Source organism: Hirundo rustica, chromosome 22 (genome assembly GCF_015227805.2).
Source record: "Hirundo rustica isolate bHirRus1 chromosome 22, bHirRus1.pri.v3, whole genome shotgun sequence".
Taxonomy (NCBI): domain Eukaryota; kingdom Metazoa; phylum Chordata; class Aves; order Passeriformes; family Hirundinidae; genus Hirundo; species Hirundo rustica.
In genome coordinates this window covers 1,765,140-2,045,135 of record NC_053471.1, presented here as the reverse complement: position 1 = coordinate 2,045,135, position 279,996 = coordinate 1,765,140, and the positions used below count along the sequence as shown (strand labels likewise).

General features: G+C 54.8%; 5 protein-coding genes across 11 annotated transcripts in view; all 5 read left to right on the top strand.

The window, feature by feature from the left end:
• The window catches only part of EPHA8 (EPH receptor A8), a 56,151-nt gene extending 4,611 nt beyond the window's left edge, over positions 1-51,540 (top strand). The window contains exons 2-17 of the mRNA XM_040084628.1: positions 9,360-9,424; positions 17,834-18,497; positions 31,813-31,968; positions 34,325-34,660; positions 36,806-36,930; positions 37,056-37,218; positions 38,248-38,344; positions 38,994-39,061; positions 40,162-40,287; positions 41,096-41,281; positions 41,890-41,951; positions 42,296-42,505; positions 44,446-44,595; positions 46,748-46,938; positions 48,359-48,514; positions 50,012-51,540. Of these exons, the coding sequence (XP_039940562.1) occupies positions 9,360-9,424; positions 17,834-18,497; positions 31,813-31,968; positions 34,325-34,660; positions 36,806-36,930; positions 37,056-37,218; positions 38,248-38,344; positions 38,994-39,061; positions 40,162-40,287; positions 41,096-41,281; positions 41,890-41,951; positions 42,296-42,505; positions 44,446-44,595; positions 46,748-46,938; positions 48,359-48,514; positions 50,012-50,126 (2,870 nt within the window). The 3' untranslated portion in view covers positions 50,127-51,540. The remainder of the gene's footprint in view (positions 1-9,359; positions 9,425-17,833; positions 18,498-31,812; positions 31,969-34,324; positions 34,661-36,805; positions 36,931-37,055; positions 37,219-38,247; positions 38,345-38,993; positions 39,062-40,161; positions 40,288-41,095; positions 41,282-41,889; positions 41,952-42,295; positions 42,506-44,445; positions 44,596-46,747; positions 46,939-48,358; positions 48,515-50,011) is intronic.
• A 48,112-nt stretch (positions 51,541-99,652) lies between these two features.
• On the top strand, positions 99,653-102,767 carry C1QA (complement C1q A chain). Of its 2 annotated transcripts, none has more exons than XM_040084633.2 (3): positions 99,653-99,709; positions 101,502-101,678; positions 101,809-102,767. In XM_040084633.2, exons 2-3 carry the CDS (start codon positions 101,516-101,518, stop codon positions 102,375-102,377), a joined length of 732 nt encoding a protein of 243 aa, XP_039940567.1. In that variant the 5' UTR covers positions 99,653-99,709; positions 101,502-101,515; the 3' UTR covers positions 102,378-102,767. The 2 variants fall into 2 exon arrangements, with proteins under 2 accessions (XP_039940567.1, XP_039940568.1); XM_040084634.2 differs by having other exon boundaries at positions 99,660-99,709; positions 101,447-101,678.
• A 1,034-nt stretch (positions 102,768-103,801) lies between these two features.
• On the top strand, positions 103,802-105,856 carry C1QC (complement C1q C chain). 2 transcript variants are annotated; one of them, XM_040084568.1, is made up of 3 exons: positions 103,802-103,931; positions 104,530-104,719; positions 104,935-105,856. In XM_040084568.1, exons 2-3 carry the CDS (start codon positions 104,539-104,541, stop codon positions 105,489-105,491), a joined length of 738 nt encoding a protein of 245 aa, XP_039940502.1. In that variant the 5' UTR covers positions 103,802-103,931; positions 104,530-104,538; the 3' UTR covers positions 105,492-105,856. The 2 variants fall into 2 exon arrangements, with proteins under 2 accessions (XP_039940502.1, XP_039940501.1); XM_040084567.1 differs by lacking the exon at positions 103,802-103,931 and having other exon boundaries at positions 104,521-104,719.
• Positions 105,857-107,246: 1,390 nt separating this feature from the next.
• C1QB (complement C1q B chain) lies at positions 107,247-110,169 on the top strand. Its single transcript, XM_040084551.2, has 3 exons — positions 107,247-107,353; positions 108,464-108,623; positions 109,488-110,169. Exons 2-3 carry the CDS (start codon positions 108,464-108,466, stop codon positions 110,054-110,056), a joined length of 729 nt encoding a protein of 242 aa, XP_039940485.1. The 5' UTR covers positions 107,247-107,353; the 3' UTR covers positions 110,057-110,169.
• A 26,420-nt stretch (positions 110,170-136,589) lies between these two features.
• On the top strand, positions 136,590-267,410 carry EPHB2 (EPH receptor B2). 5 transcript variants are annotated; one of them, XM_040084400.1, is made up of 16 exons: positions 136,590-136,755; positions 175,546-175,610; positions 179,693-180,377; positions 222,100-222,255; positions 223,053-223,388; positions 242,861-242,985; positions 250,684-250,846; positions 251,899-252,007; positions 252,141-252,256; positions 254,296-254,418; positions 254,761-255,008; positions 255,587-255,802; positions 259,082-259,231; positions 262,991-263,184; positions 263,998-264,153; positions 267,100-267,410. In XM_040084400.1, exons 1-16 carry the CDS (start codon positions 136,671-136,673, stop codon positions 267,206-267,208), a joined length of 3,036 nt encoding a protein of 1,011 aa, XP_039940334.1. In that variant the 5' UTR covers positions 136,590-136,670; the 3' UTR covers positions 267,209-267,410. The 5 variants fall into 5 exon arrangements, with proteins under 5 accessions (XP_039940334.1, XP_039940337.1, XP_039940335.1 ...); XM_040084403.2 differs by having other exon boundaries at positions 136,646-136,755; positions 252,144-252,208; XM_040084401.2 differs by having other exon boundaries at positions 136,646-136,755; positions 252,144-252,256.
• Positions 267,411-279,996: the final 12,586 nt, after the last annotated feature.

The following is a 279,996-nucleotide window of genomic DNA, read 5'->3' as shown; positions in this document are numbered from 1 at the left end:
CCCCAGCCCCCAAAGATGCTCAGGAAGGGTGGAAGCTCATCCCACACATCCCGATGGCAGGATTTGGGGGAGCACTGGATGGAGACATCCCGACACCTCTGCTCTTTGTTCTGCTCGGGTCCTGTGTTTTTCCTGTCCCTGCTGGCCCCACGGGCAGTCTTCGGTGCTGCCTTTATACCCAGGGGCACATCCATTCATATGATAACTCTATTCATACCCTGACAGTTTTTTGATAGTTCATTCTTCTTAAGCCGGCCTGTTTGCCTGGCCAACACTCAAAATGATTCCTGTGTCACAGAGGCGATTAACCCCTTCAGCCTCATCAGCCTCATCAGGGGGTGGTGGGATAATGCACTCGTGTTACCTTCAAAATCAAACAAACCCCCCTCTGTCCTGCCCGTGTCCATGAGCGATACTTGGTGTCATAAACAGCTGTGTAAAGGGTGTAATTCCTTAATGGATCAGATCCAGGCACGCCAATAAAGCCTAATGAAGTGTGTTTGGCTCAGGGATAGTGTCCAGAAAAGTATTCGCCGTTTGTCTGAAGACATTGGCAAAGGCAGCGCTGCTTTTAATAATCCCTTCCAAGGGCTCATCAGCCCCAGCCTTTAAAAATCAGCCCCCTCTTAACCTAATACAAATTTCCCTGGCTTCACCTGCCAGCCATTTGTTCTTGTTAGGCTTTTCCTGCAGGGTTAAAGAGCCCCTATTTTTGGGCTGCGAAAGCGGCAAACTCAACCTGTGCGCCTCGCAGCCCTTGTGGGCTCGAGCACACCGGGCTCTGCAGGTTCCCTTCTGTGATTTTTCTTTACCCTCCAGCCCCGGTTATCGTGGTTGTGCCTGTGGTGTCTTCTCCTCTGTGTCCAGTTTCTCATATTTAAAATGCTGTGAGGTTTTTTCACCACATTAGTGAGTGGTGACAGTGCTGGCTGCAGCTGTATATAGATGAGTTCCATCCCAGCATCACCGATGCCACGAAGTCCCTGGGTCTTTCCTTGGATGAAATGCCTTCTGTGTTATGCACCTTCCGTGCAATTATTAAGGACTTGTGTGATATTTAATTACCGGTGGTATGAGATATTCAGCCTGTCCCCTCAAATGCGGTTAGTATTGGTATTTTTGTCTGCGAAAATGTTCCATTTTAGAAAGCTATTTTTAAGAGAGCAAAGGCAAAAGCCTTTAAAAGAAATTATCTTGCTTTAAAAAATGTCACCGGGGTACAAACAGCTCAGCACAGTTTAGGGTGGCCAACTGGTGTGAGAGCAAAGATGTCCTTAGAGAAATTAGGGAAAAAGCATACGACAGCCTGCAAAACTGCCGTGCAAAGCCCCTCCAGATAATCCAGATAAGCGAGCACAACCCACGGTTCCCTAGCGAGGATTCCAGAGAAGATAACGCTCAGAGCTTTGCCAGGATTGCCGGGATGCAGGGATCGGTGGGAAGGGCGGGGTGGCATTTTCGGGGTGCTGCAAGTTTTGCCCTGGCCCTGGTACAGGCACAGATCTCCGGTGCCAGGTCTGTCTGAGCCGCTGTGGGTGGCATGGGAATTGGCAGGGTGGGATAAGAAACCTTCCAGATCCCAAACAGGCGGGAGATAACGGAGTGGGCACGCGGCTTACGTGTGGGGAGTGAGATACTCCGGGAAAAGGGCTTGGGACAGTGTTAGCAGCTTACCTGGCAGGAGCTTCAGTGTCCAAAAAATGCAGCAGATGTTGGGAACCTTGGTGACTAAAGCTGAAAATGCATTTGTGTCTATTTTACTATACCCAACAGATGTGAGAAAAGACAAGAGGGAGCCAGGACTAGTGTGAGGACTCTGGGACAAACCCCTCTGGACACAGCTCCCATTTTTTGGAGCCTGCACCACAGAGATGTTGCTGCAAGCAGAAGACATTTATTTTGTGTTAGAAAACTCCTGTGTGTTTTTTAGAGGCTGCCACAATATTGCATTACTGATACCACGAGGCGTTTAGGCTGTCCCTGTACCTGGAGCGCATCTCAGCAGGAATTTGGGTGCAGGTCCATTACCTGTTCCTCTGGCTTTGGGGACAGTGGTCAGGGATGCCAGGAGCCACCCTTTGATGGTGTGGGAGTTGAATGGATGTGTTCTCACAGGGCTTTAGCCAGAGGAGACATCAAGGGGTGGCTGTGCCAGGCGTGGGCTCCTCTCTGCTGGTGGACAGGGCTCTGTCGTTGTGCCATCCCTCAGGCTGGGGATGTTGTGGTAGAAAAGACTTTTGTGACTCCCAGATGGCCAAATCCAGACCTGGGGGCACCAGCTGTGCCTCCTCCAGGGTCACAGCGACCCCAGGGCACCTTCCCCAGCCTCACCGCAGGCTTGCCTCTTCCCCTGCTCACATTGGATGTTTCCGTGGAATTTCTCAAATCCCTGACCTTTCTCACTCCCCCATCCCCAGAGCCCTCCCACCTCCTCCTCTGGCTTCTGCCCTGAATTTCAACGAGCCCAGTCACCCCCAGAGCCTGAAACACTTCCTCTCCCACTGGCTCCGGGGCCAGGGTCATGGGAGTGAGGGCTCTCCCTGGCTCTGAGCCCCGTCCAGCCCCGCACACTCACCCTGGAGCCCTGGCACAGCCCGGGGGCTTCTGACATCTCCAGTTTCAGCTTGCACTGGAGCCAGTGAGAGCCGCAGGGCTGGGCTGCACACCGGGGGTGGGGCACACACCTGTACTGGGACTGGGGGCACACCTGTGCTGGGACACACACCCGTACTGGGATTACCTGTGCTGGGACACACACCTGTGCTGGGACTGGGGGCACACCTGTGCTGGGACACACACCTGTACTGGGACACACACCTGTACTGGGACAGACATCTGTGCTGGGACTGGGGGCATACCAGTACCAGTACCAGGGGTGCACACCAGTACTGGGGATGGGTGCACACCAGTACCAGTACCAGGGGTACATACCAGTACCAGGGGTGCACACCAGTACCAGGGGTGCACACCAGTACCAGGGTGCACACCAGTACCAGGGGTACACACCAGTACCAGGGGTGCACACCAGTACCAGGGTGCACACCAGTAGCAGGGGTACACACCAGTACCAGTACCGGGGTGCACACCAGTACCAGGGGTGCACACCAGTACCAGTACCAGGGGTGCACACCAGTACCAGGGTGCACACCAGTACCGGGGGTGCACACCAGTGCTGCGGATGGGTACACACCAGTACCAGGAGTACACTCCAGTACCAGGGGTGCACACCAGTACCAGTACCAGGGGTGCACACCAGTACCAGGAGTACACTCCAGTACCAGGGGTGCACACCAGTACCAGTACCAGTACCAGGGGTGCACACCAGTACCAGGAGTGCACACCAGTACCAGTACCAGTACCAGGGGTGCACTCCAGCACTGGGACATACCCCAGCACTGTCACTCCCTGCCCCGTGGTGGGTGGTGTGTTTAATTTGGGTCTCCTACACCAGCACGCCCAGTTCTCTGCCTGTCCCACTGCACACAAGCACTGGGAGTCTCAAAGCAAGCAGGAAACATGAGCATTAAACATCTCTATTTTCTCACCTGTAGTTTTGAGAGGGAACATCTTTTTGTTGTTTGGCTTTTGATGTGCCTTTTTTTTCTTTTCCTGAGAAGAAAAAACCTGCCCTATAATTTTGAGGGTTTTAGCCTTAGAAATACTTTATTCAGGGTGTTTTGTTTTGTTTCGTTTTTTGCATTATTTCACAACACCTCAGTCCTACCACAGGTTATGCTCTTGCGCTGCACATTATCTTACATAGTATCGTGCAGGGGCTGGAAGGATCAGGTTGATAATTTTATTTTTAAAACCTGAACTGAGACTTTTTGTTAGCACTGATTGAACAAACAAGCTTTCTTCCTACATCAAAGTATCTCCTGCTCTGGGTATAGTGAAAAGGGGTGACCCTCTGGGCAGTCCTTATGGGCATTGCCGCTCCTGATGCATTACAAAATGATATAAAATTAAATACAGAAAGTTCACAGCAACAATCTGGAGGTCTGAGAAGAAATCCTGAAATGGGAATTAGGGCACAGCCAAAAAGCAGTGCTGCTTTCTTTTGAAAAAGTTTCTTTTTAGATTTTTTTTTTTCTTTTTAAGTTTTCTACTATTATTATTTTTCTTTGGTTGGTTGGTATTTTTCTTCTCTGATTGTTTTGTTTTGTTTTCATCGGGGTTTTTTTGGTGGGGAGGGCGTTTGGTTTTTGTTTTTGTTTTTGGTGGGTTTTTTTTGTTTTATTTTGTTTTGTTTTCCAGCCTGATTCTGACATTCCCGGAAGTGCGGAAATCCAAAATTCCTGCCAGATTTGATGATATTTCCTGGATCTACCCGCGGTGCCTTTCTGAACTCCTCCTCTGAGGCCGCTGGGTGCCGAGGGCAGCTCCATCCCCGCTGTGTCCTCGCTCTGTGGATGAGCAGCTGCTGGACAAACCCTGCTTGCATCCAGCCGCTGGTCTGGATCCGTGGGGAGCATCCCTGCACGCAGCTCCAGGACGGGGAGAGCTGACCTGCCCTCCAGGCATGCTGCTCCTCCCTCTGAGCCCTGCGGGTTGGCTTCGTGTGTTGGGGAATAAATGGTTGTTTTTCATTCCTTAAAAGATAAATGCTGTTCCGGGCATCAGGGGGCTGAAGGTGAAGCTTCCCGTCCCGTCCTCTCGCCGCGTTCCAAGGCCAGTGAGACGCGACTTTGTGTCTCAGCTTTGCCTCCCGAGCTGCAGAGGCCGTGGCTGCCTGTTCAGCCGGCCCTTGGATTAAACAGTGGGACACAAACAGCTGAGCCTCCCTGGCCCCACCTGCCTGCCCCCTCCAAGTTCTGCCCCAGATTACGGGGAGTGAATGCCACTGGCTCGTGTTCCCCTCCTCTCAGGGAGCCTCTCGCTGCCCCTTTCCCAGACTCTCTTCCCACTGTGGAAAACCCTCCCTGTGTCGTTCCCCCACGAAGAGGGGCCGGGGCTGTGGGGCTGCTGTGGGGTTTGCAAACCTGCTCAGAGCTGCGGAGCTGAGCCTGCTGGTCTTTGGGTAGTGGAGAGCAGCCAAACTGTGCTGGTTAGAGTTTAATTATCGATGCAAAAGGCATTCCTGCATGGCGGGGAGAGCCTTGCTGTGAATCTTGCGAGGCCTTTGAAGTTGTGATGGAGAGGAACTGAAGCCCAAGGGAACGGGGCTGCTCCCACTGACCCTTCCTCCCCACGCCTGCGCTACAAAGCCCCTGCCTAAGAGGGAGATGGTGGAGTAATTAGAGGCAGGACCGCAGTGGGTTAACAATTAGTGAGGGTGCCCAGAGCCCTCTTTGGTCCCCCACTGTTCTTCCAGAGCCTGGGACTCGGTGCCTCCACCAGCGTGTCAGCCCCAGGTTTGTTCCACCACCCCACCATAAACCCGGGCTGGGCTGAGGGTGCACAGATACCCCAGATACCATGAGGCCATTCCTGAGCCCGGGATGCTTGGATGTGAGACCCAGAGGTGCTCCCACATCTGTTTGTAGGGATGCAACACATCCCTGCAGCAGCTGTGGCCACCAGCGCAGGGGTTGGGAAGGGTGTCTGAACACGCACTCTTTATAGAGGATATAGATAGATATGATACAGATATAAATATAAATATCAATATAAATATAGATATGATTAATATAAATATAAACATTGATATAAATATAGATATGATCAATATTAATATAGGTATTATAGAGATATATAGGTATAGATGATATATGATATCGATATAGATATATAGATACAGATGATACAGATATAAATGTAGACACTGATATAGATATGATCGAGATATGCAGATACAGATGTAGATAGATGACAAGAGATATATGGCCCCAAGAAAAACACACATCCTCTGGATGCTGGTCCCTGTCTCAGCTCCCTCACTCATCCCAAGCAGGGTTCAGAATTTGGTAGATACAGGTGTGGAAATGGACACAGATCCAGATCCAAAAACAGAGATATGGGTATAAACACAATATACACACACATCATATTGATTCACACCCTTTGACTCCTGCCTAGCCTGTATCTGTGAGGCTGCACTGTGCACCACCCATGCACCACGATTCTTGCAGCAAGAGGCTCTGCCTTCCGTGAGGCTCCGTCTGCAGACCCCCAGTAGTGCTGGGGAGTGACCTGCTCGCTCCTAGGTGCTTCCATTTGAACGGGCAATCAGGCTTGACAGCTTCTCCACCAGGGCAAGAATTCCCCCTGACACCTCCTGGTGTTTTGGCTCAATACGCCGAGGCAAGGCCAAGGCGCAGAATAGGGAAACGACAAAATGGTGCTAAGGAAAACAAAATGGAGCTCACAGTTTGAGACTGATACGTGCAGACAGTCCATAGCATCAAAGAGAATTGCCCAGCTGTAGGAGAGAGGTCTCCCAAACCAGCACGTTTTCTGAAGGAATGTTTCAGCTGAAAGGGGTCCTTTGTGGTGGTCCTGCTCACCCTGCGGGCTCTGAGCATCACCCCAGAGGAGCAGCACAGCCGGGAGCTCACCTGCCCGGGGCTGAACGGGCACTTGTGACGTGAGGTGTGGCACGCTCCCTTTGGAGCTGGGCTGTAACCCAGGCTGTGACCAGCTGGGTTTGGGGAGAGAGCTGCTGTCCCCACATGGGAACCTGTCGCAGTGCTGCTGGGTGGACCGTGGCATCCACGTGTGCTATACCCTGAGCTGCAGGAGCTCTTGGACACACAGTGTCTTTGTGTCTGTGCAGAGTCCGCTCTGTGGGCTTAAAACACAGGGCTCTGTGCACTTGGCTGAAGTGAGGGAATAAGAAAAACTTGTCCCTCTTCCTGCAAAGAGGAGTCTGACCATGGGTGGGATGCAAGCTGGAGTAGACTGCAGTAGTTTGCTGTCTGGGAACCAAAGCTACTGAAAGGAGAAGACTCCTTCAGGCCGTGATGACATCTCTGTGAGCCTGGGTGATGAACACGTGGTCAGGGTCGTGGGATGGGGTGCAGCAAGCTGGCTCCAGGTCCCACACACCACTGGCAGACAAGTCTGGGGTACACCCCGCTATGAGCTCTGAGCGTCTTTCCTCAAAATGTGCTGCACCCCAGTCCCTGCAGGCTCCTCCTCTGAGGGGCAGCCACATCCGCTGCTGAGCATCCCAGCGTGGAAAAGAGGGTGCAGAGACCACAGTGGGGGGGGACAGAGGGTCTGCAAAGCTGTCCCCTCCCTGCAGCCTGCCTGCTGAGGGTCACCCGGACTGTGCTCCTGCACTGTGAATAGGGAAACTCCCAAGCCTGGGCTCCTGCTGGGTGAATTACCCAGGGAAAATAGGCAGAAAATCTTCAGATTAACAATAACAAATAAAAATGGATTTGAGATCTCCGAGGTAATTACTCCGTGCTGAGGGCAAGGGGCCTCTTTAGCAGTGGGAACTGCACCGCGCAGGGAGTGGAGGGGCCTGGCCTGCTGTTGGGCCAATGGAACCACACAAGAAACCCTGGAAATTCTTTCAAATTGTTCTGCTAACATTAATAAATGCCTCAAAAGCTCCTAATCTGCTCTGTCAGGAGCATGACGTCCGGGTGTTTCACAGCCAGCTCACGTCTCTGCTCCTCTCTCTCCTCCTCTCCTTCCCTGCCTGGTAATAGTAAATGAAAGTGGCACCCGTTCCTCGGGCTACAGGGACCAGTGTCACGCTGAGCTCCGGCTCTGCCAGGACTGGAGCTGCTGTCCTGATGTGCCCTGTCCCTGCTGTGACGAGCTGGTCCTGGCAGCAAGTCCCTCCTGAGCCCAGGGGCCAGCCCAGCCCTGGTGCTGCAGAGGGATGCTGTGACAAGGGGCCTCCAGGTCCAGTTTGGTGCTACTCAAGGGTGAGGAAAGGCAGCCAGTGAGGATGAAGCCTCCCGAGGTGTTGACCTCACTGGGTGGCTTCAGGATAAAGGGAATGGGGAAAGCTGGAGGCACTTAGGGGTCCCTGTGGGAGCCTGGTGGTCTTGGAGGGTGTTGAGGCATCAGGGCCCACTGCACTCATTCCCAAGGGTCAGGGCACCTTGCACCTTGGCAGCCTTCTCCAAGCCTCCATCCATCTGGATCTGCACCATGGAGCTGGGGCTTGGGCTCCTTCCCCAGGCGCTGAGCAGCTCGGGGTTATCAGGCAAGGCAAGGCAGAGCAAGGCAAGGCAGAGCAAGGCAAGGCAAGGCAAGGCAGAGCAAGGCAAGGCAAGGCAGAGCAAGGCAAAGCAAGGCAAGGCAGAGCAAGGCAAGGCAAGGCAGAGCAAGGCAAAGCAAGGCAAGGCAGAGCAAGGCAAGGCAAGGCAGAGCAAGGCAAGGCAGAGCAAGGCAAGGCAAGGCAGAGCAAGGCAAGGCAGAGCAAGGCAGAGCAAGGCAAGGCAAGGCAGAGCAAGGCAAGGCAGAGCAAGGCAAGGCAAGGCAAGGCAAGGCAAGGCAGAGCAAGGCAAGGCAGAGCAAGGCAGAGCAAGGCAAGGCAGGGCAAGGCAAAGCAAGGCAAGGCAGAGCAAGGCAAGGCCGAGCAAGGCAAGGCAAGGCAGAGCAAGGCAAGGCAGAGCAAGGCAGAGCAAGGCAAGGCAAGGCAAGGCTCTCCTCCGCCTGACTCTGTTGGACCTGGGCGTGGGGCTCACATGGCTCAGAGGCAGCAGTGCCATGGCATCCTGCTTCCCTCCGCTGCTGCCACTGCACAGGTTTCCACAGGAAGCTTCTGAGCACATTGGAAGGTGTCCCCACCTCTCCCCCCACGCAGTCTGCTCCCCTCTTCCTGCTCTTGCCTCTGTCTCCTCTTTAAGCCGAGCTCCTGGTGGTGGCAGGGATTTGGAGGGGTTGGCTTTGATGGGCTTCTCCAGTGGGGTGTCAGACAGGACCATGGGGAGTCTCTTTGTGCTGGAGCTGGGCACTGCAGTGTGCAATTACAGCAACTGCTGGAGCGCAGACTTCAAACCAGTGAGGCTGGGAGGGAGCTGAGCCTAAAGGGCTTCCAGAGGAGAAGTGTCCAAGACAAGGAATGCTGCTCCAGTTGCATCAGCCTTAGCCCAAGGTGGGAGTGGTGCATGATCTGATGCTGGGAGTTTGTTTCCACAACTCTTCCTTGCTTGACATTCCCTCCAGCCTGCTGTCTGCAGCCTCCTCTCCTTCAAAAGGTCACACTGCTCTCGGTGCTGGGGCCAGGACTCAGCTCTATCCTGAACCACTAGCTCTGGGGAGCATCACTTGTTGCCATCCCCAAGCTCCATACCTGCCTCACATCCAGCCAGGCAGTGTCTGGGGAGGGATTTGCACCATTGATGGGTGGGGGCATTCTCAAGGAAGTGGTGTATGGAGAGTGGCTCTGTTCCTCTCTCCTTGGGGATGGGGACAAAGCTTCCTAACACAGCTTCTGCTCCTGTGTTTTCCAGTGAACTTGCTAGACACGTCAACAATCTTGGGAGACTGGGGCTGGATGACTTATCCCTCACATGGGGTGAGTATGAAGTTGGCACAGGGGGACCCTGGTGGGATGGGACACCATGGGAGGTTGTGGCAGGGCTCAGGGAATGGGTAGGGAGTGGACATCTCAGTGCTGATGGGGCAAACAGACCATGTCTGTTGGGAAGATGCCAGCCTGACAGACTGGCGGAGGGATACAGCTGTTTTGGGAATGCCATTTAACCCTCCATGTCCCCTGGTAGGGGCCAGGCTGTCACCAGGTCCTGCACTTTGAGGGGACTCAAGAGCTAAGAAGCTCCTCAGTGCACTGGGTGATCATCGGGGGGAGCAGCCCCAAATGACCACGAAGCTCCCAGGAACCCACCGTCATCTGAGGAATTTCTGTGGGAACTGGGCAAGAGAGGCAGGGAAGCCTCCCCTGTGGATCACATCCTACAGGAACGGGGATGCAAACTCACACCCCCTCGGGGTGTCCAGGAGGGATGGCAGGGTGGTGATCCCACATGAGCCTGCCAACTCCACGGGCTGGACCCTTTCCACACGCTCCCTTCACCTGCATTGCCCAGCTTTTCCAGACACAGTAGCTTTCTGGAAATAGAGAGTTTCAGATGTCAGGGTGACCTGGCTGGGAGGATTTTGCTCGTTCGTTTAGTGAACAGAAACAATCCCATAAATACCCACAGGACCAACTGCAAGGCACAGTGGGGCTTTCTGCAGGCACAAAACGTGCAAAATTGGGGTGCCTCCCTGGCTGTTGCTGCTGTGTTGATTTTTCATGTCCATTCTTTTTCATCCTCTCTCTGAACTAAACGGTCCTAATCTTTTCAATTCCGCCTCCCACAGAAATCTTCCCAGGCCTCTAATAATTTCCATTGATCTGTTGCCTGAGAATTTCAGTCCCCGCACTGCTTGAGCAGGAGTGATCAGAACAGTGAATTCATAATAATACCAATGATCAGATTTCTATCAGACTTTATCATAAATGTAAATGTATTAAACTGTTAACTCAGCTCTAATTTTAGCAGTTAGTTGTCGCAGTGATGAGTATCCTGGGAATGTAAGAAATTGAGAGGTACAAGGTCAGAGGGGACCGCGGAACTAATGTGATGTGATCTCCTGCATAAATGCAGGCCTTCAGACCTGTCAGTTCATTCAGCTCTCAGAACAGCCCAGCTTTGAGGAGAAAAACATCCTTGGCTGCAAAATTGCTGGTGCTGGTAAATCCTCCAGGGCCTGTGGTGATGCTGTTTACGGGCCCCTGTTAAAAACTGACGGCTGTGAGGTTTTGCCTGGCTCTGGTCTCCAGCCAGGAGACTTCTGGATGAGGATGAGGCAGATGCTGTCCTCCTCATGGCTGCCCTTGGCTGTCACTGCTGTCCTGTCAGTAATCATCTCATCCCAGCCCTGCCAAGTCATGGAGGAGCCTGACACACATTCAGGGAATCAGGGACCGGGGCTTCCTCTGCTCCCCTGCAAGGAAGAACGTTTCTGGGGTTTTCTGGGAGTCAGGGCTGTTTACCATTGTCCACATCCAGTGTTCTGCCCTTAATCCCTCCCCAGGCAATTCCTCCCCACAGTCAGACCATCCACTGCTCACAGACTGCCCAAGGCTCTCCTGGATGTCCCCGTGCCCTTGCTCCCTGGTGGAATGCAGGTGGGATCCATGGCATCACTGAGGGGATGGGTGAGGGTGAATCCACCTGAGCTGGCTGTGCTGGGCAGAGCCTTGCACTCCCAAAGCCGGAAAAGGATTGAGCCTACAGCAGCCTCCATCTCACCACACCAGGGACTTCCATGGCCAGATGAGGTGCAGCATCCTGTGGTGCAGCTGGACATTCACAAATCCGTAATAATACAATGAATAATCTGTGTGATAAATCAAATAGCATATAATAAATTAAATAAAATGAGAAGGCGATTTTTAAAAGGGTAAATAATAAATGTAATAAAGAATAAAAAGCAATTATAATACTTGGATGCCAAAAGAGTAAAAGAAAACCAAAAGGGCTCACAACATTAGGTGCTGTGTGACACCCAACACCAGAGACACCTCTTGGCCATGCTGCTGAGTCCTACAGGACCTTAGCCAGTTGTGGGGTAACTCCACTGTGCACCTACCCTGGGCTTTTGCCCAAATTGTGGCGCTGTTACCGACAGGATGACCACATGGCTGTGTGGAAACTGTCTTGAACACCGTCAGCTTTGCATTTCTTTTTCCAGCTGGATGTTTTAATGGCTCCTCTAAACACTTGTCTGGGCCATGGCTCTTCCTCCGTGGGCCACTGTATCGCATAATCCAGAAAGCACATCTCATTCCTTCAGCTCCCTGCTGGTCCTTCAGCTCCAGGTCCTTTCTGAGTTGTAAATTTGCCACTCAGATCTGTTTGCTGTCACCAGCAGATGGATGAGGGTGCTGCTGTCTCAGGGAAGCTGGGGTGGAACACTTGCAGATGCCTCCCAAGCAGCCTCTGCAGTGCAGTTCAGGCTCAGGAGGGGGAGATCCCGCCCCAGATCCCCCCTGAGTTCCCCAGAGAGGAACTCCCTTTGCTGATCACCATCTGTGCCCAGTGCTTTGGGTGTCCCTGGGGCTGTCCCTGCCCACTGCCCCGTGCTGGAGCTTTGGAAGGGCTGGGTTTGTACAGAGGCACTGTACTGTGAAGCCAGATTTTCGTTGAGGTCATTTATTTTTGCTGCCATTTCCTTAAGTTGGAAACTCTAGCTGAAGGACTGGTGGCAGTGCCCCCCAGTCCCTGCTGCCTGCCAGCTGTCCTGCCTGGGCCACAGTGCAGGATTTCCATCCATGGGCAGGCACAGACAGCATCCTCCTGCCAAGGGGCAGCCCTGCTGGCTGAAGTCACGTTCGTTTTGCTTCACATCTCCATTCCCCCCAGAGCCACCACACGAGTGACAGACAGTAGGAGGTGGGTGGATCTGCCTGGGTATTTTCATGGCACTAAGCAGCACAGAGCCTTGGTCCCCTGCAGACACTGAACTAAACAGGGAGGCATGAGCAAAATGATAAAAATGACAATTACAGCTCTTCAAGATCCAGCCACGCCGCTACAGTGCCCAGCCTGAGCAGCTCCAGAAGGGATCTCGTGTCTGCTCGCTCACTGCCTAGAGCCCTTTGGCTTGCCTATGGCACCTGCAGGTCCTGTCACACCTTGGGGTCCAGAGGAAAGGCAGCAGCCTCAGAGGCTCCTTCCTCTGACTGGGAGATCCCAGAGCTACCTGCATAGGACAGAGCTGAACGGGCACCACTTACAAAGTCCCAATGTTTTCATCACACCTGTGGGCAAGGTGAGGTTCTCTGGAACCTCACTGGAAGGTTTCTTCCCTCTCTGGGTTTGCCATGGCCAGCAGGAGCAGAGGGACAGGAGCTGGGAGCAATGGGCATAGTGAGAGTCAGCAGTGCCGTGGGCCCCGGGGAGTGTCAGGCCATCAGGGAGCCATGCCTGGCCTGTTTTGACATTTTCTCTTGCCAGACAATTAACTGAAGGGTAATTGGCTGTAATTGCTGCTCAGGGGTTTAATTACATCCCCCTCCTTCACCTCCACCCCGGAGACACGTGCAGGAAGCAGAAGGGTCACCGGGAGCATCCCCGTCCCGCAGGCTGCAGTTCCTCTCAATTATAACTTCAAAGGGCTCCCAGGAGCTTTGCAGCTCTCTCCTTTCCCAGAACAATTCCCTTTGCAATTGAAAATTAAACTCTTATCGGTGTGGTCAACCCCTTGCCATGCCTCCCATATCCCAGTTCTGCCCAGCACAACGCCCCAGTGCCCTTCTCTCCCTTCTCCTCGTTCAGCACTGCTGGATCAGAGGGAACCTGATCAGGCCCCTTTGCAAACTGCCTTTCTACCGACTAATTAAAACACTGATGAGATAAGTCAACATATTAATAATAATTATTATATCGTCTACTTTGATTTACAAAGTCAGACAGGGAACGATTTTGTTCAGACGCAGGGTATCTGAGGAGTTTGAACGGTGCCTTGGAAAAGCTGATTAGAACGGGAGCACCTTGAGTGCTGGGGGAAGACCCCCGTGCTGCCCATGACCTCCCCATCCACCAGCACCTTCTGTGCTGGCCCCTCAGTTTCCCCCTTGCTGCAAGGGGAAGCCAAGAGAGCTGCTGGGCACTGCCACCCAGGAGGTGCCCCAACACCTGTCACAGAGTCGCGGAATGTCCTGAGCTGGAGTCATCGAGTCCAACTCCAGGCCCTGTGCAGTCCCACCTGGTGTGCTCCTTGTTGGTGGGAACCAGGAAGGATCTTCAGAGGGGTTTGGAGCTCCCCATTCCTGCCCCTTTGCTCCTCAGAATGGGAAGGTATCCTGAGGCCCTGGGCACAATCAGCTCCTCCTTTCTCCTGTCCAGAGAGAGAACACTGTCAGAAAAGCATCAGGTCTGCTGGAGCCCTAGCTGAAAGCACAGACATGGCTTCCCAGCAGTATTTGTGCACCAAGAATGGGATTTCAGCCCTGGGACTGAGTTATTTGCAGAGCCATGCACACCAGGGGACTTTATTTGCCTGTGTCTGATCCTGCAGCCCAACAAGCAGTGCATGGCTGGGATGAGCCTCATCTGTCATGGAGCAGAGTTTCCCTTTGCCCTAAGCTGTAAAACCTCACCCACAGTCCAGGCTCTGCTGTGTCCTTGCTATTCCAGCCCCCTGCAGGTTCATCTCTTCTTCTTAGAGCACCAAGAGATATTGGGGCTCTCCCATAGGCCCAGGCCACGTCTCTGCTCTCCCTCACTTTGATGTTCTTGTTGTATCTCCTGGGTTTCTCTTCCAAGCTGGAGCCTCTACCGGGATCCAGGAATGCCAGCAAGTTACAACTAAAGCTGAGGTTAAATTAATTTTCTGAAGAAAAAAAAAAAAAAAAAAAGAAAAAAAAAAGAAAGAAGCGTAAGAACAGAACATTGGAAAATAAAGATTTAGACTGGTAATTGAGATAAAAGCTCATCTCCCAGTGCTTGTTCAGTAAATGCTGGGTTATTGCTAATTCCCCAGATGCTGGTCACTACCAGGAGTTAATCACCCGCAGTGAAGCTCAGGGTAGTTAACTGCCTGACAAATCCCTCCTTAGCCACAGCAGTGACTGATTTCATGGGGATTATCTCCATTAAGGCCTCCCATCTAATGATTTATAGCTGCAATAACGGCCTTCTCTTTTCTCTCCTCTCCCAGTGACAATGGTGCGAGGAGGTGCCATGGCACGCTGGGAAGGAAAATGCTGGATGTCTCAGTGGCCACAGAAGCTTTGCTGTGCCAGGCAGAGCTGGCAGCTGTCCCAGGGCTGGGGACACTCGTTCTTTGCGCTGTAAGGATGGTGGGAGGCTGAGCTGCTGCCTCAGGTCTGCTCCTCCTCCTTCTCCTCTGCTGTGCCACACAGGCCCGTGGAGATCTACAAGACCTTACTCAGCTGCCCAGATATCTGCTCTGTGCATCTCTTACCTTTCATAATCTGGCAATTTTTTTTTTTTTTTTTTTTAATGACTGGTGTTGACTTTAATTTAAACCATTAGGCAAACTCCTGGATGCAGATGCAATCACGCCGTCCCCCGGCGCGCGCGCGCTCGCCGCGTTAATTATGATGTCCTCATTTCCATCTCGCTGGGGGATCTTATCACACTGGTGGGGCCGAGCTGAGCTCTGCTTCCTAGAACCATTTCCACCTGTGAGCTGAGAGCCTGGGCTGTGCATGGTGCCTGCCTTCTTGAACCAGAGGTGCCCAGTGCCACAGACGTCCCCGTAGTGGTTTCCATATTTATTCCATATTCTTTTTCAAGTGAAAACCAAACTGTGTTAACCCATGGCACCCATCCTGCCCACAGAGCCTGGAACAGAAAAATCCCTCCAGTCATGGGGATTCCTGAAGCAGGTCCCTTCATCCCCCTTCTGGTACCTAAAAGGGCCTACAGAAAGGTTGGAGGGGGACTTTTTTGCAAGGTTAAGCAGTGATAGAATAAGGGAGAATGGCTTTAAGCTGAAGGAGGGAATATTTGTGTTGGATATTGGGAAAAAATTCTTCCCTGTGAAGGTGGTGAGCACAGGCTGCCCAGAGCAGCTGTGGTTGCCCCTGGATCCCTGGAAGTGTCCAAGGCCAGGCTGGACAGGGCTTGGAGCAGCCTGGGACAGTGGAAGGTGTCCCTGCAGGGGGTGGAACAAGGTGGTCACTTCCAACCCAAAGCATTCTCAGATTCTATGACCCCAAATGCCCTGACCTGGCCTGGGACCTTGGCTGCCCTGTGACACACCCTGGGAAGGTGAATCTGTGGCACCTGAGCCGCGAGCTCAGCTAGCCCACCTGCCCTGTTCTGAGGGCACTTTCCCTGCCAGGCCAAGTGTGGTATTTTGGGCTGGTCTCAGGCTGGGATCCCACAGGACCCTGGGACAGAGCTGACGGTGCAGCTGCTGTGCACGAAAAGCACCAAGTTTGAAAGAGTGCTGGTGCAAATGCAAACTCTCCAAATTCACCCCGGGGCTGGAGGCGTGGCTGATACCGACTGTTGCTGGTGCTTGGAGGTGGGCATTTATCTCCTGTTTATCTCATTTATCTCCCAGTATCCTGGAAGGATGCCGCCAGCTCTGGCCCTGCCACAGGCCTGTGAGGACAGCAAGTGAGCTGCACCTCCTCTGCCAGATTTGGGAGAGAAATGAATGCCTGGAGACCAAAACCAACCAGACGAGCTGGAGTGCTCGTTTTGGTGTGCACAACAACCTCACCTTTGCCTTGCCAGGCCCTCTTGGAGAGCCCTGACCTCCCAGGCCCTGCTGAGGGGAGCTGGCTGTGCGTGGCGGCGGGACGCCCTGCCCACCCCCACAGCTCGGCCCTCACCTCCTGCATCTCCTCCCGTGCGCGGCTCCGCTTCGCTTCCCCCGGGGGGAAACTCGGCAGGGGAGAGACAGGAGACAGATGTTGTGTTAATTTGTGCTCGATTAATTTCGACAGCGACTTCCAGCCCCTCGGAAGCAGCGCGGCAGCCGGAGCACCAGCGGGTGTGGGAGCGAGGAGCTGCCCGGTGCCTGGTGCTGCTCGCACACGCTGCCAGCGCCCCTGTGCCCCTGAGCAGGCAGCAGCACAGGGTCCTGGCTGTCACAGACCTCCGACAGGCTCATCCCTGCGCTGGGAAGCTGAGGGGTGCTGCCCTCATCCCTCCAGCCAAGCACACCCACGGCCTTGGCCCCTTTCTGTCGTTGTAGAGACGGCCACGCGCCTCAGAGTGCTTCGGTGAAATGTCACAAAGCTTCAAGCATCGGCTGGTTGTTATCTAAAAGTCCTTCACACCTTTTCTCCACAGCAATCCCACGTGCAGGTCCACACTGCTCTCAGGGCCTGGTCATTCATGCCAGCAGCCAGTCTGTAGATTCAGTGCCCCAACTCTTCTCCTCTCTTCCTTCTGCAGTTCTGGCTCGCTCCTACCTGTCCCTGTCATGGCCACCTAACCCTCTCTGTCCCTTGTGCAATATCTTACCCTTTCTATCCCTTGCACCACCTCCTGTCCCTTCCTCCTCACAGCACACCCAGCAAACTGCAAATAACCTCAACTGCCCACTCCTTACCAGCTAACTCACTCTTTTATCACCCTCATAGCTGTGCTGGCAAGGCTGTTCCTGCTCTTTGATAACACAGCTATATTAGGGGCAGGATTGCCTTTAGCACGATCTTCCCTCTGGGAAGCAAACCCAAATGGCCCTTCCTGCAACTGCTCTGGGAAAAAAATCTCCTCAGAGAAAAGCAGAGAAAACTGTTTATTTAACAAACAAAGTGCCCACAAGCATAAAGAGTGAATAATATGAAGCAATAAAACCTTTCACCACTCTGAGGAGAGATGGCAAATTGAGGAAGTCCTTGCTGTGGGTTGTAGCTCAGCTCTCCCAGTCCCGTATCAGTCACTCCAGCACTGGAAAATGCCATCCTGGGCTCCGGTGGGCTGCAGGTGTGAGCTCCCAGTGCTCTTCAGGATTTTAAGTCCAGAGGAGGGTTAAACAGTCCCAAGAAAAAGAAAAAACAGTCCAGGGAGCTTCTCTGCCTCAGCTAGCTAAAACTAACTAAAAGCACAGGAGATCCCTGTCCCGCTGTCTGTCTGTGCTGCAGACAGCACATTCCAGGAGCAGATTGTGGAGGAGTCAGAGCAGTTTCTGCAAACAAACCCCACACTTCTGCTTTACCCCCTTCACCCTTAGAACCAGTCCCAAAGGTACAGAACACAAGACAGAACAGATGATTGGGGATTCCATCATCACAAGGTCAGCCCAGGACACTGCCCAAATTAGTGCAGCTAACGAGTGCTCCTCATTTCCCTTTGCCCTGTGGCAGCAGTGACCTCCCATGCAGACACAGGCACAGAGGGGTGGGAGATGGCACACGCCCCTGCACGCGTCCCGCTCCTCCAGGGGCTGGGAACATCTGGAGTGACCCTTTTTCTCTGTCCTGCAGTGGGATTCCATCAATGAAATGGATGAGTTTTTCAGCCCCATCCACACCTACCAGGTCTGTAACGTCATGACCCCCAACCAGAACAACTGGCTCCGCACCAACTGGGTGCAGCGGGACGGAGCGCACCGGGTCTACGCGGAGATCAAGTTCACTCTGAGGGACTGTAACAGCATGCCAGGGGTGCTGGGCACCTGCAAGGAGACCTTCAACCTCTACTACATGGAGTCCGACCGGGACCTGGGCACCAGCACGCGAGAGAGCCAGTTCCTGAAGATCGACACGATCGCAGCAGACGAGAGCTTCACCAACGTGGACCTGGGAGTGCGGCGCCTGAAGCTGAACACAGAGGTGCGGGGCGTGGGGCCGCTGAGCAAGAGGGGCTTCTACCTGGCCTTCCAGGACATAGGTGCCTGCATTGCCATCGTCTCGGTGCGGGTGTACTACAAGAAGTGCCCGGCTACGGTGAGGAACCTGGCGTCCTTCTCCGAGGCTGTGACCGGGGCGGACTCGTCCTCCTTGGTGGAAGTGAGGGGAGAGTGCGTGGGCCACTCAGAGGAGAGGGACACCCCCAAAATGTACTGCAGTGCCGAGGGAGAGTGGTTGGTGCCCATCGGGAAGTGCGTGTGCAGTGCTGGCTATGAGGAGCAGCGAGATTCCTGCATGGGTGAGTCCCTAATTCTTGCCTGCAGTGCCTCAAGGGGAGGGGTGGCTGCAATGGGCTCTTGCCTCTTTGGGGAAGGGCTGAAGGCAGAAGCCTGCTCATGGAAACTGGGACAGCCGGCCTCTGTGGAGGCCCGGGGCTGTCTGTGCCTTTACTGGCTGGCTTCGTGCTTCCAAAACGCGTGGTTGGTATCACTGACAAACTCCCTGGGAGTTCCTGTGGCTCTGACAGGTCCTGGTGCACAGGGCATGGCTTTGGGATGGGGACTGGCTGGCATCAGGACAGGGGCTGCTCTGTCTCCATCTTTCTGTACCATGGATCCCAGTGCCCCCAGCAGCTCTGACTGGTGCTGAGATCTCTGATGTGCTCCGGCAAGGCGTTACTTGGCTTCTCCAAAACACCAGCTGCTGAAACGGGTTTAGAAGGGAGGAAAGCAAAAAGGAAAACACCGAGCTTTCATGGAACAAGGTCGTTATGTCCATCCCTCACCTCCTGGGGCTGCTGCAGAGCCTCTCATCCAGGGGTGTGGGGAGCCATCCCAGGGGCCCTCGGTGCCACTGGGCAGCCTCGAGCTGCCAGCTGAACAAACTGTGATAAGGGAGTGGGGTGACCAGCAGCAGGCACAGGGAGGTGTGTGTACAGAGCACGGGCTCCCCAGGAGAGCCCTCCACACGGATTTGTTTGCTCTCTCTTTCTTCGTGGGATGCGTGGAGGGGGAGCAGCACAAATACGAGTGCGGGGCCTTTGTTTGAGTTTGGTGGTCACGTCAAGTGGAGGGAGCATTTGTCTTAGGGAGACTTGACTCAAGGTTAGGACGTCCGACACCAGACTGGGATGGATGCTGGGGCTGCTGGGACCCACGCTGGCTCCTGCAGGTCTCCAGCTGCAGAGTGGGAAGGATGGGCAGAATAAATGCTTTTTTCTGAAACTCCTCCTGTCTGTGACAGTCGGTTTGGAAGTTGTCCTGGGATAGATCTAATAACTCAGTAAAGGTCTTCCATCCTGTTAAAGAGTCGGTGCAAGATGGATGTGGAGCCAGGCGTGTGCTGCTGCAGGAGGGGGCACTGGCACTGGCCTCCTGGCTGGCTGTGCCAGCCCCACCACTGCAAGGAGCTGCAAGTTGGCTCAGCCAGACCAAACAGCCCTTCCTTGTATTCCCCTCCATCAGTCCTGCACTGCACGCTCTGCCCCGGGACATTCCCAGCCCAAAGCTGAGCAAGGCTGTGGCATTGCTGCTGGGCTCTGCCTGCCTCGTTTTCGTGTGATTCCTTGGATTCCTTCTCTCCTGGCAGGAAAGCTGTGGCAGAGCCCCTTCTCTGCCCTCCTGCCCATTTCTGGTGGGATTGCTCCTACCACAGGCACGGCACGGGAGGACGCCTGGTCCAGCACATGTCCCCAGGCACGGGCCCAGCAAAGTCTCTGGTAAAACTCTCTAAGCCTTGTGGCATCAGAAACAGGACAGAAATGTCACGGGACTTTCTCTGACCTCAGTGTTGTCTCCTGCCTTCCCTGTTCCATTTTTCTGGCTCCAGCACAGTTTGATGAGCCGACGTCGAGAGAACAGGGGCAGCACCACCCTCCCTGCATCTCCTTTGGTGGGGCAGCAGGCCATACATTTACACGTGAAGGCAAACAGATGCAAATCTCTAATCTTGTGCCTGATTGGGGCAGAGTTCATTTTTCAGGCTGAAAAGTGCCTTTTGGGGATGATTTATAAGCCCGGCGGATCTGTTGGGGTTGGAAATTAGCCGTTTTAATTGTCAGGCAGACAAAAGCAGGATTCCAGCAGCTGTCGCCCCAGCAATTTTTCATTCTCGGTCACAGGGATGAGATGATATAAATCACTCCTTGTGGCCCTAATAATCTTTCTATAAATATCAGGGAAATTCATTTTTTTGCTTGGGGAGAGGAGGTGTGGAGCAGGAGAAATTAGAGAATATACTTTGCCTCTATGGCAGTGTTTAAAATATGATTCCAAATTAATTTCCTTCTGCCTTTCACAGCCGGACGCCTTATTTGTCAAAGCTAAAGATATTTGAACAGCGGAGGTTTCTCCCCCTCCTTTTTAACATTCATTTTTCTAAGGGCCTGCCAGACTGTTGGTAGACAGCTCAGGAAACCGGACCATAGCCAGAGCTCTTCCCAACCCTTCAGAGAAGAAGTGAGGCAGTGCCACAGACCTGGGAAGGGAGGGGTGAGGTGAGGTGGGACGTGGTGAAAGATGTGTAGGAACATCAGGATCCCCTCTGCCTCTCATCCCAGACAGTACCTTACTGGGCAGAAGTGGGATTTGAGCTGCAATTCCTGCAGTTGATGTTGAATTCTTTCCGGAATTCCTTCCATCTGTTGATGGCAACCTGGGGTCTGCTGGCTCCTCACCTTCCCAGCATTTAGTCCCACAGAGCATCTTGTGCCACAGCCACCCCAAGGATAAAGCCCCTCCTGGCACAGCACGGCCCACTTGTTTTTCCCTCTGTTTTCAAGGTTCTGAAGGACTTTTCTTCCCTCACCCAGAGCCTCGAACTGCTCTTTCCTCCTTGAAATGCAACAGTCCACACATGACACATTAACATCTCTTACACACAGCAAATAGCAACTGCTCTGCCTAAACAGCAGAACAAGCAAGAGCAGGAGGGAAAAGGATCTGTCCCGACAATTTATCAGATAAGGAGACAATCAGCATAATTCCCCTTATTGATATGCAGCTGCTGTGCAGGACAAATATGACACATTTCAATAAGGTCAGTGCAATTAGAGGGATGGGAAAGGGGAGCCTGGTTGTGCTTCAGTGGACAGGGAAGGGCACAAATCCACCTCCCCAAAGGCTGGGACACCAGTACCCTGTCCTGTGTGTGGATGGATGGAGAGGTGGACACAGAGGCTCAGGCAGGTGGGGACAGTGGCTCTTCAGCCACATCCCTCCTGCCAGTCCTGGTCAGCCCCTCTTGGGGCGGGCTGCCAGGCTCCTGAGCCACCAGGACCTTGGCTTTTGGTTGTGGTGCTTGGTGGATAGACCTTGGTCCTTGGACCATGTAAATCCATGGTCCTTTCATCGGGGTCCTCCCTTTTGAGTCAAATCTGAATTATTTCTTGGGCTGCATCTCTCACCAGCTGTCAGTGAGGAAGAACTTCGAGTTGGGCTAAAACTTGTTCAGCTGCTCCCAGGTTGTACACACAGAAGGAGTTGGTTTGGAGCATCAGTGCTATGGCTGCTCCCTGTGAGTTGACACAAACCCATCCAGCACCCAGCCGTGGAGCACAGAATCTCCCAGGAAGGGTTTTTGTTAATAAACAAGTGGAAGAGAGGGCAGGACCTCTTCCCCGTTGTCAGAGCGGGTGGAGGAGCCTTTGGCAAAAATTCCACTCCCAAAGAGCTTCTTTGTTGAATATCCATGGCTTTCAGGAGCCGTTTCTGAAGTTTGGGAACAGGCATCCTATCCTCTGGGTGTTCTGGTTGCTCTGGCTGCTTTCCCTCTGCTGTTGTTGGGACCTTCAGTTCAGCTGTTCCCTTTGGATGGAAAGCGGTGATGAGGGAGCAGGAACTGAGCAGTTCCTAACTCCTGCTCCAGCAGCCCCTCTGCACATGAGGATGGGTGTTCGTAGCCTGAGTGAGAGCAGCCACCAAACACCGGTCTGCCGTGTGTGGCTGAACGAGGGTCTGACCCTGGTTAGGCTTCACCCAGCTCTGCTTCAGCAAGAAAATGGCTTTTTTTTCCTCTGGACAAGAGAAGAGCAGGACACTGCCACTGCTGGGACCCTTTCCCATCCAGCCTCCAAAATGAAAAAGAGGTGGGAATAGACAAAGGACTGCTGAGCTCTCTCGTGCCTCCTCTGGGACACAGCTGGTGGAAATGGATCTGGAGAGTCTGGTTAGCAATCTGGAAGCCAGTTAATTTTTTCCAGTTGGTGGGATTCATGCTGATGAACCAATCAACAGATTTAATGTACCTTAAACCTTCCTTGTGGGCAACTTTAATTGAGCAATTAAGGCACCACGGCATTGCTAATTAAGAGGAGAAAATACCCAGCTTGGTAATTATGTGCTTGTGAATACAGTTTTGTGTCCATGGACATTTATGAAGAAAGTCCCACACCTGGCGGGGCAAGGGGGGAGCAGAGCTGTGTCAGAGGAGGGGAAACCCCATCCAGCTGCGCCCCATGACCTGTGCTGGGGGCAAAGCCTGGCACAGGGGCAGGGAAAGCCTTGGAAACACCTGGAAAAACGTCCCAGGTGAAGCCACTGGATGCGGCTTGGAGCAGCCTGGTCTAGTGGAAGGTGTCCCTGCCACAGGTGGAATGAGAGGATTTGAGATCCCTTCCAACCCAAACCTTTTGGAGATTCCATGATGCTGTGAGAATTGCCCTGTTATTGCAGCTCCGAGCAAACGTCTTGGGAGACGTTTCAGTTTCCTTGGTGTGGATTTCAAGAGGAATTTCTGTGCAAGTCGCAGCACATGTCAGAATGCTAGAAACTTAGATTTAAGATTTAGTGTATAGTAGTACATGTGAGTTGAGATGGAGGATTTGGGGTGTTGTGTCAGTCCTTCTTCTTGTCCTTCTTCTTGTCCTTCTTCTTGTCCTTTTTCTTCATGGTTTCGGGTGGTTTTCTGTAATTGGGTGGAAAAGGTCCACATTGTGCACCTTGGGTGGTCATTATTGGGTCAAAAGTATAAATAGTATAGGTGTCATCTTGTTTTTGGGGGATTATCACTTAAATAACCTTGGGCAGAGTTAGAAGGACTCCATTTTACCTTCATTTTCTGAGAGCTCACTGTGCATGAGCCTGTAAATGCTGCAAATAGATAAGATATAATAAACATTCCAAGATATAATAAACATTCCAAGATACAATAAACATTCCAAGTCCGAACTCAGAGCTTGGTATTTCCCGAGTATTGTTCATCCTGACCTCAGCAGAGAAGAAATGAAGCCAAAACCTTTACAGGCACACCCATGGCAAGTCCCAGCCACGGCCTCATCTGCTTGCAGCATCCCCTGCCTGCTGCCCAGGCTGTGCCACTCAGAGCTGGTGGCACCAATGCCCTGGGTGTCCCCCACAGAGGGGTTCTGCCCTGAGTGTACCAAGCCAAAGCTTCCAAGGGCAGGAGCAGTTCCAAAGTGGTGCTGTGGGAGTTATGCGAAAGTCTTTTCTGTGATGCCAGACGAGGGAATCAAAAAAAAGTCAGTGGCTGGCAAGATTTTCATTGTGGTTTGCAAGGCCCCTCAGCTGCTGTGTAAAATACAGGGAATACTGGCTGATGAGGTTGTGTCACCTCCTGGTTATCCCAAAGCTCTGCATCCTCCCAAAGAAAGAAAGAAAGAAAAAACCAGTTTGTCTTCCAAGATACATAAGCTGTAACTATCTAGGAACACTGAATCACAGAAAGGTTTGGGCTGGGAGGGACCTTAAAGCTCAACTCCTTCCACGCCCTGCCATGGCAGGGACACCTCCCACTGTGCCAGGGTGCTCCAAGCCCCATCCAGCCTGGCCTTGGACACTTCCAGGGATCCAGGGGCAGCCTCAGCTGCTCTGGGCACCCTGTGCCAGGGCCTGCCCACCCTCACGGGGAAGAATTTCTCCCAATATCCCATCTAAACCTGCTCTCTTTCCTTTTACATCAGGAAAGGCTTCTTCCCCCAAAAGCCAGAACCCCAGCACCTAAACCCATTGATTTATTTCTCTGCAAAGGAACAAACAAAAAGGATGGAGGTGTCTGCAGAGCACCACTGTGTCTCACCAACACAACACTGTGGGGTTTGTCCTTGGCTGAATGTTTTGTGTGACACTTTTTCCTCTTGAGTTTCCTGTGCTTCAGCGCTGACAGAAATGAAGGGTGAGAATGATAGCAAGCTGGAGTTCAGGGTAGTGATGGGGATTAATCAAATTTTATTTGTGCTTAGCAGGTCTCTGTGGCCCTCTGAGAAGTGGTGAAGAGCAGCTGGGCTGTGATGGATAAAGACATTCACCAGTTAGGGAATGTGGGGTTTTTTTGGGGGGGTTGGGTTTGTGTTGGTTTTTTTGTTGTTTTTTTTTTTTGGGGGGGGGGGGTGGTTTAGTTGTTGTTGTTGTTGTTGTTGGGTTGTTTTCTTTTTGTTGGGAGGGGTTTTGGGTTTTGGTTTTGGGGTTTGTTGTTGTTCTTTGTGGGGTTTTTGGGTGTTTTTTGTTTGTTGGTTTGGGGTTTTTTGTTTGTTGGATTTTTTTTTTCTGGGGCGGGGTGGGGGTTTGGGGATTTTTGTTTTGAACTCTCCCAACAGAACTTGGCCGCCTTTGGGTGGTGAACACAGGTTGTTGCTCTGGATTTCCAGTGTGCAGGTGCCTGGGAAGCTGTTGTTGGGGGGTTCAGACGCAGACCACAAGGAAGACCTGGGGATAGTGAAACACACAGGGATCTCAAATTCCGCACCAGCACACTCAAGCTTGGTGGGATTACCTTGCATGGAGAAGATTTTCCTCATCCCACAGAGCAGTAGGGCCCTGCCAGAAACTTGTTCTGCCCTTGGCAGGAGCTGCAGATGCCACTCATGGCACTGTTTGTGTGAGGGCTTCTTCCCCTGCTGAAAACAAGCTGCTGCTGCTGACACTTCTCCAGGAAGGAGAAAGGGATCCAAAGGCTGGTGGAGCTCAGCTGTGCTGGCCCTGGGATGTCTGGGCACCCTCATTTTACAGCTCAGCCCCTCTCCACATGCACAGCCATATGGATGTGCTGAGAGGGTTCACACACCCTCCCCAAACTGCATTCCAGCCCCTGCCAGGGATGGGATGGAGTTCTGGGTGTTCTGGGTGTCCTTTCCTCTTTCGTCGCAGCAGGGACACAGAGCTACCTGCAGCACTGTCACCTTCAGGGGTGTCCCATTCAGCCCCACGCCTTCCTCCACACTCTTCTGGGTTTGGTGAAATCTGTGGGGGTTTTGCTTTTTTTTTCAGAAGCTTTAGATGCTTCTGTCTAAAACTCTTTGGCAAGACTGAATTTAGGAAAGAGCTTTTTTTTCTAATTTTGGCACTAGGCTGCCTGTTTCCATCCTGCTCCAGCAAGCTGTAGCATTTCCCTGGATAAGCTTTCTAAAAAAGCCTCTTCTCTGAGCGTGCCAGGCTGTCTCACCTACACAAGTCTGCACAGCATCCCCTCCACTCCCACAGAACAATGTCTGCACCAGGCAGCAGAGCAGCGCTCGTAGCAAACTGCGATTTGGGTGTTTCCTGCTTTTATTTTTTTCTTATATTAAGATGTGAGGAAGAGCAGAAGAGAGTTGGTTGTGTGTCCAGCAGCACTGAAATCAGGCTGAACGGGGATGTGAGCAGCCTGGTGTAGTGGAAGGTGTCCCTGCTCAGGGCAGGGGAGCTGGATGATCTTTGAGGTCCCTTCCAAATCAAATCAAACCGTTCTGGGATTCTGGATTTCTAAGGCTAGAGGTGTGATTCTAGGTGATTCTGTGACTCCAAGACCTGCTGAATTTTCTATGGCAGCATCATGCAGATTTCCAGCTTGGGATGCAGCCAGTCTGTACAGCCGTGGTTCCAGTTTTCCCAGCACTACAGGTGGAATTACTCCACTTGGAAGGGCAGGACCCTACTAAATACAACTGGTGGCAGTGAAATCTGGGTGTTAGCAAGAAGGATGCAGGGTGTCCTGTGCTGTGTGTGCCTTTTGCTGAGTGCCCCAAGCACAGGGGCAAAAAAGTCCTCCTGTTCCCCCCTCTAAAAGACTCGGGGGTGCAAGGGGGTGTGAAGAGGGTTAATTGTGGAAGAAGGGCCAAGAAGTGGGGAAGTGATGTGAAGTGGAGTCTGGGGTGATAGGAGACAAGTTCAGGGGTGTGTAGTGGTGTGATGGGTTGTGTTGGGGCTGGGAAGAGCTGTGAATTGTGCAAGGTGGCAGTGGGGCTGTGGACAGGCTGATGTGGGGCCACAGGTGACCAGGGCTCAGGCAGAGAGGGGACAAGCAGCACAAGGAAGGTGTGTGAGCACCAGCAGAGCTGTGGGGTGAGGCATGACCTCAGGACCAGGAGGTTACTGAGAGCACCAGCCCAGCCAGGCCCCTAAACTCCCCCCAGGCCACTGAACAGCCCCAAGCCCGAGCTGACCTGGGATTGCAGGGAAACGGGAGCACAGCCCTGCTAAACCAGAAGATTTTGGGCAATGAGGTAAATGCCTCATTTTATGACATGACTGAGAATAGCCTGCTTCTGTTTCAGTGTCTGTGTCATATGGGAGCTGAGATTTGAGGCATCATGCTGAAACTGGATTGAAAGGAGGCTGGGATTTTCTGTGCTGGCATGTGCAGCCTGGGGGGCTCTGGGACTGGTGCCTGTCTCTGGTTGTCACGGTGGCTGTGACACCTTTATTTCCATCTCTATCTCTTCCCAGCATGGCCAAAGGGAGACACATGACTGCTCTTCTGCTGCTGGCACGTGCCCAGGCCTGTCGAAGGGTCAGGAAGGGGGGGGGAAATTGGTGGCACCAGTGTCACAGAGCTGCCCCATGTCACCCTCAGCCATGCCCTCACCCTGGGCATGCCCTCACCTCCTGTGCTGAGGACAGAGCCAGGAGAGAGTGCCGTGGGGGCAGTGCTTGCATTTGCAGGCCCACTGGAGCAGCCCTGGGTGGTCCCACCAGGGCCACCTGCAGTACCCTGCTCCCAAGCAGCCACTTGAGAGGGAGAGCAGCAGCTCGTTCCCTGCGAGCGTATCCTTGACAGGTCCATCCATCATCTCTTGAGCTCTGCCAGCTTATTAGCAGATGTTGTCCTGTCCCCAGAGGATGGAGAGGGAGTGAAACAAATGGACTGAACTCCAGATGTCTGGCACATCCCTCCAGGTTCACTGTTCCTGAGACAAACCTGCTGCTCCGGGGTCCTTTGGGCAGGTGATGCATGAGGGTGAGGCTGGTGGGCTGGGAAAACAGGCGAGGTGCGCAGTGCAGGGTGGTGGAACCAGAGGGAGCCCCATGAGATAGACACAGGCAGGTCTGGGGTGATCACTGGGGACTCACCTGTGCCATAGGTGCACTGTCAGATGTGCTCTGCCAAGCACAAGTTCAGTGCTGGGTTTTGTGGGCTCTGCTGGTGACACTAGGATCACACAGGTGTCTGGGCTACAGGGAAAGTGTAAGCGTGCAAGTCTTGAGCTGAGTGGCAGGTGAGGGGCTGCCCCTGTCCCATGTGCGCTGCAAAACCTCCCCGTGCATGTGAGATCCAACTGCAGGGACAGGCAAGTGGGGGCTGGAACACCAAACCCACCCTGTGCATGTGAGATCAAACTGCGGGGACAGGCAGGTGGGGCTGGAACACCAAACCCACCCTGTGCATGTGAGATCCAACTGCAGGGACAGGCAGGTGGGGCTGGAACTGCAAAATCACCCTGTGCATGTGAGATCCAACTGCAGGGACAGGCAGCCAGGGCTGGAACTGCAAAATCACCCTGTGCATGTGAGATCCAACTGCAGGGACAGGCAGGTGGGGCTGGAACACCAAACCCACCCTGTGCATGTGAGATCCAACTGCAGGGACAGACAACCATGGCTGGAACACCAAACCCACCCTGTGCATGTGAGATCCAACTGCAGGGACAGGCAGCCAGGACTGGAACTGCAAACTCACCCTGTGCATGTGAGATCAAACTGCAGGGACAGACAACCATGGCTGGAACACCAAACCCACCCTGTGCATGTGAGATCAAACTGCAGGGACAGGCAGCCAGGGCTGGAACTGCAAAATCACCCTGTGCATGTGAGATCAAACTGCGGGGACAGGCAGCCAGGGCTGGCTGTTACCAGGGGTGGCACTGGGGACACAGCAGCGCTCCTGGTGGCTCACAAAGAGGCAGGACCTGAGATCCTCACACTCAGAGCAAGGGTGTCAATCACATAAAACAACGGGAATAAAAGAAACCCTCACCTTCCCCTGGGCTCCAGGGAGGGCACTTCTGGCAGGTGGCTATAGTTTGACTGCCGTGGAGACAGCAGTACATCCACTCTGCAGCTCTCTGCTGGGTGGCTGCAGATTTGGGAGGCTTCTGTGTGTGCCACAACCACGGCTGTGGAGCCCAGTGCGTCTTAGACTTGGTGCATTTGATTGACTTTTTCCTGCTGGTCACTTCTCTGCTCTTTGCTCTTCCCAGAGCTAACCTGGGAGGTCCTGGTCTTCCACATGTCACTGGCATGGCATGAGAGAGCTCAGTCCAGAGCAGGACATGCCTGGCATCCTGTACTGAGGGCATCTCATACCATATGCAGGCTTGCGCTGGTGCCCTCTCCTGTGGCTGTGAAAGGTTTTGCACGTGTGTCCTGCTTCCCTCTAAGGTGGGCTCTGAGACACTCAGAGGTCTCTAAAGTGCCCTCCAAAGTGGGCTCTGAGACACTCAGAGCAGTGCCTGTCCCAGCCCCAGGTGCTCCCCAGCCCTCCCTGCGTGCTCATGCTGTCCACGTGCCAGGAGCTGGCTCCCGATGGCTCTGCCCCGGTGCACAAATTCACCTGCAATTTGTCATTTAGTATAATTTTCCCCTTGAGTGCATCTAAAATAATTGTGACTCGTTGCTACAGGTAATTAATGGGTTTTTTTACAGCATTAAATGCTAAGTGATTACAATTGCTCTGCGCAAATCTGCTGTGCTCCATGTTCCCATCCTGCCTGCTGCCTGTCTCTCCCTACCTGAGGTAGCACTGATTTCTCTGCCCTTAATTAAATAGTGGTGGAGGGAACCACTTCAGTGCCTCTGGAATCACAAGTCTGGTTGCTGCATGATGGTGGTTTGCAGGTACAAGGGACATTCCCACCAGTTAAAGGCAGCAATTCCTGACCTGCACCTGCCCAGACTGGGGCTGTCCCATTGCTCAGCTCCCAGCTGTGCTCATGCAGTGTTTTCATCCTTTCCCACACTGAAAACAACAGGGAATTTTTCTTTCTTCTGATTTATTTTGGAGTTTGGTTGGGTTTTTGGTGGTTTTTTTTTTTTCACCAGCTCTCTTGCTTTGTCTCCATCTGAGAACGGGGTGTATCTGTGCTCATCTCTGCCTTACACCCAAAACCAGTGGGCTGCAGACTGGAGGGTGCTGCATCGGGGCAGAGTCTCTGAATCTCTTGGTGTCATCAGGACCAGTCAGGCCAGAGCCTGCCAAATGCCTTGGACTGGCCTTGGTGCAGCTGGAAATGGGCAGCAAACCTCCCCTGAAATCTGCATCCCCTGTTCTCTCCTCTCCTGATTCCCTTTGGGAGGTGAAAGGTGCCAGAAGAGCCAGGGAACAAAACCAGCCCCAAGCTGCTGCAATTTCCTGTCTGCCTTCCCTTGCATCCCCAAGTCTGAGCATTTCTGCTCCTTGCCCTGATGCCCTTTGGGCAGTGGAGGAGCAGAAATTTAGGAACAAAGTCTGGGACTGCTGGCCTTTGCTGTGCCAAGGTGTGACCCCGACCTGTGACACCATCTCTGGCACGTGCAGCACGTGTCCATCCTGCCAGTGGAATCACTCCCCTGCTGTTAACAGAGCATTTTGGTGCAAAAGTGCCACAGAAACTGGTGACAGAGCCTGGAGAGGGCCCCACAAGTGCTCCCCACGCCAGGGATGTGTGACTGGAGCACTGCCTTCAGCTGCCACTGCTGTAGTGGCTCAGTTATAAAAAGGCCCTTGTGTCACTGTGCAGTGTGTGACAGGTGGGATATGCGGGTGGCGTCAGTCCAGGGAGATCTGTGGCAAGGAAAGGAGTGTTAATAATAAGAAAATAAATCAGCACCTTGAAACAGAATGAACAGCATGGAGGGGTGCAACCCGCTGAGGATGCTGGATCACAAAAAAACTCTTTTTACGTGCCTGAAAGCAAAGATTGAGGCTGTATGCAGATCTGGCCACTGGAGGTAAAGATGAGAAAATGAAGGTATTACTACCTCAGTGGGAAAAACCAGAGATGAGTCAGAGTCAGGAATAATCCTTGAATCACTGGAGCTGGTCCTAAAAGTACCTCATGAGTACGGGGACCCAGAGAGAGCCTGCTTTCCTTTATTTGGAATCTAAGTCTGCAGGAGAGGGCAGATCCTCCCACCCCCAGACAGATACCTGACGTGCCACGTGTCACTCTTGAGCAAATCGATTTTTTAACGAGAGACGAGCTGTTTGTTTGTGTGACAAACGATCTGCCCGGGAGGCTGCTGGGAGAGGGTGCTGGGAGGGAGCAGAGCCATGCCAGACCTGGCGTGGGATGAGCTCCTGCAGCAGGAGGAGGCAGAGGAACTGCAGGCAGGTTGTATTGTCAGAAGAAAACACCTTTTTTCCAATGCTCTCTCATTTGGCCTGAATGTGTGCAGTGCCTTTTTGCTGTGCTGTGCAACAAGAGAGGCCCTTTCCCTGTTGTTTTGTGCAAGGGAACTTGTTGCTCTGTGTGGCAGCAGCCCAGGGTCTTGCAGAGAGACATGTACCATGTCCCACACGTGGAGGTTTAATTTCTGGTGATGCCTTAAGCTTTAGCTTCCATGAGTTTCAGGTTCTGTGCTGCCCAGGGTGCAGTTCTGAGCTCACATTCAGTGCTGGTAGCTCTCTGCACACAGCAGGGACACAAAACAAATCCTTTTCCTGCTGCACACCAAGGACAACTTTCAGGCCCAAAAGCTCAAACCACGGTGGCTGGAGGGAGGAACAAGAAGGATGGGACCTCACAGCCTGGAGCTGCAATTGGACAATTAAACCCCAATGTGAAAATGGACCAAAACTTACTAAGATCTCGTGCCCAGCCAGCCATTTTGTGACCATTTTGGGTCCACCTTAGGTGCAGCCCTGGCCAGGCCCTGTCCTGCCCAACGTGGATCCTGCAGGTCTTTCGATAAATACCTGCTTTATTCTCCTGCTCTGTCCAGTCTCTGTTTCAGGTCAGCCTTCCAAGGCATCACTGAAACTTCCCACACAGATGCTTTTGGGAACCTGGGCACGCCAATGTTTGTGGCAACCACCACCAAGTGAGGACTGCGTTGTAAATTTGCCCCATAAACGTTATTTTGGGATAGTTGCCAGCAGCTTTCCAGTGCTGCATGGTTTGAGGGCAGACAGTGGCTGGACAGCAGGCACAGGCACAAGAACACCTGGAGCTTTGCAGGCAGCTCCTGAATAGCAGAGGCACCCGGGTTTGCTTGTGAAGCCGTGGGGAATGGGTGGCAGTAAGTGCAGCTGGGGGGACAGATGTTTCCACAGAGCCCAGGTTCCAGATGAGCAGCTGGAGGGCAGGGGAGAAAGGCCGTGCACGACAGGGGAGCACAGCTGAGCTTTGTGCCGGGTGATGCTGTGAGCTGTGGGACGATCCTCATCCAGGCACGCCCCTCTGACCCGTGCCCTTCTCCCCGCAGCCTGCCAGCTGGGATTTTACAAATCAGCCCCCGGGGACCAGCTGTGTGCCAGGTGTCCCCTGCACAGCCACTCGGAGAGCCGGGCAGCCCGTGTGTGCCACTGCGACAGCAGCTTCTACCGCGCCGTGCAGGACCCGCCCTCGGCCGCCTGCACTCGTGAGTACCTCCTGAGTATCCCCTGAGTACACCCTGAGCACTCCTGAGTACCCCCTGAATACCCCCTGAGTACACCCTGAGTATCCCCTGAGTATCCCCTGAGCATCCCTTGAGTACCACCTGAGTACCTCCTGAATACCCCTGGCTGCCCTGTTGTTTTAAGGTGACTTTATGATGCTTGTATTTTCAATTGTTTGTTTTGTTTTTTTTTTTTATGTTAGACATTGTGCAGTGTATCTTTGAAACTGGTTTTGAGAGTGGAGCAGGGAGAAGGAGAAGCGCAGAGTTTGTTTTGAGAAACTAATTTGACTTTTATACAGTGTGGCTTCTGGAGTGCGTTGTTTGTAGCACAGATAGTTAGCAGGATGGAGGGGTTTTGTGCTTTTAGTTGGTTTTAGCTAGCTGGGGTTGAAAAGTTCTTTGGATTAGTTTTTGGGGGGGGTTGGGGAGGTTTTTTTGGGTTTTTTTTTAAGACTGCTTAAACCTGTCTTAGACTAATAAACCTAAAGGAGCATCAGGAGCTTACGCTTTGGCATTTTCTAGTGCTGGAGGAACTAATAAGAGCTTGAGAGAGCCGAGCTACACCTGTAAGAACCTTTTAGGTTTGCTATATTACCTTAGAGCGACGAGAAGTTTTATATTATTCATTTTTTGTAGTTGTGGGCACTTTGTTTGTTAAATAAATTGGTTTTTTCTACTTTTTAGTAGTTTGTTAAAAAACCAAACAGTTTAACAAGCTGTTTAAGTTTACTTCCCGGGGGCACCCTGTTCAAAGTTTTCTCCCAGATTTACCCTAAACCAAGACACCCTCCTGCACTTGCTCCAGGAGGACAGGCAGGTGTGGCAGTGCTAGCTGAGGCCGGGGTGAAGGAGGGATAAGCAGCACCTTACTTGTGTTTCCCTAAGGAACATCCACCCAAGTTTATTCATCCGCCAAGAGAACGTGTGTTCACCTTTCCCTTTAGGTGAGCGTATCCAGCTCGTCAACTGTGGCTCTGCCCCCAAAATCTTCATGCATCACCATTGCTTCCTCCAGAGCTAACATCAGCTCTGGCTATCTGGCATTTGGCATCCTGATCCAGATCCTTTTACCCTCCAAGGCATTTCACCCTGAGCCCTGCCTGTGTCTTTGCTGTCTTATGCCAGCACATTCACTTCTCCGGGCAGTTCTGTATTATTGAATTTCTCAAAGAGCCAGATGTATTCAGCTCTGCGAGGGTTCAATACCTCTGAGGGCATCCAGCACCTCACAGAAAATGGCTTAAATAACTTAGCGAGACGGCGTGGTCCAGTGTGTCTTGAAAAAGCAAAGAGGTTTTAATAAAAGAAGAAAAATAATACAAAAACAAAAGACTAAAGCCGTGCACAGTGTAGGGACAGGTCCCACACACCTGCTGCAGCACCCCAAGAATGCACAGAGAAGCCTCGTGCTCTTCCTTAGGTGCTGAAGGATTTGGGTTGGCTTTTTTGGCAAACAGTCCAATAGAGAATAGCTGCCTTTCTGAGGAGCAGCTAAAGAGACCCCTCAGTGTTTTTGTCTTGGCACTGAGGCAGTTACCACCAGGAGAGCAAAGAAGTTTCTGGGTCCTTTTACCTTATTAGAACGACAAGCGACGACTCTTAAACTTTTCCCTATATGGAAACACCTGCTCAGGTGTGGGGTGCATTCCTACGCCATATCCTTTGCAGCAGTGTTTGTGCACTCGGGTCTGCTGCCCAAGGCTCATCTCCGTTGGTCCCATGCTCCACCATTTCCAATGCCCCAGTGGCTACTGAGCTCATCGTGTCCAGGTGTTGCTAGAGGACACAAAAAGAATGATCTCACGCAGACTGTAGTCAGAGCAAAAGGAAGGGAAGTTTATTTCTCCAACCTCGATTATATAGATTCTGGACAATGACCAGGGATTGGAGAATGAGGTTGACACATCCCCGACCCCACTGGTCAAACTAGAAGTCCATCAATTGTCCCTCCTCCAAGGAGGAGTGCGAAAACAATCACTTTTTTAATGTTACAATCTGTGAGAAAACTCTGCTACAAAAAATGCCAACAGTCAGAAGGCTGAAAGAGTAGGACAACATCCAGGGAGGTAACAGCTGCCGGCATGGGAACACACAGAGACGAGTCTCTGTTTTGTTAAGCTCGAGAATCCATTTATTTCCCCCAGGGCTGGGGAGGGGGGAGTGAAGATGAAGAGGGCTCGCAGGGCCAGGGTCATGGGGTTTTATGGGGTATCGCAGGGGAGGAGTTTTAGGGTTTGGGTCAAGGGAGGAGTTAACGCAAGGAGAGTAAGATCAGATCCCAGGCCTCCACACTCCAGCAGGCCTCGCTCTCCCTGAATCCCCGCTCCTCTTCCAGGGCCGCCCTCCGCTCCCGTGAACCTGATCTCCAGCGTGAACGGCACCTCGGTGACCCTGGAGTGGGGCCCGCCGCTGGACAAGGGCGGCCGCGCGGACGTGGTGTACAACGTGCTGTGCCGGCGCTGCGCGGGCGCCGCGGGGCCCTGCGAGGCCTGCGGCAGCGGCATCCGCTTCGTGCCGCAGCAGACGAGCCTGGTGCAGGGCGCGCTGACCGTCACCAACCTCCTGGCGCACACCAACTACTCCTTCTGGGTGGAGGCCGTCAACGGCGTCTCCGACCTCAGCCTGGAGGCCAGGAGAGCCGCGGTGGCCAACATCACCACGAACCAGGCAGGTAGGTGTCGTAACGCTGGGAAATTGGGGTTTAAGGTTTTGGTATATAATGAAATGTATGGGGGGGGATATGGAGGGTTTAGGGCGTTGGCTGAGTACTACTTCTTCACCTTCTTCTTCTTGGTTTCGGATGGGTTTTTTTTCTAATTGGGTGGAAAAGGTCCACATTGTGGGCCTTGGGTGGTTGATTATTGGGTTAAAAGTATATATAAATGTATATATAAATATATATATAAATAATATAGGTGTGTGTATATATATGTATATGTGTGTGTATATGTGTGTGTGTATGTATATATTAAAAATATATACATATATATTATATGTTTATAATATATATTTTAAAACATAACATATATAAATATATAAATATACTTATATATAAATATATAAGTATATAAGTATATAAATATAAACATTTTTATATAGAACATATTTTTATATATAAATAAATATATTATATAATATATACAGGTTTGCTATATTACCTATTATATTATTGCTATATATATAGGTTTGCTGTATTATGTATATATACATGTGTATATTTATATATACATATATTTATACATACACATATATTTACATATATACATATAAACATATATATTTATATGTAGTATATATAAATAATATAGATGTCATCTCATTATTGGGTAATTAGCACTTAAAAGACCTTGGAAAGAGATAGAGGCACCTCCATTTCTACACTGTTAGTTTAGAGCTCATGACTCCTGAGACTGTGCTATAGATAAGAATTAATAAACACTGAGTCCGAACATGAAACTGCAACTCCCGTGTATTAATCCCAGCTCTAACAGGAAGAAAAGGAGATAAGAAACCCACATGTAGGAGGAGCAGACCCATCCTCCCATCACCCTGGGGAGATGCTGATGTTGCTCTGGCGTTGCTCCAGGCAGTGTCTGTGGGAGCCAGAACCCGCTCTAGCAGTGAAGGGCTGGTTTGGTGAAGGGCTTGGCACGGCCACAAAATGGGAGCCCTGTCCTCTCTGCTGCTGGAGATGGGTTCAGGGAGCTGGGACAGGCTGGGGACAAGTTGCTGCTCCAAGGTAACTCTTAGCCTTCTCTGCTTCTGCTTCACCGTGTCCTTTTCCTTTCACTTCAGCTTGCAGCCTCTGTTGGAGGCTCCTTTTCTGCAGGAGACAGGGGACACGGAGAACACTTGTTTGTTGACAGGAACACTAAGTGGAGCATGAATGTTTCAGGCTGATCCTCCAGCCTTTTGTCCCTTCCCAAAGGGCCAGGCAGCCGTTCATACTCAGCTCTTATCTCACACTGAATGCCAGCCCTGGCAAGTGACAGCAATGTTTGCTGGGAAAAGTCTCTCCCATGCACGTCTCACCTTTGCAAATTCCTCACTGCAAGATGATTTTTCCCCAGGAGATTCCTCTGAGCAGTGCTCTAGCCCAGGCAGGACAGGGCTTTGCTCCATGGCACTTTTCCATGGAGCACACTGTGGGCAGAGAGATCAGGGCAGGGACTGACCCTCCTTGTCAGTCCTCCCAGCTTGAAATGAGCCCACAAGAACTTCCCGTGATGCCGAGCCCCTTCTGCTCTTGTGGCAGGGGTACCCATGGGAGGAACTTGAGCCTTGCTGGATAGATCATGGCTGGCATGAGAACAAGTCCCTTTGTCACTAATGCCAGCCTGCAGCACTTCTGTAGCGTGTGGAAATGGCTCAGTCCTGCTGGCTCGATCCCTCACAATCCCTCTAAGTGCTGATGAGCCTCCTCAGCCTGCTTCCTCAGATGGAAATGCTCTCAGGAAGTGCTGAATATTCCCATTTTTGACCACTCAGCCACAAAAAGGATTCTGAGCAGGTGCTGTGAAAGCAGCAGGGTTGGGAATTTGGTAGTTCAGCTACTGTACTCCAGCTGCTGCTCGTGACAGAGCCTCCTGCCCTCCAGGGCTGAGGGACCACTCCTGGGTGCTGGTCACTGACACAGCCAAAACAAGGAAAAGCCTGTTTGCAATCCCCATCACCTCACTCATCTCCACTTCAATTAAACCAGAAACCTGGTTTAAGCCAGGGGTCCCGCCTAGGGCTCTGGCTCCACCCTTCCCCGTTGCTGTCTCCAGCTGCCCCCACCCCAGCAGGCACCTAACCCGCCGTGTCTGGTCCCCAGCCCCGTCACAGGTGGTGGTGGTGCATCAGGAGAGCACAGGCCAGAACAGCGTCACCTTGCTGTGGCAGGAGCCGGACCAGCCCAACGGAATCATCCTGGAGTACGAGATCAAGTACTACGAGAAGGTAACACCGAGCTTGATTCTCAGGGACGCCCCTGCTGTCAGCCAGCCTTGCACAAGGGGCTTCTTTGGAAGGCTTTGTGGTCGCTGTGCTGACACAGAGAAGGTTTTGTCATTGATTTTGCCCAGGATAAGGAAATGCAGAGCTACTCAACTCTGAAATCCAAGAGCACCACTGCCACCGTCTCCGGGCTCAAACCTGCAACCCGCTACATTTTCCAGGTGCGGGCTCGCACCTCTGCCGGCTGTGGAAGGTTCAGTCAGACTGTGGAGGTGGAAACGGGGAAGCCAGGTGAGTGTGGGGTGTGGGAAGTGTGGGGCAGGGAGCTTGGAGCCTGGTGATGCCCTTCTCCATGGCCACTGTTCTCTGCCACACAGGGAGGCACGTGCCCTGGCACTTCAGCCCGCAGGGATTGCTTGAGGTTGCATTCCTGGTGTGTTTGGAACAAGAGGAAATTTGAGTTGAAACAGTTTAGGTTGGATAATAGGAAATATTTCTTCACTGAAGGAACGTATTGGAACAGGCTGCCCAGGACACCACACCTGGAAGTGCTCGATCGGTCTGTTGATGTGGCGCTTGAGGACATGTTTAAGTGATGGCCTTGGCCATGCTGGGTGAATGGTTGGACTCAGTGATCTCAGAGGTCTTTTCTAACCTTAATGATTCTATGCTTGTTAGAATTAAGAGGGAGGAAGGATGCAGCAGTTAGGGCAGGGCAGACCTGGAGATGTCCTGAGGCTCCAGTCTTCTCTCTGTACTGGTTTGCTGTGTCGCTGTCAAAGTTTTGGTGACAGACAAGACAAGAACACTGAGTTCATGCAGCAGCAGCCAAAGTTTATTGTTGGGATTCCCCTTTTACAGGGAGTTCAGATTTCCTGCGCTTACACACATGATTGAGGGCTCAGCACCACCCAGTTCCCTGGCCCACGATATGTATTTGAATCTCCTCTACCATTATCGTGTCCAGGGATGTTTACTTCTATTCTATAATGTTTACTTCTGTTCTCTAACGAGCTAGGCTGGTTGAGTTGCTGTCTGTAATGGCTAATTTCATCTGTGCAGCCGTAGACCAGCTATAGCTGTCACATGGAACCATGGCTTTCTCAGAGCTCTCCTTGGTTTCCCACATGTGAATGGTCCCTGTCCCCTGGGAGAGGCTCAAAGCTGGGAATAGGTGGGACAGTGCTTCATCTTTGAAAACCATGACCCCATTGTCAGCCCAAGGCTTTATCTTTGAAGACCATGGGGTAGGTACATTCCTGAGCTCAGCAGTGTGTTCCCCACTCCAGCTCACCCCCTTTCCTACCCTGCTTTTTCCAGTGTCCCTCCGGTACGACACAATGACGATTGTCTGGATCTGCCTGACACTTATCGCTGGCCTTGTCACCTTGCTGGTGGTTCTGATCTGCAAGAAGAGGTAAGGTTTTTTCTGGAGGCCAGGGGGGTTTTTTAGAGATCTCCAACAGGGGCAAGAGGGGATGGGGGAACTTGGGCACAACTTTTCTCCTTTCAGTTTGTCCAGAGCACCCATGAGTCCAGATTTAATAAGCAGCCAAGAGACTTCATTTAAAGGTCACCACTTTCCCTGAGGCAGAGCCAGTCTCCAGATCTTCCCCTCATGCCAGCAGGCTGAACAGTAATTAATCAGTATATATATTATAATATATAATGTACGGAATATCAGTAGAAAGAGCAACGCCAGTACCAGAACTAGTACCAGTACAAGAGCTGACTGGATGGGCTGGTGGGTAGGTCAGGAGTGGAGGGATCTTTTCTCCAGCAGACAGATCCAATGGAGCCTGTGAGCTCTGTGTGGGCATGGCTGAGCCAGGCGTGTGGAGCACACATGCTTTTGGCACTGCCAAGCCTTGGGGAGCACCTGGAGGGTACTTTGATCCTGACCAAAGTATCGATCCAGCGAGATGCAGGGATGCAGCTGGTGGATGGCCAAGTGTTTTCTCTGGCTGCCCACAGCCCCACCATGCACTGCCCTCTGCCCTGCTTTTGGAATGTTTGTGGGAGCGAGGCATGGGGGCTCCTATTGTGACTCTGTCCTCCCGTGGCAGGCACTGTGGGTACAGCAAGGCTTTCCAGGACTCTGATGAGGAGAAGATGCATTATCAGAATGGGCAAGGTAGGACACTCTCTGGGAAGGACCCCAGCCTCATGGATGGGCAGAGATGGGCTGTTACTCGCTGACACTGCTGTGGTTTCCAGGGGGAAGGGTTTTCTATCTTGCTTCCTCCTGGGAACATGTCTTAGGAGACTTGAGCGGGTGATCTAACCCAGGGGCATCCTGGTAATGGGGTGGAAAAGTTGAACAGTGTGCACTGAGAATGCAGGAGAACCATCCCTGGCAGCAGGCCAGGGGCAGGGCGTGATGGAGGGGGACAATTGTGGAGAACACCTGGGCTGACAGGTCCTGAACTGCTCTGAGGATGCTGCTGGGCCGAAGAGTGACTTAGGATTCCTTGTGCTGCATCTCCGTGGCTCCTCAGCCTGTCCTGCCCCTGCCCATCCCCTTCCCTGCTGCTGGGTGTCCCTCATCCCAGCAGGAGCAGGGAGGTCATTCTTCCCCTGTACTCAGCACTGGTGAGGCTGCACCTCGAGTGCTGTGTCCAGCTCTGTCCCCTCAGTTTAGGATGGACATTGAGTGCTGTGTCCAGCTCTGTCCCCTCAGTTTAGGATGGACATTGAGTGCTGTGTCCAGCTCTGTCCCCTCAGTTTAGGAAGGACATTGAGACGCTTGAGCCCATCCAGAGGAGGCAATGAGGCTGGTGAGGGGCTGGAACACAAACCCTGTGTGGAATAGCTGAGGGAGCTGGGGTTGTTCAGCCTGGAGAAGAGGAGACTCAGAGGTGACCTTATCACTCTCCACAGCTCCCTGAAAGGTGCCTGTGCTCACCTGGGGCTGGGCTCTTTCTCCAGGCAGCACTGACAGAACCAGAGGACACAGCCTCAGGCTGCATCAAGGGAAATATAGGCTGGATATTAGGAAAAGGTTTTTCACAGAAAGAGTGATAAAGTCCTGGAATAGTCTGCCTGGGGAGGTGGTGGAGTCACCATCCCTGGACATGCTTAAAAAAAGCCTGGACGTGGCACTCAGTGCCATGGTTTAGTTGAGGTGTTAGGGCTGGACTTGATGATCCTGAAAGTCTCTTCCAACCTGGTGATTCTGTGAATTCTGTGAATTCTGTGAGTTCTGTGATCTCTCTCCACTTTGAAACCCGGCAGTGAAGTTCCCTGAGTCCAAGTTCTACGTGGACCCCCACACGTACGAGGACCCCTGCCAAGCTGTGCATGAGTTCACCCGTGAAATAGAGGCCTCCCGGATCAAGATTGAGAAGGTCATTGGGTCTGGTGAGTCCTGGGGCCCAGCTGCCTCTTTGCATCGTGTCTGTTCAGGGAAATCCATGATCTGAGGTTGCGCCGTGCCCCTGGCCCGCTGGGACCGGAGCCTTGCTCAGCAGGGCTTCATCTGCTCCTTATCCTTGTGAGATCAAAACCTTGGGTCAGGTGGGGGTTTGGGGGAGTGAAATAAACCCTTTGGAGCAGCCTGGAGCAGGGGGTTGCTCGTCAGCAGGTGTGGCACTGGCAGCTCAGGCTGGCACAACAGATGGCTCAGCCTGTCCCCATGGGTGTCCCAACGTGCGCCCATGAAAAAACCTGGGGTGACAAGATGCAAATGAAACTGCGAGTGAAATGCACGTTTTCAGAACAAAAGGGAATTTTGCATAGGAACAGGGGCTTTTGGGGAAGCACAGTGCAGAGCTGGAGCTGGAACTTCACCAGCAGCACCCCGAGGGCTTAACCCAGAGCAGTGATGAGGGTCATCCTGGCTGCTCTGAGACTCTCAAATTTGTTCATTAAAAGCAATAAAGCAGGTGCCACTGTAATCACTGCCCTTGGCCCATTGCCTTCAGTGACAGACACCAGAGAGAGGTGCTCTCTGATGTTCCCACCCTTCCTGAACTGGAAGCCAGAGCTGAGCAATCCTTTCAGAGGATTGAATCCTGGTGGGGTTGGAGGGGATTGAAATCCAGGCTGGAACCCGGAGGGGCTGGGGCATGCTGTGAGTATGCTGACAGACTGGATGGTTCATGGTGTTGGTGGGTGACATCAAGAAGCTGAGGGGGTCTCCATGCCCCCGCTTTCCCTTGCCTTGCAGGGGAGTCTGGAGAGGTGTGCTATGGCCGCCTGAAGCTGCCAGGGAAGAGGGAGATCCCCGTGGCCATCAAAGCACTGAAGGCAGGCTACACGGAGAAGCAGAGGCGGGACTTCCTGAGTGAGGCCAGCATCATGGCACAGTTCGACCACCCCAACGTCATCCACCTGGAGGGGGTGGTCACCAGGAGTACGTGGCTGGCAGGGGAGGGAGGGTTTGGCGAGGCAGAGCTGGGGTGCATCTCCCTGTGGGCAGCCTGGGAGATGGGGCTCAGGGCTCACTCTGGGTGCACTCCATCCTTCCCTGCCCCAGGGGTTTTTCAGATCTGTGCATTTACCTGGGACAGCCACGCCCTTGCCTTCTCTTCCAGGACAAACGTCCCCATGGCGGTTCCACACCATGCTCTGCAGTGTGCTCCAGGTGGTTGTTGGTTTGGGAGATGTCCTACTCAAAGGCATCTGTTTTAAAGGCTGCCTGTATGGAATCGTAATTTGAAGTCTTCCTCCAAAAAAGCGCATTCTGATGCAAAGCCTTACACTAATGGCATGCAGATTTCAGCAGGGTGACGGAACTGACCCAGCCATACCAATGGCACCTGCAGGGAGGGGTACCTGTCTGGGCTGTTGCCAAATCCCCATCATTAGGCAAGTCCTGCCCAGTGCAGGGGTGACACCAGTCTGAGGGGCTGCAGAAGACCTACACACCTGAATTCATGTCTCTCCCAGTAAAAACCTGGCACTGGGCTTCCTGGAGGAAGGTGACTTCTCTGCTAACTTGACCTCCCTTGTCTTCTGCAGGCAAATTGGTAATGATTGTTACTGAATACATGGAGAATGGCTCACTAGACACCTTCCTCAGGGTAAGGAGAGAGCTTGTATTTTCATTCACTGCACGTTCCTGCTCCTCAGCCTCACAGCCACTGAACCCCCCTGTGTTAGAGAGAGCTGTGGGTGCCGGGCTCTCACCTCTCCAGCAGACACAGGCTCCAGGCATCGTGTCTGGTTCCCTGGAGTGACACTGCAAGGGCAGGGACAGCTGCCTGAGCACGTGTCAGAGTCACTGAGAGGGCAAGAAGTGGGCAGGGGCACAGGCAGGAGGCACTGGGGTCAGAGGAGCCAAAGGTGAGAGGCACAGGGGGGGCTGGCAGCACCAGCAGGGTGGTGGTGAGCACCACCAGCGAACTCTGCGTTGTTTCCTTTCCAGAAACACGATGGGCAATTCACCATCATCCAGCTGGTGGGGATGCTGCGGGGCATTGGGGCGGGCATGAGGTACCTGTCTGACCTGGGCTACGTGCACCGGGACCTGGCAGCCCGCAACATCCTGGTCAACAGCAACCTGGTGTGCAAGGTGTCCGACTTCGGCCTCTCCCGCATCCTGGAGGACGACCCCGACGCTGCGTACACCACCACGGTGGGTGGCTCACAGTGCTGGTCCCTGCTGATGCTTGCTGCCCCACTGACACGTGGAAAAGTCAGAGGCTCTCAAGTCCAAATAGGTCGGGCAGGAGCGGCGATGTCGCTTCCTGCTGACATCTGGGCCGACAAACCCAAAGAGCTCCTGAGCCTTAGTGTGTTGTCCTTCACATGGGAACATCCCAAAAAGGAGTGTGCAGTGAGCACAGGGCTGCAGGATGGGAGGCAGGGAGTGAGCAAACATCCCCAGCCAACTGCTCCCATGGGAATGTGTGGCCTCTGTGTCCCCAGTGGAGTCCTTCCCTAGGCAGCTCCAGCCACTCCTCAGCTGTCCTAGAGCCATCAGTCCATAGAGGGCTGTTCTGGGCCACCCCTCAGCATTGTGGTTTTTCCATGTAGCTCTGCCTCATTCATGGATGTGGAAAAGATGGGGATTGGTTTTGCAAGCTGTGGTTTTATTTCATGCACTTTTGTCTGTAAAGCCGCGATGAGATTTCTCTGGCCAGCCTGGCAGCTCTGTTTCTTGATGTCCTCCTCCATGGGAGGCCGTCAGAAGCAAAATGAAATACATTTCCGTGAAATACGTAGAATATGTTAAATAAAATGAGCTCTCTTTGCCATTTCCTGGCCATGAAAAGAATTCGTGTGCTCCCCTGGAACAGTCTCAGGACAGACTGTTCCTGATGGAGGTCAGTTTGGAGCTGTAGGCAGAGGAGTCCGAGCATCATCTCTCAGAAACACCAAGATTACAGAAGCAGAAAGAGCTTCAGGCTCTTCTGGGGTAGCTGATGCTGAGCACGTCCCAGAGCAGCTGCAGCTCTGAGGGGTGAGTGCACCATGGCCCAGCCTAAAGAACGTGGCCTTCATGGTCTCTGCTTGGCTTCAGCAAAGTGGAAAGGCTGAGCCAGAGGGGCTCACTGTGTGTGTGCCTGTGCATTCATCTGCTCCTTCTGGTGTCTCAGGAAATAGCGTGTCAGTGCAGATAATTTAACTTCGGGGAAGGTTCCTGCTGCTTGGTTTCTGGTGCTTTGAGGTGCCTTGGTGCAGAGAAACCCACCAGAGCTGCTTGTTCTGGAGGAAGATTGGACAGTGCAGAGAGTTGGTAGAGCTGAAGCACAAGGATGCAGTGGCAGAGTCAGGATCTTTGGTGAGCTCTCAGTCAGGGTACCCTGCAAAGGAGGTTTCTTTTGTGTTCAGAGGCTTGTGTTCCTCCCGTGTTGTCTTCAACATGCTCAGGAGATTGCTCCCACCAAGGGACTCTCCCAAAAGACACATTGTTCATCTTCAGTCCTTACCGAGGCCAGAGCAGGCAGGACTCGGCTGGGTAGAGGCAGCTCTCCCTGTACAGGTACCCCTGAATGGTGATGGCACACCATTCCTGCCCCAGACGTTTTGGGAAGCCCACTTGCTGTCCCCTACACTGCAACTTTCCTCCCCAGAGGGCTGGCAACCACATTCCCAATGCTTAAAAGCATTCCTAGTCCATATATTGCTGTTTTTTGTCAGCATGGTCCTTTAATTGAATGCAGCTGCCTTTTCAGTCCTTGCCTGTCAGAGCAGGGAAGGACAGGAGGCACATCCCATCACTCTCCCCATCTGCTCAAGCCAGGCTCTCTCAGAGTCAGCTCTGTGCCTGTGTGCTCTGCTAGCCCAGGGCTCCTCCTCATCACTCTGAATTCCTTGTCTCTGGAGCACCAGGGGGCAAAATTGTGCATGAAGACCTTGTAGAAGAGCACAGCGTTCCCCTTGCTCTGCTGGGAACGCCTTGAGGTCGTCCTCCCTGCACACCTCTGGGCTCACCATGTCCAGATCACCTCCTCAGCCCTTTCCAGAAGACTCCACCCCAGCTTTACCGCTTGTCCAACAGCTCTCCCAGCCGCAGAGCTCGGGATGCGATCCCTGCCTGCCCTGAGCCTCCGCTCCCGCTCCCTTTTCCAGGGGGGGAAGATCCCGATCCGCTGGACGGCTCCCGAGGCCATCGCGTACCGCAAGTTCTCCTCGGCCAGCGACGTGTGGAGCTATGGGATCGTCATGTGGGAGGTGCTGGCCTACGGAGAGCGGCCCTACTGGAACATGACCAACCGGGACGTGAGTGCTGCCAAACCTGCCCCTCCCGAGCCCAGCCTGCCTGGGGCTGGGAGCAGGGGCCCACGGAGCAGCTCTTTGCCTCTCCTCACACCCCCACAGGGCTGCGCGCAACTGTTGGAATTTTAGAAGCTTGGAATTTGAGTGTGCAGTAGAATATGAGTCAAGGTAGAAGATTTTAGGTGTTGTCTAAGTCATCCTTCTTGGAAAGGTGAAGAAAAGGCTTGGAAAGAAGCCAAAACCTTTATACACAGGGTGCAATATCCCCACTCTGGTGACAGCAGTCCATCCCTGCGCTGCGCAGCCTTTGCCTTTGCAGTCCCATGGCTCCCAGGAGTGACCGGAGCTCATGGATTGACCCACCTGCTGGCCCTTCCCAATCCTGCCCCCTTCCTGGGGTCACTGGCTTAATTTCCCGGTACAAATGCAGGCAGGGAGGTCACTGCCAGCTGGCTGTGTGCACTGTGTCCCCAATCCCGCCTTTCTGCTGGATGGAGAGATTCAGCACGTGTTGGAAGGGGCCAGGGCTTCCCCAGGATCACTGCAGCCCCACTGCACTCTCCTGCCTGTTCCAGTACTAGGTATCCACCCCTTCCACTGCCCAGATGGGGCTGCTGAGAGCCTCAGGCCACCACCACCACCCAGCTCTAGGCTCTGGGCTTGTCTGAGTTGTGTGGAGCCACTCTCACCTCAAGAGTAGCATAAAATCTGAAGGGAAATGTAGGTTATAATCCTGACCCCAACTTGAGGGCAAAATTTCCGAAAGGAGGCAGTAAAAGGAGTGTTTTGGCTCTGCAGAACCTCAGGACTCCTTGTTTTTTTTTACCTGTGACTGCTATAAATCTCCCCCTGTGCTGGGAATCTCCTCTCTTCTAGGTTTGTTTTTTTTTTTTTAAATTTTGTGGTGGCTTTGGTGACAGCAGGGCATGAATACAGTGGCTTACACTACCTCCTCCACACAATTCCTCCGAGCAACGTTTCGACCAGTGCCACGCCCTGGCTGTAGGAAAACTGGGTGTGAGTGGAGCCCTCATGGCTTCCCTGCTGCAGGGAAGCTGCAATATTTTAGGCCACTGAACAGCTCTGTTGTCATAGCACTGGTTTCCTGTGCGTGTGTGATGTCCAGCCTGCTGCCAGCTCTGCACACAGCCTTGTTGTTCAGCACAAAGCTTGTGCACAGCCATCTGCATCCCCATCCCATGGCCCCAGCAGCCCACAGGGAGCTTCCCATCATCAGAGGGGCTGGGAGAGGGATGGGGATGCACTGGGATGGGTCCACAGGGACAGGGGAGAGCCAAGAGGATGTTTGTAGGCTCCCAGGGGAGGACTCCCCAAAACCACCGAGTCACGGCTGTGTAGGAGCATCTCGTGCAGGACGTGGTGCAAGCACAGGATATCCTGTGTGCAAAGGCTCCTCTGAACCTCGAGGGTGTCTTGCAGGTTTTTCCTAGGCTCAGCCTTACCTTCTTCTGGAAATGCAGAATATTTTTTTAGAAAGAAGCAGTATTAACACCAAAATACCAAACCAGTAAAACTGCAGCCCTCATCAGAGTGTGCCCTTCCTCCTGGACAATAAAACTCCCTCTTCCCGTGATCCAGCTCCTTGCCTGTTACTGTCAGTGGGCTGCACAGAGCTGTCAGCACTTGCCGTGAGCAGAGGGCACACCCCAGCTGCTGCAGGGGGAGCAGCACTGAGATGCTCAGCTGGTCACCACCTTCCTTGCTCCAGAGGGCCTCCCACAAGTGAGGAGGATCCATGGGATGAGCCAAGAGGATGTTTGTCGGCTCCCAGGGGAGGACTCCCCAAAACCACCGAGTCATGGCTGTGTAGGAGCATCTTGTGCAGGACATGGTGCAAGCACAGGATATCCTGTGTGCAAAGGCTCCTCTGAACCTCGGGGGTGTCTTGCAGGTTTTTCCTAGACTCAGCCTTGTCTTATTCTGGAAACGCAGAATATTTTTTATGAAAGAAGAAGTATTAACACCAAAAACCCCTATCCAGTAAAACCCCACCCCTCATCTCCTGAAATCTGAGCTGAAGTATTTTTTTTGGGGGGGGGGGTGGGCTTGCATAAAAAATACTGCAGAATATCTTTTTTTTTAGGAAGAAGCACTAACACCAAACATCCTCTTGCGGCTTGTGGCTTCCTTCCAGGTCATTAACTCCGTGGAGGAAGGCTACCGCCTGCCCGCCCCCATGGGCTGCCCCAGCACCCTGCACCAGCTGATGCTGGACTGCTGGCAGAAGGAGCGCAGCGAGAGGCCGCGCTTCGCCCACATCGTGGCCATCCTGGACAAGCTGATCCGCAACCCCGACCATCTCAAGTGCACGGGCACCGTGAACAGGTGAGCGCTCCCTGAGCCCTGTGTGGGCAGGGGATGGTTGTGGAACGCTTTGAACACCTCGGGGGAGTCCCCAGGCTGAAGGAAAAGGCTTTCCCCCAGGGTGCCTTCGTGATCCACCCCAGTTCTGCTCTCCCCATATGCCCCCAGCTCTCGTGGTTTCTCCTTTCCCTGTTTCCCCATTGGTTGTGGTGTCCCTGGTGGCCTGCCCCGTGTCCCCTTTGTACAGCCCCTGTTCACTCAGACCATTGGTTCCTGACCCCATATTTAACCCTGTGCACTCGACACATGGTCGAGTCTTTTGTCCCTGATCCCCTTTGGTGTGCTGGAATAAATCTTTGCTGGAATTTATCACACCAAAGGCCCTTCCTGCCTCTCTTGGCTGAGCTGGCCGTGGTGTGTGTGGTGTGTGAACCCGACTGCTTTGCCTAAATGCCTCCCCAGGCAGCCTTTCCAAAGGAGATACTCATTGGGAATTAGGTATCAGCAAATCTAAACCCCACGTTGCTCCAGCTGATGGGTTGACACCGGCATGCGGGTTGCATGTGGGTTGCAGGAGTGAGGGATATTTCTGACTGGCTGTAGCACCACTGGCTGCCCTTAGGAGTGTGGACTTGGATCGTGGTGGGGAGTGAGGAACTTCTGCACTCACTCCCTTGCTCCCACCCTGGCATCTCCACCCAGCAGCATCCCTGCCATCACCTGCTGCCAGGGCTCTCTTTGTCCTGCTCCGCAGCATCTGCAGGGTCACAGCTGTGTGCCCAGGTGGGCAAGAGGCCGATGGCATCTGGCCTGGATCAGGAGTAGTGTGGCCAGCAGGAGCAGGGCAGTGATTGCCCCCCTGTGCTGGGCACTGGTGAGGCCCCACTCTGAATCCTGGGGTCAGTTCTGGGGTCCTCATGACAAGACAAAGATGGAGGGGCTGGAGAATGTCCAGAGAAGGGAGCAGAGCTGGGGAAGGGTCTGGAGCACCCTGGCTCCAGACTGAGGGAGCTGGGAGGGGCTCAGCCTGGGCAAAAGGAGGCTCAGGGGACCTTCTGCCCCTCCACAACTCCCTGACAGGAGGGGGTATCCAGGCAGCTGTTGGCCTCTGATCCCAGGAAATGAAGGACAGGAAAAGAGAAAATGGCCCCAAGTTGTGCCACAGGAGGTTCAGGTTTGATATTAGGGAATTTTTTTTCACTAAAAGGGTGATCAGGCCCTGGCACAGGCTGCCCAGGGCAGTGGTGAAGTCACCATCCCTGGAGGTGTGGATGTGGCACTCGGGAATGTGGTTCAGGGATAGCCCTGGCAGTGCTGAGTTGGAGCTGATGATCCTAGAGGGCTTTTCCAACGTTTTCCTGGTTCTGTAAGTGCATGGCCCTCACAGCCTGCTCACCTTGGACCGGCCTTTCTCGTGTAACCCCTTGTGTCCTGCTCCCAGGTTCACCCAGACACGCTTGGACAGGGCTCTGCTGGAGCTGACCAGCTGCCTGACTGTGGAGGAGTGGCTGGACTCCATCCGACTGGGGCACTACCGGGACAACTTTGCCATGGCCGGGTACTCCTCCCTGGGCATGGTGATGCGCATGAACATCGAGTGAGTAGCAGGGAGCAGCCTGGCTGTCCCTGCAGCCCCAAACCGTGACCATCCTGCCTCAGCTGCCTCCTCCTAGCTGGCCCTGGCGCCACAGATGTGTCTCTGGGTAAACGGTGTTGACACTCGGGATAGTGTCCGAGGGTGTTGTGCTGGTTCAGCACGGAGAGCAAAAAACAGTCAGTGACTGGCTTTGAAACTGACAACTGGATTAACAAATTAAATATAGGGGTGTTTGGCTTTGCTTTTCTCCTGGTCATATCTCACGGCAGAAAAAGAGTAAATGATTATGGCAGACACTTAGACCACCACACAACAATTTGGCAAACAGGAAATTGGTGGATGTGAAACCACTACAGCTGTGCTGAGCTTCGAGGGAAGGTGTGGGAATTGTGCTGAGAGGCTGTGAGCTCCAGGTCACCTCCAGTGCTCTCTGGTGGCTCCCTGATGTCACCATAGGCCTGTAGGAGGTAATTCAGGTTGCAAGGTGCTCCAGGAGGTCACCTAGCCCAATCTCCTCGTCACAGCAGGGTCAGGCAGGAGGTTGCTGCCTCCTTGCGCTTCACATCTTTTTCTTTTCATGCAAAAGGCATCTCTGGGCTAGAGAGTGTCTGTGCTATTCTCTAGGATCCCTGGGAAATAATCATAGCTGGGCTTTAGCCTGGAGCTTTGTCAGACCCCGTGCACAGGACTGGCTCCCTGCTCAGTGCAGCCAGGAGGCATCACTGTGAGGTCATTAACATATGACCAGGGGTGGGTTAAGTGAGCAGAGCTGCAGGAGGTCTGTCTCACCACCCTCCTGCTGTAAGGAACTTGATCCCTCACCTGTCTGGGAGTTTCAAAGGTGAACCAGCCAAGCAGTACCAGAAAAGAAGGCAACTGTGCCACCTCCTGCCCTTATACCTGCTCACATCCCTCACCCCTTGCTGTCACCAGTAGTGACAGGGCTGGACAAAAACCTGTTCAGCCTCTGAGGAGCCTTGTTCCCTGTAAAAAGGCATGGAGCTGCTGGACAGTGGTTGCTGTGGCAGTGGAAGGGGAGGCAGAGACACAGACAAGGCTGTCGTGTGTATTGATCAGGGCTGCACGTGGGGCCTCTGCTCTGGGACTGAGCTGAGAGTGATCCTTGTTTCCCATGCACGTCAGAGACTCTTTTGAACGGGGAAGGCTCATCATCCATCCTTCTTTCTGACTGGGTTATCTGGGGGCATCTCACTAAAACTGAATCCAATTTCTCCGCATCGATCCTGTCACCTCCCAGCCTGTCAGGAGTGATCCTGCTCCTGCTCCTGCTCCCCCAGGGCTGTCACAGGGCCCTTGTCAGGAGGACATGCCCAAGGGGATGGCAGCCTCTGTGCCCTGGGAGGAAGCCCATGGACCCTCATCAGGACCAGCCTTCTGCTGATGGGCAAGTGGAGAAGCCCCAGGCAGGGGTTCCTGGGCCGGTCCAGGGGTGCAGTTGTCTCCCCAGGTGTCTTTGACAGTGTCTTTGTTCTCCAGGGATGTTCGAAGTCTGGGCATCACCATGATGGGCCACCAGAAGAAGATCCTGAGCAGCATCCAGGCCATGAGGTCCCAGCTGCTGAACACAAACGGCCCCAGGAGGCATCTCTGATCGGGAGCTCTGCAGAGCTGCACCAGGCATTCCTCGGCACTTACCCTGGCAGAGGGGCAGCGGGGTGGTGAGCAGGAGCAGGGGCACCAGGAGCCCGAGCCCTGCCAGCCTCTCTGTGATTTCAGCATCGGTGGAAACGTGGCGTTGCAGACACCTCGGTGGTGCTGCTGCCTCCTTCCCCCACCTGGAGGGGGGAGCAGCCGTCCAAGAGGACACTCTGCTATTTCCCCGTGGGACTGGGCGTCTCCCCACAACTATGCAGGACAGGAGACCACCCCTTCACCCAGCGGGATGGTCCAGCTGCCCCCGCGGGTGGAGTGGTATCAGACACATCAGCAATAAGCAGGAGCAGCGGGCTGGGCTTGCTGTGGCACAGAGATCCTTTGGATCAGGCAGCTGGGTAGTTCCTTGGATCTCTAAAGTGAGCAGGGCTCCACATCCTGCCCACAGCAGAGACAGCCCTGCTTCCTGTACCTGTACCTGCTTCCTGTGCCTCCCAGCGTGCTCCAGCCTGGACCTCCTGAACTGCACCAGCCTGAGGGCGACTTCATGGTCTACATCTGCCGAGAGCAGCAGGGCAGGGGACAGAATACCAGGTGGCAGTGCCAGGAACAGCTGGCTCTGCCCTCACACCGTACTCCCCAGCTCGGAGGGGACCTGCCCAGGGTCTTCTTCTGCCTGGAGACTCGAGAAGCCCTGGAGTGCTACAGGACACTCTGCACCTCTTTAACTCACCAGCTCTGCTCCTCCACACATCCAGGGATATGTCCTAGGGCCACAAGCTCAGGTTTCTCTGCCAGCAGAATCGTCCTGGCCTCCCCCAGGACAAAGAGGAATGGGAGAGTGTCCCGTGCCACACAATGGAGGGACAGAGAAACAGCTCTTTGTTCCTGTATTGTCCTAGAGAAACCCAAGAGCTGTGCCAACACCTGGCTGCCAGTTGCCCAGGGCTGCCAGGTCACCTGCACAGTATTTCCAGCTGCAATCACAGCATCCCGTGGCTGAGGACAGGGGCTCTGGGCACTGCTGGTGATTCCAGGGTCTGTCTTCCACAGGAACTTCTCTGCGTGAGCTGGGTGCTGAGCGGTGGCTCTGAAGATGTGTGGAGCTGGTCCAGGAGGCTGAGCTGGGTGCAGATGAACTGGGGAGTGTGGCAGGCTGTGGGCTGGGAGTTTCCTTTTGGTGTAAATACGGTTTTCTATGGGTTTGGGAACTGTTTTACTGAAGTAGGATGTTAAGTACACAAAATGGTCTCAAAGCACAGAAGCCTCAGTGGTGGGGCTGAACTCACTGCAAAAAAACAAAACTCTGCTGGGAGCATGGCTGGGGTTGGGGGTGACAGGAGAGGGACTGGAGGGGAGCCAGGCTCCCTGCCAGGCTGGAGCACCCTGTCCTTCCCACGGGCACAGCAAACCCAGCATCACTGCAACGCAGGTGCTGCGGGGACGTGGCCTGGGGGCTGCTCCTGCCAGGCCTGTTTGGGCACCAGGGGGGCGGGGGGTGGGTAAAAGCCATTTCTCAGCTGCAATAATCCTGGCTAAACCAGCCTGTCCGGGGCTGGCTTGGCTTTCCATGCAGGGCACTCGTGTCCTGGTGGATTCTCTGACTATGGCGGGCACTTTACTTCTTCCTATGGAAGCTTTTTGCAAGGGGGACAGATGCAATGTGTTGTTTCATTTGTATTGCACCCTGCGTCCTGCACTGAGCCCTGGCACGCTCCCTCCTCACAGCCAGCGTGTGACGAAGCTCAGCCCAGCCCTGCAGCACAGGGGGCTGGGTGCTGGGCCTGTCCTCTCTTCCCAACATTTGGGACTCTGTCATGGACACGCTGGTGAGGGCAGGGGTCGGAGCGGTGCCACACCGGTGTCCTTGGGGTCTGCTGGGCAACCCCAGCCAGGTGAGCTGCAGGATCTGGGGCTGGGAGCTGCCAGGTGGCCCATTTCCAGGTGGTTCATGAATCAGATCCTGCAGCATGGGGCCACTGGGCCGCTCCTGGCTGTGGGGAGGGTGGGGCAGGGCTTGCCTTTTATGTTCAGAGTGTGCACTTCCTCCTGGACAATAAAACTCCCTTTTCCCGTGATCCAGCTCCTTGCCTGTTACTGTCAGTGGGCTGCACAGGGCTGTCAGCACTTGCCGTGAGCAGAGGGCACACCCCAGCTGCTGCAGGGGGAGCAGCACTGAGATGCTCAGCTGGTCACCACCTTCCTTGCTCCAGAGGGCCTCCCACAAGTGAGGAGGATCCATGGGATGAGCCAAGAGGATGTTTGTCGGCTCCCAGGGGAGGACTCCCCAAAACCACCGAGTCACGGCTGTGTAGGAGCACCTCGTGCAGGACGTGGTGCAAGCACAGGATATCCTGTGTGCAAAGGCTCCTCTGAACCTCGGGGGTGTCTTGCAGGTTTTTCCTAGGCTCAGCCTTGCCTTCTTCTGGAAATGCAGAATACTTTTTAGGAAGAAGAAACATTAACATCCAAAAAACCAAACCAGTAAAACCTCAGCCCTCATCTCCTGAAGTTTTTTTTTTGTTTTTTTTTTTTTTGTGGGCTTGCAGAACTCTTCCTGCAGGTGTTTAGCTGTGTTCCAGCTGCCCTTCAGTGAAGGATTTACCAGCAATGAGCTGCAGGACAGAGAAAGCACCATTTGCAGGAAATGCCCTATAAAAGCAAATATATAAATGCTCCACAGCACAGGCTGGGGTTGGCTCTAAACCTGTCACTGCCTGCTCACGTGCTCCCAGCTTTTGCCGTGCCTCAAGGACAGAGGTGATGTTTCACTGGCCCCAGCCCTGCTCCCCATCCCAGACGCGAGGAAAGGCCAGCCTGGCTGCCCAGGGCTCTGTGCTACCCCAGCCTGCCTGCACACTCTCAGGTTATGCTGCCAGCCCATCCAGAGCTTCCTTCCTCATGCTCCCCCCTCACACTGCTCTCTCTTTACAGAAATGTTGTCCCCCAGGCTGGACCAGCTGCTGCTGGTCAGTGTCCCCTGTGCTGAGGGTTGAGCTTACAAGTCCTGTGCTCTGCATTCATCTTCACCTACCCCGTTTCTGTATTTACATTTCCCATCACTACAACCCTGACTCTCTCCCAGACCCTTCTCCTTTACCCAGAGCAGCTGTGGCTGCCCCTGGATCCCTGGCAGTGTCCCAGGCCAGGCTGGACGGGTTTTGGAGCACCCTGGGACAGTGGAAGGTGTGGGGAACAAGATGGGCTTTGAGGTCCCTTCCAACCCAAACCATTCTGTGATAAATGTGGTTAGGAGAAATCTCCGAAGTTCACCTCACCCCGCCCCTCCTGTGCTGTGCATGCACACAGCTGTGCAGGTTCTGCTCAGACCCTCACCACATCATGCAGGTGGGCAGCAGCTGCACCACAGCATGCTGTGGTCCGGTGCTGTCACTGTGCGTGGTGGGACCGCCTGGGCGCGCTGGGACCGGTCGCTGCTCACTGAGGACACACACTGCACTACGTTATTAATAACGCCATTAATGCCCACGTGGTGCAAAACATAGAAAAGGTTTTACATTTCTTAGACAAAACATTTGGAAGGATGGATGGTGCTGGTGCCTGGCTCCTTCCCCAGGCAGGGGCAGGGGCAGGAGAAGGGGCAGGAGAAGGGAAAGGGGCACTCAGCCAGGCTGCTGTGCATGGCTTTGTGTGGGGACGGGCCCACAGCATCACTTTGCCTCTCATCCAGGCATCCCCCTGCTCCCAGCCTCAGGAAAATGAGGCACCGTTGTGTCATTTTTAAAGAAATTGCAATCCTGGCAAATGTCCATCTCTGGGGACACTTCTCCAGGACACAGAGCCGTGTTTTCCTGTATTCCCATCTGGCCAGGGCTGGCACCCAGGGATCCTGACGGCTGAGGGAAGCTGGCTCAGCAGGAAACCCCCTGGAATGAGGATCCTGGGGAAGGGGCTGGCCAAGAGGCAAAGCCTTCCATCCAAGGAGAGGTGATGGACGCCTGGTTCATACACACCAGCAAACAAACCCCTTCCTGTACCAAAAGAGCCCTCAGGATTTTCACACCTACCCAATGTCCCCCAAGAGGATTTTATTCCACCTCACACCGCCGGGAGCTGATCTTTCCCTGCTAAAACCGCTTTTCCTTTCCGCTCACACCCAGCGTTACCCCAGTAACTTCCAGTAACTCGTGCGGGAAGCGTTCCCCCGGAGTTTGGCTGCCCGGGTTTGGCTGTGCCATGGGGAAGCGAGGCTCTGTGAGCTCGGAGTGCCTGGAGGTGGCAGTCTGGACCTGCGGAGCACCTGCGGAGCCTCGGCTCCCCCAGCACCCTGCCGCTGCCAGGTTTGCAGGGTCAGGAGCATTCCGGGGCTGGCGGGAGCAGATGGTGAATGAACTCGGCTTCGGATTTCCTTGTGTCGTTCCTCTCTGATCACATACCAGCTTATTCTGCCAAGGAAGGCTGGATTCCCAATCCACCTTCTCTCCTCGCTTTTAGAACACTCGTTTAGCATCACGTCCGAGTAAATTACTCGGGATAATCTGATGTGAGATAGAAATATCAGCCTCAGCTGCTGCTTTAACTCTTGGAAGGATTACGGGTTGGGTTCTGCGCGGGTTTTGAGGTGTCCCGTAGGTGATGACTTGAAAAACCACCATCAGGGACTGAGATAACAGCACAGCTCACCCCAGGGTGACAGAAGCTCTGCCACCAGCCCCGTGTCTCCCCACCTCAAGCCAGCCAGGCCTGGGGAGAGATGAGCCAGGACTGCAGCTACCCTGACTTCTGCTGCAATGTGGGGATATGGGGCAGCACTGAGAGCAGAGGGGCAGCACTGAGAGCAGAGGGCAGGACTGAGAGCAGAGGGCAGGACTGAGAGCAGAGGACAGGACTGAGAGCAGAGGGCAGGACTGAGAGCAGAGGACAGGACTGAGAGCAGAGGGCAGGACTGAGAGCAGAGGGGCAGGACTGAGAGCAGAGGGGCAGGACTGAGAGCAGAGGACAGGACTGAGAGCAGAGGGCAGGACTGAGAGCAGAGGGGCAGGACTGAGAGCAGAGGGCAGCACTGAGAGCAGAGGGGCAGCAGAGAGAGCAGAGGGCAGGACTGAGAGCAGAGGGGCAGGACTCAGAGCAGAGGGCAGGACTGAGAGCAGAGGACAGGACTGAGAGCAGAGGGGCAGCACTGAGAGCAGAGGGGCAGCACTGAGAGCAGAGGGCAGGACTGAGAGCAGAGGGCAGGATGGAGAGCAGAGGGGCAGGACTGAGAGCAGAGGGGCAGGACTGAGAGCAGAGGGCAGGACTGAGAGCAGAGGGCAGGACTGAGAGCAGAGGGGCAGCACAGAGCAGAGGGCAGCACTGAGAGCAGAGGGCAGGACTGAGAGCAGAGGGGCAGCACTGAGAGCAGAGGGGCAGCACTGAGAGCAGAGGGGCAGCACTGAGAGCAGAGGGCAGGACTGAGAGCAGAGGGGCAGCACTGAGAGCAGAGGGGCAGCACTGAGAGCAGAGGGCAGGACTGAGAGCAGAGGGCAGGACTGAGGGCAGAGGGGCAGCACAGAGAGCAGAGAACAGGACTGAGAGCAGAGGGGCAGCACTGAGAGCAGAGGGGCAGCAGAGAGAGCAGAGGGCAGGACTGAGAGCAGAGGGCAGGACTGAGAGCAGAGGGCAGCACTGAGAGCAGAGGGGCAGCACTGAGAGCAGAGGGGCAGCACAGAGAGCAGAGAACAGGACTGAGAGCAGAGGGGCAGCACTGAGAGCAGAGGGCAGCACTGAGAGCAGAGGGCAGGACTGAGAGCAGAGGGCAGGACTGAGAGCAGAGGGCAGGACTGAGAGCAGAGGGGCAGCACTGAGAGCAGAGGGGCAGCACTGAGAGCAGAGGGCAGGATTGAGAGCAGAGGGGCAGGACTGAGAGCAGAGGGGCAGGTCTCACTTCAGGAGAGCTCACCCGGAGCAGTCACCTGCAGTGACAGGAAAAAGGAGGAAGGCAATGGCACCTCATCCCCTGCCTGCGAGCGCGATTCCCTCTCTCCTTTGGGTGTGAACCCGGACTAAGCAGCCTGGCTGCACCTCCTGTCCATCCCAGGCAGCCCCAGCAGTCCGTGGGATGCAGCCTGACACATCCCACCCTGAGAGCAGTGCCAGGGGACAGCCCAACAGCCCGGCTCCTCAGGGACCCACGTCCCAGCCCCACGGGTGGGGTGGGAGGGTTTGCTGTGCAGGGGAGCAGGATCCTCATCTCTGCACCCTCAGCATTTCCTTGGGCCCTCATACAGCAACCTCTTCTGAACAAGATGTCAAAAATACCCAATACCCAGTTAAACAACAAAGCCTCTTAAATTTCCTGGGTGAAAACTCCTGTTTTGGGAAATCCCAGTGGACTTCTCCTGTTTATGATGGTCCTTCCAGAACAGAATTGCAGGCAGTCTGCAAAGCTTCTGGATGCAGAGCTGCGTGTATTTCCCTACACACGATCCTGCTTATTCCAGGAAGAAAAAAATAAACAAAAAAAGCAGCAAAAATTTGTTTACTGAGTTAAAAGGACAAATGGGTTGCACACCACAGGGGAAACTTGTGAAAAGGGTAAAGGCTTTGGAACTTGTCGATCTCAAATCCCAGCCATGACAAGTTATTTTCATTTTGCTAATGCTGAAAGAAGGTGAAATTGTTCCCAGCACTCATTGTTGTCTGCCTGACCCCAGAGTGTTTTACACTTCAAGATTTCTTCTTACTCATCGCGTGTCTCACTTCCTCCCTGCCTTCCAAACCTCCTCTCACAAAGCTGTCCTGAGCAGAGGTCCTTGCGGGGAGCGGGCAGGGGGTGGCACCGAGCAGGTAACCACAGGTGATGTTCCTCCCAAGCACAGGGTGGTGCAGAGCACGGGGGAACCAAGGGCCCAAAGGAGCAGCAGACCATGGGCTTGGGGAGGTTTAGGCTGGAGATCAGGGAAAAGTTCATCCCCAGAGGGTGCTGGCACTGCCCAGGCTCCCCAGGGAATGGGCATGGTCCCGAGGCTGCCAGAGCTCCAGGAGCCTTTGGACAATGCTCTCAGCCCAGGGTGGGATTGCTGGGGTGTCTGTGCAGGGCCAGGAGTTGCAGGAGCTGGACTGGATGATCCCTGTGGGTCCCTCCCAACGGAGAATGTTCCATGATTCCGTGATCCCATGATTCCATGATTCCATGATTCCATGATTCTGAGCAGGAGAGGTGCGGGATGTGGTGCAGGCCATGGGGAGCAGTGCCTTTCATGCCTGGACAGGAGCTGAGGGAACTTGGGAGGACAGAGATGGTTTGGGTGGATGGGCTCTGGTGACCAACGGGACACGAGTTTGGGGACCAACAGGTGAGGGAGGGCGTGTCCCAAAGTCACCAGGTGAGCTCACACCTCAGTGCAGGGGTGATGAGATGGAGAGGCAGGAGATGATGGAGAGGCAGGAGATGATGGAGAGGCAGGAGGAGGTGGAGAAGCAGGAGATGATGGAGAGGCAGGAGATGGAGAGACAGGAGGAGATGGAGAGGCAGGAGATGATGGAGAGGCAGGAGATGACAGAGGGGCAGGAGATGGAGAGGCAGGAGGAGATGGAGAGGCAGGAGATGATGGAGAGGCAGGATATGATGGAGAGGCAGGAGATGACAGAGGGGCAGGAGATGATGGAGAGGCAGGAGATGGAGAGGCAGGAGGAGATGGAGAGGCAGGAGAGGATGGAGAGGCAGGAGATGGAGAGGCAGGAGGAGATGGAGAGACAGGAGGAGATGGAGAGGCAGGAGATGATGGAGAGGCAGGAGGTGACAGGGAGGCAGGAGCAGCAGGATCACAGCCCCTGCCCAGCCAGACTGATGACCTCTCCCATGGACACACAGCAGGAACATGTGAAACCCCATTAAATGCCCAGGTCCTCTAAACCTGTTATCAAAAATGAGGTTCCTCATTACAATTCCTTTATTTCTCTCACAGTCAGAGCTGCCAGCGAAGGGTCAACAGCACTTATGAAATTTTCAATTCTCGCAGGTTTTGAATTTACATGTTTGGGGTTTTTTTCTGTGTCTGAGCTGGAAGATTATGAATAAAAGATTAAAATTGGAGGTTTCCAATCATTTAAGAGCAAAGCATTTATTCCAGGAACAAGCAGGAGCCAAACGCCGCTCCGTGCATACCAAAAATTAGCAGCAAACTTCAAACAGGGCCTAAACAAAAGGCTGTGCTCTTTGATGTGGCACTGCTGGGGTGTGCGAGGGGTGAACCTGGGGACCTGGAATTCTCTGGGCTCTGCAGGGTCTCAGGAGCAGAGCAGCAGCCTCCTTGACCCCAGATACTTCAGAGGAGACACAAATCCTCTGGCTCCATTGCTGCAGTTCCGTCACTGAGAGGTGCAAGCATTGCATGGAAGCACCTTGCTCAGGGAGTGGAGTTCTTGGAAGCACCTTGCTCAGAGAAGGGAATTCTTCAGGAGAGATGGAGGGGTGGGTGCTGGGAAAAGGAAGGTGGCCAGGACAGATTTGGGTGAGGTAGGATGTGGCTGGGGCAGGAGGAGGAACGGGAGAGAAGGAGCACAGGGAAGTCAAGGTAGCCTGGGTGGGGCAGCAGCTGAAATAAGAGCCCAGGGCCGGCTGTGCCTGGAGTGGGAAAGGGCTTTTCATAAGCAGAGGCAACAGTTTATTGAGCACAGGCTTTGCAAAGGAAATAAAAGCTCTATGGAAATCTTTGGCTTCTCTGCTCAGTGAGATGGAAACAGGACGGGACTTGCTGGTGTGTGGCCCCTTCTCCGGCCATGGGCACATTCCTGTGCATGTTCTCACCAAGCAAAAAAACCCCAAATCCCTGTTCCTATCACTACCTGACCCCCCTCCCTGGGTCCTTGCTTTTCCAAGTCCTTTTGTTTCAGTTCATTTTACCAATGCTCTGGCTCAGACATGGTTTTTCCTTCCCAGCACAGCCCCTCTCAGGGTGTTGGGACAAGGGACATCCAGGCTGAGGGGAGGTGTGACTGTCCTCAGGGCTGCTCCTGCCTCAGTTTCCTGGTGCTTTCTGAGCCAGAAGCTCAGCTCTCTCCCATCCATGCCACAATCCCTTTCCCTGTACCTGACAGCGACCAACACACCCCTGTGCTTGCAGCGGGCTGGGACTGCCTGCTCAGAGAGCCCCGGGGGCTGGGCTGGCAGCGGAGAGGCAGCAGGAGCGTTTGCAATCAGGAGAGGCCGGCAGCACTGCAGCCATGCTCAGCCAGGACCTGCTACATCCCTGCAGGACACACAGTGCTGCAGGACAACCCGACCTGGGACAAGTGACGGCGACACCGTAACGTGATGCTGCACAGGAGAACCTTGAGGTGAGGTTCCTCTCACCAGCCCTGCTCCACGGTCACTGTTGGACACGAAAGAAATACGAAAGACTCCAAGGATTTCAGAAGGCAAAGAGTATAGAAGGCTTTATTGTCTAGTTCTTATCACCTTTTATAAGGTGTTCTGATACAGACTGGACATGATCGGTGAACAGGAACGACACCTCTCCAATCCCACTGGTGAAACCAGAGAAACAGCAGAACGCCACCTGGAGAAAGATGGTTTTGGGAGAGGATAGTTTTTTGCCAAGATTGTTTTGAGAAGAGGCTTTCCTGAGAACTTTTCCCTTGGGAAACAGTCAGCACTGCTAGCAGGCTAAAATCCCTTCAGACTTAGAAATGTCAGGCCCACACTCCACCCTACAAAATCTCCAGGCAGCGAAACCTCTCCAAGTGGCAGAACTCATTGACAAATGCTGCCCATAAAGCACCTAAATGTTATCACCCAGCTTTCCGAGACACTTCCACACCTGTTTCAGCAGCCAGGGCTCGGCGCTCCAGCGGCAGGCAGCATCCTCCCCGTGAGCTGTACCTGTCCTGCATCCCCTGGAGCGGCCGTGGGCTGCAGCCAGGTGTGGCAGAGGCAGCAGCCAGGGGCTGGTGACAGCCTTGAGGCAGCAAGGCGATGGCAGCCTCAGCCTGTGCCGGCCCATGGCACGGGACCGGGACCTGGGACAGCTCCCTGCGGGCTGAGCTCGGCTTCCGGCTCGCAACGGAGATCCTGTCCTGGAAGAAAGCGACCGCGAGGTTTCTGGTAGCTCTCCTGCTCTGGTTTCCGTACCCTTCCCTCGCCCCTGCTCTCCTGACCCTGTGCTCAGCTGCTCCCTGGAAGCCTCACACCTGCTCTGCTTCAGCTTCCTCACAGCCCGCTGAGGGCAGGGCGGGGAAACCGCTCAGGGATTCCATGGCACTGATAGGAAAAAGGAGAGGATGGTTTTCAAATGAAAGAAGGCAGGGTTAGGCCACGTGCCCATCCCAGGTATTAGGAATTAGGATATTCTGATAGATACTGGGATGTCAGGACAAGATACTGGGAAGGAATTCTCCCCTGGGAGGGTGGGCAGGCCCTGGCACAGCGTTCCCAGAGCAGCTGTGGCTGCCCCTGGATCCCTGGCAGTGCCCAAGGCCAGGCTGGACGGGGCTGGGAGCACCCTGGGACAGTGGAAGCTGTCCCTGCCCATGGCAGGATCTCTCCCAGGCTCAGGTTCTGTTTCCTGCGAGTGTCCTGTGAGCAGGGCAGTGCCCAGGGAGGGCAGTGGTGACAGGGACAGCGCGGTGCCTGCAGGAGGATGGCAGCACAGAGCTCCTCACGGGAAAAGCAGAGCTGCAGCGCATTTTAAATTCCCCGCACACGGATTCAGGAGGGGGCCTGGGCTGGGGGGAGCTGGGTTTTGTTTTCTCTCTGCAGAGAGCCTGTCAGAGACGCCCACCTCTGGGAGTACAGGATGGACAGACAGACGTGGCTGGGCTGAGCAATGCTCGGGGTGTGCTTTGGGAGCTCGGGGAGCTTTGATGAGCCCTCCAGTGCTGACAGCTCCCTGCCCTTGCAAAGCTGCGCCTTCAGTCTGATCCTGTCCCCACCACCGACAAAAACCTCACCCTCGGCTTTAACACATCCTCCTTTCAGCAGCCAAGACCTGACATGACTGCTTTGGAGGAGGGACTGATGCCATCCCTGGACAGAGCCCTCCCTGCTCGCCCTGCCCTTGCTAAGAACCCACATCTGGATCCTGTTCCATCCCAGAGCTCGGGCGCAGTCTGAAAAATCCTTTACTCTCACAGCCTGTAACTGGGACATCCCATGGTGGCCTTCCAGTACTTAAAGGTGGCTCACAAAAATAGGGACATTAACTTCCTTCATGGGCAGAGAGTGACGGGACAAAGGGGAATAACTTCAAACTGAAAGAGAGCAGGTTTAAATGGGATATTGGGAAGAAACTCTTCCCTGTGAGGGTGTTGAGGCCCTGGCACAGGGTGCCCAGAGCAGCTGTGGCTGCCCCTGGATCCCTGGCAGTGCCCAAGGCCAGGCTGGACAGGGCTTGGAGCAACTTGGGTCAGTGGAATGTGTCCCTGCCCATGGCACGGGGTGGAACTGGATGAGCTTTATGGTATTTTCCAACCCAAACTTCCCTTTGTGTCTGTGATTGGATGGGGAAGGCCTCAAGCTGTTGGGGTGAAAAGAAGCAACTCAAGGACGAGCAGCACCAGGCGCAGCTCTCCAGCAGCCTGGTGGAACAGTCCTGGGAAGACAAGAGGCTCTCTACCAGCTGCTTCTCTTCAGTCCTGCAGCATTTGCTCTCAATTTCCCAGGTTCACTACCATGTCTATATCTACATTTGGTTTTCAAGCCTCTCTGCACCCCAGAGCTTTGCAAGGGGTGTTGGGGGGGCTTGGGGGACACTGAAATTTAAGAGCAGTGGAAAGGGTACACTGGTACACAAGGTTGGTGCTGGAATTCTGGAAACTTACATTTGGGGGTACATAGTAATACATGTGAGTCAAGATGGAGGATTCAGGGTGTTGTCTGGGTCCTTCTTGACCTTCTTCCTCCTTCTTCTTCATGGGTTTGGGTGGTTTTCTGTAACTGGGTGAAAAAGGTCCAAATTGCAGGCCTTTGGTGGTAATTATTGGGTCAAAAGTATAAATAATATAGGTGTCAGCTCGTTATCGGGGGATTATCACTTAAATAATCTTGGGAAGAGTTAGAAGCTCTCAATTTTTACCTTCATTTTCTAAGAGCTCCCTGTGCCTGAGCCTGTAAATATTGTAAATAGATAAGATATAATAAACATTCCAAGATATAATGAACATTCCAAGTCCAAACTCAGGCTTGGTGTTTCCCAAATATCATTCATCCTGACCTTGGCAGAGAAGAAAAGAAGCCACAGCCTCAAGGTGGGTGTGCTCCTGCCATGGACTGAGGGTGCTGCCTGCAATCTGCAGTGTCCTTGTGCCTGCTGGTGGGAGCTGTGCCCCACACCCCACCTCACATCAGCCCCTTCCAGACAAGGGTAAAGCCCCTGAAGGTGCTTTTGGAGGCAAGCACACCACATTGTCATGGGTGCTTCCTTCTCCTCACTTTGCCACGATCTGCTTGGGCTTCTCCGGGCTCTCACCCACCTCTAGCAGCGCTGAGGAGCAGCTGCCCAAACCCAGGGGCCGGGAAAAGCCTTCAGCAGCCGCAGGCTCCCACGCAACCCCCTGACCTGCAGAGGCCAGAACCTGGAAGGGGCGAGCTCTGACTGGAGCTTACCTGGGACATGGCTGACTGTGATGGTGACACCCAAAGCAATCACACGAGACGAGAGATTTTCGCAGGACAGAGACTTCTCCGATCCAGCTCAAGCTGAGTCAGGGCGGAGAGAGAGCCTCCTTGTGTCGGGGGCTTTCCCTGATTTTCAGGTGGTTTCAGGGTCCTTTGCTCCCCTGCAAAGCTCTGAGCCAAGCCGAAGGAAGAGACGGAGTTCTCAGGTTTAGATTTCTCAAGGTTGCATACTTCGTTTATTGCTTCTTATCTTACAATTTTCTCGGAGTCCGACAAGATGTTCGCAGCTGCATGGATTCCTCACGTCTCCCCCCGAGCTGGGCTGTCCTTATCTTTTATACTAATTACTACGTATTTCTTGTTTACTATTTCTTACCAATGTCTATCACTATTACTAAAAAGGTCATCTTTACTTTGACCCAATCCTCACTAACTTTGTGCCACGTCAATGCAGCAATGGAGTGAGGGAAGGAGAAGGAGAAGAAGAAGGAGACAATGCCCCAGATTCTCCATCTTGTCCCCATTCACTTCAATGCTAGGAACCTAAATTTACTATTTTCTCACCCTGTGATAAGCTAAACTACTGTTTTTCACACTCTTGTGGCCTGTAAACCTTCTCTCAGTGTAGGAAGTTTTTCCCATGGACTGAAATCAAAGCCAGTGTCTCTCTGAGCTCTGGGCTGGGGTCCCAGACCCCCCTGCCCAGGTCCCTGACCCTCCAGGGCAACCAAAGGAATGCCCTGGACTCCAACATCCTTGTTTATTTCTTACTTTTTATACATTTGTGGGTCTGGGCGAAGATTGGCTTCTGGGGTTTTTCACCCTTCAGCCAAGTGGCTAGACCAACTGTCAGTTACAATTGTTTTCAGGTTAGAAATATGCAAACAAAGGACAGAGAATGAAAAACAAAGGATTTGTTTATGTTACGTATGTGGGGAAAAAAGTAGAAACTGCTCCTAATATTGTGCAGTAGCTAAAAGGTCTGACTCCATTTTATGAAAATTCAAAAGGCTCAGAAAAACTCAGAAAAACCAGGGTAACAGCTGACCTGCTGGGAACCTATCCCACGTGTGGTTCAGCCCTTGGCTCCCCCATCCCCTGGCAGTTCCTCCCATGCCAGGCAGGGCTCCCCTACCTTTCGCACCGCGCTTTACTTCGCCAAAGTGGAGCAAAGCATGAAATATGAATGAGGCACCACGGCCTGTCGCGTGCTGCTGGGCTGGACCCGGGTTCGATTAGCCCTGATGTTTCTTTCATGAGTCAGAGGCTTTTTTTTTTTTTAATTTTTTTTTTCCCCCTCTGGAGCTCTCTGCTGTGAGCTCGGAGCTCAGTCACGGAAGCAGCTGGCTGATTAACCACCCGCCGCTGCTGCTGCTGCTGCTGCATCCAGCCCTCCTCTCCTCCCTGCTGCCCCTGCCACCGCTGTCCCCTGCCACCTCCTGCAGCTCTGGAGGCAGCTGGCATCTGCCTGCCTTCCTCTCCCTGAGCTGGCATTCCCAGGGCTCATTCCCACCCCAGATCCAGAGGGGTTTTCACCCCGCGGTGGGCACGGTCGGATGTGGAGCAGCACTGCAGGCTGGAGCCTGCCTGGTGTGGTGGGTGCAGCTCGAGGTGTGCGGCCAGAGACCTCCTGCACCACGGACACAGCTCCTGCTCCTGCTCCTGCTCCTGCTCCAGGGACACAGGTTCTGCTCCCAAACAGGCTGATAAATGCTCTCTCTTCAGTAAGATCCCGATGATTTTCCTAATGACCGGGCCCGGCTCTGGAGAATTCTGCTGGGCTATTTCAGGCAGTTAATTGCACCTAGCAAGGACGTTCCTACTGTTCAAATTCTCACTTATCTGGGACAACATGAGTGCCAGCAGCTTCCCAGAGCTGCTCTGAGGGGCTGAGGGAAGGGGGCACAGCAGAGACTGCAGTGCTGCTGTGCCTCTCTCTGTCCCTGCGCCTTCCCGGGGTAACCTTGGAGCTGATGTGTGCCTTCAGATCGGAAATTCTGCACCTCAAATCCCCACAGCTTTTCTTGTGCAGGAGCAGCCATCCCTTCCTGGCTCCATCCACACACGTGGGAGTGTGGCTCACGCTCGGCAGGATCTTGGTAGTCTTCCTCTCAAGCAAGCAGCTGCAGGAGGCACCAGAACTTTGCTCGAGTCTCTGAAAAGGGATGGGCGATTTTGTAGGTGAGGTGAAAATCTTCCTCTGCCTTTTGACCCCCTGAATGGCACCTGAATGTGCTGTTAATTGTGTGCATGATTAAATTTCCAAGGCGGTGCTGGTGGGGGCCAAAAAATCTGCGCTGGGGAAGGTTTTTAGCTCAAGGGCAATCTTGATCTACTTTTGAAGCAGCTGTGCTCGGAGCTGAGGGTTGGACTGTGGATCTCCAGGGAGCCCTTCCAACAAAAATCCTTGGCAGAGTCTTGTTTCATGACAGCACCACCTCAGGACTGTGTGATTTTGCTCTTTCCCTGCTGGAACAATCCGGTCCAACCTCTCTAGGGTTTCTTTGCTCTGGGAAAAGCCCTGGCCTTCCTCACAGCTTGACTCGTTGACCTTCAACAAGTGCCATTCAGAGACTGTCACAGCTCCAGGGGTGATTTTTCTGTCTGCCTACACGTGCTGTGGCCATCGGGAGCAGCTCAAGAGTTTTGTACCTTTAACGGGGGGGATCCTGTTCCCCAGCTCTCCATGCCCTCAGCCAAGGGCTTCCCATTATAACGGGTTAATGCTTTGTTCATTGAACTTGCAAACACAGGATGACTCATGACTTTTAAGAGAACCTTTAAACTTGCAAACACAGGATGACTCACGACTTTTAAAACTTGCAAACACAGGATGACTCAAGACTTTTTAGACACATGTGCTATTGCTTAACAAGGCTTTTGAGTTCCAGGAGAAGGAACTGTAACTGTTTTCAGAAGATAGAAGACAGACTCATAGCAACAAGATAAACCCACCGATAACAGAAGAAAAGGACTGTATAAAACAGAACTGAAAAACCGTAACCGTGCGGCAGTTGGCGGGGTGCAGACCCCCTGTCGCCCAGCGCTGTGTTTGCTTATGCCCCGCTTGCTGTAATAAATAAAATTCTAATTGGGACTAAATCTTGAGTCGTGCAATTTATAACACCGTGACCTCCTGCCCACACCCTGAGGGGAGGCGATGTGCTGGAGCAGGAGTGACCTCCAACACACCACAGAGCCAAGCCTGGAATAAACAGAGTCACGACAGGATGAGAGCTGAGATGGGCAGCCTAAAAATGCACTGCCCCACTTCTTACCCCCAGCTCCTGCCGCCTCCCCTGTCCTGGCAGGGCGGATTTTGGGAACATGTCACCAAAAAACCCCAGTAAATATTGCCCAGAACTGGCAGGAGGCACAAGATCACCTCACCGTTGCCCTAGATGTGATAAGGGGAGGCATCACGAAATCAGTGCTGCTCCAAGCTTGATGTAAACGGGAAATCCCTGCCTGGAATCCCTCCTGGACTCCTCCAGCCCGGCTCTGGCGAATGCACCCACCGCCAAAAAGAGCAACGGGGCCAACAACAATTAACAATTAGCTTGCACTCTAATCCATAACAACAAAACAATGAAAGTTACAGGTCTCCCGGGTTCAGGAGTGGAGGAAACAGGGGTTTCTCATCTGTGCTGGCCAAAGGACTGGGCTTTAGTGACACCTTTAGAGCCTCCTGCAGATATCAAAGCCACCAAATGTCTACAAAGCAGGTGCATGATCACAGTTAAAGGACCCGAAGGGGGGACAGCAGCCGTTCATCCTTTCGTTGTGCAGAAACCTATCACAGTATTATATTCTTGTAATATAAGATAACCTTGAAATTAAACAATACTTAATATTAATAGATTTCATCAACAGAATCTTAAATTGTATCCACTTTACAGAACCGCCACGTAAAAAATTTAAATTGATAGACTATAAATCTATTATCACTTAAGCTTTATAAATAAAACCTAACCTTAGGCTTAGCATGTACTTCACAGGGCCTAAACTTAAACCATACAGAAATTACTTAACTTATACTTCACAGGGCCTAAACTTAAACCAGACCACACAGAAATTACTTTTAATATTAAGAGGACACTGAAATGAATGAGTCACCACGGGGTGTACAGCTTAAACATTTCAGTATAAATTATATTTTAGTATTTTCTCTTAATATTAAAAGTATTTTCTGTATGGTCTAATTTAAGTAACTCAACTCAGATCCAAACACAGTAAATTATCCTAATTTAAAATGTACTTCTATTCTACTCTCCGTTGTGATCGTAAAGCATTTTCTCTATCCCATCAGGGTTTTTTACATAATGAAGGGACAAATATTTTATATTTCCAGTCTGGGGGGAGCCTGGCCGCGCCCAGGGCTGCAGCCCGGTGCCCGGCAGGGATGCTGCCCCGTTCCGCTGCTCTCGCCGCGATCCCGCGGCCCCGGGGAGCGCTTGACACGCGAATCCTCTCGCACCGACAGCGCTTTACACGCCACTGCTGCCGCAACACAGCGAGCGGCCAGGGGCTGCTGTGACACACCCGCATCTCGCAGGGCTGCTCCTGCTCCCGGCCGGAATCCCGCGGGCAGCGGCGGGGCTGCGCTGGGCAGGGAGCGGAGGTGGGGTGTTGGAAAGTCAGAGTTTTGAGCGTTCTGCGCTGTCAGGCGCTGACACTCAAGAAAGCAAGCGCCGCGTTTCACCTGAGGCCGTGGAAGAGGCTCCCGAAGCTGACGGAGATTGTGGAGTTGTGTGGTATCACAGGGTGAAAAATCAGAGTTTAGGATTTTAGTATATATGTGGGGCAAGGTGGAGACTTCAGGGTGGAGGTTAGTAGTCCTTTTTTTCACCTCCTTCTTTCCTTCTTTTTCATGGGTTTGGGGGGTTTTCTGTAATTGGTTAATAAAGTCCACATTGCAGATTTCAAGTGGTAAGTTATTGGGTTTAAGGTAAAAATAATTCAGGTGGCATTTTGCAATTGGACTGATTGTCCTTGACAAGACCTTGTAGAGATAGAGAGGGGCTCCATTTTGCACCTTGTTAACTGCAGAACCCACGGCTTGTGAGGCTGTGATGTAGACGAGAATTAATAAACATCTGAGTCCAAACATGAACTTCGCCTCTCCTGCAATTAATCCCGACCTTGGCAGGTTCAGGGGTGACTGGGAGACCTTTGGTTACTCGTGCCCAGGGCATCAGAGCAAGGATGTTCACCCCGGGGACACGCAGGACGCTCCCTCTGTGCCCTGCTGTGCTCAGAGGGGACGTCTGGCAAACCCCACTGTGGCTGCAGAGGATGGCTCCTCTCCTCTCCTCTCCTCTCCTCTCCTCTCCTCTCCTCTCCTCTCCTCTCCTCTCCTCTCCTCTCCTCTCCTCTCCTCTCCTCTCCTCTCCTCTCCTCTCCTCTCCTCTCCTCTCCTCTCCTCTCCTCTCCTCTCCTCTCCTCTCCTCTCCTCTCCTCTCCTCTCCTCTCCTCTCCTCTCCTCTCTCCTCTCCTCTCCTCTCCTCTCTCCTCTCCTCTCCTCTCCTCTCCTCTCCCAGGATTTGGACTCCATCTGCTGTAATAAAAGCAGAATTTCTGCAGCTTGCACCGAGCCCCCTGCGCTGGGGGAATTCGCGGCACCGAGCAGGAGGAAACTAGAGCAGGCAGGGATGAACCGGGCTGCGGATGCAGCCTTGGGAAAGCCGGGTATTTCCCGAGGAGAGCAAAACTCCCCCTCAGCTGGGTTAGAAAGCGTGCCTGGAGCGTCCTAACCCCGCAGCAGCAGGACAGGGAGCGCTCGGTTCGGTCCTGCCAGCCCCGCCCGTGTGCTCCAGCGCATTTTGCAGAGCCCTGTGACACCCGAACATTTTCTGTGCTGTGGGGCAGAGCAGCTGCCACCCCCGTGTGCTGACCGGGAGCGCCTGTCCCATCAGGGCTGCACGTCTGCGGGTCCTGCATGCGCGGTGGAGGCTGCACTGGAGCATGCACAGGGCAGGGCTCTGGTTGCAAAAAGCTGCTGTCGCATTTCCCAGCACTCTGCCCCGGGGAAATTAGAGGCCACGTCTCCAGATGGGACATGGGACATGGGACATGGGACATGGGACGTGGGACACACCTGCTGCTCTGCCCACGCGCCAGGGCTCTGTCCCTCCTTGCCCATGCCCCTCATACCCTGCATGCCAGGAGTCTGTAGCCAGCTGTGTTTGCTGCAGAGAGAGGGGGAACAGAGCTGGAAGTGGCTCTCCCCTCTCCCTGCTCTCCCCGGTCTCCCTGCTCTCCCCTCTCCCTGCTTCCCTGGGCCTCACCTGCTCCTGGCTCCACCGGCAGGGACATGTGGGCAGCTCCTGCCCATTTATGTGTGAGGAAAGAGGAAATCCAGACTGGTGATTTTCTCTGGGGGGCTGAGCACAGATCAATCTCACTCTGCGCTCTGAAGCCTAAAGGACACCTTGAAAACTTCTTTTGTCAGGAAAGAAGCTGATTCCTCACTCTCCGAGGCTCCTCGGGGACTTCCCAACAGATTTCCAGCATGTGAGAGAACATCTTCCCCGTGCCCCTTCCCCGGGCACTCCCTGGCAGCGCACACCCGTGGCCGAGCAGGAGATCCCGGGGCTGGGCTGGCGTGCAGGGAGCACCATTGTCACGGATCTATTTCTTCACTGCATCGTTGCAGTCTCTGCTTTGCCCCTGCCCAAGTGACCTCATATCCCAGGCTGGGGATGTTCCCGGGGATGGTTTCACCCTGCTCCTGCAGGTCCTGGCACAGGCAGTTGGGAACTGGGGGCTCTGCCCCTCTTTGGCTCAACAACCAGGATGGAGCCCGCAGGTGGATGCAGGAGGTGGGAGAACTTTGCAGATCAGGGCATTGCAGACAGGGCCAGACCCCCACAATGGGTGGATTCAGGAGGCTTGAAGGAAGCCGAGTGTCCCTCTCCTCCCTTCCCACTGCGGCAGCTCCCTCCATCCCTCTGGGCTCCCACAGCTCCCAACCCTGGCTGTGAGCAGCAGGGTGGACAGAAATCTCCGCACAGAGGGGGAGCAGAGTGTGGCCCTGGGGAGAAGGAGCCAGCAGACACCTCCCAGCCCTCACACTCCCCTTGCCCTCCCCCTCAGCTGCCCCTGGCAGCCCCAAATTAGGGACGAAAGGTTAACGGGACAAATCTTCATGGAGGTGACAAGCAGCACTTGGGCTTCTCCAAAACAGCCACGACAGCTCCTTGCCCCCTCCCCTATGGCAAACAGAGGTCACCCCAGCCCTTACTTTGCTCCAGGTGGGAGGGCTCTCCACAGGCATGGGAATGTCCCCATGTCCCATCAGCTCCAGGCAGGGCGCCTCGCTTTGATACTGTAATTTAGCAACACAAAAACAGTTGCATTCTGAAATTAAGCATACAAGGAGCTCTCCTTAAGCTGGGGGAATTATTTCCACATCATTTCAAATTTTCTGCTCTATTAATTTCCCTCTAGTCTGTCATTTTCTTCATTTGTCCCACATCTCCTGGGGTTCAGCAGAGCCAGCACTAGGCATGATGCTCAGGCCCTTCTCAGGCGAAATTATGGTGGTTGGCTTGGGCTCTCTGGTTCCCTGGAAGCTCAGCTGAGTCCTGGATTTGCAGGCCAGTGCTGCCTTGGGATGATGGATGCTCGTCTAGCTCAGCTCCAGACCTTCCAAAGGCGCAGGGAGGTGACGCTGCCTTGGTGTGTGCCAGCAGTGTGTCCCCTCACAGCAGCTCCCACCTTTGCAGACAGAGCCTGGGCTGCGATGTCTGGCCTTCCCACGGGGATGCTGAGAGCTGCTGCCGCCTCTTGCCCTCTCCCAGTACTCCCAGTTCTGGTGGCACAGAGAGCTGCTGGTGGTAGGGGGATGCAGCCTGCAGGGAGCAATCGCATCCATGGGATCATGGAACCGAGAACGTTGGGAAACCCTCTAAGATCGACTCCAACCATTCCCCCAAGAGCAGTGAGGCAGAGGCAGGTCAGATTCTCGTCCTCGAGTGGCTCTGGCCTCCTGCCAAAGGAGCATGAGCCCAGAAGGTTGTTCCTGTGACCTGTCCTCAGCCTGGTCCCAGGGCTGGAGCAGGGTTCCCACCCCGTGACTCTGAGTATGAATTTCCTGTGCTGCTGTGTGGAATAACAATTTCCCACTGCCCGAGGTGTTTTCTGGGCACCTGGCAGCGGGGCTGTCCCTGCCCTTCGCCCCTGCACCCATCCGTTGTGTCCTGTCAGTGCAGATGTTACACCTGGAGCCGGTGACAGCCGGGCAGGATGGGTGGAGCAGAGGTGGTGAGCAGGTGACCTGTGCTCCTGCTGCTCCTCCCCTCCTCACCCAGCTCAGCTGGCTGCTCTGGGTTCATGCTCCCTTGGCAGGAGGCACTTGAGGACGGGTGGCTGACCTGCCTCTGCCTCACCGCTCTCCTCTGGCTGCCCAGGAGGTGTGGGCACTCAGGACACGTCTCCAAAACGTTCTTCTGAGCAACACCTGGAGAGCCCAGCTCCGGGGCAGCACCCGGGAATGACTTTGGAGAAGATTTTCATGTGCTGAACATGCCCCATGACCTCCCTCTGCTCAGCACAGGTATCACCCCACGGAAAGGCAAAGGGCTGTCCTGCCCAGCCCTGTCCCCTCAGTGTCTTTGCTCATTCCTGCCACCTCAGAGCTGCCCACACTGGCTCTGGTGCTCGGATCCTCCCTGCTCTCACGGTTCAAAGCGATTCTTGAGGATCTCTTGTTTCAGGATTGGGGCGGGGGCAGTCTGGGCTGCAGATGAGCCCTGGATGATTTTCAGCATCAGGGGCTGCATTAATCCCCCTCCTCCCCGGTCTTTTTGCATTGACTTCCCCACGGTGGTCCCTCATTAGCATCCCGCTGCTGTCCTCCAGCTGCTCTCCCTGTTTACACCGTTTCCAGGACTGTGGTGGGACTTTATGAATCATTTATCTTAGGCAGCAATTATTGTACAAACAAGTCATAAATACTGTGTCGATCAGCCAGCTCTGAGCACCTGAGACAAAGAGAGAGGCAGAAACATCACAGGAGATGGACTGAGAGAGGAATTGTCCCAATTACAGGAGCTCCCCCACCTTTTCCCCCCTCACACAGGCAATTTCAGGGGTGCCTGGGGTACCTGGGCTGAGATGGATTCCAAGGATTTTAACCAAGGGCAGAAGGCAGGAACAGTCTGCCTGGAACAGGACAGCAATAAATAGGCAAAGTGTCCATCCCAGATATTAGGAATTATGATGGCAGGTATTAGGATAGATATTAGGATATTAGGACTGGATATTGGGAAGAAATTTTCTCCTGTGAGGGTGGGCAGGCCCTGGCTCAGGCTGCCCAGAGCAGCTGTGGCTGCCCCTGGATCCCTGGCAGTGCCCAAGGCCAGGCTGGATGGGGCTGGGAGCAACCTGGGACAGTGGAAGGTGTCCCTGCCCATGGCAGGGGGTGGAAGGAGATGAGCTTTAAGGTCCTTTCCATTCCAAACCATTCTGGGATGCTTCTATGATTGGTCCTGTAGCCCAGGGCATGCAACTGAGCACGATGTCATGCCATATCTGAGTAATAAATATAAATATAAATATAAATATAAATATAAATATAAATATAAATATAAATATAAATATAAATATAAATATAAATACATATACATATACATATACATATACATATACAAATACATATATAAACACACATATAAACACACACATATATAACATATTAACATATATAAATATGTGAATATAAATTTATAAATATAAATATATAAATATGTATAAATATATATATAACTATATAACTATATAACTATATAACTATATAACTATATAACTATATAACTATATAACTATATAACTATATACATATATACATATATACATATATACATATATACATATATACATATATAAATATATAAATATATAAATATATAAATATAAATGGCACCTATATCTATATAGATGCATCCTGGAGTTTTTGCAGGGCACCCCAGGAGAAGGGCCAGCAGTAGGTGCTCCAGAGGCCTGCCAGCAGGGACACCTAAAACATCCTCCCCTGCCTCCTGCAGTGGTGACTGAGCCCCGGGAGGCTGCGAGACACCTCTGGCTGCCCAGGCTGAGCAGCTCCTGCAGCACCATCCCAGGGACAGGATTCCCGACCCTGGGTGGGTCCCTGCAGGGGCACTGGAAGTTTCTGGGCAGGGTCTGAGGAGGGCAATGCTCCAGCGAGGTGCGTTCAAGGGAATCCTGCAAGAAGCAGAAGCGCCAAGCCGTGTGTGAAAGGAGGCTTTTATGCAGGAGGGTAAACATCACAACCCTCCGCATCTGGTCAGTGGGGAGAACTTCAAAGCTGGAAACAAAGCCAATTCCAATCACAGCTGCCAGGATAAACGGCATTTGCACAATCTCAGTGACCGCAGGTACTTTGTGATATAATAAAAAAGCTTTCCTGGCGACAACGGTCACGGCATCATTGCTCTGCCCCACCCAACACCTGCCAGGCACAACCCCATCCAACCCCTGGGAGAGCACCTGGGGGCTCTAAACCATCCCTGGGAGCACTGAGAGCCTTTGGGGAGGGCACCCTACATCAGGCTGCCCTGATCTAGACCCTGCCTTGGGCTTTGCTGGGAGCTGGACCAGTTGCCAGGAGTCGGGCCAGCCCTTAGGACTGATCAGCCTTGTCCTGACCTGAATGAACCGAGGAGGGCATGAAAATCATGGAATCATGGAGTTGTTAAGGTTGGAAAAGGCATTTAAAATCAACCCAGCACCACCTCGATGCTCACCGCTGAACCTCAAGGCTCACATCCGCACACATAGTTAAATTCACATAAAGATCTGCAACGTGAAATACAGTTTCACCTTTTCACAACGATCCGTCAAAGCAGCAAGGCCATCATTTCTGTCAGGGGCTGGTAGTTTCTCCTCACAACACTTACTTTTTCCCTAAAAACTTTTCCTTTCAAGAGGCCTTCAAACGCTATCGATTTACACGGTCACCGGGCGCTTCGCGCCGTCCTTTTAAGCGCGATTATACAAAAACCCCTCGCTTAAAGCAGAGTCATCACCTTCCACCACGAACCAGCGCAGCAACCAGGTGGCACGTTCTGCCAGCGCCGGCGGCTTCCGCCGAGGTGTTAAATAAAGAAAGCTGCAAGGGGAAAAGCAGGGCAGGTGCGGGGCTGAGCATCCCCCGGCACACGGGCGCTGGCCTCTCCCTACAGCCCCCTCGGGGAGCAGGGACCTCGCCCCAGCTCAGGCTGTGCTTTGCAGCGCTGGAGAGTCGCTGGAAAGATTTTTTTTTTATTATTATTTTTTTTTTTAGCGATTCTGTCAAAGCTGGCGTGTGCGAGGCTGGGGTCACGGCGAGGCCGCTCCCCAGCGCTGCTGGGAAAGCTCTTCCCCCCCAAACGCTTTTCTCAAAACGCCTTAGAACGATTCACCTCTACTCCGCAAAATTCCCTCCTCCTCGCGCTCCTTTGAAGAGCCTCGCAACACGTTGGACTTATCAAGACTAATTTTAGAGGGGAAAACAGGGGGAAAAAAATATGCAAACTACAAACTGAGGCCCCTGAAGACTGAAAGCACTAAGAGCGCTTCTGAGGAGCGCAGATGCAGCGAGGCTGCCTCGTCTCCGAGTCAGCGCTGAAGTGGAGAGCCACGTAACGAGGGACTATTTCCCATCTGCTGCATAAATCTAAAGTTACTTCAGGCAGAATGAGGAATCAGAAGATACTTCAAAGGCATTTGAGCGCCGTATCTGTGTCAAACCGCAGCTCTAAGCACTCTGTGTTGCCCTCCTATTAAAGATGAACTTTTGTACTCCGTCAGACGTCTTAAAAAGCATAAAACATAAGTTCATTTGCTTTTCAAGTACTCCCATCCCCACTCCCCGCTCAGCTCCCTTGCAAAACAGAGTATTTGTGAACAAACAGCGCCGGTTGTGCTGCAGAGGTTTCATCTTTCCTGGCGGCACGGGAGGGGCCGGCTGGGTGAGCTGCAGCTTTCCAGCACCGAGGGGAAATGTCAAGTGCTGTCAGTGCACAATGGGACCAGGCACTGCTTCCCCCAGACGTGTCCTCAGCATCCTCTGGGCTGGGGTTGTTGTGCCAGGGGAGATGCAGCTCTGCCCTGTCGCAGACAGGGGAGCCGCACGGGAGGAGAGCAAACAAGGCTGACTGTCAAGATAACCCTTCTCCTTGTGGAATTTGTGGCTTTATCAGCATTTTTTTTTTTTTTTTTCCCCTTTTCTTGCTGAATGAGATGAAATGTGAAGGGTTTTCAGCTGTGAGCATTAATTGTTCCGTTCTAAGCTGGCACTAAGCCCCACGGCCTCGGATCCTCAGGGGATGCCACGGCATCCCCACGCAGGGCAGCTCCACAGGACTCCACAAACAGTGAGGGAGGCGCTGGCTGGGTGATGGGAAAGGGAAAAGAGCACAAAAGGCCCCTAAGTGGAATCAATTTATGGCACTGAAACAAAAGAAAAGGGCTTTGCTGTTTCCACAATCCACTGAGTATGTGCCAGCAGCTCAGCTGCCGGGGTCCCAGACTGTTTTTTATGGGGTATTTCCTGACAGGGCTCTGGGGCGGCTGCTCTAATGAGCCCCAGCCTTGATACTGACAGGCAGCAGGGAGCAAGGGTGGTCCCAAAAAGGGGGTCCCAAAGGGGGAGGCAAGGCCAAGCAAAGCCTTCACAAGCTCCAGGGTCTGAAGGGAATATTTGTCAGGGGCAGTGGGGAGGAAGAGTGTGAGAAGAGAAGGAGAAAGTGTTAGGAAGAAAGAGAGAAAGGCGTGGGCAGGGCGTTGTAGAGCGAGATCAGAGGAGGGCAGCACAGTGGGAGTAATTAGGGGTTTGTGATTCAGGTGCAAGGCAAAAGGAGGGGAACGTCCACAGGGGTTGGGGGAACAGAGAACAAGGAGAATTCGGAGCCTGGCAGCAGATGGGCAGGGGGGGTGAGTGCAAAGGCAGGAAGGGAACAGCCAGAGGAGCAGCAAGGGAAGATACAGGTACAGCAGACAGGAAAATGGCTGTGACGGTGAAATTTCCACCTTAGAGTGCCTGGCAAAGACTGCAGAGATGAGGTGGGGCATTGGATGAAGCAAACCAGGGGTCAGGGGCACAGCCAGACAGCAACACCCCTGTTTAGGAGAGGAGAGAGGCTGACCGGGGATGGGGTACAGCTGACAGAAGGGATGAGAACCAGGAGCACAAAAGATATAGGACTTCAAATTAAGAATTAAAATAACATTTCACAACCATGACCTAAAAGGCATGGAGCTGCTGCTCCCATGAGTGCACAGAGTCAGAGAGGGGGCAGGACTAGGGCAGGTTTGTACAGGCCACTGGGGATGCCCAAATTCTGGAGCACCTCCCGTGCCACTCCAGCACCTTGTCCTGGCCAGCTCAGGGTCTGTGGGCACGGCAGGGACAGGAAGAGTATTTCTGTGTCCCTGAGGGTGGGCCCTGGCTCCAAGGGACATCAGGATCCATGAAGAAGATTCTTGAGGGATCTCTTGCAGCCTGTGAGAAGCTGCTCAGATCAGATCAGATCAGATCAGATCAGACCCCTCTCATGTGAATATCTTTGCCACTCTGAGATGGTGCTGGAGCACCCCGGTGTCACTGGTGGGGGAGTGGAGGCTCCATGGGTTTGGCAAGCTCCATCAGACCCAGGGCAGAACAAATCAGCCCTTGTCTCCTGTTAGCAGTTTACAATCCCTCCTCTAATTTTCATTATCTGCAGCAAAGGAGCAATTCAGGGAATCAATTTTCTCGCCAGCTCGGCGGCTGGGTTTGTCTGGCCTGCTGCCTGCTCACAGTGTGTGTTCTCCCAGTCCCTTTCCAGCTCACGGTGGGGCACTGAGGAGGCTGTGGCTGCCTGCCCAGCCTGTTCCTCACGCAGCACTTGAACCCAGGGCCAGCATGGAGCCAACAGCCTCTGCCTGGGCTGGGCCTGCTGCTGCACACTGCAGGTGGCCAGGACAGGGACCCCCAGGCCAGCACCCCACCTCTGGCAAATCCATCCTCCTTCCCAATTCCAGCTGAGAGCCCTTCATCACCCCACACCTGGCAGGACTGCACAGATCTCCAACGCATCCCTCTGCCTCAGCCCCTCTTCCCATCCCTTCCATCTCTCTTCGTGCACCTGTCTGCCTCTTCCACCATCACAACTCTCTCCTTTGGCCCTGTTTCTGTTGAAAGAAATCAGTTTTTGGTGCCAAGACCAGAGCTGCCTGTGGTGTTCAGGCCTCTGGAGCTGTAGCAAAGTTTTTCTGTTACTCTCAGTATTTTACTTCATGAATTTCCCTTTCCCTTTGCTGCTGGACAGTTTCAAGGTACAATCAGGGAGCTTCATGAAGTTGTAAGGTTCTGTGTGCCCCTAGTGCCTGTTACCGCATTCAGCTTGGGTTTCCTTTCCATCTGAATGACTTTGTGTCTGGGGCATGGAGTCAGGGCCGTTTTATCTCCCTGCCAATCATTATTTTCCTTTCTTTGCAGCTTTTCACGTTCCCTTTCAGATCCGAGCATCCTCAATAGATTTGTGTTGCTGCCTCAGCTTTCACCATCTCCTTTGGTTGTTACAAACATACTGCCAAGCCTGGGGCTCTGCCAGAATTCCTGGGCCTGATGGTGAGCTCTTCCATCATGAAACTGGACATCTCATCCCAATTCTGCTTTTCTCTCCTTCGAGCTCATTATCAGTCCACAGAACTGAGCCCCTTAGCACAGGAGTCTCTCCTGAGGTACCCTGGCACAGAGATCTAAGGACATGGTGGTGTCCACATAGCCCTCCACATTCCCTTCCACCACTTCAAAGATCTCTCCAAAGTCTGAGAGACCTGATTCCCCTCTCCAAAAAATTTCAGGCACCTTCTTAACAAACTCTGTTCCTCCAGGTGTCTGTTCTGCTCCTCGCTGCAGGTGCCCCAGTTGCTTGGTGTGACACTGGCCACAGAGAACTTTGTATGGTTCAGTGCCACACGTGTCACCTTCAACACCCATCTGAGGTTCTACGCTGGAGCTTGTGGCTGGTTTGATTCTCCTGGAGTTCTTGTCCGAGCCCCATGCAGTCCTGGCTGTTTGGGACTCCTTAGGCACCTTTTGCTCCAACACCTCCTCTGATGCCTCTCTGAGGCAGTTTCTCGTGTTCATCCCCTGGAAAAGCCCTTGTGGTGCAGGAATCTCCTTGATCAGAGGGTGTTCAGAGCACCCTGGAAAAGGTTTAACTTCATTTTCCTGTGGAGCCCCCTCTGTCCTCGACTAGAATGTCACCAAGGAGAGGTGACACTCCTGACCACCTGACCTCCTAACGTGTGGGGGGAGTTGCATTCTTAGCCCCAGAGCTGCTGACAAGATGCTCTCAAAAATACTTAATCCCATTCATAATTTTTTGACACTTAATTTGCCCGGGTCTGGGCACAATTCTCCTTCCTGCGTTCGGACCTTTTTCTCTTTTAATTTCTGTGAAACTGGTTCACTTTGCAGCTTAACCACAGTAGATGTTTCAAACCTGGCAATGCTGTGGTGCAGTATTTAAAAGATCTTAGTTCAATTTCTCCTCTTTAACAGAAAGCAGTGCAGAAGTTTTACAGATTTTTAAACTCTCCTTCCACTTCTAGGTTTATAAAGTAGCCTGGTGCTGCCCTAAAAGTGTGGTTTATCATATTAAAAGACAGCAGAGGCAGGTATGGAATAACAGCCATGACCGAGACTCCAAAATGGATTTACCTCATTTGAGAGGCTTTTTCCATTAATTTGTTTCACTCCGGGCAAATTATACGTGCCTCTCAAATCGGGCTTAGTGAAGATCTTAGTCACAAACAATTGGTTGCAAACCTCAGAGATCAAGGGTAGTTGATATCTCTTTTTTCCTCTAATCTAATTTGATTCCCAACAGTCTGTGGCTAATGTGGGCACACAATGCACCAGACAGAGCGTTTGCAGCAGACACAGGGACGTACAAGGCGGCGTTAAGATCTTGCTCACATCATTATCTCCAGCTCTGGCGCTTGGCAGTGTTGCTGGGAGGATTTGGGGAGTGGAGGAGCACAGGGACCTCGGCGCGACGCAACCAGGGTCGAGAAAGGAGATCACCGTCTCTTAAATATGGAAAGGGATTATCCAATTTCAGGGACAATTGTGTCAGCACCCGAAATCTGCATAAACAGCCCGCGACCACGGTGACACGGGAAATTAAGAGATTTCGCAAACGCACAAAGGGGAATGGAGCTCCCAAGCAGGGAGGACGGGACAAAGAGCTTTGGGATTAATTCCAAAGCAAAGGGTCAAGGAAGGAGTCAGCCTGGTGCTGGAAATGCTGGTCTGCATCACACACAGAATAACAGCATCCCCCGGAGGGGCTCAAAGGGCTGGTCCATCACTGCCTGCCAGCATCTCTTTGTCAGGTCCTGCTGGACACCTGCAGAGCCAGAAACCATCTTTTCCTTTATAATTCTTTTTTTTTTTTTTTTTCTTTCCCCTAACACAGTCTCTTGGTTCTCTTCCCTGCCAGAGCACTGAAACAACTGGAATGATGCACAGATTAAGATCAGTCAGGCCTGACACGTCTGTCATTGTAACTGAGGTCTGCATGAAGCTTCCCCAGTCAGAGATGCTGTTATTTTCCCTCTGTACTCTAGGTTTTGTACACTTTCTCCCGGGATTTTCCCCAGAGAAATTGCCTGCTGTCAGTTCTCTTCCTTGATACCTGTCAAGCTTTGCAAAAAAATATCTTATTTTCCTTAATATTTTACAAGTCCAAGTGCAGTGAACGTGCTTTTGGAGCAAACATCCATGAGGAGTAACCTGGTCCAGTGGAAGGTGTCCCTGCCCGTTGTAGGGGGTGAAAGGAGATGATCTCTAGGGTTCCTTCTGACCCAAACCATTCTGATACTCTGTGATTGCCGTGACTCCTCGACTCCTGGTTTCTTGTGGCTTGACCCCTTGTTTTCATCTGAGAGGGCAGCTTTTGATGTAGGAACCTCTGAGGGCCCGGATGGAGCAATCAGGGATGAATGAGTGGGCAACAAGAGAGGAGAAGTCACGTCCACAGGTGGAATAGGGTGGAGAGTCCTTAGGGATGGTTTCTGCAATCCAAAATGTGGAAGATGTTTAAGGCCTGAAGAGGAAAGGTGCCACAGGAGAACAGCAGGACTTGGCTGGGCACACTGAAACTCCGGCCAGCTTCTCCCTGCATCCCACATCCTCATGAGACACCAAAATAAACCCACCAGACCAGGAAGGTCTCATGAGACACCAAAATAAACCCACCAGACCAGGAAGGATCCCCTCGATGCTGCTGGGGAAACCTCGCTAAAGGAAAATTGAGAGATTCAGGTGACCCAAAGACTCATTTGGTCTAAAAAGGTCTGCGTCAAGAGTAGGACAAGACCACAGATTGTTCCCTGGAGGTTGATGGAAACCAGGAAATTCCTGAACCTTCATCCTCACCCATGGGAGAGGTCCAGGCATGGAGCTGTTGTGCTGGTGATGCCTTGGAAGGCTGAGCTGGAACAGAGACTGGACCAAGCTGGAGAATAAAACAGGTATTTATTGAAAGGCCTCCAGGACCCACCTTGAGCAGGACAGGGCCTGGCCAGGGCTGCACACAAGGTGGACCCAAAATGGTCACAAAATGGCTGGCTGGGCACGAGATTTTACATTTTAATAAGTTTTGGTCCATTTGCACATTGGGGTTTAATTGTCCAATTGCAGCTCCAGGCTGTGAGGTCCCATCCTTCTTGTTCCTCCCTCCAGCCACCCTTGTTTGTGCTTTTGGGCCTGAAAGTTGTCCTTGGTGTGCAGCAGGAGCAGGATTTGTTTTGTGTCCCTGCTGTGTGCAGAGAGCTACCAGCACTGACTGTGAGCTCAGAACTGCACCCCAATAGCACAGAACCTGAAATAGATGGAAGATAAAACTTAAGGCATCACTGGGAAGGCTCCAGAGAAGCTTTGTGTCTGCAAAGGCTCCTCCGGTAGAGGAGTGCTGGCAGGGGCTGGGCAGGTCCTCGGCACTGGTGGAAAGGGGAGGCTGTGTTGAAATTCAGTGCAGAACACCCAAGTGCTGCTTCTTAAAATCTCTATTTAGCAGCATCCACATGCAGGGAAATGATATGAAAACCACAGAGAGCCATTCTTCAAGGGGAATATCTATGGGCTATGGGGACGCAGGGACCCTCCTGCAGAAATTCGCTGTACACCCTGAAACACGGGCAGTTCAGAGCATGGAGAAATATAAAAACACAGAATTCCAGACAGGTTTGGGTCAGAAGGGACCTTAAAGATCATCTCACTCCAGCCCCTTGCCATGGTCAGAGACACTGCGAAGGTGACAGCACCCACTGGTACACACCCACAACGGGAAGAAACCCTCCAGAGCCTGGCAGTGGAGAAGCAGGAGTCAGCCCCTGTGTCTGGGCCAGGAATTCACTCCATGTCTTTGTGGCCGATGGATGGTGGCCATGACACTGCTCCTCTGGAGGTCTGCTGCGTTCACCCTCATGGGGAAAGTGGGTTTCTCTCTGAGCACTGGAGTAACTTAACACAAATCCTTCCCAAGTGAGGACTACCTCTCAGTAGCAGCTGTCTCCTGCCAGAGCCCCAGGGGACACAGGACACAGGAGGGGCCTGGCCACCATGTCAGCACAGGTGGCAGATGGGACTTGCTGCTGTCCTGGCTCACAGCAGGGCATTGCTGAGTAAAAAATCACAAAGAATCACAGAGCCAATAAGGCTGGAAAAGCCCTCTAAGACCCACGCCAACCAGTAAGTCAAGCATTGATGTGTTCTCCAATAAACCACGTCCCCAGGAGCCGCATCCACGTGGTTTTTGGGCACTCCCAGGGGTGGTGACTCCATCACTGCCCTGGGTGACCTGTGCCAGTGCCTGAAAACCCTTCCTTAGATCCAACCTAAACCTCCCCTGGCCCAGGCTGAGGCCGTTCCCTCTCCTCCTGTCCCTGTTCCCTCGGAGCAGAGCCCAACACCCCCGGCTGTCCCCTCCTGTCAGGGACTTGTGCAGAGCCAGAAATTCCCCCTGAGCCTCCTTTTCTCCAGGCTGAGTTCCCTCAACTCTCTCTCCTGGCGCTCCAGACCTTTCCCGAGCTCTTTTCCCATCTCTGGACACACTCCAGCAGACGAAGCTTTTGCTGGGAGAGGCGACAGCATCCCAGAAAAGCATTTTCCACATGCAGCAGAAACAGGAGGAGTGTGAGAAATACTCCAGCCTGCAAAGAGGATCCAGGGATGAGCTGGCTCTGGGGACAGGTGGCTCAGTCCATGTGTCACGGAGCATGCCAAGGACTGCTGGAGGCTCTCTGAGACCATGTGAGAAACGCTCTGACTCTTCTCGTTCACTCTCACAGGCCTGTCGCTAGAGGACACAGGAAGAGTGATACACAGTCAAGTCCAGGGCAGAAAGAAGGGAAGTTTATTTACTTGACATTGCTTATATAGATTCTGGACAATGACCAGAGATTGGAGAATGAGGTTCACACCTCTCCACCCCACTGGCCAAACTAGAAGTCCATCAATTGTCCCTCCTCTAAGAGGAATGAGAAAACAACCACTTTGTTTATATTGCAATCCGTGAGAAAACTCTGCTACAAAAACGTAAACAACTCAGAAGGCTAAAACTCAGGGCAACACAGGCCTGGGTCACTCCATCGCCTCCCCGGTGTTTCCTGGTGTTCGTGCCCCAGCACAAACCCTAGAGCCTGAGGGAACGACCAGCAGCCCTGGGAGCAGTGGGGTGGTTCCTCGTGGAATCCACCCTGGAGAGGCCAAACGCCCGGGAGGAACGCCGTGGCACAGCGAGAGCTGTCCCTCTGCCTCCCCTGCTCCAGGACACGCTGCTCAGCCCCCTGCAAAGTCCCCACGGGGCCCCAGCAGCCACGGAGGGCCCAGGAGCTGTGTGAGGACCAGCCCGTCTCATTTGATTACCAGCAGATGGAGGACGCGTGCGAGAGAGAGATAATTAATTAATTGCAACTTTCCCAGCCTCCAGACTTTGGTTTCTATTGATCTCAGTTTTATCTGGAGTAATAGAGACAATTAGGAGGGAACACAGCGGCAGAAGTTAATTACCAATGGAATGGAAACTGTGCCTTTCAATTTATTAAAGTTTTATCAGAAAGCGGCTCTGCTGCGGAGGCACGGGCAGAGGCAGCCTGTCTGCCCGCGTCCTCCGCGTCCTGCGGAGCGCTCCCCGCTGCTGACAATCAATAATAAATTACAAACTCATCCCGCCCAGGCTCTCGGGGAGCCGAGCCCCGAGGAGAGCAGCGGGGCTGTGGGACGGGCTGTGCTGGCTCCTGCGGGGATGCAGGGGACAAAGCCCGGCTCTTCCTGTCCCCAAGCTCCCCTGGAACCTGAACATTTCAGGCTTTCCGTGCTAAAAGGCACAGAAGCAACCACCACGTCTGACTTGAGGCCATGGAAGATGTTTCAAGAAATCAAGCGATGGCACTGGAGTTGTGGGTGCGTGGTTTGAATGGTACTGTGTGATCTCACAGGGTGAAAAACTGAGAATTTGGGGGTTTTAGTGTATAGTAATATATATGGGGCAAGATGGAGGATTTAGGGCGTTGGCTAAGTCCTTCTTCACCTTCTGCTTCTTGGTTTCGGGTGTTTTTTCCTAATTGGGTGAAAAAGGTCCTCATTGTGGACCTTGTGTGGTCAGTTATTGGGCCAAAAGTATAAATAATACAGGTGTCACCTCGTTATTGGGTGATTAGCGCTTAAATAACCTTGGAAAGAGTCAGAGTCGGATCCATTTTCTGCCTGAAGGCACAGCCCTGCGTGCTGGGAGGATGCTGCGGGCACGGGAGGGTTCCATTGGAAAGGGATCTCAAATCTCATCTCGTTCCAACCCACCTTGGCACAGGTGATGCCTTGGAAGGCTGAGCTGGAACAGAGACTGGACTGAGCTGGAGAATAAAGCAGGTATTTATTGAAAGGCCTCCAGGATCCACCTTGGGCAAGACCAGGCCTGGCCAGGGCTGCACACAAGGTGGACCCAAAATGGTCACAAAATAGCTGGCTGGGCACGAGATCTTACAGTTTTATAAGTTTTGGTCCATTTGCACATTGGGGTTTAATTGTCCAATTGCAGTTCCAGGCTGCGAGGTCCCATCCTTCTTGTTCCTCCCTCCAGCCACCGTGGTTTGTGCTTTCGGGCCTGAAAGTTGTCCTTGGTGTGCAGCAGGAAAAGGATTTGTTTTGTGTCCCTGCTGTGTGCAGAGAGCTACCAGCACTGACTGTGAGCTCAGAACTGCACCCTGGGCAGCACAGAACCTGAAATACATGGAAGATAAAACTTAAGGCATCACAGAGACATCTTGCACCAGAACAGGCTGCTCAGAGCCCTTAATAATAATAATAATAATAACAATAATAATAATAATAATAATTAATAATCCCTCTCTAAGCAGGGCTGCCCAGGGTGGGGCTGTTGGGGTGTCTGTGCAGGGCTGGGAGTTGGACTGGATGATCCCTGTGAATTCCTCCCAGCTCAGGGTATTCTGTGATTCTTTTAAATGAGTCTCCACTGCTGGAGCAGGAGCAGTGATTAGATTGCTGGCCTGCTCTTGTCTCTCTTTCCAGCCATTCCAGAGACTGTGTTTGCCTTGCACTTGGAGGCTGCCCACCTAAGCACAGCTGGCTCAGTCCAACCCAGCCTGACCCACACAGCCCTGTCCACACTGGAGATTTCAGCAGAAAACTTTCTCTGGTCCTTTGTGAGCACATGGTCGCTCACATCCTGGAGCGGACCCCGTCAGTAACCTCCCTTCCGATGAAAAATGTCTGTTTGATTGCATTTATTTAATTCGGTTCGTTTTCTTCAAGATTCTTTTTCGAAGCGTCGTGTCAGAAGATTTTGGCACGGCGCCGCTGACTGCTCCACTGGGGTCACAGGTTCAGGATTTATGGTCCCAGCCCTAATGTGAGGTGACACTGCGCTGGGCTGCAAAGGGAAAGGGCACTCTGGGTTCCTCCTGTCTGACGGCTGAGCGTGCATGATCTTAGAAATCAGGCAGTTGTGGGTCTGACCAGTGCCTGAGTAGGATACAGGTTTTAAATCCCTCGTACGGGAGGCACAAGCCAATTAGTCATGCTTAAATACTTGGGAGATTGCTGGAGCCCTGAGCCTCAGTGAGCCGTGAGGCTCAGCCCTGCCCTGCCAGTGAACCGATTTGCAGGGAAGGAGGGAAGGAGGCATGTTTTCAAGGTGAAATGGATGTTCTTGGAGGATGTGGGGTTTTGAAAGAGTTAGGTGCTTGGCAGATTGACTCCCCAGCCTTGATTAGCCCTCCTCTGGCATTCCCAGGTGGAACAAAAACAATCTGCGGTCCCAGAGATTTGCGAAATGTGACTTTCTGTGGCAGCTCAACCAGTTTGGATGCTCATCCCAGAACCCCAGACTGGTTTGGGTTGGGAAAGACCTGTAAAGCTCACCCCATTCCACCCCTGCCGTGGGCAGGGACACCTTCCCCTGTCCCAGGCTGCTCCCAGCCCCGTCCAGCCTGGCCTTGGGCATTGGCAGAGAGGTGCAAAGTGATGCTGCAATGCAGCCTGTAGGAAAGAGAGCCAAAGGGGAGGCAGGGCAGAGACAAGGACACCCAAGCCAAACCCGTGCCAGGCTTTGGCCCATGTTCCCGTCATCCCCGCTCCTGCCCAGGGTGGGGCCTGGGCTCCTGTCCCTTACCTCCACTTCTGCCAGCCCTTTCCAGGGCAATCTGCTCAGCAGCCTTGTCCCTCCCAGCCCAGCCAGGCTCTCATTTCCATCGCTCAGCACATCCTCCTGCTCACCCGCAAGTCCCAAATTCAATCTGATTTCAGTCTGATTACTTTCCCCTCCACTTGAGAGAATTAATTAATATCCATCCCTGCTCCAGGTTTGGTGGTTTTTTTTTTTCCCAATCGATAAAAGGAGGAAGGAAAAGGTGGTGTACCTGTCATTAATCATCATTAAATTAGTGACTCTAGAATTAGCTCGCCGTGAAAGCTTGTGCAGCAGCAGAGCTGTGCTGTACCCCAGTTCAGCGACCTGGAGCTCTGCTCAGCTCAGGCAGGAGGAGACAGGAGAGAGGAGAGACCTGGATGTGTGTGCCACAGGAGGGAAGGGGTGCAGATCCTCTCTGGTGGCCGAGGAGGGGATCCACCACAGCCAAGCACCTCTGTGTGGTCAGGTGCTTGCAGCTCCAAGTGCCTTGAACCAGCACTCAGGCCAGGCCAGAGCTCCCCAGTCACTGATCCGTGTCACCCACATCTCCCTGGAGGTGACATCCTGACCCTAAGCGCTGGCTCCAGGCTCAAACAGCCACACTGATGGTTTCCCTGCACCCAGCACAGCACGTGGGCTCCAGCTGCACAGGGAGGATGAAGGGTCAGGCAGGGGATTCCCTGCATCCCTGCATCCATCCAGCCACGGGGATCGAGTGACGCTGTCCCCTGGCCCAGCACCCGTCCTGTCCACTGCTCTGAGCTGGAGCAGGGGTCACAGAATCCCAGACTGGTTTGGGTTGGAAGGGATCTTAGAGCTCATCCCATTCCATCCCAGCCATGGCAGAGACATCTTCCACTGTCCCAGGGTGCTCCAAACCCTCTCCAGCCTGGCCTGGGACACTGTCAGGGACCCAGGGGCAGCCACAGCTTCTCTGGGCACCCTGTGCAAGCTTCCACAGGGGAGAATTCCTTCCCAATCTCCCATCCAGCCCTGCCCTCTGGCAGTGGAAGCCATTCCCTGTGTCCTGTCCCTCCAGCCCTTGTCCCCAGTCCCTCTGCAGCTCTCCTGGAGCCCCTTTAGGCCCTGCCAGGGGCTCTGAGCTCTCCCTGGAGTCTTCTCCTCTGCAGGTGAACCCCCCCAGCTCTCCCAGCCTGGCTCCAGAGCAGAGGGGCTCCAGCCCCCTGAACACCTTTGTGACCTTCCTCTGGGCCTTCCTCTGTCTCCAGCAAGTCCATATCCTCCCTTTTCTGGGGGCACCTGAACTGTTACGGTGGCAGCACAAGGAGCAGTAGTGGGATCAGAAGGAAGAGTTCACATCACCTGTGAGAGTGGGTGAGTAACACACAGCAGTTTGTAGGAGCAAATGGCTCTGAAGATAAGAATATCTGCATTTACACGGTATGTTCTCTTCCCCTGGGCACGTTTCAGGTCCTTGAGCCTCTTCCTGACCATGTTTTGACACCATTTTAAGAAGGAGCCCCTGCTTTGCTGTGGTTGTGCTGTGGGTGAGGTGATGGCGGCCGTGGGGCAGCGGGTCTCAGATGACACCTCTGGGGAGCTGGTGTCAAAGTGACACCTCAGGCAACACCTGGCATCTGCCCGGCTCTGGAGGCTCTGTCTTTGTGACAAAGTCACTCATGCCTGACCTTCACCAGCCCCGCAGCACCCGCCACAGAGCCAGAAACATCCTCTGCTGGGCACTGAGAAAGGCACATCACGTCCTTGCACGGGCTCAGTCGCACACAAGGACAGGGAGGTCATTCCCTTCCGTGGCACCTCTTACTCACACCAGCACCAACAGCATCTCGGTGACGTGTTCAGTCCCGCAGTCCCCTTCCAGGGGCCCTGCTGTGCAGGACACAGCCCCTCTGGCAGGTGTGACCTTGCCTTTGGCCCTGCTAAAGCGCCTGTTTGTGAAGATGAGCCCGCGTCTGGCTCTCTGCTGTAAATAATGGATCCCAGCACTGAGCACGCAGCACCAGCCCCCTCCAACAGCCCCCGCCGTCACCGCTGCTGTGCCTCAAAGCACTTCATTAGTACCTCAGCAAAAAAAAAAAAAAAACAAAACAAAGCAAATATTCCAATCAACCTGTGCTGTTGGGTTTGTCGTCCTCACAGCCTGGCTCTGCTGGGTCAGGAGCATCTCCTTGTGCCCAGTGCTGCTGCAGCCACAGGTCTGAGCGTTTCTGACCAACTTCCCTCCTCTCTGAGATCCCTCCCGTGTTCCCAGAGCCCTGTGTCTATGGGGCTGCAGGTTTAAACCCCAGGAATGCAGGGTGTTTCCCACTCCCTCCTCCTCCCTTCCTCCTTAGCTGCATCACTCTGAGCTTGGCTGGGATGTGCTGCCTCTTCCCTGTGACAGCTCTGGGGTCACTTAACCCACCCTGCTCCTGCTGGGCACCACCACTGGGGAAAATCTTCCAGATTTTCCAGAAGTCTTCTCCCTTCTCATGTGCAGTGCTGGGGCTGCTGCTGACAATGAGGGACCGGGCTGGATCACCCCCAGAGCTGCTGGGGTGATACTCCAAGCACAAAAGGGAAAAGCTTGGAGCACTTGGAGCACATGGGAGGTGCCCTGGGAGGAGGCTGGCCTGGAGAGGGCGGGCATGGACTATCCAAAATCCTGCCCCTCACCTGCCCCTTCCCTATGTGCTGTCCCTCCATCCCTTGTCCCCAGTCCCTCTGCAGCTCTCCTGGAGCCCCTTTAGGCCCTGGAAGGAGCTCTGAGCTCTCCCTTCGCTTCTCCAGACGGAACAGCCTGGTGGTTCAGTGGTGGTTCCATGGTGGATCCACGGTGATCCCATGCTCCTCTCATGGGACCATCCCGTGAAGGACCATTTCGGACTGCAGCCTTGCCGCAGGGCTCTGTGGGGTGCACACAGCAGGGGCACCTGGGAGCACAGGGAGGTGCAAACACCTCACGAAGAGCAGTGAAAAGGAAGGTGTCTGGTTGAGGCAGGTACCCCAGAATGCTCCCCTGCAGCCCGAGGTCTGGCCAGCTTTGCCTTGGGTGGATGTGGCACTCGTCACTCCCATCTGCTCCCACCCTGCAGGGCTGGATGAGAAAACAGCAGGAGCGTAAATTTAGATTAAATATCGAGAAGAAATCCTTCCCTGTGAGGGAGGGCAGGCCCTGGCACAGGGTGCCCAGAGCAGCTGTGGCTGCCCCTGGATCCCTGGCAGTGCCCAAGGCCAGGCTGGATGGGGCTTGGAGCACCCTGGGATGGTGGAAGGTGTCCCTGCCATGCGATGAGCTTTAAGTTTACCTCCAGCCCCAACCAGTGTGGGATTCTGTGACTGTCTGACAGCTCTGCTGAGGGCACAGGCACAGCAGAAATGCCACCTCAGAGGTGCCAGAGACACAAGATCCTCGGCAGTGCAGCCCCGGGGGGGTTTGAAGACGGCCTCTAGCGAACAGATTTGATTAGAAATTAATCAGCATCTGAAGCTGAGTGTGATATTTAATAAAGAGTGAGGAGCTGCAGCAGAGCTGGGGGCCGGGCTGTCAGAGCCACAGCCCTGAGGCACAGCACGAGAGGATCCCCATCCCCACCCAGCCAAGGACGGGGCTGGCAGGAGGTCACAGCTGCTGCTCAGGACGTGTCTGGACCCCAGAGCCACCAGGGAAATGACATCCACAGTCGAGTGTCCCTAAGTGTCCCAGAAATTTAGAAACGTGTCACCCTGGGGGTGCTGGTAAACCACCAGGTCTGAATTAAAAACCGTGATTGGTTTTGGATTGTCTCTCCCAGGTTTTGATGTCTAAACTGGCAGTAGCCTTTTGACAATGTGTTTGAGGTTCTTCCTCCACCAGATGGGAAAAAAATTGACACACATCTGCCTCTTTTAGACAGAAACCGAGTATCATGCTTAATGTCATCACTCAGGGAAGTGGAGCTTGAAAAAATGCATTGATTTATTGAAGATTTATTTAATTTAATGAGTTTTATTTTACTTTATTTTATTTTATTTTATTTTTATTATTTTATTTTATTTAATCTCCCATTGGTGTTATCTTTCTTACTGACTTTGGGATGGCCAGAATCCCAGACTGGTTTGGGTTGGGAGCCTTAAAGCTCATCCAGTGCCAGCCCTGCCAGAGCAGGGACACCTTCCACTGTCCCAGGCTGCTCCAAGCCCCATCCAGCCTGGCCTGGGACACTTCCAGGGATCCAGGGGCAGCCACAGCTTCTTTGGGCATCCTGTGCCAGGGCCTGCCCACCCTCCATGGAAGAATTCCTTCCCAATATACAGAGGACCAGGACTCACTGTCCAGATGCTCTGTGGTTCCTCCCTCTGGTGACATGCACAGGCCACAGGATCACAGCCATCTTCTGCCACCAGTGCAAACTTCCCTCAGGATCCTGGAGTGTGGAGCTGTTCCAGGACTTTGGGCCGCTCACTGGGGTGTTTGGAAAAACAGCGTTCAGAGTGACCTTCCCCACAGTGCAACAAACCAGACACACCGGCAGAAAATTGCATCAATTACAGGCAAGGCAGTAATTAATTAGAAGCTGGGATTCTTCCCATCCCTCATTGCAGCTCTGAAATTAAAAGCCTGGGTGAAGAATAACTCCAGGCCAAGGAGTCAGTGCTGGGGCTGCCACACAATTGCCCCCCACACCAAGGGTCTGGAGTGGCTTCTGAGGAGTGGACTGATTTGCTTCTGAGCTGGCAGCAAGGACACGGGTTTGACCTCTGCACACAGGAGAGGATTGGACGGGAGTGAGCCCTGGGTGGCTCATGCAAGGGGAAGTGTCTGTCCAAGCTGGGAAGGGGCTGCGTCCTTGTGGGAAGCAGCAGGGGTGGCTGAGGATGGGGAGCTCACAGCAGAAGCAGAGGCTGGGATGTGTCCATGGAGGGCAGAGAGCTGCTGAGGTGATGGAAGCGTGGGTGCTGAATGTGAGAGATCAGGCAGCAGCAGCATAGTGTCTGTGTGAAACAAAGTCACGTAACTTTCTCACACTGGCCTGAGAACCATGGCCTGAGAAATTGTGAGGAGGAATCCAAACAGTCCTTGGAGAAGAAAAACAACTTTTGCAGCTGTTGTTTGTCTCCTTGTTTACTTGCAAGTCCAGGGGTGTTGATGCCAACTGTCCAGTGATGGTGATTGTGTTGGTTTGTTACCCAATGAACTTTTACTCTTGTACCTGTCTATAGAGGAGGACTTTGAGGAGTAGAGATCGCTCTCTCACTTCCCTCTAAGCTGGAGAGTCGGTGTCGTCACTGTCGCCGTCCCTGGTACAACAGCGACAATGGAAGTGCCTGAGAGGATGTTGGAAGTGTGTGGACCACCCCAGGATTGAAGATACAGGTACTGCTGCCCTCTGCTTGGGGACAGAGCCAGAGAGCCACCCAAGCTGGATCTGCTGAAGGTTCATCAGACCAGGCTCAACAAATCCTGGAGTGGCTTGTGTTGGAAGCAAGACCACCTCACTCCAAACCCCTGCCACGGGCAGAGACTTGTTGCTTTGCGTTATTTGTTTTCATATTGTATTTTATGTTACTTATTTTTATATTGGGCTTTATGTTGTAATGGTTTGTTCTGTACGCCCCTGATCTCCTGAGGAAATGTTAAGTTCCAAGGTTTGTCCCTACCCCTCTTCCCTGTCACTCCTCCCAGTCCCCTCCTGCGGGCCCTGTCTGTCTGTCATTCGGCTGTTCCTCCCAGCTTCTGGAGAGTTCTGGTAAGGACATCGAGTGATAGGGCAGGAGCTGAGGAGGTTCCTCCCTTTATGTTCCCATTGGTTTCTTTAAATGTCCCTCCAACCCTGCTCCATTCCCACCTTATCCTTCACTGTTGTTGGTTTGTCCCCTCCCTTAGCCCCTCCCCTGGATATAATCCCGGAACAAGAGGCTGGGCCAGGACTTGGCTGCAGCTGCAGAACTGGGGCAGGTGTGTGACCAGGACAGGATAAAGACCTTGGACTTTGCCTTTTGACCAAGTCTGACTCCTTTCCTCCACCATTGACGCGGTCTCTCCCATGATAAGGGGAAAAGCCCCTTGCTGGACCCAGGGGAGTTTTCCTGTCTGGTGGCAGCCTCGAGCTAGCTTGGGCAAAACGGAGTCGGCAGCTCCGACTGGGACAAGCGACAGAGACACCTCCACTCGAGGTGTGCGGCTTTCAGGGCACAGGAACGGGGAGGCACCGTGGCCTCCAGCCTGGTGCAGGCTGAACGCCTCCCTGCCTCGGAAACATCCACCCAGCTGTGCTGGGCTGCGGGCGGGACATTTCTAAGTCTGAAGGGATTTTAGCCTGCTAGCAGTGCTGACTGTTTCCCAAGGGAAAAGTTCTCGGGAAAGCCTCTTCTCAAAACAATCTTGGCAAACAACTCTCCTTTCCCAAACCCATCTTTCTCCAGGTGGTGTTCTGCTGTTTCTCTGGTTTCACCAATGGGATCAGAGAGGTGTCGTTCCTGTTCACCGATCATGTCAAGTCTTTATTGGAACACCTTATAAAAGGTGATAAGAACTAGACAATAAAGCCTTCTATATTCTTTGCCTTCTGAATTACTTGTAGTCTTTCGTCTTTCTTTCGTGTCCTACAGCGACACTGGGCCCTGCTGGGATGCTCCTTAGGCTGGAATATCCCAGCAGAGGTTGGCTGGCGGAGCCTGAGGCACAGAGGCAATCAGAGCCTCGGGGGCAGCAATCAGCCGCCCTCCAAATTGGGCAGACGAGACAAGTGAGCCCGGGAGCTCACATCGATCCGGCAGCCAAGGTCAGGTAGAGGGGAGCTGAGTTCCCAGAAGAGCCCCTGTGCAAAGTGAGTTTGAGCAGAAATGAGGTGAAATCGGCTGCAGCCAGCACAGGCCTCCAGCTGCCATGACCCAGTTAACAGTCACCTGCAGGAAACTTTCGCTGCGTTTTCAAGGCCTGATGTCAAGGAAAGCAGCATGGAAATTGGTCTGGGAAGGGGTCATGGTGCTCCAGGAGCTTTCAGGATCTGTCTGGGCACAGGGAGGATCGGTGCTGGTCATCCCAGCCCAGCAGGGAAGAACAACATTGCTGCAAACCAGAGCCTGATGGTTCCCAATCCATTGGGATGAGCACATCCCTGCCTGGTGGAGAGATTCCTGATGGTCTCACCATGGCCTGATGGCCCCAAAGAGTCCAAACCCCACAGAATCAGAACGGAGGCACCAAAATTCACAGTCCAGAGAGGGGCACCCCTCCAGTATGGCCATCACACGTGTTTGAAGGGAACCCCACCGTGTCCAGGGGGTTTCTCAGAGCCTCTTCACCTGAACCCACAGCGTAAAGCCAAGCGGGAGAGGAAGGACAGGAATTGGGATTTTTTTTGTTGTTTTTGGTTTTGTTTTGGTTTTTTTTTTGTTTGTTGGTTTGGTTTTTGTTGTTGTTGCCTTGTAAAAATGGCACTTCAAGCTGTTTTTAAACCTGTAGGGGTGTACAGGAGATACCACGGACTCTCCTTAAGGGGTGAACAGGCTCAGGACTCACTGCTGGAGTAAGGAAAGGGCTGGGGTGGGGACAGGTGGGCACCAGGCTGAATGTGAACAAAGCCCAGATGAACTAAACTGCTGCCTCAGAGGGATTGTGGCCAATTCAAGGGAAATTGTTCATCCTTATGATCAGCAGCAGGGCGGCCACCTCGCTGTCAGCCAGGGGAGGGGAGGGTGAGGTGGGAGCTGATCTCTGCTGCAGCTGCTTGGGAATAATTGCAAGGAAGCAGAGCCAAACACATCTCAGTGATGCCAAAGGACGTAACTTGGGATGGTGGGCACACAGGGGACCTTCAGAGATTTGGGATGGACATTAGGGAATGTTTCTTCGCCTGAGTGTGGTCCAGCTCTAAGACAGGCCACTGGGGCGAGGGAGATCCCTGCCCTTGGGGGGTTTCCAGACTCAGACAAGCAAAGTCACATCCTCCCTGACCTAATGCTGGAATAGTCATGAGCAGGGAGCTGGACTGGGGATCCCTGAGCTCCTTTGTGCAGCTCTGCTGGGATCCGCAGCACTGTGCCTGCTGGACATCACTCCTCCCTGATGGGGCTTCCTTCCAGGGATGCCCTGGCATGGCAGGAAGGGCACAGGCTCTTCTCCTCCGACGTTCTGAAGGTCCAGGTTGGCTCCCTGATCCCACCCCAGCTGTGCCCACTGCCTGCAGGAAGGCCTGAGGTCCTCTGATCCCTTCCTAACCTGCTGTGACCTTCCTTACTGACCTTGGGATGGACACAACCTCATCCTGGATGCCTCCATTGACTTTTGACGGAGGTGGAAAGACACCAAACACGATCCATGGTGGCAATCAAATCAGCATCCTACACAGGAGTCCTGAGGCTCCCTGCAGCCCGTGGTCCTGTAAACACTTTCCCCATGCTGGGCTCTTGAGCAGCCCTTGGTGCCCAGCCAGGCCCTGCCATTCCCAAAAGCCTTTTGCTTCCTCTGTTTGCCCTTCTCCCCCAGGGAAGGAGCCAGCCCTGCCAGGACAGCCCGGCTCTGCAGGGCAGGGACTCCTGCTGCTCACCCTGGGGCTCCTGGCGTGTTGTCAGCACACCTCGGGGCACCCTGCTCTGATACCACCTTATTTATGGCACATCCTTCCTGCCTGCTCCCTGCTATTATTGCCTGAAATGCTGCAATTTAGATTCCGGCTGTGTTTGATTGCAAAATCCCCCAATCTGCAAATTTCAGTGACAAGCACTGGAGCAGCTCATTTACATGCCAAAGTGATCAATCTGGAGCTGCTTGTTACACCAGAGAATAAATAAATAACGGATACATTAAAGAATGGGGAACAATCAGGCAAATTAACCAATAGATGTCAAATAATGACAAGCCCTGACATCCTTAACGGGAAACAAGAGAGAGAGGGGTGGGACAAGCCCAGCATTGCCCAGGGCTGCTCAGCACTCGTCCATCCCTTCTCATCCCATGAGCCAACAGAGATGTGCATCAACACCAGGAGACACCCAGCAAGGGCTGGAGCCTGAAATCCTGGCTCTTAAACCCCACCCCTGTGTTCCTTCCTCACACCTGCTCCGTGCCGGCATCCATCACAGGAATCACTCATCCCCTGGGACAGCAATTAAAACATTTCAGACGCGTGGCACTGTGCCACCCAGTGTTACACGGCGTGGCAAGTGGCTTCGCAGCCCAAGTTTCACCTGGCATCTCACAAAATCCTTTTGGGGCACCATCTTTCCCCACAAGGCCCTGACAGGAGGATGGGTCCAGGTGGGGGTCGCTTTCTGCTCCCAGGTAACAAGTGACAAGAGGAAATGTCCTCAAGTTGTGCCGGGGGAGGATTAGGTTGGATATTAGGGAAAATTCCTTGGCTGAAGGGCTGTCAGGTGCTGGCACAGCTGCCCAGGGCAATGGTGGTGTCACCATCCCTGGAGGGATTTCAGAGACGTGGCCGTGCCTCTTGCGGGCACGGCTCAGTGACGGACCCGGCCGCGGCGCGTTCGCGTTTGGACTCCGAGCTCTTAGAGGGCTTTTCCAAACGTCACGCTTCCACGACTCTCTGATTCTATCTGGGACAGCCCAGCTCAGCAGCTGCCGCATCCATCTGGGCGCTTATTCAGGCACCATTAAGCCGCCAGTGGCTGCAGAGAGGGGGATGCTGTGAGCTGTCCTCTCCTCGCGGCGGGCGCCGGCCGGGCCGCTGCTGACTGGCAGCAGAGGGGTGTGTGTGCTCCTGCCAGCGCTGCTGATCTCCATCGCTGCCTCCCCTTCAGTGCCAGCTGCCTGATTTACCCTCCTCCGGCAGCTCCTGCCCGTCAGCCTCGGCACCGCAGGGATCCCCAGCAGGGAAGGCAGCTCTCCCCGTTGCGTGCTGTCAGCAGCTCCTGTGTGCCTGCAGGCGCTGGGGACGTGGGGAGGTTGTGCAGGGGTCACTCGCCTTCCACCAGGGGCTGCAGGGCTGGGAGGGCACTGAGCTGGCTCCCCTGGCATCCCTGGAGGGCAGCCAGAGGTGAAGGAGCTGCTGCATGGCCTGTGCTGATAGCAGGAGGGGTGCTGGAGGTAAAAATCATCTGAAGCAGGGTTCCTGCGTGTGCAGCAGAGCCAAGAGTTCATAACATGATCCCCGAATCATGTGGATGCTCACCTGAGTGTTTGGGTTCCCCAAATACCATGGCACCATCCTCTTTGGGGGTGTTTTTGTGACGCCTGGGGTCTACAGAGCATCTACGTCCTCTGGCTATTCCAGGTGGTCCCTGCATTGGGCCTGACTGCATTCCTTATCCTCTTGGGGTCCCCTACATCATCTCAGCCCCTGCTCCATGCTGGACCTGCCCCACAGGGAGAGACAGCAGGGCAGTGTGTGCCCCTGCACCTGCCACCACGGCCTGGCCCTCACCCAGCAAACCCCTCTTGTCCCCCGGGCAGGGAGGGCCCGGCTGCCCCAGCCTGGGGAGAGGGATTGGGGGCTGCTGGGGGAGGTGGGGTACCCCGGATCACACATGTGGCCCGAGGTCTGCCGGGCAGAGGTGGGGTACCCCGGATCACACATGTGGCCCGAGGTCTGCCGGGCAGAGGTGGGGTACCCCGGATCACACATGTGGCCCGAGGTCTGCCGGGCAGAGGTGCCCGAGTGGGCACTGTGGGGCTGGACATCCCGAGGGGACACTGGGGACACTGGGAACACTGGGGCACTGGGGTCACTGGGGACACTGGGGACACTGGGGGCACTGGGGGCACTGGGGGCACTGGGGGCACCGGGGACACGGGACCCTGGGGGCACTGGGGGCACTGGAGACACTGGGGGCACCGGGGACTGGAGACACTGGGGGCACTGGGGACACTGGGGGCACTGGAGGCACTGGGGGCACTGGGGGCACTGGGGGCACTGGGGACACTGGGGACACTGGGGGCACTGGGGGCACTGGGGACACTGGGGACACTGGGGGCCATCCTGTCCCTGCTGTGGGCAGGGGTGGGCCGTGCTGCAGGCAGGGACAGCAGGGACAGGACAGCAGTGACACGGACACCAGTGGCTATGACAGCAGTGGCTGAGGCAGCAGTGACACGGACAGCAGGGACAGGGACAGCAGTGACACGGACAGCAGGGGCTATGACAGCAGTGGCTGAGGCAGCAGTGACACGGACAGCAGGGACAGGGACAGCAGTGACACGGACAGCAGGGGCTATGACAGCAGTGGCTGAGGCAGCAGTGGCTGAAGCAGCAGTGACAGGGACAGCAGTGACACGGGCAGCAGTGGCACGGACAGCAGGGGCTATGACAGCAGGGGCTATGACAGCAGCGGCACAGACAGCAGTGGCTGAGGCAGCAGTGGCTGAGGCAGCAGTGGCAGGGACAGCAGTGACACGGGCAGCAGCGGCATGGACAGCAGGGACAGGGACAGCAGTGGCTGAGGCAGCAGTGGCTGAGGCAGCAGTGGCTGAGGCAGCAGTGGCAGGGACAGCAGTGGCTGAGGCAGCAGTGACACGGACAGCAGTGACAGGGACAGCAGTGACACGGACAGCAGTGACACGGACAGCAGGGACAGGGACAGCAGTGGCACGGACAGCAGTGGCACGGACAGCAGTGGCTGAGGCAGCAGTGGCTGAGGCAGCAGTGGCTGGGGCAGCAGTGGCTGAGGCAGCAGTGGCACGGACAGCAGTGGCTGGGGCAGCAGTGGCTGAGGCAGCAGTGGCTGAGGCAGCAGTGGCTGAGGCAGCAGTGGCTGAGGCAGCAGTGGCTGAGGCAGCAGCGGCACGGACAGCAGTGGCTGAGGCAGCAGTGCCATCTCGCGGCTCGTCTCCTCGCTGCCGGCCCGGCCGCGTCCCCTGCTCCCGGCTCTGGGACGGGGACCGCCGGAGGGTGCCGGGCTGGGGACATCTCTGCGCCCGCAGCTGCTGTGCGCAGGAGCCGCCGTGCGATGCTGGCCCTGGATTCCTGCGGGCGGCACCTCCGGACCGCGGCTGGCGCTGTAAAAGGCTTCCCATGGCCATTTACATCGCCATTGGTCCCCGTTCGGGGACAAATCCTTCCCTCTGAGCGAGGGGAGGCCCTGGCACAGGCTGCCCCACCCCTGGAAATGTCCGAGGCCAGGCTGGACACGGAAGGTGTCCCTGCCCGTGTCAGGGGGTGGAACAAGACGAGATTTAAGGTCCTTTCCAACCCAAACCTGTCTGGGATGTCTCAGCCGCAGATCCAGAGGAGGAGGAGGAGATGCTCAGAGGATGGGAGAGGAAGGCCTGGCTTGACCACAGCAACTCTGAGAGTCAATTGAGCGGAGCTAAACACCTCTCAGAAATCTCAAGGACCTGGGGAAGGGAACACCCAGACCAACACCAGCTTCCAGGAGATGCTGGAAACCCTCAGGCAGCCCCTGTAATTCAACATTTAAATGGGGTTAAGGGGACAGCAGGAGACAAAGGACACAGAGCGTGAGGACACAGCCATCAATCAATGCTGGAGGAAATGATGGAGTGGTCTGACTTGGGCTGTGTATTAAGAAAGGACAATAGGACAGAAATACAATTACTGTCCAGAAACACCGTTTGGAGGAGTGTAGCTCCTTTCAAACTCACCTGTCATCTTGTCTGGACACGCTTACATGTCAGGTTGATAGGGGAACTCTGCTGATAAAATAAAATCACGTGTTTTCTGGGCATTTGATTTATTACAGGATGACATTTTGATTAAAAACGTGTAATATATTGTATTAAGCGAGCATCTAGTCATTGAATTAAAGACCAACTCAGTGACAGATCTCTGTTGGCAAAGGTCTCTGGGCTGGGTTTTGGTCATTGCCTGTTTCAGCTGGTTTGGAAATGATGCAACACCTCCCTTGGGAAAGCAGGAAACAAAAGGCGAGGGGGATTGGGAGTTTGTCATGACCCCTGTGACTTTGGAGTCACACCAACCCCCTCAGAGGGGTCTGCTCACCTCCCTCTTTCCTTGGATATCCTCCCCTGAGCCCCAGCTCCAGGACTGCTGAAAGGACACTCGGGGGGTGGGATGGATGAGAAGGCCCCTCCTGACTGCCCACTGTGCCCCCCGTGGGGTGGCCTGGGTGGTCCCCAAGGGTGTCCACCTGCTGGGGTCACTGTGGCACCTCCCGTCCCTGATGTGATGGGGTTTGGGGACTGCTGGCGTTCTGGGGCCCTTTTTTAGCAGAGCTGTGGGTGCAGCCCTGGAGTCGCTCCCTGCACTCAGTGATTGGAGGTGCTGGTGTTTCTCTTGGCAGGGCCCAAGGCCACACACAGCTCCTGGGGTTGCCCAGACCCGGCTGCTGCAAGGCACAGCTCCCCAAAGGGGACTGAGAGATCATCAGTGCCAGACACCCTCATCTTTTCCCACTCTACTCCAGACACCAGATCCCCAAAGCACTGAACAGAGGGCAGCAGGAAGGAGATCATTGGACCACGGACTATCCTGAGTGGGAAGAAACCCCCAGGGATCATCTGGCCACTCCTGGCCCTGCACAGACACCCCAACAACCCCAGCCTGTGCCTCAGAGCATTGCTCAAACACTCCTGGAGCTCCGGCAGCCTCGGGGCCGTGCCCATTCCCTGGGGAGCCTGGGCAATGCCAGCACCCTCTGGGGGAAGAACCTTTCCCTGACATCCAACCAAAGCGCTCAAGGCCCAGCTGACCCCCAGGGCACTGATCCCTTTGTTAGATCCTGCTCCATCCGAGGGCAGTGCCAGGGCAGGGGTCTGGAGGGGTCAGCACCCAGCAGCACCACGACAAAGCTGGGTGCCTGTGGCAGACACTGCCCATCACCCGGAGCAGAAACCTCCAAGGGTGATCCCTGAGCATCCCTTGGGTGCCTGTGACAGACACTGCCCATCACCCGGAGCAGAAACCTCCAAGGGTGATCCCTGAGCATCCCTTGGGTGCCTGTGACAGACACTGCCCATCACCCGGAGCAGAAACCTCCAAGGGTGATCCCTGAGCATCCCTTGGGTGCCTGTGACAGACACTGCCCATCACCCGGAGCAGAAACCTCCAAGGGTGATCCCTGAGCATCCCTTGGGTGCCTGTGACACCTGGTGCTCCCATCACCTGTCCCCTCCTGCCATCTTGGCAGCCTGTGGGCATCCTCCAGCCGTGTGCCCAGTCAGCACCAGCCCCTGCTGCTGGGCCAGGCTGGGCACCCAGTGGTGCTGCGCTCTTCCTGTTCAAGCTATTTCCAGTAAAGCCAGAGTGGAGCGTGGAAAGGGGAACAAGTTCCTTTCTCTTAGAAAGTGAAACTTAACACATCCCTTCCGCAACGAGGGGAACCACAGTGCACTCAAGTTCATCCTTCCCACCCCTCTCCTCTTCCTCCCTGCTCCCAGAGAAGAGCTTTCAGCAAAGCTGCTGCTCACGCTGCTCTGTCTTCAGCCCCCGCACCAAGGTAAGTCACCACAAACAGCTGGGGACACTCTCCTCTTCTGCCACCACTTTCCAGCCCTTGCTCCCTGTCCTCCTTCATTCCTCACTTTCCCCTCCACAAGAGTTCAAAGTAGAAAAACAGGGAGAAGATGATGTGGGGGGAAGAGGAATCTGCAGGGCTCTGTCCTGGCTCTCTGTGGTTGTGGACATCTCTGGGCTCTGCAGACCTGGCCCAGGCTGAGAACCTCAGGTTTTGGGATATGTCCGTGTCCTCTCTCCCAGCTCTGCATGTTGGAGGTTTGCATCCCATTTTCCGATTTTCCCTTTCCTGTTTATCACTGTCCTGTGTCTGCATCATCCTTTCCTCCCTTGTGCTCTGTATCCCACGGGACCACCGCCCCACACAGCAGTGCTTCTCCCCCCAAAAACTGGAATTAACATCCTCTACAGGCACCTGAGGTGCCCCTACGCATGCCCAGGACATGGAGGAAAGGGTTTGTGCCATGCCCCACGTGCTGGGCTCTTCAATCCCAGAGCTCTGCCACGGGCATGCTAGAGATTATCAGTGACATCAGCGATTCCAGAACACACAGCCTCAAAACCCTTCCAGGAATTTATTTCCACTACCGCATATGGTGTCTGGTTATCCCTCCTGGACACTTCAGTAGATCTGTGGATGCATCTGATGAGGGCACCTGTGTGTCTGTGACTGTGACCGAGGTTCACCTGTGTGTCTGTGACTGACCGAGGCTCACCTGTGTGTCTGTGACTGACCGAGGTTCACCTGTGTGTCTGTGACCAAGGTTCACTTGTGTCTGTGACCGAGGTTCACTTGTGTCTGTGACCGAGGCTCACCTGTGTGCCTCTGACCGAGGCTCACCGGTGTGACTGTGACCAAGGTTCACTTGTGTCTGTGACCAAGGCTCACCTGCGTGTCTGTGTCTGTGACCAAGGCTCACCTGTGTGTCTGTGACCGAGGCTCACCTGTGTGTCTCTGACCGAGGCTCACTGGTGTGACTGTGACCAAGGTTCACTTGTGTCTGTGACCAAGGCTCACCTGCGTGTCTGTGTCTGTGACCGAGGTTCACCTGTGTGTCTGTGACTGACCGAGGCTCACCTGTGTGTCTGTGACTGTGACCAAGGCTCACCTGCGTGTCTGTGTCTGTGACCGAGGTTCACCTGTGTGTCTGTGACTGACCGAGGCTCACCTGTGTGTCTGTGTCTGTGATCGAGGCTCACCTGTGTGTCTGTGACCGAGGCTCACCTGTGTGTCTGTGACTGACCGAGGTTCACCTGTGTGTCTGTAACTGACCGAGGCTCACCTGTGTGTCTGTGACCAAGGTTCACTTGTGTCTGTGACCGAGGCTCACCTGTGTGTCTGTGACCGAGGCTCACCTGTGTGCCTCTGACCGAGGCTCACCTGTGTGTCTCTGACCGAGGCTCACCTGTGTGTCTGTGACTGACCGAGGCTCACCTGTGTGTCTGTGACCAAGGTTCACTTGTGTCTGTGACCGAGGCTCACCTGTGTGTCTGTGACTGACCGAGGCTCACCTGTGTGTCTGTGACTGACCGAGGCTCACCTGTGTGTCTGTGACCAAGGCTCACCTGTGTGTCTGTGACCGAGGCTCACCTGTGTGTCTGTGTCTGTGACCGAGGCTCACCTGTGTGTCTGTGACCAAGGCTCACCTGTGTGTCTCTGACCGAGGCTCACCTGTGTGTCTGTGACTGACCGAGGCTCACCTGTGTGTCTCTGACCAAGGCTCACCTGTGTGTCTCTGACCAAGGCTCACCTGTGTGTCTGCCTCCATCCCCAGCTGTGGGAGGCAGGATGCAGCCTGGATTCCTGCTGGCGGCCAGCACCCTGGCAGCGGTGCTGGGCATGGCCCTGCTGGAGGACGGCGTGTGCAAGGCACCGGATGGCAAGAACGGCTCCCCTGGAGCCCCCGGCCGTGACGGGAGGCCAGGGCAGAAGGGTGAAATGGGAGAGCCAGGTAAGAAGAAGCCAGGGATGCTGAGCGCAGGGTGCCTGGGATTTTCTTGGTAGGAGCATCCCTGGCTGCGGGAGCAGCTCAGGAGATGGCAGATGTGCATCAACTCCTTCTCCTCCCCACTTCTCCACAGGGAGATCAGGGCTGAGCGTGAACACCAGGGGACCCAGAGGGGACACAGGCGAACCAGGGACTCCTGGCTTCCCAGGCATGCGAGGCCCACCCGGCGCCCCCGGCCCTATGGGGATGGCAGGAGTGCCGGGGCCGCCGGGGCAGAAAGGGAAAGCCAGCGACGTTTTGGAGCACCCGCGTCCCGCCTTCTCCGCCTCCAGGCTGTCCCCGCCGCTCACGGGCACCACGGTGGTGTTCGACAGGGTCATCACCAACCAGGAGAACTCCTACAGCCCCCAGACCGGGAAGTTCACCTGCGGCATTCCCGGGCTCTACTACTTCACCTTCCAGGTGGTGTCCAACGGGGACCTGTGTCTGAGCATCGCCAAGAACGGGGTGCGCGTGGTCAGCTTCTGCGACAACAACAGCCAAGGCATCCTGCAGGTGAACTCGGGCAGCAGCGTGCTCAGCCTGGCCGTGGGCGACCAGGTGTCCCTGGTCACCAACCCTGGCGGGAGCAACTCCATTTACAGCGGCTCCGACGTCGACAGCGTCTTCAGCGGGTTCCTGGTGTCCCCAGTGACGGCCTGAGGGACTCCCACGGCGTCGGGGGGTGTCTGCCTGCCTGGCTGCACCCCTCAAGGTGTGGGGTGTGCTTTAGTGCTGTGGCTCGTGGGGATGGTTCCAAACTGAGCGTCCAGAAGCGTTCTGTACTTCCAGCGACGTCGCGGCTGTGGGTCAGCGCTGCCGCGCTCGGCTCCACGCCGAGCCTGCCCGTGCCGTGCTGGAGGATGTGGGCTCTCATGCCTTTCTCCCCTTGGGCACTCAAGCTCCACTCCCAGTCGTCACCAGCTGTGGTTCTTTGCTCCTGAGCGGGAAATCACTGCCTGCCACTGCTTCCGCTCCGCTAACCGCTGCAAAAGCCTTCCTGGCACTGGGACACAGCCTGTCACAACCTCCCCGTCAGTATAAATAAATGCTTCAGTATAAATAAATGCCCGTCAGTATAAATACCACTGCTCCTTGGGTTTTCTTTTCTACTCATGCATCTTCCCCAAACCATCAATACCCCAGACCCTCTCCCAAGCTGCTCAGGAAAAGAAGTGATTCCAGCTTGTCCCTGGTGCTGTAAAGGCAGAGGGACGGGAGGGAATTGAGTGTCCAGTCAGAGCTGACACTTCCAGGGAGGAATAAGAAACATCTGGGACAGGGCTGTGTGTGTTCTTCTCTGCTGAGCCCAAGGTAGCTGTCCTGCAGGGGAAAACACGGGCAGTAGATCCTGCACTTCTCCCACACAGTCCCAAGCTGCCACCCAAACCCTCCTGGGAAGGCAAAAGGCAGCTGTGGTCCCCCGGCAGGGAGGGATGGGGGCATTGGGGCACTGATGGGGTGTGGGGTGATGGTGGTGGAGCTGTGAGGGTCTTGGGGTGGAAATGACAGCGAGGCACAGCAGGCTGGGCTGGTCAGGAAGCATCAGATGTCAAACCTGGGGCTGCTCCTCAGGGGAGCTGCTCCACAAACACTGGGCACTCAAATATCCCCGTTCCTGGAGCGGTGAGGAGGAGGCTGGGTCACATGTGAGGAGCAACAGCTCAGTGAGGGATCCTGGAGCCTCGCCGAGTCCAGCACCCATCAAAACTTGGTGGGGCATGGGGAAAGGTGTGGATCAGAAACTCTCAAGGGAAAACAGTCCTGTTTAGGGGGGCAGCATCTTCCACCAGAGCTAGGCAGTGACCTAGAGCCACAGGCATCTCCAGGCCTGAGGCTCTGCTCCCAAGCCGCCCTGCTGCTCAGAAACAAGGCAAGGAAGAGGGAAAGCAGGCGATTGTGGGAGGGCTGCTCCCTGCAGTGGCTGGGGGGGGTTGTGCCCGATCTCCCTGAGCTGTGTCCCACCTCCTTGGGTCCTTGCAGCCCTCCCTGTTGCCGTGGCACCAGTACAGCTTTCGCTGGGCAGCCGAGGAAGTGCTGGCTCAGCAGAAGCCACGGGGCAGGAGGATGTGAAATTTGGCTGGGAACAGCTGGGCTCGTGCCTTCCCAAGGGCCCTTCAGCCTTTCTGAACTCCGTGACTTCCTCCGCGAGGCCGGCAGTGAGCGGCGCCCGGCAGGACCGGCAGCACGGGTCCCCTGCCCTGGTCCCCTCCAGAGGTAAGAGCAGCTGCGGGGTCCCTGTCTGGAGGGTGGGACTGGGGGTCCAGCAGCACGGCACAATGCTGGAGAGCAGAGAATGGGAGGAGGATGTAGATGAGAGAGGATGAGGAGGAGGAGAGGAACGAGACGGAGGCACCGATGGGCTGAGCGGGTGTGATGGGGACAGGATGCGCCAGCTGCTGATCCTGACAGAGCCAGGCTGCTGCTGGAGGAGGAGGGGGATGAGCCATGTGCAGGGAGCTCCAGCCTCGGTGCAGCACAGGGTGGCAGCCTGCAGCGGTGTGTGCACCTCCAGGGTTTGGGGACACCAGACGGGGGCTGGCCATGGGCACCTCAGACCTCATGGCTCCATCCAGACTGAAAGTCCAACTCACTTTGTGCCGTCGGGGGCTGCCCTGGGGCTGGAGATGAGTCTGGAGCCCATCTCCGCATATCCACCCCTCGCTGTCCTGCAGGGTGTGCAGGTGGGACACTGAGGACACGCTCATGGCATCCAGGCGTTCCTGGTGCATCCAAGCTCCTTTTCTCCGTGTCCTGCAAGCCACCCTGCCACGGCCCCTCACTCCAGCGCTTTCTTTCCCTTTCCATGCTACAGAACATCAGAATGGAGAAGAGATTCTGCGGGCAGCTCTATCTGGCCCTCACCCTCCTCCTCCTGAACCTGGGCTCTGCTGTGGCTGTCGAAAACCTTCACGGCTGCTATGGAAGTCCAGGCCTGCCAGGCATGCCGGGTGTGCCAGGCAGGGATGGTCGGGATGGGCTGAAGGGAGCCAAAGGGGAACCAGGTGAGTGAGCAGGGACGGAAACCACACGAGCTCTTGCAGGGGGGCACCGAGTCCTCCGTGGCTGCTCTGCCTTGGCTTGCAGGATGTGGAGAGCATCGTCTGTGGTCAGGTGGGAGAGGCAGCAGCGCTCTGCTGCCCAAGGGAAGGGGCTAGAGAAGCCTCTCCCCACATCCTGCCATTGACAGTGATTCCCTTTCCCCCCCACCACCTCACAGGTATCCCAGCTTCTTCTACACAGCTCGGGCCCAAGGGCATGAAGGGCGAACCGGGTCCCCCTGGCCCTCCAGGCAAGCCGGGCCCCCCTGGGGCCCCTGGAGCGATGGGAATCCCCGGGGCTGCGGGCGATGTCGGACCCCCGGGCATGCCAGGCAGCTCCAAGCAGATGCAGCAGTCGGCGTTCTCAGTGACGAGGAGGACCAGCCAGTACCCCCAGAAGAACGTCCCCGTGGTTTTCAACAACGTCATCACCAACACCAACCGCGACTACGACACCACCTCGGGCAAGTTCACCTGCAGGCTCCCCGGGGTCTACTACTTCGTGTTCCACAGCTCGCACACGGCCAACCTCTGCGTGATCCTGCACAAAAACCAGAGCAAGATGGCCAGCTTCTGTGACCACAAGACCAACAGCATGCAGGTCAGCTCGGGGGGAACGCTGCTGCACCTGGCTGCTGCGGACGAGGTCTGGCTGGGGGTGAACGACTACAACGGCATGGTGGGCATCGCCAACTCTGACAGCGTCTTCTCGGGCTTCCTGCTCTTCCCAGACTAGAGGATCAGCAGGGCCCACCCCAGCGCCCTGATATCTTCCACCTGCGCTGAACACGCTGCTGGGCTCCTCCTGATGCTCCCAGTGTCTCTGCAGAGAGGGCACCAAGCCCAGCAGCCAGACCCACCCCTCGGTGCACAGGGGGAACGGGCACATCTGGATGCATCTGCACCCAGAGCGAGGGTGCTGAGCTCCTGCTCCTGCTGGCACCGCCATGTGCATCCCCCCCACTAGCCCCACGTCACCTCAGAGGTCTCTCTGTGTTCCTCCCCTCCCCACCTGGGCTGCCTCAAGCTCGGCCAGGTGTCCTGGTGCAGGACAACGCCTTTGCCATGGCCTGGCTGTGGAAAGTGTCAATAAAACCTTCCCCGGTGCACCTGGTGTAGTGTGTGTTGTTTCCTCCATGTCCAACCTCTCTGTGGTGTGCACACGGGTGCTCGTGGCACCCGGCCACCTGCGTGGCATCAGCGTGTCCCCAAGCCTCGCTGGCATCAGAAACTGTCACACCCCACCCACGCCTGGCTTTGCACAGGGGCTGGGGCCCCTGGGAGCCCTGAACGGGATGGTTCCCATGTCCCCACACAGCTCCTAGCAGGAGGGCACCAAGACTCCTCCAAGCAGGGCCCTGATACTCCTCCTTCCCTGCAAAGCCTCAGAGGGGCACAGAGTGCAAAGGAAACACCAACACCACGGCTGGGACATCCTTGGGCTGGGACATCCTTGGGCTGGGACATCCTTGGGCTGGGATATCCTTGGGTTAGGACATCCTTGGGCTGGGATATCCTTGGGCTGGGATATCCTTGGGTTAGGACATCCTTGGGTTAGGACATCCTTGGGCTGGGACATCCTTGGGCTGGGACATCCCTGGGCTGGGATATCCTTGGGCTGGGATATCCTTGGGTTAGGACATCCTTGGGCTGGGACATCCTTTTGGGCTGGGATATTCTTGGGCTGGGACATCCCTAGGCTGGGATATCCTTGGGCTGGGATATCCTTGGGCTGGGACATCCTTGGACTGGGACATCCCTGGGTTGGGACATCCTTGGACTGGGACATCCTTGGGCTGGGACATCCTTGGACTGGCACATCCTTGGACTGGCACATCCTTGGGCTAGGACATCCTTGGACAGAGACATCCCTGGGCTGGGACATCCCTGGGCTGAGACAACCCTGTCACCTCGGGGCATGGAAGCACTCTGGCTTTCCTGAGCCAGACCAAAGGATCTCGTTGTTGTGGAGGCTGCAGAGCCCACCAAAACCCCACAGGGATTTCTGTTGGTGCCACACACTGCAGGGTGGAAAGGGCACCTCTCTGAACATCCTGTGCTTCGCCTCCACAAGGCAGCAGCCAGAGCAGGACTGGGGATGCTTTTCCCATGGTAAAATCACTTCCCATGCACAACATTCAGGAGAGCCAGGGGCATGGGCTCAAGGTGATGGACGCTGAGACCCTGCAGAGCTGTGCAGAGCAGCCTGAGGGGTGCTGGCTGAATGCATGCACATTTCTGCAGCTCTGATGGGTTACCCTGAACTCATCTGGAGCCCCCAACAGCATTGCCATGGCAGGGGGATCCCCCATGCACCCCTGAGCAGGACCCAGGGACCCCGCAGGGCAGAGATTTGGCTGGAAGGGCTCAGGGTGTTATTTGGGGCTGGCTTGTTCTGCTCAGCTGACAACAGCACTCGTGGAGGATCTGAAACTGCCACGGAAAAAGGACAAGGAGCTAAAGATAAAAAGGGGATGTGTCCCAGATCCTTTCACAATAACCCTTGCAGCAAAGTTCTGCTTCCCCTCGAGGGCATTTCTGACCAGCACGCTGGGGTGTCCTGCTCCTTCTCCCCACCTGAGCAGCAAGGAGCTCAAGGTAAGAGCAAGACTGAGCCCGAGGTTCCCCCCGCTGGCAGGAGCTCGTGGGGAGCCCAGCTCCAGCAGGGTGACGGTCACCTGCATCGCTGGCACTTCCCTGTGGCCCGAGGCAGAAGAGAAATGGGCTGGAGATGCTGAGCTGGGGCTGGTGGAGGTCCCTGAGGGGATCCTGACCCCTCCTGCTCCACCTGGAAGAAGGAAAACATAAAAGCAGAGATGGCAGAGTTCCAGAAGGGTGATCAGGGCCTGGGAGGTGCCCTGGGGGTGCTGGGCTGGGAGCCTGTGGATCGGTGCCTGTACCTGCCACACCCAAACCGGAATGGCTGTGGCTGGAGGATCCAACCCACCAACCTCCTGTCCTCTGGCACCAGAGCTTCAGGGCTGGGAAAATCCACCTGAGGTGGGGGAGCTGTGGCTGGGGGGCTGTGATGTCCAGATACCCCAAATGCCTAGGGCACATCCACACCGGGATCGGGGGGAAGGAGATGAGCAGGGAGGGCAGGAAGAAGGAATGGACGGCTTCCCAGGGATGGAAGCGCAGGTGACAGTCCCAGTAAGGCTTGTTAGACACAGAAATGCCCCTGGGATTGAGCAGCTGTGTGACAGGACACGAGGGGAGCCTGTGGGATGGAGGAGGGAGGTTTGGGGGATCACTGACACCTTCAAGGACTGTCCCTCAGACATGCTGGTGGAAGGCAAGGCCCCATCCCCTTGCAGATGATGAAACTGCTCTGGCTGGGTGAGGATTTTACCCTGCAAGTGTGGTCCTGAGATGAGACGGGGAATTTCTCCCGCAAGGGAGCAGCATGGCCACGTTGGGCATCAGATCCCTGAGACAACCTGTCCCAAACATTCACGTGGCTGCAGCTGTGGGCGCTTGTAAACCGGGGATTTAAGAGTGTTGAGAGACTGACAAGCCCTGTCCTGCCCAAGGGTTCTGGTCCTTTGCTTCAGGGCTAGCAGGAGAGTGGGTTTGGCTCTGCAGCAGGACCTTTTCCCTCCCGGATAGTGTAACCCAGACTTGCTTGCAGTCCGAGCAGCTCAGAGTGCCTTCCCCAGCCCTCCCACTACCGGGAGAGCCCCCTGACACCGATCCGTGCTCCCACAGATGTGGACCATGTGGGCCACGCTGATTTGCCTGGCTGGAGGGCAGCTCGCCGGTGCCACCCTCTGCAGGACCTACGGCACGGTCCCAGGCATCCCAGGATTACCAGGGCAGCCTGGCAGCGACGGCAGGGACGGGGAGAAGGGCCCGAAGGGTGACCAAGGTAAGGAGGAGGTTGCAGGTGGGTAAAACATTGTCTTGTGAATGCCAAGAGCAGGGAAAGACAGTGGTCCTGGGAAAGCAAACCCATTTCCACCAGTGTCTTGAGGTCTTGTGGGGTGGGGATGGTGGAGACCCCCAAGGAACCTGGGGAAGGAGAGGGGTTGTTGGAGAGAGTGGGGACGGTGATGAGAGATCTCTGGAGCCCAGGGCAGCTCTTGAAACACGTGGTTTATTGCAGTTCCTTGGTGCAAGAGCTTTGCTTAAGCTGCCAGCCACAGCTAAAAGCGTGCCGGAGCCAAGAGCCCTCAGTTCTTCTTACAATGCATTATATCTCCTTCTGTATCAAAAATTCTAGTTTACACTAACCAACAAGTACAAGACACAAATGCTCCAGAATTTACATGCAGCCTACAGGAACGACTACATTACAACGCTGTGCCACATTCCAAACCCTAACAGCTCATTTCTAGGCTCCTTTTCCCTGCCACCTCTGCAGGGCCCCTCCCCTTGGACCCTTGGCATCCCTTTGTCTGCTAGGGGTATTGCTCAATCAGCAGGGATCTTGCCTTCAGCTACCTCAATCACTGCCTCCCAGCTTGGCACCCTACATCTCAAAGCTGGCTTTAATTTCTGTTCTGCTCATAGGTTTCATGCTGTCAGAATCTTTTGCCAAGCAACCATATTTCTAAGGTTTTCCCCTTTCATCCTCTCCAAGAGGGGGTGGCAGCAAGGTGTGTCACACCCGCCTGTTGGGCAGGGGTCTCCACTGACCCACACCCAGCGCGGGTTTCCTTGCTCGTGCTCCCTCTCTGCAGACAGACGGGGCTCGGCTCTGACCACAATGACTCTCCCTCCTCTTTCCTAGGACCCCCTGGCCAGAGCACAGCAGAGAGAGGGGAGAAGGGACCCCCGGGACCCCCGGGACTGCCCGGGAAGGTCGGTCCCACCGGCATCCCGGGTGTGACGGGCTTACCGGGCACCAAGGGACTGCCTGGCCCCGCGGGAGAGCCTGGCGACTACAGGGTCACCCTCAAGTCGGCGTTCTCGGCCGCCAGGAGCATCAGCTCCTACCCGCGCCGGGATCAGCCCGTCCGCTTCGACCGCATCCTCACCAACCTCAACGGGCACTACGAGAACCGCTACGGCCGCTTCACCTGCCGCGTGCCCGGCACCTACTACTTCACCTACCACGTCACCTCCCGGGGAAACCTGTGCCTCAACATCAAAAAGGGCCGGGCTTCCAGCCGGGGCGACAAGGTGGTGACCTTCTGTGACTTCGTGCAGAGCAGTTTCCAGGTCACCACGGGAGGTGTGGTCCTCAAGCTGGCCATGGAGGAGTCCGTGTGGCTGGAACCGACGGAGAAGAATTCCCTGGTGGGGCTGGAAGGGTCTGACAGCATCTTCTCTGGCTTCCTCATCTTCCCCGAGGCTTAGCCCGCTGGAGCAGCCCTCGCAGAGCTGGGGATTCCCCTGGAAACTCTTTGCTCCCAAACTGGTGCTTGAAGCACGCTGCTGCCGTTCTTGCACAATAAATGACAGCTCTTCGCACTCTTAGTCCCTTTCCGGATAGGATTTGCCTTTTTTCCTCCCAAATGATAATTTTCACATAACCAGGGTGCTGGTTCTCTCCGCCTTGGGTGCAGCCCAGGCTCATTTAGCAGAGCCAGACAGGTCGTGCAGTTCCTGCTGCAGACCAGGATTGAGTATCTCCATCCAGAGCCACCCAAAGGGTCCCAGCCCAGGGCTAAGAAAGCAGGGAAATGCAGATCAGCCTTTAGCAGGGGGCAGGACAATGATGGAGTGGGAAAATTTGGGCCCCTGGGTGCTGGTGGTGGGTGGGGAGGTGCTGGAGACAGTGCTGTGCTGGACAGTCCTGACAGCGGCAGGATCCAGGGACACCAACCTCCCTTGGACTTTTTTTGGGGGGGTGGTGGTGGCAGAAACACCCACAGAAGATGGTCAAAACTTGTGACAAGGTGGGGCAGGTGGGCGTGGGCAGAGCTGGATGCCGTTTTGGGGTGGTGTGGAGGACACCCCCACTACAAACTGCAGCACAGAACCGACACGTCCTGGAGCACAGCCAAACCCTCCCAGCCTGCCCCTTACCAACAGCAGAGCTGTGGAGCCGGGAATGTGCAATGAATTAAAGCTGAGGAGCACAGGGACACCCCTGGTCCCAGGAGAGGGGACAATCCAGCACTGCAGCCCCCTGGGTGGGATGCTGGCAGCCCCCGGCCCATCCCATGAGAGTGGACACGGGGCTTTAAGGAATTTCTGTGGGAGTCTGGGGTTTGAAAAGGTCTGGATGGAAAGGAGGATGATTAAAGGTCTGGGGGAGGTGAGTGTGGTATGGACAGGGTTTAATGGAGCATCACCCCTGAGCTCCTCGGGTTTGCTTGTGCCTTCACACCCCAACATCTACCGACATACATGTAAGTATGTTGAATATGTATATATGTTGAATGGCCCTGTCAGTCTTTTCTGGAATTGGCTAAGCATTTCCACCACCTAGACAGGTGGAAAATGGATTTTCTGGGCTTGTGCTGGACCGACACAAGGTATCTAAACCTGGTGCATTAGCTAAAGCCACCCAAACATTTGTTTTCGGTTGTCTGACCGGCAAATTCGCACCGCTAAAAGCAAGCAAAGCAAAAAAAGCGCAAGCACAACATTTGATTGAGCCCCGTATTTCCCTTAAACCACCATCTAACAAAAGAATCCTGCAATACTACTGATCCCAGACCCGAAGCTCATCACCTTCTGCAGGCGAAACCTCAGGTACGCGTTGGTGCCAGGTGTCCCCGCCGCAGCGAGGGACGCGGAGCGCACAGAGGCTGTCGTGGGCCGCCCGGAGGCTCCTGGCAGGGGCGATTTGCCGGCAGGTGGCACCGGAGACCGGCTCAGCCCTCACCTGGCGGCGGCAGCATCCTCGCCCTGCCGGCGGGGCGGGCACGGGCAGCAGCGGGGGCTCAGCTGTGCCCGCAGCTCCGCCAGGACACAGCGGGCAGGATCGGCCCGGTTCACATCTCCTCCTCCTCCTCCTCCTCACCACCTCTGTGCTTTATCCTGCGCAGCAAAATCCGTGTTTTCCATCCCCCGGGGCGCAGCCAGCCGTGTCCCCGAGCTCTGGGTGTGGCGTTCCGGAGCACCCCCGGTGCTGCAGCACGGGATGGATTTTACCCCGCAGCCACCAACCCCACGGTGTTCCACAGCTGGAGGTGCAGGGCCACAAGGAAAACTGAGCCGGGAAAGGCAGGGGGAGGAGAAAAGGAGGTGTTCAATGCCCAAAGAGGGCTGGTGGCATGCACTGCCTGAGCCTCCTGATGATGCTTTGAGGTTTAACTTCCATGTGTTTCAGGTTCTGTGCTGCCCAGGGGTGCAGTTCTGAGCTCACAGTCAGTGCTGGTAGCTCTCTGCACACAGCAGGGACACAAAACAAATCCTTTTCCTGCTGCACACCAAGGACAACTTTCAGGCCCAAAAGCACAAACAACGGTGGCGGGAGGGAGGAACAAGAAGGATGGGACCTCACAGCCTGGAGCTGGAATTGGACAATTAAACCCCAATGTGCAAATGGACCAAAACTTATAAAACTGTAAGGTCTCGTGCCCAGCCAGCCATTTTGTGACCATTCTTAGCCCACCTTGGGTGCAGCCCTGGCCAGGCCCTGTCCTGCCCAAGGTGGATCCTGGAGGTCTTTCAATAAACACCTGCTTTATTCTCCTGCTCTGTCCAGTCTCTGTTTCAGCTCAGCCTTCCAAGGCATCACCAAGCCCTCAGAAAGGTAGGAGACAGTGTACCAAGGAGCAGAGGTCACTGCCATTCCAAGAGCCCTGAAGGCTGGAAAACGAGCTGGCAGAATCTCGCTGATATTTGATGGAGACAAATGCAAAGTGCTTCTGCTGGCATGGGACAGGAACCGGCAGCAGAAAGCTCTGCAGGATGGGACCCGGGCTGTTGTTGGACACCAAAGCGAAACTTTCTGCCTTTCCAGGTGATGGATATAATAATTGTTGATTTTGGAAAAAGTGTAAAGGAATAAAGCTGGTGTTATTTTTAAAATAGGTGTCTGAGCATTATGAGCCAAAATGGTTCTGCTCCTTGTCACTCCCTTTGGGGTTTATTTTCAGCTGCAGTCCCTCCCCGGGCCCAGCACAGCCCTTCCATCGCCTGGCGGGGCTGTGACCCTCACCTGCAGGGTCAGGCCACCACCAAGGGCAGGGCTGTGCCTGGGCCAGGGCCACCAGGTGCTCGGCAGATGCTGAAGCTGGGGCAGGAGGTGTTTCAAGGTGACCTCAGGAGCTGTAGGGATGTCGGTGTTTTGCTGAGAAGCCGAGGGGTGCTTTGGTCTGTCGGTGCTGGAGGCCACTGAGCAGGACAGGGAGGGAACCTGCTGAACCTTGAGCTCTCCAGAGTGGGTTTTCCAGTGTCTGGTGAGGTATGGAAGCTCCTCCTGACACCTCAACACACTTTGGTTAAACACTGAGCAGCCCAGGCTGTTATTTAGCCTCAGCCATCTCATCACCCCCCTGTCAGGACCACCACAGCTGGGGTGAGACACTCTGTGAGCATCCCTGGAGCCATGGGAGCACAGCTGTGGACAGAGACACCGACAGAGCTGTCAGGGAGTTCAGATAATCTTCCTGCTCCCAGGCACAGAGCAATAGGGACCAGCAAGAAAATCACATGGAGGTTTCTCCTGCATCATCTGACTGGGGCTCTGCAGGTTTTCTGTATTCCAAAGCTCCAGTCTTGGCATAAGCAGGGCTCTGGCAGGATCCAGTGTGGGAAATGGGTTTGCCTGTCAGTATTCACGGAAATGAAGCTGAGCTGGAGGAATCAAAGCCCGACCACGCTGTTTGTCAGGGAGATGGAGCCAGGGATGTCAGTGCCACGCTCTGGTCTAACAGCCCCAGCAAACACCACGGAGCTTTGCAGAGGTGTTGATCTGTTTGCAGGAGTCCCCTGTGCCTGCTATGAGCAGGAGGAGCCCTTCCTGAACAATTCTTCGGTCTTGGTCCTTGCTGGCAGCACCAGCCACAGGCAGGCTGACCCAACAGGGCCCCCTGGATCATCTTCCCGTGCCAGCCCCTCCAAGGAGCTCTTCTCCCACGCAGCTCATGACGCTGCTCCTCAGTGCAGGGAGGATTTCCCTTGGCAGCAGCTCCCTCCTGAACGAGCATTCCCTCCCCTTCAGCCTCCCAGTGTGATCGGGACACGCAAAGCAATCACACAGAGACGAGAGATTTCGCAGGGCAGAGTTGTTCTTCCAAGAGAGCCCAAGGCTGAGCCAAGGCCGAGAGCCCCTCTGCCTGTTTATTTCTTACTTTTTATACATTTGTGGGTCTGGCTGTAGATTGGCTTCTGGAGTTTTCACCTCCCAGCCTCAGTGGCCAGACCAACTGTCAGTTACATTTGTTTTCAGGTTAGAAATATGCAAACAAAGGACAGAGAATGAAAAACAAAGGATTTGTTTATGTTACATGTGTGAGAAAAAGTGAAAACTGCTCCTAATATTGTACAGTAGCTAAAAAAGTCTGACTCCATTTTATGAACAATCAAAAGGCTTTAAAAAACTCAGAAAAACCAGGGTGACACCCCAGCTCCCAGCCACAGCTGGCGATGCTCTGCGCCGTCTCTCTGTCTTCAGGCCAAGCTGTGGAGTGAAATATCAGGGGATTTTTGCTCGTGTTCTTCCTTCCCTCCCCTTCTCCAAACCGTAACATCAGGCAGGAGCTGTACGGGAATCCCGGCGTGGGTTCAGTGCCCGGCTGAGGTGCTGGAGTGCTCTGGGCAGAGGGTTCTGATGGCACAGGCATCACAGGCGGGCACAGCCAGCGGCAAATCGCAGCTCTGGTGGATGCCGAGGCACACACGGTGGTTTCGGTGTCAGCAGGGTGGGAGCTCCCTGCGTGGGTCCCCTGGGTGCGCTGGTCCCACTGCGGGGTGGTGTCAAGCCCAGGGAGACTCCTGTGGAGTTTGATGCAGCACAAACCAGTCTGGGACGGGACGGGGAAGGGAGTTCAGGCATCAGCTCCAACCCCAAATCTCACTTCAGGGCTGCCGCTGAGTTTGTTCCCCCCCATCCTCAGCCAGGCTTGCATTTGAATTTGAATGGGAAGGAGCAATTGCTTCGTTTGCCTGGAGCAGCACAGCCCGGCTTGTCTCCCACTTAGAGGAGCGCGGGGAATTCCTGCTTTTCCTGGCCCTCTGCAGGGACCGGCAGCCGGGAGGCTCTGGGCTGGCTGGCCACCAAGGAGTTAAATCCCAGCCCCTTTTTCTTTTTTTTTTTTTCGTTCCTGCTCTGCCTCCTTATGAGGAGCAGCCTTGGCGGGGCTGCAGAAAGGCTCTTTCTTTCCCCGGCAGATCTCTGGGAATGAAAAGTCTGTGTTCCAGATATTAAATTACTCATAAAATAGTTGGCGTGTCCCCGAGGCGGCTCCGCACCCCCCCGGCCCCCGCCGCCGCTCTGACGGGCTGCTGATGTGCATCTGCATGTCACCTCCCGCTCCAAGGTCAATCTCTCCAATTTAAAGCAGCAACGTTGGAAAGCAAACCAGATTTCAGCCGGAATTAGCTTCAAACGGAACGTTCAGGGGACTCGCGCTGGGAGGGGAGCGCAGGGGAGGAAAGATCACGGAACCGCGCTGGGGAGGGGGCGATCCTGCGGCTGCAGCCCCCCGGGAAGGGCACCCCACGCTCCCGGGCTCGATGGAGGGGCTGGGATGCTGCCGGGACTGGACCAGGCGGGAAAAGATGCTGCCGTGGCTGGATCCGGAGGCGCAGGGATCCTGCCTGGGGATGGATGATCCCTGGGAATGGTGTCTGGGAATGCTGCCTGGGGATGGATAATTCCCGGGAATGCTGCCTGGGGACGGATGATTCCCGGGAATGATCCCCAGGAATGCTGCCTGGGGATGGATGATCCCTGGGAATGATCCCCGGGAATGCTGCCTGGGGATGGATGATCCCTGGGAATACTGCTTCGGGAGGGATGATTCCCGGGAATGATCCCCAGGAATGCTGCCTGGGGATGGATGATCCCTGGGAATGGTGTCTGGGGATGGATGATCCCCGGGAATGATCCCCGGGAATGCTGCCTGGGGATGGATGATCCTCGGGAATGGTGTCTGGGAATGCTGCCTGAGGATGGATGATCCCTGGGAATGGTGTCTGGGAATGGTGCCTGGGGATGGATGATCCCTGGGAATGATCCCTGGGAATGGTGTCTGGCGATGGATGATCCCCGGGAATGGTGCCTGGGGATGGATGATCCCCGGGAATGCCGCCTGGCAATGGATGATCCCCGGGAATGCCGCCTGGGGATGGATGATCCCCGGGAATGCCGCCTGGCGATGCTCCCGGTGATTCCTAATGCTGCGGACTGGGGTGGATGCGGGCGGGGGGATGGGAGGAAGGGCTCAATCCCGGCTTTCGCAGCTGTGGCAGCCTCGGCAGGTGCCCCTGTGTGCGGGGGAGCCCCCGCCCGGACTGCCCCCCATGCTCCCCTGCAACGGGGCGCGGTGCGAGGCGGGGCCGGGGTTTCCATGGGGATGTGCGGGGTGAGGAGCCTGGCCTGCTTCGGCTCCAGGCACAGATCGCCCGCACGTCGGGGCTCGGCTCCTTCCGCTCCGCTTCCCGCTGCCTCCCGCCCTCCTGCGCCCGGCTCCGAGCGGCATCTCCCGGTGCCGCCCCGGCACAGCGGCGGAGGGGATGCGGGACGGGATTCGGGACGGGATGCGGGACGGGATTCGGGAAAGATGCGGGGCGAACCGGTGGCAGCACGGCCTAGGCCTGCCTGGCCCCGTGCGTGTCCTTAACCCCTTGAGGGATGCGCCGCGATGAGCTCGGGTTTGTCCCCCACCCACCGAGCCAGGAGCCGAGCGGGATGCTCTGCTGCGCTGAGGAGCTTCTGTCGCTCCGGGGTTGATTGTTCCGATGTTATCGGGGTCCTCTGTCGCTCTGGGGATGCTCTGCCGCGATGGGGATGCTTTGCCATGGTGGGCATCCTCTGCTGGGATGCAGGAGCGGGCTCTTGGCAAAACCCCCAAACGGAGGCTGGAGTTGTGGCAGCGCAGGTCTGGGGGAGCCTCGCACATCCCTGCTCTCCACTCCAAAGGTTTTCTCCAAGAAAAAGGAAAAGCAAACGGTTTTTTCCTTCCGCTACTGTCTCCCGGCAGTATCCGGGGATAAATCAGTGACACACCCACACCCTCCCCGGAATGCCTCCGTTTCCCCGCAGGGGGAACAGCCCTGCTGTGTTCCACAGTCCTGTCCCGCCTCGCTGGAGCCGTGTGTGGGCTCCAGCCCCCAGTTTGCTGTACAGGCTGAGGTGAGCCCCCAGCCCCATCCTCACACAGGGCGGGCTGGAGGCTCACATTCACTATCACCCACCACAAACCACACAGGCAGCATGCAGAGCACGCTTCCAGCACTCAGGGCCAGAGCCGTGCACAGGCTGGGCAGGGGTGGAAGAGGCCAGGACTGCACTCAACAGCTTCACTCTGCCCTAAAATCCAGCATTTAGACACAGAAGGGGAAAAAAAACTCAAGTAAGGCAGCTTGGAGGCCACAGAACAGCAAGGCCATGTGCAGAAAGGTCGCCAGGGAAATGTGTGCAGCTTGCATGGACACATACCTGGAATTCCCATCTGGTTTTTGAACAAGGGATATTTGTGAGCCTGCTGCCCTGGCTTCCTCAGGAGGAGCAGGGGCTGGAGCTCTGGGGTGAGGGCTTGGGTGGCAGCACCCCAGGGGCTGGGTGGTGCTGGCCCGTGCTCCCTTCTGCTCCCATGGAGTGCCAGCAGAGCCTGCCAGGAGAGCTTTGGTCTGGAGGTGCTGGCACGGGCAGTCAGCAAGGTGACAGGAACAGCAATGGGTCATGGGTGGCATTTCCAGGGGAGCCAGAAGAGAGCTGGACAACCCTGCATTTCCATGGGAGAGAGCTGGACAATCCTGCATTTCCATGGGAGAGCTGGACAACCCTGCATTTCCATGGAGGGAGCTGGACAATCCTGCATTTCCATGGAGAGAACTGGACAACCCTGCATTTCCACGGGAGAGCTGGACAATCCTGCATTTCCATGGGAGAGAGCTGGACAATCCTGCATTTCCACGGGAGAGCTGGACAACCCTGCACTTCCCTGGGAGAGAGCTGGACAATCCTGCATTTCCATGGAGGGAGCTGGACAATCCTGCATTTCCATGGAGAGAGCTGGACAATCCTGCATTTCCACGGGAGAGCTGGACAACCCTGCATTTCCACGGGAGAGCTGGACAATCCTGCATTTCCATGGGAGAGCTGGACAACCCTGCACTTCCCTGGGAGAGAGCTGGACAACCCTGCATTTCCATGGAGGGAGCTGGACAATCCTGCATTACCCTGGAGAGAGCTGGACAATCCTGCATTTCCATGGGAGAGAGCTGGACAACCCTGCATTCCCATGGGAGAGAGCTGGACAATCCTGCATTACCCTGGAGAGAGCTGGACAATCCTGCATTTCCATGGGAGAGCTGGACAATCCTGCATTTCCATGGGAGAGAGCTGGACAATCCTGCATTTCCATGGGAGAGAGCTGGACAATCCTGCACTTCCATGGGAGAGAGCTGGACAATCCTGCATTACCCTGGAGAGAGGTGGACAACCCTGCATTTCCATGGGAGAGAGCTGGACAACCCTGCATTTCCATGGAGAGAGCTGGACAATCCTGCGCTTCCCTGGAGAGAGCTGGACAAGCTTGCATTCCCTGCATTTCCATGGAGAAATCTGGACAACCCTGCTCTTGCCTGGGAGGGAGCTGACAACCCTGCACTTTCCTGGAGAGAGCTGGACAATCCTGCATTTCCCTGGAGATGCACCCCTGCCAAGGGCAGCATGGCCTGATGTCCTCTGCTGTGTGAGGTGACCCAGTGTCACTCCTGCAGCCTGGGGGTGTCCATGAGGGCTGGGCAGAGCATCAGGCTCTGGGAACGTGAGGGCTTTGTGCAGAGTTTTGGCTCCTGGAGACCCCCAGGCACCAGCAGTGGGGAGCCCCAGCAGCTGCTGAGGCTGGGACTCTGTTCCTGTAAAGATGCCTGAGCTCTGCAGAGCTCCAGGGGGGTCCTGCCACTGGTGTCACCAGCTGCCTGCGCAGGAGCATGGCCCCTCAGGGCGTGGGGGAAGGACGTGGGTCACCCTGGGCACCTCCTCCCTGGAGACAGGCAAGGATCAGCTGGCCCTCCCCAGCACTGGACGGTCTCCTGGGGTGGGCAGGATGGCCAGGAGTAGATGGATTTCTCCATGGGGATCCACCACAGTTGCTCCAGCTCTGTCCCCAGGCTCAGGATGAGTCTGGGCAGTTCTGTCTCAGTCCTTCAGCCTCCCGCTCCATGGCACAGCTCCCTCAGGAGAGCAAGGAGCTGAAACCATCGCTGCTTGTTCACACCTGTGTCCTCACTGAGAAGGTAAAGAGAGGAAAGGAAAGCCTTTTTCAAGGAGAAATTAATGCCAGGAGAGTTTGGGAAATGCTGTAGGAACTCTTCCTGCCCAGCTCCAATATGCAGCCACCAATAACTGTCCCAAAATGCCATGGAGAGGGATACTCCTGGCATTAGCCAGGCTGAGACCTCAGAGGACGACAGAGAGCATGACTGAGAAGGAAGAGGTGACCTGAAGGTTACACAGGAGGTTTGTCCTCCTCCTTTGGACAGATTTCATCATCCTGTGGCCCCCAAAGGACGAGATCTCTCATGTTCTCTGTGGTTCTGTCTCCATTTCTTTTTCTGCTTTTCCCCTCGTTTTCTTTTACCTCTCATAAAATCCAGTACAGGAACATTGGATGTGCCTGAACCTTGTGCACTGGTGACCCCAAGGTCCTCCACCAGAGCACTCGAGCACCCTGAGCCCAGAAAGGCAGAATCATCAATTTATTATTAACCCATTTTGGTCTCTGTGACTCTGGATTCTACATTTATTTCATTTCAAAGCTGTTTGTGTGCTGGGTTTTATTTACATTTCTCTCACAGCATTAAAAGGTGGGTGGGCTTTTCCCTGACCCTGGTTTGGCTGTGGCAGCTCTTTTGCTGCTCAGAGGGACTGGAGTTACTGCCACAGGAGACAGGGATTGTCCTCCAGGGTTTCCTTTTGCAATTTTCATCCTCCAGCTGAAGATCACCCTCATCAGCTGCACGTCTGGCTGCTCACAGTGTGGCACAGGCTCTGGGCACAAGCTGGGAGTCCATGGAGGTCACAGCTGCTCTGCTTCTGTGCAGGGCCACCAAAGCCACCTCCTGCATCCCTGTTCCTGCTCTCCCTGCCCTGCTGTCGGCGTGCTCCTGAAGTTCTCCCTCCCTGAGGCACCCTCAGGCGCATCCTTCCTGCATGCCCTGTGTGCCAAGGCAGAGCATGACCAAATGCTTTGTGTTTGGGGAGAACTTGTCCCATCCCCTGCCACGTGCAGGGGCACCTTTCATTATCCCAGGCTGCTCCAAGCCCCATCCAACCCGGCCTGGGACACTTCCAAGGATGGGGCAGCCACAGCTGCTCTGGGTGCCCTGTGCCAGCTGATCTGCTGCAGAGGAGGCCGTGCAGGAGAGGATTTGGGCTCCATGGTCCCTTCTGGCTTGGGACATCATCCATCAGCAGCTCACGGTCCAGTGGTGTGGGTGCTCTGGAGTGTAGTGAGCCCTAAGAAACGGCTCTGAAATGCTGCAGCGGGGACATCAGTGACCAGCTGTGCTCTCCAGAGTGGGTTTTCCAGCGTCTGGTGGGGAATGGAAGCTCCTCCTGACATCTCAACACACTTTGGTTAAACAGTGAGCAGCCCAGGCTGTTATTTAGCCTCAGCCCATCACCCCCCTGCCAGGACCACCTCAGCTGGGGTGAGATGCCCTGTGAGCATCCCTGGAGCCATATCCTGTGCTTCATGGTCGGTGCTGCTGCCAGCACTCTGCCTGCCCTGGAAATTCCCCCAGGCATGCCCTGAGTGTCCCTCATCCCTGCCCCTGACACGGGGGCGTGCTGAGCACAGACCCACAGAGGACAAGGTGGGTGCGCTGCTCCGTACCTCCATTTCCAGCCCAGACGTCTGCTCCGGGGGCCCTGAAAATCCGAGACGAGGCCCAAGGGTTCGGGCTGGGCTGCTCGGCATCTCGGGGCTGCCGAGGCTGTTGTGCAGCTCGTCTGCGCTTCCCTCTTCATACAAAGGGCAAAATGCCGCAGCGGGAGGCGCCGCGCTCGAGCCAGGAAAATCCAGCCGGAGTTTTCCTCCTTCCCTGCCTTTGCCACTAGATGTCATTGGAAAAGCAGCGTTGCCACCTCCGTTCAGCTCTCCGGGACGGGATTTCTTTGGGGGGGCGGTTAGCAGGTCCTTCACCCACTGCTGGACGCGAAGCATCTTCCCAGCCTCCTCCTCCTCCTCCTCCTCCGTGGCTTTGTCTGTCTGCAGAGCCTCTGGAAAAACCATCGCCCGAGATTCAGGGTTCAATGGACATTGAAATGCAACTGAAACCTTTTTTTTTTTTTTAAATTTTATTTACTTTTTTTTTTCCCAGCGCCTGGCTAAGCCGCCCGCTCCGACCCTCGCAGGAGGGAGCCGCTCGTCACCCGCTCTCAAAGGGGCGACGCTGTCACGCCGGGACCCGCGGCACCTACAGCAATATGGTCCTCTCAAACGAGTCGGACAAACAAGGCCTTTATTGGCACTTTTCTTTTCTTCTGGAGTGGAAGAGAGAGGAGCCGGGGGAGAACTCGGGGGCGTCCCACCGCAGCGGAGCAGCGCACAAAGGCTGGCGATGAAAGGGGCACCAGCAAATCCTCTTAGGGGCTTCGCTGTGTGCACAATTCATCCCCCGGCCCCATCTGCCGGGGGGGATCCCCGGGAGCGAGGGGGGAGAGGGGCTCTCCCTGCCCCGCGCCGCCAAAAGCGAGCGAAGCGCATTCAGGGGAGGGAGAAAAGGGATGAAAAGGAAGAAAAGCCGAGGCACGGCCGTGCAGAGGGAGGGGGATGCAGCTCTGCCGGGCAGGGGGGCTGGCTAATGGGGGAGCGGGGGGACAGAGCTGGGGGGAGGCTGTGGGAGTCCTGAACCCCCCTGGGTCTCCAGGGATGAGATGGGAGCAGGGAGGGCACGGAGAGAGGCCGGTGCCTGTGGGCAGGAGAGCCGGGCTGGGCACAGAGGAACATCCTCCTTCACCATGGAGACCTGCTGGGAGCTGCTGCGGCTGCAGCAGGACGGGGGTGACCTGGCCAGGTGGGCAGCTAATGAGCTCATAGCGGTAACTGATCCCACGCGAGCTGAGCCAAGCTTAACAGGAGCAGGGTTTCTTCCCAAGGCAGGGGAAAGCCAGGGATATTTCAGTCTGGTCTGGAGGAAACACCTGTCCCTCCCCCGGCAGGAGGTGCTGAGTCAGTAAATAACACGCACTGATACCCGGCTCTTGGTGCTGCAGGGTGGCAAATGTCCCTTCTCCCCTTTGCTTCTTCTTTTTCCTGCCCATCCTGCATTGGTGAGCACGAGGATGTGTCTAAACCAGGCCAGTCTACACCAGGAATTCTCTCCCTGCTCCCCCAGGCTCAGAGCAGCCCGCCTGAGGTGCTCAGACACGGCTTAGCAGAGCCAAAAGGTTAGGTCAGCGTGGTGGGAGTTTTTGGACAGCTGACCCAGAGGAGCTGGGAGCCCTGCCTAGCCTTGGACACAGCAAGAACAGAGCCCAAGCAACTTAAGCCCAGCCTAACCCACCTGGGGGATGACTGATGTGCTTGTCTAGTGATGCCAAGGACTTGCACGCTGCAGCACCGTGGGGCACTGGGGAGGATGGGATGTTCTCTCATTTGGGCGAAGGATTTAATTACTGCAGCCAGCCAAGGCAGCTTGTCTCTCCTTCCAGCCTGGAGCAGGTCCAGTACAGGGAGTGGTCCTTCCTCTGGGGTGGCCTGGCTCCAGGAGCCCTTCCAATTCTGCCTGAGGTGGTTGGGTCATGCACTGGGAGATCATCTCCTTCCTGCAGCTGGGTGGGGGTGTCAGGGAAGGAGGACAAAATGCTGGGGAGGGGAAGAGGATCAGGTTGTCGCGGCTCTCTTCAGGAGCGGGGCTGAGGTTGGGATGTGGCTGCTTTGGGCAGCCCCATCAGGGTCCCTGAGGCTTCCCAAGAATGCAGGACTGAAGTGGTGGCAGCCAATTCTCACCCAAGGAGCTCCAAAGCAGCTCCCAGGCCCTGTGATGGGGTTGGATAACAGCAAGCACATCCATTTTCCGCAGGCTGCTGCTCCCTGCTGCGCGCAGAGATGACTCAGGAGCAGGTCAGGTAACTCCTGGTGCCAAGCTGGTGATGAAGGTCAGACAGTCTGTGCGAGGTGAGGCAGTGTGAGACACCAAACAGCGACAGCGCCGGCGAGGGGAGGGTGCAGGGCACCGCCCCTCCAGAGGCCACCACGGGCCACCCACAGCAGGCTGCTGAGTGACGCCGTGGGAAGGGCTGTGCAGCACATCACCTGAGCTTCTGGTGACATCTCAGGCTCTGGGCACTACCCACGCACCCAGCCAGGTGCCAGCTGGCTCCCAGCACAGCCCAGGCCCTTCCAGTTGTGGTGGGAGAGGTCCGTGGGAAGGGCTCAGGGGTTTGGCTGCTGCGTGTGACCATCAGATAACTCTGAGCTGTGGCTGCACTCGGGAGAGCCAGCTGGAGCAGTTCTAGCACAGGCAGGGAACGAGTTGTGTTCGTCCTGCCCGGATATTCCAAAAATTCTGTGAGGTGCGTGGGAGAAAGGAGGGGTGCAAGAACATCACCAATGACCCCGCTGGGGATCCGGCATTAGCGCAGGGAGCAGGGAGGGGATGCTGAAAAAGCAAATGAGGAACATGTGGAGGACATGGCACTCCCTCACAGACCCTGACTGACCATTTCTGCTCCGGTCACCTTCACCCTTGTCCCAGCCACCACTTTCTCCTCAGCAGGGAGGGCTTGTGATGCCCCAAGGAGCACAACAAACATGCTGGTGAAAGGTGCTGGCGTGGATTTACTTTCCAAAGCATGCAGGCGTCCACATGCATCATGGCCTCAGCTTCCAGGGAAGCCTCCTCATAACAGAGCTGCAGGAGGGTGAGGATTCCTGCCCTGGAGAAGGTGCTGGTGAGGCACAGGGCTGCCCAATGAACAATGCACCAGGAGATCCTCTCTGACGAGGGCAGTGTGAGGTGTTCCAGAGTGAGTTACAGCTCTTGACACAAAGCACCGCCAAGGGAGCTTTCAGAGAATCACAGCACGGTTTGGGTTCAATGGGACCTCAATGGTCCCATTTGTATTTTGTTCCATCTCCCCTGCCGTGGGCAGGGCAGGGAAAGGCACTTTCTACTCGACCAGGTTGTTCCAAGCCCCACCCCTCCTCCTGCCCATCACCCAGCCAGGAGCACTTGACACATGGGAAAAAAGGGTTCAACACTCACGCAGGCTCTGGGTTGGATTTTCTTGCCTCTGGTGGAAGGCAGCATATGTGATTGGTTTTTTTACTTCTATTATTCTGAAGAGAGTGCTCTGAGTGTCTTCAGTCCCCACCAAAGGCACCAGACACATTTTGATGGAGCTCATATCCTGTGGCAGGGAGCTTCTGGGCAACAACACGGTGCGTGAAAGTGTATCCCTAACCAAAAAAAAAAGAAAATAAAAAATCAGGGATTGCATCGGAAGACCTCAAACATCCCCTGTCGGAGGCCAGCAGAGCCTCTCAGAGAGCAATAAACGCTGCTGACATTCTGCCGTGTGTGGTTCCAGCAGGATGTGGGAGGCTGAGCGGGGCCGGCGTGCCAGGTGCTGTGCTGGCTGACGCTCACACACTCACACACGCTCACACACACACGGCAGGGCGCTCCGATCCACGCCAGGTGCCAAACGCAGGGTGCCTGATGCTTCCCGACAATCCCCCCTCTCCCCTCGGCCGCGCCGCAGCCTCGCCCTGCTCTCAGCAGCTCGCACAGCCTCCTTCCTTGCACTCGCACGTATTCCTCTCCTCTTGGCTCTCCTCCCCTTCCTCTGGCAGGCCTGGAGCTGCTGGGAGGAGCAGCTCCTTCCCAGGGCTGCTGGAGGTGGGTGGGATGGGCTCCTGCAAGCAGCCGCAGCGGTCTCCGCGCTGCCGGGGGATTCTCCGCTTGCGCTCCTGCATCCGCGCAGGGCTGGGCTGACAGGGACACGGTCCTGCAGGGCCGGAGCCCGGAGCAGGGGATGGGAGAGCTGTAATTGCAATCCCAGCGGTTTCCGCGCTGCCTCGGAGACGGACTTGTGGCAGCTCCTGGAGATTTCTGGCACTGGCCGCGTCCCTGTTGGCAGCGCTCCTCCCGCTCCGGGGCCGCTGTTTGCTTATCTAGAGCCATGATTTAACACAGACGCAGGAACTCACACACTCTCTCCCAGTCTCTTTCAAATTACTTTATTGCTTCCTGTCAACCAGCCGAGCATATCCTGTTAATATACAATCCCCAACGAGCCGTTTTCACGGCATAATCCCCCTCGGGCAGATAACACGGTTCAGCTCCCGCAGGATGCCAGGCTCTGCCTGAGGATGCAGGATCCCAGCATCGGGCAGGTATTTTCCAGCAAAGTGGGGCTGCTGCCATGGTTGTTGTTAAAGATAAACCCCTGTGCTGTGAGGGACGCTGGCTTGCTGCCAGTCCCGTGTTGTTCCCTGAGTTATTCCAAACCCTGGTGACCTCGCTCAGCCAACAGCAAGTGCTGTCCCATGGTGGATGGCCGTGAGGGTTCCTGGCGCTGGAACCTTTCTCCCAGCTCTCCCATCCCTGCTCCTGAGATCTGTGCTGCCGCAGAGATAGATCTCTATCCATCTGCTGCAGTGGACAGCAGTAGGATCACAGAATCATTGAGATTGGAAAAGACTTCCAAGATCATCAAGCCCAACTTTTGACTGAATACCGTGTCCACTAAACCATACCCACATTCATATCCATATCCATATCCATATCCACATCCACATCCACGTCCACGTCCACATCCATATCCATATCCATATCCATATCCATATCCATATCCACATCCACATCCATATCCATATCCATATCCATATCCATATCCATATCCATATCCATGTCCATGTCCATGTCCACGTCCATATCCATATCCATATCCATATCCATATCCATATCCATATCCATATCCATATCCATATCCATATCCATATCCACATCCACATCCACATCCACATCCATATCCATATCCATATCCATATCCATATCCATATCCACATCCACATCCATATCCATATCCATATCCATATCCATATCCATATCCATATCCATATCCATATCCACATCCATATCCACATCCATATCCATATCCATATCCACATCCCTTCAGGTTGTTCCTTTTGCTGCTGCACCATCTGTGTCCCAGAGAAGGTCCCTTCAGGAGATACCCATCAATCCTGGAGCTGGTGGGAATATCTATGGTCCAGCATCCTGCAGTGCCATCAGCACTCGGTCAGGGTGGACGTGGCAGGTCCTGGGATCCCTCTCGGGGATTTCCTGGAGCCCCAGGTTTCTTTACATTGAGTGAGTGCTGGAGCTGACAGTGTTCTACCATCTCCCACGAGGTCCTGTGGACTTCTCAGCACCACTTGGAATGTCCAAAGCAGGACATCTGCCACTGGTTTCTGATCCGCCCTGCTCAGGTTCCTCACTAAGATATCCGTGTGTCCTGACGCTGCATTTGTAGGACATTCAAGCTTCTCTGCCCCATCTGGTCTTCTCCAGCCTCCTCATGGGCTTGCTGCCTAACCCTGATGTCCATCTGACGTGCCAGCTGAGCCAATGCCCTCAGCAGGAAACTAAGAAAGGCATTTTCAGAGAAAATCACCACGATTTTTGGTTCTTTGGTGTGGAATGTCCTGAAGACCAGGTGACTGTGGAGCCTGTGCATCCCCTCTGTCCTTGTCCTGCCGCTCCTGTGCCTGTTCTGCACAGAGGCAGCAGGACAGATGGAAGGACGGACACCAGGGCTACTGACTGTGTGTGCAGCTGGGCTTTCGGGCTGCTCCAAAGGCAAGCAAAATGGGCAGATGATAAATTTGGCTTCAAGGTTCACCCTGCTCCTCTCAGCGCTGCAGGCACTGCAAGGAACAGTAGCTCAGGCCCAGAGAGCATCCCTTCTCCCTGGGAGCAGAGACCTGTGCTAAACCTCCCTGACAGGATTCACTGCACCTTCTGTGGGCATTTCTCCAGCAAACACGGGGATTTCAGCACTCCAGGGGCTGTTCTGGCCCCTGGTTTCCAGCTAAAAGCCACAGTTGCTGTCTCTGCCTTGTCATCCTCCATTGGCCCAAGGAAAGGGAACATGTGTAGCCACATGATGCAGCTGCAGCATGACATATGGCTGCATTCTTGTGGTTCTGTTTCCCAGGTTTTCCCTCGCTCCTGCCCTCAGCACAGTTTTATTGTCTGAAGTTGTTCCTGGAAGTTGAGGACAATCTTGGTGCTGGTTGTTGGTTTTACTACCAGCTGGATCCTGCCCTCAAGTACTTGTGATTCTCTCTACACTTAACACCTCATTAGCTGGAACATCCACTTACGGAGCACAGCTTTGCTGTCTGAAAAGAAGGAAAATCCTGTTTGACTCAGACGTTCGCACAGATCACTTATCTCAGAGACATCTCAACAGCCGGGCTTGGAAATTGAGTCCAAATTAAAAACCAGTTGAGAAGAAGTATCTGTCCTCCCAGGTAAATCAGGGACTGATTTATTTCCTCCCCAGCATTCCTGCTGAGCGGTGCATTCAGCACAGCGCCAGCCCAACACACCCCTGCCTCCGTATCCCAAGGATGTCGAAGGCTCTGTGCTTGCTGTGCTCCCAGGGCTGGAGCACCCACGAGCACCCATCAGCTCCCCTCAGAGCCATCTCCTGCTCCCCTTTCTCCCTCTCACGGGGCCCTGTGCCAGCTCCTGCTGAAGTCCCCACCCCAGCACTGGCACAGCAACTCTGGCTTTTGACATTCCCAGCTCTGCAGACCGAACAAAACACACCCGGGGAAAGGAAAAAGCGAAGTAATCCCGAATTAAAGATCTCTCAGGTGCACGAATGCGGCTGGCAGGGATGTGCTGGAGGTCCCCACGCTGCTCTGTGGATGTGTGCTGCCCCTGCAGTGGCTCAGTGCAGAGGTTGGAGTAGCCTGTGGGACAAGTCTCCAGCATGCACAACATCTCCCGAGGGGCCAGGAAGGATTTTAACAGAAGAAAGGCTGGGAGGCTGTAGGAGTCCAGGAAGATCTGTGCTGATGACTTTCCAGCTGTTTTAATCTCCATGGACTTCCCTGCGTGTTCTAAATTCCTGGATCTCCATTCCAAGGACTTTTCCAGCCTGCACTTGAATCCCTGTGAGTTTTGTGTCCCCAGTTCTGGAGGTCACCAGTTCACCTCCCATCCATGTGAAGAATCACCTCCTTTGATCCCAAACCCCAATCTTTTAGACCCTGGCCCTGGACCTCACAGAAGTCATTTGATGGCTTGGGTTTATTCCCTGGAGCAGCCTTGTCACTGTGCAGGTGAAGTTATGGTTGTTTTCCCTATGGCATCACTTATCCTTTGTCACCTCCTTGCTCATCCCTGTCCTATTGGACATGACAGCTCAGAGCCTGCAGGACAGGCTGGTGACCTCCCTCTGCTTTTAAATGACAAGGAATTCCCTTGAGTCCCCCAGGCTTCCCACTTTCCTTAAAAAACTTTTGGCAAGGAACTCAAAGGAAAGCCTTCGGAACCCCCAGCAGATGCCAGGAACAGATGGCCCCGACTGCGTGTTCGGCCATTCTGGAGGGTTCTGAAGGGTTGTGGAGCAGGATTCCCCTTTGGAGAAGCCCCATGGGCTTTCCCCTGGCAGACAGCACTCACCCAGGGGTGTTCAGCTGCCCTCTAATACATGGGGTTTATGTCTCCCAGGGACTTTTCATACGGCCACCACAGCACCCCTCAAGGCGCCCCGTCCCCTCCTGGTGCAGGACAGGATGGTGAGAGCTCAGCCTGATGCTGTGTTCCTGGTCCCTGCAGGAGCAGGGACACCTCAGTCACTGCAGGAGGAATCAGCAGCCCCAGGTGCTTACGAGAATCCCCAAAGGAGCACTCAAGGAGAAATTCCACAGGGACCAGGCAGGATGCTGGTTCCAGCAGGCCAGCGGGATCCCAGCAGCTGCAAGGACCAAATCCTGGGGGGAAACCCACGAAGAACCTCCTCAATGGGCCACACTTGCAGGGCTGGATGAAAGGATGTCCCTTGTGACCGTCCCCTGTGCCCAGTGCTCCTGGCAGGGAGCTGTGCCACGGCCTCTCCACCATCACTGCTCCACGCCGGCCGTGCCTGTCAGGGTGCCAGCAGTCACCTGAGCACGTTCCTGCTGGCAGCTCCCAAAGGGCAGCAGGACAGGCTGTGCCAGGGCAGCCGTGCTCCCTCCGTGCTGCTGAACTGGGCAGTGCCCTGGGCAGTCCCCTCTCCCTGCCAGAGCCACGGACAGACACAGAGCAGCTCCTGCTCCCGTGCCACAGCCAGCGCTCCTCAAGCCCCGGAGGGATGTGTCTCCTGCCTCTGCCCAGCCCCAAAATGACCCCCCAAGCCTGCTCACATTTTGAGTAAAGCCCCTGCCTCTGTCTCCTCAAAGATGTGCCCACCACCTCCACAGTGCTTGTGCATCCTGAGTGCTGCCTGTCCCTTCCCACCGCGCTCCTGCCCCTGTAGCCCTGGGCTCCTTCACCACATCCCATCTTCATCATCCAGATGTCCCTGGGTAGGAGAGATGGGAGTGTCCAGCCTGGAGAAGAGAAGAGAAGAGAAGAGAAGAGAAGAGAAGAGAAGAGAAGAGAAGAGAAGAGAAGAGAAGAGAAGAGAAGAGAAGAGAAGAGAAGAGAAGAGAAGAGAAGAGAAGAGAAGAGAAGAGAAGAGAAGAGAAGAGAAGAGAAGAGAAGGCTCCAGGGAGACCTTACTGTCATACAGCACCTGAAAGGGGACTGGGGGAAACCTGGAGAGGGACTTTGGACAAGGCATGGAGGGACAGGACAAGGAGGGAAGCCTTCATACTGAAAGGGTTAGGTGGGAGATTGGGAAGAAATGCTTTCCTGTGAGGGTGGTAAGGACCTGGCACAAGCTGCCCAGAGAAGCTGCCCCGTCCCTGGAAGTGTGCAAAGCCAGGCTGGACAGGGCTTGGAGCAACCTGGGACAGTGGAAGGTGTCCCTGCCCATGGCAGGGGGTGGAATGGGATGTGGTTTAAGGATTCTTCCAATCCAACCCATTCTATAATTCCATGATACCTTGCTGCTAGGGACATTACTGTCATGAATCTTCAGTAAAATAAAAGGTAAGCCAGTCAATATCAGCATCAGGAGCCTGTGCATGCATTTGTTATCGCTCTGCAGGAATTGTTCCAGTTCAGTCACATTTCATCCCAGACCTTCATGATACGGATGTTCCTGGAGCCAAGGAGAGAACGGGAAATGCTAATCCCAGAGCACGAGCCCCGCTCCCACCGACTCCTGACCTTTCATCTCCAGACCCTGCCCGGGCTTTGCCTGCACACAGCTCTGCCTTCCCTGTCCCACCACATCTCCCCTAGCTTGCTTCCCTTTGGAAAGCCCTGGATAGAGCCACAGAGTCTCAGATTGCCTGGGTTGGAAGGAATCCTGGAGATCACCCAGCTCCAACCCTCCTTCTGTGGGCAGGGACATCTCCCACTCAGGGCTCCCCCATTCAACCTGGCTGGGACAAGCTGTGTGTTTTCCACCCTTCTGCTGAGGAAGGAGATGTGGCTGCCTCCTCGTTCAGCTCTGTCTTTCTGTAGCACCTCTGAGGAGGAAAGAGCATTTTCACACCAGGCTGTTGCCTCTGATCCTGTGTTTGCCTTCTCTTAAACCTCTGCCACCTCAGAGCACCAGGGGATTTTGCTCACGAGTGCCTCAAATGTAACACATAATGCTGCATTTTTTTTTCATAGCGCCCATAAGCATTTGCAAAGCTCCTGTATTTAACACCAGCAGTGACAAAACCCAGGTAGTTTTCTCCCCGGTTTCCCCAGTTTCCTATTAAATGCCATTTCAGCATTCTCAGTTTCAAGGATGCCACCCTGTAATTTTATAGTATTAACACAGACCTGAGTTCAGCTTTTCCACCTTCTTTTGAAGAACTTTAAAGCTATTTTCTGGAAGACTTCTGGACCTCAGGTTCCCCGTCACAAAACAGCTTGGCTTACATCCTTTTCTTCCACAAACCTTTACAAATGACAGCAATTAAATCAAGCATCCTTTTATGTTGTTACGTAGGTAATGCCTGGCAGTTTTTCATCATGGGTTATCTCCTGGGCAGATTTATTCTCCAGCATTGTTTTTTCTGGCTATAACCAAGGACTAAAATGAAAATATTTTCCAGAATACAAACCCCGTCTTCTGCCTGTCGTGCCTTGTGGCTGTAAAGTATTTTGGATTAAGTTTCTACATATAACGTGATATTCTGGTGATGGTTCCACCTTTTCCTTGCTGTATATCTAAACAGTCTTTTAAAATGTTTTTGTTTCTTTGTTTGGCTTGTTTGTTTGTTTGTTTGGGGGTTTTTTTGTTGTTTTTTGGGGTTTTTTTTTTGAAACACAGGGTAATAATTTATATACTTGATCGTCACATTTCTCTACATTCTGGAAAAGTAGTGGTACTCAGCTGAAGGTTGGGCTTGATGATCTTGGAGGTCTTTTCCAACCTTAATGGTTATGTAACTGTATAAATCAGGAAATCCTTGCTTCTATTTAAAAATAGATATATAATATATGGTTTTGTTTAAATTTTCCTTCTTTTTATATTTTTTTTCCTTACTGCCTCTCTATCATCCTTCTTATTTACCCAAGCAAAATTTTCAAGATGACCCGACGTCTTCGCAGTCACCAAGAAGATACTTCCATGAACTTCATTTTTCCAAAAGTTACTTTCAATCCTCAACCTGGGTTCAAATCAGCTGCCGAACAAAACATCCCAAATTTCCTGCTCAAACCCTACAGCTCCAAATCTATTTTAAAACGCTTCAAAAGTGCCTCTTCTCTTTAATTTGTTCCCATGGCTACCATTCAAAAGTTTCATTCATTTTCTGAGCGGAGAACTCTCCAAATCGTTACTGCAATCTACCAGTTGACTTTTCCTTCTTAATTTAGCTGAAGGCTCGAAGCCCTCGAGGCTACAGACGTCGCAAGAGCGACAAGGAAGAGGGTTACCTTCCACTCCTTGATCCTGGATGATCAGAGATGAAATCCTCAGCGCAGGACGATGCTCGGCTGCCCAGTGCCATCCTCTGACCTTCCTCCTCTCTGTCCCACCCCTCCCTAGGAGCCGGGGAGCTCAGTGTCGGAATAAATCCCTGATGTAGAGAGCTCAGAAACGCCGGAGGAGAGAGCTGGAGGGGAGAGGGAGCCGCTGGTTCCCTCCTGCACCGAACAGGATAAACAGGTTGAGTGAGGTGGGGCTGTCCAGTGTCACGTTTCAGCACGAAGCCACCCAGGGCCAGGTACCCTCACCAAAGGTACAGGGATGTAAAAGGTTGATCTTTATTTAATTCCGGGCAGAGAAACCTTCCCCGCATTGTCCCCGGTGGGGTGGGGAGCGCGGGGGCTGCAGGCAATGCCTGCTTGAGCGGTGACTGGTGGAACTGGTGGAACTGGTGGAGGCGCTGGTTTGCTCCGGGATGGCCCGGGAGAGGTCTGAGATCCCCGAAAACTGTGGATTTGTGGTACGGATCAGAGCGGGGACGTTGTGCTGAAAGGCGCTGGGCAGCACCGAGGGTTCAGCCTGGAGGAGGGGAGCCCCTGGTGCTCTCACCCTTCCTTCCTGGAGGGACCGGACCTGCCCGTCCCCAGCCTGCAGAGCACTTGGGGTGACTGGGAAAGGCAAGGAAGGACAGAGGGTGGTGACAGGCTGCAATCACAGATATCCGTGGGGTTTCTGGCTGTTCACACACCCTTCACAGAGGTTAGAAAAATCCCCTATTGGGAACAGTCCCTCCATCCCAGCCGAGCTGAGGAACATTAAGTAGGTGATAATAAGCGGTCCCTGAGTGGGAGGGCCTGCTCTCCTCTGGGAAGTGCTGCTCCAGACGATTTATCATTCAAACAAAGAGGGGGAAAAAGGGTTAAACACCGCCCGGCCGCCCCTGCCAGCGGTGGCTTTGGTTATCTGCAGCATGGCTGCAGGGCTACATGGTGCCTGTACATGTTCGGGGATCAGGAGTTAAGTGTTTAAATGATAAGTGATATCTTAAAAACATAAGTTTAGCAATGAATCTTTACCGACAATACTATACTATTAGTTAATAGGCAGAATTAACTCACTGGCCTGGGGCCAAGCCCGTCACAGCCAGAGCCAGAACAGCTGAAGCTGCTTTGCACTTGGGTTTTGCTTTTATGGGATTTTCTGCTGCAGGGAGACTCCAATTTCTGTAAAAATAAGCTCGTGTTTTCCTCCTCCCAACCTGCCCCTGGAAGCTCGAGGTTTCTTGGAGCCCAAGGGATGCAGGCAGGAGCTGGAAAGCTTTCCTCTTGCATGAAGAGGTGTGACCAAGGGTGCCAATTCAGGACCAAGGGTCCAGTTCAGGATCAAGGGTGCCAGTTCAGGACCAAGGGTGCCAATTCAGGATCAAGGGTGCCAGTTCAGAGCCATGGATGCTGATTCTCTGCAGGGTATCACTCAGTGGCCCCGCACCAGCTCCTATGTGCTCTCAGTGGGACTTTACAGGCAGATTTACTCTTGGTGCCAGCATGGAATTCTCTCCCCATCTCTCCCATCCAAAGAAACCTCCCTCTCCCTCAGCTGGGGCATTGAGACTGACCAAGGAGCTTCCTTGGACCAAAGCAGCATCTTCTGAATCTTTCAGGTAGCTGAGGCTTCTTGGAATCACCAAAGACGACTGCACTGAGCCTTGGCTCTGTGCCTGACAGCTCTGTGTCACCCCTTGCTTTCCTCCACGCCTCCCTTGACCCCCAGCTGTCCCCTGCTGCACCCCTTTAACCTCACCGAGGGTGAGAGGGAGCCAGCTCCTCCAGGTGGGATGAGCCAAGGGCTTCACATGCTAATGACCTTTTCCTTTCTGCATCAGGAACCGAAAATGCAGCATTAAATGCGTCACCACCAAACTTGTTTCAGTGTCCCCTAGATGTCGTCTCTCCTGGCTCTGTCGGCCCCAGGAACCATCTTTTGATGTAAACCAACATGTGGGTGCAGCTGCAGGGGTGGTTGTCCCACTTTTGTCACCCCCATCAAGGTTGCACCTCTGCAGCAGAGCTTGAGTGTCCTGTGGCAGTGCTGCCCAAGGGTTACTCGTGGGCAGCAAGGACCAACAAAATCGGCGTTGCTCGACTTCAAGGCTGGCCACATCCAAGCTGCCTGACGGTGGCCGTGCCCATGTGACAGTCCCGAGGCCACTTGTCACCAGATGGCAGCAAGGAGAGCATCAGCTCACCGTGTGGCTGAGGACAGCAGTGAGGACGCACGGTGCTCCCTGGTCCGTGGCCAGCCTCCAGCGAAGCCACCAAATCTGGTGCAGATCGAGTGGGAGGTTCAGAGAAGGACATTGGAGGAGGTCTGGAGTCACTTGTCACGGCATGGAGCTTTGCTGCACTTGCTGGTCTGCTCAGATATTGTGGCACGGTGGCCAGAGGAGCTTGTGGGATTCAGGGCAGAAGGTGGATTGTGGTGACAACGCCTGCACTGGGAACAGCAAGCTTGTGAGGGCGGCAGTGGAACCTTGGCACACCTTCCCATGGATGCCAAAAAGATGCAACAGTCACAGAAAGCCCTTCCTGGGAGCGGAGGGAAGGTGTGAGGTGGGACCAGAGCTCACAGCTCATGACTGGCCCTGAAGAACATCTTCAGGGCACAAACCAGACTCCAAGGAGCGTGTAAGGACTGCAAAGTCAGTGCAGCAGCCAGACAAGCCTGCGCAGTCCAAGGTCCATCTCCATCAGCAACAGCCTAAGGGGGAGCTCAAAAGAAGAGAGAAGTCTCCAGTGACGGTTCCTTTGGAAAAAATTCCCATTGTGTCTGGCAGTGCAGCCCTGGAGAGCTTCAAGAAAATCCTGAGGGTCTGGGTGGGCACTGGCAAACACACAGGGCTGCTGCTCTTGGACTCCAGGCTTCCATTTTGGAGAATCGATGGATCCTCGGGGACATGACAGCCCTGGGATCTGGGAGGATTGAAATGAGGATATGAGGAGTTTGGATATGGTGAGTGCTTTCAGACATCAGATGGGAAATGCTGGCTGCTCCAGAGCAGCAGGGAGTGAGGGGAGGCTGGGAGTGGGGGAGCCTGGTACAGTGCTGGAATGGTGGGCGACTGCTGGGGATCCTTGGGATTCTTGCCCTTCAGAACAAATCTGAAGGAAGGAGCAGCAGGGCCACTGGCTGTCCTGGCCTTCAGCCTCCTTCCTCAATGCAAGAGTGATCCTGAAAGAGCTTCTAAAGACAAAAGCTTCTCCACACATGATGGAGCTGGGCCACAGGGCTCTTGTGTTGGATGTGGGACCAACCTGGATGAGCAGCAAGATCTGCACTGACAGGAACTCCCAAAGCAGATCAGGGCCTGCAGCTGGCCACACTGAGCTGGGAAAACCATTTGGCTCATCCATGTGGCCAACACCATCACGGAGCTGTGAAGTCCACTAACCATCCTGTGGAATCATTTCCTGTGACGGGTCAAGGCAGAGAACGCAAGGTGCTCGAGCTGCTGATGCAACAAAGGGATAAGGAAGAGCACAGTGGAGCCTAGACTGTTTTTTCCATGTCCTTCCATGGTGAGTTGAGGAACAGGAATCCATCCTCGAAGTCCTTGGGCATAGATCCATGTGCAGGGTGTGACCTGCCTAGGAAGATCTTCCAGGACACAAGTGCTTCCTGCAGGATGCACCTGAACCCTCTGCCTGACCAGCAGAAATTGGGACACAGCTATAAGGGATGAGCAGAGGGCACTGCTGGGTACAACGTGGATACCAGAGGGGTGAGGAGGAGATGTCAGGGTGGTGGCAGAGGGACTTCCCAGGGCAAAGAGTCCTGGTAGCAGTCACATGTCATAGATTCACAGAATGGTTTGGGTTGGAAGGCACCTTAAAGACCACCTGGTCCCAACCTCTCAGCCATGTCCCGAAGAGGGTGCGGAACATGAGGTGCCCACAGGGCAGATGTGCTTCCCGGGCTTGTTGCGTGCTGCGATGCAGAATTGGGGCTGGGTCTCATCTCGCACCTTCTGGGAAAGTCCTGCTCGACCCCAGCAGTGCCGATGGAACCAGTGACCGACTCACAACTGCTCCACGTGGGAAGTGGGGGATTCCTGTTCTCTCCTCACCGGGGCTGCCTCCAGGGGGATGGGGGAGGGAGAAGAGCGCGGGGGCTCAGGGTTGCCCACAACAAGCAACTCGGATTTAGCAACTCCTGCGATTTTTTTTGTTTCTTTATTATTATCCTGCTGCACGCGTCCCTTTCTCCGGACGCGAATCTCCTCACCGCCCCGGCCCCCCGGCTCCGCTGTGCAGCGGCGGGGAGCTCAGCCCCGCGGCACCGATGCCCGGCCCGCGGCCGATGCGAAGGGCGCGGCGGCGGCGAGGGCATCCCCCCGGGACCCCCCCCCCCGCCCCTCCGCCCCCTCGCCGGTGCCGGCGGCGCAGCGAGCCCCGGCGAGGCGGATTTGGGCTGAAATCACGGCTTTCTCTGCATGATCGACAGCTCCGGGAGAAACCATCGGCGGCCCGGGGGGAAACCTCCTCTCCGCCGCTCTCCGCCCCGCTCCCCCGGCTCTGACCGCCGCTCCCCGCCGCTCCCCGCCGCCGCCCCCTCCTCCGGCCGCCCCCCGCCGCCCCCGCGGGCAGCGCGGCCCCGGGGCGGGGCGAGGCGGGCGGCGCGGGGCGTCCCCCCGCGCGGTGGCGGCGGTGGCTCGGCCCGGCCGCGGCGGCGGGGCCGGCGGAGCGCTCCGTGCCCGCGGCCGTGCCCGCGCCGGCGGCGGCCCCAGCGAGGGGCTCTGGGCTCTGCGCGCCGCCGCTCCGCCGCCTCCATGGAGCGCCGGCCGCGCTGCCTCTGATGCCCGGCCCGGCGCGCACCATGGGGCCGCTGTGGCTCTGCTGCTTGCCCCTCGCCCTTCTGCCCCTGCTCGCCGCCGTGGAAGGTAAGGGGAGGGAGCGGGGCGGAGGGGGGGGGGGGGAACGCGGGGGCCCTGCGGGTAGGGCGAGCCCCACTTCGGGTTTTCTCCCCCGGTTTTTTTGGGGGGTGGCACTTTGCCCCCCTCCACCCACCCCCCCCCCCCCCCAACGCCACCCCTCCCTCCCCGCCGCACGCCCTTCGGAGGGGAGGCGAAGTTTGGGGAAGTGCTACCCCAGCTGGAGGTGTCGCCGCCGGAGCCTGGCGTGTCCCGTGTGCCCCCCCTACGCCCCCAGACCCTCCCCATGGCCGGCCGCCCTTCTCCCCGCCATCCCTCCGCCGAGGTGGGCATCCCTGGGTACCGCGGAGGGTCCCCCGGGGATGCCCGGGATTCACCGCCCCGTGCCCGCCGCTGCTCTCGGGAGAGTCTTTGGGGGTGCCCCTCCGCCAGGCCTTACCGGCCCTCTGGAGCTGGTGGCCGGCTCCCCGTCGGCGCCGTGGCGTTCCCGGCGTCCCCAGGAGGAGCCGAGCTCCCCGCCGGGGTCCCCGGTGCTCAGACAAAGCAGTGGCGAGGCGGCAGGTGGGGAGCTCCAGGGTTGGGTGTGCGGGGACGGCGCTGGCGGGGAGCCCCACGGTGGGGTCTGTGCGAGGGGAGACTCGTTCTCCTGCTCCCCAACCATCCCAGCCGTTCCTGCCTGCTCCCACCCGCCCGCTGCACGGACACCCTGGGAAGTGACAGAGAGCTGGGTTGGGCAGGGGCGAGGGCCAGGTGTCAGGCCAAAAACCGGCTCGTCCTGGAGCGGCGTGGTCCAGGGATGGCTGTCCATTGTGGAAGGGTCGTGTCGGAGGGGCTGGGTGGCTCCGCTGTCCCCCTGGCTCCCTTGGGCTAGCTGGGTGGCCACTGTCGGCCCTGTGTGTGTGTGCCGGGCAGTGGGAGCCGCTCGGACGGTGTTTGTCTGGAACATGGATGAGGCACCATTTATTAAGTTGGAGTTTTGGGAGATGACTCATGGGTTGGCCAGCTATACATCGTGATATTTACAATATGGGAGCTTGGCATAAATAGGACTATTTACGTTGCAGCGGAGAGCCCTCGCCAGCTCTGCTATTCAAATGAGCCCAGCATGGTTTTAATTATGGGGGGGGGGGAGGGAGGGTTGGGGTGATGAGCGTGTTTGTGAGAGCATACGTGTCCGTGCAGGATGCCTGGCCCCATCCGCTGGTGGCCTCGACGCTTCCAACGGGATCTGGGCTTGGCCAGCGGGGCCCACGCGCCCGCGCTTGACCGCGAGGAGCTGGCGCTGCCGTGCGTGGCGTGCCGGGTGCCCTGGGCAGGCATGGGGTGACATCTCCACCCCACCCCGCTCCTCCTGCTGCCCGAGAGGTGCTGTCGGGCGGTGCTGTGGGTCAGCGCCCGGCTCCCGGCGCTCCCGCGCGCGTTCTTGGAACGTGAGGGACTTCCCCACCGTCGCGGCAGGCGCTGGGCGCACGAGTGCCGAGGGATGGGGAGCGTATCTAGGAATGAGGGGCTGGCCAGTGCAGGTGGGGTGTTTCGCCCACCCGAGGTGGTCGCTCTCAGGTGGGCTCCTGCACGGATGGGGACGCTCCCAGGGAGATGGTCAGTGGGCTTCCAGCGGCCGTTCCCAGCCGGGGCTGGCTGCGTTGGTTTGGGTTTGGCGCGGTCCCCCCGCGTCCCCGCTGTTGCCTCTTGCCTCGTGTGCGTCGCGGGGCTGTGATTGTCTCTCTCAGTGTTGGTGTGGGCAGCCAGCTCCCTAATCCAGCCTTCCAGGAAAAGGCTTCTGGAGAGCTGGCAAGGTGAAAACGTGTGGGATGCAGCTCCTTGGGCGTGCCTCTGCTCCTTCCTTTCTGGAGCTGCCTCTTCCCACCGCTTCCAGAGTGCCTGGATGTGGTGTCCACCTGCGCCTCTGATTGCTCCGGATCCCTTCGGTGTGGGCAGATGCACCCAACAGTAGCTGCTGGCCATGGAGGTGGTGGCTGGACCCGCTGTGTCCCCGCAGCTGGCAGGGAACCGCCGTGGTGGCGATGCCCTCCATCACCAGCCCCAGCATATTCCCAGGGCCAAAATGGGGGCAGAAAGGCTTGTTCGGGGGAAATCCACAATTCTGGAGGATCCTGCCTCTTGAGTCCTGTTTTCGGCTCTGTCGCAGAGCGTTTCTGTACTGCTGGTAATTTCACTTGTCTCCTCCGTGCCTCAGTTTTCCTAATTACAAGGCGTAAAATAATCCAAGCGTCTTTCCCAAGGGAGCCGCGAGGTTTTGTTAATGAACATGACAAAGTGCTTTGGGATCCGTGGTTGAAAGCGCAGCCTTAGTCAGTGCCGTTGTGTGTGGGGTGTTTATTTATCTACATGCTTTATATTTCTCTGCGCGCTATATATTCACTTGCATTTAACAAACCTTAATTAGAAACAAAGCCAATAGGGAAGGAAATATAAACAGGAGTGTGCATGGAAATTGGAAGTTGATTGCTCACTGGCCAGCAGAATTGCGTGGCTCGGGCTCGGGAGGGAAGGCTGTTTGGTTAAAACCGGCCTCTGTTAAAAGGAAATGTGAAAAGAACGTAAAACATAAATCAATATGGAAAACAGGGAGGTGGATGACAACGTACATAAAGCAGAGGTTAGGAATTGCCTATAGTCGTGAAGGCGGTTGGAAGGTAACGTGTCTGCAGCTGAGAAAGTTCAGGCTTCTCAAAGGAAAGTTTTTTTGTGTGTTTTTCAAAAAAAAAAAAAAAAAAAACCAAAAAAAAACCCAAACAAAACCCGAACCAGAAAGTCAAGAACAAAGGAGTCCTGGAAGTGTCTGGATCCCACACCGGTTGGTAACGCCGCTATCGCTAACGGCCCTGCTTTGTATTCCTGCTGCGTAGGCTGCGCGCCGATCGCAGGACTGACGCTCCTGAGGTATTTTGGGGGGAGCTGGGAAGGACACGGAGGTATTTTAAAATCAACAGCCTGGCTAACTCGTGTGCGAGGAGGGAAAACCAACGCCATGGTGCTCTTCACACCGGTGGAGTTAACTTTTCACAAACCTTGCAGCGCTGGCAAGCTTCCCGAGGGCTGGAGGAGGGCCAGCCCCGTGCCAAAAATGAGAAAGGAGACAGGAGATGGCCCTGCTATCAGTGAGGGTGTGGGCAGCACGGAGGCAGCGACAGGCTCCAACGGGCGATGGAGAGTTGCCCAGCGTGAGTTTTGCCGGGAAACAGAATCACGGGTGAGAGGATTCGATTTTGAGTGTCGACTGTGCCGGGCAATCCTAATCCTGAGCCCGGTTTTGGGCTTGGAGAGGGATGCTGGGGCAGGAAGGCTGTATCCACACCTGGGGTGGGTATTCCCAGGCTGAGGTGTTGGACACAGACATCCCTGCCCATCCTGCAAGCAAGCTGGAGACAGGACTTGAGTGATTCTGTATATTTAATAGTGAATTATAGTATACATAATATTTACGGCACCCCCAGACACGTGGTGGGATTGTTTGGGGGTCCTGTGCAGGGCCAGGATTTGGACTGGATGATCCTTGTGGGTCCCTTCCAACTTGGGATATTCTGTGGTTCTGTAGTATACAGTGCGTTTAATTCCACTCGTGTTGTAACATATTGCGGTGTTAAAACATAGTCTGTTCTCCTGTGCCTATGCTGAGCACCTCCACATGGGGTGGGGAGAGATGCCAGGGACACAGGGCTGCTTTGGGCCTTTGTGTATCCATCTTTTTGGTCTCCATGGAGGAAGACTTGAGCCATCCCTACAGGGTTGTGGCTTTGACCTTGGTGCTCCATGGAGGTGGGTGTTCCAGGTGAGCCAGGACCATGGGAGCTGCAGGAGCCTCCCAGCAAGCTTAGCATGCTCCGGAGGGATGTGGCAGAACAGCAGGTCTGGGGGAAAAACGCAGCATCTGTCAAGAGCTGATCCTTCCTGTGAGCTTGCGCTGCAGATCTGCAAACACTCTCCTAAGCCCGGGAGGAGAGCAAATACTTTGGGACAAGTGGGAATGAGGAGCAGAGCAGAGCCTGTGGTTTTGGCCCGGCCCTGTTCCCCTCCCCTCCAGTTCCTGGGTTAATTTTTGACAAGGCACATTCCTTGCACCCACCTGCCCTTTGCATTACAGGGGCAGCAAAAGGGAAAGCTCCTTTTGGAGGCCGAATAAATCGGTGCCTCACTTAAGCATCCACGTTGCCGCCCTCGCTGCTCTGTTCTGTGGCTTTTCCAGGTGGGAGCAGCAGTCCCCTCAATCCCTGCTGACTTTCCAGCTCCTCTGGGTGACGAGAGCATGGGGAGGAGATGCTGTAGGGGACAGAGGCTCGGGGTTGGCGTGGCCACTGCTGTCCCCAGCTCCTCGGGTCACCCCACGTGCGGCTGTGCCCCGGGGATGCTGCCGAGGGGTTTGGGGCTGTCCCCAGGGATGGGAGCAGCCATCCCCTTGGAGACGGGCTAAGGACCTGCCTGCTTTAGTCAGGGCCCTTTGTGTGCACATACCTGAGCTGCTGGAAAGAGGGGTGGGCACTCAAGAAGCTGCCTGAGGAGCTGGGTAAATAGTGGAGGCTGTGACAGCTCCCACAGCCTGAGCGCTTTGGGGCCAGGGGCGAACGAGAGCATGACCCTCCTCTCCTGCCCCAAAACGTGCCTGCTCCCCACACACCAGCCTTGCTGGGGTAGTAATGGGATAGCAATGAGTAATGAGGGTGGCTCTGGCTGGGAGTGGGGTTCCCATCCTGCCGAAATCCCATTTTTACCGAGGAAGAGCCGTGTCAGCTCCCACCGTGGTTTGCAATCCCTCCCATACCTGGATCCGGTTTACAGAGAGACCCGGGGCGAAGCACAGCTGCCAACTGGATCTCGTTGGGATGGGGGGAGTGGGGAGATCCTCAGAGGGAAAAGTTCAGCCGTTAGATAAGGGAAAGGATGGGGCCTCCTGTGATAAGGGGCCGGGCGGGAGGGAGAGGCAGCAAGGGGGGATTCGCAAGGCGCTCTGCCCAGCCTGTACCCAGGGGTGCAGGGGGATCACTAGCAGTGCTGGAGGTGGGCAGGGACCCCTTGGAGGCCAGGTGACAGCAGGAGGGAGGAGAGGTGGCTGGAGATGCGCAGGGATATATTGTTAATGTGTTTACATCAGTGGCAGATGTTTCAGGAGCGAGCTGGAGAGATGGGAAGTTGTGCCAGGGTGCAGACACACAGGCTGTGTGGGACATGAGATATTCAGGATGAGGGGAAGGAGTGAGCGAGGATCATGCCCTGCTGAGTTTCCTTGTTTGGGATGAAGGGAGCAGCGTCAGGTCTGGCAGGAAGTGTGGCACCGACTGCCAAGCGTTAAAGGAGGATGGAGCGGACCACGAGGGCAGAGAACACGACTGTAGCTGGGGCTGCTCTGTGCCTCCCTAAATGCCACATTCAGGAATGATAGTTTTAGTGGCTGGGAACAGTTGTGGCTCTTTGGAGAGCTCACAGGAGGAAGAACTCTGGATTTAGACCCCAGCAACCACGCACAAGACGTTAGATCTGCTCCATCCTCCCAATGGGCGTGAGGAGGGGCTGGGCAGCTCCAAAGGTCGGTGAAGATTTGTCAGTTGATCCAATAAATGATGTTCTTTCCACCTTACCTGTCTCAGAGTCAGACCATGGCATCCATAAAGCAACCGGCGCTTAAAAACACCACGTAGTAATGATCTGTGAGTAAAGCAAAGTGAGGGAGCTTGCTGAAGGGAGAAGCTGAATAGGAAAATACTTGCCCATGATGTAGGAAATTAAATTAAACCTCAGAATAAATTCATGCAGCCGCTTAACGTGAGTTTCCTAAAAATAGTCAAAAAACCAACCAAACTTGATTAAATGGCAAATTGGAGGAGGTCACTGGAGGTAAAAAAAATGTTCTTCACGAAGTGGAAGTGGTATCTAAAAGGAGAAAATAAAATCAGAATCTGTGGTCTGGTGAATGTGAAGCCATATAAGGCAGGCTGAGAGGAGTTTGAAGAATAACTTGAGAGAAGAAATTGTTTATCCCCCAAGTTTTCCCTCAACAAATGAGCATTAAATGTTAAATGTGCAGGATGGAGCCCTTGGGGAGGAGGGGAATGACTTCGGTGTCACCCCAGAGTGGCCAAAGGGGGCTTTGCTTCCCAAGGCAGGGCTGGGAGACTGTTCTGAAGTGATGGCAGGAGAACTCGTACTTTACAATAAGTCAATAAAACGAATATTTGAGCCAGAGTAAACGGGACGAGCATCCTTTAAGAAGATCTCCCTGGGTGATCCAGGAGACTCCAGAGAAGTAATTTTAGAGGAAGGGCTCTCTTATGGATTAAAATCTGCTTAAAGAAGGGGAAACAAAGAGTCAGTTTTCCCACTGGACGGGGTCAGCGTGAGGCTTGCGCTGGGTGATGTATTCATAAAGTAGAGAGGGGTGGGAATGGGACGGCAGAGAGTGTTTGCAGATTATACAAAATTATTCAGGATGATAAAAACAACAGTTGTCTTGAAAATATTGCAAAAGGCTCTCATGACACTGGATAGCCGGGCTATAAAGTGGCAGATTAAATGTAGTCAGGGGTGAATGAAAAGGGATTCACATGGAAAAAATTACCCTAAACCCATGCATGCACAGTGGCAGTCTTTAAATTACTTATTAGCATTTTGAGAAAGAGATCTTAAAGTCATTGTGGATGGCTCTTTGAAAGCATCAGCTCCGAACTGGGAAAGGGAGTGAAGATGCTTGTACAGGAGGAGTGCAAGGGAGGGGGGGCTCCGGGAAAGATGCAGCTTGGAGAGGGAGGGGGCACAGGGGTGCATTGGACTGTGGGGAGTGTAAAGAAGAGGCTGATGAAAGGGTGATGAGCCTTTATTTTGTATTTTTTTCCTCCCTCTCTCTGGAGTTCTCAAGCGGAAGGTTTCACACCAGGAGCAATGGAGGGTGGAGGCAGGGCAGGGTGAAGCCCAGGCATGGGGTACCCTTGGTTGTGGTGTGCTCCCTGAGCATCCTGGTGCACTGCTGGAGGTGGCGTGGAAACCAGGAACCCCTTTGGCTCAGCCTCCCCTGGCAGGTGTGGTATTTGGAAGGAAACAGGGTAGGGCTCCTTCTCTGGGCTCCCACACGGAATGCCCAGGCTCGATGGGGTCCCGCTGGCCCCCAGCTCCCACTGGGGCTTTCAAGATCATCTGCAGCTTGCAGGGCAAAGTGCTGGGGAGATCCACATCACTCTGGGTGCTCGTGGCCTTGGTGAACCCTCTGTGTCTGGGAACACCTCTGACCTTCCACAGGCTCTTGATTTTGGCTGGATGGCCAGGCAAGGGGAAGATCCCTTGGGAAATGCCCGTTGGTTCTTGCCTTTGCCCCCCTCGGAGTTTCAGAGGCCAAGAACATCTGGGTGGAACTAGGGAGGAGAGGAGCTTCCCTCAGCCCTGGGTTCACCTGGAGGTGCTGGTGGCTGGGTTAGGGGAGGTGCTCGGGCCCTTGCCTGGCAGCTGAGGGGGTTGGGGGAGAGGAGAATGAGGTGAATGTGGTCATGTGGGTGTCCCTGGGCACAGGGGACACCTTGAGCTGTGTGAGTGTCCCTGGGCACAGGGGACACCTTGAGCCGTGTGAGTGTCCCTGGGCACAGAGGACACCTTGATCTGTGTGAGTGTCCCTGGGCACAGAGAACACCTTGATCTGTGTGAGTGTCCCTGGGCACAGGGGACACCTTGAGCCATGTGAGTGTCCCTGGGCACAGGGGACACCTTGATCTGTGTGAGTGTCCCTGGGCACAGAGAACACCTTGATCTGTGTGAGTGTCCCTGGGCAGAGGGGACACCTTGAGCCACCACGGGCTGGTGCTCCCATGGCCACACAAAGGGAACAGTGGGCTCGGCTGCTGGGCTCCTGGGTGACCTGCAGCTGGCTCCAAGCCCCCAGCCCGGGAGAGGAGGGGCAGACAAAAGGTCTGGGATCTTCTCCTCTCCCAGCCAGGCTTTGGGGACACGGGGACACCCAGCTGCAACAGGCTGAAGGACAAGCTGTGTCCCTGGCCGTGCCCAGCTGGGCTCTGTCTGTCCAGCAGCAGGCTGAGGTGAGTCCTGCTCCGTGGGAGGTGTCATCCCAGCTCCCTAAATATGTCCCCAAAATGTGTGCAGCCCTGCTGGAGCCTGGTGAGCTCTGCTTGCATGTCCATGTCATGGCTTGGAGGGACCTGTGTTGGGAGACTCCTGCAGCACTGCTCTGCTGAGAGGCAGAGGGAAACCAGGGAGGGTGAGGAGGGTCAGAGAGGAGGCTGGACCCTCCAAATCTCCTGTCAGGACCCTCTGTGAGCCTGAGGGACGCAGGAGAGAGAAGGCATCTCCATCCCATGCAGTCCTGGTGCACAGGCTGTGGGTGAGAAGCGCTGCGGTGAGACAGTGCAGGTTCTGCCTGTCCCAGAGTCTCTCAGGGCAGCGGGGGACTGAGTGGAGCACTCTGCCTTGGAGCAGGGGACAGGAAGTCCATGGATGCTCCTTGGTCTCCAGAGGAGATCCTGCTCTTTGAGCCTCCCAGGAGGCCACTAGTGCCTGCAAAGTGGCCACTGAACCCACACACTTCGGGCTGCTTGCTGAGGCTGGAGGCTGGGACAGGCTGTGTCTGAGGACAAAGCAGGCAGGAAGGGGCTGCTGAGGTGTGGTTGGTTTCACCCAAGACAGGTGTGGGTGTGTGTCCTACCAGGACCCGTATCTGCCTGCTTCCACTGCTCTCCACTCCCAGGCACATGCTGGTGGCTGTGGCAGGCAGTCCTGGGTGGAGCCGGCATCACTGTTCCCTGGTTTTGGGTCCCATCACTTGCATGTCACTGTCCCCAGGTGATGCCTCTGTGAGTTTGGCTTCAAGCCTTCCTCATGAGATCCATCTTTCTTGCAAGCTTTGCCTTGGCTGGAAGCTTTTGCTGGGGAGTGATGCCCCAGGAGGAGGGCTTGGTCCTAGAATCAGAGAATCATTGGCTGGTTTGGGTTGGAAGGGACCTTAGGGCTCATCCAGTGCCACTCCTGCCATGGCAGGGACAGCTTCCACTGTCCCAGGGTGCTCCAGACCCTGACCAGCCTGGCCTTGGGCAGTGCCAGGGGTCCAGGGGCAGTCACAGCTTCTCTGGACAGCCTCTGCCAGGGCCCCAGCATCCTCTCAGAGAGGAATGTTTTCCTGATATTGAGTGTAACCCTGCCCTCTGTCTGTGGGCAGCCGTTCCTCATTGTCCCGTCCCTCCATCCCTTGACCAAAGCCCTTCTCCAGCCCTCTCAGAGCCCCTTTAGGCACTGGAAGGCTGCAATAAAGTCACCATGGAATTATGAGATGTGTCCAAAGCAGCCGTTTATGGTCCTGAAGGAGAGCTGGGAGTGCTCTGCCCTGACAAATGCAGCTGGTTTGAGGTGAGGTGTGGCAGAAAGTCTGCTGAGGATCAGCACGGTGCTGTGGAGGGGAGCTCAAAGAAGCCCTGGGCCACCACAAGGAGGTTTGTGCTGGCCAGGCAGCCCCCAGCCAGTGCTGGAAGTGAGCTGGGCTGGAGCACGTGAGGGTCACATCTCGCCGTGCCGAGGTTCCGATGGCGTTCCGTGATTTGCTTTGCTTGTAATCCCGTCTCCAGGCTCCACAACCGCGGCTCGGAAACCTCCGCCGTGAGCCTCGCTTCATAAATCTCGGCCTTGTTTTACTTTCAAGCCCGTCTGGCATCAGGGGACAAAGTGAGCAGGAGAAATGCGTGACCTGGGAAGCAGCATGGATGGGGTGAAGCAAGACGGCCTGCAGGGACGGGGGCTGGCCAGGCCGCAGGGAGCCAACTGCGGCACGCCGGCCTCGGGAACGCGCTTCCTGCCGATCTCTTCGGAGGGAATCTCTCCTGCAGGATCCCAGCACCTCCCGAGGCTGCTTGCAGAGTGCTCTTGCAGGTGTCTGAGCGCTGGTTTCCGTGTCTCCAGCCTTTGTGGTGACCCCTTGGTGGTGAGTGGGAGCAGGCCTGTGGCTCCCTGCGTGTTGCTCTGGCAGGGAAAGCCAGCTGGGGATATTTTCATTGCCTGGGGAGCAGCTGGTGCCTGGCTGTGGGGAATGGCTGGTGGCAGGGTATTGATCACCCGAGTGCTGGAGCATGCTGAGAGGTGGGATGGAGGTGTCAGCTCCCCCAAGCTGGCTGCTGGCGTGGGGCACTGAGGGCTTGGATCAGGCAGAGCAGAGCAGCCCCACCAGGGGTAGTTTCCAGACATGGAAATAGTTGCAAATGCAGGGATGGGCAAATGAACTCCCCTGGAGTTGCCCTGTCCACTCCCTGTAAATGTTCAAGGCCAGGCTGGACAGGGCTTGGAGCACTCCGCTCTGGTGGAAGTGTTCCTGGCCGTGGCAGGGGTTGACAGGAGGTGGTTTTTAAAGTCCTTTCCACCCCAATCCATCCTGTGAATCCGTGAAACTTGGAGAAAGCCCCACTTCCTCTGCCTGCTTGCAGGGAGGGATGGATAATCCCAGAGGCTCGGGAGGAGTGAACTCAGGTGTGTGTGTGATGCTGTGTGGAAATCCCTTGGCACAGACTCACAGCAGAGCAGCGGGGCTGCCGTGGGGCAGAGGGGACAGAGTGCCCAGCGCCTCCAGGACGTGTCCCCATCCCCTGTCACCTTTGTGGAACCTCTGAGAGTCTGGACAGCTGCAGAGCAGTCGGGAGCAGGGCGGGCACGGGGAAGGTGCTAATTAGGATGTTGGCAGCATTAGCAGGGGTTGGTGTCTGGCTGGTGGGAGGTGTTGAAGAGGCAGCGTGGGCTCTGCTCCGTGTCACGCTCGGTGCAGAGCTCAGCGGAGCAGGCTGCTCACGGGTCTGCAGGGGGGGCACAAGGCCAGCTCAGGGCTGGTGGAGCCATCCAGGGGTAGGTGGGTGCTGCTTTGAGCCCATCTGGATGAGAGCTGTGATGTGGCTTTGTCCTGGAGCTGTTGGCATCCCCAGTGATGGGGAGCTGCCTGCTTCGTGTGGCTGCGCAGAGCCAGCCCTGACACACCTGCTTTTCTCCTCCTTTTGGCTCCTCACCTTTCTTTTTCCATGGCTGTAGGTGAAATAGAGAGTAGAGGAGCTGCTCGTGTTGCTGTTGGGTTTGTTTTTTTTTTTTTTTCATCTGATGTCAAATTTATGCCATCACGTTGAATAGCTGCCATGAGATTTTGGTGTGACTGACACCTGTTCTGGCTTCAGAGCAGCAGCTTTTGATAGAAACAAATCCTCTGGAAATGCCGAGTTTACTGTCAGCTGCTCCCACGTTTCGCCTGGTCCCTGTTCCCAGCTTTGGCTGAACCTTGCACCACTCAGGATGTTGCTGATGCTCTGAGCAGTGGCTGGGTGCATCTCCCGAGTTTGTGGGACAGGCAGGAGGCGCAGAGCTGTGCAGGTGAGGCTTTGCCAGGCTGGTCCCTCTGGGCTGCTGAGCCAGTGGCTGTCCCCATGTGGCAGGACACAGCTCATGGGCGTGCACGCAGCAGGAAAACGGGCACGAGCCGAAAGCTGAGCGAGCCAACTCGACGGTTGCGGCGTTCCCTTTCATCCCAGGCTGTTCCGGGAGCCCATCCTTCCTTATCTGGGGGGTTGGGGGTGAAGTTCAATCTCTCCAGGCTGGGTCCCACAGTGCTGCTTTCCTTCTCCCGGTTTCCGTTGGTCCCTGCGTGAGCAGAGGTGGGGCCGCAGGGAGGGGAGCTGGATTTTGGACTGGAAAGTGAGGGATGTGCAGGGGACGCTGCCAGGGGCTGTGGTGGGTTTGGGAGCGGCACATTTGGGACCAGCGGAGCCCAGGCATCCCTGTGGTGTCCTGGATGGGATGGCAGGGGCTGCCCATGGGGTTTTGTGCTGGGGGAGGCCGAGCAGGTCACCCTCCAGCAGAAACCTTGCCCTGTAATTTGGGTGGCCTAAATATGACCTGAGCTCCTGCTTTGTGGGTGCTGAGCCCTTGGAAAGCTGACCTGGAGTTTCACTGTACGTTTGGGAGGTCCTCTGTGTGTGGGCTTCTGAGGGAAAAGGGGGAAAAAAAATGGGATTTGTGAGGTCAGCCCTGGGTGTGTCATCCACCATCCACCCTGAACTGCTCAGTGGGCAGAGGGGTGGGGAAGGGCTCAGACCTCCGTGGGTTTCCTGGGGGTGGCAGCAGGTCGTGGAGCTGTGGTGACGTGCCCATGTGTGTCACCATTTGCCTGGTGGTGTGTCAGGGTCTGTGCTGGGAGAGGAGCCCTGCGAGGGCACAGGCTCAGGTGATGCACCTGGAAACGCTCTGCAGTCTCCTTCCCTTTGGTGGCAGGAATGTGCCCTGAGCTCGCCCAGGAGCAAAATAAACCTGCTGTCCTGTCCCAGAGGAAAAGCCTGGGGAGAGCACCTTCCTTTCCTGGCTGCGGAGGTGGGGATGCTCAGTGAGGGGTTCTGAGGTGCTGGTGGGTTTTGTTCAGCGCGGAAGTCAGTGGTCTGCTCTCATTCTTGCTCCAGAGCTGTAATTCTTGTAATTCTTGAGAGGGCTGTGGGCTAACGTGGGTGGTTGAGAGCCCACCAGGGCGGGTGTGGGGTGGCCACGAGGGAGACGATGCATCACATCAGGGAAGTGTCATGAGGGTGAACAGACAAGCTGATGGATGAGTCAACAGAGCCAAAAAAATAAAAATGAGAAAAAGGCCAACCTGGCTTCAATGCTATAGAAATAAAATGAAGCGGGCTTCATGCTCGCATTGCCTGAAGAAATCCCACCCACCAGCAGCACTGGGGAGACCCTGCTGGTCCAGCATCCAGTGATCACACTCTGAAATGCACACACATCCCCTGTGCTGTCCCCATCAATGTCTTACAGCTCTGCCCTTGTCCCAGCCCCCTGGGCTTTTTATTCCCCATTCCAGCTAGGAAGAGGGTCTGGAGCAGGGCCTGGCTTTGCTGCACCTGCCTGTCCTCCAGCATGGGGTTGGTGTGACCCTGCGCCAAGCCTGGGCTCGCATTTCCCACCTTTCCAACCTCTCTGCCTCCAAATCTTGGTTTCCCTCTGAGACAGTGAAATTTGCAGGCCCCTCGGGCGGTTTGGCCCTGGTGGTTTCCTGGGTCAGTGTCTGCTGGAACGTTTGGGTGTCCTCTCCCAGGGAGGACTTTGCCCGTGCTGGGGGCTGCAGTGGTGGCTACAGCCATGGAGCGTCAGCCTGGCAGAGACAGCAGGTGATCCACAGCTTGGAACATCTCAGCTTAGTGGGGCTGGCTCAAAATCAAGTGTTTTAACCAAGCAGCAGATGCTGCAGTGGGATTTCTCCAGTGTTTTAAGAGGGCTCCCTGCTCATCCCGGGGCTGCTTCTGGGAGAGGAAGGCGTTGAAGGCTGCCGCTGAGAGCGTGGTTTTGTTGTATCTCCTGTACCCAGACCAACTCCTGCAGGGGTGGTTACCCTTTTCCCTGCTCTGGGCTGCAGCTGGAGTAAATATTCACTAGGGATGTTTAATTTTGGTGTCTCAGGCTCACGAGGCCAGTGGAGGTGCGAGCGGGGATGCCCCACAGCGGGGCTCGCCAGCCTTTAATGCTTGGAGCACTTCTGCTGCCTGCATTTGCATGGCTCTGGTGTGGATGAGACACGCTGGTCTCCATGGTTTTATGTGCCATGGGACCGTGCCAACAGTTTAATCACAGCTGAACCCTCACAGAGCAGCATAAAAAATGTTGTAGTTGGGATTAGGTTACCCATCCTTCCTATAAAAGACTCTATAAACAGTCCATCAAGCCCCAGCATTCCTGTGTTGGCTGTGAGGTCCTTCGCACTTAATGGCTCTGGCATTTGCTTTGACTGAGCCTTCTTTGGGGGGAGGCAGTGACACAAAGCAGCCCCCAAAAGAATGGGTTTTTTTGCTTGCTTTAGTGGGGGAACCCAACTGGGCTGCCTTGGCAGAGGCGGTGTTGGATGTCAGCGGATCTGGCTGGGGGGCAGCGGGTGAGAGGCAGCCGTGACAAGCCCAGGAGGCAGTGACAACAGCAGCTGCTCCCTCTCCATCACTGAGGGCTTTCTCCAGGGGGATTTGCTGTTTGCTGGGATGTCTGAGAATTTTCCCTGATCTTGGAGCAGGGAAGGACCTGGGACTCCCTCTCCCATCTCCCGGCACACTTCAGACCTGTCTTGTCTCTGCTGGAGCTGGGTAATGCTGCAGAGTTAAAGCTCCTCAAACCTTCTAAAAACCCCAAAGCTCTGTCTGGGGACCAAGTGAACTCTTTCTAGCTACAGATGTGCTCCCACCTTCACCTTCATCCTCCTCACCGTGCCCTTCACGTGTGATGCCAGCCACGGGAGAGCTCCTAGTTTAACACCATCCATGGGACTTTATTGAGGTGCTTTGAGTTTTGTTCCTCCTTTGGGGGGCCAAAGGGGCAGGGAATGGCTGGATATCCAGGTGGGAGACTTCTCCTGGTTGCTGCATCCTTGAGGCGAGTGTGCACACCTTGATCGTTCCTTGGGGCTGGTGATGCGTGGAACAATGTAGATGCTCCTGCCTGGACAGTTCTCTCTCCTGGAAACCTTAAATCCACAGTTATGCTCCAGCTCTCCCAGGGAAGGAAGAGCCCATACCCTGCTGGCAGCTGGGACGTCCCAGCTGTGGTGGCAGTTCCCGTGGGTGACACCTGCCTGCTTGGAAAGGGACCAAAGCCATCCTGTTGTTCCGTGCACAGCCAACGTCCCTCAGGTGGGAACTGCACCCGTGCTGTGGTGCCAGGGCTGGGCACGAGGGGCAGCCCCTGATCAGTGCCACCGTGTCACTGGCACCATCTGGAGCTTTTCCTGCTTGCATCTGTTGAGCCACACCAGCTCCAGGGGCGGTTGCTGGAGGAGGCCAGGCTTTCCAGTGCTTTTCGCCGCTGAGTTAAATCCATTTTTAAGGTTTTTACCTCCCTAAATTTTCTTTGAAGATGATTTGAACAATTTAATCATTATCACAAAAATGGGATTTATCACAAAAATGGGATTTCTAATGTAAGCTGTAAGCAACCCCTGCCCCCACCTCGGTACCCTGCTGAGGGCAATTCAGCTCACCTGCCTGGCTGCCTGGTCTTGATCATCAGCCTGTCCTCAGAGGCCCTTTTCTCTCTGCCGTTACTATCTGGAGAAAATTAACAACTGCATTAAAGTGAGAGCATTATTTTTTCATATGGCAAATGCCAAGGGAGGTGAATCCCTTATCCTTCGCCTGAGAACGCTCTGCAAGGGCATCACCCAGCTGAGCAGTGGCTTCCTTCATCCCTCTCCATCATGCTGACTAAGGCTTTGTCACAGCTAACCTATTAGCTAGACGAGATAAATCTGGTCCTAACAAACCCAGTTCGGCTAACCTGGCTTGTTCCACAAGTCCCTAAGTGAATAACAGAACTCATACAGAGACCTCAGCCAGTCATGCTCAGTCCAGAGGGCAGACACTGGTAAAGTATCACTGGTCAAGGAGCTGGGCAGGGCCAAGACCCAGATCAATGAGTGTCCAGAGCTGGGGGTTTTGAACTCCCTGGATAAGAGAGTCCTGGACAGTAAAACAGGCTGCTTGTCTTATGATTAAGGGGACTTGAGTCGTGTTTTCTGTCTCCACCCAATGACCCCTCACGTAACAAGGCAGAAATGAATTCAGGGCTGGTTCCTATGGAGCCCACCGAGGTCCAGCACTGGGAACTGCTCCTTGGAACCTGCCACCTGATGGGTTCTTAACCCCCTTTTTAGCATGTTTTTTGATCTGGAGTACAGGCAGCGGTTCTGTTCCCCAGGCTGCCCTCGCATCTCCCGATTCCAGCACTCAGACACTCCCCTGCCTTGTACACGGCTCCTCTCACCCATCAGTCTTGTAATCTCAGTGAAGAATGAAATCAGATTTGTTTGACAAGACCTGCTTCTTGTAAAAGTATGTTGACTGGTGCTAATTATACTCCTGTTCTTTAATTCTTTATGATTGGAATTACATCAGCTTTTTCATTATTTCCCCAGAAGTGATTTCAAACCGAGCGAAGACCTTGAGTGCCTGCCATTGCCTCACGTTGTAATCCTGGTGCATCCACCAGACGTGATCCTTCTGCTCTGAGATGCTCTGCATTAGTGTCTTCAAGGACTTCCCAGCTTTCTTCTTCTCCAGGCATCCCCTCATGGGCTCTTGCTTGCTAAGCCTCGGAGTCTCTTGGGTCTGTCACTGTGAAATGTGCTGGATTTTCTTAGTTCTCTCTCTTTTGTCGTGATTTAACTCCAGCTGTCAGCTCATCCCCACACAGATACAACACACAGATAGCATTCCCTGGCACAGGGCAGTGGGGCAGTCACCATCCCTGGAAGTGCTCAAAGGCACGTGCATGTGGCACACGGGGACGTGGGTTAGTGGGGAATTTGGCAGTACTGGGTTGGTGGTTGGAGTTGATGATCTGGAAGGGCTTTTCCAAACCTGGTGAATCCCTGATCCCTCAGTCTATGGGCCATCCCTGTAAAGTGTCCATGAAATGACCACAGTTGCCCAGAAAATGTCCCCTGAGTTTGTGAGGTCTGTGATATTGAGCATTGAGCTCTGTCTGTTGTGGCGGTGTCATGGGTTAGCAGAGTTTAGTTTTTTAGTTATAGAGGAATGCGGTCACTCAGGACAGAGGGAATGGTGATACTCTCTGGAAACGGTGCTGGAAAGAGCTACCCATGTTTATTCCACTGCCCAGCTGCTCCTGCAAGCCTTGACCAGTACAGGAACCAGGCTGTGAAGTTTTCTTTGTGGTTTTCTCCCGGTTTGATAGTGGCCTGTCCCAGAATTTGATTTTTCACGTCTGTCGTGGAGGTGTCGCGCAGGAATTTGATGCGGTCATGGTTCCTTGGGCTTGTTTATGGAAGTGTCATCGCTGAAATGGCCAGAGATGAAGATAAACAATGGCTGGGGCTTCTCCCACCTCCACAAGGCCATTGTCTGCGGAGAAAACAGCCCCGAGCTCTTTGGGCACTGCGCGGCCCTGTCGCATCTGTTCCAAAGTCTCACTTATTTGCTAAATGCTTGCAAACGCGTGTGATTTTTAAGGAATTACGGCCAGACGTTCCCTGGCTCGTTAGTTATGTATGAGCTAAGGAATCCTGGTTACTCGAGGGAGGAAGCAGCCCTGTCCTCTGGAGGGCTGTGGAATAACATCCCGCTTTCCTAATAAAGACACGAACTGGCTGACCACAGCCACCCTTCACACACCGGGAACTGCAGTGAGGGAAGCTCTGACTGTGTGTAGAGTGAAAAAAAAAACCTGTTAATCACCCTGGGAGTGGAGCAGGACTGAAGCAGGGCTTGAATCAGTGACAGCACCTCCAGCCCTGGGCTGTCTCAATGCTTTTCTCTATGAAAATTCTCCATGAATTTTAACATTTTTTACTTAGCTTTTTTTTTTTTTCCTGTGTGCTGAAAAGAACATCATCGTAACTTTTTCTTGTCTTCAGATGTGGGTTTTCCAGAGGTTTCCTTTATTCACTTCCTGCCAGTCACAATAAAATATGGATTGTGCTTATTCTCCTTCTGTTTCTCATGCACCGCCTTTGTGTGCGTGGTTGTCACAAACACTTTGTTCCTCTGGGGCTGGTTTTGGTTGAAGTTGTTGCTTTCCTAGGTTGCCTTTATACATATATATATATATATATATATATAAAATATACTTTAAACTTTTCTTACTGAATCATAGAATGGTTTGGCTTGGAAAGGACCTTAAAGATCCAGTCCCAGACCCCTCTGGTTTCCGTTTGTACTTTCTGCTCCTGTTTCCTGGTTGACTCCGATTGTAAATTTGATGAGATTTTGGAAATTGATACGTTTGGGTCAACAAGCGAAGCCATTTCAGCTTTGGCCTGTTCTCCCTTTGGCCCACACACACTGGGGTCATCAGTGCTGGGGCAACTCCACGCTTCCAGTCCAGTGATTCGGCCCTCGTGTCATTATCAGGTGCAAAATTGGAGACCTCAGGGTCTTTAATGCACTTTGTTGCATTAAAATTATGTAATGAGCCCATTCCTCACTGCTGGCAGGGTGTGATGCAGCGGAGCAGTGACAGCTATTGACAGGTAGCAGTGTCTCCAGGCAGGGGAGAGGCAGGAGTGGTGGTGGGAGCTGGGTCACGGGTGCTGTGTCATCACGTGTTGGCTTTCTATCACATGTGTCATTGCACGTCGTGGCAGGCATGTCCTGAGCGTGTTTTGGTTTGTGTTGGTGCAGGGAGGGCTCAGATGAACCAGTGTGAACTGAGGGGTCTCCTCCAGCCTCCTCTCCTGCTGAATTTCCAGATTCACGGAATCACTGAGGTTGGAAAAGCCCTCCAGGTCACCAGAATCGACCGTCAACCCAGCTCTGCCGTGTTCAGCACTGACCCGTGTCCCCTAGTGCCACATCCACGTGGTTTTTGAACACCTGTGGGGTGGTGACTCCACCACTGCCCAGGGCAGCCTGTGCCAGTGTGTGATCACCCTTTCCATAAAGAAATTTTCCCAATAGCCAGCCTGACCCTTCACTGGCACAGCCTGAGGCCGTTCCCTCTCCTGCTGTCGCTGTCCCTGGGAGCAGAGCCCGACCCCCTCGGCTGTCCCCTCCTGTCAGGGAGTTATGCAGAGCCACAAGGTCCCCCCTGAGCCTCCTTTTCTCCAGGCTGAGCCCTTCCCAGCTCCCTCAGCCTCTCCTGGTGCTCCAGGCCTGCGGTGCGGAGCAGTCCCAGCTGATGGATTGATGTGCCAGTGCTGGCCTGGGGGGGTCCCGTCCTCTGCAGGGAGCTGGTGCGGGGAGGTGGCAGTGCAGTCAGCTGTGGCAGCTCGGGCCAGGCATGCTGGTCACCCTGCACTCACCTCTCCTGGCTCTCACCACCCTCCTCCTCAGGAGTCCTGCCTGGATTTCCTGCTGAAATGGAGAGGGGAGTCCAGGGCTGCCTCAGGTGAGCTAACGGGATGTTTTAGGACTGAGGAAAGACCACTGATGGTGGATTTGAGAGGACATGCAATGACCTTTGTCAGCAGGAGTCACGTCCTGCTTGGCTGCTGGAGAAGGACCCACTGCCCTGGCAAAACCAGCCCTCACCTGTGCAGGTGGCATCTGCCAGATATTTGCAGGTGTCTCTTGGTTTTGGGCGGTGTAAGCCCTGCTGTCTCAATGCATTGCTGCTGTTTAAGGAGGGAGAGTCCTTTTGGCACCACTGAAGGGTGCCTGAGCCTCTGGATTTTCAGGATGGAATGCCAAGGCACAGACTTGCTTGTGTCCCTGAGCCTGGTGTTAGTCCAGGGAGCCCCTGCCTTCCCCCTGCCTTCCCCCTGCCTTGCTGGATGGATGCATCTGCTGGATTTTTGCTCCAAAACACAACCGAGAGGAAGCAATGCTCATTTTTGCCCCACCAGAGTTCTGATACTTGACAGATGAGCATCCTGGATTAGGCTGAGGTGTTGTTGGTGGGTTGTGGGGGCTTCCACATCCTCAGGTGGTTAATGTGGAGATGCGTGGGAATGATGCTGTTCCCAGCCTGTGTTCTCCTTCCTGGGGGCAGAATGTGGAGCTGCAGTTGTAGTTCCATTTGCCAGGAAAAGGGAGCACTGGGTGTTGGAATGAGAGAGTGTCTGGGATCATTATATGGCACTGATTTGGGATCCTGCTCTGTCCCATCTTCTAGAAAAGCAAGATTTATCAGCTCCGTCTGTGATCAGAGCAGATGTCCAGCTCTGCTTCCCTGTCCCCAGGGACTCCCTGTCCCCAGGTTCCCCCTCACCAGTGATCAAGGTGACTGTGGATTTGGGCAACCAGTTCCAGGGAACCTCCAGCGCTGGGGACCCCCCAGGTCCCTGGTGGCCAGGCTCAGGGCTGGACAGCCCTCCTGGGGGAGCAGTGTCCTAAATCATCTCTTAATATCCAGCTTGAACATCCCAAGCCACCATTTATATTTTAAAACGGTCTCTCACGGGTCAAGATGTCCACCCTGGAGTGACTTGCTGTTCTCATTTTATGGCATGAGTCACTGTTCTTGTTTCATGGGATGAGATCCCTTCTACGTCACTGAGCGTGGGTGAGGGCTGTGTTTTCCCTTCATCACTTCCAGCTTTTTCTTTTCCAGCGTCTCTCTGGGAATGGCCCTGTTCAGGGTTTAAACCGTGGTTTTGGTTCTCCTTCTGCCCCAGGTGTTGGTGGTACACAAATAACTTTTGTATTTGTTATTGTATTTTGTTATTTTGATTGGCACCTGGTGATGCCAATCCCCTGTGGCCGTGGATCCCCATTGCCCCAGAGATCCTGTCGCTACAGGCTGGGGAAAAAAGCACCTGGGAGGAGATGGGAAAGGAGCTAATCCATAAATTTATTTGTCCATAACGCATGGGCCCACAACCTTTCTGTGTGCACAAACTGGAAATGTCTGCACACGTCCAGAATTCCTCACCAGAACGCTACACTAAACACTGGAAGCATCAGAGGTTCTGTCCACAAGGGCAAGGAGTGACAGGGCAAGGGGGAATGGCTTCCCATTGCCAGAAGGAAGGGTTAGGTTGGATATTGAGAAGAAATTCTGAGTGTGAAAGTGCTGAGGCCCTGGCACAGGGTGCCCAGAGCAGCTGTGGCTGCCCCTGGATCCCTGGCAGTGCCCAAGGCCAGGCTGGATGGGGCTTGAAGCACCTGGGACAGTGGAAGGTGTCCCTGCCATGGCAGGGGGGTGGGGTGGAATGAGCTTTAAGGTTCTTCCCAATCCAGATGATTCTGGGATCCTGTGATTCTCTTTCCTTGGAGCAGTGATTTGCAGTTCTATGCCAGCTTCCAGAAATCTCCTGACTCAGATGGGGGTGATTATTTGCAAGGTAGCAGAGCTGCCTCCTCCCACATTCCGAAGCATCTCACACATGGAGGATGTGGCTGTGAATGATGACCAGGTGTGGGAGCAGGTCCATCCCCGGTCTGGGAATGCTCTCCCCGTGTCCCTGCTCCCAGCTGGTCCCTCCCTGTCGGCTGCAGCGTGGTCTTGAACAGCCGTTCCCTTGTGAGACCAGAGGGATTGCGGGCTGTGAGATACAAATGATTCGTACTAAATGCTGTGTAATGGATTCCACTTGCAGCCTTTGGTGACTGTGTGTTTCTAATCAAAGTCTGTGGAGCGAGGCGGAGGCTCCCAGCGGGCAGGGGTCGGGGTGGAGGGGAGGGTGGCCCAGCCTGCGTGGTCCCCACCAGGCTCCTGGGCACCTGGGCTGTGTCCTGTGAGGTGGAGCTGCTGGCTTGGACACAGTCAGCTCTGGAGCCCCACGGGGCTGTGAACCCCATGAATAAATTCACAGGCATGCTCTCTGAGGGGTCTGCGCTTTGTGCTAGCAGTGGAGATGTGGGGTTCACAGAATCGTGGAATTTCCTGAGCTGGAAGGGAACCACAGGAACACCAAGCCAAACTCCTGGCCCTGCTCAGGACACCCCAGCAATTCCCACCCTGTGCCTGGAGCTCTGGCAGCCTCGGGGCCGTGCCCGTTCCCCGGGGAGCTCGGTCAGTGCCCAGCACCCTCTGGGCAAAGAACATTCTCCTGATGCCCAACCTAAACCTTCCTGACACAGCCTCAGCCATTCCCTTGGGTTCAGATGTGGGGGTTGGGGGAACAGGATGCGTTCTGCATCATCCCGGGACACCAAGCTGCCCTGAGGATACAGCTGCAGCCCAGGCTGGCTGTAAGGAAGAGGATTCCATGGAGATGTGGGATACGCAGGGCTTCAGCCTGGAGAAAAGCACGTGGGCAGCACCTGGTGCTTTCAAGACAGGGAAGAGATGAGTCAGCCCAAGAGCTGTTGCAGAGGTAAGCAGGGGGTTCACACCTTTAATGTGCAGCATTCGGAGCAAGGACAGGTTCCCACCGTGCTGCAGCAAGAGGTGGATTTACAGGTGTGTCCTGCAGGGGCTTGAAATTGGCTGGTCAGAGGAGAATACTCCAAGTGGGAGATTCCCATCTGCAGCCAGTCCCAGTGTGGGGAGAGCAGTAAAGGCTGCAGGGGATGCACTGGTTACTCCTGAGGGAACAGAAGTGGGTCTGAGGATGGCCACGCTGTATCTGGGAGCACAGTGTGGCCCTCAGCTGTGGGGCATAACCAGGACAACCAGGAGATCTCTGGCTCTGAAAACACCTTGGGAATGGGATGCTCCTGGAGTGGAAGAGCTGCTCAGGTCCTTGGCTGGTGAGCCAGGACATACCTGCAGGTCCTGTCCTTGTCATCCCGAGGCCAGCCCTGGGGGCCTCTGAATCTGTTTCTGGTGTCCACAGCCAAAGGAGAATCGAAATGAAAATAAACCAGTTTCATGGTCGTGACTCAAGGTGTGGAATCCTGCCCGCTGCTGGCCTTATTCAGGGGATTGAGGAGTGCCTGCTGCCTCGTCTGCTGGTAGCGGCCTGGAGGAAGGACTGTTAATGGGGAAGGTCTGTTTAATTAGACAGGGCAGGGCTCTGTGGCTTGGAAGCCAGACTAATTCAGCCCGGTAGAGGAGCATATTTTTAATAACACATCTAATTAACTGTACAGCAGATCACCCAGGGGTGGAGTTGATTCACTATTGCTCGGATCTGTAGATCAAAGGTGCCTAATTTCTCATAAACTGGTTTTGACCCCCGGGGCTCTTCCCTCTGGCCAATGCTCCTCCATCTCTGGCCGTTCTGGCCAGGCAGCCTGGGTAGGGACACCTTCCACTAGACCAGCTTGCTCCAAGGCCTGTCCAACCCAGCCTTGAACACTTCAGGTGGAAGGCTGGAGGTACCTGGACACAAGCTGCTCTTCTGGGTTATCCTTCTGGCATCTTCCAGCCACGTGGATTTTGGCCACCGTGGAATCACTGGCACATTCCCTGTGTGAGTGGGAGCTTTTGGTGCCCCTCTCCATGGGCACAAACTGGGCCTTTCCGTGCTGGGAATTCTAACAGCAGTATTGGCTGCTTCCTTCTGAAAATTCACCCCGATTGAAAATAACCCCGGGGAAATCTTTGCCCCAGGGAGCAAATGCTCCCCCTTCACTGTCTGACCTCAGGATCCATGGAGCCAGGAGCTGGCCTTTGTTCCCCTGTCCCTGTGGCCAGGACAGCTGGGCCTGCTGCCAACAGCTCCTGGCCACAGGGTTTGGGACTTGCTGGGGGTCAGTGCCCGGTGCTTCCCTGCCCTGCAGCACAGAGGGGGTGAAGCTCTTGGGTTCATGCGTGTTTGGGGGTGCTCAGGGTGATGTTTGCCAGGGTCTGATGTTTCTCTGCTCTGCAGGGAGCAAAAACATCTGGGTTTGGGGTGGGCTGGCCAAAGCAAGCACTTCCCTCAGCGCTGGGTGGGAATTTGCCAGCCTTGTGCCATCCCTCTAGGGAATGCTGGGGGACTCTGCTCAGCTCCATCCCAGGTGCTGCCTCACTCTACCCACCTGGCTGGTGGTGGCAGAGCTCTTTGGGTGTCCCCTCCTGTCACCTGCGTTTCTGTAGCACGACGTTTTGCTCCGGGAGCTTCGTCACAAAGAGTGACCTTGAGCAAATCCACGATATCTGCAGGGAGAAAAGCTACCAGGGATGAAAGGCACCAGGGGTCTGCTGGTCCTGTTTCACAGCTCCCAGCTGCTCCGTGCTGGGAGCCAGCTGGTTTCCAGAGCCATCACAGCTGACTCCTGCAGGGATGCTCTCCCTGCCCCCTACCCCTGCACACCGTCCCTGGGATCAGTCCCAGCCTGGGGTCATCATGGAGCGTGTGGAGCCGAGCCTGGGCACTGCCCTGCTGTGGTGCAGGCAGTGTTGTAACGTGTGCCGTGCTCGGAGTGGGGCGGCATTCCTTAAATCAGGGAATCCCAGAAGGGTTTGGGTTGGATGGAATATTACAGCTCGTCTCATTCCGCTCCCTTGCCTTGGGAAGGGACACCGGGACTACGTTAAGAGTTAATTATTTTCTCTGAGCCAAGTAAACAAAGACTCTGCCAAGGGATTTTTCTCCGTCTGTGGATCCTGGGCAGTGTGAGGTGGATGGGGCCAGCAGCCCGGAGCGTCCCACTGGCCCTGGGGCCTCTGTTCTCCAGGCAGGATAGATCAGGACACACAGAAGAGTGCTGCATCTCCTGCAGGGGAGAGGGGTGCTACTCATGGATCAGGGTTTTTTACCCCATGGACACATTTTCCATGGCCTCAGCTGCTGCAGTGCCATGGGGTGCAGATATAAAATCCCAGAATGGTTTGGGTTGGCAGGACCTTAAAGCTCATCCAGTGCCACCCCCTGCCATGGGCAGGGACACCTTCCACTGTCCCAGGGTGCTCCAAGCCCCATCCAGCCTGGCCTGGGACACTGCCAGGGATCCAGGGGCACCCTCAGCTTCTCTGGGAACCCTGTTCCAGGGCCTGCCCACCCTCACAGGGAAGAATTTCTTAATATCTGATTAAATCAACCTTCCTGGCTGGTACCCCCTCCTCTGCCTACCGAGCCCCCGGGTTTTGGGGAGCCTTGCCCTGTGCATTTGGGCTGTGTTATGGCAAGAGGCACCTCCTGTAGGCCTGGCAGCCCCAGGCTGTGCTCACCTGGTCAGGCTGTGCTCTGGTTACCTGGGGACAGGTAACCAGAGGGCTGAGCTGTGGTGACACTGCAGCCTGTGGGCTCTCCTTGGCACTGGTGGCTCATCAATGTTTTTGGGACGTGCTGTGGTGCCAGTGATGCCCACACAAGGGGCTGAGTGCAACCTCCTGCTCTGCCTGGTCTGGAGGACATCAGTGTGACCGCTTCAGCCCAAGCTGCCTGTGTTCCTGCCACAAATTCCCTGTGTATCCCTGTGCTCCAGCGTCACTGGCAGCAGTGAAGCCATCATGGCTGGCTGAGGCCCTTGTTCATCAGCAGCAGGACCTGTGGGATGCTCCCAGAGGCTCCATGTCCTGGAAGCACAGGAGTGGGCTGAGTGTGGAGCTGGGAAATGGGAGAAGAGCAGTGTCCTATCATGTTGTTGCTCCCTGAGGTCTGGGTGCATCCCTGGGTACTCAAGCGCATCCCACAGGTCACAGTCTCTCCCTGGGCAGTGGAACCCTGGAGGGATCCCTCCCATCACACTTGTGGGGTTCAGGGATCACTGGGAGTGCAGCAGCAGCCAGGGGAGGATGAACTTGCTGCTCCCTCACGTGTTTTCCTCCTGCAGACATGGATTTATAAAGGCTGCTTCGTGCTGAGCAGGGAATTTGGGGGATGGGGCATTCGCTGCACAGCACTTCTCACCTGATCTGTCATGTCAAGGCTGATGTCAGGTAATGCCTTGGTCACCCTGTAAACTAAATTTTGGAGGTGTGGTACTTTTATGAGGCTCAGGCAGCAAACCCTATGTCCCACAAAGCTCTTAGAGGTTGTCTGTGGATCCTTTGAATCCTCAGAAGATGCAGGGATGCTCTCTCTTGGTGGAGTGGGGAGAGAGCAGGGATGCAACTGGAGGATCCTTCCAAGGTCCCCAAGATGCATCCATGCAAAGAGTTCTGTGGGTTTGGGGTGCCAGGGAGAGGGTGCAGACACAGCCTGGCTCAGGAGCTGCAGGTGCTGGGTGTATCTCTGGAGGCAGTGTCACCTCCTCTGGTGTCCCCTCAGTGTCCTGTGCTGGCAGGCCCCAGTGGTGCTGATGGTGGCAAGGGGACACAGAGCTCACTGATCCCCCAGCCTGTTCCAGTGCCAGGGGCTCTGTGCCTCAGTTCCCCTGGCAGCCTCTGGAGAAGAGCAGTCTCTCCTCCTGGCACAGAGGTGACTTTTACCCACAGTGGGAAAAGGCAGTGAAAGAGGGCTGTTCTCCCCTGAGGAATGAGAGAGGGACCTTGCCCAGTGGCATGGTCTGTCCTTCCCCACCTCAGCTCCCGCCCCTGGGACGCTCCTGATGGCCTGTCCTGGCTGTCCTGTGTCTGTGCTATTGGTGGTGGCCCCAGCCAGGCTGAGGGATGCAGAGGAACCACAGGTTCACGGCTCCATCCGAGACCTCTGCTGCTGTATCCTCAAAGCTTCTTTTGGGGCACCTCCACCTGCATTGCTGCACCTCCACAAGGCATTTGTGATGCAGAGCAGGGAGGTTCCAGTGCAGCTTGGAGGGTGTGAACCGCCTGGATTTTGGCCTGCGGAGCTCTCAGCGCTGGATCTGCCCTCCCTGACGCTCGTGCTGCTGTCCTGTGTCCTGGCCAATGCCCTGGTCATCTCTCTGGTTTGACTCCTGCCAGTGTGTTGGCTGAGTTGTTGTCTGGGTGGCTGCTGTGGTTTTCACAGAGCTGATGGGCTGTTTCTCCTCCCAGGATTTGGTGATCGTTCCTGGGGAACCGGGATGGGTTCTGCAGCAGTGCTTGTAGAGCCACCGTGGCCTCTCTGCAGGCAGCACTTGGTGCTTGAGGATCCTCCTGGTCCAGGAGGGGTTTGCTGAGCAGCTGGATGTGTCCACATCACTTGGTGGCAAGTCCTTGAGGCACTGGGACTTCATCGCAGAGCTCTCCCAGAGCCCCAGCTGCCCCAGTTCCGTGGTGGAGATGGGGTTGAGCCAAGACCCCCGAGCTCCTTTCCACCAGCGCTGTGGGATGCTACAAAATCATTCCCCGTCCTGGGAGCGCCCTGACCCTGCCTGGTGCACGGCACAAGGTGTTGGAAGGGGAGAGGGGAGCTCCTGGCCCTGGGCTGTCCTTGCCCCGCCGGTCTCTAGGGCTCTGCTGACCACACCACGTTGCTGCTGGAGGGCAAAGGCTTTTCTTGGGGCTGATGTTGCAGTCAGGAAACAACTCCAGAGCTGCTGCCCTGGCCCCACAACCTGGCAGCCTGTGCTCCAGGATGGGGCAGGGTGAGCAGCTGCCCGGGGCAGTGGGATGCCGCCAGCCAGGGCTCTCCGGTGTGTCTGGGTACTGCCACGGCCGCTCTTCCTTCCTGGCTGTGCCCTCGTTTTGGTTGGAGTGTCTGTGTCTGCTGCCTCCACACCTGAGCATCCCCACGGGCTCGCCTTTCCACAGCTCCGGTTGCGTTTGATTTTGGTGTATTTAAAATTCCTTTTTCTTCCCTCCTTTCTGTCTCCTGGCAGTCAGTTTTTTCATTGATACATCCTTTCGCAACTGTCTGCATCTCAGAGCTGCTAATTCGCTGCTGCCAACTTCCCTTGGGTTTAATTTATACAATATGTTTATTTTTACTGCAATTTTTTTCCTTTTATTCCCAGCCAAGATAATTTTGAACTCAAGACGCCTTCTTTTATGATCGCAGATTTATGAGATTTTGGCAAAGCCGCCATAAGCCGTAATTACTCTTCATTGTTTTTGTTTACATTTCCCCCCCGATCAATTTTTGCTAATAATCCCTTTCAACTTGTGGAAATTGCCCTTTTTCCACCTCCGGGTGCGTTTCTTTTTGATGCATGCAAAAATCCCTTCCCGCAGCCGTGGAACCGGATCGGGGCTGTCTGTACCTGCACGAGCGCTCGTGCTCTGCCCATGGGTGAGCTTTGCTCACATCCGCTCTTCTGTGAGGGAAATGAGGCTCCACCAGCCTTGGGGTCTCCAGGAGCCCATCCCAGTGGCAGCCTGGACCTCGGCATGTTCTCTCCTCCAGCTCCAAGAGCCACCCAGACACACCGGAGAGCCCTGGCGGGCAGCGTCCCACTGCCCCGGGCAGCCGCTCGCCCTGCCCCATCCCGGAGCAAGGGCTGCCAGGTTGTGGGGACAGGACAGCAGTTCTGGAATTCACTCAGCTGCTTGTCCAGGCTGGCCTGCAGAGCTGTAGGTGTGTCCCAGAGAGGACATTCCCCACTCCTGTGCCGGTCCCTGATCCCCCAGCTCCTTGCTGCAGCCCCTGTGGGTGATGGCAGAGGGGTTCTCTCTGCTTGTGGTCCCACAGCTCATCTCCTGCCTGCTCCAGGGCTGGGGGTTTCTCCAGTGGAAGGCAGATGCTTGGTGGAAAGCACTAGGATGGATGGATAATGGAAGGATGATGGATGGATGGACAGATGGATGATGGAAGGATGGATGGATGGATGGATGGATGGATGGGATGGATGGATGGATGGATGATGGATGGATAGATGATGGATGGATGATGGATGGATGGATGGATGATGGATGGATATATGATGGATACTGAAGGATGGATGGATGGATGGATGGATGGATGGATGGATGGATGATGGAAGGATGGATGGATGGATGGATGGATGATGGATGATGGAGGATGGATGGATGGATGGATGGATGGATGGATGGATGGATGATGATGGATGGATGGATGATGGAAGGATGGATGAACAGATGGATGGAAGGATGGATGGATGGATGGATGATGGATGGATGGATGATGGAAGGATGGATGAACAGATGGATGGATGGATGGATGATGGATGGATGGATGGATGATGGATGGATATATGATGGATGATGAAGGATGGATGGATGGATGGATGGATGGATCCATGGATCCATGGATCCATGGATGGGTGGATCCATGGATGGATGGGTGGATGGATGGACAGTTGGAGGGATGGATGGATGATGGATGGATGGACAGATGGATGATGGATGGATGGATGAACAGATGGATGGATGATGGATGGACGATGGATGGATGGATGGATGGATGATGGATTAATGGATTGATGGGAGGGTGGGAGGGCGGTTTGCAGCACATCCCTTGCCCAAGCAGGACCACCAGCATGGTGGCATCCACCAGTAGAGCACCCCTCAGCTTAACCCATGGCTTTTGAGGGTGAGTGAGTGTGTAAGGGGGGAGAAGGGAGGCCCTCTCTGTGTTGAGGTGTTGAAGGTGGGGTTTTCCCAAGGAAGGAAACATTTGCGAGTTCCCACCACCCACAGCTGCTGGCTCCTCTGGTGCTTTATTTGCATTCCAGGCAAACCCCTGGAGATAGAAAAGGATGGCAGTGGGGAGATGCTTTGGCCTTGGCAGGGACTGGAGGGAAGCCAAGCTCCTTGAAGGAGTTTTGGGCTCTCCTGCATCTGTCCTGAGGAGAAGCTTCCTCCAGCTAGGAGCCTGAGCTGTGTCCCCCTGCTGCCCAAAGGGTCCCTCCCAGGACTGACAAAAACAAGGCAACAGCTCCTCCCAAGCCATTCCTGCTCAGCACTGCCGACCAGAAGCACATTTCCAGCTTGTCAGTAACAACAGGCAAAAGCAGGGGTGTCAGGTAGATCCACAGAGCCAACGAGTGTGACAGGGACATCCCTGCTCACCCTGTGCTGGGCTTTGTGGGGGATGTACAAGGGCGGCCTGGCTCTGCATGGCACTGCCAGAGGAGCAGGAGCATCCACAGGCTCTGGTGTTTGTGTTAACATGGCACGAGCCCAGAGGTGTTTGATACTTGCTGTTTGCTGGGGGACCCTAATCCTGGCTCCCTGGGGCAGGTGTAGCCTGGTAGCGCTGCCTGTCCCTGCCTGTCCCTGCCTGTCCCTGCCTGTCCCTGTGCTGCCATCACCTCCCCACAGCTGTGCTGAGCTCTTGCAGGGGGTGGCTGGAGTGAGGGATCCTTGGAGCAGCTGGGTGGGCTGCAGGCAGGGGCTGGGCTCTGGGTGGGGGGACAGCAGTACTGGCAGCAGCTTTGGGATGCTCCCTCTGCTCCGGGGTGCCTGCTGCTGCTCTGCAGAGACCCCTCACAGAGGAAGTTGCCCGGGTCAGTCTGAGAGACTTGGCTGCACCAGGGACTCATCCTGCTCTTCAGTTCTCCTCCCCTGGCCCTTGGTGCTGCTTTCCCCCACTGCTGCCTCTGGGTGGCCCGGACAGGGCTGTGGGGCACAGCTGTGTGTCCCTGCAGAGCGCTGGGGCTTCTGCTGCAGCTTTGGCTGCTTGGAGATAACATCTTTCCCTGTAAATGTTATTATCCTTTTATATGTTCAGGCCAGGGAGACAGGGGGGGTCACCATCTGTGTTTTCCAATAAAAGCGAATTAAAACTGAAGCCCATTAAGGATAGCTCAGTTGGGATTCCGGGCAGGACTCTGGAGCCTGCTGGGAACGAGTTGCTTGCAGCCTGTGCCACCAAGCAGGGTGACAAAACCTCATTTAGTGCCAGCGGTGCTGGGAGGTGGCACTGGCTGTGCTGGCTGTCCCCGCTGTGGGTGGGGGTGGCCCCGAGGGGAGGAAGGACAGAGCTGGACACAAAGCCGTGCCCTGGGCTTGTGTCACCCCTCCCAGCCCCTCCACGCTGTTCACATCCGAGGATGGGCAGGGGTTAGTGAGGGAAGGGATGATGCTGTCCAGGAGCCAGGCGTGTGCTCTGTAGGCAGGGGTGCTCTGCAGCCTCCAGGCTTCCTGCTGCACCCCAGATCTCCTGAGGTCACCTTGCCTGGGGACACAGGAATGGTCTGGGAGTACAGGAGGGTGGCTGTGGGCATCAGAGGGGACTGGGCAGTGCTGCCCTGGCCATTACACGCTGTACCAGTGGCCACAGGGCAATGTGGTGAGAGCAGGTTATTGTGGCATACAGCAGCTTTTTCCCAGGATGCTGCAGCCAGGAGCTGCGCATGGCGCCTGCTCCTGCACACCTGTGGCAGTGGCTCTGCGTTTGGGCAGGAGGGGTGACAGCAGTGTCCATCCCCATGGGGTGGCTGTGCCACGCTCAGCTGGACCGGAGCAGTGCGTGGTGGAGGCTGATGGTTCCTTTGGGGCTGGGGCACCTCTAGAAGGAGCTTCCAACCTCCCAGGGCACTCCTGTGTCCGTCCCCAAGAGAGGAAGAGAGACCTGGAGGCTCTCAGGAAGGACATGGCCCCTGTTCCATTCCTCTTAGTGGGGAATTTAGTTTCTGCTGGGCCTGGATGAGACTGGATGCATCAGTTACCCTGGGTACCCTCCCTCGGGGTATCTCACAGCCGATGGGGTCAGTGCCACCACAGACAGCCATCAGCAGTGACAGTAGCAGTGGCTGTTGAACGCCTGCGTCTGTGTCTCCTCTGCGTGTCTCCTGCATTCCCAGCAGCAGCAGGAGGGCCTCTGCTCGCTGGCATTTGGCATCTGCATTGTCTCCTCCCGGCAGCCTGCCCTCGCCTGAACTCAGACCACCTACAAGTCCCAGCTCCTTTCGGGGTAGATGCTGCCAGGGGGTCCCTGGTGCTGCTGGAGCAACTTCCCAGAGAGCTCTGGTGGGGTTATCCTGTTCCTGCTGACCTCTGGAGCAGCTGCCGTGGGGAAACTGGGACAGACAGGATGCGTCCGCAGCCGTGAGTGGGGTAACGGAGAGTGGTCCTGCCTCACATCGAGCCTCACCTGCTCCCCAGCAGGGGCTGAGAGACCACAAAGTCAGAATTCCCTGCTGAGATCTGGAGCTCTCATTCTCCTCCCAGCCAGGCAGGTGAGAGGGACGATCCTGGACTGGGCTGAGGGTCAGCTTGGAGAGCAGGACACGTGCTGGGGTGACCTGCCGGACCCCAGCTGTCGAGTTTGGCTTCTCCGTGTTTTGAGCTTTCCAGCAGTGGGGCAGTCAGCACCCTGCAGGGCAGCGCCTGCACAGCCAGGCCTCCACAGGGAGAGGAGGAGCTGGGAAGAGGGGCTGGAAGCTGCTGGATTTGGGCTGTGACCCTGTTCAGCCCTGGCTCCTGGCTCACCATTGGCCTTGCCATGTCCCCATGGCCAGCTGCAGCTCTGCTCCAAGCCCAGCTTTCCGTATTTTCTGGTCTGGCAAGGCTGGGAGCCAAAGGCCAGTGATTTCTTTCTGCACAACATCAGCCCTGGGTCTGGTCCCCTGAGGATGGTCCAGACAAGGTGTGGGCAATCAGAGTGAGGGAGGGATTTTGGTAGGAATGGAAAGCACAGCCCAGCTCATGGCATTTCCCTCATGGAAATGCAGCGGGAGTTTCACGTGGCATTGCTGAAGTGCTGTGCCAAGGGCAGGGCATTGGGACCATCCTTGTTTGACACCAGTCCTGACCCCGAGCAGCTGAGCACCACTCAGAAGCTGGGTGAGAGTGACCCAGCAGGTTGTGCTGAGCTCAGCTTCCATCCCCTGCTCCCCTGCTGGCTCTGTGGCTGGCTCCTGTCCCACAGGGCTCGCAGGAGCTGTCCTAGGGAACCGAGGAGCCAGGAAAAATCCGTGACTCCCCCAAAGTGAGGACATCTTTGGGCCAGTTCTCCCTGTTCCATGGACTATCCACCTGGATCCTGCTTGGCAGGTCAGAGGCGCTCTGTGTGATGGAGATGATGCCCATCCTCCTAATTCTTAGATCTCTGAGTCTGGCTGGGCCTAACTTTTCAGGGAAAAGCCTGGAACGAGCAGTGCTGGGTTCCCAGCGCTGGGACCACCAGCACGACCCTCCGTGGCTGTGACCTCGGGGTGGCCTTTGGGGCTCCGGGAGCGGGGCGTGCCGGGGTCCCCATCCCAGCTCAGTCGACCTCCTCTTCTCGCTCGCTATCAATCACTCTCCCTCTTGGAGTTTAAGTGGATCCCTGAGAGAAGTATCCCAAGTATCCCGTAGCCGCCGGCTCACAATGCAGCGAGCTGTTCCCGCGCCAGCGGCTCGGCCGGGGGGGGGATTGTGTTTCAGCTTGTTCCGCTGGCCCCCGGCCAGGCAAAGCAAAGCTCAGGGCTGCAGGGAAGGGCCACTGGGTTTGCTCAGCCCCTCTCAGCTCGCGCTGGCAAGGATATCATAATCAGGCTCCAGTAAAGCACAGGAGGCAGAGAGGGGCCTTTCAACGTGGGGAAGGGTAAAGAGATCCGCGGCGAGGGCTCCTCAGGAGGGGACAGACGGGTTTCTCATTAGCCACCCCCCTGGCCCGGGATGTGGTGGCTGTGCCTGAGGCCAGGATGGGTACACGGCTCCGGGAGCACGTGTTCCTGCGTGGAGGAGTTCATCCTGACCCGTGCTGTCTCCGGGGCAGATCCTGGTCTTGCTCCACCTGGCTGGGCTCTGACACTGTGTGCGCCTCCAGCTTGGAGCTGATGAGGTGTTTTAGGTGGGCTTCCAGGTCACGGAAGGGACGTGGTGACAAGGAGTGATCTCTCACTGTCTCTGCCTCAGGATGGCTTTGCTCACAACCTGTCAGAGCGGGCTGGCAGCTTCATGCCTGCTTTGTACATCCAGCACTAGCCACAGCTCATGGGTCCACGAGAAGCTTGCTCCCTGTGTTGATAATGTTGGACCAGGATTAAAATCCTGGCAAGTGTCCTACCCTGAGAGAGGAGCTGGCGTGAGGAGTGGAAGGGAAAGGGGAAGGGAAAAAGTTGTGGGTGGAAAAATGAGGGTGGAGGCTCCAGCTATCTGTGGGGCTATTTATTTGTCCAGCTGTTTCTTTATCTGGATGAGCTTGGAGCCTGTGAATGTGAAGCATTTGCCAGGACTTCTGAGAAACTCAGGTCCAGATGCTCTAAATTGGTCTGAATTGGCAAAACTCCATGGAAGTTATTTTTCCGGACGGAGAGAAGTGTGTCTGCAACATGCACAGCTCCTCTGTGAATCCGTCTCACCTCCAGCCTCTGCCACTGCCCCTTGGTCCTGCCACCAGCAGGATCCAGCATGATCCTGGACTCGTCCTCCCCTCCCAGTTCTGTCCACCACTCTCATTCCTGATCCGTCCAGGTGGGAGAAGCTGGTGCAGCTGAGAACCCCACGCTCATCTCACGTGTGGCTGAGCAGCAAGAAGAGCGAGTGGACGCTCAGGAAGTCCCACCCAGGCATTGTCACAGCAGATCCTCTGCGTGACGCTGTCTTGGCGTGGCTTTGAGCATCTGGAAGTGGTGGGGTGGGGGTGATGATGTGACTGGAGATGCCAAGTGTCCCTCCAGAGCTGTGGCGTGCCCTCGGAGCAGGCAGCAGTGCCGGGGACAGGCAGGAGAAGCTGCTCAGAGAAAACATCTTCAGCGTGAGAAGGACGGGCGCTGGTGTCTGAGCGTCCCGTGGGGAGCAGCGCCGTTCCCGGTGGGAAGCGGGCCAGAGTTGCGTCTGCTGCTTTGGAGCAGCTGCAGATTTATTTATAATGCCGTGGGCAGCATGTGAAGCTGCAGATAAACACTCAGGAGGGGAGAACAGAAACAACAACACTGAGGAGACGCTGCCGTGGAGGGAGCGCGGCGCTGAGCTGCAGCTATCGCAGCCACCAGGGCTGGGCCGGGGGCCAGGCTCCCACCCCTGCCGCTCCCCCGTGGCTTTGCTGCGTGTCCTGGGTGCCATGGGGATCTCCATGGGGCTGCCAAGGCAGCAGCCTCTCCCCCTGTTATCTGGCGCTGCCAAACCTGCAGGATGGCACCGTGACAGTGAGTGAAGTGGCCAAGGTGGTGGTCAAGGCGTTCACAGTTGGGCTTGGGGTTGCCCGTGCTGGAGCTGGCGTGTGTTTTTTGTCCCCAGCACAGGAGCTGGTGGTGTTGTGTGCTGACACGTTTGTATGAGAGTGGGGCAGCCCCAGGTAGGACCAGGGAAGCTGCTGGGGGAGATGGGGCCGTGACATCCCATCACAGGTGACAGAAGTGGCAGGGACAGAGGGCAGCCTGGTGGAAACTGCAGGTGGAGGGGCTGCCTGAGGAGGAGGATGGGATCCCGTGCCTCGGGGCTTCGTGTGGAGCTCGTACCTGTAGGAGAACTTTGTCCAAATGATGTCCCTGGGCCTGGAGTCGGCTGTCACTCAGAAGTGTCCATGAGCATCTGGAACAGGTTGCCCAGACTCCCCATCCCTGGAAGTGTCCAAGGCCAGGTTGGACAGGGCTTGGAACAACCTGGGATGGTGGCAGGTGTCGCTGCCCATGGCAGGGGGTGGAATGAGATGAGCTTTAAGGCCCCTTTCAAACCAAACGGCTCTGGTGATTCGTGCAAGACCCTCAAAGAGCAGCTGATGTCATTGCAAAGCCTCTCTCGGTGATTTTTGGGCAGTCTTGGGATTTCAGAGAGGTCGCAGGTGACTGGAATTTGGCAAACATTGTCCTGATTTTCAGGAAGGGCAGGAAGGAGGAGCCTGGACATACAGGCCTGTCAGGAGAGGCTGAGGTCACCTGGTCTGTCCAGCCTGCAGGAGACTGGAAGGAGACCTCGTTGTGCTCTTCAGCATCCCCCTGAAGGGCAGCAGAGGGGCAGGCACCATCCTCTCCACTCTGCTAAGCAGTGATAGGACTTGAGGAAATGTCTGGAGCTAAGCCAGAGGAGGTTTGGGTTGGATATTAGGAAAAGGTTTTTCACCCGGAGATTGGTTGGGCACTGAACAGGGCAGTGGTCACGAGCCTGTCTGAGTTCAAGGAGCGTTTTAACAATGCTCTGTGCTCTCAGGCACAGCCTGGGGCTGTTGGGGTTTCCTGTGCTGGGCCACAGTTGGACTCTGTGATCCTTGTGGTCTCTTCCAGGTCAGCCCATTCTATGATTCTGTAATTCTGGGTTGGACGGGGCCTGGAGCAACCTGGGACAGCACACGGTGTCCCTGCCCATGGCAGGGGATGGAACTGGATGAGCTTTAAGGTCCCTCCCAACCCAAACTATTCTGTGGTTCCACTTGTGCTGACCCTGTGACCAGCTATTCCCAATTTTCCGTAATTCAGGCACTCTCTGCTCAGTGTAACCCTGTATCCAAAAGGATTTCAGCTGGGCAGCAGCTTGGTGCAAAACCTGCCCCAGAAGGGGCACATTGGCTTCACAGGGACCAGTTATTCCCAATTTTCCGTAATTCAGGCACTCTCTGCTCAGTGTAACCCCATCTCCAAAAAGACTTCACCAGTCTGGGCAGCGGCTTGGTGCAAAACCTGTCCCAGAAGGGGCACATTGGAGTGTTACAGCTGTGTGTGCTGGGGAGCACAGCCCTGGGACCCCCTGCACACCGAAGGGTGACAAACAGGAGCCTCAAAGACAGGAACCCGGTTTAGGGAGGAAGGAGAAGGAAGCTGAGCTAATTTAGCTGTCTTGGAGATGGATCGTTTGCCACCCGTGAGCACCACGAGAGGGAAAGGTTTTGGACTGCAGAGCCTTTGTAGAAGGGAAAGGAAATCCAATAGCTGGCAGCCGAGCGGTGTAAATCCAGACTAAAATTATTGGAATATCTGGTGCTTTTTTATGGGAAGATAATTTGCCATTGGAAAAACTTGCTTAAAACCTGCGAATTTCTTCTCCTCTTTGTCCCTGGGCCAGCCAGAGTGGATGCAGAGCTCCAAGGGGATCCTTCAGCTGAGGATAAGGGGGTGGGGGCAGTGGTGTACTGAGCACCACATTTCCACTGCGCCGAGCTTTCATTAAGTAAAAGGCGTTTAAAAATGCAAAAATGCTTCAAAATATGAAGTTTATTTGGGGAATTATTTGCAATGACTTAGAATATATCTTCTTTTCCATTTTAGTCGCTGCTATTAATGTACTTACTGTGCACCACTGTCATTGATAGTTAAGATAAAGCAACAAATTCAGGGGGTTTTTAAAGCTTCTTGCTAGCACTGGGTGAAAAATGTTGTTTTCCTTTCAGATCAAACGCCCCTGGTGTTTTAATGAAAAAGCCAGATCCTCTGATAAAGTAAACACTATTATTGACCTATGTAAACAAATATCCAGTTTAAAAAGAAATTTCATAAGTCTGACCCACAACATTTCGGGATTAGCTGTTTTCCAGAACTCTTCCTAGTGGGAAAAATTGAAAATAACCTTTTTTTTTTTTTTTTGCCTTTTTTTTTTTTTTTTTTTTTTTGCTTTTTACTCTTGGAATAAAACCAAATTTCGAAATCCTGGTTTCCTGTGAGCTGGAAACCGCTGGCTCGAGCCGGGAGTAATGAACAAGCCGCAGTCTGAGGAGGATTTACTGCCAGGGGAAGGTGCAGGGAGCACAGCGAGGCCCAGGCACTTTTTGGGGTGCCAGTGGGGAAGGGGAGCTCACGTGCACTGAGCAGTTGTCACCCCTGCATCCAAGCCTGGCTCTTCAGTGATGGATCTGCTCAAGGCTGAGCTTTTCTTCCTTTGTTTTTGTTCAGTGGAGAAGGTGGAGATGCTCTTGGGGGCAGGATGCTTGTTTTTCTGGTGGGGAGAAGGAGAGCAGAAGGACATGGTTACATCCAGTAACTCTCCATTTCCATTCTGGGACTTCTGTTGGCAGTGTCCAAAGCCAGGTTGGATGGGGCTTGAAGCACCCTGGGATAGTGAAAGGTGTCCCTGCCCATGGCAGGAGGGTGGGGCTGGGTGGTCTTGAGGGTCCCTCCCAACCCCAACCGTTCTGGGACTCTGTGTATGGGATGGACACTTCCCAGCATCCCTGCAAGTGCAGTTGGCATCCCCCGGGCATGTGCTGAAATCAGGGGCAGATTGACATTGTCCCTGCAGAGCAGAGAGACAGAATTTCCTCTCTGGGCAGAATTTCCTCTCTGAATTTCCTGCAGTCTGTCCCACCATGCTCCTCCAGGCCTTTGGGCAGAATTCCTAAACCGCGTTCCCTAAACTCGGGAATATTGTCCAGTTTCTTAACCTTGGGTGTGGTGCAGAAGAATCCCTGTATTGCAATGGGCTGCAGGCCTGGAGGACTGAGGGTTACCCAGGCTGTGGGAACCACTCCTGGAAGCGTCCAAAAAAGACTTTGGAGCACTACCTGGGAGGTGTTAAAGACGTGTGCAGATGTGATGCGTAGAAACGTGGTTTAGTGCTGAACATGGCAGCGCTGCAGTACTGGCTGGACTCGATGACATTGGATGGCTTTTCCAACCACAATTCCACGATTCCAAGTGTCTGTCCCATTTATTTCTGATGGGGCTGGCTGGCACCTTCACCTGCTGGTGTTGGCCCGGGTATTGGGGTGCCATAACCACAGCACCCCTCCCTTGTGCCATCAGTGGAGTTAAACCAGCCCGCAGCTGTTTGGGATGAGAAGAATTCCAGTGTTGGCTTAGGAGGACTTGTCTGTGGTAGCATCACCTGACCCGTTTCAGCCCAAATCATCTGGAAAACCAGCTTTAACAGTGGTTTAATTTTTTAGTACTTTTAAGTCCTGAAAGTGCCGTTCCTTCCCACATTCTGCTGCTTCTCTGAGGATTCTCCCCGCTGTGCAAAGTGCTGAGAATAAAAATATCCTGCTTTTGGCGAAGGAAACTGGAAGGTGATGGAGGATCCCTGCTCAGGCTGCTCCTCAGGTGCAAGGGTAGAACTGGGCTGGGGGTACCTGGATTTGGGATTGAGAGGAGGAAAATCCAGCTTGGCTGATGGATGGAAGAGTCCCCATTCACAGCAGGAGACATTGCCTGTGCTGGGCACCTCGGGCCCCACCTCAAATCCTGTGGTCAGTTTTGGACCCCTAATGAAAATTAAGACATTGAGGGGCTGGAGTGTGGCCAGAGAAGGGAGTGGAGCTGGGGAAGGGTCTGGAGCACCAGGAGAGGCTGAGGGAGCTGGGAAAGGGGCTCAGCCTGGAGAAGAGGAGGCTCAGGGGGAACCTTGGGGCTCTGCACAACTCCTGACGGGAGAGGACAGCCGGGGGGGATTTGGGCTCTGCTCCCAAGGAGCAAGAGACAGAACAAGAGGAAACAGCCTCAAGCTGTGCCAGGAGAGGTTTAGACTGGACATTCCTTCCCTATTCCTATATTCCCTGTTCCTTCCCTATTTCCTATGCCTGGATAGGGAAAATTCCTTCATGGCAAGGCTGGTCAGGCGTTGGACCAGGGCAGTGGTGGAATCTCCATCCCTGGAGATGTTCAGAAAATGTGTGGATGTGGCACTTGTGAGCACGGTTTAATGATGAGCATGGTTTTGGTGCTGGGCTGATGGTTGCACTTGGTGATCTTGGAGGCCGTTTCCAGCCTGAACATTCTGTGGTTCCACGATTCTGCGTGGGGGCCAGGGAGCAGTGGGGTGGAGGGGACCAGGACCTGGGTCCCCCAGCTGAGATGTGCTCAAAAGGCTCGGTGTGGGATGGGCTCCAGCCCTGCAGCCCTGGGCTAGCTCCTCTCCACCCTTTTTCCCTGTCTCCATCTTCAGTCCTTTCATCAGCATCCAGTGACTCCTTGTTTCCCCTTCCTTCCACAGAGACGCTGATGGACTCCACAACGGCGACAGCAGAGCTGGGCTGGACAGTGCATCCTCCATCAGGGGTAAGGCATCACCTTGTGGGGCCCTGCAGCTGCTCTGGGGCCTCTTCTGCACGTGGATGTGGCAGGCTTGGCCCAGCAAGAGTCAGGCACTGGTGCAAAGTGCCTTGGCCATGTGGGAAGGGCACAAAAGGAGGTGACAGTTAGGAGATGATACTCCAGAAAAACCCCAGTGTTGGTGGGATGTGATTCCCACCCCACAGAGTCAAACCAGTGTGGTGCTAGAGGAATCATGCTCTCCATAGAGCTGGCCTGCAGCCACCTAAAAATGAGGAGAGGGAGAAACAACATGCCAAGGCCCCCTTCATTTGTCCACAGTGTCTCACTTGTTATTCCATTGCCTGTCACCTGCAGCAGGGTGAGGGCATTGGGCTCTGGTCCTGAAAGGACTGCCCAGCATCCCTGGCATCCCACGGGGAGATGTTTTCTGGCTCAGCAGAGCGGTCTCCCTGCTTTACCAGGGCCAGGTGTACCCTGAGACCACCAAAGACCACCCTGAAGAAGCTCCTTTGAAGAGGAGCTTGGGCAGGGCACTGCATCAGGTTCATCCCCCGGAGGGTGCTGGGCACTGCCCAGGGAATGGGCACGGCCCCGAGGCTGCCAGAGCTCCAGGAGCGTTTGGACAGCGCTCCAGGGATGCCCAGGGTGGGGTTGTTGGGGTGTCCTGGGCAGGGCCAGGAGTTGGGCTCGATGATCCCTGTGGGTCCATTCCAGCTCAGAACATTCTGTGATTTCTGCACCCTTCCGCTCACGGGAGAAAACCAGAGTGGAGCCACCTCTGTGTCCCACATGGGGCATCACCAGGTGCTTCAGAGCACCCTGCCCACCTCAGCAGCCACAGAGCCCCCAGACCTGCTCCCTTGCACTTGGGTGTCCCACTCCAGCCTGGCCACAGCCCGGGGATGCTTCCCATGCCCGTGCACGGCGGTGCTGGCTCAGGCTCCGTCCCGCCTTCCGTCCGCGCTCCGCCGGCGCTGGATGAAGACGTTTCCGTGGCCCTCACCCCGGGGGCTGACAGCGTGCCCCCGATCTGAGCCGGCTTGGCCGAAGAAAAGGGAAGAAAGGGCCAAGAGAATCCTCGTGCAGGGAGAAGGAGCCGAGCGGGAGCAGCGTGGCGGCGCTGGGCGCGGGCGCTGCCGGCCGGGCCCATCACCATGATAAAGGGCAGAGCTGCCCCAGCCCCGCCAGTGCCCGCCGAGGGAGATGACGGGCGCACAATGAGGGGGAGCAGAGGTCAAGTCTTTTTCTCTCCTGGCCCGGCCTTTCTTGTTTGCGGCGTTTCCATATGTGAAGCACGCCCTGCTCCTGCTCCCCAGCCCGGCCGTAATGAGGCCGGGGCCTGCTGGAAGCCGTCTCCCCGGGTTATTGTGCTGCTGCCTCCTTTTGAGCTCCCGGCATGTTAATTAGAGAGCCAAGAGAAAGGGAGAGGCTTCTAATTAAGCGTCGGGGAAGCGCCGGGGCTGAGTGCACGGGGGTGATTTTCTCTCCCGTCTGGGGAAAGGGATGTCCGGAGCCAGGCGCTCGCTGTGGGAGGATGCTGGGGGTCCCAGCCTGGCCCCCAGGGTGCTGCCAGGTCCCCCATCAGGGTGGAGATGCCCATCTGGACAGTGCAGCGCAGTCCCAGTGGTTGGTGGAGTCATCTCCTGTCTCCACCACTGGGCAGGGCCCTCAGGGGGAGGTGGGCACCCTGCTCTGTGCCCATCACAGGTGACAATTCTGCGGTGCCTTCACGGCCTCATGTCCACGGGCAGCACAAGGCAGTGCATCCCACTCAGGGGCAACTGGCCAGCATCACCTGGGAGACAGAAGCTGCTGTGTGCTCCTTTTCAGGGATTATTAGAGACAAAACAGTTGCTTTAAGTCTGGCTCCGAAGCTCTTGTGCCATTCATAGATGTCCCCAAGCCCTGCCTCCAGCATCCCCTGTTCATCACAAGCCCTGGAGACCCTCATTCCGCCATGTGCTGCTCCTGCCTGACCAAGGCTGAGCTCTCTGGGTTCGTGTCCTTACCCTCCCTGGGCTGGGCAGGTGTGGGTGGGGAGTCCCTTGGCCTTGGTGGCTGCCAAGGTGGGTGCTGGAGTGGTCCAGGTGAGGGAGAGCCACATCAGAGGCAGAGCAAGGGAAGGAATTGCTTCTGCATGCCTTGTCTTTGATTCCCTCACCCCTCACTCCCTTCCCAGCCAGTGTCCTGAAAAGCAGGGAGATCCTGCAATTTTCCATGAACACACCAAATTTATTTCTGGAAAACAGAGCAAATGCTCCGGCTGTGTTTTGCGAGGATGCTCTTCTTGTCCCCCAGCCCTGGCAGCAGATTTACAGCCACTGCCAATCTGAAGTGGTTGGAGCTGTTGGGGATCTTCCCTGACAGCCTTCTGTTGGGCTGTGAGCCTTGATGTGCGAGGAGCAATCTGTCTCCCATCTCCTGAGCCTCTCTCCCCGGTCCTGGGTGCCCTTGTGAGGCCGTGTACAACCTGAGGGGCTGGGGGTGCTCTGCTCCTGCAGGATTCTCCCTGGATTTGGTCCTGGCACTGGTGCTGGACCTGGGCTGTGCTGCTGCCCTGCCCTGGGTGTTGTGATCCTGCATCCAGAGCAGGACTGTGCTTGGGGTGCAGCATCCATGGGAAGCAGCTCGGCTTCCACTCGAGCAGGTTTATGGACAAATGCAGAAGGAGCAGTTCCAGCTGGCGGGGACTGTGTCACACGCCAGCAGGACTCTGGTCCCTGCTGCCAGCATCACCAGGGTGCCCTGGCTGGGGATGGGGCTGCAGGGAGATGCTCTGCACTCTCGCAGGGGCTGATGCTCTGTGAGCTGAGGGTTCTTCTCCCACAAAGACCCTTCCCTGTTGGTGCTCTCTGCAGAGGGGCAGTGGCCATTTACAGGCCGCAGCTCATGCCCTGCATCCCCCACTCTGAAGGGGCCCCATCCTGCACAGAATGGAGACAACAAGCGCTGGAGGATTTGGGGAAAAAACAGCCTGGGAACAGGGCAAAGAGCTGGAGAAGGCCAGGAGATGTCACAGCAGCCCTGAGCTTTCTGGGGACCAACGGGGTCAGCTGGGACTGTGTCAAGGGGGTTCAGGCTGGATGTTAGGAAAAGGTTTTTCCCCCAGAGGGTGCTGGCACTGCCCAGGCTCCCCAGGGAATGGGCACCAGAGGCTGTGAGGCTGCCAGAGCTCCAGCAGTGTTTGGACACCACTCTCAAGCACAGGGAGGTGTCTGTGCAGGGCCAGCATGTTGACTTGATGATCCTTGTGGGTCCCTTCCAGCTCAGGATATTCTCTTCTGTAATTCTACGGAGCTTCCTCCAGACCTGGCAGTCAGTCAGCAGGGGGGAGCTGGGCAGAGCTTCTTCCCGTGGGGAAATCTGTCAGCTCCGAGCTGTCTTGCTGAGAAGGATGTTGCTGTCACGGCACAGCTCGTAGGCACGTCTGCATCCCGTAGATGCAGTTCAGGACAGCTGTGGCTAGGACCTGAGCACACCTGCTGGGGGAACCCCAAAGCATTTGACCCTCGAGGGAGCAGGGATAAGGGCTCCAGTGGGACTTTGCTCTTTGGGAACACGGCGGGATTGGCCAGGATCTCATCCCGCCCCTGGGAAGAGGCACTGGCTGCAGCCAGCCAGGAGGTTTGATGGTTTATGGGGAAGCGGGTCCTGTCTGCCTTGTCTGTAAGCAGAGCGGCACTGGTGGGGATCCCTGTGCAAAAGGCACCGTGTTCCTTTGCCAGAGGCACAGCCGTGCACTGTGGCCATGGGCACAGCCCCTACTAAAGCCATTTCTGCAGAGCAGTGGCCATGCTGTCCCACCAGAGAGGCTTGGCCATGAACCCAGGCAGTGAGGTGGCCCCGAGGGCCCCCTTTGTCCCCACAGTGTGGAGCCTGCCTGGGGCATGGCGTGGGTCAAAGGCAGGGGGTGCTGGGATGAGGTTCTGGGCACACTGGGACAGCCTGTGGGATGGGGTGGGCACAGAGAGGGGCGGCTGGTGCTGGCAGAGCCTACTTGGCACGTAGCAGGGATGGGAAGAGGTGAGGAGGGTGGGGAGCAGCCGTTCAGTGCAGCCCCTTGACTGTCTGTGTCCTGCCCACAGTGGGAAGAGGTGAGTGGGTACGATGAGAACATGAACACCATCCGCACCTACCAGGTGTGCAACGTCTTTGAGTCCAGCCAGAACAACTGGCTCAGGACCAAGTACATCCGGAGGAGAGGAGCGCACCGCATCCACGTGGAGATGAAATTTTCTGTCCGGGACTGCAGCAGCATCCCAAACGTCCCAGGCTCCTGTAAGGAGACTTTTAACCTGTACTATTTCGAGTCCGACTTTGACTCGGCCACCAAGACTTTTCCTAACTGGATGGAGAATCCTTGGATGAAGGTGGACACGATTGCTGCCGACGAGAGCTTCTCCCAGGTGGACTTAGGTGGACGGGTGATGAAGATCAACACCGAGGTGCGCAGCTTTGGGCCCGTCTCCAAGAACGGTTTCTACCTGGCCTTCCAGGACTACGGGGGCTGCATGTCCCTGATCGCCGTCCGCGTCTTCTACCGCAAATGTCCCCGCGTGATCCAGAACGGGGCCGTCTTCCAAGAAACGCTGTCGGGAGCGGAGAGCACCTCGCTGGTGGCAGCCAGGGGCACGTGCATCGCCAACGCTGAGGAGGTGGACGTGCCCATCAAGCTGTACTGCAACGGCGACGGCGAGTGGCTGGTGCCCATCGGCCGCTGCATGTGCCGGGCCGGCTACGAGTCTGTGGAGAACGGCACCGTCTGCAGAGGTAACCACGGGCCCCCGGTATCGCCTCCGCTGCTGGGGGCTCTCGGGATTTGCGTCTGGGATCTGCCTGAACCGTCTGGGTGGGACCTCCTTGGGCAGGGTGGAGGCTGACTCCTTCCTCAGCTCCTTGGGTAGAGTGGAGGCTGACTCCTTCCCCAGCTCCTCACCTCCTTGGGCAGGGTGGAGGCTGACTCCTTCCTCGTCTCCTTGGGCAGGGTGGAGGCTGACTCCTTCCTCAGCTCCTTGGGCAGGGGGGAGGCAGACTCCTTCCCCAGCTCCTCACCTCCTTGGGTAGAGTGGAGGCTGGATCCTTCCCCAGCTCCTCACCTCCTTGGGCAGGGTGCAGGCTGACTCCTTCCTCGTCTCCTTGGGCAGGGGGGAGGCTGACTCCTTCCCCAGCTCCTCGTCTCCTTGGGCAGGGTGGAGGCTGACTCCTTCCTCGTCTCCTTGGGCAGGGTGGAGGCTGGCTCCTTCCTCGTCTCCTTGGGCAGGGTGGAGGCTGGCTCCTTCCCCAGCTCCTCGCTTCCTGCCCTCGGCTCGTCGTTGCAGAGGCTGTGCTCCAGGTCCCCAGAGGCACTGGGGTCAGGGCTGGTGCCTGTTGCTGGTGCCACCCATGCTCTCCAGTTTTTGGAGGCTCCCACGTGTGGTGCACGTCACCTGTCTGCAGTTGCCTCCGGAAATACTGGGGCTGTTATGCCGTTGGTTTTTTTGCCGTGTGCTTTGGCACATGGGCTGAATCTCTTCTTGGATGAGGGGAGCGGGAATGCGGGGTGCCAAAAGGGCGCAGTGGGAGGGAGCGAGTTGTCTACGATGTTTCCTGGTGAGGTGCAGATGGGAGATGGTCATGGCCTGTTCAGAGCTACCCTGGCCCCTGTGCTCCTCAACAGCCAGAGGTTTCCTGCCCTATAAATGTTCTGCCTCTGTTCTCCTGCCCCTGTGATGTTCAGAGCGGACTCTGAGTGCCCGCTGAGCTCAGCTGAGCACCACGGAGCCAGCAGAGGCCAGCAGGAGCTCAGCACCCTCTCCCCGAGCTGATGTCTGTGCCCCTGTCCGGTCATACACGGGCTCGGGAAGGTTGAGAAAAGAGCTCCTGGGGTTGCTCCTGGGGATGGAGGTGGAGACCCCAGAGCTGTGTGACGGGCACCTGCGGCTCCGCCATGCGTGGGGCAAACCACAGAGTTTGGCAAACGGGATCTTTTTCCCTCTGTCCTGGCTGAACATCCAAATCCTCCTGCGGTTCCAATGGCATCGGCACACTCCAAGCAGAGCCAGGGCTTCTAAGATCAATTATAGATACGTCTGTGGCCACTGCAGAGCCAAGGAGCAGCTGTGTCTCCTCCCTGCTGGCTGTGAAGGGGTGGCTGAGTAGAGCCAAGCCTGGGGAAGGTGCTGGTAGTGGGAGATGCACTGGAGAGTGGAATGGACAATCTGATTGTGCTCAGGCTGTATGATCCCCTTGGAGAGGGCTCCACGTTTTCTTCTGATGACTGGGCTGCTCATACACCAAAATCCAGGTCCTGGTGTGCTGTGGGGATCATTCAATATCCATGATTTCAGCTACTCCTCACTTAGCCGCCGAATGCTTCTTCCCACCGAGCTCAGGCAGATCAGGTGTCTTGCAGCCTTAGCAGGGATGGGGATGGGGACCGCAGGGAAGTCCTGCTGGAAGCTGAGCCCAGCTAATCCCTGCCTCGAAGGGCAGACGGGGGTTTTACAACTCCCAAGTGAAGCATCCGTGGCAACACCAGAAAGCCCCGATGATTCATGGCAGCTTTTCCGTCTCAGCCCGGTTTTAAGCCGAGCACACCCAGCCCTGCGCAGTGCTTTGCTCTGATGCAGCCGGGGTTTTCTGGGGGGGGGCTGCCACTGCGAGCCCGGCCAAAGGGCAGACACCCCCCGGCATGTCCCGGGACCCCTCCTGCAGAGCCCCGTCCCCAGAAAAGGCAGGAGCGGCTGGAAGCGGAGGGAGCGAGAAGGAGGGAGAGGCCGGTCCTGTCTTTGTCTGGGCAGCAGCAGGATTTTGGGAGGTCCGGTGCCTCGGCAGCTGTTTGTGCAGCCGGTGCTGGCGAGCGACGGCCCCTCGCTCCCCGCCCTCATTAATCACGCGGTGGCCGGCAGCCCATCGTCTCCATGGGGCAGCTGGCTCCGGGGCTGCCTCCCCTTCCCCTTCCCCTTCCCCTTCCCCTTCCCCGTCCCCGTCCCCTTCCCCTTCCCCTTCCCCTTCCCCTTCCCCTTCCCCTTCCCCTTCCACTTCCCCTTCCCCTTCTGTTTCCTTTCCCCCCCTTCACCTTCCTCTTCTCCTTTCCTTCCCCTTCTTATTCCCTTCCTCCCCTCTTCTTTTCTTCCCCTTTCCCTTCACTCTTTGTTTTTTCCTTCCCTGTTCCTTCTTTCCCTTTCCCTTCTCATGTGGAATCGAGGCTGGATGGGCCCCAGGACTGTGCCAAACTGGGACACCCCCTCCATTTTTCCCTGGCAGCCCCAAGAAGAGGAGAGGGGACTGGGAAGAGAGCCAGACACAGAGTTGGCAGGACAGCCTCGGCATCCCCATCGTGTCCCAGCCCTCCCAGTGAGCCCCACAAAGGGCTGGGAAGGGGCTGGTCGAGGCAGCTCTGCTGGGGAAGGACCTGCGGGATGTATCCCTGCATCCCTGCATCCCTGCCTCCCTGCATCCCTGCCCTCCTCCCGCCGGGTCCTGGCTTGGAGGACTCACTCCTGCATGTGGCTGGCAGGTTTGCTCGCGTTTCCAGGGCTGGGAGGGAATCTGGGCCCCTCTCCAGAAGCAAAACAAAAGCAAATCTGAGCTGGCTTTCGGGGTGAAGTTCTCTCCCGCGCTCAGGCGCACAAACAGGACGTGGCAGGGAGCACGGGGGGGCCGTGGTCCTGCCCCACCGAGGGGTCCAGGTGGAGAAGGGCATTCCCAAGGAATGCACAGCCCCTCTGTGCAGCTGGAAGGAGCTGCTCATTTTCCCCGCTGGCTTTTCTATCCGGCTAATAGCGCGCCGGCCCGCTGGCGGCGGCGTGCACGGGGGATATTTATGGAGGAAGTTCACGCATCTAACAGCTTAAGCTCTTCTAAGCTCGCATCCCCAGCACAAAAGGATTTGGGGGCAGTTAACAATTCTGTGTGGTTAAGAGGTTTTCATTTCGCTGGGCCCTGGCTTGCTGCTCCCGCCGGGCCCTGCGAGGGGCTGCCTGCCCGCTCCTCGCTGGCGAGGGGCTCCACGCACGCCGCGTCCTCCCTGCTTCACCTTCTGCTCCCTGCCTGCGTCTTTTCTCTCCGTCTCCCTGTTCTTTGTCTGCGCCTCCCCGCTCCCCTCCCCTCGCCGTCCCTCCCATGCAGCGCACCGAGCGCGTTTCTCCCGCTGCCTCCCGTATCCATTGGCTCCGCTCAGCCACGGCGTGGGCAGAGCCACTGTGCTCGCCGGGCCGGCTGGACAGCGCATGGACGCTGCCTGTGCCTGCTCAGGGACAGCAGATGATGGCTGCTGCTCCCAGCAGTCCAGCCCTGAATCCCTTGTGCAGCTCCTCTCCATTGCTGCGGGGGACCTCTGGTCCCCGTGTCCTCTTTGTTGTGCCCGTGTGGCACCGAGCACCGGGAGTCCCGGTTGTGCTGGGGTGACAAGGGATGGATTTGCCCTGCAGAAGGTGGTGGTGATGCTCTCTGGCTGTCAGGGACATCTGGTGCCATCCCTTGGGCCTTTCTGAGGAGGAGAGGAGCTGGTGACCTGATGGGAAGAGGAGGATCCAGGTCGGATCCAGGCTGGCAGCTGTCTTCTCCTTGGCTCTCTTCTCTGTTCTCTGCCCCTCTGCTCCACTTTGTGAGACCGTCATGCAGTGCTGCCTCCATCTCTGGGGTCCCCAACATCAGAAGGATGTGGAGCTGCTGCAGTGAGTCCAGAGGAGGCCACAGAGATGCTCCAAGGGCTGGAGCCCCTCTGGAGCCAGGCTGGGAGAGCTGGGGGTGCTCACCTGGAGAAGAGAAGGTTCCAGGGAGAGCCCAGAGCTCCTTCCAGTGCCTAAAGGGGCTCCAGGAGAGGAGGAGAGGGACTGGGGACAAGGGATGGAGGGACAGGACACACGGAATGACTTCCACTGCCAGAGGGCAGGGATGGATGGGAGATTGGGAAGGAATTCCTGGCTGTGAGGGTGGGCAGGCCCTGGCACAGGGTGCCCAGAGAAGTTGTGGCTGTCCCTGGATCCCTGGAAGTGTCCAAGGCCAGGGTGGACAGGGCTTGGAACACCCAGGGATAATCGAAGGTGTCCCTGCCTGTGACAGGGGTGGCACTGGAAGATCTTTCAGGTCCCTTCCAACCCAAACCATTCTGGGATCCTCTGGTTTTGCAGCTCAAGGTGGAGCTGGGCCTCCCCTCAGGGGAGCCCCAGGGTCCCCTCCCCTGCCACGACTTTGATGTCCAGGCCAGCAGCCCTGCCACCACCCCGTGTGCGGGGGGACACGGGCTGAGGCGTGACAAGCGCGTGTGACAAGGCCCCCTCCAGCACACAGGGTGGGAACAGCCAAGCTGTGCTCGGGGTTTGGAGGGGCCAAGTATGTGCTGAGGGCTGAGAGCAGCTTCCCAGCGTGCTGGAGTGGGGCCTGTCCGAGCTGTCTCACAGCCACGAGGACGTGATGTTTTCATGATAAGAGGCTATTTATGGCTCTGTGCCTGCTTGGGGTCTGGGCCTCCTCTGATAGTGCTGGACCCAGCCAATAAGTTGTAAGGCTCTAGGGGTAATCGAGTTCTTCCAGGAAGCATTCCTGGTTGAACTGGAGCAGATACAGCCAATTGTTCTGGAAATGTTTCCAGAGGCAGAGAGCTGCCCGTTAAATGCTTCCAGAGGTTGTCCCTGCCTCCTTAACTCCGCTGTGCCTGGCGCTCCCACCTCCGGGAGCTTCATCACCTCAGTGCTCCCTGTGCCTGTTTAAGGGTAATCTTTGGCTCCTGGTCTTCTGCAAAGGTTTCCAGCCAACTTTTTTGGCTCTTCCCAGCCCTTGGCACTGCTGTAGCCTTTCCCTTGGCAGATCCAGTCCCCCACGCACGGGCTGCTCATGGCAATCAGCTGCGTGCCACAGGGGATGCTGAGATTCCCTCTGCCTGCATCCCCCCTTTGTGTAACTGTTTTGGCAATGGCGTTTCCCTGTGTGCTTTTGAAGGATCCTTGTCCTTCCTCGTGGGACTGGGGCTGCGTCCTTGTCCCTGTTGGTGCGATTTGACACATTTGTACTGAAATTCACCTTCCTTGCTGGTGCCCGGTTCCCCAAGGCATCGGCATTGCTGTGCAGGGTACCCATCATCCTCGGTACTTACCACACCACAGCTTCCATGTCAACAGCTAACTTTATTGGGAACACTTTGGGCCTTCTCCTGGGTCATTGATAAAAATGTTAAACAGCCCAGAGGCATGAACCGCATTTGCTGGCTGCAGCAGGAGCGGCTCAGCTCTCCGGCCGCACCGCGTCCGCCTGCCAAGTTTTAATTCGTCGAGGATGTCCCACGGTGTCGGTGGAGCCGCTGATTTCACAATCCAAATATCCCATGTGTAAGCCAGGGAAAGGCTCTGCAGAGGTTTGGGTGTGTGACATTAATGCCATTACCCACCCCCCCCCCCAGTCAATCTTGTAATTGCATCAAAAACCCGTACAAGGCTAATTCGCCCTAATCCGTTTTCCCTGAGTGCGCACAGGTTGGCACTGCTGTCCCTAGCTTCCTTTAATCCCTCTCTGACCCACTCCTGGAGCTGTCCCAGCCTTGTTTGACTGGTACTGTCGCTGCAATCCTGAAATAGCCACAACCGCCTCGTTTAGCAAACGGCTTTTCCCTCCATCTCTGAAACACCCTGTCGCCTCACGGCGGGTGGAAGGCGAGCGTTGAGTGTGCCCCAGCCCACCAACCCTCTCCCTACACCCCCTTGGGTAGGGGGCTGCCCTGACAGCCTGATTTAGCCATGTTTAACGTTGGTGGCTGCTATTTAACATCTTGAGTTACTGCTGGAATGGAAAGTATTCCACCATCATCCTCGAAGATGATGACATCACCTGGCTCCTTCCCAAGTACAAAACAGGAATTTGTCTGCCTTTTCTACAGGCTTGTTGACAATTTGAATGCTCCCAGCCGGCCGGGGCTCGGTGGCATTGTTGGATACTGCTTTTGGGGCTTCTCCCTCTCCTCCCTCTCTGTCTGGGAAGCAAGAATACAGCTTCTTTCTTTCCATGGCTTTGATTCTTCTTGCTGACCTCTCCATGTTGTGAATCCAATTAGGGCTGTGGTGGAGGCTGCAGCTGCTCGCTGGGAGCCGCTCCACACCTGCCTGGTGCTTGTCCTCTGCGCATTCCTGTTGGAGTTTGGGCTTTGGGAGGCTGGAATGGGACCCAGGGGAGCTTGGCAGAGCGAGGGGGTGTCGGACAGGGGGGTTGAGGTATTGATTTGCTAGCGGTGTGAAGCCCCAAGAGATGCTGATCTCACAGGGAGGGTCACAGATGGTCCAGGAGTGGGGCAAGAGATGGGCTACCAGAGGAGGGAGATGGACCTCTCACTTTGGAATGGGAAATGCAGCTTCTGAGGAGCTACACCTTCTTGGGAAACAACAGGAGTGAGAGTTCCTTTCTCATTTTGCTTTCAAGACAAGGGATGGGCTGAGACCTTCCACAGAAGTGTTTTCTCTGCAGAGGAAGGGAGGAGATGAGCTTTTCCAGGACGTGAGAGTGGATTTTGAGCAGCAGGAGATTGCAGCGTTCTCCCAGCCCTGCTGTGATGGTGTAGGAAAGAACTCAGCAGGATGCACGAGGTGACCTGAGAGCAGCCCAAGGGAGCCCAGAGGGGAACAGCATCTTCTCCTTTATCGGCGTGGGCAGGTCACGAATCCCTCGGCTTGGAGAAGAGGATGGAGATCTCAGGTCCAGCAGAACCCAGCAGTAGTTTCCTGATGGAAACGACGGCCGTTCCTCAGCGAAACATGGTGGAGTTTTGCACTGCCTCTCTCTGCCGCAGCTGCTGCTCCCATCCCTCCGCCCCAGCCCCTTCTTCCCTCCGCTCAAGGTCTCACAGTGATTTGGGTTGAAAATCGCACAGAGCTGCAGGGAGGGTCCCTGCCCCCCTCCCCACTCTGGGACAGGCTGCTCCCCCCGTCCCGCTGTGCCAGGACCAGCGAGGGGATGTGGGAGGTGAGTGAAAGCAGACCTGGGGGTGGTGACCCCTCTGTCCCTCGGGGGCACAGGGACACTCGGGCGCTCTCCTGGATGTGTTCCCGGGAGAAAATCTCCCCCTGATTTATTTTTTGCATGATGAAACAGCATTTTGGATCAAACACCACATTCCTGGTGCTGCTACACCCATGTGAGCAGGGAGCAGCAGCTCTGGCAGCATCCTGTGCCAACACCGGTGGGAGAGCGGCATTTATTCCTCTCTCTCCTTCCCTGGCCTCCCTTTCCCCCACTCTCCCCTTTTATTTTAATTTTTTTTTTTTTTTTTCTGAGAAAAGTGGTAAACATTAATAGGAGCTGGAATGAATAGCTGGGATTCAGGCCCGGGATTCCAGGATTTTAACTCATTATTGCCATAAAATGAAGGCAATGTGGGGTTTTTTTTGCCATTAGGTTTTTTTCCTTTGATTGAAAGCCCTCAGAGATCTTGGGGGAGTGAGGAGGATTTTTCATAGAATTCCTCACAGTGCTGGATTTTTATGGGGCAAGAGGAGAATTTTTTTTCATTGTACGTAGCTTGAGGAAAATTGGAGAAAATACTGCTTTTGAGGATTTTTTTTTCTTTTTCATTTGAAATTTTTCAGCAAGTTGGGCCAAAGCCAAGAGATTGTGTTGAACATTTAATTTTGGGAAATACCCTCTGACATTCTCTGCGCTGATTTAAAGTTTTTCTGATGTCAGATGAGTCAGATGTGCTCAGTAAGATCACAGCCCTTTGATTTTAGCCACACAAGGTAAAAACCTTACAGAGAATTTAATCTACAAGCCATGATTAGCTTAATTAGCTCCAGGGAAACTCGTTATTGTTCCCCATATGCCTTAGAAACGTAATCCATCACTGGGAAGTGTACAGAAAAGTCCCCATAAAGGTTGGGAAACGGAATCAAAGTGTTCATATCTCGTACAATGGCTCTGTTAACACACACCGAACTTCGAACGAGGTCTAATTAGGTTTGGCCAAGGAAAATTCACTTTTTTTGTCATGTTTTGATGGAGACCTGAGGTTTGTTGACGCTGCTCGGTGATGCCCAGTCCTTGTGTGGGTGGTTGGAGATGAAACCCCTCCTCCCTCCTTCTCCAGACCCTTTCCCGTTCTCGAGGATCTTCTTTGGATGCTCCCCAAGAGCTGAAACAAGAGGCTCTGAACCACATCCGTGATTTCTCCCTGCTGGGAGCTCCAGCGGGAGTTTTCCTCCCAAAGGGCAGCAGCCCCCTGCCCCTCTGGCTTGGGTGCTTCTGCTGGGGTCCAGGTAGTGGGGAAACTGGCTGTAGTGCCAGAGAAACTGGGAGTTTGCAGGGTGGCAGGTCTTGAAGACTGGAAAATGGGGAATAGCATGAGCAGGAAAGGAGAAGTCACTGGGTCTGGAAAGCAGCCTGGGAGAGGGAGGCAGGAAAAGGTTGTGGTCAGACCTGGAGCCACCGGCTCTGTGCGTTGGCACCCAAAAGGGGCCCTGCGTGAACACAGCGTGACAGCCTGTGAAGCCTTTCCAGGTTTCTGCAGCAAGATCTTCAAAAACTGAGACATCTTCTTCTCCTCAGCGTGTTGAAATGACACCTCCTAAGGTGTTGGCATCTCCGTGGGGTCCTTCGAGGTAACCCAGGGATTTTGGCTTTGCTCCTTGTGTCAGAAACCGCGGAGGGACCTTGGCAGAAACTGATGTTTGCAGTTGGCCGGTGGGAATCTTGGTGCTTGAGTGCAGGGATCTTCTCCCCAGGCCCTTGGGCTGGTCCCCAGCTCCGAGAAGGGCTCTGGGTACCACAGCGATGCTGCAGCAGCAGCCAGGGGTGTGCATCCCTGCACCATGGAGGGAGGGCCCTCTTGGAACTCCACAGGATGGAAGTAACTCCTGGGAATGACCAGGAGCAAATTCAAACTGCATTTTGAGGGAATATCTTCAGGATTTGGGTGCTGACAGTTTTCAATGATGACAACTTCCTCCTTTTAGAGTCTCTTGGCGCTTTCAGACTGTTGGAACTTCTGTAGCTCACAGAGACCCTGTGTTCAAGACCGTTGTTGAGGCTGAAGCCACAGCCAGCAATTTCCTTCCAAAACATTCTGATCCCAAGAGTCTTGTGGTTGTTACAGCCACAGCTGGACAGGAACGGGAGCAGAGTGAACAATAAATGCCCACGTGAGAAAGAGCTTGTCATTCAAACTCTCGAAATCCTCAAACTCTCCAGGTCAGTTCAGGATTCCAGTGCAGCCTGAAGTGGAGCCCGTGGAGCAGAGTAGCGCCCGTGCTTTGCTCCCCATGGCATTTCTCCCAGCCTGGATGGCTTTGGAAGAGATAGTGGTGACTTCTGAAGTGGCTGCAGGAAGAGCAGACAGCACAACCCCATGGAGTGCCCCACATCTGCCTTTTTATGGCCCAGGCTCTCCAGGAGGCTCCAGGGGGAGGCAGGAAGGGGCTGTGCAGCATCGGGGCAGCGCTGGCTCCTGGGCAGCAGGGCGTGGTTCACGTCCCACTGTTCTCTTTGTGCCTGCCCCTCGGGACATTGCTGGGCAGGGTGTCTGCACCCCTGGGACGTGCAGAATGCCTGGATGGCGCTGCTGCTCCAGGCAGTGGCCCCAAGTGCCCGTGTGCGTGGAACAGGCAGGGTGTGGGACGTTGCTGGGCATCAGACCCTTAACCTGGAATTCCTGCGGGGCTGATCCCTCTCCTGAGAGATCTCAGTGGAAACCAGCTGTGTTTTCTGAGCCTTTCTCTGCCCCTTTCCCTCCCCTTCCTTCTACCTCGCCCCTCATCTCACACTGGTGACAGCTCTGCAGCGTCCATGTTGCTGTCACCACGATCCCAGAGGATTATTCTGGCAGATTCCCTGCTCAATCCCACCTAGATGGTTTGGGATCCAACAGAACGACCTTTGGCTCTCAGGGATCTCAAGGAAGGAGGAGGAGGAGGAGGAGGTGATTCCTCAGGCTGTGTAGGCAGTGGATGCTAGAGCTGCTCCCTCATGCCAGCCATCACCCAGAGGATTCCCAGAGCTGAAGGCAGGAAGCTCAGGAGGGTTTATCCCGGTGGAAATACTCCTGCTGCAGACCTTTCCTTGCAGCACGGTGAGCAAAATTAATTCTGAGCCTTTCGGTGCATCCGTGCAGCCTCATTAATAAAACAGAACGAGGAAAAGCAGGGAAAACAGGAATAGGAGAAACATTTGGGGAATGACTCATAGACAGAGAAGCTTCTCATTCCCTTTTCCCTACAGTGCACCCCAATGATGGATTAAAGCCTTCCTTTGCCTTTGCAGTGCTGTTTGTCCTGGTATGGGGACACTGAGCGCTGCCATCCTGTCCCCTTCACAGGCACCATCACCTGCCTCAGCTCCCACATGGCTCCAGGCAGGAATTGTGCTGTTTCACTCTCAATTTTCACCCTGGGAGTGAACTTGTGGCACCAACTGAAGAGTAAAAGATGAGGGAGGCGTTGTAGGAAAAATAATCTCCAGGTTTTCTCCATCTTGCTTTTCCATCCAGGCAAATCCCAGCCTGAGGACCTTCCTGGAGCGTGTCCAGAGACAGGAATAGAGCTGGGGAAAAGTCTGAGGCATGAGTCTGATGTGGAGAGGCTGAGGGAGCTGGGAAAGGGGCTCAGCATGGAGAAAAGGAGGCTCAGGGGGGACCTTGTGGCTCTGCACAACTCCTGACAGGAGGGGACAGCCGGGGGTGGGGTTGGACTATACTGCCAGGGAACGAGGGACAGGACAAGAGGAAACAGCCTCAAGCTGTGCCAGGGCAGATTTCTTTGGATATTAGGGACATTTCTTCATGGAATGGGTGGTCAGGCATTGGCACAGGCGGCCCAGGGCAGCTGTGGATCCCCATCCCTTGAGGTGTTTGAACAACAGCTGGATGTGGCACTTGGGGACACGTTCAGCGGTGGATCTGACGGTGCTGAGTTAGTGATCGGACTCGATGATCTTGGAGAGCTTTTCCAACCGCAGAGATTCTATAAAAGGAGATGGCAGGAGGCTCTGGTCCACCCTCAGCGAGTGCTTTCTCTGGTTGGTGTTCCTGCTTTCCAGAGGGGATTATGAAGCAGGAGAGGAATGCCGCTCTGCCCCGTGCTCGCTCACGTTGTCACCGTGTGTACAGCTAATCTGGAAGCAGAGTGACAAATCTGAGCGCGTGTGTCTTCATGATACCCTATAATTAGAACTGGTCTTTTTTTTTTTTTTCTTTTTTTTTTCCCCCCCTTCTTGAAAGTTTTGCTGTCTGGCACAGATGGAAACGATCCCAGTTTGTTTTTGTGCCTCTTGAATTAGAGCGTGGCTGCTCTTTCCAGGATTTCCCAGGCAAAAATATCCGCACGGGGACCTGCCCAACACGCAGGGTGGGTCCTCTGGGACAAGATTTTGGGCGTGTTTGGCTCTCTGCACCTCTGCAGGAGCCGTGGTGGGGGTTTACTCCTGTCCAAGGGCTGGTTTTCCAGCCCTTCCAGGTGCCAGGCAGACACGGAGCGGGTCGGAGCACGTCGTGCGAGGGGACACGTGGGAAAGGAGTTGGAGCAGAGTGTGCAAAGCTGAGCGCAGGGTTCAGGTTTGCTGCTCAGTCCTGCCTAAAGAAGCTCTGGGATGGTTGGGGTTGAAGGGACCTTCAACAACCTCATCCAGGGACACCTTGTCTTGGTAATGTCCACCACACCTTCCTCTACCCCAGCGTGCTCCGAGCCCCGTCCAGCCTGGCCTTGGACACTTCCAGGGATGGGGCAGCCTCAGCGAACAACAAGAGGGGCAGTGATTGTTTCTGTGGCAGCAGAATTCCTCCCTCCATCGCAGTTTCCTGACCCCAGGGCTCAGGAGGGGGTTCCCAAGGCAGGGGTGGGGTGGCAGGACACGTGGGACCACCGGAGCTGCGCCAGACCGACTGCTTCGTACATTTTGGGGGTGCCCCCCCGCCGTGGTGGGGTTTCCATGGAAACCAGAGCAGGGATTTCCTGCACGCTGATGTGCTGGAAGGCCAAAAGCGAAGGTGGGAGGGAGGGAGGGAGCAGAGGATGGTGGGCAACAGGCTCTCCCTGGAGAGCCTCAGCCCTGAAGGATGGAGGGGAGGACATTTCGCTACCCTGAGCTGTGGTACCCTGTCCTTCAGGGGGACGCTGTGATCTCCCTGGTGCTCAGAGCGTGGCTGGGAGCAAGGGCCAGCCCTGGGAAGGGGTTTGTGGGTGCAGCATCCCTGCAGGTGGGGGGCTGCTGTGTGTCAGCTCAGGCTGTGGAGCTTGCAGGGACGCAGCACCGTGACAGAGCTCCATGCCCATCACTAATAAGCTGGATTAATTAGCCCGAGAGGAGCTGCAGCAGCAGCTCTTGGTGTCTGGCCTGTGGCCTGGCTGTGTGCAGTGCAGGGGACCAGGACAGGGCTGAGGTGACATCCCCTGCACACAGACACGAGCAGCCAGGCCGCCAGGAGCGTGGGGTGCCTCAGGCAGCCGCTGGGTCCCCACAGGGACACATCTGGCCTGTCATCATCAAGAGATGGCCACAGCACTCAAGAGTGCTCCTTTAAAAACTTCAGAGGGCCCCAGGCATCAGTACCTGGTTATCTAAAAGTCTTTCATTCCTTTTCGCTCTCAGTCCCACGAGTAGCTCCACACAGCTCTGGCTCTTTCTCTCCTTCTTCTACCTTCCCTCTGCATTTCCAGCTCGCTCCTTCCCGTCCCTGGCACAACCACCTAGCCCTGTCTGTGCCTCCTACAGCATCTCACCCTCCTGTCCCGTCCTCCTCACAGCACAGCCAGCAAACTCCAAGTGACTCCTCCCCAGCTAACTCACTCCTTTATCACGCCCGTAGCTGTGGGGGCCAGGCTGTTCCCACTCTGGGATAATTAACACAGCTGCAATAATTGGGGGGCGAGATTGCCTTTAGCACCGTCGCTGTCTCTCTTCCCACACTGGCCCACGTCTGGTGCCAAGCGCAGGGCTTGCAGGGATCCCAGGGGTCAAACCCTGCTGGCCGCCTGCCTCCTCCTTGGGGTGCGGCCGTGTCCTCCTGTCGTGCCCCGCGGGTGTGGCACTGCCCTGGCACTGCCGCATCTGCAGCCAGGGCTGATGTCCCCACGTCCCCGGTGTCACCCTCCGCCTTTGAACCCCCGGCCGGGTCGGGGCTGCGGCGGCGCTGAGCGCTGGAGCCGCTAGCAGACTGGAAATGTCTTTTGTCAAAGCTTGAGATGCCTCCAACCTCCTTTAATTAAAGACAATTACTGCTTTCAGCCCCTCTTCACAGCTCAGCTGGGTTGTTTGCAAACACACAGCTGCGGGAGGCTTTGTGCCCCTCTCCGAGTCCCGCTTCCCTGGAGACGAACAGAGGTTTCTTTATGATCAGCGCTAGGCTGGCAAGCAGCTGAGGGAGAGGAGGGGGTGTCCCGGGCTCCTGGGGTGGTTCTCGGTGCAGCCTGGAGCGGCCCTGCCTGCTCCTGTCCAGCTTTTTCTGCCAAACCTTCTGCCCGGCGGGGACAAGCGGCTGCTGCCAGAGGCGTGCAGGGAGCGCAGGGGGGAATGTGGGAACGGGCTGCGGGGAAAGCGCATCCCGACCTGGCAGCTCTGGATGCGTGCTTGTCAATAACTCTGCCGAGTTAGCCGTGACTCTGCATCGCCTTCCTGCGAGAGCTGCCCAAATCTGGGCTTCCTCACCGCTCAGGAAAAAAATAAAAAAATCTGACACCCCCCCCCCACCTCTGTAAGCAATAACCCCCTTTCTGTGCTTGAATAACTCAGAGGCAGCCAAAGGGAGCTCAACCAAACTTTCCAGAACAGTCAGGGCTGGCAGGAGAACAAGCAGCATCCACTGCAGCCCTCTGGGATGCTGTTTCCAAAAATACGAGCCCCGGCGCGTGAGGCTGTCTCGGAGCCCCGGCTCTGGCGCAGCAACCCCAGCCCTGCCAGGGCCGTGGCTTCTCCCTTTCCAGGTGCTAATGGTGTCCTCGGGGAGGGAGAGGCAAGAGGGGAGGCCTCTGCCTGCCTTGGAAGCGTTTGGCTGTTAAATGGGAATGGTAAGTGCTCAGCCTTGGGGGCTCAGGGGAGCCAAGATCCTTTTTGAGCCTCTAACAGCCTGACGCTGCTCTGTCTTCTCAAATTCATTCTGCAGCTCCGATTCCCCGGTGAGCACTAATCGCTGGGCTGAGCATGAAGGGAAGCATAGCCCTCAAATGGGAAGCCCAGAAGCTCTTTCCCCTTCAACAGCCTCTCCGTGGACATCTCTGATCTGTTTTGGGGGTGGTTTCCTATTCCACAGAAGGCTCTGGGAGGCCAGCAGAGCATTGGAGCAGCCTCCGAGGACAGGTTTAAATGCAGTGATTTAGCACAGGGTGGGCAGGGTCAGGCTCACAGTGCAGGGCCCCGGAGCTGCTGCTCCTGTGCTCCTGAGGTGGCAGGGACACGGTCCACGCTCTGCAGTGTGACATCACAGGGCGCTCAGGGCCACAGGCCGGTCCCTAGCGTGACATCGTGGGGTGCTGGGGCTCCAGGGACAGAGTTCATGGTTCATGGTGAGACATCATGGGACGCTGGGGGCTCCAGGGATACAATCCATGCTCCATAGGGTGACATCATGGGATGCTGGGGGCTCCAGGGATACAATTCACACTCCACAGTGTGACATCATGGGATGCTGGGGGCTCTGGGGATACAATCCACAATCCACAGTGTGACATCATGGGATGCTGGGGGCTCTAGGGATACAATCCACACTCCATAGGGTGACATTATGAGATGCTGGAGGCTCTGGGGATACAATCCACACTCCACAGTGTGACATCATGGGATGCTGGGGTCTCAGGGACGCAGTCCATAGTTCATGGTGTGACATCATGGGACACTGGGAGCCTTGGGACACAGTCCATGGTTCATGGTGTGACATCATGGGACCCTGGGAACCTTGGGACACAGTCCATGGTTCATGGTGTGACATCATGGGACCCTGGGAACCTTGGGACACAGTCCATGGTTCATGGTGTGACATCATGGGACACTGGGAGCCTTGGGACACGGTTCACGCTCCGCAGCGTGACATCATGGGACACTGGGGTTCCAGGGACAGAGTCCAGGTTCCTCAGTGCAGTCTCCATGGTGCTGAGGGTCTCGTGGGGAGATGGCACCTGTCCCTTGCCCCACAGTCTGTCTCTCTGGCAGCCCCTCCACGCTCAGTTCCAGGTGTTGGCATTGTTGATGTGGTTCACCAGGAGCTGTGTGTGGGGCTGGAGTGTGGACATCCACCAGCTCGTGCCTTCTGGGGAGCTGTTGGCTCCTGAGGGTGCCAGGCAGTTGGGCAGACCCAGAAACACCCAGGAGGTGTCCAAGGGAGAGGTCCCCAAGTGCTGGGCAGGACGATGTGTCAGGGGTAGACATGACCTTTCCAGGAACACCCTGGTGTTGGTTGGTCTGCAGAGCTCTGTACTGGCCAGACAGAAGAGAAACAAGGGGTGGATGAGTGATGATTCTTCCTGTCCCCCGCCGTGCTGTTCGTATTTCCAGTGCCCAGGGTGCCTGTGGCAGTAAGTTATGCAATTTAATTATGCACCATGTTAAAAAATACGTCCTTGCACACTGTATGAAATTGCAAGCAATCTATTCCCATTCGTGTCTCCCATGTTCCTGATGGCTTTATGTCCCTCCCTGAGTGGCCTCTTCTCCCGTGGAAGCTCTGACTTGATTGACTCTCCATATGGAGTCTGCTCCGTGTCCTTCATCATTTTTATCAGCTCCCTCACGCCCTTGTCTCAGGGTGACCACCACTGCCATCGTGTTCGAGCCGTGGCTCCACGCATGGCTTAGTGACATTCCTGCTCTGCACCGGGCTCCTTTCTTCATAATTCCTTACATTTCCTCGGTTTTTTTTGATGATGGATGAGCTTTGAACCGATGTTTTCCGAGCATTATCTCTGGTGCCGCGAGATCCCCTCCCTGCATGTTAATAGCTAATTTAGTGCCCATCATTGTGTTTGTATAATTAGGGCTCTTTTCCCCCAAGTGCATTTGTTTCCTTTTGTCACCGCTGAATTTCATTTGCCGCGTTCTCGCCCTGTGCCTTCAGCGTCTGGAGATCTTCCCGTCCCAGCGACTGCAGCTCTGGCAAACCCAGATCAACCCCCGAATTTGGGGACACCGGGAGCCTGTCCCGTGTCACCCATCACCCCCTGGCCCAGCCCCTGGGGTGCTCAGGGCAGCTCCTTGTTCAGCACTGACGCCTTCGGTGTCCAGCTCAGTCTGTGCCTGCCGGGGGGTGTCACCCGTGCTTTGTGCAGGGGAGGTCACCCCTGGTGACCGATGGATGCCACCGGGAGAGGAGGGGGCTGAGGGGACACTCGTCACAGTTACAGCTTCCTGGTGAGGGCACAGGAGAGGCCGGCACTGAGCTCTGCTCCCTGTGACCACTGACAGCACCCGGGGAATGGCTGGAGCTCTGTCAGGGGGTTCAGGTTGGAGATCAGGGAAAGTTCATTCCCTGGAGAGCGCTGGGCACTGCCCAGGGAATGGGCATGGCCCCGAGGCTGCCAGAGCTCCAGGAGGGTTTGGAGAGCGCTCCAGGGATGCCCAGGGTGGGGTTGGTGGGGTGTCTGTGCAGGGCCAGGAGTGGGACTGGATGATCCCTGTGGGTCCATTCCAGCTCAGCATTTTCAGGCTGGCTGGGGATTTTTGGGTGGGTTGACCTCTGTTCCAGATCACGTGCTGTGTGGAATGGTGGAGGGATGTGGCTTGAGCTGCTGCTGCTTTGCTGGAGTTCGGTCCAAGCTGATTTCAGTGCAGAGGAGAGAACCTGGGGAAGGAGACCCAAGAAGGGATCTCAGCACAGCCACAGCTGTGTGGGGCTGTTAAAAAAGGAAGGAGCCAGGCCCCCACTGGTGGTGCCAGGTCCTGTAGGAAGGAATAGCAGCCACGAGCTGCAGCTTGAGAGGCTCAGGAAGGGCTTTGGAAAAGCAGAGAAGTTCCCAGAGAGGTTGAGCATCAACATCCTCAGGGATTTCCAAGGCTTGGCTGCCCTGAGCCCTTCTGCGAGCTGGAGAGTGGCCTGGGGACCTCAGAGGTGCCTTCCCACCATCCCTGCTGGAATGCCGTGGATGTTCCTGTGCCAGGACCATGATGCCAACTTGACCCAAGCACCGCCTCTGCTCTGGAGACAGAGCAAGCCCTGGTCCTGGCATCAGCTTGAGGTTTTGTGGTTGCTCCTCAAGGAGCAAGTGGTGGAACGAGGGCTAAAAGCCTCAAATTGTGCCAGGGGAGGTTTACAGTGGGTATTAGGAGAGATTTCATCGCTGTCAAACAGCAAGAGGCTTCCCAGGGCGGTGGTGGGGTCACTGCTGGTGTGGCTCCTGGGGACATGGATTGAGTGGTAGATGTGGCAGTGCTGTGTCAGACTCAATCATCTCAGAGGGCTTTTCCAACCTGAACTGTGGTTCTAGATGTGATCTTTAGGTGCATGAGGGGACAGAGAAGCCCAGCATGGGTCAGCAGCACCCAGAGCTGCTGTAATTGGTAGGGAGTGGAAATTCTCTGCTGATAAAACAGCGAGCAGCGAGTGAGGAAGTTCTGGAGGCCGTGCCAAGCCGTGTCTCAGATGAAAAATTTAAATGCAAAATTTGCATGTCCTGTAGCCTGAGGTCAGGAAAATGCCTCCAGGTGAGCAAAAATGCCTCCAGGTGAGCAGAGCACACTGCTCTGCAAGGTTTGAGCGGGATATGGAAAATAAACCCGGAAGGATGCTTCAGGGAGAGACAAATGTCGTTCCAAGAGCCATGGAGAATGCTCTTCCACTGGGGACTGAAGAGCTCAGTAGCTCAGTGACTTCTCGTAATGAAGATTAGGTGAGATGATTACCAAGAGGAAAGCCCAGCCTCTAAAGGGCTTTTGATCTCCTAAAAGGAAGGGATAACAAGAACCGGTAGGGTTAAACTGAAGCTAAACAAATTAAAAAAATTAGGCATGTGTTCCTAAGTGATTAACCACTAGAGCAAGCTAATGAGATGAGGGACTTCTCCAGGTTTTGGAGCGTGTCAAACAAGAGGGTTCATTGCTGAGTGTTGGGCTTTCGCTGAGGACAAACCATCAGCGTGTCAAAGGGCGCTGGGATGAGGGGCAGGACCCTGAACCCCAAATCTGTGCAAGGCTGCGGAGGGCTCGGCCCCAGGGGCACCGAGAGGACCCAGCAGTGCCTGGGAGAGCAGGGGCAGCGTCCTCTCTGCCCTGGCCCTGCTGGCAGCACCCACTGAGGGGAACCTTGGTGCAGATATTGTGCAGATATTGCCCTTCCCATGCCTCCCGTGGTGGGTGACGCTGGTGACACTGGTGGGGAAGGAGGGAGGTGTCCACAGGGTGTGACAGCCTTGGCAGCAGTGGTTCCTCCCGTGTAGGAATAGGATAAAAAGCTGTCGTTTGTTCTAAGTGCTGGTAACGAGCAATCTGTAAGTTCCCCCCATGAAGCTGTTTTAAGAATGAGAAGTTCCTTTAACACAACAGTCTATTCTGAGAGTAAGAAAAATAAGTACACCTATAATAGCAAAAAAATTTGCCCCATGAAAGTCAATTAAAATACATAAACAATACAAAAATAAATAAATTTCATAAACGAGTGAAATGTCTTTTACTAACCAACAAAGTAATTAACAAAAAAGCTATTAACCAATTAAAAAATACCCTCAAAGCTTATAAAAACCAGCATACAACCATAGCAATATATCGTAACCATCCCAACAACATTCCTTCTGGTGTCCTGGTGGAGAGACAACCCTCTCCATTGCCTCCTGGGCTGCAGGAGCGCCTGAGGGCAGCAAGTGTCCAGCCCAGCATCCTTTGGATCATGGACTGGTTTGGGATGGAAAGAACCCTTAAGCTCATCCCGTTCCCTGCTCTGGTGCCACCTGTGATGCAGACCCATGGCAGCATCCGAGGACAGCCCTTGCTTCCCCCCTGCCCCGCCCGAGGACCCTCACTGCAGCCAGCCCCAGCACGCCCACACCGATTCTCCGTGTCCCACCCCGCACCCAGCACCTGGCAGCGTCTCCTGGGTGAGACGGGGCAAAGGCTGAAGGCTCCTGCGAGCTCCGGGTGCCTCCTCTCACAACAGGGCAGCGACAGCCCAGCCCGGCCCATCCCTGCGGACGCCGCAGCAGCAGCAGCGGCTCAGCACCCAGAGCCCCAGGCTGAGCTCTGCTCTGTGACCCCCGCCCTGCTGCAGGGAAGAGCAGCAGCGCTGGGCTGATTTGCCTTCATTAGCCAGATTAGCTGCTTTAATCTGCTGAAAGTGAGAGCTGCTCGATCCCGCCTGGGAGCGCCGCACGGGATGGATGGATGGATGGATGGATGGATGGATGGATGGATGGATGGATGGATGGATGTCAGTGGGAGCGGGGGTGGAGGAAGCAGGGAGATCCTGGCTGTTGCTCTCGCTGCTCCCCTTGCAGGGACCGATTTACTCCTTCTCCTCCCACCCCTTTCCTTTGTGCAGATGAAGAAGCGTGCGAGGGATCACGCTGTTCCCGTGCTGTTCCCCCGTGGATCCCCTCCACGGGTGGATCCCGGGCCTGAGTGTTGGACCATCCTCAGCTTTTCTGCATCAGACAAAGAGTTGTGGGGTAATGGGTCAAATCCCTCCCTCCTTGGCTCAATTATTCTAATCTCCCCACCAAAAATAAAAATGCCCTTTCTTGCCCAGCTGTGTGTGTCCAGCTCCACTAAAGGGGTCTGTGGTCAAGGCAGGAGGTCTGGCAGGGCGTGGTGGGTGCCTGCACATGCAGGAAATGTTCCCCAGCTGGGCAGGACCCCATGCCAGGACCAGGAGCTCTGTGCTTCCAGTCTGTCCCCAGGTGGGGACAGGTGTGCTCATCACCGCTTTGCAAACCACTGGTGGACCAAGCGTGCTCCATCCTGGAGAGTGACGGCTCTTCTCCACATCTGTCTGCAGACAGAAATCACCTTTCCAGACAAAAATCACCTCTCCTGTGTGTTTCATTACTGTGCCCCTGTTTCCCCTCCACAGAGAGGGAGCAGGATTGCCCAGGGACTGCCCAGGACTGACCCTTATCCACTTTGGGTCATGGAATACCCTTCAAGGATATGAACTCCTGCCCACCAAAAGTGAAGGTTGTAGTTTCCCAGCTGGGTATGTGGTTAAAAAGAAAAGCCTGGGGACAATGTGAATGTGTTTTGGGTTTGAGATTTTTTTTTTTTTTTTTCCCTTGTGCCATCTGTGTTTTTTCCTGGAGGAAGCCAGGGATGAGTGGAAGGTGTTCCTGCCCATGGCAGAGGAGTTGGAACAAGATTATCTTCAGGGTCCCTTCCAACCCAACCCATCCTGTGTTTCCTATGGCTTTAAAGACGCAAGGAGTCAGGGGCAAAGTTGGGATGCAAAAGCCAAATCCCGGCCCTGAGCTCTAACCCTCTCTGCCCCCACTCTGCATCACTGCTTTTCATTTCTTGGTGCACTCCAGCTCTTATGGGTTTTTTTCTGCCCAAGGAGAAAAGGATCATGCAAATTATTTACCCCAAGGGATTCCTTGAAGCTGTTTAAGCCAGCAAATGCCACCTTCTCCCCAGCTGTGCCAGGCAACTCCATGTGCTCATGAATTTCCCCTCCCCTAAGTGCAGGAAGGGGCTGACAGATGTTAACACACAATCAGAGTCTCAGGAGAGAGGAATTAAAGCCACACTGGACCCTTCGAAGACACACATTAGTGTCAGAAATTTCTAATCAATCAGCTGGGAGCCTCCTGGGGTCAGAAGCCTCTTTGAAATTCAAATGGAGAATGGCTCCTAATGGGTTTTATTTTGATTGCTATAAATTGATTAGCGTTAAGATAAACAAGTTTTGTTTCTTTCTGAAAGCTCTAAATACGCTCTGGGGGAGGAGGAGCAGTGGAGTCTGATTGCTTCCCATCAGGACGTCCCCTCTTGGCTCCCACCCATCACCAGTTTGCACAGCCCCAGGAGACACCTTTTTCCTCCAAAGCTGGCTCTAACACAGAATCACAGCACAGTTTGGGTCGGAAGGGACCTTAAATCTCATCTTGTTCCACTCGCTGCCCTGGGCAGGGACGCCCTGCAGCAGCCCGGGGCGCTGATGTTGGATTCATCATCCAAAGAGTTTTTCGTGGTGCTGGAGTAGCACATGGGTTAGAGAAGGTGTGAGTAGCCTCCCATGTTTCCCGAGGTGAGATGTGAAGGTGCACCTCTGTTCTGGGTGCGTGGTGGGGAGTGTGGCTGTGTTTGAGGGGTGTGCAAGGTTTGGGGTTTGTTTTTTTTTTTTGCCAATGTCCTTCAGCTTTACTCTTTATGTCCTACCTCTGGCCACGGGGGTAGGATGGGAGCGTGTCCAGGGAAGGAAAGGGAGCGAGGAGGGGGCTGGGAAAGGGGCTGAGCCTGGAGAAAAGGAGGCTCAGGGGAGATTTTTGGCTCTGCACAACTCCTGACAGGAGGGGACAGCTGAGGGGGGTCGGGCTGTGCTCCCAGGGAACAGAGACAGGAGGAGAGGGAACGGCCTCAAACTGTTCATTCGGGCTGGATATTGGAAAAATTCCTTAATGAAAAGGATGATCCCGCATTGGCACAGGCTGCCCGGGGCAGTGATGGAGTCACCCCCTTGGAAGTGTTCAAACATGTGCCATGTGGATGTGGCACTTGGGGACGTGGGTTAGCGGTGAACACGGCAGGTCTAGGCTGACAGCTGGACTCAGTGATCTTAGAATTATGGAACTGTGCAGGTTGGAAAAGCCCTCTGTCTCCCAGTACCTTTTGGATGTTTAGGATGAGGAGGAGCAGGGTCTGTCCATCCCGTGGGAGTCGGTGGGTGCCAGTTTGGGGGAGCGCTGTGGGTGGGTGCTGGGCACCACTCAGCTTCCTGGCAGTGACACGGGGGATGGCGTCCACGAGGGACCTGGCCGGTGCTCACAGCGCGTGCTGGGGTGTCCATGGTGGGGTGGGGGGACCTCCTGCGTGTGGGGCACGAGGGGGGACAGCATATTGGTGGCTGTCTGTGCTGGGTGGTGGTGAGCGTCTCACTGGTGGTGATGGTGAGGGTCTCTCTGATGGTGATGGTGAGGGTCTCTGTTGATGGTGGTGAGGGTCTCAGTGGTGATGGTGATGGTGGTGAGGGTCTCTGATGATGATGAAGGTCTCTGTTGATGGTGAGGGTCTCTGTTGGTGCTGGTGGTGAGGGTCCTGCTGTTGATGGTGAGGGTCCCTGTTGGTGGTGAGGGTCCTGCTGTTGGTGGTGAAGGTCTCACTGCTGTTGATGGTGAGGGTCCTGCTGTTGATGGTGAAGGTCTTTGTTGATGGTGAGCATCTCTGTTGATGGTGAGGATCTCTGTTGATGGTGAGGATCTCTGTTGATGGTGAGGATCTCTGTTGGTTGTGAGGATCTCTCTGATGGTGGTGAGGATCTCTGATGATGGTGGGAATCCTGCTGTTGGTGGTGAGGGTCTCTTTTGGTGGTGAGGGTGTCTGTTGGTGCTGGTGGTGAGGGTCCTGCTGTTGGTGGTGAGGATCTCTGTTCATGGTGAGGGTCTCTGTTGATGGTGAGGATCTCTGTTGATGGTGAGGGTCTCTGTTGGTGGTGAGGATCTCTGTTGGTGGTGAGGGTCTCTGTTGCTGGTGAGGATCTCTGTTGATGGTGAGTATCTCTGTTGATGGTGAGGGTCTCTGTTGCTGGTGAGGATCTCTGTTGATAGTGAGGGTCCTGCTGTTGGTGGTGAGGGTCTCTGTTGATGGTGAGGGTCTCACTGATGGTGGTGAGGGTCTCACTGATGGTAGTGAGGGTCTCTGTTGCTGGTGAGGATCTCTGTTGGTGGTGAGGGTCTCTGTTGGTGGTGAGGGTCTCTGTTGATGGTGAGGATCTCTGATGATGGTGAGGATCTCTGTTGATGGTGAGGGTCTCTGATGATGGTGAGGATCTCTGTTGGTGGTGAGGGTCTCTGTTGCTGGTGAGGATCTCTGTTGATGGTGAGGATCTCTGTTGGTGGTGAGGGTCTCTGATGATGGTGAGGATCTCTGTTGGTGGTGAGGGTCTCTGTTGCTGGTGAGGATCTCTGTTGATGGTGAGGATCTCTGTTGGTGGTGAGGGTCTCTGTTGATGGTGAGGGTCCTGCTGTTGGTGAGGGTCTCAGTGGAGCTGAGGTGACACTGCTGTTGGTGACAGTGTCTCTCTGGGGTGGTGACAAGGCAGGACGTGCCCCTGGAGGAGGTGACCGAGCGATCCCCTGTGCCCTGCTGCACGTGAAGCCCAGGAGACCAGCGGCTCATATTTCTGTGCTGAACAGGGAGCTGACATTAATGAACAGCTAATTAACATCGCAGGGCTTGATGGTTGCAGTGTCAGCGTCCCTAATTAGTCTCGCACTAATCTGCTTTAATTAACTGTCCCTGTCGCGGTTTTAATTTAATTTTCAGCTCTAGGCCAACGAGAACGGTCCTGGGAGCATCTGGGTCCCAGTACCGTGGCACTGCCTGTGCTGGGCTGGACTGGAGGGCAGCGGTGGCCGGCACGGGGGCCCTGCCGTGCTCTGGGTGCAGGGGCTCCCCAGGGATCAGCGTGTGCCCCCCAGACAGGGACACCCCATGAGCTGCTGGGTTCTTCGTGCAGCCTACTCCTGCTGTGGTGATCCCTGCTCTGGAGGGCACAGCTGGGCACAGCTGTTTCCCTGGGCACAGCTCTGCCTGTTTGGATTTGCTTCTCATTGCCTGGAGGGACCAGTCAGAGAGTCACAGAGCGGTTTGGGCTGGAAAGAACGTTAAAGCTCATCCAGTGCCACCCCCTGCCATGGGCAGGGACACCTTCCATTGTCACAGGGTGCTCCAAGCCCCATCCAGCCTGGCCTTGGACACTGCCAGGGATCCAGGGGCAGCCGCAGCTTCTCTGGGCACCCTGTGCCAGGGCCTCATCAACCTCACAGGGAGCAATTCCTTCCCAACCTCCCATCCATCCCTGCCCTCTGTCCATGTGAAGCCATTCCCTGTGTGCTGTCCCTCCATCCCTTGTCCCCAGTCCCTCTCCAGCTCTCCTGGAGCCCTTTTAGGCCCTGGCAGGGGCTCTGAGCTCTGTCTGGAGCCTTCCCCTCTCCAGTGAGCCCCCCCAGCTCTCCCAGCCTGGCTCACAGAGGAACCCAGGAGCAGTGATGTGAGCATTGTGTGAGGTCTCCTTGAGGCAGACACGAGGAGCTGTCCCTGCTCTGTTCTGATGGGTGTGGAGGGCCCATGGCTCTCCTGCCACTGGACACCTTCATTTGGCTCCAGGCATCTCTGCACCAGGAGCTCCAGTAGAGGACTTCTGGCTTTAAGTGAAAGAGAAGAGGTTTATATTAGAAATTCTCCCCTGTGAGGGTGGGCAGGCCCTGGCACAGGGTGCCCAGAGCAGCTGTGGCTGCCCCTGGATCCCTGGCAGTGTCCAAGGCCAGGCTGGATGGGGCTTGGAGCAGCCTGGGGCAGTGGAAGGTGTCCCTGCCATGGCAGGGGCTGGAGTGGGATGATCTTTAAGGTCGCTTCCAACCCAAAGCAGTCTGAGATGCTGTGAGTTTTCTCGTCACTTTTTTGGGGCCTCCTCCATCCATACCTCGTGTGAGACCAGCAAGAGGGCAAGAGCAGGGCCAGCAGGGCAGGAGGGCAGCGTGAGGGACCAGCAGGGGAGCAGGGCAGTCTCCACATCCCATCCCACCCTGATGGTCCTGAGGCTTGCTGAGATCTTTGTGTGGCAGGGAACCAGCTGGGGGAACACAGCCGCGGTGTGCTGTGGGAGCAGGTGAAACCACAGGAACAAAAGCACAGGAACGAAAGCAGTGGCCTGAGGTACCTCAGGAAGGGGGAGGAGAAGCCAAGAGGTAGGAAGAGTCGAAGCACCCTAAAGATGCTGGAGGAGCTTGTGTTCGGTCCTGGCAGAGTTGCTGATGGCAAAACAGGGTCTCTTGGTCCTTGTCCTGCCAAGCAGAGCCCTGCCTGGAGGCTGCCTGCGGTCACTCTGTGTGTCCTTGCCCATTGCCTTTCTGTGGAAAGCCAGGCTCTGCAGCAGTGCAGATGGAGCCAAAAGAAGCAGGAGCAGGTTGAAAGAGTCCTCTAAGGCCATCGGGTCCAACTATTAATGCAGCACTGCCGGGTCCACCACTAAATCCTGTCCCTGAGCACCATATCTAAACCTCCTTTGAGCACTTCCAGGGAAGGTGAATCCACCGTGCCCAGGGCAGCCTGGTCCAATACTCTTTCCATGAAGAAATTTTTCCCAATACCCCATCTAAACCTTTCTTGTCACCACTTGATGCCATTTCCTCTTGTCCCATCACTGTTACTGGGAGAAGAGCCCAACCCCTACCTTACAACCACCTCCTTACAAACAGTTCTTGAGAACAGTGAGGTGCTCCCCTACTAATGAGGCAATTCCTTGTTCGCATCCCTGCGCTGCAGCGTGTTCCTGCTGGGATGAGGGATGAGGATGTGTCAGGTCGGGGAATTTCAGGGGTTTGCACTCCGCTGGTGAGGATTCCGGCGGGAGAGCGCCGGGATGTGCGTGCAGCCCGGCTCTGCTCCCCTCTCTCCGCTCCATTCCCACGTCCTTCATCAATCACAGCTCAAATCTTCCCCAACAGGGGTGTCTCCCCACGGGACCTTCTCGGGGCTGGGTTAATCTGTGTGAGCAAGTGGGGCCTTGCAGACGGGAGCTGGCGCTTGGCAGCGTCCCAGGGAGCTGCGCAGCGCTGGGCTTGGCTTGCCCGCCTGGATTAGCGGGGCTCTGCCATCTGTCCTGCTCCCAGCGCCTGGAACTGCTCCAGGAGCCTCCTGCTTTGAAGAAAACCCTTCTCCCACCGCAGCCCCTTGCCCAAACATCCCAGCTGCTTCCCGCCGAGGCGGCGTGGCCGCGTTCCGCTTCTCCCGTGCAGACGGAGGAAATCCTGGTGTCAGCCCCAGCCGTGCCGTGGGCTTTGGGAGGGGCTCACCTTGGGGAAAGGCAGTGAAGGTCGCTGGGGAAGCACTGCTGGGACCCCTCTTAGCCAAGAGAGCTTGATGCTTGGGTGGTGTGAGGATTGAGAAGCCCAAATCTCTCCGTGCTTTCACACGGCTGCGGAGGGAAGTTGTTGGTTGTGCCGCGCTGCCTGTGCAGGGTCTCACATCACATCATCCAGGCTTGATCCGAGGTGTTGGGCACTCTCTGCCTTCAAAGGATCCCAGAATGGTTTTGGTAAGAAAGGGCCTTAAAGCTCATCTTGTTCCAGCCCTGCCATGGCAGGGACAACTTCCCCTGTCCCAGGCTGCTCCAAGCCCCATCCAGCCCGGCCCTGGGCACTGCCAGGGATCCAGGGATAGCCACAGCTTCTCTGGGCACCCTGTGCCAGGGCCTGCCCACCCTCACAGGGAAGAATTCCTTCCCAATCTCCCATCCATCCCTGCCCTCTGGCACTGGGAGCCATTCCCTGTGTCCTGTCCCTCCATCCCTTGTCCCCAGTCCCTCTCCAGCTCTCCTGGAGCCCCTTTAGGCCCTGCCAGGGGCTCTGGGCTCTCCCTGGAGCCTTCTCTTCTCCAGGTGAGCACCCCCAGCTCTCCCAGCCTGGCTCTGGAGGGGCTCCAGCCCTTGGAGCTTCTCCATGGCCTCCTCTGGACTCACTGCAGCTCCTCCACGTCCTTTCTGTGCTGAGTGCTCCAGGGCCAGAGGCAGCGTTTAGTGAGGTTCTCACCAGAGCAGAATGCAGGGTCCTCTCCATCTGAGGAGATTGCCTCACACTCATCCTGATCTCTGCAGCCCCCTCGCTGTTTCCCGTCCTGCTCTCCCTGTGGCACCTAAAGCCAAGCACCATTGTGCAGGACGGGCTGTGAGGATGCTCTGAGTGTCCGAGCCCGCTCTGCAGAGCCAAACAGCACCAAGGAAATGTTTGGGGAAGGTAAAGGGGACTTTACTTCAAGTCACTTGTTCCACTTTTCACCCCTGGCAGTTCATCACCTGTGGCAGTTCTGGCTGCTTTTTTTCCTTGCCAAGGTCAGGGTGAATAATACACAGGAAACTCAGGTTTCGAGTTCAGACTTGGATGTAAACAAGTTATTTCTTATCAATTTACAAACTCACAAGCTGTGAGCTCTAACTAGCAAGTCAGAGAAATGAGGTAAAATGGAGTCCCTCTGACTCTTTCCAAGGTTATTGAAGTGATAATTACCCAATAACGAGGTGACACCTATATTATTTATACTTTTGACCCAGTAATGACCACCCAAGGCCTGCAATTTGGACCTTTTTCACCCAATTACAGAAAACCACCTAAACCTATGAAGAAGAAGGAAGAAGAAGGTGAAGAAGAAGGTGAAGAAGAAGGACCCAGACAACACCCTGAATCCTCCATCTTGACTCACATCTATTCCTATATACTAAAATCCTAAATCTAAGTTTTTCAGCCTGTGAGATCACACAATACTACTCAAACTACACACCCACAACCCCGTGCCATCACTCAATCTCGGGAGCCGGTTCCAGGGCTTCAGGTCAAATGTGGGGCTTGCCTGAGGGTCAGCACCCCTCAGCTCAGAAAGCCTGACAATTTCAGCCTCCAGGCTTGCAACAATCACCTTGGCCAGGGGAGCTGAGCACCTGCTGCCCTCGGAGATCCTTTGGCACGGGACGATCCACGTGTCTGCTTCCCCAGCACGGCCTCACAGCGCTGGATTTCATCAGCACCAGCAGCAGCATCACAGAGCTCCCCTGGCTGAGCCTTAAAGCTCTGGGGTTCCAGTTATCTAATCCAGCTCTGGGAGCCCATAGCTGATGTTCCTCCTACTTCAGGAGGAATGGAAAATTTGAGGGAAACATTGGTTATGAAATAATCCCCCTCTGTGCACACGCTATGTGATTAAATATCGCTTTCCTTCTGTGGCACAGGGGATGACTTGCCCAGATTTTGGGGATAGGCCCATCTCTTGACTGTGGCTTCATTTTTCTTGTGTCCTTGATTTCCATCTTGTTGCCGTTAATCTTCAGGGCCCTGTTCTTTCCACTGCTTTTACCAGCTGCTGTATTTCCTGCTGACTAATTTTAAAGCCGCTGCTGCCAGTTCATGACTTTTTTAAGATGCGTTTTTACCCCTTCACTGTCATTTTTGGTCCAGAATTATTTTTTATCGTAAAAATACGAATTGCCTTTTTTCCCTGGGGGCGGCAGCAGCTTTATTTGAGGCTATTTTGCTTATTATTTACAGTGGTTCATTTGTGCTCTCTGTCTTTGACAGAGCCTTGTTGGCTTCTCTGGGAACCTGTTCCACGCTCGTGCCGGGGCTGGCAGCCAGCCCTCGAGAGCAGTGGGAGAGCCCTGGAAACTTGGGAAGTAGGGAAGACCCTGATTTACAGAGAGTTGGTTATAAATGCACAGAGGCAGGGTTCAACCTTCGCACGCCTGGCACCAGCCAGCATCTCCCAACCTTCTCTTGGAGCGACCTCACTTCTTTCCCATCTGCAGTTCCTTGCACTGCTGCCTTCCAGTGGGACTGGGAAAGTCTGGGAGTTTGGAAATCTGGGAGTTTGGAGGTATGAAAACTGGTGGAAGAAAGCTTTCGCATGTGGAAGGTGCATTTTGATGGATGCAGGCAAAACCGACCCAAATAATGGGAATTATGAGCTGTTGAAAATTGCCTCTTCCCATCTGTTTTCCAGCATGCTCAGCTCTCAGATCCCTCCACTGAGCGCTGCTCCTGATGGATTTAGAGAGATAATTATTTGCTGCTGTTCTTCCCTCATCAGAGCATCCTTTTAGAGAAAGTTATCAGTGGAATGGGGGCCTGGGGACCGAGGGCTCAGCCTCCTCCCTCTGATGTTGATCCCTCACAGCCCTCAATGCTGCAGGAGCTCTGCAGCCCAATGACACATGGAGTGCACAGGGAATGGAGACAGTGGGAATTGCTCCTGGGTGTTTGTTCAGCCATGAATTGTGGCAGTCATTACGCTCATGCAACACAGGGAGGCTTTATAAAAGATTTCCTAGGAAATAATGTCTAAAATCCCTGCTTTAGCTTTCCTTACATGCACGTCCCTGGCACAGGGTGATCTTGACAAGGCCACGCTGGTGGTTCTCACGTGCAGGATGGTTCAAGCTGCTCTTTGAGGAGAGTTGCAGGTGGCAGAGGTTTGCTCAGACTTCGTTGTACAGCTCCACACCGTATTTCCTGTTTTCTGTCGAAAATTCATCTGCTGATTTACGGCCATCTTTGTTCCTTCCGTGGACTTCCTTGGTCAAGGGAGCACAAGGAGGGGCTGAGGGAGCTGGGAAAGGGGCTCAGCCTGGAGAAAAGGGGGATCAGGGGGGATTTCTGGCTCTGCACAGCTCCCTGACAGGAGGGGACAGCCGGGGGGTCGGGTTCTGCTCCCAGGAACAGGGACAGGAGGAGAGGGAACGGCCTCAGACTGTGCCAGGGCAGATTTAATTGGAAATTAGGGACATTTCTTCATGGAATGGGTGGTCAGGCCATCCAGGGCAGTGGTGGAATCACCAATCCCCGGAATTGTTCGGTGAATCTCTGAATGTGGCACTCGGTGGTGGCCCTGGCAGTGCTGACACTTGGACTCGAGGATCTCAGGAGGCTTTTCCAGCCTTAATGATCCCAGCCTTAATGATCAGGGGCTTGTTTCAGTGAAACCCCAGCATTTTTTTGGCAGGTTGGGTGCCTGCAGACCCAGCGATTTTGGGTTATCTTTGCACTTCGAACAAGCACAGTGCCCCAACTTCAGCTCACTGCCGGATGGAGCTGCTTCGGCTCAGGTTGCTGGGGAAGCCCTGGAAACATCTGAGCACCAGAAGTGTGGCTGTTGGGACGTGAGGGGATGCGAGGTGGCAGGCACAGATGGAGCTGTGGAGCGGAGCTGGAGTCGCAGGCTGGCACTGCAGCCCCTGAGCCGTGGTGACAGCACCACGGGGCTCCGCTCTGGGGAAGGCACCTTGCTTCAGCTGGGCTTGCTTTAGCAAAAGAAAAAGTGGATTTTCTGCCCAGTCTGCTCCTACAGACGATTCCTGGACTGTGGGAAATGGATTTGTAGAGAATTCTTAAAGTCTGATAGAAGGCTCACGTAGTATGTGTCTGTATGTAAACGTTGAGATAAGAAATGCTGACTTAGAAATGTTATAGAATAGGACAGGCATTGTTGAGAGAGAAATGGAGTTAGAAACAAGTTTCAAAGGATGGCTTTGTAAATAAGACTGGATATTTTGGAGAAACAGAACTGTAAAAGATGCACTGTAGCAGGACCCACGAGGGGTAATTTTAGATGATTGGCTTTAAGGCATTCACAGCATTGTGTGGAAAAAGCTGATAGGCCAAGAAACGCTTATAATGGATTGTAATTAAGAAATAGTTGGCTTCTGATTGTGATGGCGTGAATTGTAACATCTGCACTGTCTCACCCTTCACATGACGCTGAAAATGGAATAAAAGTTTTTTGAATGCCTCTCAGTTTTCCCATCTCTGGGTCAGAAAAAGGGATAATCCAACACTGGGCCTTGAGAAGTGGGAGCTCAGCTGGTTGTAGGCAGCTGGAGTGACAGAAAAGCTGCTGAAAGCTGCTCAGTTCCCGGGGACTGGCCGTGACTGTCCCTGAGGATGTGGATCCCTGTGCTTCTGGTCCCTCCTCCCAGTACTTGACCTCCCTCATGGTGAAAGACGTTCTTGTGTCAAGCTGGAATTTTCCATGCACCAGCTAGAGTCTTCCTCTCCTTCTGAGGTCTGGCTGCACCTTCCTTGCACCCTGCAGGCAGCAGCAAGGTCTCTCCTTTGCCTCCTCTTTTCCAGGCTCACATCCATCCTCAGCCTCTCCTGGGCCACCAGGTGCTCCAGCATCCTGGTGGCCTTCCCTGGAATCCTTTCTTGTACTGGGTACCCCAAATTGGATCAGCTCTTCATGGCCTGTCCTGGAATCCTTTCTTGTACTGGGTACCCCAAACTGGAACAGCTCTTCATGGCATTCCCTGGAATCCTTTCTTGTACTGGGTACCCCAAACTGGAACAGCTCTCCATGGCCTGTCCTGGAGTCCTTTCTTGTACTGGGTACCCCAAACTAGAACAGCTCTTCATGGCATTCCCTGGAATCCTTTCTTGTACTGGGTACCCCAAACTGGAACAGCTCTTCATGGCCTCTTCTGGAATCCTTTCTTGTACTGGGTACCCCAAACTGGATCAGCTCTTCATGGCCTGTCCTGGAATCCTCTCTTGTACTGGGGAACCCAAACTGGAACAGCTCTCCATGGCCTTCCCTGGAATCCTTTCTTGTACTGGGGGAACCCAAACTGGAACAGCCCTTCATGGCCTGTCCTGGAATCCTTTCTTGTACTGGGTACCCCAAACTAGAACAGCTCTCCATGGCATTCCCTGGAATCCTTTCTTGTACTGGGTACCCCAAACTGGAACAGCTCTTCATGGCCTCTTCTGGAATCCTTTCTTGTACTGGGTACCCCAAACTGGATCAGCTCTTCATGGCCTGTCCTGGAATCCTCTCTTGTACTGGGGAACCCAAACTGGAACAGCTCTTCATTGCCCGTGCGCTTGGGAGCCTTTTTTGGAGGAAGGTTGGCTCTCCTTGGGTTTTGCCTTTCAAAGGCCTCCTTCAGGGTGTTTTGGGAAGCTCAGGTGGACAGTGTGTGTCCTTTCCCAGGGCCTGCTGCCTCCCCACAGCTTCTCTGCTCACTGCAGGCCAGGAGGGAAAGGTTCTGTGCAGCTCCCCCGGTGACTTAACCCACCACAGTGACCCGTTTTTAATCCCCCTCCTGCCAGTTCTGCTCAGCGCCGAGGGCTGACACAGAGCAGTGCTGTCATCTGGAAAGTGGCTGCTGGCTCCAAACCAACTGGCACTTTGAACTTGTCCCAACTGGGTGCTAAGCAGCTTTAAAACGTGGCGATTAAACGTGCCCGCTCCCGTTCCAAGGGTTCCTGGCCACCCCCAGCTCCACCTGGAAAAGCTGCTTGTGCCCTGGGAACGGGGAACTGCAGGGGAGTGTGGGGTGGGAGGGCTCCTGGTGCTGGGGAGAGTCAAGGCAGAGCAATTTGGGAACAGTGCACACTGGATTGGGGCCGCTGGGGCTCCTCCAGAGACCCCATCTCAGGCTCTGAAACTGCTCCTCCATCATCCCAGACAAGGGAGCGGAGACGAGACAGCTGAAAGCATTGAGCAGCCCCCGATGCACTTGGAGGGGCTGGAGGGGGAGGCACAAATCTGTGCCAGGTCTGATCCTGCCTCTGCTCAGAGCTGGGAATGTGCAGACCCTGCCTGGCCCCCAAGTGCCCCCAGTCTGTGGTCCTGGGGGGCTGTGCCTGTCCCCAGCACCCCCACAGGGCTGGGGGTGACTCCAGATCGGCACCAGCACCAAGGGGACTGGGGACATTGGAAGGGCTCCTGTCCAGGGACAGCTCCCTTTTTGCTCCCCCGTTTCCTTTAGGATTAACGTTGCTCTCCTCGGGCTGGAAACATGGAATGTTTGTCAAGTTTACGAGGGCTTTTAGAGAGACTTTCAGAAAGAACATCCTATCCCTTCTTTTATAGGGCTGAGATAAGATTATCTTTGTTTTAACACCAATTAAAGCAGGAAGGGTTTATGGGATTAGGGGGTTTCCATCAGTGCAACTTTGATGTCACCACTTCCCTGCTTAGTTTGTTCCTTTCCCTGCCTTAAATCCTTGGGAAGTGTTCCTGTAATGGTTAACGTCGCCTCCCTCCGCGGGCAGAGCTCTCCCAGGCAGAAGCTTTGGGAAACAATTAAACAAGACCAAACAAAGTAACAAAATGTGAAGGTCCTAAATTCTTTAGGAGACCTCGTGGAGAAAGCTGGCTGGGAATATTCACTGTGCGAGTCTGCAGGGCTTCAGTGTTTACATCAAGGGAAAACGGATGTGCTGCTGGACTGAGCAGCATGTTTAAAATAAGAATATAAAATTGTAGATTCCCGGAATGGTTTGGGTTGGAAGGGACCTTAAAGCTCATCCAGTGCCACGGGCAGGGACACCTTCCACTGTCCCAGGTGCTCCCAGCCCCATCCAGCCTGGCCTGGGACACTTCCAGGGATCCAGGGACAGCCACAGCTTCTCTGGGAACCCTGTGCCAGGGCCTGCCCACCCTCACAGCCAAGAATTCCTTCCCAATCTCCCATCCATCCCTGCCCTCTGTCCATGTGAAGCCATTCCCGGTGTCCTGTCCCTCCATCCCTTGTCCCCAGTCCCTCTCCAGCTCTCCTGGAGCCCCTTTAGGCACTGGCAGGGGCTCTGAGCTCTCCCTGGAGCCTTCTCCTCTCCAGGGGAGCACCCCCATCTCTCCCAGCCTGGCTCCAGAGGGGCTCCAGCCCTTGGAGCATCTCTGTGGCTTCTCTGGACTCACTCCAGCAGCTGCACATCCTTGCTGTGCTGAGAGTCCAGAGGTGGAAGCAATGCCCCAGTACTTCCCTGCTCCATGTAGGTCACCCCAGGGCTCCCAGGCAATGCCATTGTCCAGCCCCTGGAGCTCTGGTTCCACCCTTTCCATGACATAATTTTCCTTAATATTCGACCTAAACCTCCCCTGGTCCAATTTGAAGCCGTTTCCTCTTGTTCTTTCGCTTGTTTCCTGGGAGAGGAGCCTGACCCCAAGCAGGCACAGGGAAATCCTCTCCCCTCGTGCGTGGATGGCCCTGCCAGCATAAAAGCTGCATTACGTTCCTCTCCATCTGTACCCCAAGGATGTTGGCCCATCCCCAGCCCCACATGCTCAAGCAGGGACAGAGAACTTGCCATTTCTCTTTAAGAACCCGTGACAGGCTGGGGAGGCTGAAAGGGGGCAGGTAAGAAATTCCAGGCGTTTCTCTCTGACAGCGAGTCCCCTCGGCGCTGATGGATGTGCCCTCCCCCCAGCAGGGCAGGGGAGCTCGCAGGTGTGTTGCCCACAGGTGTGCTGGGCTCACCAGGTGCTTGAACTGGGGAGCAGTGCTGGAAGGGAGGTGACCTTGTGAACGCTGGGAGCCCGCAGGGGAGGGGGTTTGCTGGGGAGCCCCCAGTACGAAGCCTCTCCCACGTGGGAGCTCAGCTCTGCTGCTGGAGCACGGTGCGGGGAGAGAGCTGCCTGGGCTGGGCTGAGGCTGGGGATGCTCTCAGGAGAGCAGGGAGCTGTACCTGCCTGGATTTGGTGTGTGATGAGCGCCATTGCTTTGTCTCATGGTGGGTCTGTGGAGCTTTGGGCCAGAGGTCAGGGTATATTTGCCTCTTGCAAGACCTCCCAGTGTGGTGTGTTTTGGGGAGCTCCCAGAGCAGGGCATCGCTCTGCCCTGCCCTGTCCTCTCCAAACCCCTGTGACACCCCAGCACGAAGGTCCTGTCACAACCCCACGCTGTCCCAGCACTGCCCCACTTCCCAAGGACCATGGGACGCAGGAGATGATGCTGAGAACGAGTTGTGAGCTCTTAAACTGCCCTGAGCTGTGGACAGGCAGGGTGCACATGGCAGGGGAGTCCTTGGCAGGGCAGTTTTGAGGGAGTTGTGTCTGAGGGAGGCTGGGGTGGAGCTGGGAGCAGCTGAGGTGGCTGGTGGGGAGCACCACTGCAGGGAATGTGGGGAAAAGGAGACTCAGAGGTGATCTTATCACTCTCTACAGCTCCCTGAAGGGTGCCTGTGCTCAGCTGGGGTTGGGCTCTTTCTCCAGGCAGCACTGACAGAACGAGAGGACACAGCCTCAGGCTGCATCAAGGGAAATATAAGTTGGACATTAGGAAAAAGGTTTTCATGGACAGAGTGATAAGGTACTGGAATTGTCTGCCTGGGCAGGTGGTGGAGTCACCATCCCTGGATGTGTTTAACAAAGCCTGGATGTGGCACTCAGTGCCGTGGTTTAGTTGAGGTGTTGGGGCTGGGTTGGACTCGATGATCTTGAAGGTCTCTTCCAACCCAGACATTCTGTGATTCTGTGATTCTGTGATCCTGTGATTCTGTTTGGGGCGTTGGCATCTCCAGCTGTGAGCAGCAGTGCCTGTGGGCAGGGGATGGGAGCCAGGTGATCCCCCAGAGGTGCAGGGTGTTGCCCCAGTCAGTGGGGATGTGTCTGTAAACCAGGAGGATGCTTCTGCAGCCTGTGCTCTCTCACTTCCATTCCTGTCCCGTGGAGAATGATGAGGTTAAGCAGGAACATTTGCATCGGGACCATTCCCTTTATTGACAATTCTGTAATTCACATCATGGAGGTTCCCCTCCAGTTAATCTCATTTAACCCTGTTTTCCCTCCTGCATCTCCCTCCCCTGCTCTCCAAATGCTGTCAGAGCTGTTGGCAGTCACAGCACCTGGCAGTGGCATTAATTGCTTATCGGAGGATGAGGTAACAGCGCAGGCTGCTAATTAAATTTATCCCTAAGGAAACCAGAGGACCCATGCAGCCCCAGGAAGGGAGAGTGCAGAGAGTGGCACCTACAAGTCCCAGCTCCTGGCTCTTTCCAAGCTAGCAGCCAGCTCCAGTGTCCAAAGGGTTTGGGTGTCACCACCTGCCTCCTCAAGGCCTGACTAAGTCCTCTCCTGCAGCACTCTCCAGGCTGGGGACACCAGGGCAGAATTGGAAGTGGACCCAAAGGCAGCACTGCTGTCCCCTTCCACTCAGGGAACAAACCCCACAGGGTGAGGACAAGCGGAGGAGGGACAAATTTACAAGTGAGGCCTGTTTGGATGCAGAATTGAAAAACAAGGGTCGAGGTGCAAGGGACAAAACAGAGCAGAATATGGGAAAAAAGTGACAGTGTCATTGCAGCACCCACCTCATCTTCTGAGCAGGGTATGGGGGATGAAGGGAAAAAGGGGGAAATTCAGAGCTGGTTAGACATAGTAGTTCTGCACAGAGCATCATAAATTTGAACTGGGAGTAAATTTAGATGGGATATTGGGAAGGGATTCTTGGCTGTGAGGGTGAGGAGGCCCTGGCACAGGGTGCCCAGAGCAGCTGTGGCTGCTCCTGGACCCCTGGCAGTGCCCAAGGGCAGGTTGGACCGGGCTTGGAGCACCCTGAGATGAGCTTTAAGGTCCCTTGGAACACAAACTGTCCTGCCATTCCATGGTTCCATGAAATGCCCCACACACCACGAGCAGCAGGGAGCCAGCAGTGCTGGCCAGGGAGGCTCTGGGGTCTCATGTCCAATGCCCATTTGCGCTGTGGCTGCCACCAGCACGAGCTCAAGGTGGAATTCTGCTCCATCTACCCCAAGGACGGAACTCTACCACCCCTCTCCCAGGCCAGCACCATCTTTTGGAGAAGCAGCTTTTCATAATATCCTCTCTGAACTTGTGGTCCTTGTCCTGTCTTGTGGAGTCTGGCGCCCTGAGAAGTGCTTGAGCCTGTCTTCAGCAGTGAGATCCCCTCTTCCCCCAGGATCCCCAGTTAGCCCATCCAGCTCTTCCCACCTCCCCTATGCCCTTTTCCCCAGGGATGACCATCTGGGTGTCCCTCCGCTGGACTCTCCTGCTTCTCCATATCGCCCTTGAACTGGCCAACCCTGGCCTAGCCATGGCAGCATCCCCAGTGCCTGCCAAGGGAAAGGGAAACACCTCCCCCAGTGTCCTGGCCGTGCTCCTCCTGGCTTGGCCCAGGACACTGTTTTCCTTATTCTCCATCAGAGCATATCTGGACTCATTTTATGTGGGGTCGGAGCAGGAGCAGTGCTCTGGTGTGGGGCCAAGGCACCCACGTAGGGTTTCTGGGGTGAGGAGGATGGTGCCAGTGGGAGCAGGGAGGGCTGTGGGGCAGGGACCCCAGGAGCATCGAGGAGGGACCCCCAAACCCACAGAGGAGGGCAAGAGGCAGGATGTGGCCAAGGCGACCAGCCCAGCAGTAGGGAAGCTGCAGAGGCAGCCCCCAGCCCTGGCCCCGCAGGGAGAAAGGAGCCAGTGGGGAGATAAGGCTGGGGATTTAAGGCTCCTGGCAGATCCTGACAGCCAGGGCTGCCTGGTTTCCATCAGCCTTTAAAAATGCCTTGCTGGAGTTCAGGGATCTTTGCTGCCAGGAGAAACAGGGCCAGGCAGAGGGGGCGAGGAGGATCCTTCCTTCCTCAGAGCCCTCAACGAGGGCTGAAGGTGCCATTTTAGGAACTTTTATTGCAGGAGGGAGCTGTTTGCTCAGAGCTGTTTCCAGGAGGGGCCTGGGGTGGATTCTGAAGGCCAGGGCAGTTTGGGCTGTAGCAGAGCCTGGTTGGAGCCTGCCCAGCTCGCACTGGATTAATTAAACATTTGGTTAGAGAGAGACAGCGAGACACGAAGGAGCAGGGAACCCCTGTGCGGCCCCTCCTGCACATTTGGCCAAAGGCTTTCCCTGAGCCATGGGCTGCCTTTCCCTGCTGAGCTGCCCCGGGACAGGGGGGCTGGAAGCTTGGTGCCAGCAGCAGAGGTGGCCTTGCCTCCCACATGCTGGTGTGGTTCTCTGCAGGGAGCGCAGGATCCTCCGAGGGTGCTGCTGATGGCATTCCCTTCCCTTCAGGAGCTGGACTCCGTGATCCTTGTGGGTCCCCTCCAGCTCAGTTTATTCCATGATTCTGTGATTGCCAAAGCCTTCTGTGCCTTCCCAGGCACGGCCACCTCTGCATGTCCTGGGAGGGGGTGAATGGGAAACAAGGAGCCACGGTGCTGCTCAGCATTCCCAACCTGGCTGGAGAGAGCCACAGCCAGTACTCCAGACTGCCTTCGGAGCTGTGCCCCAGTGAGGCAGCCATCCATGGATCTGTGCAGCAGCGAGGCACTTAATTCACAGAATTCACAGAATCACTGGGTTGAAAGAGACCTCCGAGATCATCGAGTCCAACCCAGCCCTAACACCTCAACTAAACCACGGCACTGAGTGCCACGTCCAGGCTTTGTTTAAACACATCCAGGATGGTGACTCCACCACCCCCCCAGGCAGACTGTTCCAGGACTTTAATATTCTATCCCATGAAAAAACTTTTTCCTAATATCCAACCTATATTTCTCTTGGCACAGCCTGGGACTGTGTCCTCTCGTTCTGTCGGTGCTGCCTGGAGAAAGAGACCCCAGCTGAGCACAGGCACCTTTCAGAGCTGTGGAGAGTGATAAGGTCACCTCTGAGTCTCCTTTTCTCCAGACTGAACAACCCCAGCTCCCTCAGCCCTTCCTCACAGGGTTTGTGTTCCAGCCCCTCACCAGCCTCATTGCCTCCTCTGGATGCACTCAAGTGTCTCAGTGTCCACCCTAAACTGAGGGGACAGAGCTGGACACAGCACTCAGTGTCCACCCTAAACTGAGGGGACAGAGCTGGACACAGCACTCAATGTCCATCCTAAACTGAGGGGACAGAGCTGGACACAGCACTCAATGTCCATCCTAAACTGAGGGGACAGAGCTGGACACAGCACTCAAGTGTCCACCCTAACTGAGGGGACAGAGCTGGACACAGCACTCAGTGTCCATCCCTAAACTGAGGGGACAGAGCTGGACACAGCACTCAGTGTCCATCCTAAACTGAGGGGACAGAGCTGGACACAGCACTCAGTGTCCATCCTAAACTGAGGAGACAGAGCTGGACACTGCACTCAGTGTCCATCCTGAACTGAGGGGACAGAGCTGGACACAGCACTCAAGGTGTGGCCTCAGTTCATCTCCTAAAGGTCCATCTGTTCCCTGTGAACCCCTGTCAGCATCCCATTGGTGCTGGAGGTGCAGGAAGCTGCTGCAGTGATGGGGCCAGAGCCACGGGCACCAAAATCGCCCTGCAGGGATGAAAGATGCTTGGAGGAAGTAGAAATTTCTGTGCTTTCACTGTTTCAATTCCCTCTTCCCAAGCAGGAATTTCTAGGCATGTCCTTGTTGCAAGCCTAAGGAAAAGCAGCCATGTCCCAAAGCTGCTGTCACCTCCCAGGGCAGAAAACTGGGGTGACGTAGTTCAATTTCAGTGATTTTCTTGTCTTTCCACATGATTTCAGAACATTTAACTTCAGAGTTGTTCTGATTTTTCCCAGATTATTTTATCCCATGCGGGACCTAGTGGGGAGGAAGGGACTTGCCAAAACTCCTGGCTGTGTTTTGGTGGCTCATGCAAAGGGTTTCAGTGTCCCGGCTTGGCATTTTTGAGGAACAACCACTGAGCCTCAGTTTTTATCTCTCTCCAGCCATTGACCTGTGCCAGGGCCAATGTGGGGAATGTTTTTTTTTTCACTACATTCCACAGCCTGGGCACACTTCAGATCTCTCTCTGTCTTCATGCAGAAGAAGCATTATAGGAAGGTAGCTATTCTTAAAATAAACCTCAGGAAGGTGAAAGAGGCTCCTGTCTGATACCAACCATTCCAGTGCTGGAATGACCCTGCATTTCACCCGTGCTTTCAGATGAGAGCGATTTTATGTGTTGGTCTTTTGTGTGTCTCAAATATTGGTATTAGTGCAGGAAGCCTGTTATCATGTCCCCATCACTTCTGGGGAATGCAGAACTGCCCAGCCATCGCCTCCCAGCAGCTTAACACCCTCTGAGATGGGCTGGTCCCGAGGGAAGCGGGTCAGGAATGGAACTGAACGGGTGAGGGATTGATGGAAAGATCCAGGAACATGAGGAGAATCCTGGTTTTCACCAGCTCCTTTGGCCATAAGAGGAAGGAGGAATGGTGCAATCAGGAAGGCTGATGGAATTTTTCTGCAGAGCTTTTCTCATTGGAAACTAAGGATAATTCTGGAGGAAAGGAGATGAAAACTGGAAAAGAAAACAAACCTAAAACTGAAAACTACTTTCTTTTTTTCCTTTTTTTTCCCCCCAAATAAGAAATAGCTACTTCTTAGCAATGGCTCTTGCTCACAGCAACCCCAGTGAACGTTTTTCCCAGGCTGTTTTCTGATCTGCCTCATTCCTGGGAGCCTTGGCAGGAAACTGAAGGAGTTTGTTAAACTTGTTTCAGCACAGGAACCACCTGCCTCCCCCCAGGCTCTTCAGGCTGCGTAAGAATTAACAGCAACAGAAAGTCTCAACAGGAGCAACCGCAGGGGAACAGTCTGGGCCGAGCTCTTCCTTGGGCACTGATGATCCCTGGGCTTGGAAGGGGCTTTGTGGTGTTGAGAGCTTTTATCCATGAGTGCTGGATCTGTTAGTTCACCACCATCTGCTGTAGGCACCACGCACCCCCTGGCCTGCCCTGTGGGGCTGGACACACGTGGGATTGAGTGGGTGCTGCTTATGGAGCATCTTCCTCACCTGTGAGGGGCTCAGAGCCCTGGAGGGAGAGCCCAGCCCGCTGTTGCTGCTCGGCAGAACCAGCAATTTATTTGTAATATTAAGTCATAAAATGGTTAAGGTCAGAAATGCCCCCTAGGATCGTCAACCCAGCACTGCTGTGTCCCCAGGTGACACATCTGCACAGTCATGATGACAAAACTCTGTGGAGAGTTTGCAATAGGACCCTGTGAGACAGCATGGCCAGGGAATGAGAAGGCAACTGGGATTCAAAAAGACTTGAGGTGATACAAATGGCAGAAAATAACCCCAGGTTCATGGGATGGTGGAATCAAGGAATGGTTTTGGGTTTGGAGGTGCCTCAAAGACCGTCTGCCACAGGCAGGGGCATCTTCCAGCAGACCAGCTCACACACTGCACAGAGGTGAGCTGGGAGCTGGCCCCAATGTCCCTCACAACTCAGATCTTGGGGCTCCCACACTCAGTCCAGTGCTGGTTAAAAAATAACGTGGGCATTGCTGAAAAAAGATAATAAAACAGTGAATGTTGTCAGGCAGTGTGGAGCATGACAGGGATTTGGACAACTCTAGAGGTCGTGGACAAGGCAGATGGTGATGGAGCGTCCATCAGCAGCGGGAATGCGGGATGGCATCGGGAATGGCAGCCTGGCTCTGTAGCAGAGAGCAGCAGGTTCTTCCTGCAGCGTGTGGTTACAGCACAGGGCTCTGTACAGGTAAAACAGGTGCAGGACATAAGAAAATGAGTGGGTAACAGTGGGAGAACACCCACGTGGGGTATTGAGTGCAAGGAGCTGTGCCTTGGAAAGGAGCGGTGAAGTGTTGTGGGCAACCCTGCTCCTTGGCTGCTCATGGAATCATGGAGTATCTTGACTTGGAAGAGACCCACAGGGACAAAATCTGACCCTTGACCCTGCACAGACACCCCACCAACCCCACCCTGGGCATCCCTGAAGCGCTGTCCAAAGGCTCCTGGAGCTCTGGCAGCCTCAGGGCCGTGCCCATTCCCTGGGGACCCTGGGCAGTGCCAGCACCCTCTGGGGGAAAAACCTTTCCCTGATCTGCAACCTAAACCCCCCTGACAGCTGCTGTTCGGGGGAGGATTCTGGTGTCCGTGGTCTGACCCGGTACAGCCACTCGCATCTTCTTTTGTGGCAGTGGCTAAAAATCCCCTCTGCGCTCCTACAATCCCTGCTCGGCACTCACGGGTGGGGAATGGGGACAGAGGTGTCTACATGGGGTCCCATCTCTGCAGGCGCCTCCTCAGGACCTTCCAACCAGCCACTCCTCTCCTGCGTTCACCTCCAGTTGTCAGGATTCCCTCTGGACTCTGCAGAGCCCCAAGGGTTGTTTTGGCAGCAGTGCTGGGCTCCAGGCATCGCCCCCAGCCCTCTTCTCTCTGCTCACCGCCGCTCTCCTTCTCTTCCAGGCTGCCCCTCGGGAACATTCAAGGCCAGCCAGGGGGATGAAGGGTGCGTCCACTGCCCCATCAACAGCAGGACAACCTCGGAAGGAGCCACGAACTGCGTGTGCCGGAATGGATATTACCGGGCAGACGCCGACCCCGTGGACATGCCGTGCACCAGTACGTGGGTCTGGGCACCTGGGAGGGGACCCCGTGGTGGGGAAGGGAGATGGTGCTCAGTCAAAGCACCAAGGGACGCTTGACAAAGGTGTCTGTCCCAGTGGGGTGTTGGGGAACACTACACAAACCGATTTCGCTGGGGCTGTCACACGATCAGGTTAGCCTGGGGTTGTTTGGACTCAGTCTTTATTAGTTCTTATCTATACTACAGTCTCAGGAGTCGTGAGCTCTAACTAGCAAGGTAGAAAATGGAGGTGCCTCTGACTCTTTCCAAGGTTATTTAAGTGCTAATCACCCAATAACGAGGTGACACCTGGATTATTTATACTTTTAACCCAATAATTGACCACACAATGAGAAAAAAACACTCGAAACCAAGAAGAAGGTGAAAAGAAGGACTCAGCCAACGCCCTAAATCCTCCGTATTGCCCCATAGACACCACTATATACTAAACCCTTGAACTCTTAAGTTTTTCACCCAGTGAGATCACACAATACCATTCAAACTACGCACCCACAACCCCAGTGCCACCACTCAATTTTGGAAGTCAGGTCTCAGGTCAAACGTGGTTCTTGCTTGAGGGTCGGTGCCTTTTACCACAGAAAGCCTGAAATTCTCAGCCTCCAGGGTTCCAACATGGGCTAAGAGGCCTGGTGTCATTCCCACTCTTGCCTTTGGACGTCCAGCTTGCTTCTCACACCAAGGCAAGCACCTGGCTCAGCTCGTGCAGAGCCCTGCCCGGGGATGGGGAAGGAGGAGCTGCCATCTCACCTTTCCCCGCCCGTTCCCTTCGCAGCCATCCCGTCGGCGCCGCAGGCCGTGATCTCCAGCGTGAACGAGACGTCCCTGATGCTGGAGTGGAGCCCCCCGCGGGACTCGGGGGGCCGGGAGGACCTGGTGTACAACATCATCTGCAAGAGCTGCGGGGCGGGCCGCGGGGCCTGCACGCGCTGCGGCGACAACGTGCAGTTCGCCCCGCGCCAGCTGGGCCTCACCGAGCCCCGCATCTACATCAGCGACCTGCTGGCCCACACCCAGTACACCTTCGAGATCCAGGCCGTCAACGGCGTCACCGACCAGAGCCCCTTCTCCCCGCAGTTCGCCTCCGTGAACATCACCACCAACCAGGCCGGTAAGGCCCAGACGGCGCGGGGATCCCCGCCGGGGTGGGGTGGGGTGGGGTGGGGCGGGCAGTGTCCCTGGGGGTTTGTCGTGGTTTAGGGCAAATTGGCGGATTTTGGTGAATCCGAGAACAAGCTCGGCGCTTCTCCTTTCTCCCCCTTCGCTCTCTGCCTTGTTGTAAAGGTAGAGAGCACAGTGAACAACATAAACAGAACGGACGACTGGGGGTACAAGCATGAGCCCTGTGAGGAAGGGCTGAGGGAGCTGGGGTTGTTCAGCCTGGAGGAAAGGAGACTTAGGGGTGACCTTATCATCCTCCACAGCTCCCTGAAAAGTGGCTGTGCTCAGCTGGGGTTGGGCTCTTTCTCCAGGCAGCACCGACAGAACCAGAGGACACAGCCTCAGGCTGTGCCAAGGGAAATACTGGTCGAATATTAGGAAAATGTTTTTTAAACAAAGGGTGATAAAGTATTTGAATGGTCTGCCTGGGGGCGTGTATTCACCATCTCTGGATGTGTTTAAGAAAAGCCTGGGTGCAGCACTCAGTGCCATGGTTTAGTAGAGGGTTGGGTTGGACTCGATGATCTTGGAGGTCTCTTCCAACCCGGTGATTCTGTGAGTTCTGTGATCATAATGTCACCCCAGGACAGCAGTGCTGGCTGAGCCCCTGTGGGCTGGAAGGGGACAAGAGGTGGGGTGAGGTGTTGCTTATTCCGTAATCTTGGTGGTGACAAAAGTGCCTGGCGGTTCCTGAGTGAATCCCAAGCCCTGGCTGTGAAAGTATCCCTGATTTCAGCGGAAAGCTGGAGCATGGCCCAAAGCAGAGCTGCCTCCCCATCGTGGCAGCAGAACAGCTCGTGGCACTGTCCCCTGGTGTCACAGCATCACTCTCAGCGCTGGGTCTGAGGCTGCTGCCTCGGAGCATCATTGCAGGCACCGTCAGAGTGTTACACACTGCTGGCTCCTGGGGAGGGGGGGTGAGGAGGCTCCAGCAGTTTGACAGGAGCTGCAATCCCTGCTGGGACTGTGGAGAGAGCCAGGACAGAGAAAGCAGAGAAAGCAAAGGAGAGCTGCACAGAAGAGGGGCTGGGAGATGAATGTTTGGGATAACAGTCTGGGAATCTGCTCCGGTTCTTGTGCCACTCCAGAGCCACTTGGTGAAGCAGCTGAGGCACAGAGCTGGGAGGGTTTAACTCGGGGTCTCCAGCTCTGCAGAGTGGCTTTGCTGGGGGCAGGAGGGATGGTCAGAGTGGCTGGGGGTGCTCCCAGGAGGGTCCCCAGCAGCCCCCTGGCAGCTGTGCTGGTGGCAGGGAGCCCCCCCGAGCTGCTGGCCAGGGGCTGCCTTCCCAACCCTCCTGGAAACCATCTGGAGCTGGGCACAGGCCGGGGCTGGGGCTTGGCTTAGCAGGATTGAGGTGGAAGGATGCCAGTGAGGCACAGCCCTGCCTGGGAGCAGGAGAGATTCTGGTCCCTCTGAAGCTGCCCTGGACACCACCTGACCCCCAGGGCTGAATTTGGCAGCAGTGGGTGAATTGCCTGGAGGCCGTTGTGTGTTCTGGCTGCTGGGAACAGTGGGTGGGGTAAAACAGCAGTCAGGCAGGTGGGCATCACTTGGGCATCACTTGGCATCACTTCCAGAGCGTGAGGACAGAGGGAACCTGCAAAAATGTCTGAGTGAACCATTGCGGTGCCCTCTGATCTGCAGTTAGCTCGGGAGCAGGGCCAGGGTGTTTTTGAAGCCCTGAGGTCAGGCCTGGCACGGGCTGAGCCCTGGTTTGGCTCCAGGCAGGGCCTGGTCTGCCCCCAGGGAGGAGAGGGGAATGGATCTGGATGAGCAGCTCCCTTTGCCTGATGGAGTTGGGGTGGCTGTAATGCTGCCCGGAGCTGGGAAGGGTCTCTGCACCCTTCCACCGTGGTCCTGTACAATGGATTAATCATTTGATGCTCGTATTTCGTACTTGCATTTCTCTGCTGTGCTTGAACCTTCATGTATCACCCGTGGCTGCTCCCACCTGAGCAAAACCAGCGAGCCGAGTCGAAGGCGAATCCTTTTCAGTCCCCTGGATCCTCCTCCTTGTGTTTTCTTGGTTTGACACTCCTTTATTATCAGGGCTCACACTTCTCAGCCTGTGTGATGTCTCTCTTAATGTATCTATTCATTAGCGCTAAACACTAACTGTCTGCTTGCTAATTCCTCTGTAATTAGAGGCTCTGGATTCTTCTGCTTACACTCCCCACCGCCTGGCAGCCTTGATGTAGATCATTAGCAGTTGGTAATAGAAGCTGCAGACACAAAGGCAGAGCTGGGACAGGAGAATGGAGGGTGTTGGGGGAGAGGAGAGGGAGGATGAGCCTCCCTCTGCCCTGGCTCTGGATGGCCTTGCCAGCTGGGGCTCCATCCTGAATGTGTGATGGGCCTGTGCTCCTGCCGCAGCTGGACAAAGCAAAGTGACTGCCACCCCTCGGGGTCCTGCAGCCCTGCAGGAAGCAAGGAAAATCCCTCTAGTTCCCCCAGGGGCACAGAGTGGCTGCTAGGGACTCTGTGCTGCAGGACTGAGGAGAGATGCCCATCACCAGCAGCATCCAAAACCTTTAGGTGTCACCAGTTCTTCAGTACCCACATTTTATAAGAGAATGGAGTGACAGGACAAGAGGGGAAGGCTCCCCACTGCCAGAGGACCGGGTTAGATTGAATATTGGGAAGGAATTCTTCCCTAGGAGGGTGGGGAGGCCCTGGCACAGGGTGCCCAGAGAAGCTGTGGCTGCCCCTGAATCCCTGGAATTGCCCAAAACCAGGTTGGACAGGGCTGGGAGCAGCCTGGGTTAGTGGAAGGTGTCCCAGCCCATGGCAAGGGGTGCTGAGCTTTTGCAATCCAAACCATTTTATGATCACAGGAAAAATCTCCTGTAAGAGTAAGAAAAACAACCCCTCTAGAGCAGGCAGGGGGAAGGAAGGTCCTGGGTGTGGCCAGGTGGGTGGCACAGGGTGGGTGATGGTTTGGTGACCGTCATCCCATGGCCGTGACCCCTTCCAGCAAACTGGATCCCCACAAACACGACCCACCTGCCTTCCTGGGTGATCCCTCCTGTCACCTCTGAGCCCAGGCTGGGTCTTCTCTCTGCTCTTCTCAGCAGGCTTTCCTCAGCCTCCAGCTCCACACCCTGCATCTCCATCTCACCTTTTCGCTCCTGCCTCTCACACCCTGCAGCTGAGCATCCCCCAAAGCTCAGCATCCCTTCAGGAGTGAAATCCAGGGCTCTCCACATGCCAGGGTCCTGTGACAGAGCCTGGGTGCCACCAAGAGCCTTTTCCCAGCCATTCCTCTACAAATGGTCTGTGCCAAGAGGGTGGCTGAGAGCCATGCCAGCATCTCAAGGGGTCAAGGAGCTGGGCCTGCCCCAGGGCTCCAGATAATGACACTTGACTAATTGAGAGCCATGCCAGGCACCAGCTCCTGCTGGCAGCCACTGACTACTAATTTCTTTGGGGAGGGGTGGGGAGAGGGGAGAGTCTTGGTGCTGTGAGGATTTGCAGGCTCCATCCACACCCTGGACAGGCTGAGCGCCCTTGGGAAAGCTGAAGGAAAGGGCTCGGTGGGCAGGGATGGGTTAATGGCAATGGGAAGGGCACTTCTTGGCAACTGGCTTCTGTGACCTGAGGAGGGAGGAAGAAGCCTTGGGCTCTGGAGTACCCAGAGACAAATTCAAGACCTCCCAGTGTCGGGGGAAAGCATCCAAGCTCTTGGGAATGTGTCCCTTTTGTGAGCAACTCTTGTCGCAGGGGATAAGGAGCGAGGATTAGTGCTGATGTCAGAGGCTCTTGGCTGCAAACAGAGCCAAGGGCTATAAATGGCCCTTACAGAGGGAATACAAGGAGTGTGTGGTGAAGAAAACTGATCCACTGTCCCAATAAACCCATCAGGAAGATTTTTCCCTCTCTACAGATCCAGAAAAGTTGTTATGATTATTTGCATTATTATTCTGGGCGGCATTTTACACGCTGATATGGGTTACTGGACAAGGTGGGATTCAGTCAAAGCTTGGACTTGATGATCTTGGAGGTCTTTTCCAATCTTCCATGATTCTCTGGGTCTCTTGGCCAGGAAGATGTGCAGCTCACACCTCAGTCCCAGGTGCATGCCAGGCAGCAGTAGGGTTTGAATTTCGGTGGCTGTCCCAGCTCAGGCTGTGTCGCAGGCACACAGGGTCTTTGGGGAGGGCTGTCCCTACAGGACTTGGAGGATCCCATGGGCTCAAGGACAGGTGACCACGCTCCAAAGCCATGGCCCTCATCTGCTGGAGCTTTCCTATCACAGGACCGAGCCCAGCCTGATCCTGCTACAAACCTTGAGGAATTCATCCATGAGTGATGGAGCACAGACGAGACAGATCCCAGGATATGCAGAGAACCAGAAAGGAGGGATTTTTCCCCTCACCGTCCATCAAAACAATTCCCTTGCAGCCATGGTCCCGGAGCTGTGCTGGCAAAGGCAGCAGGGGGCACAGAGAGGTCGGGGAGTAGGCGAGGTGAAGGGATGAGGAGGGGAGGACCAGACCTTCTCACCAGCCATCCCAGCCTGCTGTTTGCTTGTCACATTAGTGATGCTGCCAGCTAGGCAGGGACAGGGGGGTTGTGCTGCCTGGGGCACAGGGAGTCTTGCTTTTATCTTCTCACTTTCACTGCATCAGAGGATGGCTCCCTTCTTGTGAGGGAGGCACAGCAGAGCCCGTGCTGCTCCGGACACAAGCAGCAGTGGTGGCTCCTCCTGTTCTCTCCTGTGCTGCTCAGCTCTGTCCTGCTGCAGCCAAGAGTTACTGATGTGAAACCAGAACCTGGGAAAGTGCAGAAATTACCTCAAAGGGCTGGAATGAGCTTTCCAGAGCTTCAAAGCTCTGAGTATTTGTTTATAATAGAATCCCTGAATGGTTTGGGTTGGAAGGGACTTGAAAGATTATCCAGTCCCACCTCCTGCCATGGGCAGGGGCACCTTCGACCAGCAGAGGTTGCTCCAAGCCCCATCCAAGCTGGCCTTGAACTTTAACAAGATTTTGACACTCCACTTTCCTGTTTTCTCCCAGAATAAAAGGCAGGAGGTTGTAACATTTGAGTATCTCAGATTCCTCATCCAACTTCCCTCTCAGGGCTCCTGCCAGCAGTACATAAGGGAAGTCATGGCTTTGGGCAGACAGCTGTTGGTTATCTCCAAAGGCAGAGCTCTCCCCATGGTCCCACTGACTCGTCTCAGATCTGCACCACCCTCCTGGGGAGGGAACTTCTTCCAATGACCCTCCCAAGCTATGATTTATGCCCATTGCTCTTAATTCGACTAAGTTTCAAAGGTTCTAGCCTGGAGATGTTTTAGGACAGCCTGAATACCAGTTCAAATCCCAGAATCCCAGAATCTGGATGGTGCTGGAGGGACCTTAAAGCTCAGCTCATTCTACACCCTGCCATGGGTGGGGACACCTTCCACTAGACCAGGTTGCTCCAAGCCCTGTCCAGCCTGGCATAGGACACTACTAGGGACTGGAATTTTCCTCCAGTTCAGTCCTGGCTTTAGCTGAAACACCTTTCAGGTAGAAGGAACTAATCTTGAGCCATCAAGAGACAGGCAGCCCATCTGGTCCTTGTACATGAGCCTGTGTAGCTCGCTGCTCTTTTTCCCAATGAAATCACTGATTTTCTAAGGAAATACAGGAGGCTCTGTCTGTCAAGACACCAGTAAGACATTTGATTTGGAAAACTGCAAGCTGGAAGTGGTTTTGTTGATGTCTGTCCAGGAACTGCATAAATGGGAGGCCACAACGACCCAAGTGGGGAAGCCTCAGCTGAACTGAGGTGACTGAGGTCCATGAGAAATATTCTCATACTTCTTGACGTTTCAAGGCCTGGTGGGGTACTTGTTGTGCAGAAAACTGACACAAAAGGGGGAAAAGCAGAAATTTCCTGAGCTTTGGAGCCATCTCGCACATAGAGGAGCCAGGACAAAGGCTGTTCCCCTGTGTGACACAGCAGGCTGGGGCATCTGCTGGGCTGCTGTCCTGAGGTCACTTAAATCCCTGGTTTCATCTTTTGGGGGCTTCACTGGATGTGTTTCTGTGACAATTCGGCCTGGTCCCAGGCTCCAAACCTCCTGGAACTTTGACATCCCCATGGCTGCTTCTCCTACCCCAGTTACCACCCAGACCTTGTTTCCATGGACCCGTGTCACCATCCTGGTTCTGTCACCTCTCTTGTCTTGTCTTGTCTTGTCTTGTCTTGTCTTGTCTTGTCTTGTCTTGTCTTCTCTTCCCTTCCCTTCCCTTCCCTTCCCTTCCCTTCCCTTCCCTTCCCTTCCCTTCCCTTCCCTTCTCTCCTCTCCTCTCTCTCTTTCTTCTCTTCTCTTCTCTTCTCTTCTCTTCTCTCTCTTCTCTTCTCTTCTCTTCTCTTCTCTTCTCTTCTCTTCTCTTCTCTTCTCTTCTCTTCTCTTCTCTTCTCTTCTCTTCTCTTCTCTTCTCTTCCCTTCCCTTCTCTTCTCTTCGATTCCACAGCTCCCACCTTCACCCTGACTGCCACCAGAACATGCTGTGGCTTGGCATTTGCTGCCCTCCTACCCTCACTTGTTGTCCCAAGCTGTTGCCCTCTCTGCATCCCCCCAGCCTGGAGCAGCCGGCAGCGAGTGCCCACAAGGGATCCTGCCGTGCCCAGATCCCTTCTCCTCTGCCACTGGAGACCGTCTGCAGCAGATGGAAGGAGCTTTGCCGGCTGCTGGCTCTTCAGGAGCCTCTTCCCACTCCTGTGGTGGGCAGCTGGGGGGATGTTGGCAGAGCAGGGGACGGGCTGCACTGCTGGAGCTTCCCGAGCAGATGCGCTTCCCCGCCCGCCACCATCTCCGTGAGCTCCTCCTCCTGCTGACTCCCAGGCTTCCCTGTAGCAATAAATTACACCATGAGCTTGAGGATCATTTTCCCCACACCTGCCTGGGGCTTCAGGAACCTGTTCCAGTGCATCTGGAGCTGACATTGGTCACAAAACAACAGTCTGTCCGTGATGGATGGGGTGGAAAGTCCCTTCTGCTGAACCAGGGACTCCACCAGCCCTGCTCTGTGCTGTGCTGGGAGCTGCTGGGAAAGCTCCAGGGCTCACCTTTTCCTCCTGTGTTCCAGATGGCTGATTTATCTCTCCTGCTGCCCTTGGCAAACACAGCCTTGAGGCAGTGCCCCGGGGCAGGTGGGGAGGCTGGTTGTAGCAGCCCCCTGGCCGGGTGTTCCTTCTTGGGGTCCCTGGGGGTTAGTGGGGTCCCTGTGGGAAGGGATGAGTGTGTGTGTGCCCCTGGGCAAGCAGCAGGATGCTCACAGTGCCTGCACAGCTGCTCCGTGGCCATGCCTGCCCTGGCAGGGGTGAAGGAAGCAGCTGCATCGCTGGGGTTGGGCAGGGAATGCTCTTCCCAAGAGAAAAAAAAATGGTGTTTCCAAAATTTTCTCCTACACGCAAGGAACCTGGTGGAGTTTGCCATTGCAAGAGAGTGAGGGAAGAAGTTGAGTCACAAATTAGCAAGACTTGAGTGATGCTCCAAGGGCTGGAGCCCCCCCCCTCCAGAGGCAGGCTGGGAGAGCTGAGGGTGCTCACCTGGAGAAGAAAAGGCTCCAGGGAGATATCAGAGACCCTTCCAGGGCCTAAAGGGCTCCAGGAGAGCTGGAGAGGGACAGGACACAGGGAATCCCTGCCAGAGGGCAGGGATGGATGGGATATTGGGCAGGGATTCTTGGCTGTGAGGGTGGGCAGGCCCTGGCACAGGGTGCCTAGAGCAGCTGTGGCTGTCCCTGGATCCCTGGCAGTGCCCAAGGCCAGGCTGGATGGGGCTTGGAGCAGCCTGGGACAGTGGGAGGTGTCTCTGCCATGGCAGGGGTGGAAAGGTCCCTGCCAACCTGAACCATTCTGTGATTCCATGGATGCTCTGCAGCAGACATCACTCCTTCAAGGCCCATAGCTCTGAGCTTTCCATGTTTGACATTCTGAACTCAGGTTGTTCCTAAGGACAGTTGGCATTGCAATTAATTGGCTGTTTTGGGGAAAGTGTCGTGTTGTGGAAAACCTGGGGGGCAGGTTGGAGGCCTGGGGGTCTGGCTCCCACCATGCTCCTGCTTCCCAAAAGCCTTTTGCAGGTGATGTGCCGTGACCTGGAGCAGATGAGTTTCCCACGTGTAGAGGGTGCAGGAGGTGGGGGCACGCTGGGCTCTGTGTGACCCCAGAATTGCTCTGGCAGCGGCGTGGGGGTGCCGGGATCCTCTGGAGCAGCTCCTCCGTGTGGGAACAAAGCCCTTCAGGCCGGGTGGCACATGCAAATGGGGCTGCAAACCCCACTGAACAAAGAGCTCAAACACAGCCAAACCCTCGGCTGCCCGGGCCAAGTCGCTGGGCTTGTGGCATTAGCAACTGCTTTAAAGGCTGTAATCTACACCAAAGCCTGCCTTGATTCGAGTGGGGCTGCAGCCAGGACCAGCTCTGGCCTGCTTTGCCGTGTTTTTAAGATTTTCCAGCATTTGTAGATGCAGACTCAAGGAGTTGCAGGCTGGGCCCACTGGGAAGTTTTCCAGACACTTGACACGGCGATGTGGGCCACCTTGCCAAGAACCTCAGGAACAAAAACCTCACTCACTGTGAAACACCAATTTTCCAGAGCTCCAGCAAGTCCAGGAATATCCCAGACCTGAGAGTTTTTACTCCTTTAAGGGCAAATGTTGCTTATTAAAGAGCCCCAGTGCTGCCATCCCTTGCTTTCCTCGGCTTCTGCTGGAGAGAATTGGTTCCAAAAGTGCGTGGTTCCTGAACCTGTGATCACAGGGGCAGAACTGGGAAAGGAATTGGGGGGACAAATGTTGTGATAATCCAAGGAATGGTGAACCCTTTACGCAGGAGAGTCACACAAGTGCTGGTGGAGGGGCTTCTGGAGGTTTCCAGCCTAACCTCCCATGCAAAGCAGGGTGACCAGGATCCCCATGGAGGCCAGGTTGGGAGAATCCTCCCTTCTTCCCTTCCCCATCCAGGTATTCCTCACTGTGGTGCATCCTGTTGGAGGAAGGAATCTGAATTCAAGTGCATTCTCCAGGAGGGCCCATGATGTGAAAATCTGTGACGCTTAAACGGCAGGAGAGAGTTTTACCCAGAAAAGCAAAATGTGAGGGAGGTTTTAACCAGAGAAACTGATTTTCAGTTCAATACCTCGATGTGTTTGGATTCTGAGCTGAACAGGAACACAAAATCTGGGGCCTTGGGGTCACTGGTGAGACCTGGAGTGGGGACAGTTGAGCCATTATTGTCCAGTGACAGTCACCTGCTGGGCACTGTGTGGGACTGGGGTGCCGTGGGGCAAGGAGGGAGGGCTGGTTTGGATTAGGTGTCCTGTGGGTGAGACAGTCGTGTGAGACATCCAGGTCTCTGGGAACATGGGGTCAGTTGTCCTGGCTGTCCCCTCTGCCCGTGCTGGACAAACAGAGGTCACCCCCAGCCCTGTGCCTGCTCCACCTGAAGCCCTGCACAGAGGCCCTGCGTGCTCCTGCTGCTTCAAGCACGGCTTTGCAGACTGCTGGAGCCTGGATCCCAGCCCAGAGGTCTCCAAGCCCTGTGGATTGGAGGTCAGGACAGCTCTTGCTCCGTGACTGATCACAGCACCGTCCTGGCTGCTGCGTGGCGTCACCTCCAGCCTCCCTGTCCTGGGGAATGCCCACAGGGAATCCTGCTCCCCATTCCTTGGAGCTACCTGGTGTGAAAACTTGCCTAGAGCCATATAATGTGCACTTTTCACACTGGGTTCCCCAGTCCCTGGGTGAAGGCAGTGAGAGGGAAGCTTGCCCTCTTCCCCCAAGGTTTTCCAGGTCTCCCCCTTTGCCGCAGTCGCAGGCATCCCCTGCCAGATGCCCTGGCAGAAATCCTGCTCTGGCAGAACCTTCATCTCCCCGTTCCCTGCCCTATCCCGTGGCCTCTGGACTGGCTGGTGCCTCGCAGCATCACGGCGCATTTCCCTGCCGCTCTGTCTTCAGCCGCGGGTCAGGCCGTTAATCCTGACCCCGATCACAGCCGCTGCTGCTCGGGGTAATTGAAAATGCCAGAATTCCCTGCTGACCCTCCTATAATAAAAGCAGTTCCCCCCGCACCTCTCCCCGTCCGGTAACCCGACACTCCAGGGACCGAGATCTGTCAGGAGGGCTCCGAGGAGATGCTGGAAAGCTCCCAGCTGTTCACCTCGCCTTTTCCCCTGGGTGATTTCAAAGTGTTGCCGGGGAGAGGCCACGGGCCGGGCTGGCTTTGCTCTCTCTGCGTCCTGAGTGTTTTCCAGAGCAAATGTTGACTCTGTCTGACATGACATGGGTTAGTGGAATTAAAGTGATCAGAGATAGGGGGTTTGCTGCCTGTAACCTGACTCTCCCAGCTAAGCTAGCAGAGGGATGGGAGGCTTTGATTTTACCAGGACCTCGACAGCGCTGCCCTTCTAGCAAGGAGCAGGGGCTGAGCCTTGGGACGGGCAGGTGAGGAGGGGCTGGCTGCAGAGTGGGGAGAGATTGCATGGCAGCCTTTCAAATGGGGATGAAAATGATGAAAGAGAAGCTGTGGGAAGGTCCTGGTGTCCCCCCTGCAGGCTGGAGCCACACAGTCCCACCAGACTCTCCCAGAAGATGCTGCCGGAGGAGTCTGAGCCTCTGGGCCGCTCCCTGCAGTGCTGCCCTGGCTAATTGTAGTGTCTTTTCCCATTTTTTTCCCTTTTCAGCGGCGGTCCAGCTTCCCAGCCTGCACAGTGTGACCTTCCACAGGTCACAGCAGCGCCGAGGCTACCAAGTGACCCTGCAGTGCCATGGGCATTTGTCCAGTGTGTAGCTGGATGTGGGTTTGGTTCACTGGGAGCCAGACCTCCAAAAAACCACTGGCAGTGGTGGTGGCCCAAGAGTCAGGACCTGGCACAGAAAATTGGCCTCTGCTATCAAAGTCTATTAGACAAGGATGCACTGATGGGGTCCTTTGGGATGGGATGAACCAGGATAGACTGAATCATAAAATCACAGAATCCCAGACTGGGTTGGGTTAAAAGGGACCTTAAAGGTGGTTTTATTCCACTTTCCCATGGGCAGGGACATCTGCCACTATCCCAGATTGCTCCAAGCCCCAACCAACCTGGCCTTGGATACTTCCAGGGATGAGAGGTGGGATAAAAAGGAGGTGACCTCAGGATGTCGAAAAAGCAGGGCTGGGAGAAAGGAACAGCTCCCAGATGGAAGCTCTTGTTGAATAAAAGAGGAAGATGTCCTAGGAGATATCCTGGGGCTCCTGGAACTGTTCAGAGTTGTGGTGTTGTGGGGATGGGTTGGAGAGGCAAACACATGAGCTGCTTAAGAACCCTCAAATCAACTCAGAGACATAGAAGCAAGGAAGAAAATGGCCCTGTTTCTTTCTCATTGCCCCAAAACAGTTCTTCATTGTGTGATGCCCCCCTGCTGCTTTTTTGTCGGCTTTCTCCTAATGAATTTCCCTGTAATTTACCAATTACACGAATTTTGGATGCATCGAGGATATCTCATCCCGCTCCCAGCGGAACTGGGACGATAGGAAATGCAGGAACAGCCTCCTCCCTTCCCTGAGCTGGGGGGCACAGCCCAAAATACCCAGTGGAGAGGGAAGAGCAGCTGTGCAGGGCTGGGCTGAGGCAGGGAGGTGTCACCTTGGGCACACTCAGGGGAATATCAAACCTCAGCAAGGAGGTGGATGCTGTCTCGGCAGCTGAGAGGTGGATCCTAGGCACTGAACTCACTTTTGAGGTTTATGTTTGCAAAGGAGATTAACAAAAAGTTGGAAAAGGCAGAGGAGGGAGTCATCAGGCTGATAAATGTGTGAAGTGCTCGGGAAACTACTTGGATAACGGAAAGGAGTCACAGAATCATTGGCTGGTTTGGGTTGCAAGGGACTTTAAAGACCCTCCAGTTCCAACTCTCCATGGACAAAAAGGAAACATTTTCATTATCTTTCAGCTCTTCCATGATGACAATATTCTTTTTCTAGGCTCCTCCTTCATTTAGCTACAAAACCCAGAAAAGTTCCTGCAGTTGGGAATTGGAGTCCATAAATTTTATCCTGAAAATAAAAAGTGCATTTTCAAAGGGAGCTTGAGGGGAACCTCCCCAGGGGCACAGTGCGCTCAGCATCATCTGAAATCCTCAAAGGAGGCAGGAGGTGTGTCTGTAGCGTGCTCAGTGGGTCAGCCACAAGTGGTTCAGCTGTTTTTAACTCTGCCTGGGTTTGTGCAGATGTTCAGACCTGGGTGTTACGGAGCTTTTCCCAATTCTCTGCTAAATTGCTGCGTTGTTGCGCTGTTTCATTGCGCTGCCCTGGGTTTGGGGTGACCTTCTCCAGGCTTTCCTGTGATTAAAAAAGAGATTGTTTCTTCTGGAAAACTCATATTTTGTTCCTTCTCCTTCCCTTCCATTTCCTTCTTTCCCTTTAATACTTCTCATCGCTTCCAACAAGCCCAAAAGTAGCAACTATTCGTATGAAAGTCAAATTCTGGCTCTGCCAAGCCTGAGGCTTCATGGTGCAACCAACACCCCCCCACTTTGTCCCTGCAGGAGATCAGGCAAATCCTTACTTACAGAACCCAAAGCCTCTTGTGGAGGATCAGTGCTGGTTAAGCTGCCTTTGTGTGATGGATCTGTGTCACCTGGGGTTTGCTTTCCCCTAGCACAGGCTGCTGAAGCAGCCTCGAGGTGCTGCTCCGGAGCCGTGGAGCTCCCTGGTGCCGTGCCCAGGGAGGTGTTATGCTCATGTCACAGCATCCTCGGGGAGCAGCTCTGTCACAGGGAAACCTGGGTGTGCTTTCAGTCAGAGATGTAAAGCTGCAAAGAGAGGTGTGCCTGGTTGGGATCTTTAACAAAAGATCTTAAAAAAAAAAAGAAGAAGCTCTTTCATAAAAGGGGCTTCAGCTCCATAATCAGGGCCCAGACCATCACTTGTGATCTCTTCTCCTTTTTTTTTTTCCTTTAGAAGACATGTTTTAAATGCTGGTTGTGCCTCAGCTACTGTGCCTGGGAGGCAGGACTTGATGGAGCTCGTTTACAGGGATGTAGCAGAGAAGGGATGTGCTTTGTGACCAAAAATTGGGATTTTGGTCCATCTAGACCTAATCTGGAGCTAGTCAGAAAGACTAAAGGGTGCTGATACAGAGGGCCTGCTGAGGGAAGCCCCATCTTTGGAGTTTAAAGATTAACCTCATACAGCTTTCCCCTTCCCTGGTGTGACGTTGGACCAGAAGCTCTGGGAGTCCCGTGCCAGCAGCATTCCTGGGATTTGGTGCTCTAGGGAACTGAAGGGGGCAGTGGGAGAGGAAGGCTCAGTCCTGTCAGCCTTCACAGCTCTTCTCTGCTCCATGTGGAGGCACCTGGGGCTCTTGGGTCATCCCTTTCCTCAGCACTACATCCTAGATGATCGTTGATACTACTAAATGATCGTTGTAAGTCTTTCCAGCTGAAATATTCCACATCCCCTTCCAGTCTGTGGAATTCCACATCCCATTTCAGTCTTCGTGGTACAAGAAGCCTCTGGGAGGCTGAAGCTGCTACACTGACTTTGGGGAGGTCAAAAACAGCCTGGTGGTTTTGGTGCTCCCCTTGGCAAACCCCACTGGCACCACACGTTTCCTCCCCAGTGGGTATCTGAGCCTTCCTGGGGGACAGGCAATCAAGCAGGACTTATGATCCCGGTTTTTACATAAGTGTGCCTTCATGGAAAATAAGCTGTGTCGTGGGATTTGAGGCCTGCCTGGCTATGTGCACCCTGTGACACTGAGCCAGCCTGGTTTGAAAAGACAGTGTCCTGAGGGGTCTTTGCGTCCCAGAATGGTTTGGGGGGAAAGGAACCGTAAAGCCCATCTCATTGCACCCTCTGCCATGGGCAGGGACACCTTCACCTTCCCCTGTCCCAGGGTGCTCTGAGCTCTGATCAGGCCTGGGACACTGCCAGGGATCCAGGGACAGCCACAGCTTCTATGGAAACCCTGTGCCAGGGCCTGCCCACCCTCACAGCCAGGAATCCCTTCCCAATCTCCCATCCATCCCTGCCCTCTGGCAGTGGAAGCCATCCCCTGTGTGCTGTCCCTCCATCCCTTGTCCCCAGTCCCTCTCCAGCTCTCCTGGAGCCCCTTTAGGCACTGGAAGGAGCTCTGGGCTCTTTCTGGAGCCTTCTCTTCTCCAGGTGAGCACCCCCAGCTCTCCCAGCCTGGCTCTGGAGGGGATCCAGCCCTTGGAACATCTCCGTGGTCTCCTCTGGACTTGCTCCAGCTCCTCCACGTCCTTTCTGTGCTGGGACCCCAGAGCTGGGGGCAGCGCTGCAGGGGGATCTCTCCAGAGCCGTGCAGAGGAGCAGAATCCCCTCCCTGGACCTGCTGCCTGCGCTGTGGGATCAGCCCAGGACACAGATGGTCTCCTGCCATTCCAGCCCTGGCAAAGCTCAGGGATGATCCCTTCAGGGAGGTGATGGCCATGCAGCTCTGCTGGCAAGACCTGAGGGTGGAGGGGGATCTCCTGATCCCTATCCTTGCCAAGTGTTTTCCCATTTCCTGAGCTGAGGCAGCGCCCTGTGTGTGCTGCAGAGCAGCCACAGCAGCAGAGCTGTCAGCAGCCCCACACTGATCCTGCAGAGCTGCCCCGAGCCACGGAAGTCTGCTCAGCTCCCTGGATTAAGCTAAACTGCCAAAACCCCAAGCTCAGCCTGGGCAGGGGCCTGGCTGTGACCAGCGTTGTGTGGCCGTGCAGGGGCTTGGGGCGGTGGCCACGGAAGTGTCACCGGCATCCCTGCCGTGCCTCTGCCCCGGAGGGGTCACCCCGGGGGACGTGTTGGCTTTGTGCGTTAGTGGATTTTCATTAAGCTTGTTTCACACTCCAGTGGTGGTTTTGGTGTGGTTTGTTTCTCCAGCGGTTCGGGGAAGCCACAGGGCTCCACTGTGAGGAATCTGAGGAATCTGAGGCCATCCCCTGATCAAGAGGATGCAGAAAGTGCCTGTCAAGGACTGCAGTGGTTGGGTTTGCCTCAGTGCCCGGTGCTGATAATGCCAAGGGTGTGGGTTTGATCCCCATGTGGACCATTCACTTCAGAGAGGGACTCAGTGATCTTCGTGGATCCTTTCCAACTCAGAATATTCAGTGAAATCAACTGACCCTGAGGCTTAAGAGACTCAGTCAGGAGCAGTGTTTCCATCAGCTGTGGAATGAAGGGAGCTCTGTATATTTTATGCACTGTTGGGACACACCTACCCCTGGAGACCCCATCGGGATGAATCCACCGCTGTTCACACCTTCAAGGTGACATCACAGGGTGATCAAGGCTCTGAGCGTGGGGACTCTCCATAACTGATCTGTGTGTCACAGGGCACAGTCAGCTGCCTGGGCATCGTGTCAGGATCCAGCTGAAGCTGCTCCTGCTGACTGCACCTGGAAAAGTCACTCTGAGGTCTGGCTGGCTCCTCTAAACTGGTTTCCAGCTCAGACATCCAGTGCCAGCCCATCCCTGATTCACAGGACTGGGAGCCTCTCTGGGCCCTCCCCTGGCGTGAGGGGTGTGACAAGGACCGTGTTTTGTGGCATTGTGGGGTGCTGTGCTCTGTCAGCAAAAAATCCAGGAGAGGGATTGTTTCCATCTGCTGGGCAGTGCCGGGGCCACGTCTGGGGTCCTGCATCCTCTCTGGGGCTCCCAGTATCACAGTCATGGACAAACTGGAGCAGGTCCAGCAGGACAGAGAGGTGAAGGCAGCTGAGAGCTGGGTGTTACCAGCCTGGAGACGAGGAGGCTGAGGGGCATCAAGGGAGAGAACGGTGGAAACGTCCACAAGACGCAGCCAGCAAAATCCCAGTGGAATGTGAGGGGAAGTTTCTGCCCCACAAGAGCAAGGCAGCTGGGGGCTGCTGCTCAGAGAGCCTGGAGGTGCCCCATCCATGGGGATCAGATTCACTAGGTCTCATCTGGTCGCAGTCCTGAGCAAAACGATCTGATTCTGAAATTACTCTGCCACCCCGTGGGACCAGAAACATCCAGAGGTCACTTCTGACCTCGGCCCTCCTGTGATTTCATTCCTGTGCCCTCCCCTGGTGTCTGAGATGAGAGGAGCAGTTACTGAGGACATGCATGGGGAGGTTCCTGCCCTTCTGGAGGCACTCCCCTGCCCCAGGTGTAGGAAAGGCGCTGAGGTTGCTGGAGTCATCCATCTCACCCATCTGCTCTTGTCCCACCGTGCAGCACATTTGCCTCATTAAGCTTGTTAGATGAGCCCCACCTCATCCATTTGGGTCTTTTGCTGAGCCAGACAAGAGCAGGTTCACCAGGTACCGGCAGCACATGAGTCACACACGTCCTGCTGTGGCTGTTGTCTTGTACATCTCCCTGAGCAGAGGCGGGAGATGCCTTGGAGAAGTCCTGTACTCCCAAGGTGGGGCGCAGTGCATGGAACTGGGACAAGAACATTCCAGAGACCTCACTCCTACCAGGAGGAACCTGGAGCTGAGAAGCTTCTCCAGCTGTAGGGCCCCTGAACCTGTGCCTAAATCTTGGGATGTTGCCACATCCCAGTGTTGTGGTGGGACAGCTCTGGCTGTACGTGGCCCTTGTCCTGGAAAACCCAGTGTGTAAATGTGGGATCAGTTCCCAGAGCAGGTGGCAGAGACCCCATGGGCTGTGTGCTCCTGATGCCTTAAGTTCTATCTCCCATGTATTTCAGGTTCTGTGCTGTTGGGGTGCAGTTCTGAGCTCACAGTCAGTGCTGGTAGCTCTCTGCACACAGCAGGGACACAAAACAAATCCTTTTCCTGCTGCACACCAAGGACAACTTTCAGGCCCAAAAGCACAAACCACGGTGGCTGGAGGGAGGAACAAGAAGGATGGGACCTCACAGCCTGGAGCTGCAATTGGACAATTAAACCCCAATGTGCAAATGGACCAAATCTTATAAAACTGTAAGATCTCGTGCCCAGCCAGCCATTTTGTGACCATTTTGGGTCCACCTTGGGTGCAGCCCTGGCCAGGCCCTGTCCTGCCCAAGGTGGATCCTGGAGGTCTTTCAATAAACACCTGCTTTATTCTCCAGCTCTGTCCAGTCTGTGTTCCCAAGGCATCACTTCCCTCAGTCCAGTGCCGTCCCTGCCTCAGGGCATCCGCAGCACGGGCACATCTTCCTTCTAAACCTTGTCTCCAGAGACAGAGATGTTTGTCTTGAAAATCACAGATGTCCTACAGAATCTGTGTCGACAAGGAAGCAGCGAGCTCCGGCAAGAGCTGACAGGCTCCAGAAATGTTACCTGTGTTTTATCTTCACACCAGCGTGAGAAACTGTTCCCAGGAGTTTGGAAAGATGTGGCCTGAAGCAGTGGGACAAGGATGTCAAGGAGGGAGGGGAGGGCTGAGGTGACACAGGGTTTCAGACTGTTGGGTAATGGGGCTTTGCTTAAGCAGAAATGGGTGGAAGGACTGGCCTCGGGATTTATTAGAATCATGGAATGGTTTGGTTTGGAAGGGCCCTTGAAGATCATCTCATCCCACCCCCTGCCATGGGCAGGGACGCCTTCCACCAGACCAGGTTGCTCCAAGCCCCGTCCACCCTGGCCTGGGACACTTCCAGGGATGGAAGTTCTGTTTCCTAGAGCTCAACAACAGTGCTGAGGCTAATCCACATCACAGAAACGGTGCAGCAGTGTGGTGGCAGACCTTGTGCTGCCCAAACCCAGCCCCTTGGCACCCAGACATTAAATATCCCGGGGACTGCAGTGCTCTGAGTCAGAAAAGCAGCAGTGAGGAGGCAAAGTGGATCAGAAAAATGGCTCTTGTTGGTGTGTTGGAGAGGAGTTGCTCAGTGATAATTCATTGTGATGTGCAGGAACATGCTGGGGCCGTGCTCATCCAAGCACCGCGGTCCTGCCACTGCAATCCCAGCTGGCACAGCTGCTGTCACTGCCCCTGATGCCAAGGGGAGCCAGCCTGGAGCTGGGTGAGAGCTGCCTTCCTTTGGGTGCTGCTCCTCCAGGCTGTTTCTCAGAGCTGTCAGATGAGTTTTTCTTCCATGAAATATTGCAAGGGTTGGACTTAGGAAAAGCCCATCTGAGTGCAAACCTCGCTGCATCCATTTGGCCTGGCATGCCAGTGATGGGGAAGCTTTCATGCCCCCACTCTCCAGTCCTCTCCCACCCCTGAGGCTTCCCCTGTGCCCTGAAGCTGCCGCAGCGGTGAGCCTGTGCTGGCAGATGTGCCAGGGCTAACGCTCGACTGCAGCTGGAGCTCTGCAGGGCTGGGCTGGCACTGGGGGAGCTCTGGGATGGCCCTGCACTGAGCTGGATGTGCTGGGCGTGGGTGGGAGGGCACGGGCACGTGCCGGTCTCACTGCTCTGGGATGTGGGCAGGGGAGGCAGCGCAGGCACCCGTGGGTGTCAGCCCTGTGGCCAGGGTGGGTGGGTGTCAGCTGCTCTGCTGTCAGCACCTAGAATCAGAGAACATCCCAGCTTGGGAATGGACCCACAGGGATCATCCAGTCCCACTCCTGGCCCTGCACAGACACCCCAACAACCCCACCCTGTGCATCTCTGGTGTGCTGTCCAAAGGCTCCTGGAGCTCTGGCAGCCTCGGGGCCGTGCCCATTCCCTGGTGAGCCTGGGCAGTGCCAGCACCCTCTGGAGATGAACCTTTCCCTGATCTCCAACCTAAACCCCCCCTGACACAGCTCCAGCCATTCCCTGGGTGCTGTCCCTGGTCCCAGAGCAGGTATGGGAGCTGCCCTGGGGAGGAAGCTGCAGACTCTGATGAGTTTCCCGATCCTGCAGGACTGAAAGCAGCCTGGGCCTTTGGCTCACCTGCCTGTCAGAGTTTCCCAGAGAGGAGGCAGCTCCACGCCCCCTCCCTGCCCCATGGGCTTGTCAGCACAGCTTTATCTCGGCTGTGCCCACCTGGCCGAGTGTCCGGCTGCTGCCCGGGGCCTGGCACGGCCCTTGGTGCTCGGTGGGGCGGGCAGCTCTGCACTGTCAGCCTGTCAGGTCAGCTTTGTGCTGCCTGCTGGGGCTGCTGGATGCACCTCCCGTGACTGGCATGTGCAACTTGCAGCCCCAGCCTGCCCGAGCCTTGGGAAGCTGCTCTCTGCAGATGGAAAAGTAAAAAACACCGATTTCCCCAAGGCAGGCAGGGAGGAGTGCATGGTGTGGGGCTGGTGGAGCAACGCTGTGCCTGCTCCAACCCTGGGCTCCTTTTGCCATTCTCCTGCTTGAGACGCTGTCCTACATGTCTCCTAACTACCAACTCAGCAGAACCATTTTTTTCCTCCCCTCACTGCTCTCCACAAACAGCAAAATCCACGATCTCCTGACCCCTGGACAGCTCTCCCAGTGCAGGAGGTGAATTCCAAAGCTCCAAACAGCAATGACCCTCCTGCCAGGGTTAGGGTCCTACCTGTGCAGGGGTCTGACTGTCCCTTCCCCTCTCTCTCTCTCTTCCAGCCCCTTCTGCTGTGTCCATCATGCACCAGGTGAGCCGCACCGTGGACAGCATCACCCTCTCCTGGTCCCAGCCCGACCAGCCCAACGGAGTCATCCTGGACTATGAGCTGCAGTATTACGAGAAGGTACTGAGGGGCCTTGGCAGGGGTCACCCACAGCTTTTGGGGAGAGGAGGGGGCGCAGGGCTTCACTTCAGGGTGCACAGTGCTTGGTCAGTAGCAGACTTGTCTTGCTGCATTTCCTCACGTGGGTGACAGTGGCCGTCAATCCTTGGGGCCCAGTGATGGTTCCAGTGGCCCAAGTGTAGAAAATCCGCCAGTCATTCAGGAGCTTCTCCTGTCCCCTCCACAGAACTGGTGGCAACTGGACCCATTGCAGGGAGAGCAGGGTAGCCAAGGCCCAGGGTCTGTTTTTCCCTTTTTGTGTACTGAGGCATCAGTAGGAAATGGGAATGACAGGGACCATCCAGTGCCAGGCTGGAGCACGCTCAGTGGGTGTCCAGTCTCGGAGATTTTCTTGGAGTGCTGTCCATGGGTGCATTTACACCAACGGTGAGTTTGGCATCTCTTCAGCTTCCTGAGCCCAGATGTTGCCCAGGGAGAAGCTGTCCCCTGCTCCCATGGAGGGTCCACTGAGGATTCAGTGTGGAGGGATCCCACAGCGCTGCCTCTTCCATCCCTGAGGAACCTGCTCCTCCCAGAACTCCCTGTCCAGGCGGGCAGAGGGATTTCAGTCAGGACTGTGCCAGGGCGCCCATCCCACCAGTGGCTGCTCAGAGACCTGAGGACCACGTGAAGTTTGGTCCCAGGCCCTGCCAGGCTGAACTTCATCTGTGCAACCCGGGGGAGATGGGGAGCAGGAGACTTCTCCTTCCAGGAATCTGCCCCCTTGCACAAGAGCTTATAAACTATACATTATAAATTGCGAACTAACTAATTAAAAAGCTTTATGATTAAATGGAACTGAAAATATTTTTCCCAGCAGTTGCCGGAAGAAATGATTAATCCCCCCCACTGCCTGCCTGTGACCTATTTTCTCATCACCAAGAGCCAGAGGGAAAATGGGGAGGAGGGGGGGGCTCCTTTGTGAGCTGTTAAATAGGTCCTGACCTATATTGCATAAATCACAGCCATTTATTTTGACCCTTGGAAGTGATCCCAGAATGCATGGCAAGATGGATGGGTGGATAACAGGACAGATCTGGGAAGCAAGAGGGGTCCTTTCCCCAGGGACCCTCGATGCAGAGGCAGAAGATCTCAGGGAGTACACTCTCCTCCTCTTGCTTTATCTTAGTCTCTCACCCTCTTTCTTTCTTCCCTCTCCTCTCTTTTCTGAGGGAGGCTGTAAATAAAGGGGATTTTTGTCTAAAAAATGGCGCTGCTGTTGGTGGCCAGTCTTTGCAGGCAGCCCCACCTGCCTGTCCCACTGTCAGAGTTAGGGCACAGCACGTCCCTGGTGATGGGGACAGGTGGCCCCGCTCTCAGGCAGTGCTGTTCATGGAGCACTAAGCCTGGCACAGAGGGCAGAGCTGGGCTGAGGTTCTCACTGTCCTGGGATTCCAGAGAATCGTGGAAGCATCCCAGAATGGTTTGGGTTGGAAAGGACCTTAAAGCTCATCCAGTGACACCCCTGCCATGGGCAGGGACACCTTCCACTGTCCCAGGTGCTCCCAGCCCCATCCAGCCTGGCCTGGGACACTGCCAGGGATCCAGGGATCCAGAGGCAGCCGCAGCTTCTCTGGGCACCCTGTGCCAGGGCCTCCCCACACTCACAGCCAAGAATTCCTTCCCAATCTCCATCCATCCCGGCCCTCTGTCCAAGTGAAGCCATTTGCCCTTTTCCTGTCCCTCCATCCCTTGTCCCCAGTCCCTCTCCAGCTCTCCTGGAGCCCCTTTAGGCACTGGAAGGAGCTCTGGGCTCTCCCTGCAGCCTTCTCCTCTCCAGGTGAGCACCCCCCAGCTCTCCCAGCCCGGCTCCAGAGGGGCTCCAGCCCTTGGAGCATCTCTGTGGCCTCCTCTGGACTCACCGCGGCAGCTCCACATCCTTCTGATGTTGGGGACCCCAGAGCTGGGGGCAGCACTGCAGAGGGGTCTCTCAGAGCAGCAGAACCATTTGAACCCCCTGGAACTTTTTTTTTTTTTTTTTTTTGCTGATTCTTGGTTTGAAGCAGGCCCAGCTCTGTCTCCCCAACCCTGATGTTTGTACGTGCACAGGGACACTGGATCTGGCTGCTGGACACAGCCGGGTCCCAGGTTAGTCCAGCCACTGCAGTGCTGACTTTTGCAATCAAAAGCCATTTACTGCATCCCTGGAAACAATCCCAAAATGCAGGGCCTTGGCTCTGCCGTGCTCTTCCCCTGCTTCCCATTAATCCAGCAGTTGGATGTGGTGTTTGACACATCCCAGGTGCGTTCTCACTCCACTGCCAGTCTGTGCAGAGGTGATTTCCTTCCAAATATTTCATTACAAGCTGTCCCATGTGCTTCTGAATGCTCGGCAAAGATCTCTGGAGCTGGTTAAGTTGTTACTGGTGGATTTTTTTTTTTTTTTTTTACCCCCAGTAGAAAATTATATTTTATTTTCATGAAAACGGCTCAAATGAAGAATAGCAGCATACACATTATGTATAAAAAGCACCTTGGCTCTTCATTTTTAATAACTTCCCGTCTATATAAAGACATAAATTAAATTTTAAAAAAATAGAAGAATTTATTTTAGCGTTGACAGAAAAGAAATGTTCACAATACCTGAAACTAAGGTGTATTTTTGTTTCCCTTTCGCGGATTATTTATAACACTGCTATTCTTAGATGCCATCAAAAATGTCTGTACAGAGGCAGCATTATGAGTTTCTTTCACGTGGAGTCGGAGCAAATCCGCGCAAATTGTTTCACAAACACTGCCTGACATGGCTGCTCTCTGCAGCCCTTGCCTTAATGTGGTTTTTTTCCCACTTCCAAGAGGCACCTGCCAACATTTGTCTTATTAAAACTGTCTGTGTTGTCTTCACTTAGAAAGGGCTTAGCAGTTTTTATCCAAATTTGCCAAACTTATCCTGGAGTGTGGGAACTGGAGACCCGCTGCAGTGTCGAGCACTGCAAAGAGTAATTAGCCCTCCTCGTTATGCAAAATGGGTTTGATGATGCTCAAAGTCACCCATTTTGTAATTGTTTGAAGACATTCAGCCCGGTTTGGTCACCGGTGGAAGATTTTAGGAGGCAAAGGAGCCCTTTGATGTCTCCAGCCAGTGCTGGAGAAGGGGCATGGGCTGGCTGGGGGATGAAGGGTGGGGGAGAGGACCTGTGAAGGTGGAGGTGGAGGTGGAACTGGAGCCTTCCTGGTGCCCAGGAGCTTCTGGCCAGAGCCCAGCACCCCAGGACAGGGTGTGCCCAGGGCTTGGACCAAGGGTGCTGCTCCCAGGGTGACTCAGGGGACATCCCTGCCCATGTCAGGGGGCTGGCACAAGGTGGTCTTTAAGGTCCCTTCCAACCCAAACCATCCTGGGGTTCCATGATTCTCTGACTTTTGCAGTCCATCCTGCAGTGTTGGACACCAAGATCCCCGAGCCTGGAGCCAAAGCTGCTGCCTGGGGTTTCCCATCTGTCCTGAGGTGGGGCTGCCCCTTCACCCAGTGCTGCCCAAACCCTTGAAGGGGCTCTGTCCCAAAAAAACTGGGAGTTCAAGGAGAGGGAGAGGAAACTGTCGCTGTTGGACACGAAAGAAATACGAAAGACTCCAAGTACTTCAGAAGGCAAAGAGTATAGAAGGCTTTATTTTCTAATTCTTATCACCTTTTTTAAGGTGTTCTGATACAGACTGGACATGATCAGTGAACAGGAACATCACCTCTCCAATCCCACTGGAGAAACCAGAGAAACAGCAGAACACCACCTGGAGAAAGATGGTTTTGGGAAAGGAGAGTTGTTTTGCCAAGATTGTTTTGAGAAGAGGCTTTCCCAAGAACTTTTCCCTTGGGAAACAGTCAGCACTGCTAGGAGGCTAAAATCCCTTCAGACTTAGAAATGTCAGGCCCACAGGAAACCCTGCCAGGGAGCCCTGGGACAGCCTACCTGCAGTCCCAGTGCCTGCCCAGGGCCACACTGGCACTGTCCAGGACTTGGTCTGGGAGAGGCAAACACTCAGAGAATAATCAGAATAATTAGAATAATTAAAGCTGGAAAAGCCCTCCAAGACCGGTCAGTCCAACCTTCACCCAACACCACGACGCCCACCAAACCACATTGCCGAGTGCAGCATCTCATTTTTTGAGCCCTTCCAGGGATGGGAACTCCACCACTGCCCCGTGCCAATGCCTGAAAACCCTTTGAATGAGGAAACCTTTCCATATATCCAGCTTGCATTTCCCCTGGCACAGCTGGAGGCCTTGTCTGTCCCCACAAGTGGTGGATCCCCGTGAGAGCCCAGGTGCTGTGGATCCCACAGGTGCAGCCCCAGTGTGGCTGGCAGGACCCTGCTCCCACACATGGGCGTCCCAAAATGCAGCTGTGAGATGGTTTGGCCCCCAGCCCTGGCGTGTCCTGCTGTTTGTCCCCAGGGTTGTGGCAGATGTCACTGCAGGCTCACGGGAGCTCTGCCAAATTTACACAGTTGACTTTTTTTTTTCTTGGCTTTTTTACTTTCGATTTTTTTTTTCCAATGCGACTTTTTAGAAGCAATTTTTGGAAATCCTTTGGGTGTCTCACGGCCTACCCATGTTTTAAGAGACTTTTTTTTTGATCAGACTTTGGTTTCAGCTTCAGTTTGACTCATGGGAAGGGGAACCAGATGAGTACTCAAAATCAAACCAGTGTACTATTATGAATTAGGATTTCCAAACTCCAAACAAAATCAATAGGAAAAAAAAAACCAAATCCTGACACCACAAACCTCTGCTTGGACGTGGGCTTTAAACCACCTGGGATGCACTTGGCCTGCTGGAGGAACCCAGAGAGGTGAAAGGGGAGAAATGTTTGAGGTGAATGCGCAGGTTCTGGAGAGGTGATGCCAAGGAGAAAGAATCGGTTTGATAGGGGAGAGTGGAGAGGTGTAAATGGTTTTTCCTTGTGGTCTGGGTTTAAAGGAGAGCTCATCACAAGCACACCCTCCTCAGCCAGGCAGACATCAATTTCCCAGGCTATCAACCTTGTAGGCTTGGCCATTACATCCCATTTAAAGTCCTCCAGGAGCAGGGATGAGGTTCTCCAAAAGAGTTGGGCAGATGGTTTTAAAACAACTGTGTTGTTAGTGCCCTCCAAGGGCCTGGGAGGATTCATCCAAGCCCTTGAGGTCTAAAACTGTAAACATTTCCTGACCTATTTCTCTCCTTGCCTGCCTGGGAAAGGTCCAAGGGAGTGCTGAGGCCTGATCAGACAAAAGGCCATGAGTTTGCTGTGTGCTCATCTTTCCTTGGTCTGTGTGTCTCTGTCCTTGAGCCCAGTGACACCCAGGAGCCTTCAGCACCAGGTCCAGATGTGTAAAACAGATATTGTAGTTTTTAGAAGGGAGAAGTGTTCCTGAATGGTGTTAATAGTAGAGGTCTCCCAGGTGTTTCACAGAATCATGGGACGGTTGGGCTGGAAGGGACCTCAAAGCCCATCTCATTCCACTCCTGCCATGTCAGGGACAGCTTCCACTGTCCAGGTGCTCCCAGCCCCATCCAGCCTGGGACACTGCCAGGGATCCAGGGGCAGCCACAGCTGCTCTGGGCACACTGTGCCAGGGCCTCATCACCCTCACAGAGAGAAATTTCTCCCCAATATCTCATCTAACCCTGCTCCCCTTCAGTCTGAAGCCATTCCCCCTTGTCCTATTCCTCCATGTAACGCAGAGCTCCCCTGCACTCCCTGCAGAAGGATTTGCCATCAGCATTTCCACCCCTTGGGTTTGGCCATGCACTTGAAGAAACGCGTTCCTGCCAGGCCCCTCTCTTACCCCCATCCACAACCAACAGCTTGAGACATGAAATTAACTCCGTTCAAGGCTAGGTTGGGTGGTGTGGGTTGTTCCTGGCACAGGCTGCCCGGAGAAGCTGTAGCTGCCTCATCTCTGGAAGCGTCCAAGGCCAGGTTGGACACTTGGTCTAGTGGAAGGTGTCCCTGCCCATGGCAGAGGGTGGAACTGGATGAGCTTTAAGGTCCCTTTCCAACTGAAACTGCTCCATGATTCTATGACCACAAGATCCCTAACAGGTGGGTGTCAGTCCCTTCTTCCAGGGAAAAAGCAACAGGACAAGAGGATGTAGTCTCAGGCTGTGCCCGGGGAGGTTCAGGTTGGAGAGCTGGAGGAATTTCTTCGTTGGAAGGGGCTGCCCAAGGAGGTGGTGGAGTCCCCACCCCGACGATGATCAAGAAATGGACATGGCACTCAGTGCTCTGGGCTTGTGACAAGGTGGAGAGCAGTCAAAGGTTGGACTTGATGACTTTGAATGACTTTTCTAACCTTACTGATTCTGTGATTCTGTGGAACCTTCCTTCTGCCTGACTGCCCCTTCATTTCCCTCTGTCCATCAGCACTCTACTGCAGAAGTTGGTGAGGAGAAGTAGGTGCTTTCTCTTTTCTGGGAGTTTCACTCTGACCTCCTGTTCCCATGGGAAAAGCAGAAATGTCTCCGTGCCACCCATGTCCTGTCAGAGCTGGGACAGAGGTCAGTGCCCTGGTCACACCCTCAGTCACACTCAGGGAGTTCCACAAACCTCGTGTCTCACTTTCTGCCGGTCCCTGCCAGAGTCTCACGAGGTGACCCCTGCTCGCTGAGGGTGCAGGGGAGGTCCTGTGCAGTGACTTGAAGTCAGCAGATCTCAGGGACTCGCTGGGAACTTGCCAGCTCGGATTTCGAGCTGTCGCTCCTCTGTTCCATCTGGTGATCTGCCAGGTCAACCTGACCTGCCAGACCCGAGGTGCAGCCAGGACAGAGGAGCACCTTCAGCATCACCGCAGCCACTGGATTCCAAAATCTGCGCCTGCACCTCCTTTTCTCGGGTTCTTGCTCACAGCTGGGCTTTCCTAAGAACTCTGTGTTTTCCAGAAGCACTGTGCTGTTGGCATTGCTGTTTTGCTCTGACTTTTGGGACTTCATGGCAGCCAGGCCACCTTTCTCTGGCCGCATTCAGAACCCTCTGTCATCCTCCTCTGTTGGCTCCGTGTCCCTGGGAGGCAGGGACTACCTGTTCTCTGGATGAAGGGCACAATTCCTGAGGGCAGCCATGGATCCATCACCTACACAAGTGCAAAGCCACCTGCACCAGTGTGTGACTGCTCCACTCCTCAGCTACGAAACTGCGGACAAGGGGCAGAACAAAAGTGTGGAAATAGGCTCATTATCACTTTGAAATAAGCTCTTGGGGTCCCCACCCTTGGAAACTTGGCCGTGGCCCCTGGAAAAGCAGTGGGCTGGGAGCAAAACTTCTCCTGAGGTCCAAAACCCAGTGTTCAGGTGGGTTTTACCTCCAGGCAAAGGGAGCTGGGAGTCGGGGAAAAGCAAATGGACTGTGCTGAGGCTGGATAAGGCACAACAGGAGCGGGTGTGGGAGGAGGACACGGCTAAGAGAAAGGCACAGAAGAGGGAAGAAGTTCCCATCACCAGTGACCTCAAGGCTTGGAGAAGCAAGGTGAGTTTTGTAGGTACTGCCTTTTTAGAGCCTTTCCTGAGAGGTGGTGAATAACCTGCTGACATCCCTGAGTCTGTGTCTCTGCCAGGAGGAAAGACCTGTTTGCTCACACCTTGGTGGTCTCTCCACCCTGGTCTCCTGCCTTTACTCCTTCCAGAAGTGCAACGCCTGATTCCGGACTGATTTTTCTGATGACGGATTCGTGTTTCCTCTGCAGGATCTGAGCGAGGTGAACTCAACCACAGTGAAGAGCCCCACCAACACCGTGGCAGTGCAGAACCTCAAGGCTGGCACCATCTACGTGTTCCAGGTGCGGGCGCGCACCGTGGCCGGGTACGGCCGCTACAGTGGCAAGATGTATTTCCAGACCATGACTGAAGGTGAGTCTGCAGCCGCCTCTGTAAAGTGATTCAGGGTCTAGAGAGATGTGGATTTAGACTCCCTTGCTGTCAGTCCCTTCAAGGATGTGTTGGCAAATCACATTCAAGGCCTGGAGAGAAGCCTGGTGATACAGTCTTATAGGAGGCCAGCCTGTCATGAGCCCCATGAAGATGTATCAGGTCCCGAAGGCTGACCTGCAACCTCCCAGAATGGCTTAATAATATTTGCCAGGCAGCTCTTGAGGTGTGTTTTGTAAAGCAAAGGTTTTAATAAATGAGAAAATGGCCAACAATACAGAAAAAAAACAGAAGCCGTGCTCGGGTGCAGGGAAGCCCTTACACCTGGCTAAGGCACCCCAAAAAGCCCTGAGCACCTCTGTGCTCCTTCTTAAATACTTAATGTTTTAGGAGGGCTTTTGGCTTGCTGCCCAGTAGAAACTAGCTGTACTTCAGAAGAGCAGCTACAGGGACCAACAGGTGCCTCTGCGCTGGCACTGAGCCAGTTCTGATGAGAGAAACACAGAAAGTTCTGGTGCTTCTCCTTAAAAGTTAGGGGTGAAACTGGAACCCCTTTTCCTTATTTGGAAACGTGTGTTTGAGTGTGGAAATGCACTGCAACAGCCTGGGTGCTTGTTCCATGCAGGGAAGGCCCCAGTTTCTGCCCAGCTTTTCTGGATGTGTCTGCTCAGCTGGACGTAGAGGAAGCAAAATTTATGTTTTCTAACTGCACAGCTGCCGGTGACAAACGCAGAGCCACGTCTTCATTTTCTAAATCTGTGCTGCTAAATAAAACAGGCCAAGCCAGTTTTCTGGCCCTGGGGCCAAGGACAAGGCACAGCACGCATCCACAGCACTAAACCTTCCTCCCAAAAGGAACAGCTCCATCCAACCTTCCTTCTGGGACACATCCCCCAGCCAGAGGGAAGTCCTGGCCATCCCAGACCAAAGCCGTGCCAGGAATCGAACCATGCCGTGCTCAGGGTTTTGATGGCCCTGTGAGGGGCGGCACACCCCGTGCCACAGTAACCTGTTCCCTTTTCCCCGCGTGCCAGCCGAGTACCAGACCAGCGTGCAGGAGAAGCTGCCGCTCATCATCGGCTCCTCGGCGGCGGGGCTGGTGTTCCTCATCGCCGTGGTGGTCATCGGCATCGTGTGCAGCAGGTAGGGCAGGCTGAGACACCCCCCCAGGGCACTGGGGACAGGGAGCAGCACCGGGAGGGGACAGGGGCGTCCCCCGAGCGCAGCCCCGGCCCCGAGGGGCCCATGCTGTGCTCAGCTCTCCCTTCCCTTCCAGAAGACGGGGCTTCGAGCGGGCAGACTCGGAGTACACGGACAAGCTGCAGCACTACACCAGTGGCCACAGTACGTACCGGGGGCCACCCCCGGCCCTGGGGGGCCACTCCCTGCTCGGTTCGTGCTCCTGCTCACTTGGGCCTTGCGGGGAGGGCTGCGGGCGGGGCGTGCGTGTGTGCGTGCGGGCAGGGCAGCTGCAGATCCCCCCAGACCCTGCTCTCAGCCCTGCTCTCAGCCCTGCATGCTGTCAGGTGCCTGAGCGTGTTCTCTCCAGAGCTCTGTGACAGCCAGCAGCTCCTGAAGCATCACCGTGCTCTGTGCTGCACCCTCTGCCGCCTCACACATCTTGCTCCTCCAGCTCCTGAGCTTTGCCCATCTCCTGGGCAGCAGTGAGACCCCTTCGCTCACCTATCCCTGTCCTGCAGAGTGCTGTCCCCTTGCAGGAACCCACAGACCTTTGCTAGAGCCCATCCCAGTGCTCCCAGATTCCCAGAAGGTGTGAGATATATCTGTATACAAGTATGTAATACCGTACCTAACATGCCCTCTCTTGTAGCCTCCCTCTCCAACATCCCTGTGCAAGTCACTCCCTCACACCCAGCATTCCTGCTCGGCCTCACTGCACACCCTGCCTCACCCCAGTGCATCCTTCCTCCCCCATCCCTGGAAGTGTCCAAAGCCAGGCTGGACAGGGCTTGGAGCAGCCTGGGATAGTGGCAGGTGTCCCTGCCCGTGGCAGGGGGTGGAATGAGATGAGGTCATTTAAGATTCCTTTCACCCCAAACCATTCCATGATTCTATGATTAACCCCTGACTTCATGTCCCTGAAATTCATTTCTCCCCCCTCACTAGAGACCTGTTGCTCTGATCTTGCTTTATTCCAGTCTCAGTTGTGTTTCTCCTCATGTTCTACTTGCAGCTTCAGGGTTTCTGCCCTTTTAATACCTTGTTCCTGGACAAATCCAGGCCTTGCTCAGAGCATGGAAAACACCAGTAGTGTTTCCACTCAGGACTCACTGTTTCTCCTGCTTTTACCTGGGAAACATGTCCCAAAAGTCAGAGCTGCAGCCCTGGGCCCCAGCAGCGTGCGCTGGCTGCCTCGCTATCACTTACCAGGAAAAATGACACTTTTCAGGAGACTTTATGTAAATGCAGCTCTCAGTTGTTTGTCAGGCTGGGCTGCAAACACACATTCACACGTTCTCCCGGGGCCTGGAGTGGGATGTGACAGCTCCAGGCTGGGATGGGTTTAATCACTGTGCCTGCACCGTTTGGAACAGGCCTGGTGGCACAGGGTGCAGCAGAGCTGATACACCCTGGGCTGCCTTGTAGCCCTTTCCTCACCCAACTCAGCTGGCCAGGGCTCAGTCCCTGCTCAGTCCCCAGCAGTGACTGCTGTGATTGCAGGCCCAGGAAGCCTGTTCTGAGCCTTCAGAACCCCCTGAACACAACCAACACCCCGGAGCTGGGAGTCACAGTCTGGTGCTGTGTGGGGCTCCTTGTTTAGGGAGCTGTGAGCTCTGCTCTCCAAAGAGCTCATTTTGGAGTGAGCCAGGGGCCAGAAGATGAGTATTGAAAGGAGAGAGGCACAGCTAAGAGCTGTCCCACAGTACAGTGGCTGGGATGTGGCAGCAGCACCCCAGCCTCACCAGGTCCCTTGGCCACTGCCTTTCCTCTGACACGTGTCACTGTGTCCCCTGCTGGGCCTAGCAAGAGGAACCCGTCCTTTGTGATTCTCCTGGTGTGTCCCACTACTTCTCTTGGGGCTCCCAAGAGGGAGCCAGCCTTGGGCAGGGGTGCCAGTCGGGAGAACAGGGCAGACTGGACTGTCCCTCCTGCTTGCACAGCTCCTGGAGGGGTCACAGGTCCCCCACGGAGGAGTCTGTCTGCAGTTTGTAGTCCAGGCTCACAATGTAGCTCCCCACTGCCCCACCAATGACCTGTGGGTCAGTATGCATTGAAATCAGCTTCAACAGCCCTGTGGATCATGGCTCTGCATGTTCTTTCTCTAACTGCTTCTCTCCGTCTGCTTCCTGCCTTGATTATGCCACTTGCTGAGGTAAAAAGACGGTCACTCAAACAGTTTTCTCTTTTCCTTGATGCCAAGCATTCCAGTTGCATCCATCTGTCTGACTCTCTCCCTCACCTTTACGCAGTGACTCCAGGGATGAAGATCTATATCGATCCTTTCACCTACGAAGACCCCAATGAGGCTGTCAGGGAATTTGCAAAAGAAATCGATATCTCTTGTGTCAAAATTGAGCAGGTGATTGGGGCAGGTAGGTGACCTGGGAATGGCTGGCTGGCCCTCAGCAGCACAGGCTCCTTCACGGTGCCAGGATTTGGGAGGATTTAGCCTGATGCCACTAAGATCTCACTTAGCCCCAGGCTGGACCAGAAGGAGCAGGGAGGGAGAAGCAAGACCATCAGTTGCCATGTGCATATAATGCCATCTGTGCTTCTCACAGATGAGTGCAGCTGGAGGGGTGAAGAGGGAGGGAGCACGGATCAGGGGGTGGGTGCTCAGCCCAGGGACAGGGCAGGCACAGCCGGGGCCAGGGGTCCCTCGGGGGGCACAGCAGAGGTGGGGGAGGCTCACAGGCCCTGCCTTGTGTTCACAGGGGAGTTTGGCGAGGTGTGCAGTGGGCATCTCAAGCTTCCAGGCAAAAGAGAGATCTTTGTGGCCATCAAGACCCTCAAGTCTGGCTACACGGAGAAGCAGAGGCGGGACTTCCTGAGCGAGGCCAGCATCATGGGGCAGTTCGACCACCCCAACGTCATCCACCTGGAGGGGGTGGTCACCAAGAGCTCTCCAGTCATGATCATCACCGAGTTCATGGAGAATGGCTCACTGGACTCCTTCCTGCGGGTATGAGATCTGGGGGCGTGCAGCTTTAGAGGCTGTGCTAGCACGGAGGGGATGTGGGGAAAGGTTCCCTTCCCTGCCTGGCGTCCCCTGTCACTGGGGCAGCTCTGCATAGTGCAGAGGGCTGTGTTTCGGGGGCAGAGCTGGGGGTGACAGCACCAGGGCTGTCATTTCCTGTGTGTTTGTCCACTCATCCTAGCGAGAGGCCGTGCCCGCCTGCCCACAGCTGCACATCCACACTGACCCATGGACACCCACAGCTTTCACCCGGCAGGACTCCACCTGCAGCTGCTCTGTCTAAATACTTCCACCTCTGGGTTTGCAGTGGGTTATTGGCTCTGTTGAAGGGAAGCAGGAATAGATTCTCCCTTCTGAGCTCTCCTGTGCAGGGTGGGTGCATTCTGGGGTGACAGCAGCTGCTGTAGTGGTGCCCTTGGGATGTGTGAGGTGACTCCCAACCCCTGTGAGCTCCTGGGAGGGAATGTACTCGTGGCATATCCCGCCACGGGTGTGGGAAGAACCTCCTGGCTTTTTCCTGGCTGTGAATCTGCTCCTGTCACCCCCGTCCCTGTGTCCCTCAGCAAAACGACGGGCAGTTCACGGTGATCCAGCTGGTGGGGATGCTGCGGGGCATCGCCGCGGGCATGAAGTACCTGGCAGACATGAACTACGTGCACCGGGACCTGGCAGCCCGCAACATCCTGGTCAACAGCAACCTGGTGTGCAAGGTGTCCGACTTCGGCCTCTCCCGCTTCCTGGAGGACGACACCTCCGACCCCACCTACACCAGTGCTCTGGTAATGCTGCTCTTCCGGCCAGGGGTGAAGGAAGGGGTGGGAGAGGGAAAGGGCCTTTGTCAGCATCTCCTGGGTTAGGGAAAATTCGGGAGGAAAGCTCTGAACGGGGTCCCTCTGGGAAGCAAACGCAAATGGCTCCTCCCGCAACCGGTCTGGGAAAAAATCTCCTCAGAGAAAAGTGGAAAAAACTGTTTCATTAACAAACAAAGTGCCCACAAGGAAAAAAAAATGAATGAAGCAATAAAACCTCTCACCGCTCTGAGGAGAGATAGCAAAATTGAGGAAGTCTTTGCTGTGGGTTGCAGCTCAGCTCTCCCAGTCCCTTATCAGTCGCTCCAGCACTGGAAAATGCCATCCTGGGCTCCGGTGGGCTGCAGGTGTGAGCTCCCAGTGCTCTTCAGGATTTTCAGTCCAGAGGAGGGTTAAACAGTCCCAAGAAAAAGAAAAAACAGTCCAGGGAGCTTCTCTGCCTCAGCTAGCTAAAACTAACTAAAAGCACAGGAGATCCCTGTCCCGCTGTCTGTCTGTGCTGCAGACAGCACAGTCCCGGAGCAGAATGTGGAGGAGTCAGAGCAGTTTCTGCAAACAAACCTCATGCTTCTTCTTTACCCCCTGCACCCTCAGAACCAGTCCCAAAGGTACAGAATATCCAAAATAACAGAACAGACAACTGGGGATTCCATCATCATAAAGTCACCCCAGGACACAGCAGGGAGAACTTCATCAGGCTGTCAGCAGTGGAAAGGTCCCAGATGAGGAAGACCAATGAAATAAACTGAAGAAAATTTTCCCTTGACAGGAATCCCTGTCATTCCTGTGGATAGCTGAGCCTTCCTCCAAACATGTCTGCAAACACACACATGTCCCTGAAAAGCCCCTGGCTGGGATCGTGCTCTGCACCCTCCCTGCGTGATTCACCTGGGATCCTTTGAGATGAGACTCTGCTCTGACAGATTTGTTGCCAAGGCAGCAGGTCTGGGTTTTTTACCATCACTGTCCAGTCATGCTGCCCTGCTGTGCTTGCTCACATCATCTCACTGGCTTAGCCCCAGGAAGGACAGACTGAAGTGTAGGAAGTGTGGCTGGGTGCCAGCTACTAGATCCTGATCTTCCAGAGAGTATCCAAATTAAACAGAAAAACTCTCCTAAAAATGAGCTTCCCAGGAACACCTTGGTGCCGTAGACACAAGTGCCACCAAGAACTCAAGGCTGGTGTCAGGCTGCAGGAGGTTTCCCAGGACCCGAGGATTATTTGGTTTTGCTCAGTGAGAGCTCAGCCAGGAGTTCTCATAAATACCACACAGAAATGCTCTGCACAGCGCATTCATGATCAATGCCCACGACAGGAATTCTTGGAAATCAGTGTTGATAGAGCTGGGGCATGACCTGTAGGAAATCACCTCTCCTGAGTCTTTTGAAGCTGGCAGGGATGAGATGCCTGGCATAGCTCTTAGTAAATTTTATCAGCAGCTGAATACCTGAAAAACACCTAAAAATGTGTGGGTTTATTCTCATCCGTGTAGCTTCAGACATCAACTCATCCATCTTACACAGCCATCAATGGTTTTTACAAGCACTAATAACATTTATTCTTCACAACGTGTTCCTTACAGCCAATTAAATTTCCCTTTGTTTACTAAATACATGGTGTTTACTGCTGTTCTCTATCCCAGGTTTTGTGCCTGTAGCTTTTCTAATAATAAATTTGTCACCCCTAATTTATTCTTCTTGAACTGTGGGCACTGTAGCAGGACATTTATTAGCCACAATGACAGATTTTGTGCACCTACTGTATCAGAAGTCTCCTCCTCTGCAAAATGGTTTTTATAGTCATCCTCCCAGTGACCTTGTGTCCATGGGTGGCAGAAGCCACAGGTTCTGGACTGGGAGTTTCATGCTGGACCTTAGGAAATTCTTGAGAGTGGTGAAGCTCCAGGTCAGACCCCACAGAGACAGGAGGTCTCACTGAAGTGAGTTCCCACAAGAATCCTCCAAAGTCATAATTTCTACTCTAGGACTTCTTTTTAGCCATTTTTAAAATCCACTGCTTGCCGGGAGTTCTGTCAGGAGTCTTCCTGATGGAGAGGACATCCTGCTTGGTATGGGTTGCTTCGTCTTTCCTCCTTGTGGAAAACGTAATATTTTGTCTGAGGTTTGTGGCTGCGAGAAGATTAAGGAACATTATCTTTTTTCATTATTCTGGTATGTACTGGGGCTGAGTACTGTGAAGTCCTGGGAGACCCTTAATAAGACACGGCTGTTGTTCATTGACAAAATATAACGTTTTTTCATCTTCTCACAGCCGCAAAGCACAGATCATGTTTTCAGCACAGGGGAGGATTTTCCCTTCAGAAGGTCCCTTGAGTGAATGGCTCAAGTCCAAAGCACCTAGTAGAAAATCAGGAGGCAGGAAGGGCTAAAGCAGAGCCTTCAATCCCTGTGTCCCCATTCGTGTGTGCCACTCCCGTGCTTAACTCCTCAGTGGGAGTGGAGACTCCTGATTTCTCCGGAGCTGGGTGACACAGACCCCAGTGCCCACCCAGTCCATCCCATTTCCCACCAGTGACCCCCCATCCCATTCTGGAGGATCAGAACCTGCTGGATCAGGTGTAGATCCACAGATAGACTGGGACACCAGGACTCAGCCCAGAAATGGTGTATTGCTGACTTCAAAGAGTGGAAGCTGTAGAAGGCTGAAGAGGAAGTTGTTCTAATTCCCTTTATTCTGCTCTGGAGGTAGCCAGGTGACAGCAAAAGGATGGAGTGAGATCAGTTTGGGTTTTTTTACATTCCTGGCCCTTCACTTTCCACCAAAGACCCTCTCAGCACCGTGGGCTTTTTGCCATGCTGAGGATCACCGGAGCAGGAGGCAGGGGGAAGGAGCTGGCCTTGGTTAAGGGATGAAGAGGAGGCTGCAGGGACACCTCTAAGTGACCTTCAGGGCAGCAACAAAGAGACAGAGCCAAACTCTTTGCAGTGGCACCAGATGATACAATAAGGGGTCATAGACAAAAGCATGGCTGGGGAGGTCCAAGCTGAACAACAGGAAAAGCTCCTTCCTCAGGAGGGTGTTGGGACAGGTCACCAGATGGGGAGAATCATCATCACTGGAGGCTTCCAGCGTGGCTGGACAATCCACATCCACCCTGGGGGACAGACTGTCCTGTGCTCCCTTCCTCCTGGGATTTTACCAGAATATCACAGGCAAATATTGTGGAGGCTGCAATTTTCCAGTTGCTCCTGCTCTCTCTGTTACCACCCCCCGTTGTGACCCTGCAGGGGGGGAAGATCCCGATCCGATGGACGGCGCCTGAGGCCATTCAGTATCGGAAGTTCACCTCGGCCAGCGACGTGTGGAGCTATGGCATTGTCATGTGGGAGGTGATGTCCTACGGAGAGCGGCCCTACTGGGACATGACCAACCAGGACGTGAGTTCTTGGGAAGCCGGGGGCAGAACCGCTGCAACGGGGAGCATTGCAAGGCCACAGCCTGGCCACAGCCTGTGGCATGTCCGGAGCCTTCTGTGTTGTGGCAGATGTGTCCAAGGTCAACACCTTTGGAAGGAATAATGGGAATAATTTGGGGATTTATTCTGGCCCCATAGTGCTGCTGTGGCAGAGATTGGGGGCACAGCACGCACTGCACAGGGTTAAGGGGAGCGGCCCAGGGGTGTTGGCAGGTGCCCAGAAGGGGAAGGAGCCGGTGGGTGGAAAAGGAGATGTCCCTGAGCTGAGAGCCTCAGCAGCAGAGCTTCGTCTGCTGGCATCACAGACACTCCAGGAAAGCTTGTTACAAAGCCACACAATGGATTGGGTTGGAAGAGACCTTTAAAGATCATCTCATTCCAACCCTCTGCCATGGTCAAGGACATCTTGTGCTAGGTGGTCATTAAATCTCCCATGAGAAGCTTGGACTGTGGTGTGTAAGAAGCCAAGCACACAGCTAGAAACCAAAACCACAAGGTGCTTCAGAACATGCTCAATTTTAAATATTTCATTCCTCTGCTCTAATTCTGGTCAGTCACATGCACTCCTTGCTCCCGGGGATCCAGCAGTTCCCTGCAAGGATGGCCCCTGGCTGCAGTCCCTGCCCTCAGCACAGCAGTGCCATTTCCATTCCCCCTGCTGCTCTTGCTGTGGTACCTGGGGCTCAAAGCCCACCTGGCCGGTGGCGGTGGGTGCTGTGAGGATGCTGCACCTGCATGTGTGTGTCAGAAGGGCTCTTTAAACTCTGTCTCTCACAACAGCTGCCCTTCCTCACCTCATGAATACTCAGGATGTAACGCCAAAGTCCTGGGTGGACCATGGGGACACAGAAAGCTCATCCTGGCTTCCAGCATGTCTCAGAGCAGCCTCTGGGGAATCCCTTGGGAGCCTTCAGACATGCACTTCTATCTCCACCTCCTGTGGGCTCCTAAGGCCTCGCCTTAAAGGGAGGGAGTGAGAGCCAAGCTCCCACCTGACTGCTGTCCCCATGGCAGGTCAGACCTTCTCCACCTCAATAGATCTCCATCCGTGCCACATCAGGTTTTTCCAGAGTGGGACTATTTCCTCCCTAATGCCTGGGGGGAAATTTGTTAACACGAATTCCTAAGCCTGGAGCAGGTGGATGTTCACAGCCTTGCCCCAGCCTCTGCCACACCATGAAAATGTTTTCGTCAGTTTTCGGAGGCACAAGGACGGGCCTTGGGGATCTGCCTTTCTCAGCAAGGACAACTCCCTTCCTGCTAAGCCATCATTGTCACCTCAGTTCCAAGCACGTCCTGCACCGGCTGTTCCTGTACCTTCCCCATCCTTTGTCCTTCTCCTGGAGCTCTTCCCTGGCTGTTTCCCCGCCGCAGGCGCCGTGCTGCGGCAGCGCCGATTGCCGTGCCGGGGCTGGCAGAGCTGTGCCTGTCCCCTGGCACCTCCCGCTGTCCCCAGCCCTTGCCGTGCCGCAGGACACCGTGCCCCAGAAGCTGTCAGCACTTAAGCGCAGCTGGTCCTGCTGTGGAGGAGCGTGGCGGATATTGAGGGCAGATTACCCTCCTGACCCTGGGGTGTGAGCGCCTGGGGCGGCTGCTGGGAGGGGACACGGAGAGAGCCGGGGCTGCTCCTGGGATGTGGCTGATGGCAGCGGGGCTCGCTGGCAAACAGAGACGAGTGCTTGGTGCTTGTGTGGTGCTGGTGCCCACCCTGCAGCTCTCCTGACACTGCCCTGGGCAGATCTGACACCCAGGGAGCTGGGAGGGGGCTCAGCACCCTTTGGGAGGATCCCTGAGCTGCACACAGTGCATCAGTAGCCATGGAATCCTTGAGGTTGGAAAAGGCTCTGTTGAGTCCAACCATCAACGCAGCGCTGCCACGTTCACACTAAACATGTCCCCAGGTGTCACAACCCCACACCTTTTGAAGCCTTCCAGGGATGGTGACTCCACCACTTCCCTGCACAGCCTGTTTCAATGCTTGACAACCCTTTCCATGAAGAATTTTTTCCCTGCCGTCTGATCTAAACTTTCCCTGGTGCAACTTGAGGCCATTCACTTTAGTCCTGCCACTTGTTACCTTGGAGGAGCGACCAACCCTCCCTGGCTCCAGCCTCCTGTCAGTGGTTGGAGGAGGAGATACCTCTGGTCAGACCTACACTGGCCCCGTGGGCAGGGGGGCAGCAGAGCTGGGGGAGGACTCTTCCATCTGGCAGATTTTGGCAGCAGCAGTGCCAGCCCTGTGTCTCAGGACAGCCTGCCCAGCACCTTGGCCACACACAGCAGTGCCTGCAGCACTGCCCAATCCATTCCCTGCCTGGAGCCACAGACCATCTCAAACCCTGCCGGATGCCCCACCCCACACTCTGCATTGTTTAGCATGGATCAGCCATCAGCCCTTCCCTGCTTCTGTCCCATTCCCATTCCCAGTGTCCTTCATTTTCTCTGTGTGCTCTACCTTCTCAACAATATGTCCACCACCATAAGTATGTTTAGACTTCCCTGGGATGGGGGCACAGCCCCAGGGTATCCCACCAGGGAATCCAGGAAGATCTCAGTCCTTGGAATTGTGCAAGACATGGCTGGACAAAGCCATGGCAGCCTTGATCCCATGGTGAGAATAGCCAGAGGCACTGAGGTTCTTCCTCAGGATCCCTGAGGGAGGTTCTGTCACTCTTCCTTCCCTTTCCCATTTTTCCCATGGAGAGTTGGTCATTTCAAGATCTGCTCCTGACTTCTGCAGTATCCTCAGTTTTGGTTTTGGATGCATGAGCCCATCTCTGGTGTTCAAGACTCCTTCTGCTCGTCCTCCAGTGCTGTGCTGTGCATGGCCAAGGAGGCAGGAGAGTCCTGCCTGTACATGCCTCTGTCAGAGGAACAGATGTTCCTGGAAGAAGTGGAGCAGCTTCATCCTTGTTTGTCACCCAGGGGAGGATGGAGGGCTGCAGGTGGCAGGGAGGTGGAGTTCCCCTCCAAGAAGATCCTCCAGCCCTCATTTCAGTGGACATTGCAAGACCAGACATTTTCCCGGATTGTGTGGAGCAGTAAGGAGAGACCAAAGCCTTTTGGGATGAGCCTGGAGCTGCAATGGCTTTGGCAGGGTGTGCTGCAGCTCTTCTGTGCACACTGCAGCCAAGTCCTCCCGGGCCTGGCTCTGCTGACTGGGGTCTGATCCTCCCCACGGTGTTTTGCACTTGCACAGGCCTGCAGGAAGATCCAGCTGTTTGTACTGACTGAGCACACCCAGGCCACGGCATGAGCTGGTTTGTGTCAGGAGCACAGAACGCCACTGGAGGATGGAAAACACAGGGACAGATTCCCTGTCTGTAACTCACCCTCATTCCCTGGGTGGGGATGCTTTCCCAGCAAGCTGTTGTGCCGTGTCCAAGGGAGGCACGGTCCCTCCTCTCCGCCTGCCCTGCCTGGAGCTGTGGGATCACACGTCCTGACAGGGCAGCAGGGATGCTCCTTTCCCCAGATCAGGTTTCTGCTCATGACAATCAGCCAGCCAGGCTGAGCAAAGCTGGTGTCACCTCCCACCTCCCACCTCACACCTCACCTGACCTGCTGAGGGCTAAAACCTACAGTGTGAGATGGGAAGGTGGCAGTGAGTACAGGCCGCAGGATCAGTCGTGTCATTCACCCTCAGAATCCAAGAAAAGGCACATTATGAATTAAATAGGTTTTATCAGAGCTGTGCTGATGCCTCTTTCTCTTCCTGCAGGTGATAAATGCCATCGAGCAGGACTATCGGCTGCCACCGCCCATGGACTGCCCGAATGCCCTTCACCAGCTGATGCTCGACTGTTGGCAGAAGGATCGAAACCACAGGCCCAAATTTGGACAAATCGTCAACACCTTGGATAAAATGATCCGAAATCCGAACAGCCTGAAAGCCATGGCACCTCTCTCCTCTGGGTATATGTCCCTGACGTCCTCTTGTCCTTTGGCTCCTCTGAACACAGCTGGTGTCCCCTGGGTCCTGGTGGCACTGTCCCTGCACCTCTCAGGAGCTGCTTTAGAGCTTGGCCTGTGTTTGATCCTTTGCAGGGAGAGTATTAAATTACAGAATCACAAACTGGGGTGGAAGAGACTTTAAAGCCCATCTCATCCCACCCCCTGCCATGGGCAGGGACACCTTCCACTGTCCCAGGTTGCTCCAAGCTGGCCTTGGACACTTCCAGGCTTGGGACATCCACAGAGAAGGGATACAGATGTCAAGGTCCCTCTCCTTGGGCAGCGCTGGTGAGCACAGGTAGCTCTTGGGCAGTGCACCCTGCACTTGGAGGAGCCCCTTGGTTTCGTGCACATGGGGATGCTGGGGCACTGGGATTGTTCTGGAATTCCAGTCCCACTGCATGCAAGCAGATGAAGCCCCCTGAGGCAGGGTGGAGCTTTCCAGGGCTTTCCCTGGTGGATTGCACCAGCTTGTGGGAAGCACTGCTCTGTATGAGAATGAGCTTTCTCCCCATGTGCAGCCAGGGTTTAAAGCTGCATCCCATCGTCTCTGATGGCTCCTGCCTCTCCTGCATGAACTGATGCAGAAGGGCTTCCCTGATGCTCTGCACAGTGCTTCCCTTGGCAGAACGGTGATTTCTGGGTGGAATCCCACGATACAGGGCCGTGCCTGCACTGTGACAGGTGCTGATCCAGTGCCTCCAGCTGCTGGAAGGTGCAGGAAGGGTCGTGACTGCAGCTCTTGGTCTGTCATTTCCCATTTGTGTGTTTCAGGATGAACCTCCCCCTCCTTGACCGCACAATCCCAGATTACACCAGCTTCAACACTGTGGATGAGTGGCTGGATGCCATCAAGATGAGCCAGTACAAGGAGAGCTTTGCCAGTGCTGGTTTCACCACCTTTGATGTAGTATCTCAGATGACTGTAGAGTAAGTGCCCAGGCTTTGAACCCCAAAGCACGAGGGAAAATCCCAGCAGTTTTGCCACAAGTGGTATTGAATTAGATTTTATTTTCATATGATGCAGTTTTATAGGATTGTTACTTTGAGGAGCCACTTCTAATCTGTTCGGTCTCCAGACCATGTGTCTGTCACTCTGCACCTGCAGAATTCCTCTCCCCACTACCGCTCTGTGAAAATGAGCACCCCAGACAAGGGTGTCCAAACCGCCACATGGAACAAGCAGAGATTCCAGGCTGGCATCAGACAATTCTCCAGAGCACTTCTGAACTCTGCAGTCCTCTTGGATGGCTGATGTACTGATGGAGACAAACACGGTGCAAAGTTCTGCCTGAGAAAGGCAGAATCGCAGAGTGGTTACAGTTGAAAAGGACCGGAGGTCTTCTAGAGCTCCTCACTCAGGGTTATGTCTGTGGAAGGAGATTCCACACCCTCTCTGGGAAGCCTGTTCCACCCACACAGCGAAGAACTTCTTCCTCATGTTCAGGTGGATCTTTCTGGGCATTGAATTCTTCCCATTGCCTCTCATCCTGTTGCTCTGCCACATCAAGCAGAGCCTGGCTCCAGCCTCACACACCTCGATAAGATCCCCTTGTGGGGGGTGGTTTCAAGTTTGTGCTGCATCCACTAAAAATGTCCTGCATCTACAAAAATCATCCTGCAGTGACAAATTCTTGGCAAGTTCTGCAGAGAATTCAGGCGCTGAAATTTCCCTTTTGGTGGGGTTTGAAATCCCTTGGGGCTGGCTGGGACTTTGGTGCCTCTGCTGAAAGATTTGTGGCTGGCTGCAGGTATCCATAAAAATCCTCAGAAAGGGCCAAGCATTAGAGCCATCTGTAAGGGCTGCAGTGTCTCTGAGCCTGGTGGCCGGGGGGGTTTTTGGATTTGGTGCTTAAATCCAGATCTTAAATCTACCAGTGAGTCAGAATCCATTCACTCAAACAGCCACTGTGACCTCTGGTTTTTTTGTTCTTATTGGCTGCTGGGAGGTTCCCATGGCAGTTCTGACTGTTTTGGGACTTCTGTGTTGCAATCCCAAGGCGCTGGGGATGATTTTGGCACAGTATTGGCTGTGTTTATACAACAGAAAGAGAGAGAGTCCATGAAATCTGAAGGGTAGGGAAGAACTTTGACCAAAGAGAGGTATCAGACCACAACCCTGCCTGGGTTCTGCTGTTTGCAGTATCTGACAGCAAGCAGGATGCAGACAATCCAGCTGATGCTGGCTGTTCTTTCACAGACATCCTCAGTGTCCCTTAAATGCCACTTATCCCAGTCCCTCACCGTGTCCTTCAAGTCCTCTCCAAGAGCCTTCACCACAATTCCAAGCACCAGTTTTGCCAGACTTCCATTCCACATTCCTCCCCTGCTTGGCTGGATGTACAATAGAGAGGACAGCCCAAGTCCTTTTTCCTTGGAAAATTGTGGTGTAACAGGACTTGACACCACTCCCTGATGTTCAGCGGCCTTTGCAGAGGTTGGTAGGAATGTCAGTGGAGCTGCTGGTTCATCCAGATTTGGAGAGCCAGCAAAGTGTGAATGTTTCCTGAAAAAATCCAAATCCACATGGTCTCAACACAGACCTGCTGGAAAGGGTTCTCACTGTTTGTCTGCAGCCTGGGACACCTGAGACACCGAATTCTCTTTCAAGAATCACAGACCCATTTGAGTTGAAAGGGACCTTAAAGCTCATCTTAAAGCCATGGGCTTTAAGACACCTTCCATTATCCCATCTTTCTCCAAGCCCCATCCAACCTGGCCTTGAACACTTCCAGGGAAGGGGCAGCCACAGCTTCTCTGGGCACCCTGTGCCAGGGCCTTCCCACCTTCCCAGCCAAGAATTCCTTCCCAATATCCAGTCAAATATTTAATGTCTGGGGCAAAAGGCTCGGAATCACAGGATTGTGCAGAGCCACAGTCCTTACTCTGGTTTACAGACACGAGTGAAGAATTTTTTCCACCCTTTGGAGCTTCTCTTTGCCCTTCTTTGCCCAATAACCTCCACTCTAAACATGGCAAAGGTTTTGCTGCTCTTCCCCTTAAGCATCTGTTCCTAACACTCCAGGACAAAGGGCATCTGAAATTCCTTCACGCCAGGTTTGGGTCAGGTTGGCTTCCCAGCCTCTGACGGGAAGAAGAAGATCTGAAGATTTCATGACTGAGGTTTATTCACCAAGGGGGACATGAGAGCAAACTCAGCTGGAGACACGGATTGGACTAATTTAGAGCCACACTCATGCTCTTGGCATGACTTTTATTTCTCTCAGATGTCTAAATCTATAAAAAATGGAAGCTGTCCAAAAAATGAGATTGCCGTGATTTAACAAAAGGATAAGTGCAAAAACTGATCACTTCTTGGTCTTATCAGTTCAAAGGAAAAGCATCAAGAACAGCATCATCTGCACGTGGGGGTCAGATCTACACAGATGAGAGGCAGATGAGAGGCAGGGCATCCTTGTCCTGCGCCTCCAGGGGTAGGAAAAATGGGTTAGTGTGTCACAAAATGAAAAAAGATTCAAAATTCAAAATGGTACAAGGGTAAAAAAATTTAATACAAATTGACTCACAAGTCGAGAGCAGAGCCTGTGGCATTTGGTTTCACACTCTCTGTTGGGATTCAGGACTCTGAGGGTGCTGCAGGTAGGTAGAAAGTGCAAAAATTGGGCAATAAGCAAGAAAAAGTGAAAGAGTAGAGGTTTCACAGGGTTTGCATCTGTTTGTTGCATTCATGGAAGAAATCTATGGATACTTCAGCTCCCTACATACCTTTCTCATGGACTCATAGAATCAGGGAATCACAGAAAGGTTTGGGTTGAAAGGGGACCTTAAAGATAATTTTAAATACCGCCTATGATCTTTGTTCCGCTGTGAGAAAACATCTCCTGATATTTGTGTTTGTTTCCTTTCCTCCCAAAGGGACATTCTGCGAGTCGGGGTCACTTTAGCAGGACACCAGAAGAAAATTCTGAACAGTATCCAGGTGATGAGAGCACAGATGAACCAAATCCAGTCTGTGGAGGTTTGATAGCTGCCTGTCCTCCCACTCCTCCTCCTCGAGGCCCTGCTCCCCTTTGCCCCTGTTTGTCCAAGCTCCAGTTCCTGAGTGTTCTGCATGGACCAGAGACAGGCAGCTGCTCCGAGGATCAGGCAGCAGGAGGGAACACCCTGTCCTCAACAATGAGAAGTCGCCAAGAGCTTCTAGAATTTAAGCAATGGAAAAAAGGGAACAAGAAAAAAAAAAAAAAAAAAAAAAAAAAAAAAAGGACAACTATTTTGAAAACAAAACAAAACAAAATGAACGAACTACAAAATATTTTTAAATAATAATAAAGCAATTGCATTCTTGAAAAGGGCTCCAAGACCAATGGGAGTCTCCAAAGGAAGAGAAAAGAGCAGCTTCATGTTTCCTCTTGCACAAGGCTGCTGCAGCTGGACCCAGGCGCCGCTGGAGCAGTGGGACTTCTCCAGGAAGAGGAATGCAAGGAAAGGCCACGAGAAGCACATCTCTTCCTCCCGTGGGCTCTGGGGACGCCGGGAGCCAGGCCCTCCCCCAGAGCCCCTGTGAGGAGATCAAAAGGGGAGAGCTGAAGCTCTTTGGTGCTGTGGAACCAAGTGCATCGCAGAAACTGATGGACTTCTTCAAAAGCTGAAGACTTTTTTTTTAAAAAAAAAAAACAAAAACAAAAACAAAAACACAACAAATAAACTAAGACTAGAGGAGGCTGTTTCCGACAAATGAGAAGGAATCTGTAACGCCTGGGGTGGGTGGGGATGGGGAGAACCAATCCTTTTTACATCTCTTATTTTCTCTTGTCACGGAACAGTTTTGTGAATGACATTTTCCTAAGGGTCCGTCCGTCCGCCCTCCAATGGCATCGTGTCTCATACATATCATTGCTCAAGACTTTTAGTGATATCCTTTCTAGATGCCAATGATCTTTTCCCAGAAGACTTCCCAAGTACAGTATGTAGTAGTTTTTGATTACAAATGCTGACGTGTACCTTTATTTTTTGGTTGTCATTGTCGGGAGATTTGTCCTTTTGCGTTGTTTTGTTAACACCAGTTTGTGAGTTGGGGGTTGGAAATTTTCGGTTGGTTGGGGGTTTGGTTTTTTTTGGTTTGTTGTTTTTTTTTTTTTAATGAAAAAGAAATTACATCTCCAAGCATCATATCATCCAAGAACTTAAATCCCTTCCCTGTGGAAGGAAAAAATTGCAGCTTACTGACCATATGCCAGGAGAAAAAGGTTTTTTATATGCACATTTCCTCCCGTTTGCTTATTTGTTCTTTCCGATTGGTCGTGGCACCCCAGATGTTTGTGGCTCTTGGGGGTTCCGGGTGTTTTCCAAGGTGAAGCGGCCACCAGCTCAACTCGGGGGGTGAGCAGCATCACAGGGGGGTTGGGAGGAGAAGGTGGGAGGGTGGAGGGGTTTTGTGAGGGAATGATGACTCCACAGCTGGCTTGGGAGCCCTTTGGAAATGTCTGGCTGCCGAGGGAGGTGTTGGATTGGTGCGTGGGAAAGGCAGGGCAGGCTCGGTCCTCTCAGAGGAGCTCGTGGCACAGCATTTTGGAGCAGGGGTTGTGTTATCTCCAGGTGGGGCTGGGTCCCTGCAGGGCCAGGCTCTGTGCCTTGGGCACCCTGTTCCTTTGTGGGGTGATGCAGCTTCAGGCTCAGCCCCTCACTTCAAAGAGAAACCAGGACGGCAAAAACTCCAATCCCAGCTCTCCGGAGGCAAAATGCTGCGGTTGAAGCTGAATGATCAATCAGTGAGGCGATAAATAACTGAAATAAATCCTTTAGTTACTGACCAGGTCTTTGGGATGTGTGAATGCCACCAGCCGAGCAGAGGGAGGTGCAGATGAGAATCAGGTTGTTCTCCCTGCCCAGCACCACCTTCACATCCTTTGAAGGATGTGAATTCCACACATGGCATTTTCCCACCCATCTCCTGGTCATGGCCTCAGGACTGGTGTTTACAAGCCCTTGTCTGCCATTGCTGTGTCATTCCTGGGTTCCTCCTCCGTTTTTGGCAGCGAGGAGTGTTGAAGGCACGTTCAGTGGGAGCTGCCTGGCTGTATTTTCCAGGAGCTGAATCCAAGAGGAAGTGTGTCTGCTGTGGATGAAAATCCCAAGCTGTCTAGACCTCTGTGGCCAGACATCATCTCCCCAGACTGCTTGTAAAATATGAGGCCATTTATTAAATACTTCTAGCATTTTCTACTGCCAGACCAGATCCAACAACAAAGCCCTGCAAGTGGCATCAGAGCAGTCCCTACAAGTGAGATTTCTCCTCTCCTGAGCTCTTGCTCTGTCCCAGGGTTTGGTGCTCCAACAGCAGGGGCTTTCAGTGGAGGAATTGTCCTTCCAGCCCCTGTTCATCCAAAATCTCCGGTGACGTGTTGTGTTTGTGCTTGCATCCAGCCCAGCCCTGGGTTTGCAGCTCCGGGCGTGCCTGTAGCGATGAACACGGCAGGAGGTGTGTGCTGGGTGCCAGGGTCCTGTCCTGAGCTCAGTGCCCACGGGGCATCCCTGTGACAGCCCCGGCATGCCCCTGCACGGCTGGCAGGTGGCACAGAGGGGTGTGGAGCGAGGGGCTGTAGGCGTGGGGTGTGCAGGTGGTACCTGGACGGGTCAGCTCTGCCCTAAATCCAGCCTGGTTCAGCCTGTGTGCCCAAAGGGACACTTGCAATGCCTTTGCATCCACAAAGCGCTTGCTCCTGGTCAGGTGGTGGGCTCAGCTCTGGAAGGACATCAGAAATCACCGGAGCTGACTAAACCACGGGAAGTGTTTGCAGAGGGCACGCAGGGGAGCGGGCAGCTCCTGGGTGTGTCCAGTGCCAGTGTGGTGTGGGAGCCTCCTGGTGCCACATCGTGGTGGCTGTGCTTTGACCAGGAGAAGCTGTCACCGTGTCCCAAAGGTCGTGGTGGTGGCTGTGCTTTGACCAGGAGAAGCTATCACCGTGTCCCAAAGGCCATGGTGGTGGCTGTGCTTTGACCAGGAGAAGCTATCACCATGTCCCAAAGGCTGTGGTGGTGGCTGTGCTTTGAGCAGGAGCAGTTGTCACTGTCCCAAAGGCCATGGTGGTGGCTGTGCTTTGACAAGGAGCAGTTGTCACTGTCCCAAAGGCCATGGTGGTGGCTGTGCTTTGACCAGGAGAAGCTATCACCATGTCCCAAAGGCTGTGGTGGTGGCTGTGCTTTGACCAGGAGCAGTTGTCACTGTGTCCCAAAGGCCATGGTGGTGGCTGTGCTTTGACCAGGAGAAGCTATCACCATGTCCCAAAGGCCATGGTGGTGGCTGTGCTTTGACCAGGAGCAGTTGTCACTGTGTCCCAAAGGCCATGGTGGTGGCTGTGCTTTGAGCAGGAGAAGCTGTCACTGTCCCAAAGGCCATGGTGGTGGCTGTGCTTTGACCAGGAGAAGCTGTCACTGTGTCCCAAAGGCCATGGTGGTGGCTGTGATAAGACAAGGAGCAGTTGTCACTGTCCCAAAGGCCATGGTGGTGGCTGTGCTTAGACAAGGAGCAGTTGTCACTGTCCCAGAGGCGTGTGAGGCTGTCTGGTGGCAGTGCAGGGTGAGGGCAGCACGGTGCTGTGCCAACTGTCCAGCCACAGCCAGCAGCGACCTCGTGCCCCAGAGCTCTGCCAGGAGAACTCTGCCTACAAAACTCACCAGCAGATTCCCGTGGGGCAGCCATGTGGAAGGAGCGCATGATGCCCCTCACTTGTCCTCCCCAGACAATTCCCGACTGTTCTCTGCCACCCCCTGCATTCCTGCAGACACTAAGGAGGAGCAATGCCCAGGCAGCATCCCTCCAGAGCCACCCAGGCCTTGGAAGGGCACTTCAGGTCTTCTTCATTTGGAGACGTTTTGTCTCAATGCACTGAATCTCCTCGCTGGCTGCTTCAGACACATCTACCTGCTAGACCCAGCGCACTGTGAAGGACAGGTCCCAGTGCCACAGCCCCCAGAGCTGTGGCAGCCATCTGCAGCACAGAGAAAGCACATCCTTGTCTCCTTCTGACCAAAAATCACGTGGTGGTGGTGGTGGTACTAAAAGTAACACCTTCCCATCTGTTTATACCAGACATGGCTGTGACATCTGTGTTCGGCTGTGTAGGACTAACGGAGAGCTGGACTAAAACAGACACGGTCCAGAAAACCCTGCAGTTTTCTGCCTCCCTCAGCTCTCCTGGGAGCACGAGGAACCAAGTTCCCGTCAAGTGCTTTGGTTGTAAACGCCTCTGGCACATGCTGCAGAGTGAGGGCAGGAGCACTGGAGTGACAATAACATATTTATTTCGTGGGTCTCCAACGCAGTGCTCTGAAATGGGAGTCTGATGGAAAACTCAGCGTGTTCCAAGGGGAAAAAGGGGAAAAGGCACTCGCTAACATTGACACTGTGAAACGCTGTTGTGCATGTGCATGTGTGCATGTGTGGGTACTTAACAAAAATCATCACGTGGAGATTTTTTTCGGGCAGCTTCTTGCAATTTTCACGTTTCCTCTCTACCTTTCAAGCTACCTCCCAGCCCTTCCCTTCTCCTGTTCCCGTCTCCTGCTGAGGGTCAGCCTGTGGATGGCAGCCAGCAGCAGTGCTGAGCAGGCTGGAAGTTCTCGGCTGGACAGTGATAAGTTCAAATCTTGCAGAGCATCGCAGGGCAGAGCAGAGGAAGCAAAGCATATATGGACAGTAAAAAGTTAAAAAGTGTTTTGTGAGTCATTTCCAGCTGTTGCCAGCAGCCCATTTGCTGGAATTACAGCCCAGGGGTGTGAAGGAGAAAGGAAAAGCAAACCTGTAAGATGCAGCACTGCCGTGGGGAATCACTTGTCCTGGTGTGAGGACACAAAACAGGGCACTGTGAGCTGCGCGTCCCCTCCCTAAAGGATCTGCTCTCCTCCCCGGTAAACCCCCAGAGCTGCCTTCCATGAGTTAGTGGAGATGCGTGCTTTTCAGCAGCTGAGGAGCTTCTCCTCTCCACAACACCCTCACTGCCAAGCAGTGGCTTCCAAAGGCAGCAGTCCAGGGTTGGGGCTTCCATGTGATCCGGGTGAATGTGGCTGTCCCAGGGTTTTCCACTGCTGCAGGGCTCCTCTAGTGCTCTAATCCCGGCGTGGGCTGGGATCCATCCCACGGCTCCACTGCAGCTGTACAGCAGGGTCAGCTCGGGCATCGTGAGTGAGGGGGAGCCACGGGCAGGGCAGGGGCTGAAGGGGCTTCGTCCTTGCGAGCTCTGCCTTGCAGAGCTTCGTCCTTGCGAGCTCTGTCTCGCAGGATCGGCCCCACTGGGACTGCTGGCTCCTGTCAGCCCTTCCCCAGGGCAGGATCCTGCTCCCTTCACTGGCTGCTTCCAGCAGCTCCCTCCTGGCCTGAGCTGAGCTGAGCTGAGCTGAGCTGAGCTGAGCTGAGCTGAGCTGAGCTGAGCTGAGGAGGGGAGAGGAACCTTCATCTGCTGGCTGGACTACAGGGCTTTTCCCACACTCCCTGAAGCTGTTGTTGGAATTTGGGTTAAAGGGAAGGTTCTTTCCCAGGAATCATCACCCAGGCTGCGGATTAGCAGTGGCCTGTAGAGAGAACCTCTTGGAGGGTTTGAGCAGCTGAGGAAACTTCTTGTTGTATTTTCCAGGCGGATTTATATGAATCCTGGAGTCAGGGCTTGAACTCTGCTGCGTTGTTAACAGTTGTATCCTCTGATGATGCAATAAATCTGGGACTGCCTTGAATGTACAAATCCAGAGTTCTGGAAGTGTCACTGCTGTCTGGTTTGGTTTAGTGGAGTTTATTGTTTTAATGTAAATCATCTTCTGTCCTGCATGTCTGACTCGAGGCTGATTTAATATGGGTCTTTTTCCATCCTCAAAAATGTTACATATTTGCAAGTTCTTCACATATTGATTCAACTTTTTTTATCTAGAGTCACGTTTTGGCCTTTTTTCTTTAAAGTTGTTCGGGATGTCTTCGCTTCTTGTAATTCTTTGCTCTTTCCAAAGACAGGACACAACCTTGGCCTGTGTTTGCTTCCATGTGTGTTCCAGTTTTCCACTGCTCTCCTAGAAAACTCCCTGCACTCTTCAAATATTTCCTGGAATTTTCCTCCTTGCTGTCCCTGTGGTAACTCCTGCCAACTCCACTGACAAATGTTATTTGCAGAAATTCGGGACTGGAAGCAAGAAGTCCTCTCTCCCCACAAATCTCTTCCCGAATCTGCATTCCTGCTGTCTTAAAACTTATTCAGCAGTATCTCTCCCTTTTTTCTCCTTTTCAAATTCTGCAAGAAGTTCCTCGGTGAGCTCTGCAGGAGTGCAGCAGCAGTGCCACTCTGTGTCCCTGTCTGATTCCACTGGGACATCCCAGTGCCCCCATTGCCATCCCTGCCAACAAACCACAACTCAGCCCTGCCTGCCTCATCTTTTATCAGGAACTCCGTTTTGCCTTCATGAAAAAAGAACAAACAAACACTTGGTTGATGCATTCCCAGCTCTTTTGTTCTGGTAAACTTCAGGAATTTTTCACTTGCTTCAACTGTAGCTTCTGCCTCTGGGGTCAGTCTGGAGCTCTTGCACAGGTGTTGTGCCATAGCCTTTGGTTATTCCAGCTAAGTCTGGGAGGGAAGGAATAAATTTTGTCTTTAGGAGCCGAACATCTGTGTTAGGAAAAGCTAATGGAGAGGGTTCAAGGAGGAGTCTTGCCCATGGCAGGGAGCCGGAACAAGATGATCTTTAAGGCCCTTTCCAACCCAAACCATCCCAGGATTCCGTGAGGACTGGGAGAAGTACATTCCTCTACCTGAGGATGAAGCTGGCAGTCAGATCCCTCTTTTCCCCAAATTGCCTTTGGTCTGCTTCCAGCTCACTGACTCCAGGCGGAGTGGGCTGGGCTGGGAGATGGAGGTTGATAAAATCACCAGTCTGGACAGATGGTGTGGCAAACCCACAGCCTGGCTTGGCCTTTGCTGGTGGAGAATAAATGTGAAATCTCTGATTTCTATCAAATATTGGCATTCAGGAGCCTTCACACAAGGTCACGAGCCAGTGAATTTTTGATGTGCTGGCTCTGCAAATGCTGGAAATGCTTTTGTTCTCCTCCACTCAAAAGGGATGCACCGAAATGAAGAAATAAATATACAGACAGGTGCAGCCAGATCAGGGCTTCTGGAACAGCCAGAAGTCTGTGGGAGGTATAAAAGATAAATAAGATTTTGATTCTTGATTCTGGCAGAGGTAAACCACAATGATAAACATTGCATGCCCTTAAATCGGGAAAGATGTGAGAAAGCAGCAGTCAGTGTTTCTGACAGTAACAGCTCGAAGGCAGGGGAAGCAGAATATTCCTTGGCACAGAGCACAGTGGTTGGAGGGTGGAACCCATGGCTGGAGCATGGATACCCAGCATAGATGGATTGATAGGAAAAGGAGAAAGGACTTGAAGCTAAAGGGGGATGAATTTAGATTGGATTTTAGGAAGGAATCCTTCCCTGGAAGAATGGGGAGGCCCTGGCACAGGGTGCCCAGAGCAGCTGTGGCTGCCCCTGGATCCCTGGAAGTGTCCAAGGCTGGACAAGGTTTGGAGAACCCTGGGACAGTGGAAGGTGTCCCTGCCATGGCAGGGGTGGAACTGTATGGGCTTTAAGGTCCCTTCCAGCCCAAACCATTCTGGGATTCAAAAGATGACTGGACAAACTTTAAAAAGAATAATCTCCTTGACACAAAAATACCTCTTCCAGCTTTTCTGGGTCACGGACGCCTGGGGGCACAGGGTGTTTAACAGGATTCCTGCAGAAATTCTTTTATTCGATTGTATTCTTGGGACACATTCCACATCTCTTAAAAGCCCAAACACTCCATCAAGCATCATTGATTTTCCATTTTCACTCTTTCTGGGGAAGGATTTCAGCGTGGAGCCAGAGGGCTTCCCATGTCAGAGGAAACCACTTGCTTCCTCCTCCCAATTTCTTGTGTATCCCAAGGCATCCCTGGGGCTCAGAGCTGCAGCGGGACATCAGTGCCTCAAACAGCTGGAAAAGCACAAAAAGGGAGACTGGCTGGGTGATCCATCAGGTGTTGGATGTGGAAGCTCTCTGTGGAAGCATTCTTACCTCAAACCTTCTTTCCTGACCCAGAGAACCTTAGGAGTGCTGGGTATGAGAGATCCCTGTCCTTCCCTTCCTCTGGTGGTTTCTGACAGTGAGGTTTGTCCTTCTGCATTGGCTGGCTCAGCCTTGTGAGCTGCTGGTTCTTTGGGAACCTGAGCAGGAGTCCAAATGGACAGGTCAGAATTGCCTCAGGGGTTAAAATGCAGGAAAGGAGACTGGGATAAAGCTTCTAAAATAGGCAAAAAGCTTGTGGTGCAATGGAAATGGGCAAAAAGCTCGTGGTGCAAATTCATCTTCAGGGCTGGGCTGGGGGAGTGCAGGGAAATCCCAGAGGGGCCCCAGAGCAGGCACGGAGTGTTGAGGGCTCCAGGACAAGATCCAGGCAGGGATTAAGTGCAGGGTTCGGTTTTGAGTGCTGGCCCAGCCCTGAAGATGAATTTGTTCTTTATGTCCTGGGACAACTTAGATCCAGACATTAAAACCCTTTGTTGCTTGGTCTGCCTTGATGGCACGAGTGACAAGCTCTTTGAGATGGGCAGGGAATTTTGTCCCTCTTCAGAGCAGCCCAGGAATGTGGGAGAAGGGAAGGTCTGGAGCTGAAGGGTCCCTGGCTGTGTATTCCTGGCCCCTGCAGACCCCTGTGAGCCGTAGGGGACCAGGGGAGGGACAGGTTTGGTGCACTTGTGCTTCTCGCTTGGGCTCTGCTCTCCAGGAGGAACTGATGGGTTTACAAGCTCTCTGATGGTTCTTTTTTCCTCTAAAAATCTCAGCTTCCGTGTCTAGGATCCCAGGAGCATTGGGATCATAGGAAAATCCCAGTTTTTAGTGAAGGACAGTCCAACCCTCATGTGAGGCAGCCGAGGTTCAGGGCTGTGGGTTTTGTGTCGGCCAGCCCAGCTCCCAGTGACCACTGTGTCCATTCCCACCCTACCTGAGCGCCTCCTGGTGCATCCTGGAGCCCAGCCCAGGCTTTCCACAGGGCTGAAGTACAGAGAAATAAGGTTCAGATTGCAGGAGTTCCCCAGATCCTCCAGGGTTCTGGAGTGAGGACATGCTCAGGGTGAGGCCGTCGGGCCGTGGCTGGGTCCCTCGGGTCTGTACAAGCACTGACCATCCATCCTTCGAGCTCCAGAGTTTTCTTTCGAGCTGTTCAGCAGTGAAGCAAGTGAAACAGCCCAGCTCCCCCTGCCCAGGATCGGCCATGGGCAGAGGGACAGACAAGCGTGGTCATCCCTGTCCCTTCCAACAGTGGGACCTGAGCAGGGTTTGAGCCTGGTTTGAGCAGGGGAGGAAGGAAAGCCTCCTTGGAGGGTGAGGGAGTTGGAGACACTAAGCAGGAGCTGCAGTCTGGGGATGCCCTGACAGGGACAGCAATCCCTGGTGCCAGGCTGTGGCTTCCTCCTGGAGCACCCAGGTTCTCCTGCTTGAGTCCTGGCTTCACTCCTCCTCTCTTCAGGATGGTCCTGCAGGACCCCACATCAGAGCATATGCCATCCTGCTGGAGCTGGAGGGGGGACATCACGGATCAGAGACGGGGGCTTGCATCTGCTGCTTCTTTTGTGGATCCGCAGCCCCTGGGATTTCTGTTGGGTGCCCTCCTCCAGTGACTTCTCCATCCACTTTTCAGCCTGTGACTCTTGTACCCTTTCCTTTGCCATTGCTTTGCTGCACCTCCAGCTCTCTCTGTCTCTGCTGTTTCTCTGCCCTCTGTCCCCTCCCCAGCAGGGAAGGGCTGGGTGGTTGGTTCAGGTTTGGGCCATGGCCAGGGATTCCCTTCCTTGGAGCTGGCTCAGCACATCTCTGCAGGGAACCTCTGCTTAGCTCCATCTCTTCCCATGGAAAAAAAAAAACCAAAACCAAAAACAAACCCTTTGCCTCCCTTTCTCTCTGGAAACATCAACTTCCCATCACAGATCTTCCTGGATAAAGCAGCAGAAAGTTGTGTGTGAGCAGGTCTGGTGTGTCAGGACCCCTGGGCAATGTTCCCTGGGACAGTTCAGGGAAAAGGCTCCAACCCTGCCTCTTCCCACCAAGGAGCACATCCATCGGTGTTAGAACACAGTTTGTGTTTCCAGGTTTGCTTTGGAAAGGCTTTGCTGACTTGGGTCACTCCCTGCCGTGCTGTTTGGATTGATGGGAACTCAGGGAGTGCTTTGAGGCCCTGGTTTAAGTTTGGGGAGCCTGGGGGTGTTCCAGCCCCTGACGCCAGAGCTGAGATGTCACAGTTCTTGCTGGGTAAATGAGCCTGGTTCCCAAATAAATGTATGACTCTTCTCACTTCCCCAAGCCGTGGCCCGAGAGCACTGGGGAGAAGGAAACAGGAGTCTGGGAGCTCAGAGAGCCCCTGAGGTGCAGGAAATGGGAGTTTGGGAGCTCAGAGAGCCCCTGAGGTGCAGGAAACGGGAGTTTGGGAGCTCAGAGAGCCCCTGAGGTGCAGGAAATTGGAGTTTGGGAGCTCAGAGATCTCTCAGGATGAGCCAGGCACAGGTATCCAAACCTCCTTCCTGTGCCATCATCTACCCATGGGCTTCTGAGGAGCTGAAGAGACAAAGTAGCTGTCCGTGCTCCCATTCCAAAAGATTCCTTGCGGGGAAGATCTTTTCCTAGCTCAGGTACCAAATGCCAAGAAAGTCCCAGAGGGAAGGGAGGGGTGGCAGTGAGGTGACAGGTGGCAGTGAGGGAGCGGGGGAGATGGGGCAGGGAATTCTCTTGTCCATCAGGGCACCGGTTTGTGTGATCTGCTCATGGGGTCCTCCCACAGGACGTGATGTGGCAGCATCTGATGGAAAACGTCCTTCCCTGGAAGATTTGTGGCGGAGCTGCCGATGACACAGGGAAGGTTTGCAGGCAGAGGAGGCTTTGTCAGGCTCTGACCCCACGGTCGTGGCTCTGGAAGGAGCTGGAGAGTGGGATGGGGAAATGGGATGAGTCCTTCAGCCACCTAGAGACAAGGGTGTCAACACTGTGTCCTGTCCTCCCCTGCCACCAGTCCCAGGATCCATCTGCTGGGCTCCAGGGTGTCCCCAGCCCTGCGTCCCTGCTCTTCCCGTGTGTTGGTCGTGACCTTGAGGACAACAGAACACTTTTCATGACAGTACCTGTATTTTTTTTTTTTTTAATTGTGGATGAGGAGATGGTGTGCAGGTCCTTGTTACACAGGGATGTGTCTTCCATTCAGCCCAGGGCTTCCCTGGCTTTGTCAGATGTCTTTCAATGTTACTGAGAATAAATAAAGAAATAAAGAAATAAATCAGATGTATTTATAAAGGAAACAGAAACCTGCTGCTCCAATGCCTTTGTAGGAGTATTTTTAACAAAACATTTTTTCAAAATAAATGTGAATTGTAAAGTTTGAAGCATTTGCTTATGCCTTTCCTTTCTGGGTGCTTTGTCCAACTTTTTCCCTTCCCAATAATCCTGCTTGGGTGTAAATATAAGGGAAAAGAAACAAGAGAGATATTGATTACTTAAAAAGGGGAAAACACGCCCAGACCTTGTTTAGTGCCTGGTAAATGACTGCAAGATAAACAGATATCATTGTTACCCTGCCTAAACCATTTAGTCTGAAAAATTAACCCTCAAGTGTAGCAATAAATTATCCACTCTGTTTGTCACTAACATGTTCCTTAGTTAAAATATGCTGCAAATTTATATGTGAACATGTTTGGGTATTTCAGCTTAGAATTCCAGTGATGGCTTTCCTTTTCTTCGTTATTCATGGATGTATCAATGCCCAATGGATTGACAAGCAATCATAAAGAGGAAAAGGAAATTCAAGGCATTTCAGTGTCTAAGCAACCAACCCCCAGCTTGAACCCTGTGCTGGGAGTAAATCACAAATGTTTTCATGGGAATCTTGTTCCTTTGACAATCCTGTGTGTAAAAACTAAAACTAAAAAAACCCCAAACAACAACAACAAAAAAAACCCAACCCACCAAACAAACAAAAAACCCCACACAAAAACACTAAAAAAAAAATCACATATGTAAAGGATTATTGTAAATGAGTGAAAGGATCAAGTCCTATGGAAATGAATTTGATTTTATTTTAATTACTACAAATTCTTCCCTGCAGTCATCTTCCAACCCTAAAAAAACCCCCATCAAGAGAACGAGGTGTAGCTCAGATGACTGATATAAATAATGCAGTGAACAGTCTGCACAGACCATTGGCTGTCATAATCCAACATTCAGCTGCAATAAAGAGTTCGACTCATAAGAAGAGAGCATCAATAATTTAGTTCATAGTCACAGATCTGTGCGTCTGGTTCTGTCACTCTCCTACCTCTTTTCCGAAGGAAAAAGGAATTTCTGTGTGGATTTGTCAGGAGAAGCTTGAGCTTGATGTTTGTAACTGAGGCAAATATTTCTGCAGTTGTAAGACACCTCTGTACAGCTGGAGCTGGGGCGCAGGAGCAGGGGGTCCTCCTGGGTCTTTGGGTGTCTTGGTTTGGAAAGACAGGTGTCTGCCAGGGAAAGCCAGAGCTTCCCTTGGAATGGAGAATGTGAACCCTCTCCCTCTGAATTACAATCTTGAAATTAAGGGGCTTCCCAAAGATATGGGAATAGGAGTAACAGTTCTTTACTAGGAATATGAAAAATAAAATTGTAGTAGTACAAAAAAAGAGAAGCAAACAAACATAAAAAAACCCGCTGACAGAATACAACTTGACACCCCGTTGGTCAGGGTGTTGGTAGCAGTGCAGCTAAATCCTCC

Coding starts and splice junctions, on each gene's coding strand:
- C1QC (XM_040084567.1), top strand. CDS start 104,521: ATGCTACAGAACATCAGAATGGAGAAGAGATTCTGCGGGCAGCTCTAT. Junction 104,720..104,934: donor GGGAGCCAAAGGGGAACCAG/GTGAGTGAGCAG, acceptor ACCACCTCACAG/GTATCCCAGCTTCTTCTACA.
- C1QB (XM_040084551.2), top strand. CDS start 108,464: ATGTGGACCATGTGGGCCACGCTGATTTGCCTGGCTGGAGGGCAGCTC. Junction 108,624..109,487: donor GGGCCCGAAGGGTGACCAAG/GTAAGGAGGAGG, acceptor CCTCTTTCCTAG/GACCCCCTGGCCAGAGCACA.
- C1QA (XM_040084633.2), top strand. CDS start 101,516: ATGCAGCCTGGATTCCTGCTGGCGGCCAGCACCCTGGCAGCGGTGCTG. Junction 101,679..101,808: donor GGGTGAAATGGGAGAGCCAG/GTAAGAAGAAGC, acceptor ACTTCTCCACAG/GGAGATCAGGGCTGAGCGTG.
- EPHB2 (XM_040084400.1), top strand. CDS start 136,671: ATGCCCGGCCCGGCGCGCACCATGGGGCCGCTGTGGCTCTGCTGCTTG. Junction 223,389..242,860: donor CATCACCACCAACCAGGCCG/GTAAGGCCCAGA, acceptor TCTCTCTTCCAG/CCCCTTCTGCTGTGTCCATC. Junction 252,008..252,140: donor ATCGGCATCGTGTGCAGCAG/GTAGGGCAGGCT, acceptor CTTCCCTTCCAG/AAGACGGGGCTTCGAGCGGG.